Source organism: Scleropages formosus, chromosome 1, assembly GCF_900964775.1.
Source record: "Scleropages formosus chromosome 1, fSclFor1.1, whole genome shotgun sequence".
NCBI classification, from domain to species: Eukaryota; Metazoa; Chordata; class Actinopteri; order Osteoglossiformes; family Osteoglossidae; genus Scleropages; species Scleropages formosus.
The window spans coordinates 18,695,189-18,983,546 of NC_041806.1; the positions used below are offsets into that span (position 1 = coordinate 18,695,189).

A 288,358-nucleotide genomic window follows, 5' to 3' on the forward strand; every position below is an offset into this window, starting at 1 on the left:
TAATATGTACAATATAAATGAGAGCATTCAGTTACATGATAGTCATTGATAGACAAAAGACTGACAGATGAGACGTGTAAACCTGAGGTCCATCTGTTCTTACACAACACAACTTTTCAGGCAAAACCTTTTCTGAATGTACAGTAAATGTGTGCAATATTCAGTACACGCATACACAGAATACTTGTTAAAATGTCGATCTGAAATTCAGCCAACAAAGGGATATTTTTATACAGATTCTTGCTCCATCCAATGCTGTTACACTAAAATGTAGCAAAGATTGTGTTACCTTAGTGACTGAATAACTGCATAGGCAGAAATATGATTAACTGTTACTGCAGCAGTTTGGTCAGGAAAAGATGTTGGAATAAAAAGTTTCCACTGGATGGATTACTTTATTTTACACCCTTCCATGCAAAAATTCCTGTGGGACATCTGTCTTTGAGGTAGCTGCATTTTATTGCTGTGGAGCCAGTTACACATGAACCAAGCGAGGAAGAGGTCCGAAATGATAGATACCAGAGTATGTAACTGTTTGGTAAGATGAAGAACTAAGTGCTCCCATTCTCTGTGCAACATTTTGCTTTGCCCAAAGGGGACTGGCCATCTTCAAGCACGCTGGGAAAATCTGGAGAGGAGAGACATTTGTGTGGCTGTGAAGACGGAGGAGAAACATGTCTTACGTCACATCTTCAGCACTGAAAAAGCAAATTAAATGCCAAATGGTACTTTTCGTAGCCTATTTATTTCACAACAAACATGAACATGAGTAGTTTCTACAGCCCATAGCTGGTAATACTTGTCAGAGCAATTGCAATAAACTGCTGAGAGTGCTGGTCTTAACAAATGATTTTGCACATTCATTTGTATGGTTTGTATTGAAAAATCATGCTCCTCATATTGACTATTCTTTTTTTGACTGACAAATTTCTTACTAAAATCCCTTGAATATTTTGAAATGTCTATGTGATATCAGCTGACCTTTTTTAAAAACAGAAATCATTCTGGAGAATCACAACTTTTTTTGCATAGCCTTCAGTTAATTGATACAGTGATAGGTTTGTACCAGAGAAATCCTTTCTTTCGTGTTGGAAGTAATGAAGCATGAAATTAAATGTATGTTAAAAATCCACATAAGAAAGGTGAGCGTGTTGTTGATTGCAGAATTTGAGCCTTCATCCTGCTAACAGCTGAAATACTGCACATTGCATTTTTGACACTGTCTATACAAACAGTGCCTTAAACAAGAATTCAGGCCCTCTAGGCTCTTTTCAAACATTGCTGCACTAGAAACGATACGGATACATCTACTGCAAGTCCACTTATTTGCTGTTGTGGCCCAGTTTGCAGATTGTGCCAACACTGCAAAGTAACACATTGTACATACTTTGTGTACCATAGCAGCCAGTAGGTGCCTGTAAACAAAGCCCAGCAAAAGTGCACTAGTTCTCTGACCTCACTGACCCTACTGGTCAGACAATGTCACATTTGGGCTGATCAAAGAGTGTGTGCACCAAGTAACAATTTCAATTTCGCACCAAGTGATATGCTTATGAAAAGTTTGGGTCAATGGTGCACATTGCAGAGGTGGCACTCAGTGTACTCACAACCCATGCTGGTGAGTAGGGTGCTGGACAGGAAGCTGCCCTGGTCCCGGATGGAGGACGACAGGGTGGCCAATCGAAGGCTGCGTGATGTAGCGTCCAACTTGTCGTTCTGAAAAAAATGAACATAGAGGGAGCCACGATTAAAGAACTGCAGCTGCATTAAACCCCTGTGTGTGGCCAATCAAATCATTTTATTTACAAAACCTCTGGATCTTCCAGAGTTCATCACTACAAATAGCTGCAGTTGAGACGACTTGGAGGACGCATTTCAGAGGGAATTTTAAAGGGAGGATTTTTTTTTTCTCCCATATATGGGGAAATTCCATGCGTCAGTTTCTGTATATTCCATCCAGGCTTCTGGATGGGAATTCTAGACAGTAGGAATCATTAACACTTCACAGAGCTTCTGCTTATAGGATGTTAGGCTGGTGCAATTACCATCTACTGCTAAGTAAGTCCTCTGGCAATGGATTCCACCAACACAAAGTATGATGGGGGTTGAAAGTTCGGATTGATCACATGAAGGAATTATCTGCCTCGTGGCAGACAAATGATTCGGCAGAAACATAAATATCACTTCATCATCTGCATGGATTGTCTATTTCTTTCAATCCACAGTAATAAAGCCCACCACAGTGGTATAGAGGAATGGCAAACCAGAAAACAATCACACACAACTCCGACGGAGAGGTGCACAGAGCGGTCGGTTCACAAACAAACCCTGTATTCCTGGATCCGTCTTTTGGACTCTTCGAGCTCATGTTGCAGGACCCCAACGATCTCCCTGTACTTGGCGTAGCGTTGCTCCACCATCTCCCTCTGGCGCTGGCACTCCTGCCATGGGGGGTAGGGGGGGGTGCTCAGTCATCATGCTGCACGGATACAGGGCCCTACCAGCCAAAGTGCTGACTGCAGGCTCGGGGAAAACACTGCTGCTCTACATCACCATAGGCACACAGCCGGTGCTCACAACAAGATCTATAGATGTATTCAGTAACTATATTTGCAGTAGTCTAGCTACTGACACTACAGTACCCTCTTTACTGCATCACGACTGCTTGTAGCGAAGGTGGTTCAAAATCAACCAGGATTTTCTTTACTATATTCACCAAAGCTTTGTGAAATGGGAAATGTTTCCCAGTAAATCTATTTCAATACAGCTGTAGGCTGAGTGCATGAATCACCAGAATGGATCACAATGAAATGGCTGAAATTTTTTTGTTTTTCATAGTAATTGTCATGCGAATGAAGGTAAACATTTTACGATTTGAAACAAAACGGCTAGCAAACTAAAAAGTCATGTGGGAGTTCTGGCTGTGTTGAGAGCATTTATCCACTGAAGAATTCAGTGTTTTTGTTGCCTGCTAATCTTGCAGCCCCGAATACAGCACAGCTGTAGAAAATTAAGAAAACTAGACTGCTGCCTGCTTTAAACTACCTATTGCATGTTACCTGAATGGGATCAGAACAAGGCTGAAAGGAAAGCAGTGTTTGAGGTACAAAAAGAAATGGACAGAAGAACAGAGCTCCCTCTGGACTCGCTAGAAAGCCTCTGGTAGACTGTGATAGGACTGTGATCTCACTGAGTGAACCATATCGTAGGTCCCCATACCCAGAAGGCTGTTGGCCCACACTGGTCAGCCTTGTGTGCTGGAGCCTTGCTAGCCACAGATGGTCAAATGCTGTCTCTCAACCAGGCATTCCACAGGATGAAAGGCCCAGAGTGTCTTGGGAACACTGGCAATGATGCCTTCCAAAAGCTATTCTTTTTTTCTCACAACGGTTTGGGTAACTACACGTTAGGCACTTCGGAGTGACTCCACCCAGTTCGCCCCATCCCATTCAGACTACCATGCACCATACCATACAATGCCATACGCTGCCCTCAACGTATCAGCAAACATCTAATTCAAACATTGTGCTCAACAGTGTAACAAGATGCAGAAATGCCTCTTTTTTTCTGGAAGACAACATAAAGGAACCAACAACTATGGAATATGTGACACACTTCTTTGATGGGCAAATGACTCAAAACTTGGTCATATGTCAAAGCATAAGCAAATAGGGCATTGCTTTTCATTTGGCTGCCTACCTCAAGATCCTTGAAGTTCTCAAGTAAGCTCAGCTTCTCCGGAACAGACTCCAGATGCTCTAGTGCAACTTTAGTCCGCTGAATGGGATTAAACAGGATAAGAAAAAAAACAAGTTTTGGGAGAATATTTAAGATGTACACTAACAATTACAAGTTTCATTGAAGGGCCTTTCATTTAAAAAACACATTCGGTGATCCCTGTAATGCGAGGCTGTAGTGAAAAAGACAGTAAATCAGTGAGTAGACAGAAAGCTCGATATTAGCTGCCATTATGTTTTCGCAGTAAGCAAGAATGATTTAAAACAATGGGCGAAAACTGAAGGCCACAATGCTTCTACTGGTAATCTAATTTGAAGCACTGAACTGTAGCGCACAAGTGTGATCAGCTGAAGGAATACCAAGCAGCTCATTCATTTCTGGCACTCCATACATGTATGAATGGCTTTTAAAGAAAACGGTCATTATTTTTAACAGAGAAGCAATCAAATTACTTCCGGATTACTGTTTCATGTTGCTTTTCTTTTGAACACGTTATCTGACATGCAGAAAACTGGGTCTCTACTGACTCTCTGTATTTATCATTCATCAGTCAGTTTAACCAGAAAGCTCGTGTTTACCACTAACATATATACTAAATACCAATGGGTCGAACCTGAGAAAGAAGGTCAGATGGATGTCTATTCTTTCTCACACGGATCCACAAAACACAGAAGAACCCACCCCACCCCATTCTGAATAAAAAAAGTAGTTTTAAAAAGTGATTTCTATGGACTTACCAGTAGCACAGAGGTCATTATATGAATACCATAAATAGTAGGCTTTCATAAAAGCATCTACGTATTTCTCCTCATTTGGTGATAACTATTGATCTGTGCTAGCTTTGAAGATCAATAATGTATTACTGCTGCTGAATCAAAGGCACTGTTATCTTCCACATTCAAATGGAGAGCCTGCAGCAGTTGTCACTTTTGCAATTATGATGTCTTGCACAATAAAAGTGGGGCCTCACTGATAAGACAAGTAGAATAGGGCTGAGCTATACTTACATAATATGACTTTCTGGTGCCCTGCTCCACACCCACTCACCCACTAACTGCTTGTCCTGCTCAGTGCTGCAGTGATGCAGAGCCTATGCTGGAATCACTGGGTGCTTGACAAAGGGGGTACACACACACTGGACATGCTGCCACAAACACATACTTTCCCATGCCCACACACACACACACTACAGGTAATTTAGAGTGTCCAGGTCACCTGAAACACGTTTTCAGACCAAGAGAGGAAACCGGAGTACCCGGAGGGAACCTAAGGTGAAACAGTGACACAGCAGACACAGGAAGAATATGCAAACTCTACGTAACTTTAGCCAGATCCGAACTTACGCCCGAAAAGCCCAGGTACTGTGCGACACCAGTCCTTGCCTCTCTTCCAGCCCAGAAGATCCAGAAGAAAGTCAATTTTATTCTGAAGCCTTAAGTTACTGTGCTTGTGTCCCATGATCATAAGTGTACATTTTAATTGTACAACTGAAAGTGCTGAAACATAACAAGCGTGATGAGAGAAACAACAGGACCAGATTTCCTACTTATTTTCTAACGTGTTACACTACAGCCAGACTTCTCGCTTTGGCCACCGATAAACTATACCCATGGTATTTATTTCAGGAAGTGTTCTCTAACTGTGCAAGCCCTCCTCTAAAACCTTACATTTACTGTTTATATTTGTCAGCCTGAGTTGCATGGAGCACAGAACTTTGCTTTCCTGTGCAGGGAAATTATGATACTGACTCGGGCTAAGTCTCTTCATGGGCCTTCGGAAAGTTACCACACCTTTTTTGTCACTTACACTTACACATTGCTTCTCCCAGGTCACTTACTGTATAGCACTTTCATCAGAACAATGTTAGATAGGGTTAGGGTTAGACAGAAGGTAGAGTGGCGCAGCAGTGAATTTTCATGTCACTGGGGAAGATAAAGGAGTTGACAAGATCTTCTAGGATAACTGATTGACAGCAAGGGGGTCAAGCAGTAAAAATATATGCCAAAGACTAGCAGTTGGTAAAGCTGCAATTAAACATCGGGGAAAAATCCTTAAATGTGCCGACATACCGACAAAAACGAAGACTATAATTGCTGAAGCAATGGTATATCGTGTAACACTTTATTGACATGAAAGATGAACTTTAAATAATGAATAGGAGAGGAAAAAACACAGACACTGTGGTGCTGGAGGAGACTTAAGAATACCACAATAGCCAAATCAGGCCACACTCAAATGGAAGAACAAATGAGGAGACTGTGGTTATCATACCTTGGATGCAACATGCAAAGACGAATTCTTTTTGTGAAGATAGTAATGGTTTGAATAATTGGAGGAAGAAGAAGAAGAACAAGGTAACTAGGAAGTAGTGGATGGCCTTAGTCACAGCAGGTCACCATGACTCAACTCCATTGGACTCAACATCACAAATCTCAGATCCCTCCTAACTGGACATCTTATTCCACGGTTTTCACAAATAAAAGTCCACAATATGGTGGATTGGATACAGTTGTGATGAATTTAAACAAAACATTAGATTTTAGTGTACATTAATCAATTAAAAATTAAGGCAACAAAGGGTGAAGAATGTCATGATAAAAAAATGCAGGTGTAATCTCAGAAGGAGCGCAGCTGTTGAGCTCAAGACATATGAACTTCATGAAAATAAAATAAAAATAACTTTGGACAAAAAATGTCAAATAATTTCATGTACTTTCTTTAGCAATGTCACTACACTGGTGTACAATGCTCTCCCGAAACAGCATTTAGAATGTTTTCCAAGGTCAACATGAATGAATCACACTTCCAGATATCTGTCAGAAGTAAAACCCTAACCTGCTCCTAGAATGGAACAGTTTTTTATTTGAGGGAATATCCAGAGCATGGAAATGAATTACATTATGCGTAGACTTTTGATACATAACTGTATAGAAACACATCATGAGATTTTATAAATGTTGATATTTAAAGGTTATTTACAGTCTACTTACAGTTTCCAGATCCAATATTCGGTCCTAGAAAAAAAAGGACAGATTTCAGGGTGTGACAGTCACGAGAACAAGGTGAGAGAAACATACACTGTTGCAAGCTCAGTTGTAAGCATGTCACATTGGAAAGAGTTACACAGTGAAATACTGTGCTTAGAAATGAAATCAAGACAGTAACATGGTGTAGGAATGTAACAAGTATAGAGTTTATAGCTGCTGTTCTGCATTAGAACAGCTCAAGAACTTCCTGCTCTCACTGCAGTGGAATGTGGGAATGACACCTGGAAGGGCGATCCTGCAGGCTCCAACCTCTCACCTGGAGGCTTTGCATGTCCTCATCTTTTCTGCGCATCCTCTCCAGCAGCTCTGCAACCACAGTCGCAATGATATTAAGATTGACAAGTTATACATACACAATTTAAGCTCACCTTTAAGACATAAATGATGACTAATTCAATCACAGAACGACTACAATGTTTGTTAAACATCCACATATGTGCACAGTTATCTTCACTCATCATCAATTCTCCTCCTCGCTGTCAACCAGATCCTCCATCCCCACTCACATTTTTATAGCTTCTGGGTGTTTATGAAGGTAATTTTGAGTTTTTCCTCTCCCAACCCCTTTAAGCAGTCTTATTCAGAACACCCAAGGGATGTTCATAAGGATAACATGATTTGTGTGACAGGTGCAGGGAACTACAATGGAAACACAGAGAAAGACACTTTGTGAAAGAACTATGGTTTGAATGATTTCAGGTTCAATTACTTGCTATTCCACCCTTGTCTAAGGTACTTTACTTAAATTACCTAACTGAACGGTAATAAAAAGGTACATATTTGCAACCTTTGCGATAAAACACACTGTGAAGCTGTAGAAAAAACCAACCTCTGTAGTTCTGAGGCCTGGATTAGAAAAAGTTACTTTGTACGAATGCAATAATAAAAATATAATTACAAAGTGTATTGTGAAAGAAAGGGCTACTCTAGACAAAGCCCTGTTCATGTCCCCCCAAACCTCTTAAAGTAATGGGTCATGCCTATATGCTGGCCCTATTGTATTTTACTTAAACATATGCCTTTTAAGAAAAACTAAAAATCCACATTATACACAAATTACATAAGCTATTGAGTAAATTCTTGTATGCACAGGAATGAAGAAGATGTGTTCCTCAAACTACTATATTCTAAAAATTAAGTCATTTTGTATCGTGAGCACAGGCAGGAAAATTGAATAAATACTGAATGAGGAAAAATATAATTTGAATTTGACTCAGTGATTTTTCTTCCATCTTTGGAAGTTTTTTTGTTTTCCTTTCCTCCGTGACCAGTTGGTTTACCTTATAGCGTTACTAGCTAATATGGTTCTTGTAGTAGTTTTATGTTTAGCTAACCTTTTATTTATGTTATTTTTATGTCTCTTTATCGTTGTTCAGCACTCGGTGTCACTGTGGAGAGAAGTTGTGATAACTAAAACATACCTAACTGTGCTATAGAACCAGTTTTCCTACTTACATTACATTACATTGCAGCTAAACTTCTCACTTTTGGCCATCAATAAACTATGGCCACGGTATTTATGGGGGGGGGGGAACACACAATGTGAGTTTTTTTTTTTTTTTTTTTTTTAAACACTGTATCTCACTGTGGGAGGTTGTTTTACACAAGAAAGCAAACAGCTACAGTACACCTGCATTGGTTAGCACTCATGAAGTAAAACATCACTTTGCCTTACTGCCTGACAGCTACAAGATGAGGTGATCCCCAGATTGTTTCTGTAGGATACAGCATACCTGGCACTCTGACCTGGCTGGGTGATGCCTTCTGTCTGGGGCTATTAGTGCTGCTACTGTAGCCATAATCGATACTACAGCCATAATCAATACTTACCACAAATGTGCTCTGCTATACATTAGAAAAGTGCATTTGGATACAGTTGTGGTGAATTTAAACAAGACATTAGCATTTAGTGTAGATTAAGATTAGATTTACTTGATGATATAAGGCTTCAAGATGCCTCAAATTGTGACATTATTCTCTGCTACTTGCTTCATGTCGTCCACTCTTCTCTCCGCCTGTGTACCTCTGCTCTGGTGCACCCAGCTCAAGTGACGTCTTTCAACAGACGTTTTTCTCCAAAGTGACTTACACTGGACACTATGTACTATTTAGCTGCCATGTTCTCACCCGAGGTCACTTACAGTGTTAGATGCACCACTCATCTATGCAGTAGAGCAGTGGAACACTCTACATTTTTTATTTAAAGTAGCTGACATTTTTCTCCAAAGCAACTTAGTGTTAAGCTCCCTAAAATTATTAACCCATTGATAAAAATTAGTAATTTTACTGGAGCGATTTAAGGTAAGTATCTTCTTGCTCAAGGGTTTACAGCACAGCAGTAAGTGATATTTGAACCTGTGACTTTCACATCCAAAGGCAACAACTCTAACCACTATAATTCTATAGCTGCCCAAATACACACGCATGGGCACTGAACCCACATCCTGTCGTACCATACAAGTTCTGAGAGACTGAAATAATTTTTTATTTATTTCACACCTGGTCTGGGATCAAAACACACACACACACACACACACACATTGACTGAAGCCACTTGTCCCAAGCAGGGTCATGGTGAACCGGAGCCTAACTCAGCAACATAGGGTGCAAGGCTGGAAGGGGAGGGGACACACCCAGGATGGGACACCAGTCCGCTGCAAGGTACCCCAAGCGCGACTCAAACCGCAGACCCGCCAGAGAGCAGGACCTAGCCAAGCCCACTGCACCACCATCCTCCCCAGGATCAAAACCGCAGCGTTAAAATTTCTGCACTAAAAATGTCTGCGTGCTGTAATCTGTACTGTACACCAGGTACCGCATATGCCCTGCTTTAGAGAACATTTAAATTCAGCTCCGTCAGGCGCAAGTTTATAATGAGCATCATTTAAAAACAGCAGCCCACAAGACTGAACTACAGAAAATCCTTCATTTTCTCTGATTAGTTTCCACTCACACTGCTATATCTAGGCCAGCACACACATACACACACGCACGCACACACGCACACACACAAAAAGTGCTGGTTCCCACTTATCACATTATATGAATAGCAGATTTCATGAGGCAGCACTGCATTCATTTAATACAATGAAGAATCACCACATGACTACTTGTGCCACAGTTATATAAGGCTGAATGTGATGTGCAGAGACAAGCTTATGGTGCCACATAACCGTTTCCAGCCTAGAACCCGCTGACAAGCCATTTCACTAAATAAGCATATTTGACAGCTTTATCCATAAGGCACACCTTAGCACAAGGTTCTGTGTGTGTAAGAACGTGCCAATAAAGAAGCTGTTTAGTCAGTCATGTCTTTCTTTAGTAGTGTTTTAATCCCCTTTTCCTGTAAAGGCCATGAGTGCTCATGACAGGGATGTGAAACAGGCATGGGGGGTGTAGTCTGCAGGTGGGGGGGGAGGAGTGATTATTGTGAAGGCGACAGTGTCACCCGTAAATACAGCGTTCCCAAAGCTCCCTCCCCAAGTGCTTGCTGGAGCGGCCAAAGCAAAGGTGCGCTGATGAGCTGCACAGTGAGAAAGCAGGGTGGTTAAAAGGGTTAGGGAACCCGCGGCAGGGCCATTGATCAGCATGCAGTGTGAGGAGTGCGAGGAATGTGGGGAGTTTGTGGTGTGTAAGAAGTGTAAGGAGTGTAGGGAGTTTTTGGAGTGTGAGGAGTTTGTGGACTGTGGGTGTGTGGGCAGTGTGTGTGGAGTGTGAGGAGTATGGGAAGTTTGTGGTCTGTGGGGAATGTGTGAAGTGTGAGGAATGTGGGGAGTTTGTGGAGTGTGATGAGTATGGGGGTGTGAGGACACACACACACACACACACACACACACACACACACACACACACACACACACACACACTGCTAGCAGGGGCTGTGTTCTAGAGCATGGCCTCTGAACACACGGTTTCTCTGCCATGACTCATGGTACAGATGGGGAACACCTTTGTACCAGTCAACTGTGACCTCATGTGCCCTTCAGATTCCATCCAAATGTCACCTTCAGCTGGCAAAAGAAGGTGAAAATAAGGTTGTTGCATCATCCGCCAAAGTAAGGCAACCTTTACCTGCGTCCACATGCAGCCAATTGTGTCAGGGCTCAATACAAAACCTCCTTATTGTGGTAAAGCTCTTGTACAAAGTTCAAACCCTGTGGTAAGAGATACCCTACATTGATTTTACTCATTAGTTTGTGATTCATGATGTTTCACATTGGCTAGAATATGATAAAAATTGAAAATGCTTTTAAAAGAACAAACAAAAAGAGTCCATGGAAAAACAAACCATTCAGTAAAAACTTTGCCTTTTTGGAACCCTAATACATTTGATCCTAAATCTTTCCAAGGGGCTTCAGTGCAAATGAAAGTGAAGGAATAAAAATTATGATAATTTATTTGTAGAGCCAATGCTTTTCTCCAAAGCAACTTAGTGTAAACCTACTAATTTGTACAAGGGGTTATATTTTTACTAGAGCAGTTCATGGTAAGTACCTTACTCAAGGAACTACAGTAGTAGCTGGGATGTGAACCTGTGTCCTCAGAGAACTAAGGCAGAAGCTCTAACCACTAAACTACATACCACCACATGCACCACTCCACTGTATATAAATATTACATTCTAAGATGTACGCCGCTTTGGAAAAAAGCGTCTACAAAATGAATAAATGTAAATAAATCCTTTGATCATTTACGATTATGAATTATACACTCACCGGCCACTTTATTAGGTACACCTGTTCAACTGCTCGTTAACACAAATATCTAATCAGCTAATCACATGGCAGCATCTCAATGCATTTAGGCATGTAGAGATGGTCAAGACGATATGCTGAAGTTCAAACTGAGCATCAGAATGGGGGAGAAAGGTGATTTAAGTGATGTTGAACGTGGCATGGTTGTTGGCGCCAGATGGGCTGGTCTGAGTATTTCAGAAACTGCTGATCTACGGGGATTTTCACGCAAAACCATCTCTAGGGTTTACAGAGAATGGTCAGAAAAAGAGAAAACATCCAGTGAGCGGCAGTTCTGTGGGCAAAAATGTCTTGTTGATGCCAGCGGTCAGAGGAGAATGGCCAGACTAGTTTGAGCTGATAGAAAGGCAACAGTAACTCGAATAACCACTCGTTACAACTGAGGTACGCAGAAGAGCATCTCTGAACGCACAACACGTTGAACCTTGGAGCACATGGGCTACAGCAGCAGAAGACCACACTGTGTGCCACTCCTGTCAGCTAAGAACAGGAAACTGAGGCTACAATTCGCACGGGCTCACCAAAATTGGAGAATAGAAGATTGGAAAAACGTTGTCTGGTCTGATGTGTCTCGGTTTCTGCTGTGACATTCAGATGGTAGGGTCAGAATTTGGCGTAAACAACATGAAAGCATGGATCCATCCTGCTTTGTATCAACGGTTCAGGCTGGTGGTGGTGGTGTCATGGTGTGGGGGAAATTTTCTTGGGACACTTTGGGCCCATTAGTACCAATTCATCGTTTAAAGCATCGTTTAAACACCACAGCCTGAGTACTGTTGTTGACCATGTCCATCCCTTTATGACCACAGTGTACCCATCTTCTGATGGCTACTTCCAGCAGGATAACGTGCCATGTCACAAAGCTCAAATAATCTCAAACTGGTCTCTTGAACATGACAATGAGTTCACGATACTCAAATGGCCTCCACAGTCACCAGATCGCAATCCAATAGAGCACCTTTGGGATGTGGTGGAACGGGAGATCATCATGGATGTGCAGCCGACAAATCTGCAGCAACAGCGTGATGCTATCATGTCAATATGGACCAAAATCTCTGAGCAATGTTTTACAAAGAATTAAGGCAGTTGTGAAGGCAAAAGTGGGTCCAACCCGGAACTAGCAAGGTGTACCTAATAAAGTGGCCAGTGAGTGTATAACTCCATATTATATAAAATTAACTAATAAAAAGGAAAGAAGTCTGACAGTGGCTTACTTAAGTTCACCATGGAAAGAAACTTTGTCCTTTCTCAAATTCATCATTTTTGTCTAACCTGCCCCTTGCTTTTTGCCCACTGGCTATTAAGTGAGGTGAAAATCAAATCACACACACACACATTTTCAGAACCGCTTGTCCCATACGGGGTTGCGGGGAGCCGGAGCCTAACCCGGCAACACAGGGCGTAAGGCTGGAGGGGACACACTCAGGATGGGATGCCAGTCCGCCGCAAGGCACCCCAAGCGGGACTCGAACCCCAGACCCACCAGAGAGCAGGACCCAGTCCAACCCACTGCGCCACTGCGCCACCGCGCCCCCCACTGACAGTAAACTACAGGGAACAAAACACAATTGTAGTTACCGCAATCACATAAGTCTCAGTTACTCAGTTGAAGGATTCATGGAACACTACAGCACAGCTACTTACTATATTTCATCCAATCAATTTAAAAAAGATGCAATTTGTTTTCAAAACACATTAACAGTCATAAAATATATTATGATGCTGTATGTGTAGCAAGCAATCAGGTCCTGTAGGCATCAGGGGGCAGATAAATTGATAGTCTTATGTGCCATAACCCGAGATTTGAACTTGAAAAAGGCAGCTACAGGTAGTGGGGGGTATTTGGGAAAGCTTGGGCAGGTCAAACACAACTCGTGCTATAACATTCTATAGCAGCGGGAGTTCTTTGATGGCAGAGGGCAGAGAGCAGAAGAGCAGAGCAGAAGCAGACAGGAGAGTGCTGTGGTAGCCCAGCTGGGATATCACCATGACCTGCACCAGAAGCTGTGTACAGGCTATTGTGAGATTAGGGTAGATCCTGCGGAGGCTATCCAGAACAGAGTACATCTGCAGCACCAAGTCAATAAAGAGTTCTCGATGTTGGTAGTGGACAGGCTGAGCTGTACATGGGGATCCAGGGCACAGAGGCACAGCAGAAAAGTTAAGGTCTAGCTGACAGGCAGGACTCAAACTATTTCAGTGCCCTTCCCATGGAGCCAAGCTGTCCGAGAGAAGAGAGCAGAAATCGGCAGCTGACAGTGTCAGAGGCTGGAGACAGGCTGATGAGCATGAGGAGCGAGGAAAGGGAAGAGCATCTGATACTGCAAGGAGGGGATTTTAGAGTAAAGTGAAAAAGTAGACAGCATATCAAATAAATCACCATGCTGTTAGCCAGGGTGCCAAAGAAAGAGGAAAAAAATCATGAATATAGTGGCATTGTACACCGTTAACTGACTGTATGCTTTCCAGGTAGGTGGGAGCTCTTCCCTTTTTTTAGTTTCTTTAGAGAGCCGAAGGCTGTGTCCATTCACTCCTTTTTGTGTATGTTATTTAGGTGAAACAATGAGTTACTGAAATGCGTTGCCAGTAATTGTGCCGGGTAATATTTAAAAACTACAAAAGGATTCAAGATGGACACACAGCTTGCAACACAAGTTCCAAATATCAGAAATAAACAACCCGTGCAAGAAAATGGGGGGAAAAAAAAAGAAGAAAAAAAAAAAAAAAACCCCTAAAGACAGAGCAAGTGGGTATCAAACCCACATGCTCCTGTACAGTTCCAGAGTACAAGAGACATATTCGCTGTGCCACCATGTCACTCATCTTAGAACAGGCCCACATTTGCAGTGAAGAAGTGAGCAAGATGAACTCAGAGAGAGAGAGGAGTTTAATGCTGAGGGTGGACTGATATTGGCAAAAATGTTTATGCAAGCAGTAATGTTTCATACAGAAAATAAGCGTACAAATGAGCATATAGACATATAGTAAACATGAAAGAACTAATAAAATGACCGAGCTCAGCTACACGCACTGAACTCAGCGGAGAAAATCAAATATATTCCACACATTCAGTATACTACAGTAAATCCATGTTCTTGGAGTGTACCCAATGTCTATATGGCCTGGTATAGGGGGCAAGAAAAAAACAAAAAAAAAAAACAAAAACTTTTGACTTCAGGGCAAAGACTCCTTTAAGCTCTCCCAGAGCCCAAATCCTTCTTACATGTTTAATTATTTAACATAAGAGCCACATACTTTGCACTGTGCTTACATGAAATGATTTCAAACAAAAATCTGACAGATTTTACATATTAGAGCTATGAAAATTATCTCTGATGTATGGATGAGCAACTCACTGTAATTAGTGTATCTAGCAGTGTAAGTCATCTTGGTGAATAAGGTGTGTGGGCTGATAACACTACATAGAGTTCACTGGAAGTTGCTTTGGAGAAAAGTGTCTGCTAAATAAATAAATGTAAATGTAAATACTGAAAAACAATAAGATGTAACGTAAGTTATTGACTGCTCTTAATTTGCGTCCCTCTTCTGTGTATAACTATTAGAGAGGGCAAGAAAATCCCATTCAACATTCAATCAAAGGAGGCTGATGTGCTCTGTGCTCATTTGTATTGAAATTGCCATTGATCCAGTTCATACAAAGATCAGGAATACTTAAATAGTCGTTTCACTCATTGCGAGATGAAAAGAGTGAGCCACTCACGGCTAACAATCGGGTCTGTGAGCAGCGGCCTGTGACTTGAAATTCTACCTTTACATAACCAACCGGCTCCTCCGGCTTAATACCAGTTTAATCAAATCTCAGGAGGAAGTTATTGAAGCAAGTCCCTTAATCCAAAGGCCCCTCATCCTAATAGAGGAAAGAAGAAAGTTCGAGGCCTCTGCCTATTGAGTGCCGCTAGTGCCGTGTGCAATGCTCGACTGCAGAAACAGACAGTTTGGAAGAGCAGCAAAAGATGGGAGCTGCATTCACCTGGAGAATTGTCCAAAGAGAGTAATGACAGGATCAAGTAGATTAACCCGTCTCGCCAAAATAAGAAGGTAGGTGGAGGCTGTCATGAAGACCCCTCAAAGAACCCTGAGCAGAGCGCCTTAACTCAATGCGCTTTGTCTTGCTGTAAAGTCTACTCCGAGAGAATGCAAAAGAGCCTGTTAATGCATTCCTTAGCCGAGCAAATAAGGAGGAGCAGCGGGGGGGAGAGGAAAGGAAAGGAAAGGGAAGGAGAGGAAAGGAAAGGAAAGGGTGTAAGGAGTTCACAGACAGGAACTTACTCATCTGTTTATGGATGAAAAATGTAAACCTTGCATTTTCTCAGCCTACTGATCCTGTCTTATAACCCCATTGTATTCTGTTAAGCAAAGAAAGGAAAAAAATGATGATCACTTAATAGCACTGGTGTTCACTTTACCACCCCAAATCAGCCATAGTGTGCACATGTGAAAGTGGTTGTCCTTCACTTGTTTCAACAGCACAGGCACACACTGTTTTGAGCCAGAGCCCTCAAGCACGACGACTGTTTTCGCTGTCACACACGCGTTCTCCTCCAGTCACAAAACAGTGCATTCACATCCTTTGTGACTGCTAGAGCTGCAGTATGTGCACACATGAGCCAAGCTGCAGCTCCAAAGGTACTTATTGGCACGGGCCACGCTGCTCACGGAGAGCCATTGAGCTTTTATGGATTCATAAGCTCTCTCTCTGTTGGTGGCTCAGCTGAACAGAGGAGCAACAGCAGCCACACTCTGCACTTTCCAATTTCAGTGCAACTACTTGGCCACACTGTGGTAGACATACTGCAATAGCAGAAGGCAGCACGTATGGGAGGGCTATGCACTTTAATGAGTAAAGAGCTACCACTGCACTGCTCATGGTGTGCGCCATCAAATTCATTTTAATAACTATGTGATACTGCGCTTGCCTCTGAACATCAAAGCTGAACGCTTTCAAAGACCATTTCTTTGCTGTAGGTAGGTAAATATAAGAGGCTTTTCACATACATATATATGCTATAATTAGAACTGCTGCCTTCAGATTTGAAAGGTTGCGGGTTCAAATCTCACCTCTGGCTGTAGTACCCTTGAGTATGGTACTTACCCTAAATTGCTCCAGTAAAGCTGTCCAGCTGTATAAATGGTTAAATAACCATTTAGAAAGAAAAAAAGGTTAACATTGTCAGTTGCTTTGAAGAAAAGTGTCAGCTAAATGAATGAATGTAAATGTATGCCAGGCTCCACCCTCATGACTGAGGGTTGGAGACCATTTGAGCACTTGATCCAACATCAATGTTGTGATTATGTGGTTCTATGGTGGTTTCACTGGCAGAGAAAAAACCAAAAGGAGCTAAACCCTCATCTGGAGAGAGTTTTGCAACTCTCAGGGGGAGCCTACGGGCAATGTTTGGTGTCACCAGTTCACCTAAACTGCAGTGGAAGAAGAAGCACCTGGAGGAAACCCACGCAAACACAGGGAGAATATGAAAGAAATCCATACTGACTAAGCAGGGACCGAAACTATGTTCTCTTGCACTGCAGAGGCGCTAGGAGGCAGCATCAGTATTCACAGTGCCCCAACCCCCCCCCCACATACACACGTGGGAGGAATTATTGACTGACTTAAAAGAATAAAAAAAAAGTCACTAATAACCCAAAACAGATTGAAAATGGTGGGAAAGTGATTGTTCTGAGGAATAGTTACTTAAGTGAGCATTTGTTTTAATGGAAATCAAGTTTAGGCTTCTTGGTTTCTGGCAATAAGTACCTCTTTAGGCTTATCTAGGGTTTCTGTCAGCTTTTCTTTTAGCAGCATCCTTTATTCTGCATTTCTATGAATTAGTGCACGAAACCAAATAAATAAATACATAAATCCACAGACAAGGCATCAAGTAGACACTCTGGCGGGACTGATGCTGACCCCTATCTGTCAATCATCAAATATTAACCAAAAAAAGGTTTATTGCTATTTTTGCATTTTGACAATATTACTGAAAAAGATTTATGCTCTTGCACAATTAGGCCAGGGGAATGTAATCTGCATTGAAAATATTTAGGCACATCATGCATGCTGAGCACCATACACTATTCAGTAGCATCACGATAACAGATTGTGTACAGTGTTCTTACACTGAAGCTAAGCTACATAACCACAGTCAGGGTAACAATGTACAGAAAAAACAGGAAGGAGTCTATATATAGTGATAGAAAGTGGGTGAGTTTATTAAATCCTCCTAGAGAATATAACCACAATGCAACCACTGACACAGTGAGAACGAACTGAGGACGCATAGCATTTATAAAGGAAAGATGGAGGCCAGGGGTCCCTGGTTGCATATAGATGAATATGCATCACGGAGGCCCTGTCCAAAGACAAGACAGTCCACTGCATCATGCCCACCTCTCTTCTCCCCGTGGATGTCCTCTAGTAGCTGTTCCTGCTGTGCGAGGCGCTCAAGGAGCAGTTTCTGCTCGCCATCCTTGCTCTTTCTCAGAACCTTCAGCTGTTCCCGCCCTTGCTGCAGGTGCTGCCGCAGTTTTTCCTCCCTGTTCCCACGCTCCTTCACCTCCTCGCAGAGCCACTGCAGCTTGGTCTGCAGCATACAATGCAGCAATACATTAGTGCAGATGCACATGGTCATATGCACCAAGAACTCTCCCATGTCTTCATCTCTGGATGGAGAGGCATACACAGGGATGAAAGTGGAGATAAATGAAAGAAGCAGAAAGTCACACCAGTGCTATAGAGTTATGGGGATATATCTCCCCCCAGAAAAATTTTGAAAGCCCTAAAATACAACCCGAGGCTATTTCAGGCACCTAAGTGTTTTTGGGGAAAATTTCTCCAAAACCATCCCCGTGACTGTTCAAATACACTGTTTGCATAGTTGAAATAGGTCATAGAAATGTACAGTATCTGGAACTGAAAACAAGATCATTACAATAATAATGTTACATATAACACATACAGCATATTGGGGACATTTCACTGAATGACATCTCAACAAGTACTCATTGAAAAAATCAAGAACAAACCATGTTAAGAAAAAAAAAAATTACTGGTCTGCTCATGCAGATGTACAAAAGCGAACATTGGGAGCCACTGTGTCGACATAAACTCACTACTGCTTGTGTATGTACAGTACTGTCTGCATTTGCTGCTTTCAAGTTTCCACTGAAATTTCTCGAAAGTTTCCTAAGAAAACTTCTACTTGATTGCTGAAGTGATACTTGTTGATTTTAAGTCAAAACTCTGTACAAAACAGTTTATTTGCCCATACAAAAGTATTTCAGGTCATTGTACATTTCCAGAAAAATAGAAAGGCTGTAGCAGTCTTTAGTTAGTTACATGTCATCGACTCAAGTTTGAGTCATGGTGACTTAATGAATTAAAAATCTAAAAAGAATTTGGTTTTGTGCTAGTTTGGCGAGCTCATCCAGTGTCAACGTACTGAGCCATCTCATTGTGGGTCTTCCTCTTTTCCTTGTTCCTTCAATCTTTCCGGTCATGACCTCTTTCTCTAATGATTGCTGTCTTCTAGTCGTGTGGCCAAAGTATGATAGGCGTAATTTCATTGACTAAGCTTCAGGTGACATGGTCGGCTTTATCTCGAGCACAATTAACTCGTTTGTTCTAGCTGCCCATGGAACACGCAAAATCCTTCTCCAGCACCAAAGTTTGAATGAATCTACTGTATCTTCTTCCTGTCATGTTTCCACATCACCCAACAACCACAGTTTACAACTGTGAATACAAGCACCTGAACAAGCTTAGTCTTGGTCTGGATTGTAGTCTATAGTTTTGAACACTTTATCAAGAGTTTTCATTGATGTTCTGCTTAGAGTAATCCTCCAAATAAATTTTTTGACTGCTTGTTGCTTTGTCATTTACATAAGAGCCCGGCAGGTTAAAGCTTTTTCACAACTTCTATTTCATCATCATCAAGCACAAAGGTGTCAATATTTTCCGTACTGATAATTTTCATCTTTTTGATGTTTAGTTCTAGACCCATATTACAGCTCTCGGTTTTCAACTTCATTAATAAATATTGCATGTCTTTGCCACTAGTGAACATCATACCATCAGCAAATTGCAAATTATGTTTCTGCCTTCAACGCTTACACTAACTCATTCTTCTGATAAGTTAGTTCCACGAAATATTGGTTCAACATACAAGCTGAAAAGGTAAAGTGACGATATGCAGCCCCGCCTCACTCCTTGTTTTATTTTAAACCAGTCCGTGTTACCACATTTGGTGCGTACTGCAGCTTCTTGCCCCTGACCCCAGCCCTACGCCTTGTGTTACCAGGTTAGGCTCCAGTTTGTCGCAACCCCGCTCGGGAAAAGCGGTTTCAGACTGTGTGTGTGTATGCAGCTTCTTCATTTTCATACAGATTTCTAATTAGCTGAATTATGTGCTTTGGTATTCACATCCGTGCCAGAGTTACCCACAGTTTGTCATAACAGTCACAGTCAAATGCCTTGCTGTAGTCAATGAAGCAGAGATAGACAAGCCTTTGATATTCCTTGGTCTTTCCCAATATCCATCTCACATTGGCAATAATGTCTCTTGTTCCTCGACCTCTTCTAAATCCTGCTTGAACTTCTGGCAATTCTCTCTATACGTACGATTGCAGTCGACACTAGATTATTTTCAGCAAAATTTTGCTGGCATGAGAGATGAGTGCAATCGGTCGGTAGTTCTCACAATCTTTAGCGTCTCCTTTTTTTGAGTATCAGGACAAAGACTGATTTTGTCCAATCCGCTGGCCACTTTTTTCCAGATCTTTAGCACTCTTTACTTTTCATTAATTTACACATATACATCTGTATATTTGGCAGTCACCACTCAGCCCTTACTTTTGCAACTTTCATCTTCTTTCTACCATCTCCTCCAAATGTTATTCTGTGAATAAGATGAGTCACAAGTAGTCAAGCTTTCTCCTGCTACAGATACTTTCATCTTATGAAATATCAATGCTGATTTTAATAGCTGTAGGTCATTGTAAAGGGTGAGAAAAAAGTTGAATCATATAAAAACAAGAACAACTAAATTTTTCTGCCCTTATCATGTACTACTGATGTCCAACTTTGTAGCCCTCTTGTCCACCGAAACAATTGGTTTAACTATCTCTGGTCTGGTTTTGACACTCCTGAACATGGGATGGATTCCATACGTAGACTGTTGCACCAGGCAAAGTGTAGTTCATCATTCTGGTCTTGACGATCTTGCAGTGTTTACTGCTGGCCACATGACTGTCCAATGCCTTCATGCCACAAAAAGTGTAACTGACTATCTTCGCAAAAGTTACAAAGAACTTTTCCTGGCACATCGATCTTGCAAATGCACTCACCCAGTCCATGCTTCTATCGTCATGTCCAATCTTGATTGTTACTACTCGATCTAACTAACCCCATCAGAATTTAACAGTCAAATTAATTTCTTTCACTTGCACATCATGTTTGCAATGTAAAATTCTTGTAGCCATTTTTGGCAGGAAGAGAATGACAAGCACCAACTCACTTATGGCTGCCATCGTTAGTCCGGGTTGCTACTGCTCTTATCGAACTAATCAATTACAGATCGTGGAATATTCAAGCACCTGGTTGTCTCGGATCTCACCATATAACAAACCGGTCTCTGTACAAGTAATATGTTTGTTTACCTGTTTGTCACTCGATTGTCATACGCAAGCATCTTAGATCTTTTCACATGCTTTTCCCAGTTTTGACTATCCATGCATATATATATCGATATCTTTGATTTCATCCTGGTTTGGGACATAAGGGCTCAACAAATTGTCGCCAACTCACTCTATCATTTGCAACATGTTGTGCCTCTCCCCATGTGAGATTAATTGCCTTTAGCTTTGATAATACAGTCCTTCTCCAAGTAGTTCTTGACCGTCCCTATTTTCTCTTTCCTGCTGGTGTCCATCTGAGGGCAACCTTTGGGGTAAGTTGCTGGTCCATTCTTAGTACGTGCCCAAGTCATCTTGCCTGCAGGTACTAGATCTCCTGAACCACGCTATTGCATTTGGTCTTCTCATGTAGTTCTTCATTAGATATCTTTACTGGCCAGAATATACCACAATTTCCTCCGAAGCAGTTATTTTGGAACGCCTCCAGTTTTTTCATGTCACTGTGGACCACTCTCCAACATTCAGAGCCATATAACAAAACAGACTTCACGTTGCTGTTATAAATTCTAACTTTAGTTTGTAAGCTGTATTGTTTGGACCTCCAGATGGGCCGAAGTATTGCAAAGGCATTTTGAGCTTTTCCAAGGCTTGCACTGATATCTTTGCTGCCATCCAACTTTTCAAGTGAGGCAGCATTTATTGTCACTGGTGTACTTATAATATTGTTAAGCATATTTTTCCCCCCCTCCCCAAATTTTTCCACGGATTTACACTGATCTGAAAAATGAGCCATGTGGTGGAGAAAAAACCGGAAATGTGCTAAAAAGCAGAAATTTTTATCCCTGCATACAAAGGATACATCATCTTACGAGGTAAGAGTATTTAACACAGAAATACACAGGTTCTTATAAAGGACTTCAATATAAACATGCGGGGGTTAACAAAATAACAGAAATACCTAGGAATATACTCATATTAATGAACTAATAAGCAGTAGAGCTATGCTTTGCCTTCAGAACAACTTCACTCTATCTTGGAATGTTGTCATTCAAGTCCTGAACTATGTAGCAGGATATTGCACCATTCTTCAAAAACAAGCCTCTAGATTTTAGGAGGGACAAGGGAGGGGGGGGAATCTACATTGCACTCAGAATTCCTGAATTTTTGATACATGGTCAAAAACCTGATGATTGAAGAGGCCACAGAAGGCCTTTGACTTCATCTTAGTGTTTATGGAGCATTAGTATCCTTGAAAATGGGACCTTTATAAGAAAACAATGTTTGCAGCATTGGGTGCACCCAGTCCTATAAGATTTAAGTCTCATATTCCTTAGCCATTGTGTACCACAATGAAAAGCCCTTTTACTTTTTTCCATTCTTCCGGGAGTCTAGATTTTGTGCTGCTTATACCAGGTTATGTATCTTGCCTTGGCCTTGGATGCAAGTGATTTTTGAATGGAAGCCCTACCATGAATTTTCAGCTTTGTGAGGCTTGTGGCGTACAGTTTGGGTCATCAACCTAATATAAATCACCTTTCCAGCTGCATATCTAATTGTGATTGTTATTTAAAACGTATGTTTTCATGAGCTGTTTCTATTATTTTATCCACCCACTGTACATATGTAAACATTTTCAATTTATTTTTAATTGCATTCTCTTCAAGTACCTAATTTAGAAATATCAATGTCAGTCAGAAAAATATGTCAGTAAAAGAAAAACATAGGAATGTTGAACTGACAATTGTACTAGTGTCTGTATTTACAGCCTGTGTGCGCTGTAGATGTTGCACATGTTGATGGGATGAACCTGTCAACAACCTAGACTGAACAGGAGTCTGAAGTTGTTAAAACAACTAAACAACTTACAACCACTGCAAAGCAGGGTCTAAAATGCTGTCTTAAATATATGTTTACTAACTAATAAAGTCAATTTGGTAAATAATTCAAGTTATAAGTCCAACCTCCACTTTCTGGATCAGTAACTCCAATATAATTCCGGTAATAGAAGCTAGTCCAGACAAATATTTCCAGAAATCTTATCATTCTGAGCTTCAGAGCTTATGTCTAAACTTAACATAATTATATTGCATATCTGCCATCCAACTGGATTGTATTCCTCTTTCCATGCTGACTTTAGTAACTTTCTAGCCAATCTAGTGTCATGCAAGACAAAGTAATCTTGATGGGTCATTTTAATTGTCATACAGATGTGGAATGTGATGTTCTCAAAAGTTTTGTCTCCTTCAAAATATTTGTCTGGTTTTCACCTTGGTCATGGTACTGAAACAGCTCTAACCAGTGCTGTTAATATTCTTGACTTGTGTGATTCTAATCATACCTCAGTTGTTATGTTGCTTGACTTGGGTGTTGCATTCGATCCAGTTGACTACAGAATCTTAGTCAGTACACTTGAATCCCTAGTTGAAGTAACAGACACTGTTCTTAAGTGCCTCTGTTCCTACTTATCTACACCGATTGTGCTGAAATCTGATGACTGAGTCCTTTTAATCTCATGCAACGCTGAATATGGTGTTGAGTATGGGTTTGTTATAGTTTTCACTCTATTTACTACCATTGTGTGAAATCGTTCAAAACCACAATGCGAGTTTTCACATATGCTGATGAAGCTCAGTTATATGTTTCTTTTTTCACCTAATGATCCATTTCAGGTTGTGACTTTACCAACATAAATCTGTTGAAAAGCAATATTTTTCTCTTTCAATGCTACTAAAACTGAAGTATTTGTGATGGGTGATGGCACTGCAACTCATACCCTAATCACATCTGTGTTTACCACTCACAAATTGAATTTAAAGTATACAGAATGTGTTAAAGATCTGGGCATTTCAGTGGACATAAACCTGCAATTTGTATCTCACATCGCTGCAATGACTAGGTGGCGCTTCTTTTACTTGATAAATACAGGCTTCGCTCCAATTAAGAACTGTCTTCATCCAAAAGTTTGTTGTAACAGCTCTTGCTTTTAGAGTCCCACTTTTTGAACTACAGAATGAGAAGTTTGTACAAAATTTATCCAAAGACTTTCCAAAGAAACATGTAAAAGTTGTGCGACGAGCTACTAAAGTGGAAGTGTGCAGTACTGTTGTTGGCGCTATGTTCATTGCTGTCTATTGGATGTAATGAAAATAACTTGTTTCTGAAACTTACTGACTAGAAACATACCCACTACTAACTTCATTAAATGTTTGACAATCATGAAATGATTCATATGACTGAATCCAGATCTATCCATCTGTTGGTGTGTTAGCAATGTGAGTGCATTATGGGATATGTAGTGAATACCGGAGGAGTGACTATTGACCATACCGGGTGTGTTATTTACCTTTAATCATTTAGATGATGATTTTATCCAAATATGCATATAATGTTAAGGCACCTACAACTATTTAGTCATTTATACAGCTGGATAATTTTACTGGAGCAATTAAGGGAAAGTACCTTGCTCAAGGGTACTACAACCATAGGTGACATTCAGACTGGTGACCATGAGATCCAAAGGTAGTAGCTCTATTCACTATGCTAATACTATCCTTTAATTGTGGAGGTGATGTCAGCAGCAGCTGAATTTTTTTTTTGGTTCACAGAAACAACCAACAGCTCTTTAACCCTCTCCAGGCAGCTGTTGCAAATTAACATCAGCTAGTACATATTTTTTGCTACTGATAGTATTAATTGGGCCCTGAGAGGGTTAACAGAATCAGAGATATTTATCAGCAGGAAAAGCTTAACTGATGGCTTTTCAGATATACAGTTTATTTTTGACAACAGTGCACAGTTGTTCACAATAAACCCAATGTGTTCAGCAGTCTCTGCTTGGTTTATTGCTTACCATGCAGTGAACTGATCAGTACCTTATGAAGAGAAAGCACAGTCGGTTAGACATAAAACTGCCCTGGGTGTTCTCATCACGGTCTAGAAGCGGAACATTATATGGATGCCATAATTTCTTAGATGTTGAACAGTGTTTTAGTAAAAACTGGGGAGATGGGTTTGGCGTTTGGGATAGGCTGAGAAAGCATTATTCGTTGTCCCATTTAAAATAATGAGAAATGGGCTCCTGGCATCCTAAAATTAGAGATGTGTAACATTTTCTGGAACTAATTAGTTTGGGATTTCAAGGGATGCCTGTCTAGCTAAACTAAGATGAGTTTCATGTAGGCAAGATACTGAGAAGCTGCTTCATGCCTTTGTTTTGAGTAGGTTGGACTATTACAATGCTCCATTACCAGGCTGTCCAGAGAAGAGTGTATATCTAGGTGACAGCTGATAGAAAATGCTACTGCTAGAACTGGCACAAAAACTAGGAAGTAAAAGCATATAACACCAGTTCTTCAGTTTGAGCATTGGCTTCTGGTGAGAACATTAGAGTACATCATAAAATCTTACTATAATCTTACTCTTGACATATGCAGCAGTAAATGGCAGTGCTCTAGTTTACCTTAAGAGAGATTATTAATTTTTATGTTCCAGAACGTTGTTCACAGTCATCGGATGCAAGTCACCTTAAAGTACCTGCGATTACTGCGTTTTCAGTACAAGGACATGCTTCTTGTTACAGAGCACTGAACCTTTGGAATAGTCTGCCGGATGTTGTCAGGGACACTCATTCAGTCTCATCCAGGTTAAAGACCTCATCTTTTGCCTTAGCATATTTAACACAAGTGATGCTTGTCCCTTTCTGCTGCTACTCCGCATCTCGTATTTTATAGTAAAATTCTTTCGGCTATTTATGTCGTCAGTTCCAAAGCCCCTCCTGTTTTGTTTCCTCAGTCCCGTTGAAAGGTATTGATTCCCCAATCTGATGGGACCTGACAAGACTGGCTGTGACACCAGCACTCCATGATGACAGGGGCTGATGACTGTATGCCATGAGGGACTAGATCAGCATACCTGCTCCTGGACATCCATTTATTAGCTCTAGTGACTACAGGAATGCCATAACAGCAGTATAGTCTTGCACTGTTTGCTATCTGCACTCTTCTTCTAGCTAGAATGCCCAGGATGCTTTGGCAGCCACTAATACTTGGACTCCCAGACATCTATTTTACTTCCTTGCCTATTGATTGGGAGTGTTTTGTTTCAGTTTACAATAAAGCTCAAAGTCAATAAAAATATTTACGTAAAAAATACTTTTTTCTTTACTGTTCTAGCAGTATGTGAGATGGATAATGAACCGAACCATAAGTAGGTACAGCTGACTTTGAGACATTTTTTGAAAAATCTTCGACAGACAGACTTCCAGTCTAAATTGTGTTCATGAGCTGAGAAGCCAGTGTATGTAATTCTGCATATAGTTTCCACAAATGCAAGAGTTACTGTTAAGAGTTTGAGAGTCAAGGACTAGACCCTATTATTTTTTCATAAAGCAATTAACATTTGCAAAATCAAATATTGTAACAGCTGTATCTTATTTCACCCTTTTCCATTAGATAAAGGTTAACGCAGTGTTTTTTCTTTTAATTCTTTAATTATAAATTGGTAAATACTAAGCAACACGTACTCAGCTACAATGCAGTCAAACGCACGCACCTGAACCTGAACTACATGTCTTTGGACTGTGGGAGGAAACCAGAGCACCCAAAGGAAACACACGCAAACACAGGGAGAACATGCAGACTCCACACAGACTGAGCAGGAATCAATTTCACGTTTAATTCTAAGTTTAAGTCCTTGATTAAATGGTCTGGCAGAGATCTCCTTCAGCAGAAGCTAACGAGTGTTTTTAGAGCAACACAGGTCCCTTACCTTAATCTCAGCGAGCCAGCGGTTGGGGTCCTTGTGAATCCCAGGAGTTAGGGCAACCACCTAAGGACAACATTACCCAACCATCACTCATGTATCATCTTCCTGTGATTTCCGTATTACATCAGCATTTATTTGGTTTCACATAGTAATTACAAGCTGTGAAATTGCAAAGCAAGATGTACCTGGCAATACAATTCTTGTTGTAAGCATTTCATGCACATTTTTCTATGAAGCCTTCCTATAAAAATTTGTATAAATCTGAGTACTGATGGAAATGTTAATTGAAAAATAATTCATAACAATGAAGCCTGCTTCTATGAAATATTCATGTGGTCCCAATGGTGATGTGGTCTGAATTCACTATGAAAAAGAAAGTGGGTGCAGCACAAATAGGACAACTGCATCCATCCGTCGTTCTGAAGTTGCTCTCAACAGATCACTGAAATTACACATGAAAGACTTAACAACATAGCAGTACACTTCCAATAGGTGGAAGACACAATCTCCAAATTGGTTTATTTGACACACCCATTGTTCAAAGTGACCGGAAACGGGCTTGTGCAAACAAACTAAGAAGCTTGGTAACAAGCAGAGAGGGTAAAATAAAAGGCACAGCTTTCACTGTAAAAGTACATGGGTAAAGCTCAGCTTGCTGCTCTGTACCCTCCCCCCACATACACACACAGTAAACATTCCTGAAGCAGACAATTGAGTGTGTAGTGCTACAACTCCCACATGTGCAGTGTGCCTGTCTACACCAAAAATGTTGCACAAGGTGGTACAAATTGCCTATCAGAGCTGAGCATTTCCACATGCGGCAGGTGGCTGGCGACACATGAAACGTCCTGCCCACGTTAGCTGTCGCAGAAATGTGCTGACGCTCCCCCGACATTCCTGCTGTCAGCATAAGTAACAGCAATGTAGAGGTGTCACACCATAGTAGCACACTGTCTGTGCTTCTAAGTACCTTAAGAAGAAAGTGTCGGCACCAAGGGGGAGGACCAAGCACGCCTCTTTGGTGACACACTGCATCTGTTACCGATCGAAGTACGCTGGTACCGGTCTAAATGAGACTGCTTTCCTCTCGACTCTTTTCAACTCAAAAAAGTGGACGGGGCAGGACTTTACAAGAGACAATCAGTGCCAAATACTCCCCAGCCACCGAGTACACAAGCACTGCACTTTTTGTGCATGAAGTGACTATGAGGCGGCGAGAGGAGAGCACAGAGGGCCTACTTTGAACTTGTCGTTCGAGTCACCAGAGAGCAAGCGACACAGAGTGTTGATTTCTGCTCCCGCGCTGCCCAGGACGGACTGTCGCTCTGCCTCCAGGCGGCCGACCTGCTCCCGTAGCTCCGTGACAACGTCGTCCATAGCGCGAAGGTAGCCGTCACCACGGGCAACTACTTTTGCCTGGAAAAGAAGGGAACATGCTGACAGTTTGGGAGAAGGACAGAAGGCATTTGCTGCTGCCACCTAAGAAGAGGCGCGAGGTTCTCCGTTGCGATGTTTTCTACCTGTGGGGACAGATGAAAGTGCTCAGTTCCGACACTGTAATGCAACTACTCAAATGGGCAGGAGGCCCCAACAAGATCGATAGCCGAGCCACAGAATGGTGACCAGAGCAGCTTCTGGGAATGAAGCCAATCACATTGTGATGAGCAGTTCCTGCTCTGCTGATCATGTGCTGAAGACATGGGGGCAAGAAGCAGGCAAAGGAAATAAAATATTGATAGATGTTTACATCAGCACCCACACAACTACCTAGAAAAACAATGCAGACTTGTGATTTCTAACAAGTATTGTTCTTAACTTTATATTGTGGTCACATTTTTTTTATATATATATATATATATATATATATATATATATTCTTTTTTTTTTTTTTTTCTCAACACGTGACAGTTAATCCAAAACCAACTTTTTTTTTTTTTTTTAAATTTACTCTGCATGTTAATGGTATGGAGAGTAAGACATGCCATTTGAATGTTGCAAACCTGCAAATATTTATTATAAATATTTATAATATATATTTATAACAAATATTTATCATCAGTAACAATTACATAAATATACAAACATTACAATACTTATAAAAGAACTGCATTAAAAGACTCATCTGTGCTGGACAGTTTGAGCATGTTCTTTTAACATTTACTAGAGTAGAAACAAACTAGTTTCATATTTTGCTTAGGTGACAGATCTTTGTAGCGGCAGCAGATAGACAGACAGTGGTTAGAAGTGCTGCCTTTGGACTCAAAGAAGCCAAGGCCGAATCCCAAGCCTTGTTGCAGTACCGAGGAGCCAGGAATTTAACCTGAACTGTAACAGTAAAAATTATCTAGCAGAAAAATTTGGTAAATCAGTTTTAGCAGTTTAACACTGTAAGTCACTTTGGCAAAAAGCGAGAAAGAATTAAATTTAAATGATCAACAGAACACATATAAACACTGGCAAAGAAGAGTCACTGAGGAGACATTTGCAGAACAGCTGGAATGAGGACTGAAGTTCACAGGTCCATGTAGACTAATAACCCTTAAGATTTGTACAAGTCCAACTTATAAGACCCTATACTGTATAAGCCTGACTCTTGGGTTTCGTATGAAGGAGTTTGTTCCAGCTACACCAGCTGTCAGCATTGAATTTCCACGATGGAGTATAGAACAGTTTGACACATTGCAATAATGAGGGTATATTTTTATCCTTTGTCTGCAAAGAAAAGCTACTATTTATGGGAACTGATCACAGCAAATGAAAAGGTCTGATGGGCTCTACTTACAGCCATCTGGTGTTTCCATACGCACGCTCATCCTAATTTTGCTGTGGATTTACATTCTTTTGTATTTTTTTTATAGTCCACATAAACTTTATTTTCAATGGAAGAAGAGCTGCCAAAGAAGAGTGAATGACTTGCTTCATGAAAAAACTATTTAATCTCCTGAAACTATGACACGACAATCCCCACTGACTAAAAGAAAAAAACATCATACATTGTAAAGAAACGAGATTACACATGGGAGGAGGATTTTTTTTTTTTGGTTCTGTAAAGATGTAGAAATGTCAGAGAAATAAAGAAAAAGAATACTGCTACTTCCCTTTCTTGGGTAAACTGATCACCACTTGCAGCCTTCAAACATACCGTATGTTCATCAGAGAGAAAATGCTACATTTGCCAGTAAATAAATAATGCAACCAATTGATTTCCCATGGCAGCACAAGAGGTAATTTCCCAAATCCCTTATCAAAGTCCCCATGTAATACAGATCAAATTCACTGGCACACACCTATAGCACTATAGCTGGCTGCCATTCATTCAGCTGACGCTTTTCTCCAAAGCGACTTACAGTGTCAGTCTTCCTACAGTTATTTCTCCATGTATACAGCTGGTATATTTTACTGGAGAAATTAAGTACCTTGCTCAAGGGTACTCCCAAGATGTGCTGTTCAGGTGGATTGGTGACTCTAAGTCACCCCTAGTGTGTGAGTGGCAGAGAGAGTGTGTTCCACTAATGTATGGATGAGTGACCCATTGTAAGTAGTGTATCTAGCAGTGTAAGTCACCTTGCTGAATAAGGTATGTGGGCTGATAACGTTACATAGAGTTCACTGGAAGCCGCTTTGGAGAAAAGTGTCAAATTAAATAATGTGACATACTACAGCTGGAGGGGAGATTTGAACCTGCAACCTTCAGGTCTAACGACAGCAGCTGTAACCACTATGCTACAAGCTAACGCACACTGGCTGAAACCACTTGTCCCAACCGGGGTTGCGGCAAATCGGAGCCCAACCCAGCAACACCGGGCATAAGGCTGGAGGCGGACGGGACACACCCAAGACAGGACGCCAGTCTGTCACAAGGCACCCCAAGCAGGACTTGAATCCCAGACCCCCCCAGAGGGCAGGACCTGGCCAAGCCTGCTGCGCCACTGCACCCCCCATACAGCTATAATAATTTTAACATATACTGTATGCCTCATTAATTTTAGCCATTTCAAGATACATTAAAATAAAAAGTCAAAGTGACAATTAAAAATCTCTCCACAAATTTATATTGAATGCTGAGCGCTGACTGCCATCACACCTAAGCACATTTTAACACGACTCATCTTGTTACTAATAAGACACTCAGAAACATCAGACATGAAAAAACTGAATTAACTCAGTCCCACATTACTATTCTTTTTGTGCATTTTATTGCCAACTTACATTAACAGGTACATTTATTCATTTAGCAGACACTTTTCTCCAAAGCAACGTACATCTCCTCCTCCGTGAACCGCCACCTTACCGTGGTGGAGGGGTTTGAGTGCCTGAATGAGTCCAGGAGCTATGTTGTCTGGGGCTATATGCCCCTGGTAGGGTCTCCCATGGCAGACAGGTCCTGGATGACAGACGAGACAAAGCGCGGTTCAAAAACCCCTTATGAAGGAAAAATCAAGGCTTTCGTTTACCCCGCCCGGTATGGGGTCACCGGGGCACCACCCTGGAGCCAGGCCTGGGGGGGGAGGCTCGCATGCGAGCGCCTGGTGGCCAGGTCTATGCCCACAGGGCCTGGCCGGGCTCAGCCCGAAGCCATGACGTGGAGCCGCTCTTCGGTGGGCTCACCACCTGCCGGAGAAACCGTAAGGGGCCGGTGCATTGTGATTTGGGCGGTGGTCGGGGCCGAGTGCCCGGCCGACCCAAACCTCGGGCGCCAACTCTGGTTTTTGGGACTTGGAATGTCACCTCACTGGCGGGGAAGGAGCCTGAGCTGGTGCGGGAAGTTGAGAGATACCGTCTAGATATAGTCGGGCTCACTTCCACTCACAGCTTGGGTTCTGGAACCACTCTCCTCGATCGAGGGTGGACTCTCCACTATTCTGGCGTTGCCCAAGGTGAGAGGCGGCGGGCTGGTGTGGGCTTATTAATAGCCCCCCAGTTCAGCTGCCATGTGTTGGAGTCTACCCCGGTGAATGAGAGGGTCGTCTCCCTACGCCTTCGGGTCAGGGAACGGTCTCTCACTGTCGTTTGTGCTTATGCGCCTAGCGGCAGTGTAGAGTACCTGGCTTTTTTAAAGTCCCTGGGGGGCGTGCTGGAAAGCGCTCCCACTGGGGACTCTGTCGTTCTACTGGGGGACTTCAACGCCCACGTGGGCAGCGACAGTGATACCTGGAGGAGCGTGATTGGGAGGAACGGCCTCCCTGATCTGAACCCGAGCGGTGAGTTGTTATTGGATTTCTGTGCTAGTCGCGGTTTATCCATAACGAACACCATGTTCATGCATAAGGGTGTCCATCAGTGCACTTGGCACCAGGACACCCTAGGTCGGAGGTCGATGATCGACTTTGCAGTCGTTTCTTCTGACCTTCGGCCATATGTCTTGGACACTCGGGTGAAGAGAGGGGCTGAGCTGTCAACTGATCACCACCTGGTGGTGAGTTGGATTCGATGGCGGGGGAAAAAGCTGGACAGACCTGGCAGGCCCAAACGCATAGTGAGGGTCTGTTGGGAACGTTTGGCGGAGGCCCCTGTCAGAGAGGTCTTCAACTCCCACCTCCGACAGAGCTTCAACCAGGTCCCGAGGGAGGTGGGGGACATTGAGTCTGAATGGACTATGTTCCGCGCCTCCATTGTCGGGGCGGCGGTTCGGAGCTGCGGCCATAAGGTCTCCGGCGCCTGTCGCGGCGGCAATCCCCGAACACGGTGGTGGACACTGGAAGTAAGGGATGCCGTCAAGCTGAAAAAGGAGTTCTATTGGGCCTGGCTGGCTCATGGGACTCCTGAAGCAGCTGACAGGTACCGACGGGCCAAACGGAGCGCGGCTCTGGCAGTCGCCGCGGCAAAAACTCGGGCTTGGGAGGAGTTCGGTGAGGCCATGGAGGAAGACTTTCGGTCGGCCTCAAAGAGATTCTGGCAAACCGTCCGGCGACTCAGAGGGGGGAAGCGGTGTTCCACGAACACTGTTTACAGTGGAAGTGGTGCGCTGCTGACCTCAGCTGAGGATGTTCTCGGGCGGTGGAAGGAGTACTTTGAGGATCTCCTCAATCCCTCCGACACGCCTTCCGTAGAGGAAGCTGAGGCTGGGGACTTGGAGGGGGACTCGTCCATTACCCTGGCTGAAGTTGCTGAGGTAGTCAAAAAACTCCTCGGTGGCAAGGCTCCGGGGGTGGATGAGATCCGCCCCGAGTTTCTCAAGTCTCTGGATGTTGTGGGGCTGTCTTGGCTGACACGCCTCTGCAGCATCGCGTGGAGTTCGGGAACGGCGCCTCTGGACTGGCAGACCGGGGTGGTGGTCCCTCTTTTTAAGAAGGGGGACCGGAGATTGTGTTCCAACTACAGGGGGATCACACTCCTTAGCCTCCCTGGGAAAGTCTATGCCAGGGTACTGGAAAGGAGAATCCGACCGATAGTCGAACCTCGGATTCAGGAGGAGCAATGCGGTTTTCGCCCTGGCCGTGGAACACTGGACCAGCTCTATACCCTCACTAGGGTGCTGGAGGGTTCGTGGGAGTTTGCCCAACCAGTCCATATGTGTTTTGTGGACCTGGAGAAGGCGTTCGACCGTGTCCCTCGTGGCATCCTGTGGGGGGTACTTCGGGATTATGGGGTTCGGGGCTCGTTGCTACGGGCTGTTCGTTCCCTGTATAACCGGAGCAGGAGCTTGGTTCGCATTGCCGGCAGTAAGTCAGACCTGTTCCCGGTGCATGTTGGACTCCGCCAGGGCTGCCCTTTGTCACCGATTCTGTTCATTATCTTTATGGACAGAATTTCTAGGCGCAGTCAGGGAACGGAGGGTGTCTGTTTTGGTGGCCGCGAGATCTCGTCTCTGCTTTTTGCGGACGATGTGGTCCTGTTGGCTTCATCAAGTCAAGACTTGCAGCGTGCACTGGGGAGGTTTGCAGCCGAGTGCGAAGCGGCGGGGATGAGAATCAGCACCTCCAAATCCAAGGCCATGGTTCTCAGTCGGAAAAAGGTGGATTGCCCCCTCCGGGTTAGGGGGGAGTTGCTCCCTCAAGTGGAGGAGTTTAAGTATCTCGGGGTCTTGTTCACGAGTGAGGGAAAAATGGAGCGGCAGGTTGACAGACGGATCGGTGCGGCGTCCGCAGTAATGCGGTCATTGTACCGGTCTGTTGTGGTGAAGAGGGAGCTGAGTCGTAAGGCGAAGCTCTCAATTTACCGGTCGATCTACGTTCCTACCCTCACCTATGGTCATGAACTCTGGATCATGACCGAAAGAATGAGATCGCGGATATAAGCGGCAGAAATGAGTTTCCTCCGCAGAGTGGCTGGGCGCACCCTTAGGGATAGGGTGAGGAGCTCGGTCACCCGGGAGGAGCTCGGAGTAGAGCTGCTGCTCCTCCGCATCGAGAGGAGCCAGTTGAGGTGGCTCGGGCATCTGTTCCGGATGCCTCCTGGACGCCTCCCTGGGGAGGTGTTCCGGGCTTGTCCCACTGGGAGGAGGCCCCGGGGCAGACCCAGGACATGTTGGAGAGACAATGTCTCCCGGCTGGCCTGGGAACGCCTTGGGGTTCCCCCAGAGGAACTGGAGGAGGTGTGCGGGGAGAGGGAAGTCTGGAGGACTCTGCTCGGACTGCTGCCCCCGCGACCCGGCCCCGGATAAAAGCGGAGGAAGATGGATGGATGGAACGTACATCTCATAGAAAATAAAATGTGTGCATTATATTAGCAGAAAAAGAAACACAGATACAGACACGTGATTGTTAAGTACAATTAGTTTGTTTCTTTCCACCATATGAACCAAAGTACATCACACGAGTAGCTGCATAAAACTTTATCTGAATATCGATGATTCCTTTCTGGTTATATACAGAAATCTGTATACATATGAATGAAATTACGCCTATCATACTTTGGCCATATGTTGAGAAGAGAACGATCATTAGAGAAGGACGTCATGACCGGAAAGGCTGAAGGAACAAAGATAAGAAGACGCGCATTGAGATGGCTCGATACGTTGACAACAACAATGAGGATGACAGTGGAAGAGCTCGCCAAACTAGCACAAAACCGATTTCTTTTTAGATCTTTAACTCATCAAGTCACCATGACTGGAACCCAAGTCGATGGCACTTAACACGGTCCCTAATTTATAATGGCTTGACTTTACGATGGTGAGCTGGAGACAGACATTCAGTAGAAACCGTACTTCAAATTTTTGTTTTTTTTTTTTCCTTGGCAAGCGATTATGCGATGCAATACTCTCTCGGGATGCTGGGCAGTAGCAGCAATCCACATCTCCCAGTCTGCCACGTGGCTGTGTATTGTGTATCCATAATGTCACAGATAACTTCCCAGCATGAAGGCAGCAAAACCTGTTATAGCCATCGCACGTATGCTAGGCTATGATATTCGGTAGGTTAGGTGTATTAAATGCATTTTCGACTTACGATATTTTCGACTTACGATGGGTTTCACGAAACGTAACCCCATCGTAAATCGGGTCCACCTGTGTGTGTGTGTGTGTGTGTATATATATGTAAAACATATATATAACATTTACGTTACATTACAGAAGTAGTTGCATGAAGGTTTATTCATTGGTTAACAGGGCATGATCTCAAAGGTACAGTGCATGAACATTTACACATTAAATGAATAATAGATGGTCGAAGTGAGTACGGCAGGACATTACGCAGGACACTGAAACGCAGGTATTTCACTATTCTGTTTTTTTTTTTTTTTTTTTTTAAATAGATGCCCAGATAAGCCTTTTCACAGCCGCTGCTCATGTATTGTATGTAAATGTTTGTGTACCTTTTCAAAAAAAAATAAAAAATTGTAGGAACGCGATCAGGATTTGTCTATCCTGAGTTTTGTGCACCTACTTGTGCAATGAACATCGGTGTATAAAGTGGAAAGAAACAAACTAGGTTTACTTAAGAATCACATCTGCAACTATGTTTCTCTTTCTCCTAATGTAATGAACTAATTGTATTTTCTCTGAGATGTACGTTGCTTTGGAGAAAAGCATCTGCTAAATGAATAAATTTAAATGTAAATGCAAATGTAATAAGTAAGCGAATACCATCCAATGGACTGGCAATACATCCGGGGTGTACCCAGCCTAGTCTAGTGCACTGTGTTTCCTGGATAGGCTCTGGACTGCAAGGACCCTACCTTAGGATAAGTGGTTATCGACCGTGAGTTAATGTGTAGGTACACTAGTGGAGAGAATAAAATTAAAAATGATAAAATACCCTTAAAATTTTTGTTCAGTTATCCCAAGAGGCACCCATTCGAGTTATGAGAATTTGCCCTCACAAGGAATTTTATTTATTACCCTGATTTCCATATAGGAAACAATTCTTCACATTTATACCACTTCTGTTTCCAGAGTCCATTTGTTTAACTTAAATCCACAGATGACAGCTGACAGCGAGGAGATATTAGTGTTGGATATTCCTCAAATTCATGAGGGGACTGAATTAACATTATTTCAGCTCAAAAATGTCACCAAGAATTGATTAAAAACTGAAAATATTTTTATGCATGACAACACATGCAACATATTTTATGTTTGTAACCAAAATTATTTCTTGATTGTTTTTTTAATGTTCAATTTTCATTCATTGATCCATTATCAAAAACCTCTTATCTAATGCACTGCCACTGACATTTACATTGACATTACACTTTTCTCCAAAGCAACGTCCACTGAACGATGTTTTACTAGGCGGACACCTTTTCACCCAAGGTAACTTATAATGACCGATAGCCTACAGAACACTAGTAAATCACTCTTTTATATATTCTTCACGTGTGCACATATAAAATGGGCAATTTAGAGTCAGGGGCTCATTTGAAAAACACCTTTAGACTGTGTGGAGAAACCCATGCGAACAGGAAAAAACACACAAAGTGCACAAAGGCTCAGCGGGCACTGAACTCATGTCCTGTCACACTGCCCAGGCACTGTAAGAGAACAGTGCTACTTGCTGCATCACTGTGCTAACCCTGTTGCAGAGGTACGGAGTGCACCATGCAAGCCCAAGCTGTGGGGAATTGCTGCACTGGACAGAGACATTTTGATAAGATGGCTCATAAAAGTTTTTCATAGAAAGTTCCTAAGAAGAGTATCTATGTGTATCTTCAAACCACATCGACACTGTGCTGCTACAGGCACTGCGTGTTAACGTTAGAAACAAATGTTTGATGCTGGATGACTTTCATCTGATCATGACATTAAGGCTATATTTACAATAGTGTGTGGATGCTGATGTTATTAAAACTGTTTATATGTCTGTGGTACTGTTAAATTGAACAAATGTAGATGTATCATCCTCAAGAAAGGAGTCTGGGTTGTGATTTAAGAAGAGAAGAGTTCAGCAGAAATCAAATTTTTGAGTAAGGTTTCTTGATAGTTGCGTGAAGCCCAGTGCAGTAAGCTTGAATCTCATCAGATTTCCCACAATAGATGCGCCCAAGTGCCTTTAGAGGCTGTCACATTTAAAGCACAGCTGAGATGTCCCAGGGAATAGCCTATGAAGGCACATTGTAGTCACCATCGAGAAAGACTACTAGAACAGATTGTTGCTTTCCGCTTGACTTTCCCCAGTGAAAAGGAGGAGGACAGTCTCAAGCATATGTGCCAAAGTTTTGGTTACACTTTTGAGATCCACATTCAGTAAACCGATGGGATGAAATGGCAACCATCCTGGTGGTTTTTTTGTCTTGCCTTGAAATTAGACTAATGGGGTCTGAATTCCAAGGATGAGAGGTACAACCCTTTTTGAGCATGCTATTAATTACTGGCATGACTCAAGTGCATCGTTTGGGCCACAACTTCTTATAAGATTCAAGAGGAAAGACACTGGGGCCTGGCGCATTACCAGAAGGCATTGACCGAATAGAGTCCCAGACCTCTTCTTTACTAAATGGTGAGTTTAAGAAAGAACAGTTCTTGTGTGAGATGCGAGGCAGTGATAAACTTTCTAAATATGACTGCATCTCATCTGTTGAACCTTGCCTCTGAGGGTAGTAAAGACCTGTAATATTCACTGTTAAAAGTGCTATTAATCACAATTGGGGTCATAAATAGCTAGACCTGACAGCGTACACTTGGCCTTAATTGACTTTTCATTCTAATTTTAGATCACAGGCCAGAACACAATTAGGTTTACTCCCAACTTCATAGTAATGCTGCTTCATAAAGAGCAAAAGTTTTTCATATGATCTGTATGAACCAGCTGGTGTTTCGCCTTTGCTTCAGTTAGTCAGTTCCAATTCTCCTAGGGTGGCTATTGCTTGTATTCTTGCTCTAGGTGCTTTACGACTAATTGTAATTTTTTTTTTTTTTACATTCCTGCTCTTGCAGTTCTTCTTTCTGGCAGGAGGCTTCGGAAATAAATAGAGTCCATACCGTGCACTCAGTTGTGCCCCATGCAGTAGCGGCTGAGATTGCAGGCTGCTCTTTATATTGACGACACTGAATGCAGTTCAGCCTCCATGGATTAGTTTTGGTTTTAGTTATCCTTTGAATATCAGCTTCTAAAACCCCTGGCCAATGGTCTGAGAGCATAATGGGGCCAATCTGGTAGGACCTAACTGCATAAAGTTATTGGTCATGAAGATATAATCTAGTCTGGAATAACATTTACGGGAGTTGGAATAAAACGTGTAACCCTTAATGTTAGGGTGCATTTCTCACCAGATATCGACCAAACCTATACTGGAGCTCATATTCTTTAGAGTAACAGAGGACTTTAAATTTGACATAGAAGATGTGGATGATTTATCTAAGTCACTGCCTAATGTGATATTAAAATCACTGGCCAAAACACAAAATCCTTTACAGTACTGTTTAAATAACACCATGCAGGACATGAATTGTAGGGAGTCCATATTTGGGGCATAGACATATCCAAGTGATGTCCACAAAGTGAGCCAGAAATTAAGACGACGTTGCTCTCTGGGTCCTGTTGTTGATAATCGAGTGATGCTTTGATTTGAATTGATAAGCTAGACACACACACACACACACACACACACACACACACATACACACACACACACACACACACACACACACACACATTCTTATACATACATATACACCCATACACTACCTGCTTCTGTTACACAGAAGTTCATAGATCGGGGAGAAACTGATTTAATGCTGTTCAATTTGCCATGGTAGAAGAGAGTAAAAACAACACCGTGGCTGGCACTGCAAGTTGTTTGAAAGACTCCTAAATCCTGTTCATGCTAATACACAAGTGTAAGAAAAAGTGTACGTGCATATCTTTGCAGGACTTCCTTCTCAAGCTACTCTGTGACTTTACCCGGTGTGAGGGACTTTGCCCACATGTACCGCGCAGTGGAAAACATCCTTAAATTTTATCGCCAATTTGTACACCAATAAGAAAAAAAAAATTAAAAAGAAAAATAAATAAATAAAAACCGCAGTCGCCCATTTTCTGTTTTCTTTTTACCTGCCGAATGTCAGTATCTCCCCACCCACGTTTTCAGTCTGTCTTTCAAACGGAAGATTTAAAGGTGGAAAAATGAAGACACCCAACTTATGTGTTTCAAAAATTAAAGAGAGAACTTTAACAAGCAACACACTCTGAAACCTGGTTATCATCATGTCTTTGGACACCCTTGATCAGGCTGTATGTGCTCAGAAACCAGCTCTGTCAGCAGGATCTACAGCGCTTCACTGATCCAGCGTTGGACACTTTGAGGAGTAACTCTGTTCTCTCAAAGTTGGAATGCTGTCTTACTTCTCTCTGTGGTGTGCTACAGCACTTTCACAACCAACTGCTCGCAGGGAGCCATGCTCCCTTAATAGTGTACCTCACTCGATGTTTTTAAAATACATCGCAGATTGTAAATACATTGTAGATCTGCTATTGCACACGGCAAAATTCAGGTTATACTGTTGATATAGCATTATATGAAATCCTGGTAAATGTGAAAGTGTTGGTGCACCAATGAAGCCTCCAAAGCTGCAGGTAAAGCTGAATGAGAATGAAAGGTTTCGGAAGTTGAAAGAGTTTCGTAGAAAAGTTTGGAGAACTTCCTTTTTTTTATGGTTGTGCACCAGGAAGAGTTAACTTAATAGGCGAGCACATCGACTACTGCGGCTATGCCGTCCTCCTGATGGCGATCGAGCAGAACATCCTTGCAGCCGTGTCCGTGAATGACACTCACAGCATACAGCTGGCCAACGTGAACTCACAATACAAAGACTTCGCCGTGTCGAGCGAGGAGCTGCAGGTCGACAGATGAACCCGCAGTGGTACCTGTGTGGCGCGAGGGGGGTCAAGGAGCTTTTGGGCCTGGCACCTCTGGCAGGCATGAACTGTGTGGTGGATGACACGGTCCCTTGGTTGGTGCCATGGCACACCAAAGATGACACTCACAGATGTAAACGACTGTGTTAACGGAGCAGCCCTCGTCTTTTACAAAAGCAGGAAAACCACCTTGCTAACAGCTTGATTCATGGGCTGTGAAAACAGCAAGGAAGATCATTAAAAGCCATCATGTTAGTGGCTGCCACAATGCAGCAACTGATGGCATGTCATAGATATCTGATGGATTACTTGGATTACGCAGCAACACCAAAGGGTTCCTTTCTCCACAGCAGACAGTATTTCAGCATGTATTACGCCAAGGTGCACCAGAGGGCACTGTTTTCACAAAAGCAGGACTAGGGTAAAAACATGCTACAACACAATGCACTCATAAAGTAATGCTACCTTAAAGCAAGATAGACCCGCTTACTTTCTCCTCCACTTCCTGTTTCAGTAATTGGTACTTCCGACGGAGGTGCGCGTGGCTCTCCTCAGAGCGCGCCTGCTCCTCTGCCAGCCTTTCACATTCTGCCTTCATCCTTTCCAACTGCCGCTGGTGGGCACATGCCAGTTCCCTGTCCGCTGCTGCTTCTGTCTGGGAGTGAGTGAGGGAACAGAAGCATGGAGAGTGGGAAGCAAAATAATAATAATAAAAAAAACGCACACACGCGCACACACACACACGCGCACACACACACACACACACAGTGAAACAGAGAAACAATGCTCTTCTAGTGAAGTGTAGCCTGATGTCTGCAGGATATTCAAATATATGTGTGAGCCAAGACCTCTAGGAGCATCACTATTAAAGCCACAGTAAGTGAAAACTAAATGTATCTCACTAAAGCACTGTGTGTGCTCGAGTGTTTCCAAAAGAGAAAACATCTCAGTGGTAGTCTGAACAAGGAATACATCTTTCCTGGAGAAACCTGGCACCATTTGGCACCTGGACCTAATCAGGCTGTTCCCTAGGAATTCCGTTAGCTGTTCAAAGCCTGGGAAGTGCACAGTTGTTAACCATCTTTGCATAAGAATTTATTATTTAAAAAAAAAAAAAAACAGCACAGTTTTTGGTTGGGGGGGGGGGTTACTCATAGTAACTTGTTTCAGCTACCTGAAAGCTGCATGCTGAGGCTGACATCAATATCAGCGCCACGATATTGCCTTAGACAGCTGCCAGGGTGACCAAGGCTCAAGAAAGACACCCCAGAACCTGCCTAAGTCACTAAGAGTAGCTTTCCAACTGGTTTCTGCCAAAACGTCATGAAATCACAATCTCGTCTTTTTGGGCCATGAGGCAATTAGCACAACTTCAAGCCCAGGGCTGCAGAATCTGCCACACTCTTCCAGAAAGGACTAAGGTCTTACCTGTTTAAAGCTGAATCTTAGCCAGAGGAAAGCTTCACTGACACAGAGTTGCTTGCACAAGGAGTGCTTTGTATAGGATACTAAAGCCCATAATACTTCAGATATGACCGTATCTATCGTTTTTGTGTTTTTGTTGCAGACACTACTGTTCTGTGTGGGCTCACAAGCATCCATAACTCAAGGGAGGTCGCTGAAACAACTAAGTTAATACAGATGATAGGTGACCCAGGAAGATGAAATGTCAGGGCCTCACCTTCAGGTCTTCAAGCTGAGCTTCCAGCTCCTCCTTCTCCTGCTGATAAAGCTGCGTATTTTCCTCATGCCTGGCCTTGCTTTCCTGCAGTCCTGCTCGCATGCTGCTCAGCTCCTTCTCATGTAGCTCCCTCGCCAACTGCAGCTGCTGGCCCAGGGATATACACTCACGCTGTGCCTCCTCTAACCGCTGACGCCCTGCTCGCTCCTCCTCTGCTAGACGTGTGGCCAGGCCTGCCCGTGCTGTACTCAGCTCTTTCACAGTGCCTTGGAGTTCCAGCAACGCGACCTGATCTTCTTCATGGCAATGGACCAAGGCATCTGCCCGAGCCTCCAAGTTCCGGTTCTCCTCCCGTAGCTGGGTCTCTAGAAGGCGCCGGCGCTCCGATTCCACCTGCAGGGCACGGGACACTTCCCGTACCTCCTGCTCCAGGGTCTTGCGGCGGGCCTGGCTCTCACCAAGCTCCTCGTCACGTCGCCGAAGCTCCTCCTCACGCTGGGCCAGCCTGCCTAGGGCCTCCTCAAGCTCTCTCCGTAGCCCCTCTGCCTGTTGGCCAAGGACTCGCAACTGTGCCTGTAGGCTCTCCTTGTCCTTGCTCGCCTGTTACAAAACATTTTGCTTTATTAGTTTCGAAAGTTCCTGCTGTTCTTCCACTGTTAATTTTGGCATCACAAACAGGATCACAATACCCGGACGAGGACTGGAGGGAATGCACCAGGAGAGTCTGGTGAAAGGCTATTTTTCCCAATCGAGGGTCAAATATCCCAACGGGACTTTAGCAAGGCCTGAGGAGACATCATCAGATTTTTACTTCCTAACGACTCTGTAGAATTTTTTATTTTTTTATTTTTTTTTAAATGTGAGAAACTGCTGCCTCATTCTTTGCACCTGATTCAAGTAAATTTGCTAACACCCTTGGTACTGTATATAAGGAATTCCTACACCCACGCCACGTTCATCTCATTTGCCTACACAAATGGGTCTAGCGAGTGACAAACATGCATTCTTACTTAGTGAGGGTACATCTGTTCATTTCTTTCACAGAGACTTGTTCTGCAAATGAAATTGTACCATAATGTGTACCCTGACGGTGTATTCTTATAGATGCACTGGCCAAGAATATGCTTTCTTCCCTTTTGGATGGCAAACCGAGTCATCTCCGTTGTTCCGGCCCTACGTGAGTGGAGCCTGCACAGCTTTCTGACCTTCACTGCGCTGCTTATTTTGTTCAGCATGAGGATCCTGCCTGTGTCGGCCTGGTCGGAAGTTGGCTGAGTTTTAAGGGCACTGTCTGCCTCAGCTCCCTTCTTTTTGGCCCACAGGGGATGTGCGCTGAAGATGCCCTGCTGCAGAAGGTTGCTTATTTGTATAACGTCTCTTGCAGTGCTCCTCATATATCATTATCAGTAAAATATACCTCAAGACTGAGGCATCTTAACATCTAAGGTTGCTCTGATATTTCCTGACTACACTAAACCATTTGTTCTTTTATGCCATGAGGTTCATGGATGCTCAGAAGCATGGCCCTTCACATAACCCTGTGGTCTGCTACAGCTCCAGCGTTGACCTAGTGGTCATATGCTGCCTTACCTCCTTGTCTAATAGGAGTTACTGCAGCAGGGTATGCTGTTCATGAGTCCGCCCCTCCGGTGCTGGGTTCCCCACTCATTCTTAAGGTTCCCTAAGCAGCTAAAACCCTCTTGCTGTGATGTGTTACAAAACATCTGTCTGCTTCTTGCACATCTACTTACGAGCTGACTCTCCTATCAGTCCCACTGTGTCCATTAAACAATGTTCCCCTTTGAATTCTGCTACTCTTCTGCTGTGTCCTGATGACGGGGATCCAAATGATTGTGAACTTGCAGTTTCTTATAGTCTTAAACCTCGCATTGATCTTGTTGCTGTTTCTCTGGCTAATCCTGATCTTATTCTGTATGCTTATAGTTCTTCCGTCCAGTCCCCCCAGTCTCTGCATGCAAGATATGCCATCTGCACTGAGCATGCTGTTCTGGACAGTGAGTGTTTACCTACATCTACACCACATCTGCTCAGCAGGCCAAGCTATTTGCCCTTATTAGAGCTTGCTGTCTTGCGGAGAACTGTTCTGCTACAATTTACACTGACTCCAGGTACACTTTTGGTGGTGTTAATGATTTTAGAACCTTGTAGAAACAAAATGAGTTCCTGATCTCATCAGGCACCCCTACTAAGTATCATGTGCTTACTCAAAATCTTCTTTCTGCTGTTCTCCTACTCTCCAAAAATATGAAGCTTAGCTTATACTAATATGACTGATGTCTCCTACAGAAATTCTGGGCCAGCCTGGGCTGCTAAGGGTGCAGCCAGTCCTACGTCTTCGATCTGGATTCCACAATAGCACCGTGGCGATGACTCACAGGTGCCTTCTTTAAATGACGGGCAAACCTTAAAAGTAGCTGCTGACACTGCAGAGAGAGATAACTATGTTGCTGCAGGTTTCTTTATCTACCGCCTGCACAACGGCCACGTTGTTGCACCCACCTCCTTAGTCCCTTGCTGTGCCTGTATGGCACATGAAGTGTCCCACATGGCCAAAGGGGATTTAAGGAAGTATTCTGAAAGAACAGTGTGCCCCGGGCATATCTAAAACTGCTGAAGAACCATGTAAGATGCACTACATTTTCCTGTAACAGAGTGTAGGTCACGCTGAGAAGACTGCACCAGCAGAACAGCCTGTACTTGCATGTCCATTTACACACCTGCAGACAGACTTTATTGAAATGCTGGCTGTAAGTAAATTTGCTTGTGTGTTAGTTATTGTAGACATGTTTACAAAGTGGGTGGAAGCCTACCCATGTAGAAAAGTTTTGTTGAGAGATTTTGTTTGTAGTTTCGGGATGTGAAGGTGTCTGTACATATCTTCTGTGATATCTTATGTGAAGGGCCATACTTCTGAGCATCCATGAACCTCAGGGCATAAAAGAACAAATGGTTTAGTGTAGTCAGGAAATACCAGATCAGAGCAATCTTAGATGTTAAGATGCCCAAGTTTTGAGGTATATCTCACTGATAATGAGATATGAGGAGCACTTTCACAGTGTTCCTCGTATGGACGTTATACAGATGCCCTGCTGCAGGAGGTTGGTTATCTTCAGCGCACATCCCCTGTGGGCCAAAAAGAAGGGAATGTAAAGCCCTACAGATTAAGCCTATTGCCCCTGCCACCCACAGTCAGCCAAGGTTGTAGAGAGTCACAATGGGGCGCTGGGGGAAAAAAAGCTGCAGAAGATATGTGCAGAGACAGGAATGAAACGACCAGAGGCTTTGCCCCTTGCTGTCATGTCTATGCGACTGTCTCCACATGAGATTGTAATGGGAAGACCAATGAATGTACCTAAGCACTCATAAGTGCTTAGGAAATGGACACAAACAAGCTGGATTTGAGTTCACCTGCTGCACTGGACTCATTAGAGCCCTGAGGGCAAATCATTTGCAGGTCCAAGAAGCACAGGCTAAGGAACAGCTGAATCCTGCCACTCCTTTGCACAAGGTGACTTTGTCTACTTGAAGGTGCTTAGGAGGAAGAATGCTCAGCAAGCACAACGGGAAGACCCTTAGCAGGTGGCTGTCGCCACAAAAACTGCCATGAAGTGTCGGGATCACCCAACGTGGATGTACTGAAGCCATTGCAAAAGAGCACATGGCCCTGACCAATGGTGTACCTGGGAATATGTCATCATAGCGCTTCTGCCTCTGGTCCTAATGACCATCATCTTAAGGGTCACAGCCCCTGATCCAGGGTGTGCAGGCCCACTTACTAATGGCGCACACACTCCCTCCAGTCATTCGAATATAACACCTACTTATGCTTATCCTCTAAAAAAATTCTTATTTAGAGATGAGAAGTTTTATATTAACTTGTATTTAGCTTTATCCTTAGAAAATGTTTATTATACTAACATTACTAAGCGTTGGATTTGTGCTTATAAGCCTGTATGTCCACATCCTCTCTTCCCTGTACCTTTTACACTAGAAGACATTCTTAGAACCTTGCTTCAGGAAAATGAGACTGACAGTGGAAAGGCAGGTGTGACAAGCCCAGGTTCCATTGTCACCATAATATCGAGGGCATGAAATTGCACTGATGACTTTTATGTTCCTATGCCTACAAACTTATCTCGCAGTTATTTCCCCCGGGACAAACTTTCTGCTATCTCTCCATCTTTAGCCCTAGGGTCCTCTGGTGGAGGGGGGTTCCTGTGCTTCGCCTCCACTTCCTCATCGGGTCCTGTACTAAGGTTCAGCAACTGTTCTCACTCTGTTGCCAATGGAGACATCCTCACCTTGCCTCTCCATAACTACTGTGGAGGAGAGGTCCAGCATATCCCTGTGGAAAGCCAGTCAGACCAGCGTGATGGCTCCCACTGCACAGATAATAGGGCTGTTATCGTATTTTCTAGTTCTTATCCTTTATTGATGTGTTGTTTTCTTTTGTTTATAACCTGATTAAAATGGTTATGAATTTATATAACATTAAAATGTTACATAAATAAAAAATGACTGATTTCATTTACTATTCCTTTACTGTAATCAGTACTTTACAAACAGCTCAGCAGAGAGGGTATTATGGGCATTTAGAGTGATTACACTTACACTTGTCTCCTTAGATAGTACTTTAATAATTACATTATTTATATAAACCCCATTTCCAGAAAAGCTGGGATATTTTCTAAAATGCAATTAAAAAAAGAATGTGATTCGTTAATTCTTTTGAACCTTAATTTAACTGACAAAAGTACAAAGAAAAGATTTTCAATGTTTTCACTGACCAACTTAATTGTATTTTATATAGATAAACAAATTCAGAATCTGATGCCTTCAACACATTCAAAAATATTTGGAACAAAGACATGTTTATCACTTTGTTACATCACCTTTCTTTTTAAATACACTTTTTAATCATATGGGAACTGTGGATACTAATTGTTGTAATTTTGCAAGTGGAATTTTTGCCCATTCTTGCCCGATACAAGACTTCAGCTGCTCAACAGTCCATAGTTGTCATTGTCTGATTCTCTTCTTTGCGATGCGCCATATATTTTCAATAGGAGACAGATCTGGACTACTGGCAGGCCAGTCAAGCACATGCACTCTGTGTCCACGAAGCCACCCTGTTGTATCACATCCGCAATGAGGCCTGGTATGTCTTGCTGAAATAACCATTGACTTCCCGGAAAAGATGTTGCCTTGATGGCAGCATGTGTCTCTCTAAAATCCCAATATACGCCTCCGTGTAAACGATACCTTCACACATATGCAAGTCACCCATGCCGTGGGCACTGATGGACCCCCATACCATCACAGATGCTGGCTTTTGCACCTTTTACTGCTAACAGTCTGGATGGTTCTTTTCGTCTTTGGCACAGAGAACTCAACATCCATTTTTCCCGTGAACAAGCTGAAACGTGGACTCATCTGACCACAGCACATGACGACCATGACCTTTCAGTCCATCTGAGATGAGCTCAGGCCCAGAGATATCGGCAGCGTTTCTGCATAGAACTGATGTATGCCTTCCTCCTTCCATAATAGAGTTTCAGGTTGCATTTCTGAATGCAGCAGCAGACTGTGTCAAGTGACAATGGTTTGCTGAAGTACTCCTGAGCCCATGTGGCTATATTTATCACAGTAGCATGACGGTTTCTTATGCAATGCCATCTAAGGGCTCGAAGGTCACGCACATTCATTAGTGGTTTCCGCCTTTGCCCTTTACACACTGAGATTTCTCTGGATTCCATGAATATTATGTACTGTAGATGGTGAAGGACCTAAATTTTTTGCAATCGTGCATTGAGAAATGTTCTTTTTGAACTGACTGACAATTCTCTCACGAAGTTTAGCACAAAGTGGTGAGCCATGACCCATCCTTGTATGCAAAGAATGTGTCTTTGGTGGATGCTCCTTTTAGACCCAATCGCGATACCCTCACCAGTTACCAATTCACCTGCTTATTGTGGAGTCTTCCAAAATGGTGTAACGTGAATATTCTATAAACTTTCACTCTTATTTTGCCTCTGTCCCAACTTTTTTGGAGTGTGTTGAAGGCATCAAATTCAAAATTTGCTTATATTTACAAAATACAGTCAAGTTGGTCAGCCAAAACATTAAAAGTCATTTCTTTGTACTTTTGTCAGTTAAATAAAGGTTCAAGAGAATTTACAAACTGCAGATTTATGTTTTTATTGCATTTTAGAAAATATCCCAAGTTTCTTGGAAATGGGGTTTGTATTATTATATAATTACTTATTTCACTTTTCTCCAGAACAACTTACAATGTTAAGGTACTTACAATTATTTAACTACTTATACAGCTGGATAATTTTCAGAGCAATTTAGGATAACTATATTACTCAAGGGTACTACAGCTGGAGGGGGGAATTGAACTTGCAACCTTTGCATCCAAAGGCAGTAGCTTTAACCACTATGCTACTAGCTGTCTTCTCACAGCTAAATGCTTAAAAATATATGGGCTATAACTACAGCAGTTTAGAAGAAATATTAAGATTTAAAAAAAATCATAAGAACAAAATAAAAATAAAACTATTATTTATAATTGCTAGTGCAACACAGGGTTGAAGGGGTCTTGAAAACATAGGGAGCCAGGCAGGGGTGCCAGTGCATGACAAGTAAAGATGAAAGACAGCTCTTTGTCCCAAAGATGTTTTGGCAGTGGGTGAAAAGCAGCAGAACCTGGAAACATCACAGACTGAGCTAGAAGCTGTGAGGCACCAGCACTACCTGCTATGCCACTGTGCTGCCAGAAAACAAAAGAGAAAACAATGGTAAGATAAATAATGAGAGGGGAAGTACGAAAGGGTAGAAAACAAGAGCTCCCAAATGTGTTAAATGTAATGGAAATGTTTAAGCAATTTTGGTCCTAAGCCAGAATTTAAAGGTCTTAAACCAGGATTTAAATCAGTGCAGTCCTGATTTTCTGGATTGGAATTTGAATCACACTTCCTCTGAGTTTAAAATGTAAGGCGGGAATTGTACATGTTTGGCGAAAACTTTTGCAGCTGAGGAAGACATTATTTCTCATCTAAATTAATGGTAATTACAAGTTTGTTCAAGTACTTGCTTTAGAAGCAGATCTTCAGGAATGAATTATGCTCATTATGCACAGGAAGTCTATTTTTGATTCACTTCAGACATAATACATTTAATCACACCACCTAATCCACCCTTCAACATTAGAGCGTAAAATATTTAAATAAATAAAATGATTCATATCATATTCATATCAGTAATATAACTAAATTTTTTGCTTTCTGGATGCCTCCTTTGTTACAAGAAGCTGTTAAACTTGTGTTAAACTTCTTGTATGTGTAGGTCTCTCTAACATGTTTCTGGGGGGAAAAAAAGAGCATTTTTTCATGATTTTAGATCTCAAGCATGAAAGAATGTCGCTTCAAGCTCATAAAAAGATAATACATTGACATTTATTTAGCAATGTTTTTCTACAAAGCGAATTCCAGTGAACTCTCTGTAGTGTTATCAGCCCATGCACCCTTTTCACCAAGGTGACTTACACCGCTAGAGACACTATTTACAATGGGTCACTCATCCATACATTAGTGGAACACACACACTCTGTCACTCACACACTATGGGTGAGCCTGAAAAGCATGTCTTCGGACTGTGGGAGGAAACCAGAGCACCCAGAAGAAACCCACGTAGATACGAGGATAACATGTTAACTCCACACAGACTGAGCAGGTATCAAATGCACGTCCTCTTGCACCACCCAGGCGCTGTGAGACAGTAGCGTTACTCGCTATTCCACCCATAATATAAACAGGAACTACAGGTACAGTCAAAAGTAGAACTAAATGCCGAATAGTGTTTGCTGAAGCTTTGTAATATTGCCTTCTAATTCTTTGCACACAATGATTTATACACATCATCTTAAAACATTTACTTCCAAAACTGTTCACCAACCTGCAGGTGTTTTCTTAATTAAGATCTTGCTTTTGAGTAAATGGTAGCATTTGGAGATATTCAGTTTTAAACCAGACTAGCGTAAAGAAAGACATTTAAACTTAAAAGCTCTACTTCACTGAGTAAGAAGCCAACAAAAATCCATTTTTAATCAGTAAATTATTGGAAACAAATCTGCTGAATTATTGCAGACAATTTTAAAAGACCAGTGAAACAGGAAGAAAAGAAACTAAAATAAGAGAATAAAATATAGCCTTATCTTTGCCCTCTAAATGTGCTCCTGCTCATCTGGACTCAGTGGACCACAGACATACCAGGTGTTTTTTTTTTTTTTTGGGGGGGGAAATCGGGCTCCTCCTCGGCAGCCACCCCCCCGGAGAATATGAGAGGGCCACAAGCAGCTGTGGTGTTCTGTATGAACAGAAGACCCAGTGCAAGCAGGAAACAGCACTGTCTCGCTTAAGGAGCGCCACCAAAGCAGCCTCAGTGTCTTCAGCTAGACCAGTAAAAGATGCAGTCCTCTGAGGAAAGAGGGTTTCGTGGTGTGCAGCGACCCCCTGTACTATACTACAAATGTGCTTCATGCAATAATTGCCAGGTACAGCTGAGAGGAGGAAAACACGCTCCAGTTGGGTTATTGCAGCTGCACCTGCAGGGACAGTCCTCAGTACCACTGAACTGTTTCTACCAAAAACCATTTTGCTTCAACAGGAAGGCACACAGACACTTTATGGATAACTGGAATAAGTTTTCCTTCACCTATGAAACATGATCTCTGCAACTGCAAAGCGTTAGGCCACAAGTGTATGGGAAGGCTGTGCCAGAGTCGAGAGGAACGCCCACCCCATCGTGACTGACCTGCTGCGCATCATCAGCACTCCGCTGGAGCTCCCTGTCCTTCTCCTCCAGGTCCCGCTCCAAAGCTTTGCACCGGCTCTTCCACTGACGCAAGGCCTCCTGGGCACGGGCCCGGAGCTTCTCCCTCCTCTGATCGCCCTCTTCTCGACTCCGTTCCGCCTGCGCCAGGTTTTGGCCTGCTTGCGTTCTCTCCTCCTCGAACCGCGTCTGCAGCTCCTTCAGCTGAGCCAGCATTTGCAGCTGCTGCTGCTCATGTCGTTCCAGCTCAGATGACAGCACCTGTGGGGAAGGGAGGGGTGAGTGCATCCAGACCAGCATGACGTAGCAGGATGATACCTTCACCTGAGTTATTCAAGACTCTCAAGACATGTGGGAAACCATTCAAATGAACACTTATTACTCTAGCGGAGGACAGACTTTCAGAAGCTCCTCAGCTTTACCCATCACACAGAGGTTAGGTGTGAAAAGATGTGAAATAACAGAAATAACATATTATAAGAGGAGATTTGCAAGTAAGCAAACAAATGCATAACGAACCAACAATTCTGGCTGACAGTGGAGATGACTGTGGACTTTAGGAGAAACACCTCAGCATTATCCCCACTCACCATCATGAACAGCACTGTGGCAACAGTGGAGTCATTCAGGTTCCTGGGCACCACCATCTCACAGGACCTGAAGTGGGAGCTCCACATAGACTCCATTATGAAGAAGGACCAGCAGAGGTTGTACTTCCTTCGCCAGCTGAGGAAGTTCAACCTGCCACAGGAGCTACTGATGCAATTCTACTCTGCAGTCATCGAGTCTGTCTTCTGCACTTCTATAACTGTCTGGTTCGGCTCAGCTACGAAATCAGACATCAGAAGATTACAGCAGATAGTTCGGACTGCTGGAAAAATCATCGGCACATCCCCCCCAGCTCTCCAAGAACTGTACTCGTCCAGTCAGTAAAAGGGCTGGCAAAATCATTCTAGACCCCTCACATCCAGGCCACTTCCTCTTCGATCTTTTGCCATCTGGCCGGTGCTACAGAGCACCAGGACAGCCAGGCAACAAGAAAAGTTTCTTTCCTCAGGCCATCTACCTCATGATCAGCTAAATCCCCCCTAGAGAGTAAACCAGTGCAATACACAATGCTATTTATATTTATAATTATAAATATTTATCACATCATATGTCTTACATTCCTTGCATTTGTATAGAACATACCTGTACATACATATAATGTCTAGTGACTATTTTTTGTACATTGTGTACTTTATATTATTTTTTTTATCCTTTATTCACATATTCTATCTTCTCATCTGTGTCTTGTCACTGTCATTCTGTCTGTGCTGTGGAAGTTTCTGTCACCAAGACAAATCCCCCGTATGCGTGAACATACTTGGCAATAAAGCTCGTTCTGATTCTGATTCTAAATGGTTTCACATTGAAGGCACACACTACATATAGATATGTACAGAATAACCAGGTAGCGAAAGACTAGCTCCACCCAACTGCCCATAGAATCACCAGCTACATTGGCAATAACAGCCAATACTTTCAATGTCCAGCTACTCCGTACACTTCTGTGGCAAACAAAAGAGGGCCCTCGCGCCTATAGAAATTACCAGCACTGTCTCAGAGCCTGATCAACACCATCAGTGCAGGTTCATTCACTGTTTACCAGCACCATAACTAGGTTTTCTTAGTGGTGGGTATGTACTGATGATCTCTACACAGGTTGTCAGACAAAAAAAGCAACAATTCTTCAGCTATGTTGCATGTATTTGAAAGAGAAAAAACACTACTACTCTCGCATCATCCTCGATTATTCTGAATGATCAATGGAGCCAACACAGACTGAACTTCTGCTGTACTCCTGGTTTGGCAAGGACCGTGACCCATATGTTTACATTAATCTGCTTTCTTTTTGACATTGTGTGCCCAAACCTATCCCAATGGCTGTACACTACTACTTCTAATGTTGACTCAGTATGTTATTATGTAAAAATAGACAAAAAACAAAACAAAAACTAAACATTTATACAGTTTCCAGCTTACAGGTGGATTCAGAAAGCATCCAGACCCCTTCACTTTTTTTTTTTCATTTCATATGCAGCCTTATGCTAAAATCATTTAAATTCATTTCCCCCCTTATCAATCCACACTCAATACTTCATACTGACAAGGAGAAAACAAGATTTTAGAATTTTTTTTTTGCAAAAGTATTAAATTAAAAAAAAAAAAAAAAAAACTGAAATATCACATTGACATAAGCATTCAGACCCTTTGCTATGACACTTTAAATTTACCTGAGGTGCATCCCCATTCTTTGAGATGTTTCTGCACCTTGTTTGGAATCCAGCTGTGGAAAATTCAACTGACTGGAGATGATCTGGAAAGGCACACACCTGTCTACATAAGGTCCCGTAGTTGACACATGTATCAGACCAAAAGCCAAGCTGGCAAAGGAATTGCCTGCAGACCTTAGAGACAAGATTGTGTCGAGGTACAGATCTGGCGAAGGCTACAAAAATTTCTGCTGCACTGCAGGTTCCTAAGAGCACAGCAGCCTCCACACTTCTTAAATAGAAGAAGTTTGGAATAACCACAACTCTTCCTGAAGCTGGCTGCCTGATTAAACTGACCAATCAGGGGAGAATGGCATTGGTAAGAGAGATGACCAAGAATCTGATGGTGATTTGCTGAGCTCTAGAGATCCTGTGTGGAGAAACTTCCAAAAAGAGAACCATCACTGCCAACACCTCACCAATCTGGGCTTTATGGCAGAGTGACCAGATGGAAGCCTCCTCAGTAAAAGCCACATGAAAACCCATTTGAAGTTTGCAAAAAGGCACCTAAAGGACTCAGACTGCAAGAAACCAAGGTTGAACTGTCCGGCTTCAATTCTAACCGTCATGTCCTGAGGAAATCATGTATCACTCATCACCTGCACAAAAGGAGGTTTTGTACATTATATTTTGTGTTGTTAGTCTGTTGCTGCAGTTCATCATGTTTTGGGTAAGTTTTTTTTGTTGCTACCACTTTATCCCAACCTGCATTCTTCTCCTGTAGTTGTGTGGATAGATAGAACCAATCAATTGTGTGTTTGTGTAGTTGTCGTTTGTATTTACAGTTTGTTAGGGCACATGCAAAGGTAAAAATTCTGTGCCCCATAGTGTAAAGTGGGCTTGACTCAGCTGATCAATTTAATAGCGTCTGTTTATTTTGGTTACCATTCTCTGAGTAATTTCAATTAGGACTCTCAGCTGATGTGAATTAGCCTGGTTTAAATAGCAGCTGCTGACCTGCAGTAGTAGCCACAGCCTCTTAATGCGAAGACTCAGGGTGCAAAGACAAAGACGACTACGTACGGGAGTCCACCGAGGAAGGCCTCCACCACTACGTGAATTCTGCCATCACCATCGTGTTCCACAAGGGATCATTGTCAAACGTGTCGAACATCAAAGTTGTCCACAGCAACCGAATTGTGCGACACCACTGCCAGAGACTTAGATGCTCCCACTGCTACAGTAACCTGGTTTATCCTTGTCTGTCAAACCCTCCATCCTGCTTCAATTTCTCCATGGGACTTTGGAACTGCCAATCTGCTGTAAGGAAGGCTGACTTCATACCAGCCTATGCCTCATCTCTCACTGGACCTCCTGGCCCTAACTGAAACCTGGATCACCCCAGACAACACAGCCATACCCACAGCCCTCTCCACTAACTACTTTCTCCCACACCCCCATCCCTCTGGCAGAGGTGGAGGCGCACAGACCTGGATGTCTACATTAGCTACTTTTCACTCTGCCATCTCCTCAGCTAAAACAAGGGTTCTTTCCACAATAAAATACAGTCTGCAACTAAAAAAAAAAAAAAAAACCCCACACAGACTCTTTGTCTGCTCCTCCTCTCACTGCTGATGACTTTGCTTTGTTTTTCAGAGACAAAGTCAATGCAATCACAGACAAGTTCTCAGCATCACCCTGCCCTGTTCACGTTAGACCTCCTTGCAAAGTCATGCTCTCCAAATTCAAGCCGCTGTCAGAATCTGATGTCTCCGACCTCCTGACATCACACACAACCACCACCTGCTTGCTTGATTCAATCCCATCGTCACTCCTACAGACCATCTCCCTGCAACTCTCCATCTCCAAGATAATAAACTCCTTGCTGTCCTCGGGCTGCTTCCCATCTGCCTTCAAAACTGCTCTTATTTCATCTTTGGTAAAGAAACCCTCTTTGAATCCTAACTCAGTCCAAAACTACAGGCCAGTCTCCCTCCTCTCCTTCCTGTCTAAAAGTCTAGAACAGGAGGCCAGTGATCAACCATCTGAATTCCTCACCTAGAACTACCATCTCAATGGATATCAGTCTGGATTCAAAGTTGGTCACTCCATGGAAACGGCACTCCCGGCAGCATTTGAAGCTCTGCAGTCGGCTAGAGCTGCATCCCTCTTCTCGGTCCTCATCCTCCTCGACCTCTTTGTAGCATTCGACACCGTCATCCATCAAATTCTACTCTCCTCTTTTAGTCAGCTTGACATCAAAGGAACTGCACTAAGATGGTTCAAGTCCCATCTATCTGACAGATCCTGTCGAGTGGTCTGGTGGTGCCCCCGTTCTTCTTCTCTGCCTCTCTCAACATGTGTCCCGCAGGGAACGGTACTGGGCCCTCTGCTCTTCTCAATCTATAGCTCCTCCCTCAGCCTCATCATTGCATCCCATAGATTCAAATACCACTGCTACGCTGATGACATCCAACTCTTCCTTTCCTTTCCACCTAGAGCATCAGACATTTCCATGCGCATTGCTGCCGGCCTGTTGGACATCCCTGCATAGATGTCTGATCACAACCTCCAACTCAACCTTTCCAAAACAGAGATCCTACATCCCCCAGCTGGCCTGTCTTCTTGTCACGATTTCTTGATCACTCATTTTGCCTACATCCTCGGCTAAGAGTCTGGGAGTGATGTTCGACTCAAGCCTATCTTTCTCACAGCACATGGAAGCCACAACCTGGACCTGTAGATACGTCCACAGGATCTGTCCTAACCTCACACCAGACTCCGCCCAACTACTTGTCCAGGCCATGGTGACATCCCATCTGGACTATCGCAACTCTCTCCTGTGTGGCCTTCCCACTACTGCCATCAAACCTGTACAGCTGATACAGAATGCTGATGCCAGAGTTGTGTTTGACTTGCCAAAGTGTTCGCATGCATCTCCTCTACTTGTTTCTTTGCATTGTCTTCCTATAGCTGCTCAGATCAAATTTAAGACTCTGGTTATAGCCTACAAATGCATCAAAAAGAACTGCTTCCAGCTATCTATAACTGATCAACCGCTACACCCCAATCAGACCACTACCCTCTTCCACATCTGCCTGCTTGGTGGTCTCACACATAAAAGGTAAAGCACGGAGGTTCTCCGTCCTGGCTCCGTTATGGTGGAACGACCTCTGAGTTTTATGTAGCTACTTGTGTGATGAACATTGGTGCATATGGGGGAAATAAACTGTACTCAGTCACATCTGCAGTTATGTCTTTCTCCTAATGTAATGCACAAAATGTATTTTCTACAAGATGTACGTCACTTTGGAAAAAAGCATCTACTAAATGAATAAATGTAATACCATGTCAATGGTGAAGCATGGTGGTGGTAGATTAATGCTGTAGGGTTGTTTTTCAGTGGCAGGGACTGGGAGACTAGTCAGGGTAAAAGGAAAGTGGAATGGAGCAAAGTACAAGGTTTTTCTTAATTGGAATTAATGAAAACCTGGTCCAGAGCACTCTCACACTGTCACAAAGCAAAGACAACATAAGAAAGACGTCTCTAAAGGAGAACTCGGCAAACACCCATGAGTGGGCAGGACAGAGCCCAGACTTTAACCCAATCACACATCTCTGGAGAGAGCTAAAAATAACTGTCCACCGACGGTCCCCATTAAACCAGACAGACCTTGACAGGTTCTGCAGAGAATAATGGCAGAAAGCCTCTAAATCCAAGGCTGCAAAGCCTGTTGCATCACACCCAAAAAAACTGAGGCTGCAGTCACTGCTAAAGGCGCTTCATCTAAGGGTCTAAGTAGTTATGCCAATATGATATTTCAGTTTTTTAATAAATTTGTAAAAAATCCTAAAGTCGTCTTTTTGCTTCGTCAACATGAGATATATACGGGAACAATGAATTTGAATAATTGTAATATAAGGCTGCAACATAAATGTGGAAAAAAGCAAGGGGGGTCTGAATATGTCCTGAATGCAATGTACAGTAACGGTCTGCTCCAGAAATCCTCAAACTCAAACGTGTTAAATAAAAATGGGCATTAAATAAAAAGGTTTATTCATTTACATGTATTTATTTAGCAAACCCTTACCTCCAAAATGACTTACAACTCAGAAAACAAATGTGCTTTTCATTCTGAAATGGAGAGATAGAGATGCAGACATGCGGTTCTGGAAATGCAGTCCGTTTGTCTGCATTAGAGGGGCAGCGGCATATATAACTAGTATACATATACAACTGTGTGTATAAATAAATCCTGATGATAATGATGATACTTTTGTAAACCCCGTGGGGAAATTCACGCCAGCTGCCACTGTGGTGGTGTCAAATGTGTCGGACTGTGGGAGGAGAGTATCGTAAACAGAGGGAGAACATGCAGAGTCCAGACAGAGTGAATGGACATCGCTCTCCAGTTCTCTTGAACTGCAGGCACTGTGAGACAGCAACTATAGTATGTGTGCCGCCTTGCCTCCTGTGTAAACAAATACGTATTTATGTAATCGTTCAATATCTCAGCCACCCCAACACATAAAGAGAAACGAACATTTCTGTAGCCTGGAGCTTCCGCCATTGATTTTTCAGTATTTTTTATGCAAATATGATTGTTATACAGCCCTTCAAGCATGGACTGCATCCGTACAAAGACACAGGATTACTTGTATCACAAAACACAGGGAAGCAGTGTGATTGAAGTCAATCTCACCGAACTGTGAAAAGACTATGAAAAACAGAGGGGAAAAAAAAGACAAGCTCCTTTGGCATGAAGAGTTTATGAAGGCACGGAAGCAATATCTTGGCAGAGCTATGAGCAAGGTGTCTCAGCCCAAGTATCTGGCAGACTGCAGCAAGTAGACATTTTCCGTATCTCTCAGAAGTACAGACAAGCTCAGTAGTGAGAGTGAAGACTCATTTAGTCAATCAGTGTAATGATTAGTTTAAGCACATGAGCAGTTGGGTAAGCTGGGAGAACCACATAAATTGCAGAGCAGGCTAGAAAAGCAATCTAGAGGAACCAAGCCCCTACTTGTTGCCATGATGACCAGATCCCCGAACCATACGGACAGCTGTCAGATTCACAGAGGGCCTCTGAGAGTCTATCCTGCCATAGGCAGAACTGGCAATATTAAGTTTCCTGCAACACGTCTATTAAAAACAGGACTACTGTACTCGTTGGAAGACTTCAAACATCCTATTTTGTATAATTTCGCAAGGCTGTAGAAAGTATATTCTCAGGAGCAACAGAAACACAAGGCACCTATGAGTTATTTTCTTGCTTTCATACTAGTGACAAAGGAACATCACTCATATTACAGCCTTTACTATGGTATTTTGTGTACGTGTGCGAGTCTCTTCATCCACAGGGGGAGCTAAGGAGAGTGAGAGCCGACTGTTTTTGGCCAGATGAAATGGAAGGAGGCCGATAAGCCCTGACAGAGTCACGTGACAAAAGGAGGCTCACTGTACCAGAGAGGCTTGTGGGGTTCTTGCTGGTTCTTGCTGTCAATGTGCTGTGCAGTGAAGTGTATATTTTTGCCTGAAATCTTCCGCTCCCTCAGATCCTGTTTTGTAAATAGTCTGTAAAAATCCTTAAACATGTATTATGCTTAATATATAGGTAGGTTTCTCTTGTTTTTCTTTAGTCGGGAGACAGGTTACATTGGTGTATTTTATTGGTTTGTCTGTCTGTTTGTTCGATAGGGTAGATAGGCATCACTAAGACTTGGTTTCACTGTTGTGCTGGCGTGGCTCCGCCCTGGAGAGATGGCTTATGGGTTTTTCCATCTTCAGTAAAGCACAGCACCACCTGGAACTCTGAAAGAAGTAGTGTGCTTCTTGCCGGTGGTAGCTAGTGTCAACCAGCGTGTGTTACAGCACAACAGTAGACTGGCGCATAACACTCAAATGTTACTAGACGCAATAAGAGCCGACAACACAGAGGTAGCTCTTTCCGTGAAACCTGTGCACAGCTTTACAAGCATCTGGACACATTATGTACTGTACAAAATACTCTTCAAAGGCAAACCCACCTCCACACGGGCACTCAGCTGAGCCCTCTCCCTCTCCTTGCACTCCACAGCCCTTCGTAGCTCCTCCACTTCGCCTGGGGGTCCCCGCTGCACCTGCAAGGTCTGCGCCCCCCGCTCCACTGGCAGATGAACACCACACTCAGTCAGACAAGTCAATCCCTCCTCTCTGAATGCACATCAAGGATGGCTCATGTTTGCCCATTAATATCTCTGCATTCTGTAATCAATGTGCTATGTGGTTGCTAAAGATGTGACTGAGTGTGTGTGTGTGTCCGTGCGATGAGGTAACGAGAGGTGTACGCACCAGAGCCCAGGCCTCTTGGCCAGTTGAGCTGATCAGAGTGGCTCCTCTGCTGTGACAGGAGATGGGAGATCTGCTGCTGCATGTCTGCCCGCTCCTTCTCTGTCCTCACCAACTGGAGACGCAGGTTTTCCACCTATTAACACAAGCGTACACACACACACACACACAGGTAATGCACCTGGGTTAAATTCCTGTGTATCTTTAACACCAAAGGCCTGAGATTGAGAAAATTAAAGGTACTGCAGATGCATAACGCACAGCAGCATTAGGGTTCCCGGTGTGACGCCATGTCTCCAGGCCCTTCACACACACGACAGATTTTACTGTGCATTCCCTGAATCACATCCTTTTCTCACTTCAGACAGCTTTGTTAACCTGGTTACATTCTGTTGGGGATTTTCTCTGCCTATAAAACTAAGGCCACAGCACCTGGTGCAATTTTACAAATATATTATCACATAGGAGGAAGTATGCCCTAAAGAGGCCACTCTTTTTTTCTACTAAATCTTTATGTCCTTAAGTAGAACAGTTAAGAACAAAATTCACCTTACAGTTACTTACAGTAGTAACAGATCTGCTGAGAATTGTTTGTTGTTCTGGTACCATTACAGTATATATTTTATATACACACAAAAACTGTGCACATGATGCAGTTTTATAAATTTTGCAGCAGAAAACAACACAGCACATTCAAAGAGAAAAAGCCAGAACTTTCATAAACCTTCTAAAACAGGAGTGTCATAATGATTGATGATGACTGGGTAGGTTTTTTGGTCTCAACTAAAAACTGTCATTATGTGCTATGTTAATTTGCGCTAATAACATCCTAGTGACTAAAATAAACAGATGCAAAAATTAATGTACCTACATGAAGTCAGGAAGTACATCCATCTAGGACACAGCCGTGTCATCAAATGCCCGACAATACCTTTCCCAAAGGATCCGTATTTTACCTGTCAGTTCAGGCAAACAATTGTTGGCATCAAAACCATTTCTGACGGATAAATAATTAAGAAAGCGTATGGTAACGAGTACACAACTGATGTGTCCACATAAACAGTAAGGATCTGCTAGCCTTTCCACAGAGAGCTGGAGATTTATCGCATCATCTTAATCAGCTTTCTAACAAAGTCAAGTTTTTTACTGCCTTCTCACTGAAATGAAAGTGCAAATGTAAGCAATATACCAGTTTTTGTTCATGTTGTTGAGAAAGATATGCATGTAACGTGTTACTGTAATACTGGTTCAAAACAACCCTGACTGAAAGGTTTTGCAGCAAGATTTATGTCCATGGTTAACCCACCTCGTGTCTGAACAACCGTTTTCTGATATGATTATGACTAAGTCAAGATATCGTTATAAACTCAATAACACTGATTTCAACATGATTTTGCACACTGCCACTGTTCAGCAGCTAGCTCTAAACTGGCAAGTATTGACAAGGCAAGTAGCATCAGGCAGCAGGAAGCAACATAAATAAACTGCAAACATGTCATTGCATAAAATTGTAAATGTCTTAGTAAGTGTTGCTCAGGAGTGTCAAACAAATAGCCTAACAAAAGAAGAATATTTTTTCAATACGCAGCATTACAGGAGTACAGTGGGTATAGCCTTAATAACAGGGTGACTATAAACAGCATTGAATCAGTATACAATACTACAGTACAGTGGGTATAGCCTGAACTTACAATAACTATGAGAAGTATTGAATCGGTATAAGTCCTATAAGCACAGTGGGTATAGCCTTAACTTACAGTGACGATGACGTGCTTATCCACTCTGCTACTTATTGTCTGTGTTGTTATACAAGTATAATGACCAAAACAAGTCAAACCGAGGTGCCATGAATCAAATTCGGCCCACTGTGTGGAACAAGTCTGAAACTGCTCTTCTAGAAGTAGCTGTTGCAGTCCCGACAAGCCACGAAAGGACTGTCCTCAAGAAGGAATTCACAGGCTGAAATAAAAGGGGCTATATATCGGTGTCCCTCCTATCAGGCAGGTGCAAACAGAATGCGGTGAATGCAACTGCAGTGTGCCCCTGTTTCCTTGGCGACAGCAGCCTGGTCCCCAGTTGGATTCTGTCAGGGCCAATTTAACAGGCTGAGCAGCACAGAAACCTTGCCAGCGCTGCTCAATGCCTATCTGGAGGCACTCCAACATTAGAGATTGTCCGTCACAGGTAATCTTTTTTTTTTCCCCCGGTCACAGCAAAGCCTCAAGCCGCTAGCTCAGATGTAGGCTCCCCCTTTGTACCCTGCTCCTTTTGTTACTATCTCCTCTGGCGGCCAGTGATACCTGCGATCAGTTTGTGTTCAATTTCAAATTCCAAACCAAGCCACCAATTGTCACAGCCGAGTTCCTGCAGAACAACGTACAAAATAACTCTGCACTCAGCATGTAATGTGTTCATTGAGAATTTCTGCACATTTCTTCACTTTCAGTTTTTGCATTTTGGCTACCTGTTGGTTTTTCTACGACTATGGTATATAACACAGAACATTACATAGTACATCAGTAGGATAAAATAATGCTGTTCACTCAGATAGATCCAAGAACTTGACTACACACTCGTACATCCGGGTCCTGGTCCAGACAGGGGCCACATAAAGAGTGCAGTGGGTGGGTGGTCTTACCTGTTGAAGCAGAGCATCCCTGCCACCTTCAGACTGGTCAAGCTGTCTTCTTGCTTTCTCCAGCTCCAACTCCATCTGTCCAGCACAGAGGCAGAAAGGAAAGGACAGAGCATGAGAGAGCGAGAGACAGAGATGAGGCAACTTTAATCGGTTGGCAATACATATCCTCCAGTTCATTTGTTTTCATTACTGTTTTCTGTGAATAACAACAACAACAATATGGAGCTCTGTATGAAGAATTTTCCACTGATTACAATCAGTCATTTTTTAGTCTAATGTCACACAGGTAATAAGCTGAAACAATCAAACATAAAAGTAAAGAAAATCCACTGCAATGTACTGTTAATATTAAAAAAAAAAAAAAACAAGACTTATGTCACAAGGTAACCTTGCGGTGCAACAAAGTTGGATTCTCCTGAAGGATAACAAAGAGAAGGACACGGAAGTCAAGCAGAGTAGGGAAACACTTATGTCCAGTCTGGTGCAGTGGCCTTAGTAGGGGAGGACACAGCAACAAAAGGGTTCCAGTGAAAGAGGGGCACTTCAATCCTTCACAGTAAGGATGGGGGCAAAACTCAAAGACAAACTCCAAACACAGCACTCAAGTACTCAATTAGTCAGTGATTACAGTGATTCAGTCAGAGTGCATCAAGGGCTTCGCTTCATACCTCATCACCTACGTCTCTCATTGGGATAGACACTCTGAACTGGGGAAAAGAATGTGGAAAAGTAGAGCGCACACACACACACACACACACACACACACACACACACACACACACACACACAGTCTGAAACTCCTTGTCCCAAGCGCAGTCGTGGCAAACAGGAGCCTAACCCAGCAATACATACAGGGTGCAAGGCTGGAGGGGGAGAGGATACACCCTGGACAGGACACCAGTCCACTGCAGTGATTACAGTGATTCAGTCAGAGTGCATTAAAGGCTTCACTTCATACCTCATCGCCTACGTCTCTCATCAAGCAAATGTATGTCAACATTCTCATCCCGGGCCTCTTTTTCCACATGCACTTATTCAAAATGAAAAATGTCCAATCACCTATTCAATTACTGCTCTGTTTTCCTGTTCAGTGGTATTACCACCTTCTGAAGCTGACAACACAAATGTAAGTCGCTAATGTATTCTGGCAAAATGGCTAACTTTGTCTTCTCTCAGCTAATAATTAGTGTTCATTAGAGTAAATGACCCGCTGCACGCAAAGACGTAGTGCAACTTCACAGATCATTTGCGCATCACTACCTAACCGGCTTTGAGAAAATGGCAGCAGTTGGAAAATGTGTGGGCCTAACTGCACAAGTTTTTGCATATGGCTCTGGTGAGAGAGAAGGCCAAGCATATGGAGATACAGTAGCAGCTTCCACATAGATGGCGTCAACTACAATGTAGCAGGCAATCACTTTCCAAACGTCAATGTGCCAAGACGAGGCTACTAGCTAAGGAAACTGGACCCTTACACATTTAAGTGACAAAGAAATGTCTGTTGGCGTACTGTTGTATATAATGCTGGAGGTTGCTGGAAGGGAATCGACCACAACCAAGCATCCACAAAAGGTGTAGGAATGTATGAATATAGGTATGAAGCATTCATTCAAAAAGCAATCTACTTAACTTGGTGTCATACCGGAAAATGTGGCTGGATTTGGAGGATTTGAGCAGGTGACACATGGCCAGTCACTGCCTGCACTTCAGTACATCTCCAACATTTGACACAATAAAACCCCCTTCTCTCAGCAAACGCAGCAATTGCCTTTGCCATGGAGTGAGACAACAGTAGCTCGCCTCTATAGGCTGCTCAGTGCCTCATTTATACCACATCTGCATTTGACCTCACCACTGCCCTATATCTTAAAGCCTGGAGAGGGTAAAAGTGCATGGGCGTGGCACCCACCAACTATTTGCTGCTCCCTAGGCAATGGAACAGCTGACAAAATTAAGGAATAACACCATCAATTGTGAGAAGACATCTGTCAGTGTAGCCCCACAAATTAAACTGCTGCATATCACGGGCATGAAATGTTTGAAAAAACATATTTAGGTGCGACTCACCATCGCTTAAGCCTTTGTCACTGCAGAACTCCTTTCGTTGTAACGGAGCTCTTTGGACGTGTTTAACCATTAGATATTTTCAGTTTCAGCTTTGTATTCATGCAGCCATAAAGGTTCAAGAAATTTCTATTTTAAATTGCCTGACTCACTAGACCTTTAAGTTAGGGTTGCAAGCCTTTAATACTGGAAATAAGGCTTTTTTTGTAAGTGTTAATTCCTTGTTTTAAACAAAATTATAGTGTTGTGAGTCAGTGAGAGTGTGTGTCTGGTGGGGGTGTAGCCTGCAATGGCACCCTGTCTGGGTGTATATTGTGTGAGTGACAGAGAGAGTGTGTTCCGCTGATGTATAGATGAGTGAACCATTGTAAGTTGTGTATCAAGCAGTGTAAGTCACCTTGGCGAATAAGGTGTGGGCTGATAACACTAGAGTTCATGTAGTTCATTGTTTCGAGGAAAGTGTCTGCTAAATAAATAGATGTAATGTAAATATGTACCCTACGTAGCCTTGTACCCAGCGATTTGAGGATAGGCTCAGCACAAGCACACAAAGAAAATGAGTCAAGTGAGAGTCTTGTCATTTTCTTTTAGTCACTCAATTATACGTTTTCTGAAGAGGTTGTGTGTTCTATTTATGTTTGTGTGGATTCCCTCCACATGATCTGGATTCAAAAAAAAAAAAAAAAAAAAAAAGCACATGCTTCAGGTGAAATGGTGACTGTAAACTGTCCATAATGTGTGAATATGTGTGTGAGTGAGTAAGTGAATGGCTATATATAACTTCCACAGTCTTTGCTCATTTATTCCAGTGCCACTCCTTTTATTGCATACTTAAGTACCACACACAAACACACACACACACACACACACACACACACACACACGCACATAGACACACGTACCTTGTTTTTGTCACGCTCAGATTGCAGCAGTCTGTTCTTCATGGCCTCCTCTGCTTCACTCACACGGGGTTCCCTCGTTCTCAGGACCTGTCATGAAGCCCACAGTCAACTGTGTTACCAAGCCAAGTAGGAACACAATGGCAGCACCCCCCCAATAACCTTGTATTGGTCTCCTGCACACAACTCGAGCGTTCTCAGGTGCACACATTAAAGCTACTCTGCACACTACCCTCCAGTTGATCTGTTACTCTCATAGTTTAAATACTGTACTCTTTTCAAAAGTGACACTAGAAGCCTACACCATCCTCATCCAGAGATGTACTATGTCGAGCTGTACAGTTAACTTTACATTGAACATGTACTGTTCAGCTGGCACAGGCAGTCTTAACAAAACGAAAGCTAACATTTATCAAATTACTATAACTGCTTTTTAACATTTCACCAGCATTTCACATTTTGCTTGTTACAGGAAAAAAAAAGAAAAAAAAAAACTCAATGCAACCTGAGAAAACATGCTGTCATTCTGATGAGCCCATGACGGCAGATGAACACTTAGCACATATTGGAAACTGTCCTCCCATTACACACGTGCATTCCATTCCTCGCTCAATGAGCTGTCCTTGAGTCAAGGCAGGATGTTGGACTTCAGCTGTACGGGATCAATTGAAAGACTTCAAACCACTTTAGCTCCTTCTACTGAGTGAAACAAGAGGTTGCTAAAGTCCTTCCTTGCCTTGCGTGCCTTCACATTGTCTTGTGTAAAACAGCAGGACTGAGGAACAAAAAAGCATGGGCCTAAAAACAGTACTTCACTGAGCGGCTGAAAGTAAGCAATGAAATGCAAAACAACTTCTCTGTCGTGTTCGGCAGCAAAACACAGTGGTGCCAGGAGCACCTTGTCTCCTCATTAGCGCAGTTCAAACTTGACAAATGCAAATGTGTCCCATGTATGGTTGGCGAACAACTCTGAGTGCAATTCAATGTGAGCATACTGCCCCCTTGTGCACTACTTACAGGCAATACAGTATGTAGGGTACACAAAGCAACAGCAATAAAAAACATCAAAATAAACCTTTTTTTTTTTTAAACAAGGCAAACACACAAATCGTTTGAAATGTGTTAAACGGTCTTTCATCGCAACAAAAGGATCAAGTTGAAAGGCGCACAGATTAATGTGATGTGCCAGAGCAGAGCAGTCAAGGGTTGTATGGGTCGGACGCATCGAAGCTTCACCTCCTGCAGCTCGGCTGACACATTGGCCCTTGGATCGGGGCATCTCTCCAGTGCTTGTCGGTATGAGCGCATCTGCTTCTCCACCTCCTGAAGGCGCCTCTCCACTTGTGAAGACACCTGAGATGATTCCTTTTCAGCTTAAAATCATTTACAGACTGATATGACAACATGATACACAAAATAGCATGAGCACAATCAAGCACTCAACACTAAGCAGAGGGAAGAACTTTATTTTGTTCCTGGGAACTCACGCCTCTGCCCTTCTGTGCTTGCTGTGAAAGGCGTGAGCAGCGAGGAGCTCTTTGTGAAGTGCGGCGCAAATAGCACAGCTGTTTCGCAGTGGCTGTATGGCGTGAGAGGACGTGGGTTTGACCCTGCTTGGTCTGTGTAGGGTTTGCATATTCTCTCCATCTTCGTGCGGGTTTCCTCCTATACTCCAAAGAAATGCATTTCAGGTGCATCGGTCACTCTACATTGTCGGTAGTGAGTGTGAATGTGTCGAAGTGTGTCACATTCATCTCCTGTGCACATTAATGGTTCACTGCAGGTAGTGTACTGCAGTGTATCTAGCAGTGTAGGTCATCTTGGAAGAAAAGGTGGCAGTTAAATACGTCATCAGATTCATTCTAAGTCACTCTGGAGAAAAGCAACCGTTGAATAAATGAAAAGGTCAAGACCTTGTGGAAAGTTTAAATATAGAATTAGAAATACAAGAACCAATTACAATTACAATTTACATTTATTTATTCAGCAGATGCTTTTTTCCAAAATGATTTCCAAAGGACTCTATGTAGTGTTATCGGTGTTATCATCCATACATCAGCGGAACACACTCTGTCACTCACACACTATGGGTGAACCTGAACAGCATGTCTTTGGACTGTGGGAGGAAAGGGGAGCACCCAGAGGAAACCCACACAGACACAGGGAGAACATGTGAAGTCCACACACACCGAGCAGGGAACAAACCCACATCCTCTGACACCACCCAGATGCTTTGAGACAGCAGCACTACTTGCTGTGCCACCGTGCCGCCACAACTGCCAGTAGTGTGCCACAATTATGCTGATATGTCACCGGTGAGAAACTTGCAAGGAAGGATTTCGCTTTAATCGCAAAGAATCTAAGAGACAGATGCAGTGCTCACTGTAAAAGGTCTCGCCTTGATACCACAGCAGCGCCCAGTGAGGTTCAACACCCTGAGCTGCTCTACATGAACATGGGTAACCACACACACATTTTCCAAACCGCTTGTCCCATACAGGGTCGTGGGGAACCGGAGCCTACCCGGCAACACAGGGCGTAAGGCCGGAGGGGGAGGGGACACACCCAGGAGGACGGGACGCCAGTCCGTCGCAAGGCACCCCAAGCGGGACTCGAACCCCAGACCCACTGGAGAGCAGGACCCGGTCCAACCCACTGCGCCCCCCCCATGGGTAACCATTTTGAGAGAAACACTCACATGTATGTGAGCGCAAATCAACGGGGTACATTTCAGACTCACCGACTCCCTCTGTGAGGCTCGCATGTGCTCGGAAAAATTTTCCAAAGTCCTTCTTGTTTCCAGCTCAGCCCTTTAAAAGAAATACAGAGATGAAATATCTAGGGATAACAAAGAAAGTGTTTTTGAGAGTCACTCTCATTACTTTCAAGGTCTTCATTCTTAACACAAAGCAGTGCTTCTCACAAAAAACCTGGGCTTTTAGGAGAAAGCCTGTTTACTTGAGCAAACAGTAAACAGCAGCAGAAGAACACGAAGTGAAATGACATGTAGTAAATGAGATTTACTACAAGAATACAATAGGTAAAAGGCTAATAATACAGACATTCCTTTACATTAGATTATAGTTGAATTAACTGTGACACATTTTAAGCTGTGATGCTACTCATCAATGGCAGTTTTAAAACACAGCCCCAGTTCATATGTGAGACCCCCCCAATGTAAGAGAGCACCCGGTAAACACCCACAAAGTGCATGCTGCCATTACATTTTTAATCCCAGATGACAACTGTTTGCCATAACTGTATTTGTTGTAATTCCAGGACAACAGGCCACTCGTATAAATGCCCACATTGCGATAAAGTAATGACAGCAAAGGGAAGGATCACCTGTTTTTCCACACATAGGTAACCTCCTGTGCTGCCCCTGTAACTTCTAATATGTGAGAAAAATGAGAAGGTATTTAAAAAGAAGAAGTGAACGTGAACATTCCAGTAGACATAAGGATAACAAATCCCCCATTGCCAGACATTTTAATACTGTGGGTTATGAGGTGACTGCTCTCTGCTTCACGGGAATTGAAGTCAAGCTGTCAACAAGGGGTACTGACAAAGACAAGCTTTTGTTACAGGGGAGGCTGGTGCATCCACCTTGTAAACACCATACATATCCTCTATTGGTGTCAGAAGGACATGCTGAATCTTTTTTTTAAATTCCTTTCACTAAATTAATATCACACACATCACATACACACGTTGTCTGAAATGAGCGGGGTCGCAGCAAACTGGAGCCTAACCCGGCAACACAGGGCGCAAGGCTGGAGGGGGAGGGGCCACACCCAGGATGGGACGCCAGTCCATCGCAAGGCACCCCAAGCGGGACTCAAACCCCAGACTTGCCAGAGAGCGGGACCCAGCCAAACTCGCTGCGCCACTGCGCTCCCCACTAAATTAATATGTGCATATTAACTATTTACTGATCTCCTTTCAGTTAACTGTGTGTCCAAGAATGACATCACCTGTCAAATGTGTTATAAACTATACACAGTATGCATCTCTTGGTGTAGTATGCACATACACTGATGAAGCAACCCAGGCAAAACACGTCTGTGTATTGCACACATTACAATTATTTAATACGTCTGAACACTGTCCCCTTTTTCATTGCAAAAATGACTACACTAAGCTGAAATGTTTTTTTGTTGCACTTTTAGTTGAGTAGAGTAATGTTTTGATGCTACTACTGAAAAAAGACATTTCCACAACACTCAAAGCAATCTATATAGTCTATAGGTAGGGCCCTGTCCAGAACCCCACCCACTCTCTCCAAGAAGGTTGAATACTCTGAACTGTTGTTTGGTGTCTACGCACACATACAACAGTCAAAGTTTTCCTCTCTGCGACCTTAAGTCGCATTGAGGCAACCCTTTCATCCACAGGGACAAACTTCAACTATACGGCAGCCAGCCGGGAGCTTGTGAGTATCCCCACACACGCCCGGCGTCTCTCACCCTGTGCAACTCCTGAAAAGGAGCAAGACCGCCCCTTATCGAGGACTTTGGTTCCAGAGCCAACACTGTGAGTGGAGGTGAGCCCAACTATATCTATTTGGTATTTCTCAACCTCCTGCACCAGTTCCGGCTCCTTGCCCCTCAGTGAGGTTACATTCCACGTGCCAAGAGCCAGTTTCTGCCGCAAGGGCCCATGACGCCATGCGTCACACATTAAATTAGTTTTAATAATTTAGCTCGAAGTTAGTACATTTTAAAAGTCTTACAGCACTTTTTTTTCCCCCCCCTTTTTTTAAAAAAATAGCTACATACGATACCTTTACACAACCTAGTAAATAAATGGCAGTAGCACTATGGTCCTGGAGGAACGCCTGTTCATTTCACTGTGTACTGTACCAGCTGTATATAATTGAAATGACAGTAAAGTCTCTCGACTCTTGAGGTACCTACCTGTTGTTATGCTTTTTTCCACTGCTCAGATAATGGCATAAACTGAAAGCGATGATATGCTGATGAACATGTGACAATTCGGTCCCATACTCGTGACCAGTTTTGTTGTGTCCTCAGTTACAAATGAGACAAGTAGTAGGTATTTCGGTAAAACACTTTGCCCAATACTACCCTTCATCATATAACTTACTCTCCTTTCTCTACTCACTTTTTCCATTGTCCTGTGCCACCTGATGTGCAGCACGAACCCCACAGTGTAAAGTGTACATACTGTATAAAGCACAATGTAGCACACTAAAAAGGAGGTTGTTGGTATAATGTATTTGTATTTTCAACAGTATTTTGTATTTTCATTTTAAAGTAGACTTTACTTTGACGTTGCTTCAAGTCCTGCAATGAACTATAGTCCTGTCTACATTCATACAATCTGTTTCCCAGGATAAACTCCAGAACACTGAAACCTTGGATTAAACGAGCTGTTAATGAAAATAAAATAAGAGAATTGTTCAGGAAATTTAGTATACCTTTATCGTCTTTTTACACAACCTAACCCACAAATAAATCAAGGGTGTTCTGTGTAATTGAATAATATTCTATTGAGGCTGACGTAGTAGCTGGACTTGTGGACCATTAGAGTTATGAGTTCCAGCCCCAATTATATTCAGGGTGTGTGAGTGTGAATGTATATGTGTGTGTGTGTGTATATATATATATATATATATATATATATACACACACACAGTATATGTGTATGTATGTATACATTTTTTTTTTTTTAAAATGATGCACTTGAGCTGCCAAAATAACTGTACTGACTAGACGGATAAGAACAGCAGAACTTCAGCTGCAATTTGGAAAGGTGCGTGGCATTCTAAGTTAGTTCACCTGTTCCGTCTGGAGATTTCCCTGTCCACTTCGTTCCCTAATCGCAGCTGATCACTACGGAGGTCCCGCAGAGACTGGTGCAGGTTGTGAAGCTGAAAGAGAAATCTCAGTTCAGCACGCAGCAATGTGGAACCATATTTAAAAAAGAAAGTTCTAAGCTGGATCCAAGAAAGATTTCATCATGCAACATAAGTAAGCAAACAGTTGTGATGTAAAAACACACTCATTTTGTAACTTGAGACCTCAATATTGACATTAAATGCTAAGCATGCATTACATTTGGTCAAAACCTCTCAAATCAAAGAGCTCTGTGTTACTGTTTTATCATTTGGAGAAATGATTGATGTTATCATTATTCACTAAAAGTGACTTAGATCCCTCCCTCAACTTCACACTTTACTCATGACACAGGTAGATATCTACACTTTACTAAAGTATAAAATGAAACCAAGTTATACACAACTTGGCCCCTATGCCTTACAAGCTGATGTGCCTTACGGTCATCTGGTTGAGCTCACACAATTGTCTACACTGCAGCAGTGCAGCACAGGCAACAAAATGGTAGCGCCATGGCTGTTCCTCACACACACACCCCCTTCTCGCCAGGGTCTCTGAATCTCACGGAGGCAGACTGAGACCGTCTTTGAATTTTCGTCTCTGAGCCATTGTAGTCATGGAGAGGGGAGGTGGGAAGGTAGCGAAGGCCATCTGTGTGAATGCAAGCAAAACACTCAACCGGTACAGAGTTCTTGACAATAACTGCATCAGACACAACCTTCTGAGAACAGTTATGACAAAGGCAAAATATGATAAATAAAAAGTATCTCCACGTATATCCAAAGAATAGGAGTTGCAAACCATTGCAAAACTGCTCAACACAGTGTGAAAACGTGTAAAAAGCAGACATATAACTAAAGCTTCCTTACACAGCTGTGTTAAAGGTCAATACTCTAGACAGCATATTATTCTCATAAGCGCTGTCAAACATTTACATTTCGATTTTCCTATGTATAAGACTCAAAGACTGCCTTGCATGCCCAGATCAAGACAGATCACAACAAATATGGTGCGGAAGTGACGTCCCCTCTAATGTTCCCTGCCTCCTGCCTCATGTTTCAAGGATAGACTGTGGAACACAGCAACGTCGCACAGCACAAGCACAGGATGAAAATGGCATAAATAAAGTCTTACAGTGAATGCTTAATTCATTACAGCATCATCTCACAGGTCTTTATCACTAAACTTTTATTGATGGTGAAGCAGTGGCTGGATTTATGAACAGTTACAATCAGACTTCCAGTCCCAGTTGAGTTCATAATGCCAAAGCGTCACCTGATACACTCACAGACAGTGATCATGAATAGTAGGTCAGGCCTTAAGGTTTCCAAGGAATGGAGAAGATGGAAAAAGGAAACAGAAGGCAAGCTGTAGGTGATGGCATTTTCATTACATCTACCCCTTTTGTGCCACTGGAGTGCTGCCACCTTGTCATCCTGCACCTCCACGTAATACCTCTGGCTCTGAGCTCATGCACAATTGTCTGTACTTTAAGGTAAATAATAGAGGACTTATAAGACCTTTTAATTTTTTTTTTAAAAAGCTGATGCTTTTATTGCTTCTTGTTGTGCTTGTATTAGGTATTCTGAAATTTTGTATGATATGGGCTAAAAGAAGGGATCACAGAGTCACAGGTGAGCATCAACACCATAGTCTAGCTCTGAGCCACAGTTCTTTATTGGGTTTCCTTATTTAGTCCATGTTGTAAACACTCCCGCCAGGTGACTGAAAACACCCAGCCAAAAGTACGTGCCACCCCAGCTCACCATAGGTTCAGACCGTCTGACCCCACATTGTCCACGAATGGTCAGTTAAATGGGATAGGAAGATCCATTGTGGTACTTTGTCCCTATCTAAAGCAACTCCACTGTTGCCTCCCAAATTAAGTAATTTAGCAAACACTTTTTGCCAAAGTAATTTACAACTTGAAGCTTGACAGATTCTGAGGGTGTGAGTCAAGCGGGTGAAGCACCATCTCCAGCTTATTACCTCCCAGTTCGTTTGTGTGAGGTGTGGACGTGAAAGGGCTGTGTGCTGCTGAGCCCCTCCTAAGGCGCTGACTTTGTAGCTGCTCAATAGATTTCTCCAGGTCATCCCTCAGCTGAAAGATGAGCAACAGGTTCACATGAGATAGGACAGAACATGGCACAGCGCTCCTTTCACAGAGAGGATCCTGGGAGAGGCCAGCATGACAAGTAGCTGAGAGCTATACTTACTGCTGCCATGTCTTCGGCCTGGCCCTCTGTGTGTTCTCTGTACTGAGCCAACATCCTGTCCACACTGTGGAGATTCCGGCTTGTATCCTTCAAGGAGGGGAAGAAAAAAAAAGAAACTTGTCATCAACCCACTATACAGTATATACTTGCAATACAGGGGTTCCTACATATGTTCATATAAAATGAGATGTGAAACAAAGGAGAAGAGACACACTGCAGTTCAAATGTTTGAAATCACCCAAAAATGTTCATGTTTTTGAAAAAACTGATACTTATTTAATCAAGGTACCATTACAGTGATTTAACAATATAAAACATCAGTACTAATGTTGCAAATGGCTACAACTGTTTGAAATGAGTGATTTATAATGTATTATTCACATGTGACTGAGAAGCCCCATTTTCAACAGCCTTTGCTCTAGTGCCTTCATGGTAAACTAATCGTAGTGCTCCTCATGGTAGAAAGACCTTTGCAATCACATTAGCACAGCTGAAAGCCGCCATTCTGGTCAAGAAAGCAGGTAAATTGTCTTTCCTTAGAAAATTAGTACTGATGTTTTACATTTACATTTATTTAGCAGATGCTTTTCTCCAAAGCGACTTCCAATGAACTCTGTGTAGTGTTATCAGCCCACACACCTTATTCACCAAGGTGATTTACACTGCTAGATACACTACTTACAATGGATCACTCATCCAGACATCAGTGGAATACACTCCCTCTGTCACTTCTATATTGTTAAATCACTGTAATGGTACCTTGATTAAAAAAAGTATCAGTTCTTCAGAAAACATGAACATTTCTAGTTGACTGTAAACGTTTGAATGCAAGTGTATGAAAATGACAAGAGCGGGCACCATGTGTCCAACTGCACTTACCGCACCGCCCTTCCCTAATGCAGCTACAGCTATGTACCAGGGAGCTGAGTGCATGATGATGTTCAACTTGGTGTCCTCAATGAACCCATTTCACCCCCTTTCTTAACTCTTAGCTGCATGAGGACAGCTAGGAAAGTATTTCATTTGAGCATATTACAAATATTATGATATTGTTCAATGAGGTAAATAGAAATAACCCTGTTGTTTCAACAGGTATCAGGGTCCAGCTCCCTTGCCAACACAGCAGTCTCAGGGAACCAGATTTTCCAATAAGACACCAGAGGTTACATATTATTTGTGAGGTGTAATGAATTATGAAGTAGTGGGGGGGATTATAAAAAAAATAAGATGCAGCAGAAAGCATAGCGTTAAAGGTGCCACACCGCACTCAGAGGACACAGGCTCAAACCCCACTGCCACTGTCACCGTTACTCCCTTCCAGACACCTACATGCCAACAGAGAGAGCCGATCGTTTTGGGATCGAGCAGAACGAGCAGCAGACAAAGGGAGCGACTTTCCATTACATTCTCTGCGCCCCATCCGAGTGCAAACGAGTGCACTTGAAAACACGCCAAGTGGAATGTGAGCGATGTTGGCAGAAGAGCTTTAGAGAGCATTTCCAAAAGGGATCATTACCAAGGAGAAAGTGCGGTGCACACTCTTCCCTAGCTGGCTGTGCTTTCACATTCCCTATTCCAGGGCACACTGCTCACATACCATCACATTGCGTCTCGTCTAATGCACTGCACACAGCGCTACGGGGTGTCCTATGCCGAAGCGCACGCACTTTCTTTCTTTTCTACTTTTCTCAGGGGATCAGTCTCCCAAATGAGTCACAGTTCCAACAGCTAACTGGAGCACAGCTGGTAGCATCACCATGACAGCTACTGCTCTGCACTCAAAGGAGCCAGGCAGGTTCAAATCCATGTGCTCCTGTAGAACCATTGATCAAGGTGAGCTACATTAAAGTTACTACATTAAAAGGTGGGCAGCCACTGCTGCCATTGGACCCAAAGGTTGCAGGTTCGAATCCCATCTGGCTGTAGTACCCCTGAGCAAGGTACTTGCCCTAAAAATGACCGAGCTGAGGTTATAAATAACAATGGAACCATGCAGGACCCCCCATGATTTTTTCATGAATTGTGTCCCAGTTCTGTCGCCCCACTCTGTGCACCAACTGGGTTTGCTCGCAGGGCAGGCGACCTGTAAGGTGCTCGTCAGCGTTTCCATTCTTTCGCCGATGTTCCCGCCCAGGTCTCCGTCCAGGTCCAGGTGCTCAGAGGCTCGCGGCAGTCGCCGCTGCTGCCTGACACGAGGAGGAGGTGGTCGCGCGCTCGAGCAGCGCCGCGAACGCGAAGTGTCCGGGAAAGTGTCCGCTTCGCTCGAGGACTCCGCCATGCTCTCCGCGCTCCTCGCATCGGGGCCACAAATGCCGCGTCCACTGACTGGCGACAGACACACCGTGACACACTTTCACTTCAAGACAAGTTCATAAGCACAGTGATTGAACAAGTAGCTAACCTAATGTATAATTCTCCCGGCCGAGCAGGTGACTGGTCATTTCGTTAACTATTTCATATTATTCCCTAGCTAGCGGTGAATCACACTGTACTATTTCTATTCTTAATATACAGAAACCAGTCGACAGCACGCTACTACTCGTGTTATCAATCATTTTAAAACTGTTGTCACTAACTTCCACAACTCAGTGACGTTCATTTTTAATAGCTTAATGTCGCACAATCTGTCTATACTACCGCTCAATACAGTCTCAAATATTTTCCAGAAATAAAAAGCCCTTGTTTCTGTCTCTCACCTTGTAGGGACAAAAACAGAGTAATCCGTTATTACTGTAACTATGATGGGACTTCCTTTTCCCTGTTGTGGCAACTTAAACTGGCCGCCCTACCTCAGGAAGACGTTAAGAAGCCATATTACCGTAGAGGATTCTGGGAGATGTAGTTGTGAACGATCACATGCTGTTTAACTGTAAAAAATCGACTGATAGAATTTTGAACTACAATATCCATACACCCAACGAAGACAAGTTTTTTTTTGTTTGCGCAAAATGACTGAGATTTATTCACCGATTTGTCAGAGCAACAGCGCGCCACGCTACCCGCCCTTTCAAATAATGTACAAGTTAAAGTAACTGTTGTTAAGAAGGCATCAAATGTTTTAAACAGTGCAGCTTCTGAGCAAATGTTGTCATGGCCTGCACGCAGTTTATTACCGAAAGGGATATTGTCTAGATTGTTAAAAATATGTCAGAAAATCAAGTGTCTGCTACATTTCTAAAGTGAAAACGAGTGTGATCTAAATAAACAAACCATCTTCAATTTTTTTTATGGAAAATGAAAATAACGTATTATTATTATTTACGTAAGAATAAACGAAAGTACTGCGAACGTAAGTGCGCGTTATAGTCACAGTAGTACTGTACATTAAAATTGAAAAAAAGTGACCGCAATGTGGTGCCGCTGCGAGCCATCAGCGACAGAACAGCGACGTCACGCGGCAGTCAGGCTTAGAACTTATTGACTGGCATGTATGTACTGTAGAACAACAGAGTAGGTTAGGATACAGGATATGTAGTGTTAATAAATGAATATATAAAGTACAAGGTACATTAAGAGGTGGCACAGTGGCCTCGCAGCGCCCGAGCTGTTTAGCTGTAGGTTCAAATCCAGCTCAGTATATGGAGCCGTCCATGTGAGCCGCCTCCTGGTGCTCCTGTTTCTTCCCACAGTGCAGAAAGGTACCCAGCAGATGTGGAGAGTGGCGGGGCGGGTCCAAGTGCTGGTTACTGCCACCGCTCTCTCTCTCTCTCTCTCACACACACACACAAGAAAGAATAAAAAAAATAAAAGGAGGTTTAATGCGAACTGAGCGCACAAAGCCTAAAGAGAAGAGCGTGAATGTGCTTCGTCGCTTCTCTCATTCTTGTTCTTCACCTCACACGGCCATCCTCCGTCTTCCCGATGCAACGAACGCGTGGAAACTACACGCTTAGTGACACGCTCCGTGTTCCGCTCTTCTCCTCCACGAACAGCCGCCGTTATTCCGGAACGTGACACAAGGAGGCGCTATGTCTCCGCCTCGCTGTTCCGGTAACCCTCCGACAGCCCGCTGTAGTACATGCAGTATGAAGTACTGTAGGGTATAAAGCGTAAACGTACAGGACAGTGGTGAGGTGCTCGCGCCTGCACGCGCTCTGAGACGCGCAGCTCGGGCACGGCGGAATAAATCGGTTTGCTTGCACAGTTTGCAGCACTTACGAAAAAAAGAGATCCTTGTTGTTTATCACACTTGTGCCTGCTGGAGTGGTGGAGAAATTCCTCACCGACACCTGGGACGGATGAAGCTCATTTATTTCGTTGAAGCGACTCAACTTGAGAGGGAAAATACAACGAGGATGCGGCGCGTTGCCCTGCCGCCGCTGATGCTCCTTATGGCTTTAGCGCAAAGTACCTGGGGACACTTGGCACTGTGTCCCTTTCAGTGCGACTGCTCCGAGTGGAACACATGGGCCGTTTCGTGCTTCGATGTAGACCTTATTCCTGCACTTCCCGAGAGCACCGAGACTCTGTGAGTATTCTACATGCTTATGTTATGTTTCACGAATTTTTCAGTAGGCGAAGAGGAAAAAAAGAATAATTATTTCCTCAGTCTTCAGGATATATAACATACTTCTTCAGACAGATGTACTATGTTACACAGGTACTCGTGGTATTTTGATGGTACACTTCTGTCCCATCACTGCCACCGTCCATGATTTAAGCAGAAGGGCTCCATAAGGGAACACGCAAGTTTCATGACATGAGCACTGGCAGCGATGGAAGATGGAACACGAGTAGGCCTACGCATTGGCCCTTCAAAAGTCATGTAGGACACTTTTGAGCCCTGAACGCAGTCGTTTGGCCTCAATGGAAGTGTGACGTGAGCGTCTCTTCCTGCACATTCTGTGCACTCAGGTACCAACGCAGCATCCAGCACCTTGCCGTCCTGCTCTCGTGCGCTTCTGCCTTCCCACCGCTCGCTGGACTCGCTGTGCCTTTCCCTTTTCAAATGTGCCGTTAAACTGCAGCGCTTCCACTAGTAGACGAGAAGTAATGCGTTGGCAAAGCTCGCGTTTGTTCGCTCGATTGCTCGCTGGCTTCATGTAGGGGCCTTCCTTACTTTCAGCAATGTGTAGGGATGCAGCTTGAGGATTGAGGGCTTTGGGAGTCGTGACTCGCTCTCGTGAACGCAAACTCCAGAGAGATGAGCAGGGCCCTCTTGGAAGAGCTCACACTGCTCTTGTGTCTCCTGGAAGCTCCCTCAAGCACTTGAGGCTGCAGCAAACCATGGTTTTGTGTAAGCGCTACAGCTCCTTCGTGGAATGCCAAGTTGTGAATGAGCAGAATGGCACAGAAGCGTACTTGACGTGGCCACTTCGCTTTGCACGTATGGCTGACAAGGGCCATCTTCCTTAGAGGCATCCAGAGGTAAGATCGAACTGCTCAAAGTGAGATATGATGGAAGTCTCGCAAGTGGCTTAGACAGTTCCGAGATAATGAGTGAAGAGTTGAGACGACAAAAGCCGAAACTCCTCAGACTTCATGAAGAGTGAATGGAGACTCATTCTATAGCTTGGAAGCAGGAGAGAATGAGGGCTCCTTCCATGTGTGTTTATGAAGAGCATGGAGGCAGAGTGCAGGTTGTGCTTGAGGACATTAGAGATGAGGGATGAGACTCTGGAGGTAGAGAGGAACCATTACGGTAGCTACAGGCTAGAGTGCAGCTCTCAATTGTTCTGGCTGTAATGGGGACTCAGTGGAGAGAATGGAATGAGGGACTGGTGTGTGTGTGTGTGTATAATGAGAAATGTTATACTCTGGAGAAGCATTCCACTCTATTCGGAATGAGCAGGAGAGGACTTGTGCAGTGAAATCGGTCTCAAGGGAATTGGAGTAATGCAGTCTGGAGAGAACAAGAGCTTCCTCAAGGACTCGGATGGCATAATGAGTGCAGAAGAAGCGGATCTGCGGATACTGTAGAGGACACACATCGTTGTGCAGGAGAACCATGCAAAGCACTCCTGCAATGCCATGTCTTTCCTGCATTCTGCCTGTCATGATAGAGGCCCATTAAAACTGTTCCTCCGGTGTAATGTACACTTGTTTAATAGCTCAGATTAATCCATCCAAAGGCTCAGCTCTTCTCTTACACTGTGTGTTGCTCCCATTTGTTATCTCCTTAACTAGACTTACAAAGGCTTTATAAATAAATCCGTTTTGTTGGTACTCTACCACCAAGACCGTCATTATGCTGTCAGTAACACTGCAATAAAAATTATGAAAAAGTTGTGTTTGTTTTTAATAAACAATACTGCCAATCACTGCAATTCACTTCATACAATAAGTACTTGTGTGACCAGTAGGGAGCTGAGTGCTTCCACTGCATTAGGAGTTGTGTGGTGTGTTGTGTTGTGGGGACAGCTAATAGCACAATGGTTAGAACTGCTGGACCTTGGACCCAAAGGTTATAGGTTTAATCCCCTCCTCTGGCTATAGTACCCTTCAGCAAGCTACTTATCCTAAAAACTGCTCCACTAACATTACCCAGTTGTATAAATGGGTAAATAACTGTAAGCTTACAGTAATTGTTGCCTTAACTTTATAAGTTGCTCTGATGAAAAATGTCAGCTAAATGAGCCGATGTGAATGTTTCAAGAATATATACACCAAAATGCTATACAGGACATGAACCTAGCAGCACTATTAAGACAACATAAATTGGGGATGCTAAGTTGCTGTTAATACTAATCTGAGCTGATTTGTAGCAGTGTTGTGTTGACAAAATGTCTGCTTAATGAATAGCAGCTTCAAAAGGTCAGCTGATGCTGAGCAAAATAAGAGGGATCTTTAAGTTTAAACACCTTTTGAATACTTGATTTTTTTGTGCCACTCATCATTGCTTTCTTTCTTTCTTTCTTTCTCAACTTGTGTTCATGATTTTTCCTTTTTTTCCCACTACACTGCCCACTATACAAGTGATCCCCGACTTACGATGGGGTTACGTTCCGCGCAACCCATCATAAGTCGAAAATGCATTTAATGCACCTAATACACACCTGTGTGTGAGAGACTGGGAGATACAGATTGCTGCCGTTACCCAGCATCATGAGAAAGTATCGCACAGCATATCACTTGCCCAGGAAAAAATCAAAATTCAACATTCGAAGTACGGTTTCTACTAAATGTATCGCCAGCTCACCATCGTAAAGTTGACAAAATCGTAAGTCGAACATCGTAAGTCAGGGACCACCTGTACATATTTCCTTTTTCATCTACCCATACAACTTGTTGTTCTGCAGATCCTCAGCTCTTTGAGTCCATTTTTTCTCCTTCTGTGTCCTTCAGGATGTGAAATAACAGACTGAAATGACTGTAGGAGCAACTGAATTTCACAGAGTCATCCTGACAGTGTTCCTGTTGAAACAATGTGCCACATAGTGTGTGACAGAGATAGTGTGTTCCACTGATATACGGATGAGTGACCCAGTGTAAGTAGTGTATCTAGCAGTGTAAGTCACCTTGGTGAATATGGTGTGTGGGCTAGTAACACTACATAGAGTTCATTGGAAGTCGCTTTGGAGAAAAGCATCTGCTAAATAAATAAATGTAAAGTGATGTGATCCACATATATGAATATAAAGCGTCTGCTAAATAAATAAATGTAAATGTAAAGTGATGTGATTCACATATATGAATATAAAAACACACTTTTTGCAGCTGCTGGCTTTTGAACCTTTCCTGGATTTATTGTCATGTCTCCCGCTTTGCATAATTGTGCAACAGTCTTGAGAAGGGGTGGCAGAGAGGGCACACTGAACCGAGCTCAGTCCTTGCTGCTCAAAGGAACTTCACGAAAAGGTCAACAAACATTTCCTTCACTGCTTTAAGGACACTGTGTTTTGAGTGTCTCGAGAGCAGGTTAGATGTTAGCAGCTTTGAGGTTCCTTCTGAGTATGGAACAAACAACGTTCAGAAAGGAGAGCAAACACTGTTATAGGATGTTAGTGACTTGTCAGTCAGACAACTTTGATCTGCTTTCAGGTACACAGGTTAAAATAGTGCTTTTTCTTGTTTTTGCTACACTTATGCGCTGCAAACCTCCAAAGGTAAGAAGAAAAAGAATGTTAATCTTATGGAAAATGAAATACTGATTTTTTTTTCATGTTTTTTATGTGCAGTGATTCCACACCTCAAGCACATCCTCTTTCTCCAGCAGGGCTATGTAGCCTTTCAGGTTGGCTCCATGTTTCTCAAGCATTCTCTGGTCAACATTCTCCTCAGCTCCATTGTAAAGTAGAGCACATTCCTCCCCTCAACTGTTTTCAATGTGGATGCCTCCCCAGCCATCTCATGCCTCATATCCCGCACCACCGCACACCACATAAAATTATGCCCGATCAATGAGTCGTTTGAATCTTCTCAACGGCCTGGACTGCAGCTGATGGCACTTCTCATTCTTCCTTTGAAAAATTCATAACCGCTCAGAATTCAGACAAAAACATCTAATAAATACTGCAACCGAAAACAGAAAGTCAGCAGTGCTTACTCATCTGGTATGGACCTGTGATCTTGGCCCAGCCCTGACTACTTAAGCCGAGACTGAGCTGTCATAATAGTGGCTTAAATCCACAGTCCGAACCTGTTTGTCTATTGTCCCTGCAGTGGCTCTTCACATGTGAACCATCCACCATACTATGGTTTAGCCAAGAATATAAACAGCTGGATGTTTCAAGTGATTTTTTTCTTTCTTTTTTTCATTGCAGTCCTAAAAGTTATACTGTTTGAGATTTGAATTCAAACTGAGCAAGTAGCAGATGATTTTCAGTTACCGTGGGCAACATAACACATTTTGTATGGATGCAATTAACATTTGAAAGCAACATCTCAAAGAATGAAACCTGTCCAGACAGGTGTGTATGCATGTGTTTGTAGTTTTTACAAGTGTGGAAGGGAGTGTGTGAGTGCAAGAATTTCTCCAATAGTGTGCCTTTGTAAATGTGTACATGTGAGAGTGTGCCTGCAATGGGTCTGTAAGTGTCCAAGTGAAAGAGTGTGATTGTGACTACATGCGTAAGTGCAAACGTGTGTATAAGTGTGGGCCAAGAGCAGTGTTTTCAGAGGCAGCCTGTGGAAGCCTTTAAAGAAGCTTTAAGAGAAAAGAAAGCGGAATCATTCTTTAGTCCCTGCAAGGTGTCATTGAAGTTGCACCCAAATCGAAGGCTGGACCATAGCAGAAGCAGCACATTCAAGAGTTTATTGTCATGTGTACAGTGAACAGTTTGTTACACCATGCAATGAGATTCTTACTTTGTGAATCCTCTCAGCAGCCTATGATATAAATTATAAGTACATAAGGAAAGAAAAACACAAGGAGAACAGAGGGCGTAAATCACAAATTTACAAAAGTTACTAACAGTGCAAGGTCACAAATTACAAAAATTACTAAAACTACTATTAGTGCAAAAATCCAAGAAACGAGGTTATATATGTATATAAAGTGTGCTGTGTGCAATGTAAGCATGGTATCATATTTACATTCCAGCACTGATGCTCCGGGGAAACTAAGGTTTGCCTTGTGCTGGAAAAGCTTGTTTGCAGGCACCACTTGTAGCTCTTCCCAAAGTTCATGGTGAGGACTAAAAAGAGCCACAGTCACTGATGAAGATCCAAATAGGAAGTAACTGCAAAATAATGGTTCTTGTCCAATTATGTAGCCTATTATCAACCATGGTTCTTATTGAAGCAGTCTGTGACCAAAACTATACTTTTAAATCAAATTTCCTGGTGTGTAAGGAAGCACACAAGGGCTCCTTCATGGCTTTCATGATTTGTGACTCTTTAGTATTGCCAGTCTATAGCAGGACTGCTGGATATAAGAGGATATAGAGTAAGCAGCTTGCCTTGACATTAGGTGAGTCTTTGTTCACTTTGGTCATGTCTCGGGTACAAATAGCTGGAAACACAATGCGTTTGGTTAAAAAAAATGGGGCATGTAATTGAGTTTATTCATACGAGTCCTTTCTATTGCACAGTCCATGCAGCACTTTTTTGTATTTTTGTGTGTTTACAGTGTTTGCTTTGAGTTTCTGTAACAGTGTATTTGCCAAAAGAAGTATCTTATTGAAAATTCAATGAAATGTTGTTGAATGGGTTGCTCTGATCATTAATTCCCTTAAACATGAGAAAAAGGTCAACAATACAGACATTTCAAGAGTTTTGAGAGTTGATTTGTGCCTGTAGATTAGAAAGAACAAAGCTGACTAATTTTTGCACATTGGTCCTAATTCAGAGACGTCCTGCTGACTCAAACTGACTTTCTGACATGTTTGTTTCACTTCTTTATAAACTGTGTGATTTTTAGCAGCGCGGCCACAATGGGTTCCATGTGAGGGGCAAAGCACATGGTGGTTTTTTGACTTTGGAGATGAAGTGAAATACTTCCATTATGTGAACGCACGATCACGAGGCCTGTGCACAACTGGTATATTTGTTTCTGTCAGAGTGCACCTTGTTTCAGCCCACCCACCTTGCCATTGCCATTTCTCTGCTCTCTGCTGTTCCAGTTGTTTTATCAAACTCTTTCGACATGCATTGCCTCAAATCTGTTCAAAAAATTCAACGTTTCATTGAAAATAGCTCCAGCATATTGTATTTATTCATGGATAGATCATATAAAAAAGTGTTTAAAAGAGAGCCTGGCCACCAATATAATGAACTTAGGCCACACAGGTATGTGTGATTCTCAGCCAGAGACAAGAACACCATTTACTCATACAAGTTGGGTGTATCTAATAATTTGTGGCCCCCTTGATCTGCTTTTGTCTTTGACTGAGAACCACACAATATAATCCTAATTTTTGGCAGATAATTTGAATAGTTAAGTGTACCCATTATGAACCATTTCTCATTGTCAACTGAAGGAAAAAATAAACTTGGATTGTGAGAAGCAGAAGAACATTTAGAGGAAAATAAAAATTGAGCAGTGAAATCAACTTGTTAGCTAATAATAATAATCCTTGAAAAATAAAAGTGGGCTTTGAGGCTCATTTTATAGTCTTGTGAACTGTCTTGCAGAAGCTGGACTGTTCATCTCTTCACACAAAAACAGACCCAGATCATATTTGAGTTGGCTGGTCCTCAGGGTCCAGTCATACACATTTCTTTTTTTTTTTTGGAAAGTACTATGGCAGTGTTTATGTTGTTCAGTATCAAAGAACCTTACACCCCGGAGAAAAACAATGAAAGCAGGCTTTTCCAAAAAATGTGGTTACGGGCAATATATCACAGTATGATATTATGGAATTGAATTTGGGCAGGTGCATGGGAAGCGTATACTTGCCTGAAAAAATAATTGTTATAATAGTTTTGGTTCTGTTTTTTACATTCAAATCATGTACTCATTTTTCCTTTCTTCTCCCTCCATTTCCCAGAATGCAATGCTTGGCAGTAGTCCCCCTTTTCTCTTTTTTTGTAGAAACATCTTCTCCATGTGCTTTTAAAGAGTCAGTCTTTCTTTAGGCTTTATGCACACTGGTTGGTGTTTGAAGGTCAACCTTTGATATTTCAGCTTTTTCACAGTGTAATAAACCAAAAATGAATCAAGCAGGTGATTTCAAAGCACCTTATAGTGCATTTCCAGAGGGATGTTAAAAACAGAAAACATCAGTAATGGGAAAATTAACCCCTTTCAATAAGGTTATTCTTTAGGTCTCCCAGACTTAAGCAATGTCTATTAAGCAATTAGTCTGTAGAACAGAGAAATCTGAATTATCAAAAGTGCCTTGAGCTGATCATGAGTGCACAATGGATGTGTTTCCTGATGTTTCACTGACAAAAAGGTTTCTGAGTTTATTTGCGGAGATCTGATCAAGAAGAATTGATTGAACCTATATAATTGATTAAGTTGACACTTTGGTAATGTTGATCCAATTTATCACTTGGTATGTGTGAAACTAAGAAGGAAGAGCAAGTACTTCTTTGGTACTCACTTTGCAGTTTATTGCTAGATGTGATGTTAACTATGTACATTTATTCATGTAGCTGACACTTTTCTCCAAAGCAACTTACACTGTTAGTCTACCTGTAATTATTTAGCCATTTATGCAGCTAGGCCTTTTTACAAGAGCAATTTTTAGGGTAAGTACCTTGCTCAACAGTACTACAGTCAGTGGTGGGGAATTGAACCTGTGCTCTTTAAGTTTGAAGACAACAGCTCTAACCACTACACTACCCCTGAACATTTAACATCTGAAACACATGTCCTGTTTTTACAGCTAGGTTTTGAGGCCCTCAAGAGCCTTCTGTCTCTCTGCCAGGGTCCTCTGCTACTTTATTCTCCATGTTGAAGGTTCCTGATTGTTGCGAAGAAGGGGACACATCTGTTTTGTGGATTTAAGCAGGTTTCCTTTGGGTGTTATGTCTCATGCCTCCTAATCTATGGGGTGGAATACTGTACAATGTAAGATTTGGACTTCCTCATTCTTAGCTCTAGCTCGCTGGCAAGCAAAGTCCACGAACATGGAGAAAGGAAACTGTACGTTACTGTATTTGCATTTTTTCCCAGCAGTGATCCATTTGTACTGCACATTGTACGGTTGCTTTTGTTCTATGAGATTAACAGCTCTCACTTTGCTCAAAAAAGTAAGACCTGGTAAGTCCCCTTCTGCCTTTGCAGACCAGAGCTCTATAAGTCAGTCACCCAGCATCCTAAGTTTCTGCTAGTGTCTGTCAGAAATCTTTGGGAAATTATCAGCTTTTTTTTTAATAGAGCATCTTCAGTTACCTCAGGGGAGCCATAGTGCTCATCTAGTCCATCCATTCGGAGACCTTTACTGGGCCGATTTATTGAATAGCTGTGATCTGTTTTGTGTGTTCTGCAGACTCCTTTCCTTACCATTTGACAAGGAGGTTCTTTTCTTTGCATGCAGATAAGTCAAGTAAGCAAACTTGATAATATGATTTGGGCTGTACTTTGCAGCACAGTCATGAGTCAAGAGGGTAAACAGCAGTGGACTGACCACACAGCCCTGGGGAGCACCGGTGTTTAGTGTGGTGGTGCTGGAGGTGGAGTTGCTGATCCTGACGACTGAGGTCTCCCAGTCAAAAAGTCCAGGATCCAGTTGCAGAGGGGGGTAGTCAGACCCAGCAAGCTCAGCTTTGTAATCAATTTCTGAGGGATGATTGTATTGAATGGGGGTGCGGTGGCGCAGTGGGTTGGACCTCGGTCCTGCTGTCCGGTGGGTCTGGGGTTCGAGTCCCGCTTGGGGTGCCTTGCGACGGACTGGCGTCCCGTCCTGGGTGTGTCCCCTTCCCCTCCGGCCTTACGCCCTGTGTTGCCGGGTAGGCTCCGGTTCCCCGTGACCCTGTATGGGACATGCGGTTCTGAAAATGTGTGTGTGTGTGTGTGATTGTATTGAATGCTGAACTGAAGTCAATGAACAGCATCCTTACATAGTTGTCCTTTTTGTCCAGATGGCTCAGAGAAAGGTGGATGGTAGCAGACATGCCATCTTCTGATGAACAGCTAGGACGGTAGGCATACTGGAATGGGTCCAGTGTGGTGGAAAGACTGCTCTTTATGTGTTTCGTGACTACCTGCTCGAAGCACTTCATGATAATAGGTGTGAGTGCAACTGGTTGGTAGTCATGCAGGCAGGACACCGATGATTTCTTCGGCACAGGGATGATTGTGGTCGTCTTGAAGCACACAGGGACTACTGCCTGGCTCAGGGAAATGTTGAAGATGTCCATGAAGACATCTGCAAGCTGAACAGCACATTCCCTGAGTACCCGGCCAGGTATGTTTCAAGACCCGCTGCTTTCTGTGGGTTAATTCTGGAAAGACTCTTCCTCACATCTGCTGCAGACAGACAAAGTACCCAGTTGGTGGGAGTTGGTGTGGTCTTACCTGCTGGCATATTGGGCTGTGCTTCGAACCATGTGTAGAAATCATTCAACACATCTGGGAGTGAGGTGTCGCCATCACAGACAAGTGATGTAGCTTTGTAGGCTGTGATAGCTTGAATGCCTTGCCACATGCGCTTTGTGTCCTTGGAGTTTAGAAAATGACGGTGGATTCTTCCTGCATAGTTCCACTTTGCCAGTTTGATAGCCCGGAACAGATTGGCCCTTGCTGTGCGGTAGGCTGCCTTGTCACCAGACCTGAAGGCAGTGTCTTGGGTTTTCAGCAGTGAGCGCCCCTCAGCAGTTATCCACAGTTTCTGGTTTGCACATGTGGTAATGGTCTCGAAGGAAGTCACATCATCTATGACTTGCTGATGTAGCTAGTCACTGATTCTTTGTATTTCTTCAAGTCTGTGATGTTATGGTATGTAGCAGCCTCTCTGAACTTCTTCCAGTCTGTATGTTCAAAGCAGTCCTGAAGTCCTAATATAGCTCCCTCTGATCAGGTTCTACCCTGTTTCAGGACTGATTTGGCATGTTTCAGGGGTGGTCTGTATGCTGGGATTAGCATAACAGTGATGTGGTCCGAGTGACCGAGGTGGGGGAGAAGTGCATCCTTGTAGGCACCAGGAATGTTTGTGTAAACAAGGTCTAAAATGTTTGCACCACAGGTAGCGATATCAACATGCTGGTGGAATTTTGGCAAAACTGATTTCAGATTCACGTGGTTAAAGTCCCCGCCAACAATGAAAAATCCTATGGGATGTGCTATCTGTAAATTGCAGATAGCCCCGTAGAGTTCGCTTAGCGCTTCCCTTGCGTTAGCGCCGGGTGAAATGTACATCCAGACAGTGAGCACGGCAATAAACTCTCTGGGTAGGTAGTACGGCCAGCACTTCACAGTCATAAACTCCACAAGCGATGAACAGTAGCTAGAGACTACAACAGCATTTCCGCACCATTCATTGTTTGTATAAACACACAGACCACTGCCGCAACTCTTACCAGACAGTGATGCTATCCTGTCGGCGCGATGTGCAGTTAGACCGGCTATCTGAATGGCTGCGTCTGGAGTGCTGTCATTGAGCCACGTTTCCATAAAAACAAGAACACAGCAGCCTCTGACTTCATGCTGTGTAGTTAGCTGTAGTCTGAGGAAGTCCAGTTTATTGTCGAGAGAGTGAACACTGGAGAGGAGAATGGATAGTAGAGATGGGCGGCTAGGGTTAGCCTTTAGCCTAGCACGAATGCCAGCTTGCTTACTGCGCTTCCACTGCCTCGCACACCGTTTCCGGTGCCCTTTATCCTGGCCCGGGACATCAGGCGATCCAGCAGTCCTAGGGTCTGATGCGTGTAGCAGCCTGAGGTCGCGTAGCTCTTCCCAAAACCCATCGGTTATTCCTCCTGAGTTTTGTCTTCCAATATTCAGAAGAAGTTGGCGATGATAGGCATGTGCACCAATGCTTCCGATGCACATCTCTGGTAAGAGTTTCCCAAATGGTGTAGATAACACATAACATGCACCATGTTTAAGGACCCGTAAGTGGCCGCTGCGTGCTACCGCACTGCCACCTTGGATACTTTACTATTTTCATTTGCAATTCCTTTTCCTCAAAGGAAACTTGTGCTCTTGCTATCTTAGCTTCGGTGCAGGCTCTAGGAGCCGATGAGGTAAAAAATGAGCTGTGTGTCCATGGCAATTAAAGATTTCATCTCAAATGTTTCTGTTCCCCTTTTAGCCATTATGAAGAGGTGGGTTGTAGTTACCATTTTTCTTCATTAGGTCTTCTATCTTGCCAGCCTGAGAGCTGTCAGTTCACTTTCCTGTCCTCTGCATATATTCCATGTATATTTTGAAAGGCAGCTGAACTCCTCCCAGAATGAACATGCATATAAAAATCCAAAACATGTGCCAAATAGTTTATGTTGCTGTACACTTGGGTCATGGGCAGCAAGGATGGTCAGCTTGTGCCAGTATAACTGACGATCTCCTGTGAAGATAATGCCAGTTCAGGTCTTCTATTCAATTCGACTTATTTTTATAGACCGCTTTTCTCACACCGTGAGAGCACTGAAGAAAGGATCAGAGGCAAAATACACATAAAAGGTTGGTTATACATTAAACTACTACAATAGATATGCAAATATTAAAGCTATAAGCAAGCCTACTGGCCATGCTTTTGCTATAATTAATGCTTCTTAAAAGTTAATATCCTTCTTTGCTATCCACCCCAATCCCTTCCGCTATGTATATATTTTTTGTGAAAGCATCTCTAAAAAAATATAAATTAGCCTCTAAGAACATATTTTGTGATTTTTTTTTTTTTTTTTACTCAGACTTACAAAATGTTGCAAAACATTTCTTAGCAGCTTAAATAAACACCTGTTTGTGTTCTAGGGCAACTGGTAGTACAGTGGTTTAGATGAGCTTCCTGGGGACCCTCAGATTACCAGTTCAAGTTCCAGCTGCTATACCCTTGAGTAAAGCAGATGCTCTCAACTGCTCTACTCAAAAAATGTAAAAAATAAATAAATTCTCAAATCCCCCATGTGAATAAATGGGTAACTAACTGTAAGCAACTTAACACAACTTGCTTTGGGGGATAAGAAAAGTGTGAATAAATGTAAATTTCAGGATGCTTCCTTTAAGTAAAGTCCATCTGAAATGCTTTCAAAGTTACCCTTGTACAACACATTTTATTACATTTTCTTACTCTGGACATTTTTTGAAGACAGAAAATTTATGAAAACTTCTTTCTGGGTAACTTTAATAAATAATATAGACTATTGTTCTAACATTTCTGCTATCTTCCTATAATGCCATTTACGTGGATTCGCATGTTGATCTTTGCTCGTAAGTTAATATGTCTAGAGAGGGAAGCAACATCGCAGGTCATGCAGTTGCATATATAATGCCTTGATCTGTAATGCGATAATACTTTTTCACAATGATGTGCATCTCCATCTTCATGCATATACACATGACTCTTCCTTAAAGCTTTGTCTATTCATTATCATTCTCCTTAAAGCTTCATCTATTCAATTCTTCCACCAGTAAGTATTGCACAAACACACACACACACACTTTCTGAACCGCTTGTCCCTTATGGGGTCGTGGGGAACCGGAGCCTACCCGGCAACACAGGGCGTAAGGCCGGAGGGGGAGGGGACACACCCAGGACAGGATGCCAGTCTGCCGCAAGGCACCCCAAGCGGGACTCAAACCCCAGACCCACTGGAGAGCAGGACCTGGGCCAACCCACTGCGCCACCGCACCCCCATGCGGGCAGAATACATTTGAAGAAAAAGACGCAATCCACATTGAGGCTCAATAACTCAGAACAATAGCTTCTTGACCCTTTTGTGTCACGACAGTGGAGAAAGATATATAAGATGAAAATTCTTGTATATTATGAAATACATAAACTTTTTTTGCAGATTAATAATGAATCATTTTACTGGGATTTTAGTTTTTTTTTTCAACAAATTTCCAAAAAATAACAGAAATCTGTTTTTACTTTGTGGGTATTGTGTATTGACTGATGCCAAAAAAGGGTTAGTTCCATCAGAGCAAATATACACTCACTGGAGAACATCATATTGATAGCTAACTTTATATATGTACTGTGTCACGTATTAGGGATTATAATTAAGATGAGGATGTTGGAACTGGGTGCATCCATGAATATTACATATTTTTACGTGTTTTCATGTACGTTTTTAGCTGACACTTTTCTCCAAAGCAACTTACAATGTTAATGTACTTACAATTATTTACCCATTTATACAGCTTGTTAATTTCACAGGAGTAATTCAGCATAATTATAAAGGAACTGAACCTACACCATTTGGGTCCAAAGGCAACAGTGCTAACAACTATGCTACCAGCTGCCCCAGTTACTTACTCTTTAAATGGTATTCATAGCTCTGTAGAAAAAAAAAAAAGGAGTACTCAATTGGTTTAGCAATAACAGTAACACTGAGATTCGAGTTAGAGTTAGCAGTATTGAAGCAGCTGTACCTCTTTGGAAATTGTTGGTTGAGAAAGGAAGATAAAAATAAGACAAACTCATAACAACTCTCCTTTGACCTTGAATTTGTTATATTTTTCTTTGACAGCCGGCTCCTGGAAACCAGACTGCATTCTGTGAATCAAGATGCCTTCGCAAACATGGTCAACATTTCACACATGTGAGTTGCAAGTTTCTCCCATGTGGAATAACATTTGTAATTTGGAAACTACATTATCTTTGCAGTGCAATATAGTTGTTGCTGTTATGAGCTATCAGTAAAAAAATTATATACAGTTTAATTTCTGCAGGTATGTATTTAACATTACACACAACATGATAAACTGTGTAGCATTAATTAGAATTCCAGGTGCGCTCTAAACTGATTAATATAGGCTGAGTTTCCTCAATGAATACATCAAACTGAATCAAATAAAAATCGAATGAAAGCTGAAAGGGTGAAAAAAATCCAGTTCCTAGTCCTACTCAAGCAACCATTAGTGGAAAGGGCAGTAAAAAGGCAGAGCATTCAGACTTAATGTTTGAATCCCAAGAAAGGAACTGTTTTTGCACTCTTAAGCACAGTATTAACCCTAGGTTGCTGTTGTCAGGTGTAGAGCTAGACATGATTCTAAAATGTTATGATTGTGGTGTGAAACTAAGCATATACATTTACATTAGATTTACATTTATTCATTTAGCAGATGCTTTTCTCCAAAGCAACGTACATCTCATAGAAAGTACAATTTGTGCATTACATTAGGAGAAAGAGACATAGTTGCAGACGGGTGATTCTTAAGTACAATTAGTTTGTTTCATTCCACCATAAACACCAATGTTCTTTATCAGAATATCAACAATTCCTGATCACCTTCCTAGTATTTTTTTGTAAAGATACATATAAACATTTACATTACATTACAGGAGTAGCTGTGTAAAGGTTTATCCGGGGATGATCTTAATGTTATAGTGCATGAACATTTACATCCATCAGTATTCATCCAGAAATCTCCTTGAGTACTTAATAGAAGTAAGGAAGCAGCCTGTAAAAACATATATATACATATAACGGGCAGCATGGTGGTGCAATGAGTAGCACTGCTGTCTCATAGCACCTGGGTGGTGCAAGAGCATATGGGTTCAATCCCTGCTCAGTCTGTGTAGAGTTTGCATGTTCTCCCAGTGTTTGCATGGGTTTCCTCCTATACTCCAAAGACATGCTGTTCAGATTCCCCATAGTGTGTGAGTGACACAGAGAGAGTGTGTTTCACTGATGCATGGATGAGCAACCTATTGTAAGTGTGTAACTCACCTTGGTGAATAAAGTGTGTGGGCTGATAATGCTACATAGAGTTCACTGGGAGTTGCTTTAGAGAAAAGCATCTGCTAAATGAATGCATGTGAATACATGTGTTTTATACAACATGGTTAAGTACAATATTTGTGCAGTCTTCATTAAGATAAAACAGAGACCACAATCACATGATTGCAGTAAATCACATAAGTGATTGCAAAACAACACAGTTATATGAACATTAAACATCACTAGTTATTGGTTCTGAAGTATCATGGAATGCAACAACAGCAAAGTAAATGTAGAAAACACATTCATGGGAACATTGAAGAAAATCCCTCATCCCTCGACTGAAGGAAATGTTATCTTCGTGACATACATAGCATGTTCCATATGACTGAGGAAAGACTAGAATGTTATGTAAATTAACCAATACATGCTGATTTAGGAGATCTCCGAGTACCTCATTTATGGATGCCTGGAATACAGAGGGCGCATTTCCCAGACCAAAAGGCATAATGAGATACTTATAATGGCCAATGGTAGTGCTAAAAGCTGTCTTCCATTCATCCCCCTCCCTGATTCAAATCAAATTACGTGCAGTCCTAAGGTCCAATTTTGTAAATATTTTTTTTTTTATTTTGTAAATATAGATCTATATCTTTTCTTTTTTTTTTTTTTACTGTCAACTCTGGCACTGTTGATGGCAGTTATAAGCAAATTAAAATATTTCAGCTAATCACTTAAAATACATAATTTTTAAACCTATAAGGTCTTACAGTAAATATTTAATTCATGTTACATTCAGTACAGCTTTAGCTGATGTTTTCAATAGAGTCTCTGAGAAAATTGAGGGGTTACTGGACTAAGTTTTTATAGATTGTGATGTAGTGGTTGGACTTAAAACAGTTGTGATTGTGAGTTCAGGTACAAGTGTATATATAGTTTCAGTTGCCCAGTCTGTGAATGAACTACATTATCAATCAAAGTGGGACAAAACACTGTCGTCTGGTTGCTCTCATTGCACGGGGAAATGTTGGTCCTTTATAATATTTATAAAGATACACACACATTGTCTAAAACCACTCATCCCAAGGGGGGGGGTCGTGGCAAACCAGAGTCTAACCTGGGAACACAGGGCATAGGGGGGGAACACAGGACAGAACACCAGTCCATCACAAGGCATCCCAAGCAGGACTCGAACCCCAGACCTGCTAGAAAGCGGAACCCAGCCAAATCCGCTGCGCTACCACACTCCCCCTTTATAAAGGCATAATATTTATAATATTTATAAAGGTATATAATTTTTAGATCACTATATTTTTATTTTTACTATTATACTTTTATCTTACTTTATTTATTTTACCCTATTTTGCATCATTATATGTTCTTCATATTTCTGTAGTATGTTTGTAATTTCTACTTTATTTGTATTGCCTTATTATTATCTCTACTATAGGTATGTATTACGGACAGTCTGAAAATCATTTCACTGCATGTAGTACTAAGTATGGTTGTGTATGGGACAAATAAAGTTTGAATTTAATATAAACACATTGCTCATACACTATGTTTTCGGTGTTTTGTGTGTCGTGATCTCGTCAAGCTGTGAGGAAGATGGCAGAAAAGTGGTTACAGTTAATAAATGATTATCTAAGGGTTTTTGGTTCAAATTCTGCTACTGCTGTGTTGCCTTTGAGCAATGCACTGACCTCAATCTCTTCCAGAAGAAATACTGTACTGTGTAAATGAGTAAACCATTGTAGGTCACCTCGAATATAAGTGTCATCTAAACAGCAAAATCTATAAACAGTTCATCTGTAAATCTTACAGTCACCACATTTTTCACATTTTGTAGTCTCTCGCACAAGTGTGTTTTCATTTATGTAGCACACACACACATGTTTTCAGAACCGCTTGTCCCATACAGGGTCACGGGGAACCGGAGCCTACCCGGTAACACAGGGCGTAAGGCCAGAGGGGGAGGGGACACATCCAGGACGGGACACCAGTCTGTCGCAAGGCACCCCAAGCGGGACTCGAACCCCAGACCCACCAGAGAGCAGGACTGTGGTCCAACCCACTGCACCACTGCACCACCACACCCCCAATTTTATGTAGCATTCATGAGCAATTCAATTGGAACTGAAATTCCAGTCTGTCAAAATTCCTTCAGTTCCTTGTAAATTTCACAAAGGGCATAGATGGACTGCATTTGTGGTCCCTCTGTCAGATAGAGGCCCTCTTCATCAGTTAATACAACTTGTTTGTTCATTAGGCTATTAAAGCTGCATGGATGGGCACTTGCCTAAGGGTGTTTTTAGATTGTGACAAGAATAAATAATTCTATACCCTCTTAAGAATAATTAGCAACTGTAACTTTGCAGTACAGTACTACCATTAATAATCAGCATATGTGCATCTCACTGGTAAGATCAATGACAATTTTTGTTTTTTAGAATACTTATTAAATTCACTACAATAATATTCTGCTCATCACTGTTGATGATGTTGAAAAGCCAAACCTACAAACACAGATAATTATTAAATTATTATTTAAATGAACTAGCCAACCAATACATGTGTTTAGGAACTAATCCATACAGTGTTTTCCTCCAGTGTGTTGTCATATAGCTAATTTACATAAATGAAAAAGTTTATCATTATTTGCCAAAAACCTAGGAGCTTAATTAGCCATTGAACTAATAAGGAATGAAGGGATGACAGTTTTACGGGGGGCTCAGTAATCAAAAAATAATTATTGGTTTATTCATTAATAGTTTATTGTTTCTCTTAGATGAGGGGGGTGCGGTGGCGCAGTGGGTTGGACCGCAGTCCTGCTGTCCGGTGGGTCTGGGGTTCGAGTCCCGCTTGGGGTACCTTGCGACGGACTGGCGTCCCGTCCTGGGTGTGTCCCCTTCCCCCTCAGGCCTTACGCCCTGTGTTGCCGGGTAGGCTCCGGTTCCCCGTGACCCCGTATGGGACAAGCGGTTCTGAAAATGTGTGTGTGTGTGTGTGTGTGTGTTTCTCTTAGATATATTTCGGTCGACGTGACTTTGAAGAGCCTGGAGAAGCACTCCTTTTACAACCTAAAGAAAATCACCCACATGTGAGTATAAGGAAGAACTTCTTGTAAACCTGAAGAGCTTGTATCCATTTAGTTAAGAATTTTAAGATTTTAGTTAAGAAAATTCTTATCAGCTGTCTTTGGTATTCAAATAAATCAAACAGGGGTGGCAAAAATTTTGTTCCTGCTTTGTGGTAGAATAGTTTAACTATTAATCTGTGAGTTTCAATGTAAAGCTTAATTTTTATACCTTAAGGCTGAATTGTTTCTTCAGCAAAGTGATAGTGTTTCATTAAGGAAACCTTCTGTGTGGGCTAGTAGCGTGTGAAGTATGTGTGTGGGCTAATAACACTACATGGTATGCATTGTAAGCCGCTTTGGAGAAAAGCGTCTGCTAAGTGAATAAATGTAAGTGAAATGAATAAATATTGAGTATTATCAGTGTGATATTAAGGAGTACTGATACATTTCCAGTTTACAGTTGTGAGCTCTTATCCAGTACAAGGTTGTGTGGCTGGCATGATGACATTCAGAGTGGAGAGTTAAGCTCTAGAATCCAACACCTCCATGAGCATTGTTACAGAAAGGGATTTAAACCTAACTGATACAAAATAATGGGAATCCTTTCAGAAATATTCAAAGAGAAGGCACAGTAGTCATCATCACTCTGGATGAAAGTCAGATAGCAGGTACCCTAGTGGAAAAGTGGAAGTTACCAAAGGGTTGTGCAAAAAGCCAGGAGAGGTCCTGTTCTTGTACCCTGCATCAATAAGGAAGGTAATCACAATCTTTTTTGCTGAACTATCTATATGTATAAATGAGCAAAGGAGAAATGTATACAACTCCAAACTCATGACTGACATTTCAAGCTTCTCAGGTCTTTCAAAGGAAGTTCTAATAAAGTCAAATGTCATAAACCAGATGTTTCAGCAAATTTTCACATCTGCTGTTTCACTTTTGACTGGGCAGATCCTTTCTGTGACTGGGTGATCCATGCTTCGATGTGTTCTCCGCAGTTGGTCCTTGCTCCATTCTGAGTTCTGCTTTTAGGACCATGGTTGGTTTTGCAAGTCTTCACCTCAGCTTTATGATTCAGTCCAGCGATGTTCTGGGTTTTTACTTTAAGATTGAGGAATTAAAAAAATCTGTCTCTGTTGCTGGCTTTGATGTTTGGATTGGATTCCCTCAACTCCATCAGCACAAGTGGGCCTAGCATGTGCCGTACCACAAGTAATATTTTCCTCAATTCACTCTCAAGGATCACACTGAATATTTGTATCAGTGTTATGCTTGCTGTCAGTTGTCTGCAGTTTGTAGTCTCCGTTATGACGACTCAGTTGCTGAAAGAGTGGGTGTCTGAGTGTACAACTGTGTATGTCTCAGAGAAGCACACTCAAGGTCGTCCTACATAGAATCAGAATCTGTGGTCAGAGGAGATAACCAGCTTTGCAGTTTTCAAGGTATGTGTTCAGCTGAAAAAGTCTCAATAGTACAAACTCAGTGAAAGTTGCAGCTTTCTGTGTGTACCTGTGAGTTTCTTCAAGTCTGTTAGTGTTACTGTTCATAAATATTTTTCAATTACAGTCATTTCTAATATATGAACATTTGACTTACAATGATTTGCTTTTAATGCTACTTTTCTATTTATGTATGAAAAATTTACAATTATGAAAAGCAATGAGTGACAGTAGCAACATCATGTCAAAAAATAGCCTGTTTCATCCTTCAAAGGGTCTTTTATGAGCACGGGTGAGAGATGTGCATCAGAGTGCGAAGCCATTATTTTGGCAGTTACAGCAGGGGCATGTGTTTCGTCAGTTGGTCGGAATTTCTCCGCTTACACTGTTTTGTGCTGTTATTTTCTTGTATTTGTTATTAGGTTGTTATTAAATCATAGCAACACCAAGTGAAAATTTTTGAAAAAATGTGTGAAGAAAGTGGAAATGTCCACAAACACACTCACACAGAGATATGTGTGGATGCACCAGTGCAAGCATGCATGCACACGTGCACGCACGCAAACAACTGACAATTTAGTGTCACCAGTTCACCTGAAACGTTGATGGGAGGAAACCCGGGGCAGTACGGGCTGAGAGACACACACACACATACACACACACACACACACATATATATGTGTACATATATATAAATTCAAAATATTACAACTATTTGCAATGAACAGCTGTTCCCACTCAAAAATGACATTCCTTAGTAATGCAGCTCGTTACAGTATTTACTAATGACAAAATAAATCATGAAGTATTACAGTAATTAACAAAGGGAGACAGTCTTATGTTTTGTTATGATAACTAATGTTAACTACTGAAGTAACTGTGCTCATTTTAACAGGATTTGTTGATAGTTTAGCAAAATTAGGTGCTGTTTTTAGGGTTCAGAAATGTATAAATCTTTTACCGTTGAAACTAATCATAATTACATCTTTGAGTCATCATGTTTATGTTTATTTATTTAGCAGATGCTTTTCTCCAAAGCAATTTCCAGTGAAATGAGTCACTCATCCATAAACCTTTTATGAAGAGTTTTATGGAGTACATTGCCTTTGTAAAGCAAGGGAGGACTACTCTAAGTTATTCTCATTCTGTATCCATGCCAATAAGCATGAGATGGTCAAGGCACAGTGACACCAGGGTGGTGTGAGAGGACATGGGTTTGATGCCTGCTCAGCCTGTGTGGAGTCTGCATGGGTTTCTTCTGGATGCTCCAGTTTTCTCCCACAGTCCAAAGACATGTTGTTCAGGTGGATTGGTGACTCTAAGCATCACCCACAGTGTGTTTCACTGACATGTGAATGAGTGACTCATTGTAAGTCTGATTCAATATGTGATTCTTACTGAAGATTTCATACTTACATTTATCTGACGCTTTTCTCTGTAGCAGTTATTTACCCATTTATATAGTCAGGTAATTTTACCGGGGCAATTTTGGGATACCTTGCTCAAAGGTTCTACAGCCAGAGGTGAGATTTGAACCTGTGGGTCCAAAGGCAGCAGATCTAACCACTACACTAGCAGCTGCCCACAGACCAAGTAGTGTATCTAGCATTTTAAGTCACCTTTGTTGAATAAGGTGTGGGCTGATATTACTATATAGTGTTTATTGGAAATTGCTTTGGAGAAAAGCGTCTGCTAAATGAATGAATGTAGGTTGGATGTTTTCTAAAGTCAGTGATGAGTTGAGGTGAATATCAGAGCCAAACAACAAAGGGACCTAAAGGAGCCTGAAAAGTTTAAGCTGAGCTAAATTTTCATTATTATCAGTTGCCATTGATGTAAACTACAGCAAAGCACTGCATTAGCTTCTTTATAAGCTTCTTAGTAACCTCCTTTGCATACCAGTTACAACAATGAACTTGATGTTATTTCACAGCTCTGCCCGAATTACTTTGGAAATAGTCTTGATTGCTCGCCACACGTGCGAGTTTGTTTATTACAGTCCTTCTTGAATTTCTGGCTGGGTCAGGCCTGAAAATTGAAAATCCTTGCATTCAGGTTACATTTAGTTAAATTATTTCAGGTTCAGCTGAAGTTCAAATTTCCTGCCTGATCCACTCCAGTGTTGAAAAAGAGACAAAAAACAAAAATTATTTTACACAGTCCATTTTATATCATTATGTTACACAATCCCTCAGCAGTGGAAAAAATAATATTCCTTGATGAGTCTTTGGCTGTTTGTTCTAAATCTGAATGGGTTTATGTTTGTTGAAACCTATGGACATCAGCTGATATTTGCTGATAATTCTGTAATAGTGTTGGCACCCATCTTAAAGAACTCGTTGGATTCCAAGACTACTTTGTCATATAACTGCAAGCAAATATGAAGCTATTTTGATGCCCAGGTTGCACGCTTTGGTGCAACTACTGTTTTCATACAATGTGCCCATGTTCAATAATGGCAATGTGTCAGTTTACACCACCAAATAGATTCTCTGTTCACCATTTCTAAACATCAGTCAAACTTTTTGGGAAGTCTGGTATGCAGAGTGTGGATTACATGTCCACCTTCTTTATCTCTCATAAAACTAGATGCTTTATTTCTGGAAGAAATGTTTGATATCCAACTGAACATAATTCAAGTCTTAAAAAAATAACAAATTCAACCATTCCAAGAAGGACTTAAGTGGTTATGAAAGCCAAGGGTGATCCTGCTCCCTATAAGCTCATTGATACTCATATTGTGAGTTGTTTTTGTCCACTATATATAACATATTTTTTTTAACTTTGTTCATGTTCAAAATATCAGCAGATTATTTTTTCCTTAATTGAATTGAAGAGTTAATAAGTCAGTAAATAAATGAGCCTTGTGAGACAGAAAGACTTAAAATGCAAAGAATTTTTTTCTTTTTTCTACAGTGAATTGTTTCTTTCTCTTTCCAGAGAAATCCGGAATGCTAAGCGTTTGTCATACATTGACCCAGAGGCCTTTAAGGATCTTCCAAATTTGAAATACTTGTGAGCTCCTTTAATTTATTTACCTTATTCAGCTGTCAGAAATTCAGTCTGTAACTGTATATATATAGATCAGATATATAGATATTTTTAAACAAGAGCACAACAGAGGAAGTCCTCGACTTACACATATGTGACTTATGACATCTCATATTTATTTACATTGCCTGTCCCATTATGACTTTATTATATTATTTGAGTCCCAATATCTGGTCATCCATATGGGACGAGCGGTTCTGAAAATGTGTGTGTATATCTGGTCATAACATCCATTGGTAACCAATGCTCCATTTACTGTGCACTTAAATTGCATTTTATTCCTAAAAACATTTTTTTTTAATTTACAGGATGTTGAATTTATGATTCCATTCAAGTTATTTTTTTACAATGGCTCCCAAATGAAAATATATTTGGTATGTGGTGATGCAGAAAACAAAGCAAAAGTAAACTGAATTACAGACCTTCACATCCAACAATGATAATTAAAAATAATAGCACAGCTTGAAAATATAATTATAATAATGTACTGTATTTATATTATTATTACAGGTGTACCCTGCTATTCACCCTTAATCCATTTCTTAAAGTGGGGTGGATAACGAAAAATCAGATTACAAAAGCCCATTTTCCATATTCCTGAAAATCCAACAAACTTTGATGAATTTTTGTGAAAATGAATTGAAGCACTTCAAATAATAATACATTAGAATCATCATAATAATAAAGTAGCCTACACTGTATGATAGTTGTTGAAGTTGATGAGAAATATTGTAACATCCCCACCCCCAGACAGTGCTGTTGGTGGCATTACAGAAAGACAACTCGGAAGAGAGAAATGTTGGAACACAAGCTTTGTTTCATCTTTGCATCGAAACACGGCAGCACTCACAGAGCACACACATGCTCTGCTAGAAGCTCCCTCACGACAGAACAACATAGGAGTCAACAATCTCCCATAACTCCCTACTATGGTTGACAAAAATTACTTGCATTCATAGCGGCAAGAACTGGATTATAGGAGAGCAACCATTCCAGTTGCTGCTGCTAGAATTTTTTGTGGGTTTCAGCAAGACAATAAGGAAAACATGTTCTTAGCAGCTAAGTTTTTCATTTTATCAGCGATAGCAGGGTACGTCTGTTTTCTATTTTAGGATTATGATATGAATAATATGTGAAGTTGGTGATAAAATATAACAATGTAGCATTCATGCTTGTTAATTGTTTATAAATATTTATGGTTTATATAATGCAGTACAGGGGGATTTGTGCCTTAAGACAATGTGGACTTATAATGAAGTAACTGGAATGGAACTGTGGCGTAAGTCGAGGACTACCGGTACCTTTGTAGTGGAGAACAGTCGTGTCTGCAGTAATAATCAGACAGACCATATTCAGGGACCACACACATATACAAAGATACACAATAATACATATGCAAAGAAATTTTTTTTCTCACTCACAAGTAAATTAATGACATGGGTTTGAAACTTGAAAATGACTTCATTATCTTGCATTCGCCTTGGCTGTAATGACCCTGAGAAAGGACCTTAACTTAATACTTCAGTACAATATCTCTCTGCATAGCATGGAAAGTCCTCTAAGGACTAAGTCTCAACATATTTGTAATGACATAGCAATAGTACATGTACAATAAATAACAATAGGACTTGCCATATTTTGATTGCAGTAGCCTTAAGTTCTGTTATCAAAGCTGCCCAGTGAGAAGTTCTTATTAGCTGTTGCACCACTTGTCAGCATTTGTTTTGTGTATGCATTTTGTCTTCATTACATTACAGGGGGATTTTTAACACTGGTCTCACTGTGTTCCCTGACCTCACCAAGCTCCACTCAAATGATGTAAACTTCATACTGTAAGTAAGCCGTAACGGCTTCATTTCAGCCATCTGCCATCCTCACTGCCACACACTCAGTCACTTGAGTGCACTGATGAGGTACAAAATTCAAATTAACATGTAGCCTATAGATCTTTGACAAGGCGCTCTCGTGAAAGAGAAGCCTGAGGATCAAGTGGAATTTTCCTCTCTTTTCTGTGGCTGAAGATCATTGTTGTTTGCTGTTTGAATAAATGTACTAGTCATATTTGTAAAGACTCTCAAAACTGCATGTAGATTTGAGCTTCGAAAAAGCAGTTTGGATTTTACCAATATTAATGTTTATAACCTCACCTGGTTTTTGTTTTATGCCGTCACAGTGAAATTGCTGACCATCCCTACATCACGCAGATAAAGGCCAATTCATTTCATGGCATCACCAATGATGTGCTCACAGTGTAAGTGCTTTCACTAGTTGCCTGTGGTACATGTAAACACATCACTAGACCTGGAGCAAATGTTTATAAAACGAACACCAATATGGGAGGAGATTACTGCAACTTGGGTAATCAGCATTAATTTCAGTGTAATATAAACTGAGATATCTCTAGAAAATCCCGAGGTTAACGACTTAAATTACAAAACGAGACAGAACCTCTGTTATCCTATATTCATGTTTTAAAATTCAGCAGCTGATGCAGTTTCTCATCTATAATTTGATGGTTTTTTTTATTATTATAATGGAGTTCCCTCAGAATAATATCTGGGAAAAATTCTTTGTATACACAATAATTTCACATTGTCGATAGAAGAGCTTGGAAGTTCCTGTTAAAGATGAGGTTGAGAGTTTCTGAATCTAGGTGTCTATGCCATTGAACTCTTTGGATAAATGTTCTTGTTTTGAAATATGGAGCTCAGATAAAGCTTTGGTTTGGCACATGTACCCACTACATCACTCGAATAATCAAGATGTACTTTGGCACAAGATCAGATTTCCTTCAGTTTTAATCTATGTAACCTTAGCTTTTGTTTATAATTACAGGATGCTGTACAACAATGGTTTCACAGAAATCCAACAACATGCCTTTAATGGAACAAGACTGGATTCTGTGTAAGTCTGCACCTCCTTCTGGTTCTAGTACTGTGCTGTGTGAACGAGATGCTAAGGGTGTTCCCAAAGAACTGTGGGCTTTAGGTTAAAATGGAGACCTTCACATCCAACAAATGATCTCAGAGACTTAAAATTACAAAATCAAAGGGCATTTTTATTCAGTAGTAGCTGAGCACTTCAGCAGGTCAGGGGATAGCCTCGGAGTTTGTATGAATAAACTGAAAATTATTTTTCTTAAATGTATTTCCATAGATGTCATTTTTTGTACATTCTATTTCATTGTGACTTACATTGACTTTATATGCCTGACGATGATTTAACCGCTGTCCTTCTGCTGAAGTATTACCCACAAGACAGACATTAGAATCACATTATTTTTTTATTCCAGAAGTTTAGTTTGGTCATATATTGCCTTAATTTGGCCTAAGTATTTTATTCAGCATATATTTGTTTTGGCAAGGCCATATTAGTATTATAAAGGAAATACTATTAAAAAATAGTATGTTACCTGGTATTCTACACTTCCAATATGTTCCAGTACGTATCAGGCAGCACTCAAATTACAGAATCATACATACTATTTTGGGGGTGCGGTGGCGCAGTGGGTTGAACCACAGTCCTGCTCTCCGGTGGGTCTGGGGTTCGAGTCCCGCTTGGGGTGCCTTGCGACGGACTGGCGTCCCGTCCTGGGTGTGTCCCCTCCCCCTCCGGCCTTACGCCCTGTGTTGCCGGGTTAGGCTCCGGTTACCCGTGACCCCGTATGGGACAAGCGGTTCAGAAAATGTGTGTGTGTGTGTGTACATACTATTTTTTAAGAATTTTGTGAAATTCACATCCAAAGTACAGTAAAACAGTCAAAAACAGGACTTCAGTACTGCTACTTTTAAAATATAATTACTCATGTAAAAGCACTTGTCTGAAAATCTGCTTGAATACAAATAAAAATGTATCAGGTAAAACTGTTGAAGTAGTCAAGTTACTTTGGTTCAAATTATGTGTTTTAACTAGCAATGTTAACACTTGTAATATACACTTTTGAAATTACAGTATATGTCATATATTATTTATATATCTATATATATACATATACATATCTATATATATGTAAAGAATTTTTTTTTTCAATAAATTAAATCTGGTGTGCCAGTATAATTACATATTATCAAGCAGACTAATGAAATAATAGAAAACAAGCGCAACAGTACACCATTATTTAGATTACATGTATTCATTTAGCAGACCTTTTTTTCAAAGAGACTTCTGGTGAGATCTACGTTGTGTTTTTTAGCTGATACCATTTCAAGCAAGGTGACTTAAAATTCTACACTACCTACAGTGGGTCATTCATCTATACAGCAGTGAAACACACTCTGTCTCATATGCACACACACACACACACACACACACACACACACACACATATACACACAATGGACAGTTTTAGAGCCTCCAATTCATGTAAAACACCTGTCTTTGGACTGTAGGAGGACACCTTCATGAACACAGGGAGAAAACATAGACTCCACCCAGACATCACCCAGGCACTGTGAAAAATCAGTGCTACTTGCTGTATTATCCACTTTCTGCAAGGCATCTTGCAATGTTTGTATGTAGCAGGAACAGGGATTCAAACTTGTGTCCTTTTTGGAGTGGATGTAGACTTCATGTACACCTACACTGACATCCTTTGGGAGACAAAGGTGACAATGCCTGTAAAGTCTATGTGGAGGTATTGTCAGTCTGTATTTTCAGGTCACAATAGATGTGTAGCCAATATAGCTTTCAGACTGGAAAATCCATACGTAGCTCCAGGAATCCAACAGGAATATATTTTCCAGGAAATTTATTGAAGTCCAAGTAAATGTACATTTATTTGATGCATTCCTCCAAAGCAACTAGAAGTATGGTTATTTACCTGTTCATACAGCTGCGTAATTCTTTACTGGAGCAATTTAGGGTAAGTAGCTTTCTTGAGAGTACTACAGAAGATATGAGAGGAGGTGAGAGTTAAACCTGTAACCTTTGAGCCCAAAGGCAGCTGCTGTAACCACTATACAACTAGCTGCCGCTTGTGCTATGATCTAACATGTTACTTTCTATTTTGTCGAGATTGAATGTCCTATCTAGTTGAACTAGTTACTGGTGTGAAGAGAGCGCTAGGGACAAGGGAAAGACTTTGAAACAGTTTGGAAAGACAGCTGACAGGATGGAATTGCTCTGGGCTGGCAACTCATGGCAGCTGCATTTATGGCTCTTGAAGCCAGATAGATGCACAGACTATGGCTACAGAGGAACCAAAAGATGTAATACCCCATGAGTCAGCAGGGGTGGGAGATGACTCATAACTGTACTATATGACAATATGGCTTTTGATCTTGGGACAGCTATGAGATCTATAAGAAATCATTAAACATAGAAAGAGAAAGATTATTGCAAGTAACATTTTAGCTGGATATACTATAGATTTTTTATTTTTTTTTAATAAGGTGAAGTGTAGAAACTTTGATCACAAATTATCAACGGTTGCTATTGGTGGAGGACATCTGGCATGTGTGTGGAGGGGGGGTAATTCTGGGATTGTAAATGCACACAATCTTACGTCTAATCCCATGTATGTTGAATGAAATATATGTTTGTGGAAAACATTTTTTTATGGCACAAAGACATTTTAAATCAATTAAAGTACTTCTAGTAAGTCTAATCCAAAGTTTATATATTCAAACCAAAAAGGTTTAAATGATTATTTATTGTTTATTCATTTGGCTGACACCCTAGTCCGAGGTTACTTGCAATACGCCGATCCCTGACATAATGGTATTACATGCAATGAAAAACCCCTGCAACGGCTTGTAAAAATATATATCATTTTTCAGTTAAAACATACTTATTATTCAGTGCAACATAATTTTTTGCCCATTTACTATATATGGTCATTTAACATAAACAAAGTATTGTGTTAACTTCCTGCTATGTAATTAACCTGGCAGAACACAGAAAAAAATATTAAAAGATCTATTAGGAATCAAAGAGTGTGCAGTGGTGCAGCAGGCTTGGCTGGGTCCTGCTCTCTGGTGGGTCTGGGGTTCAAGTCCTGCTTGGGGTGCCTTGTGATGGACCGGTATCCTATCCTGGGTGTCTCCCCTCCTCTGCCCTGTGTTGCCCGGTTAGGCTCTGGTTTGCCAGAACCCCACTTGGGATAAGTGGCTTCAGCCAGTGTGTGTGTGTTAGGAATCATTAAGCTCATTAAACATAGAAAGATTCTTGTAAGTACCATTTTAGCTGGATATACTATTTATAGATGTTTTTTCTAAAATAAAAAAAGTGAAGTGTAAATACTAAATTGCCAAAGGTGTCTTGTTCTCAACATAGGTAGAAAGACAAATGAAAAAAAAGGAAAAAAAGCATGAGCAAGAGAGCACCATAAGAAAAGGTGAACTTGAATCAAAATCAATGCAGACACGTGGTTCTAAAGCACAGCTAATTTGTCACATGCCACCATATAAACCAACACAGGTAACATGAATAGTTGCATAAAACACACACACACACACTTTCTGAACCGCTTGTCCCATACGGGGTCGCAGGGAACCGGTGTCTACCCTGGCAACTCAGGGCGTAAAGCCGGAGGGGGAGGGGACACACCCAGGACAGGACGCCAGTGCATTGCAAGGCACCCCAAGTGGGACTCGAACCCCAGACCCACTGGAGAGCAGGACCCGGTCCAACCCACTGCACCACCGCGCCCCCCAAGTTGCATAAAACTTTAAGCATAATTTGAGAATTTCTAAGCACAAAATTATAACATTCACATAACACAAGTAGCTGCATAGCAGTTAATTCATTGTTCAACAGTTATAATCACAAAAATATTGAACAAACATTTACACATTTATGCACCTGTCAGTCAGAACCTTGAACCCACCCCCCTCAAGCATTTGTCTGGATTCACTTTGTGGGGAAAAAATAAGTTTAAGACTCACCTTCTTTTCACCAGTCCTCCCTCAAGATTAGGTGAAGATTCATCAGTCATTCACCTTCTTTTAAAGTTGTCCTTCTCTCTTTGCATCTTTTCTAAAAATGTGTAATTATTCCAAGTGGATGTAACACATCATTTTCCTTTTGCTATTTGCAGAAACACCTCCACACCTTATAATATCAGCTTTTTTTGTGGTATTCTTGAATGCTTATGCTTTTGTTAAACTTTTGTTAAATTTTGTTAAGCTTTTATGGACGAGTTGTTCACATGGAGCGATTAATAAACTTACTATCAAATCAGTAAACGGAAAATAAATTAAAGAAAAACAAATAAATTAAAAAAATTACACTTTTCAGTTTCATTTAAATTTAAAAAATATACATAAATGAAATAATAAATTAACAAAATCACACACACATTTCCTGAACCGCTTGTCCCATTCGGGGTCGCGGGGAGCCAGAGCCTAACCTGGCAACACAGGGCGTAAGGCTGGAGGGGGAGGGGACACACCCAGAACAGGACGCCAGTCTGTCGCAAGGCACCCCTAGCGGGACTCAAACCCCAGATCCACCGGAGAGCAGGACCCGGTCCAACCCACTGCGCCACCGCACCCCCTCCTAACAAAACCATTAAACATTTAATTAATAAATTAATAGACCTACTTAAATTAAAAATCCAAAATAAATAAAGAAAAATTTAAAAATAACAAAAAGTAATCAGTTAATTAATTTTATATCCAACCAACATCTGTAGCCTCTCATCCTCAGCAGGGTCACGGTGGCACAGGGTGTAGGGCCGCAGGGGGAAGGGACATACCCAGGACGCCAGGCTGTCACACGGCACCCCAAGCAGGACTTGAACCCCAGACCCACCAAAGAGCAGACAAAGGCCAAACCGGCTGTGCCACTGTGTCCCCTTAAAATAAATAGTAAAAGTTTAATTTTGATACTTAAAAATAATTAAATGTTTCATCAAATGAAGAAGCAAAATTTAAAGTTTAGTTGATAATTTAAAAGGAAATAGCTAAATTACTAAAAAAAAAAGACTATTAATTTTATACATTAGAATAACACACACACACATACACACACACACGTCTACAACCACTTGTCCCAAATGGGGTCGCGGCGAGCTGGAGCCTAACCTGGCAACAGAGGGCGCAAGGCTGACGGGGGGGGACACCATGGATGGGATGCCAGTCCGCCGCAGGGCACCCGAAGCGGGACTGGGACCCCAGACCCACCCTAAAGCAGGCCCCAAACAAATCCACTGCCCCACTGCACCCCTTAGTATTATCGCATAAAGTTCAATCTTAATAATTTTAAATAAATTAAACAAATTTAAACAAACCTTAATTTTGATAATTAAAAATAATTAAATAATTAATCAAATAAAGAAGGAAATATAAAGTTTACTTAATATTTTAAAAGAAAAGAACTACATTACTAAAAAATATAAATTTTATAATTTAAAATAAATTCAATAAAAATTAATATCTTAATTAACAGAATTAAAAACTAGGATAAAATAGCAATAACATTAAACTGATTTATTTATAAATGTTCTTATATTTTCCTTTAATTTCTTAATTATTATTTTTTTAAATTTAAAAAAAAAATAAAAATTTAATTTAAAAAAATATAAAGAAAAAATAAGTAAAAAATTAAATAAAAATATAATAACATTTATAAACCTTTGTGGTTTTAATTTTGGACCTTTCATGCGTGAGACCACCAAGCGGGCAGAGGTGGAGGAATGTAGTAGTCTGGTTGGGGTGTAGCGAATGATCAGGTCTAGTAGATATTGGGGAGCAGTTCCATTGATGATTTTGTCGGCCATAACCAGGGTCTTGATCCCACAAGATGTTATGCAGAATTCAGGTCCGAGTTGTGGTTTTGATGTGCTGAGAGAAAGACAGACTTGAGTTAATCATCATTCTCAGGGTCTTAGTCGAGGAGGTAGGCAAAATTAGTGAGTTGCCCAATTTGATAGAGTGCTCACGACAAGAAGATGGGCCACCTGGGAGGTGAAGGATTTCTGTTTTGGAGTTGTTAGTGATGATCAGACATCCAGGCAGAGATGTCTGATAGGCAGGTGGTGATGCGTGAGGGAATGTCCGTAGCGCTTGGTGGATAGGAGAGAAAGAGCTGGATATCATTGGAGTACCAATGGTAGGTGAATTCATGGGATGCGATGACAGGGCTAAGTGTAGAGGTCTAGATCGAAAGAGGAGGTCCAGTACCGAGCCCTGTTTGACGCCATTTGAGAGAGGCTGATGGGATAATTGATAGCTCCACCAGACTAGGGTCTGTCTGATAGGTAGGACTCAAACTATTTCAGTGCATTTTTTTTATGTCAATCTATCCAAGGGAGGAGAGTAGAATCCAGTGGTTGACAGTGTTGAATGCTGCAGACAGATCAAAGAGGATGAGGACCAAGGAGAGGAAGGCCTCTCTAGCCAACTGGAGAGCATCTGATGCTGCCAGGAGAGCTGTCTCGGTGGAATGTCCAACTTTGAATCCAGATCGATACACGTCAAAGAGATCATTCTGGGAACGGAATGTAGATAGTTGATCATAGGTTGCCTGTTCCAGATTTTTGACAAAAAAGGGAGGAGGGAGACTGGCCTGTAGTTCTGTACTGAGTCACGATCCAGAGAGGGTTTCTTTATCAGAGGTGAAATGAGGACAATTTTGAAGGCAGATGGGAAACTGTAAGATGAGAGTGAGGAGTTGATCTTGAAGATGAATAAGGTGAGTTGCGAGGTATGAGGTGACATGTCCTGTAACAGTGGTGAAGTGATCGGTTTGAGGGGAGAGGCAGTGGCTCTGTGTGACAGCAGGAGGTTGGAGATATCAGTTTCTGGCAGGGACTTAAATTCAGAGAATGTGACTTCGCAGGGAGGTCCAGCATGACTGGGGCAGGCAGATGCCAAGAACTTGTCTGTGACTGAGTTGACTTTTTCTCTCAAAAACAAAGCAAAGCCATCAGCAGTGAGAGAGGAGGGAGGAGGAGGAAGAGGGCAGAGTAGGGATGAGAAGGTGGTGAAGAGTATGTGGGGTTTGTTGATTGCAGGCTACAGTTTGTTGTTAAGGAAGGGTGGTTTTAGCTGAGGAGACAGCAGAGTGGAAGGTCTCTAGTAGGTCCTTGTAAACATCTAGGTCTGTGTGATTTTTGCCATGAAGTACATGTCAGGAGAGAGAGTCTAAAGAGGAAGATAGGGCAGAAAGGAAAACATTAGTAGTAGTGTCTATGGACAGCTCTAATAATTCTGCTGCACATTGGAGAGAGGATATTGTAGCAGAAGAGAGGGAGGAGGGCAAGTGAGACTTTAGGTTGTGGCAGAAGGTAACAGTGGGTGTAGAAGCCAGAGAGGGGTTAGTATTAGTAATCAATAATGCAGAGCAGGAAGGAGATGAAGAAATAATCAGACATGCAGCAGACTAATAGAGAAGACAAGGACAAGGTGATTGCCGACTTTGTGAGTAGCAGGGGATTTGGACATAGAGAAGTCAAAGGTCGAAGGACTGCAGAAGTGACATAAGACTGCTTTCATGAATGTCTGCGACATGCAGGTTGAAGTCACCCAGGAGAATCAACGATGAATTGTCCCCAGGTAGAGAACTCAACATGATGTCAAGGTCATCGAAGAAATGGTCAGGAGGGTGATAAAGAACAACCTCAATGAGTGTGATCACGGCAGTGATAGAGACAACATGCAATTCAAAGGAGGGCACGTCATGCAGGTGGAGAGGGGGAACAGAATATTCCCACTGGGAAGAGATGAACAGGCCTGTGTTTCCACCTCTGCCGGAGGGACGAGGGGTGTGGGAGAATGAGCAGTTTATGGAACTGGCTGCAGGTTTTATTGTGTTATCTGGAGTAATCCAGGTTTCAATTAGGGCCAGCAGGTCCAGTGAGAGATGGGAGGTGTAGGCTGGTATGAAGTCAGCCTTCTTCACAGCAAATTGGCAGTTCCAATCCCATGGAGAGGCTGAAACAAGATGCGGGGCTTCATATTTGAGGATAAACTACATTGCTGTAGAAGTGGGATTGTCCGGGTCTCTGATGATGGCGATGTCGCACAGTTCAGTTGCCACAGACAATTTTTGATGTACATCATGGTCCACACATGATCCCCTCGCAGAACATGATGTTGATGGCAGAACTCACATAGTGGCGGATTTCCCCAGGTAGACTCACTTGTCTTTGTACCCCAAGTCTTCGCACCTTGAGGCTGCCACTGTGTGTCACCTGCTGTAATTTGAACCTGGCTAATTCACATTAACTGAGAGCAAAAACCAAAGCTACTCTGTGTTTAGAATCAAAACAATGAAAACGAAGGGGCAGCGCAATTAATCCAAATGCCTAAGAGACATCCAGTCAACAGTGCGCGACACAATTTGAATGACCACGCATTCTGACAGACTGCAATTAAATAAGTAAGCAAGTAAGTAATCAACAACTGCACCAGTGCAAAACAGCAGATTACTTTTATCTATGAGCGGAACTACATGATAAGAAAGCAAGCTGGGATATTAGCAGTAGCAAACAAATAAACTTACAGAAATCACGAAGAACTGCAGCGGCGATCCTCCAACACGAACATAATGCACAATGATGTATAATACACACACACTGGCTGAAGCCGCTTGTCCTGAGCGGGGTCGCAGCAAACTGGAGCCTAACCCGGCAACACAGGGCACAGGGCTGCAGGGGAAGGGGACACACCTAGGATGGGATGCCAGTCCGTCACAAGACACCCCAAGCGGGACTCAAACCCCAGACCCACCAGAGAGCAGGACCCAGCCAAGCCCACTGTGCCACCACATCCCCTATGTATAATATTATTATTCAATATTATTTTGGTATTATTTCCTTTTGGTTAAATATTTTAAATATTAATAAATCAATAAATATGTTTTGTCCAGGAACCTATCCCCCGTAATAATAAACAAATAATAATTTGACCCCCTCACAACAGAGCTTCTCCTTGCAGGCTGATTTCACTGCATTAATTAACCACATTAGATGAGAGATGGGTATATTGGTTTCTTATCAAAGCCATTTTGAATGTAAGGCACCAGTTCTAACAGATACACTATTAACAACAGCTAACAGACGTGCGGCTACAGAGATCATTGCGACATTGGGTCTCACTATCTTACCCTTGTCGTACAGTCATGACTTGGCACCGTGCAACTTCCGTCCTTTCCCAAAATTGAAGGAATACCTTTGTGGGCTTCAGTTTGACTCAAATAAAGAGGTGGGAAGGACTGTGAGAATCTGGTTGAAGAGGCAAACTGTGTAATTCTGTCATAACAGTTTTCAAAAACTTGTCTTTTCTTGACCAGAACAGAGTTTATATACAGTATTTTTTATGTAACCCATTAAACACTCCTGTCAGGATATGAAATATTAATGTGTATCCCATCATCTGACCCTGAAGCCTAAGAGTGATATTAAGCAATACTGCACTCTTTGTTGTAATCTTAACTGTCCCAGTGTATGCTTTGGCACAGAATGTGCACTGCATAAAAACTGATCCCCAAGCACATAAACCAAAACAAACATTTCTCACTCAAGCTTGTTCATATAACTAGATGTAGGGATTTAGTTTTCTTTTTTACTCATTTTTGCTAACCACTTGACCAGATCCGGGTTAAGGCATAACTTAATCACTGGCTGCAAGACTAGGGTAAAGACTGATGGAACCTCAGGGCATTACAGAATAGTCACACCTTCACATACTCACCCACCAACTGACAAACTGGCGGTGTTGCCAGTTCACCTGAACTCCATGTGTTTGGACTGTGGGAGGAAACTGGAGCACCCAGAGGAAATTATTTCTTTGAGTTTAAGTGGACAGAGTTTTCTCAACAGTTGAGAAATGCATGACATTTGCATTTATTTAGCAGAAGCTTTTATCTAAAGTAAATCGATTAGTGTATCCAAGGTGTCAGATAAATACTAGTTAATAATTATCATAATTTTCTACAGTGTAAAATACATTGCAATGAACTCCCAACAGCAATTCATCCATCTATACAGAAATGTAACACAGATGCACAAAGACACTTGCGCGCACACACACCCATAAACGCGCATGGACACCCGCCCATCAAACACACTACTAGCAATTTAGCATCACCGCTTCACCTGAAACATGTCTCTGGGAGTCATACAGTAATTACTGAAGGGAAGCTGCCTTGTTATATTGTTTCATAATAACAAATTCTAACTATTGAAATAATTGTGTCCGGTTTAATGGGATTTGGTGATATTTTTGCATGAATGGGTGTCACTTTTAGGGGCTCAGGATTCAAAACCTCCCTAGTGTGTTCGTGTTGAACTGGAACTCGGAACCCATTCACTGACCGCTTCTCATGTGAAAACTTTGCCATTGAAACTTAATGGTAAAAATGTTTTTGACTTACAGTTCACATTACAAAGGGTTTCTCAGGAATGCAATGCATTCATACAGTGGGGAAAGACTGTTTCAGAGGCTAGCTCGAGAAATATTCATAAACCATCCTGCCTGCTGTCTTGTGTTTTTCTTTTCAACAGGTATCTCCACAGGAACAAGTACTTGACCCGGATAGATGAGAATGTGTTTGCTGGTGCCATTAGCGGTCCAGTGCTTCTGTGAGTAGTCTCCTTGTTTGGCAAGCATTGGTCCATTTGATTTGGAAATTTTCTGAGATATAAGAATAATCCTCATAACTTTTCCAGACAAAGGACTTAAAATGAGATTCCAAAGACATTAATGTTTAGAGTATATTTCTTACTCATATTTAAACTAAAATATCGGAATGAGAAGAAAATGTATAAATACAAAACAAATATATAAATTAAGTGATATTAAGTGAACAAAAATAGAATTCAGCACTGTAATTTTGAGTTGTGTGTGGTGCAGTACTGGGTAATTGTAGTAATCAAGAAGGAAAGCTTCCAGTATGGAATTTCCTTTATCCATCCTTTACACTTTTACATTTCTTAGATATTTTTCCCTATGGCTACAAATTCTAATCGTCTACTTCAGTATTCTTTTTTTATAATTTTATGTTAAGAAACAGGGGGTGCGGTGGCGCAGTGGGTTGGACCGGGTCCTCCTCTCTGGTGGGTCTGGGGTTCGAGTCCCGCTTGGGGTGCCTTGCGACAGACTGGCGTCCCGTCCTGGGTGTGTCCCCTCCCCCTCCGGCCTTACGCCCTGTGTTACCGGGTTGGCTCCGGTTCCCCGCGACCCCGTATGGGACAAGCGGTTCTGAAAATGTGTGTGTGTGTGTGTGTGTGTGTGTGTTAAGAAACAGGCACAAAGTGATACTGTAATATTTTTAGATGAGAAAAGAGCTATACACTAAGAAGTGAAGGAGGAAATAATTTTTGTGTGACATGTTTCCAGATGGACATGTAATACCTTAGGTGATGTCCCTTCTAACTTAAGTGAAAATTCTGGCAGTAAATAGGGTGGAAATACTCTTCCTGCATGGGATCATGGTTGAACTTTACTTTGCCTATCAATTCTAAAATATGTGTTTTGGTAAATTCTGTCTTACTTGTAGCTTCATTATCAGATAGTCCCTTGCCCATTTATGAACATTCTGGAGTGAAATCAATACAATTAGGTCATTATCTAAGCATCTCCAAATGACAAAATCAGACCTTTTACAGCTAAACTGTTTTTCTTTGCTGTTACACAATGTCCCAAGAGTAGCAGAGATAAGAAAAATATCTAATTCAATTAATCTGTCAAACTGTGAATAACTTGTTGCTTGAACAGCATTGAATAGAATTCTGTAGATGGGATCAAATGCAAACTCTGAGACCAGCATGTTTCAGTATGTCTTCTAATGACTAACTAAATTGCCTCTGAAACACTTGACAAAATCACTTGCTGCCTACATGGTTACCTCCATAAGGCTATTGAATTCTGCACCTGATTGAAAATCAGCTCATGTTGCCTGCAAAAGCTGTTATGCAGTCACTTTCTATTAAAGAACCTTTAACTTATTCCGACATTTCATAAAATAGCACCTATACTGCTAAACTATCTATATGCATGAGAGAAAGTTTGAAAATGTAGTGAAGATTAAATAAGTGATTATTAGTTGAATATGATGTACACAAAAATATTTTTCTGGTGAAAATTCACATTTTTTTCTTATCAATCATCCTCAGCTATGTTTACTGTAGCTGCCAATTGGAGGCTATGACTTTCAACTTATGTTTAAGTACTTGGTTAGTAGGAAAAGGTTGTGCATTAGATCCTCATGTTACAAATGTTTGAGTTACTAATTGTTGACATCAACATTTTTCTGTTGGTATATTTTCACTTGTATTTTCTTCACTTGTCTATTTTCAAAAAACATTGCTGAGTGAATGTCATCTGCATTTCCTTCTATAGACATTAGTTAGCAATAAAATGCACCTGAACAGTAGCAATGTTGTACCAGAGTTGATTGATGCTTCCACAGTATTTACAGCCAATGCTTGGTGTTTGTCAATGTTGATCAGTAACAAGGTGTGGATCGTTGCACATGTTTATGGAGTTTATGAACAAAAACTTGCAAACAAAAACAAAACTCAGCAGCAGTTTTTGAAGACCTGTTTTATTTTTATTCATTTTAAATCAATAGATTTCATAACAAATCAAGTTAGGAATAGACTTCTGGTTCTGATTGTGTTTAGAAGTTGAAGACGCAGTATATATTTGTTTAAAAATGTTTTGGTGTGGGAATCCTTTGAACATTAATGAAATGCGGAAAATGCTTTGTAGTAGTGAAATTTTGACAATGCAATGAAGATTAGAAGAATCATTTGTTTCGTAGATTTTTATTGCAATAAGATACATGTGCCTGCATTCATTGTGAAAGAAACGGTACCTAACAAAGCAATATTAAGTACTCTCTAAACCCTTTTTAAGATAACTGCAAATTAGAGATGGTGCTAATAGGGAAAACAGTCACTAGGTGCATTTTTAACTCCTGGAATCTTGCCCATAGCCTTCCTGGGTTTGCGCAATGAAGAGGCCCCACTTGAGTTCCCGTTTACCTCACAGAAAGTTCAGTTCAATTCAACAAAAATACTTTGCTTTTATCTGAAAATTTATCTAGTCAATATTGCCAAAACAAAGGACTAGAAATAAAAAGATATTTTTAGCATTTAAGCAATGAGATTACCCAATGTCTAAGTATAAATATGAAGAAACATAAATGTTCAGTTTTTCATTCCTTTCATTATTTGATTGTTTCCACCATTGTCCTGGCAGTGATGTGTCCCTAACAAGCGTGACCTCTCTGCCAGCAAAGGGACTGGAGTCCCTGCGTGAACTTATAGCTCAGAACACTTGGACCCTTAAGAAACTCCCTCCAATAAAGACCTTTCAACATCTAATGAGTGCTGACCTCACCTACCCCAGCCACTGCTGTGGGTTCAAGAACCTAAAGAAGAGGAAGGGGTGAGTGTGGGAGCAGCGGGATGTTTCTGCTTTTTTGTTGCCAACCCCCAACCTTTTTTCTTTTTTACCCAAGAGAGAGAATGTCTATTAATATACTCCATTCTAATAGCATTTAATGGTTAAGGGGCCATGAAAAACTTATTTCATCATTTTCACTGTGGACAGAATCAAAAAATGAAAAGTTTGCTTTTTCCCCAACTAAGACTAATTCAATACACAATGCCATGACTAGACTTTGCTTAGAGGTATATTACTTTCACAGTATATTTATACTATGACTCACTGCATTTAACATATTTTGTTATTTTGACAACTAAATTTAGAATTTGCAATAAAATTGTAAATGAGGATTGCATCTGATTTCTGAAGGGGTGATTGTATTGTATTTATGTATTTTGTATGTTACAGGTATTTGGAGTATATCATATGCAACCTTACTGCATTTTATGGTCAACATGAAAAGCGGTCTTTGAGTGGGTTCCGAATTCCTGTTCAACACGAAAACACTGGGGAGGATTTGAATCCTGATGAGGCCTTTGTCCAGGAAAACCACAAACATCGTGAGTTCCGTAGCAGCCTGCACTATTATGCCTATTTTGGTGGGCAGCTTGACAGTGATGTGGGTTTTGGGGACACACTGAAAAACCCCCAAGAAAATACCAACCAGGACTTTGACAGTCGCTATGACTACATTGTTTGCGAGGACGGTGAAGAGATCACCTGTACACCTACGCCAGATGAGTTCAACCCCTGTGAGGACATCATGGGCTTAGGCTTCCTGCGTGTAACCGTTTGGTTTGTCAGCCTGCTCGCCATCCTGGGAAACCTGTTGGTGCTGCTGGTCCTACTTACCAGTCACTACAAGCTGTCAGTGTCCCGCTTTCTCATGTGCAATTTGGCATTCGCAGATCTCTGCATGGGCATCTACCTTTTGCTCATTGCCTCAGTGGACCTTCACACTAGGACTGAATATTATAACCATGCCATTGACTGGCAGACTGGTGCTGGCTGTGGACTGGCTGGCTTCTTCACTGTCTTCTCCAGTGAATTGTCAGTGTACACACTGACCATCATTACAATAGAGCGCTGGCATGCCATTACCTTCGCCATGCGGCTGGACTGCAGACTCCGGCTCCTACATGCTGCTGCAGCCATGTTGATCGGCTGGTTATTTTGCTTGTTGCTGGCAATCCTGCCCCTGGTGGGCGTCAGTAGCTACCGTAAGGTCAGCATCTGCCTTCCCATGGACACCCAGACAACTATGGCTAAGGTCTACATTTTCTCTGTGCTGGTCCTCAACATCCTAGCCTTCCTGGTCATCTGTGTCTGCTACATCAAGATTTATTGTACCGTGCGCAACCCAGAGCACTGCCCCGGTCGTAAAGATGCCAACATTGCCAAGCGCATGGCCATCCTCATCTTCACTGACTTCCTCTGCATGGCACCAATTTCCTTTTACGCCATGTCAGCAGTGCTGAACCGGCCGCTCATCACTGTCTCCAATTCCAAGATCCTGCTCGTTCTCTTCTACCCACTAAACTCCTGTGCTAACCCTTTCCTATACGCCATTTTTACTAAAGCCTTTCGTGGTGACATCTTCATCCTGCTCAGCAAAGTGGGCCTCTGTAAGCGCCGTGCACAGCATTTCCGGGGCCAGACCATGACTTCCAAAAATGTTGGAGTGTGTCAGAGAAGGCTCAATGTCGGCACCCATGAGGCACAAATATGTCTGAAGGAGAACTTTGGTCAGACAGCACCCAAACCCCTCCTGGAGCCTCTGAAGTTTCAGCCCATGCTGGAAGACAGTCATAGAAGGAGCTTGTGAACCATCCCCTGAGTGCCCAAAAATCTGGCATGGTGCCATAATCTGAACTGCAGTAACACCAACCAAAATGAACAAGCTTTGATGATTCAATGAAATTATACTACAAAGCCAATACGGTCATGCACACTTGTTTTTATTTACTCTATGCCCACAAAAGGCTGTTGCAGAACATACAATGTATGAGCTGTCCGTGTACATTTTATATGCAGTATGAGTTTTATTTTGAATACTCAATATGTTAAAAAAATCAGTTTAAAAACTTCCTCATTCCCTCGTAAAATGTATCCACAATAAATCTGCATCATTATAGTTTGGGTAAAATGTTTTAGCACACACTGCATTCTGTTACAAAGAAAAAGGTGGAAAATTTATCTGCATAAATTATGAAACTTTAGTCTTAACACTAACACCATTTCATGTCATTACTTTGATTTATTCATCTCTAATTAGATTTAGTTGTTTTCCTCCCGCAGTCCAAAGATGAAACTCTAAAATGCCCTAAGTGTGTGAATGTGTGACTGAGAGTGTTCCTCTTTGGCCATTTTATTATGGATTGGGGTTCTGTCCAGGTTACAGCCTGACTAGCTTAATGCCCAGACTTTTTTGGGTCTTGAATACCACAACAGTGACCTGGCCAGACAGTCACCGATAGTTAATGAAAATCATATTAAAGCCCAAACTGCATCTGAAGACTTATCAGCTCATGTATATAACTATTCCTCACATAAAATGGCAAATATGTTCCATGAAACAACCCCGTTAGACTAATTATGGTTATGTGGGGGGTTAAGGGGAGTTATGGGGGGTTATGGAGGGTTGGGGGGGTCAGTTCCTGAACGAAAACAATTTACCCTGAAATTAGTTTAAATACAAAAATAAAAGGTATGCATGACAATGTTAGTACCTAAGTATTTTATAGTATCTGTAAAAAAAAATAAGTTATAACATGTTTTTTTAATGTAGGGCAAGTAACATTGCTGCCTCACTACACCTGGGTGGTGCAAGAGAACATTACATTACATTAGATTTATTTATTTAGCAGACGCTTTTCTCCAAAGTGACTTACAATGGATACTATGTTGTGTTACCAGCCCACACACCTTATCCACAAAGGTGACTTACACTGCTAGATACACTACGTACAATGGGTCACCCAACCATACATCATGGACACGAACACAGGGGCTGATCCCTGATCAGTCTGTGTGGAATTTGAATGTTCCCCCATGTCCCATTGAGGTGCTCTGGTTTCCTTTCTCTGTCCAAAGACATGTAGTTCAGGTGGACTGGTGATGCCAAATTGCCCTTAATGTGTGAATTTGTGAGGGACTGCCTTGTGATAGAATGGCATACCGTCTAGGGTGTACTCCCCAGCCTTGTGTCCAGTGCTTCTGGGATAGGCTTTTGATCACCCCAACCCTGATCAAGAGAAAATGGTAATTGAAATGATATAGATGGCTTAAATTTTCTATTAATTTAAATATTTGTATTCATTTGGGGAGGTCACATGGCCTTAAAGGAAGATGCCTCCACTCCAGATACCCACAGTTTTTCATCTTTTTATCCAACATTCTGATTTTAATAGACTGCTTTTGAAGAACCACAAGTATGTTCCTCTTCAAGGGTCACAAAAGTTATTTAACCTACTTGATGAAAGAGCCAAAAGAGGAATTAAAGAAACAGTGCCAAATCCTGGCTCATGGTCCAAGGATGTTGCTATGGATGCTGCTTTGGATGTGGTGGGAGAGCATGCTGCAGGTACATCAAGCTGGATTGGCCATTCATTCATGAAAACTTTGTTTTAGGGATTAAAGATTGAGTGATTAATACAGAAACCCAGCTTTTAAAACAAAATACTGTTTAGACTGAGTTTCAGAAAATTAATCCTGAGTTAAAGAAGCTCTCACAAACTGTCACTATCATAGAAATTTTTTGGCAAATAGACTCTTGCAAGCTTCATGGAACAGAATTTTGAGGAGGCTGAGACCAAGATCTCTGCTATGGAAGACAAAGTTAAATTCAGTGAAGCAATACAAAGAGAAAGTTAATGAGCTCAAAAATAAGATCTGTTGCAAAGATAAGATCTGTTGTTGTTTGAATATAGTGGACTTGCTGGAGAACACTGAAGGAAATATTTCAGATGTTTTCTGCAGATCCAACTACCACTTTTAACTGGTCTGCTCGCCGATTGTCCCCCAACTGAGATACTTTGCCTACAGAAACCCTGCTGGTATGCTGGCTCTGAACTGTTGCCTGAGTAATTTAATGGTTTGATTTGTGCACCTCTTTGATAAAGAGGATACCTTTAGGGCTGCGTTGTAGAAACGTGATCAACTTTGGAAAGTCCCATCTGAGATTCTGCACTGGCCCGTCTGTGGAAATTTTTTGAAAGTGACACAATGTCAGTGTTGTCACAAAGGCATTCACCACATCATGTGCCAGCTGTTCACTTTCTCCTCTGCTCAGATACACATGGATAAGATCAATCTGCTTGATGATTCAAACTCTTGGTAGAATTAATATTGTCCAGATTGTTTTACCCCATACCTGCTACTAGTCTGATAATTTAAAAAAAGACACATTGATTACTACTTTAATCCTGAACAGCAGCGGACCCAGAATTAAACTTTTCAAACCTTGTCAACCAAAAGACATGGGTGGGGCTTCTGTACCAAATATTAGACTTTACTATTGAGTGGTACAATTTAAACAAATAAGCTAGACCAGATTCTTTGTGGGTAAGTATAGAGTCTGCATCATGATACCTAAGACTGTTAATATCTCATTCAGAAGTTTAATAAGGTCCTTTCTTTATCAAAAAATGTTGTTGTATTCAGCACTGTTATAGTATCAAAAGGTGTTAAGAGCCACCCGGCTATGTTGAACTGACTTTCTTTAGTTTCTTTAGGGTCTCCTGTTTTCCTCAACCCAGATCTCCCTACAACTATTTGGCAAATTGGCCTCCAGAAATATTTGTCTAAAGGTGCTGGATATGTCATTTCTATTTGCATATCAAAATGATGTTTCAACCTATTAAATGGTTTTGACCTCCCTAGTACTGACTTCTATAATACCTGTAGCTATGATACTTTATTGAAGCCCTAGAAAAGAGACTACAATATGGGCTGATTTGACTTAAGTCAAGAAAGAGCTGTTAAACAACTCCAAGGCCATGATCTCTGCAGTAAACACGGTTTAACATAGCATTGGTTCTGCCTCTTATGATGCATTGAGGGAGATATGAGAACAGGACCTTGACATGTATTTTAGTGATTATGAATGGTCATCTATTTTTGTTAAAGTCTTCCCTGTTTGCACCCCCTAATGCATCCAAGAACAACTTTTCAAGCTCATTCACAGAATCTACCTGACTCCATTAAACTTTCTTAGGTTGTTCCAGGGGACATCTCAGCTGTGTTTTAAATACAAAACCTTTCCCTGCACTTTTTTCTTCATTTTTCCTGAGAATGTGATAAGATACAAGTATGCTGGAATGGAGTGCATGCAACCATTCAAAAAACCTTTGAGAGAAAGTTTGATTTGTCTCCATCTATTTTCTTGTTTAATCATAACACAAATTCTTCTTTTGATGATATGGTACATAGGCTGGCTTCTCTTACATACTTGGTAAGGAAATGTATTTTAATATTGTGATCCACCCCAGAAGTTCCCTCTGTAAATATGTAAATATGACTGAAGTGTTTAAATTTCTTCCATTGGAAAAATTTACATTTTATTAACTAATCAATTCTCTGCACCATTCTCAAAGTTATTAGAACATACTACATGATCACACCTGTGATATATTATAACCTCTTGACCCTGAACCCAAGCTCTATATATGTGGATATATTTGCAACCCCTCGGTGTACTGTGTCTACCTGCATGTTGTGACACTGTACTGTAAAATAAAAAAGAATATATATGTTTGATGCAGGGTGGTACAGGTGGTACAGGTCTGCAGTCCATCCTGGACAGCTATGACATGAGGCAGGGCACACTCCGGACAGAAACACTGTGATAATTTGGCTTACAAATGTTTAAGGAAATAAATATATATGAAACAATATCATATATAAAGTAAAAAAGTTAGCAAGATCATTTTCTGTGTGTATCATACAGACATTATGGCATTACAGGTACTGTGTAGTGTAACTATTGAAATTTATTATTCTAGGTCTTAATTTGTATACAACAAACTACGACTTTATTTACACTACTGTAAGAGTATTCATTATTGAAGATGTTTATGATTTAAGTAACCAAGTTCTCAGTTACGTGTTGTTGATTTGTTTCTATAAAGACTCCAGAACTGAATCCTGTCGAATCCTGCTATGGTATGCTTGATCAAGGTTTTTACTCTAAATTGCTCCAGTAAAAATTATTATGCTGTTTAAATGGGTAAATAATTATAAGCAGATTAACACCATAAATTGCTCTGGAGAGAAGAGTTAAGAGAAATAACATAATAATAATATAGAATCTGCTGCAGTTGGGATTTGATGAGATTTTCAATGTGACAGAAAGTAGGAAACATAGTGTCAGCCTTCTTAGGCAGATACTTAACTAGATGCTTCAGACATACAGTCTTAAAAGTTACCACAGACATTCAAGATACACAGGACAAGATGTTACACCCCATGCATATATTACAACGGCTGTACACAAGCACCCAGTCCAACCAACCTCAAAATGAAGCTACAGAGAACAACATCCGACAATGCCAACATACATCTCCATGACTCGAGACCAAGAACCTTAACTTCCTTCCCTAACCAACACAACCACAGGGTACCAACATAGGTATTTCATTGAGGTTGTCAAGTGGGCACCTCTCTTTGTTGGTGTTTCGTTGAATTAGGCCCACGACACCTCAACAAGGCTGAACAGTGCAGTCTGGCATACCAGACCCACCTCCCTCCAGACACGTTAGATGCCCTTCACCCTCAATGAACACTGCGACTCCACACACTGAACTACACCAATTAAACCACAGTTCCTTACATACCTGCAAACTCACCACTTTCCCAAACTCAAACTGTCCCAGATTACTTCCATACCTGCCAACAAAACCTGCACCACTCAACAAGGTTAAACTAACCTAATTAACAAGGCATTGAACCCAGTCTCAAGAAAAATTATGTTTCCTAAAGCTAGAATCTATGGCAGGGCTGACATCAACTTGTATCCAAGGCCAGCGCACAAAGATGAATAATCTATTGTACAGAGCACAAAACCTGGACCCCTGAGCAATGGAAAAAAGCAATATGGTCTGATGAGTCATCTTTCACTCTATTTCCTATATCTGGATGGTTTATATTTGGACAAAGCCAAAGGGTACCTTAAACCCACAATAGCTGATGCCAGATGTTAAATGCTGTATGGGATCTGTAATGGAATGGGAAGCCATTCCTTTAGGTTCAATGATTGCTCTGCATTGCAATATAATTCCTAAGGAATTTGAGGCCATCTTAAAGAAACAGATGCTCCCTTTGGTGTGAACACAGTTCCCTCATGTTGTACTGATATTCCAGGGTGGTAATGCCTCCATTAATGCCATGATGAAGTCAAACACCTGCCATAACCTCTCCAATCACCAGATCTAAACATCATCAAACCATTATGCAAAGTTCTGGAGTCTAATAGGGTGTAAAATAGACAGTCTAATGTATGGCCTGGTGTCCAGTTCCTCCATTTCAAAATTGTTGCCAGTGTGACCTGTTGTGGGGTAGAGGAGGGCGCAGGGTGGGACAAAGGCTGGAAATAGCAGGGCTTTGATTTGGTTTTAATAAATCCCATTTTCTGTTGTCAAACAATGCAGGCCCTTCTGGGCATAAGGCAATAACTACAACCAAACCTAGTGCAGACCAAATAAAACAAAACTTTTCCCTGAGGCCATGCTCTCAGCCTCTTCTTTCCCAAAACAGCACTCTTGGAGTTCTTAAGGTCATCTTTCAATTAGGGCAAGGGCAGATCCCTAGAAGTGTTCTACCGCAATGTTCCCACAACCCGCACATGGTTGGACCGCCCACTGCACTGGCTCACATCAGGTTAACTATGAATCTGCTGCAGTAGTTAATTGAGTCTAAGAATCTGTTCTGACACTGGACGTTGCTGGGGCCAGTATGCCATCAAGATAATGCGGGTCTGTGCAATATTTGATTCATTGCTCTGTGTAACTGTCACCACTGTCACTAGCATGCCTGACGACCGCATGCCAGATGATCGCACGCATCAGTGCGAACAGCTGCATGCGGGATGACCACCATGAACCCCCCCCTCCCCCCCCGTGACGTCCCTGGAAACGCAGTATAAAAACACCCACTCCAACCTACCTAGCCACGGAACCTCAAACTGAAAGACATTCTCCTCACCTACTCTCCAAGGCCCTCTGTTCTGTTCTGAAGGTGCAATTCTCCTGTGATACAAATAAAGCATCTGCATTTGAGTCCGTCTGCCTGGTCTCCTGCATTCAGCATGACAGAAAGTTCTGCCTCTTACACGGACTCAGTGATGCTTGACCAGCTGCAACATGCTATCTCCACACAAGGCACCCTACTGGGGTCACAAGAGCAATTCCTGCACTGGATTGAAGAGATTCTCCAGGGTCTGGTACAAGTGCTCTATGTCAGCAGGATTGTGCAATCGTCAGAGAACCCCATGGTCTCCTCGGTGCCTGAGCCATGCAATATGCTGGCTTCAGTGACGATGAGCTCTCCAACTGGAGATCTGCGCTTCACTAACCTGGAGAGGTACGACAGATCACCAGACAACTGCCAAGGTTTCCAAATGCAATGTGAGCTTGTGTTTGCAAGCTCCCCACAAACCTATCAAGCAGACGAAACCAAGATCACTTACCTAGTCCCGCTCCTCATGGGTCCCGCGCGGCACTGGGCCACTCCCTATGAGGCATTCAAGAAATGGTTTGAGGTGGTTTTTGATCATCCGCTCTCCGCTCGAGCCCCAAGCAATCACCTGATGAAGATCTGGCAAGGTAATCGCTCGGTGGCAGTGTTACTCCTTGAGTTCTGAACTGAAGCTGAGCAGAGCGGCTGGAACTCTGGGTCCCTCCTAGCCAGCTTCCAGAATGGGCTCCACCCGCAGATCCTGGTGTAGCTCACCTACTGGGGAGAAGACTGGACCTTTGACTGCTTTGTGGAGACGGCGATAACCATCGACAGTCTCGCCTGAGAAACAACCCCATGGCCAATATTGCCTCCGCTAGAACACTGACTTGCAGAGGAGGCTAGAAAACAGATACAAATCTGCTAATCCAATCAGAGACAGCACCACCTCCGCGACCGCCTATGCCTCTACTGTGGAGTTTCGGGCCATTTCCGCATGACCTGCCCAGTTTGCCCACCACCACCGAAGGCTAACCTGGAATCCAAGGTTAGCAAACTGCAATTAACCGTGCCTGTGACTCTGGAGTGGGCAGCGAATTGGGTACAGATGCATGTGCTGGTGGATTCCAGGGCTGCAAGTTGTTTTATGGATGCCGGTTTTGCTAGTTTACACGATATACCCAGGTGGGCTTGTGACATGACGTCGCGCATTGTTGGTCTCGACGCCCAGCCAGTAGGGACCGGACTGGTGGAGTCACATACAGAACTAATACAAGTGTCAGTCGGGGCTTACCGTCAGGAACAGCTCGTGTTTTACCTGGTCCCATCTCTGGACATACCAGTCATTTTGGGTTTGACTTGGTTAGCCCTGCACAACCCAGTGTTCTGATGGAGCAGTGGGGACCTGGTCTCCTGGGGATCACAGTGTGAACACTCTTGTCTGCCCCTTCCCTGTCGGGCTACCTCTATCGAGAGTGCCACGGATACGCCACCGGTGGTGATTCCCCCCGAATATTGGGATCTGAGTGAGGTGTTCAGAAAGGCCCAGGCAGCGGCCCTTCCTCTGCACAGACCATGGGTCTGCACCGTTGATCTCCTGCCCAGAACCACACTACCCCATGGGAGGGTGTATCCCCTATTCCTTCCCAAACAAAAGGTCATGCAAGAGTACATTACTGAAGCACTGAAAGCAGGCTTTATTAGACCCTCTACATTGCCAGCCTCCACAGGTTTCTTTTTCGTGAGAAAGAAGGACGGGAGCCTGCACCCCTGTATTGGCTATCGAGGTTTGAATATTATCACACTGTGACATCCTCATCCTCTGCCCTTGATCACTCCGGCATTGGAATGACTACGCGGCGGAAGGATTTTCATGAAATTGGACCTCCAGAGTGTATGCAATCTGTGAACTGTGGCTACTATCCAGGCTTGAGTGACATTAATATTTCAGCCTTTTTCATTTACAAGGATGAATTAATTTATATTAATTGAGGACTATTCTACTAATACAATGTAAATAATTACCAGAAACAATGTTAACTTTTAGCTTTTAAGTTTTCTGTATGTATTTGGGACATTTAGAAGATTTATTAAAACCTGGTCCATTTCACCAGATGAGTAGATCAGCATTTATATTTCAGTTTTGTAAAAGGAAAAAAAAGTTTATGATTTTAATTGCTCATTTTGTCACCCATAGAAAATGACTTCAGTTTAATGTGCTCTGTATCCCAGGAGTTCCTCAATGAACATCTCAGTGAAGACTATTTTTTTCCTACAATCACAGTTTCATACAATTAGAGCCTCAAGGTTGAATATAACAAGTAGAATGTCAACAGTGCATTCAATGAGTTTTGATGCAGTTGGTTGGATCTGAGCAGATAAAATGCTTCTGTATGCTTCAGAATCCATCCTGCCACTGTCATCAGCAGACATTTTATCAATCAAGACAAGTTATCCCAGTTAGAATAGCAGCCATACAAGCCAAGCCGTGACACTACCTCCACCATGTTTGACAGATGAGCTGATATGTTGTGGATCGTGAGAAGTTTCTTTTTTTTTTTAACACTTTCATTTTTTCATCACTGTAGTATAGGTGTTAGCTATGTTAGAGAAATCTGAGTTATGGATTTTCTGATACAAACATTTCCAAGTTAATTTATATTGAATTTCATTTTTTGCAGCATTCTGTTTTGTTGGCAGAAAAATGGACTGAAATAGAATAGAATCCTAACATTGGTCCAGGAGAACCTTAATTCCATTGGTTTCTAATAATGTTTATGGTGCATACAGTTGGCGCGTATGATGTTCCCAAATTTGGCGATCAATAACAAGATGAGAAATTCTGCATATGCTTCTGGACAAAAATCGGAATTAAGTAAAAATTTTGAAGTGTTTTTCAGTTATTTAAAATTATTTTTTATTTAATGCAGCTTCATTTGGATACAAAATGCTATAAATTTTACAAAATATTTTCAATTTACTGTAACTATACCTGAGAACTTTACAGAAACAGGTATATTACCTTCTCAGGGTGTTGTCCTACATTACACAAGTAACTCTTTCTCTACTTCACTGTTTCATTCTCAGGAGGAACATGGCACTGTCTTGCATGTATAAAGCAAAACAGAACACATTGAAAAGAACATTGTGGACAGGACATTTCAATTTTCAATCATCTTAAAATATTTATATTTAACACTGCTTCAAATTAATAAAAGATTATAAAGTACACAGACAACATCTTCAATCACTTGTCCCGAGTGGGGTTGTGGTGAGCCGGAGCCTAACCCGGCAACACAGGGTGCAAGGCTGGAGGAGGAGGGGATACGCCACCAGGCACCCCAAGCAGGACTCGAGCCCTGGACCCACCAGACAGCAGGCCTCGGCCAAACCCGCTGTGCCCCCCTTGATTATAAAGTAAAAGACCCATAATTGACTAGCATCCTTTCCACTCTGTGCATTCTCTCATGGCCTATATTTCCAGTATAGACCAGAGAACAACAAAATCCTGATGAGCATTAAGAAAAACAGAATAAAGTCATACTCTGAATTCATAAATTCATCATATACAGTAAATGAAGAATATTTAGAATAAATCATGCCTTCTCTCACCTGTCAATCTCAGACAAGGTATAGAAACTCCCACTAACCTCCACGTTCTGCATGCTCTATTCTCAATACTCCACAACTACCCCATCTGCACCTTTCTCGTATTGAGCATATAACATACCTCACTGAACATATCCCTCACTCAACAGTAAGTCTAACCCCATCGGCAGACCAAAATGGAAAGCATGCCTTGCATTTACTAAAACATACAATGCACCAACTACTGAATGTAATTTTGCCATACCTGCATTTTAGAAAAAAGGAAACCTCTGTCTTGGGGGGTGTGGTGGCGCAGCAGGTTTGGCCAGGTCCTGCTCTCTGGTGTGTCTGAGGTTTGAGTCCTGCTTGGGGTGCCTTGTGGCGGACTGGCATCCTGTCCTGGGTATGTCCCCTCCCTCTCTGGTCTTCCACCCTGTGTCGCCGGGCTAGGCTCCAGCTTGTCGCAACTCTGCATGGGACAAGCGGCTTCAGACAGTGTGTGTGTGTGTGTGTGTGGGGAACTTCTGTCTGCTGTTGACTTTGCAGGGTTCTTTGGGTGAAAAGAATATTAGCTTATGGCAATAAAATAAAGTGAAAGTTCAGTGGTGACTGGGGAAAAATTGTTTACTTTTACTGTTCTTTCTTTATGTCACACTTCTTGCAATGCATCTGGACACACCATCTGTGATGTACCCTGGGGTCATGGGCTGTTTTTGGTCTTCAGACATCCCTGCCCAGAACAGCCGACCAGGATTGATCAGGTGCTGGCCTGTGTCCAGGTTGCACTAACTTGAACCTAGATGACCCCTCTGCAACAACTTTCATGGCCTTCCTCTGACTGCCAATGATATCCAACTATAGCCCCAACACAAAGACTTCTCTGCAAAGCTGCCCACATTAATGGGCTCAGACCTTGCCCTCCAGTCTCTTCAACTGTCCTGCTCCACCAGTTCCTAATACCTTGACTTGTTTCTTTCTTTAGCCTAATCCATCCATTCTTCCCAAGGAACAGTAAGCTCCAACAGGATGACTTGCTCAGAATATTCTGCAAGCAACACACTATCTGGCCTCAAAGATCTCTCCGTGGAGACTAGTTGCCTACTGGTGTTCATGTACCTGCTCTGGCCTGTTGTGAGGCAGAGGCAGCCACATGGGCAGGACTTGAAAGGATGGCAGGTTTTACAACAAAAATTGACTTTATTTTTAACAAAAAGAACCAAAACTCCCCTCTTGGGCAAACTTAACAGCAACCAAAAAGCCACTCTCTCTAAGCCACCACCCCCTCAGGTTTAATTGGTAGTAGCTAGTCTTCATTAAGCCTCTGAGGAACGGCAGGTGCAGGCAATGGGGCACTGTCCATCAATTCAGCCCTGCCTCTGTCAGGACAGTTCCATCCACCAGCTCACACCACGTAGACAGTTTTCTGCCAATCTGTCCCACATAGTGACACTTACAATTGCTCCATTGTATCCTGTGGATAACATTCCTCTTGTCCAGGTCAGCAATGGTTTACTTTGGTTTGAGAATGCAGTCCACAGAGCATTACAAAAACCTCTGATGGTTCAAGTACCAGTGGCTCACCACCCTCCTTGACATTCTACTGTGGTGACAGGATTAACAATTTCATTTAATAGCTTGCTGAGCTGATATACTGTTAACAAAGGAAACTGCACCAGGCAAGAGCAGCATACATATAACAAAACAATTATAAAGAAAATGTAATAAATTAATACGCTGAGACAAAAGTGCCACAATAACGGATCATTACCACATGGACAGCAAGATGACTCAGAGCCTAATGGCCATTATGTGCATTAAATATTTAAAAACTATAGGATGATACCCATTTAACATAGTAGTTAAATGCAATGCCCAGAAGTCACATATGGAGTTCCTTCAACTCTCTTCTATTATTCTCTCCTGTGAACTACTTCCCAGCTTTTAGTATCATTATTTAGTATTTAATTAAACTAGAGAACCAATCAGTCTAATAAATATCCATGCTATTGAACACAAGACAGTTCTTACCTCAGGTGAAGATGGTATCAAGTCTAGTCAATTTCCTTACTGTGGAACATAAAACACCATTTTGACCTCAGCTAATGTTGGTAAGAGGATCAAAGGATACACTTCCTGAAATTAACAGCTAAAGGTATTTCCATCATATATCTAACACATTTTCTTGGAATATACAGAATATTATATGAACTATATAGACCTCTGAATTAAAGCTTTATAAAGGAATGCTTTATTTACATTTACATGTATTCATTTAGCAGATGCTTTTCTCCAAAGCGATGTACATCACATAGAAAATACAATGTGTGCATTACATAAGCAGAAAGAGAGACTTAGACCCAAATTTGGCAAATAAACCAGAAAAAAATGCAGATAAATTAAAATCATACTGCATAGGACAACTGAAAGACTTGTGTAAGTTCACATGCCATAAGCACAAGTAACAGCTTGGTACAACAATGGTGGGGAGAAACACATCGCAGAATGCACGTCTTGTCAAAACTTGAAGTGGATGGAGTACAATAGCATAAGACCATGAAGGGTTTTCAGCTCAGAGCAAAAAGATGAGGTTCCAGTGGATATGCGGTCACAAAAATTGGGTGACTAAAGAATGGAAAAACATTGCCTGGTCTCTGAAACCAAAACAACAAACTCTGGAACTGGTAGAAAAAGAATAAATCTATGGAGCCATCTGGCCCTTTGCCAATGGTACAAGCTAACAGTAATGGTATAAGGAGTGTTTTCTTGCTGCACATTAGATGTTTTAATACCAGCTGATAATTGTTTGAAACTTCCAAAACATTGTTGTTAGCCAGATGCATCCCTTCAAGGCCAGTTAAACTTTTCTTAAATGTATGCTCTGTGAAGAGTCAATCACCTCAGGATGAGTCTACAAACATGAAATTGACGTTTACTTTCTCTCTCCCTCTCTCTCTGGCTTGACTTCACAAACAAAGATTAGGAAGGGTGGAATCCACGTCTACTCCAGGCACGCTGATGGCTAATAAGGCCGACGCGAGACAGGCAAACTCTGCCACAAAGGCTGCATGATTTATAGTTGGTACCAGGGGAATAGGGTTCTTTTGCCGCCTTCTCTTCTCCTCCATGCTGGCCCTGCAGTTCATCTCGAACTGTGCAGTGGCCTGCTGAACTGTCTGCTGCCACAAGTCCCAGTCGGCAGCCAAGGATGCCCACTGATGGTGATCTATGCCACAGTACATGAGGGACTTTTTCAAAATGTCCTCGTACCCCTTCTGTTGTGCCCCATTTCTCGATAGTCTGTTAACAGTTCACCACAGAGCAGGATCTTGGGCAGGCAGTTGTCATCCATCTTGGAAACATGCCCTGATCGGCACAACTGTATTCTGAGGAGTATGGCCTCTATGCTAGTGCACTCTGCTCTTTGAAGGACTTTGATGTTGGTGACATAGTCCATCCAGTGGATGTCTCCATGCCATTCTTGACAGCACTGATGAAAGTGCTGAAGGAGTCTCAGACAGCAGCAGTGGTCAGAATGATGGCTTTGTACACCCTGACTTTCATGTCTGTTTTCAAATTTTTGTTGTTCCAGATGCGTCTGGAAAGTCTGCCAAAAGCACTGCTGGCTTTGGCCAGTCTGTTGTCCTCCTCTTTGTCAATCTTGGCATCAGAGAATATCACACACCGCAGATAGCAAAACTGTTGGACTGCTTTTAGCACTGTCTGCCTGATGAAGATGCTGGGGAGCTTGTACTTTTCTTTAGGTGTAGGTTGATGGAAGACTTCTGTCTTTTTGATGCTGACCTCCAGTCCAAAGAGCTGAGTAGCCTCTGCAAAGCAGGATGTTATGTGCTGCAAGGCTGATTCAGTGTGAGCAACAAGGGCAGCATCATCAGTAAAGAGAAGCTCACAGATCAGCAGTTCCTTGGTCTTGGTGTGAGCCTGCAGTCGCCTCAGGTTGAGTAGGCTGCCATCAGTACGGAAGCGAATGTAAACTCCATCGTTGTCATTGAAGTCTCAGACAGCCTGCTGGAGCATTATACTGAAGAACAGGATGGGAGCAAGGACACAACCTTGTTTTACACCATTTAAAGTTGGAAAAGGCTCTGAGATGTCGTTTCCATGTCTGACCTGGCCGAGCTGACCCTCATGGAGCTGCATGATCATGCCCAGGAACTTAGGTGGGCAGCCTAGCTTTTCCAGGATTGACCACAGCCTGCTCCTGCTCACGGTATCAAATGCTTTGGTCAGGTTGGCAAAGGTTATGTACAGTCCTTTGTTTTGCTCCTGGCACTTCTCTTGGATCTGTCTCAGAACAAACACCATGTTGTTCATGCTATGACTGGATCTGAATCCACATTGGCTCTCAGAGAGGTGTTTCTCAGCGACAACTGGTATCAGCCTGTTCACAGTGATATTCTTGCAAGGATTTTGCTAGCAATGGGAAGAAGTGTTATTCCATGATAATTTGAACAGTCTGACTTATCCTCCCTTGTTCTTATACAGGGTGATGATGACTGCGTCTCGTAGATCTTGGGAGAGTTTTCCCTGTCCCCAGCAGCAGATGAAAAGTTTGTGAAGTTTGAAATGCAGCGCTGGGTCACCATCCTTCCAGACCTCAGGTGGAATACTGTCGACTCCTGCGGCCTTGCCACATTTCAGCTGCTTTATGGCCTTCACAGTCTCTTCAATTGTTGGTGGTTTATCCAGCTCATGCTTCACTGGTTACTGGGGGATGGAGTCCAGTACTGAATCTTGCACTGTGTTTGGTGCTAAAGAGGGTGTGAAAGCGTTTGCTCTAGCAATTGAATATGGATTTTTTGTCTGTCAGCAGCTCTTTCCCTTCAGCCCTCCACAGCGGATTCTGTATCTGGTGGGACGGCCTGTAGACCGCTTTCAAGGCTTTGTAAAAACCCCTGTAGTCACCTGTGTCAACGCAAAGCTGAGTTTTGGCTGCAAGGTTTGTCCACCATACATTCTGGATATCTCTAAGCTTTCGCTAGGGGGTGCTGCATGCAAGATGTAAGGCCATCTTTTTCTCTGGGCAGGACGGATTCGAAAGATTGCCCTGATGTGTTGACCTCTTCTTTGTAACAGTGCCTGAACTTCTTGGTCATTTTCATCAAACAAGTCTCTGTTTTTCTTTGTGCAGAAATCAAGTAACTTCCTTGGAAGTCTGCAAAACGGCAGTCTTAATATTGTTCCAAAAAGTTTCTGGAGGTGAGTCGTCGGCGCAACTAAAGTCTTCGGGTTTTCATTGTAGACTTTCCTGAAACTGTGCCTTAACTTCAGCAGTCTGAAAGCAGTTTACTCAGTTTTTTCCTTGGAGTGCCTCCTTTCCTTAGCTTAGGCCGAAAATGAAAGCTAAGCTTGCAGCAGGCAAGACGGTGGTCTGTATGACACTCTGTGCTGGGAATCGCACTGGTATGTCGGACATCTTTCAGATAGCGTTGGCACATTAGGATGTATCCTATCAAGTGCCAATGTTTTGACCGAGGATGCATCCAGCTGGCCTTCATTTACATTTACTCATTTGAAAATACTATTCAAGCAAAGCATTAGGAGAAAGAGAGACATAGCTGCAGACATGTGATTCTTAAGTAAGCCTAGTTTATTTCTATCCACTTTTTGCACCATTGTTCATTGCATGAGTAGGTGTACAATCTCAGGATAGACTAATCCTGATCACCTTCCTACAATTTCTTCTTTTTTTTTTTTTTTAAAAGGTACACAAACATTTACATCCAATACAGGAGTTGCAACTATGTAAATGCTTATCGGGGGATGATCATAAAGTCAAGGTGCATGAACATTTACACCATACACGAGCTTGAGAAATCATGGTTGAAGTGAGTCTGGAAAAGGTGAATTTTCAGACCCTTCTTGCATGTAGACAGAGTTTCTGCAGTTCTGAGTGAGAGGGGGAGGTCATTCCACCACAATGGAGCCAGAACTGAGAACCCCCATGCTTTACTTTTCGTGCGCAGGACCACCAAGCGAGCGAAGCGGTCTGGCTCGGGTGTAGTGGTTGCTCAAGTCTTGTAAATAGCTAGGAGCAGTTCTATTGATGCATTTGTAGGCAGTAACCAGGGTCTTGAATTTGACTAGGGCAGCTATAGGAAGCCAGTGCAGAGAAATGAGTAGGGGAGATACATGGGAACGCTTTGGCAAGTCAAACACAACTTGTGCAGCAGCATTCTGTATCAGCTGCCGAGGTTTGATTGCAGTAGCGGGAAGGCCACACAAGAGAAAGTTGCAGTAGTCCAGATGGGATGTCACCATGGTCTTCAGACTGTTCTTCTGCTGGAAAACAGTGTTACTTGAAAAGAAAAAATTGTGTCCAGATCTTGGATTCCTCAAAAATTACCACACATTAGCTGCACATTACATATTTAAGTTTATTCATTTAGGTGACACCTTTCGCCAGACCAGCCTACAAACATACAATCAACCAACCAACAAACGCTCGTCCCAAATGGGGTTGGGGCAAGAGGGGCCTACCCGGCAACACAGAGTGCAAGGCCAAAGGGGGATGGGACACACCCAGGACGAAACGCCAGTCCGTCGCAAGGTACCCCAAGCAGGGTTCGAACCCCAGACAGTGGGCACCGGCCAAACCCGCTGAGCCACCATGCCCCCTACAAACATAGTTATTCACAACGCTCATTTATACAGCTGGAGAATTTTACTTAAGCAGTTTAAAGTAAATACCTTCTTTAATCCCGCAATAGGAGGTGGAACTCAAACCTGCTTCCTCTGAGTCCAGAGGCATCTGCTGTCCCTGCATTATAATATATATACTGTGATAGCCCACCCCCTGCTGTGCAACCAGTGCTACTAAAATGGAATTCTCAGGTTAGGAATGTGGAAGTTGAACAGCAGTGCATCATAAAAGACCCTCACTTCCCATCTCTGCTATAATATGTAGTACACAAACACACCACTACCTTTTTAAGGGTGTACTTTCCTGTAGCAGTGAGAAACCAGGTAAACAAAATGGAACAGTTTTTCACACTGAATCATTTTTAGATGACATGTGAGAAACCTCACAGGCACCTGATGCATTCAGTCAGCCTATTGTCCCCTAAGTTAAATGAAAAACCAGGCAGCATTCCTTTTTTTCAACAATCGAAACATCTATCCTCTTGACCCTTCTATAAGAAGTTGTGAAGTTATTCTTATCTGGTAGGTAAATCATACTTTTTAAATAGCTTCATTATGTTATGCTTAATTACCAATCCATGAACATGCTAGGGTGAAGTCATCATAATGAAGTCACAGGCTAGGTATTTCCAAATGAAGAAATCAGACCTTTTGTAGACAGAGTGTTTTTCTCCAGTGTTACACAACATCCCAAGAGAAGATTAAATAAAATAAAAAAGAGAAAAATGTCTCTTACAGAGTACTGTGACTCCACCTGGCCAGCAAAGAGGGTGTCAGACTAGACCCCGTGACCTGAAACTCAGCTAATTTTGTTATATGTTTTAACAGCTGAAACACCAAGTGAAACGGCTCAAGGAGATTTCACACTAGCAATGAACAGGTGTGCCTTGTCTCATTGGTATTTTAAGCTGTGACAAGATTTCGAAGTTGAGGTTCCTGTCTGTAGAACCTAAAAAAAATGTATTTACCTTCATGCCATGGTTACAAATAATGCATTTTTAAATTATTACATAAAACAGCTTTCTTTCATTTATTTATCAGTGACTGCTGCCTATTGGGAACATATCTCAGAAACACTGAGCATGAGGCAGGTTCACCCTAGAGTGGATGCCACACCCACACACAACAGAGTTTAGAGTCAGCAATTCAACACGTCTTTTAACTTGGAGGAAACCAGAGCACCCAGAAGAAACCTATGTGAACATGGAGACAACATGCAAACTTGGCATAGACCGAGTTGGATTCAGTCAATATTTCAAACAGTTGTGGATCTCAGATTTTTAGTTCTCTTTTTAAAATAACCTTCAATTAATCATAGTCATGTGTAATATCTCACTGCATACTTCTAACTATTGGAAGTTGACCATAGCCTTTCTGTCTTTCTTCTCTCCAATGGCCTATCATGACCCAAGCCCTGCCTCACACTGAGACCTCTTTGTTCAGTTTAGTTAAAAAAGCTTTACTGGCAGTCTCTCTTTCTCTCTCACACACACAGGCTGAAACCGTTTGTCCCATACAAGGTTGCAGCAAACCAGAGCCTAACCCAGCAACACAAAGTACAAGGCTGGAGGGGGCAGGACTTGAACCCCAGACCCACCAGAGAGCAGGACCTGGCCAAACCTGCTGCACCACCACACCTCCTGGTCATAAAATAAATTTTGCTAAATATTCTTAAAGGAAACAGCCACAAACTGGAATTGTTCCTTTTTTTTTTTTTACATTTTGTTTTGTTCCCGGGTTTACATTTCTAAACATTGAAAAATTTTTGTCATTCTATTGGATAGCAGAATAAAGCTAAAAATTAAAAATCAAGTTAAAAAGTTAGCTCCCTAGCAAAACTTGTTTCCCCTTTTCTTAAATTCTTTTACATTTAATTTAGTACATAATTTCCTTAAAACATAAGTGCAGGTTTGATCATCAGCCTTCTTACTTTAATACTGGTACCCATACCTCTACATGTCATCGTTCTGTGCATATACTGTACACCCACATGGTCTGTGAGTACATTGACCTTGTGTATTTATGTACAGTATTCAATTAATTTTTTTACAGAGTGCTCTTCTCACACAGTGACACAGAGTGCTGAACAAAGGAATAAGTCAAAGAAACAAAGAAGACAGTTGACTACAAACTAGCGGAATACATTATCAATGCTTTTATAAAGCTATAAGTATGCCTACTGGCCACAAAGAAAAGGAAAAAAAAAAAAAAAACTCCCAACTGAAATTCGAGGGAGGGAAAAAAAAGAAAAACACACTTTGGTCCAAGTGCCAGTGGCGTTCCATCACTTGGGCTGCAGGTGCGGCCACTTAGCTGCTCCATAAGCAAAACAAACTGTTCTGCTGTAGTCCACTGGAAAATTTGTCAGTCGTGAAACAACCCGAGAACATATGAAAACATCTATTTTTGACTTCTGGTTGTTAGCACAAAAGTCCCATTTGACCTGTATGTGTGGATTTAAGTCTTTTACATTGTATTGAAGAATTCTGGCCCATTTGTTTATGCACTGCTCCCTTCAGGTTCCCAACACAACATTAAAGTTCACATGTGGATATTGACATCAACTATTCAGAAACACACTCTTTTTCAAGTAGAACATAAATTTGCTGGTTTGCTTAAAATCATTGTTCTATTCCATTACACACTTCAGCCAAACTATCAGACAAATGGTCTCAGTTTCCATGAGATTATGCTGGTATAGAGGAATTCAGAGTGGACTTTATATTTGTGAGATGTCTGTGTTCTGCAGCTGCAAAACTGCCAAAAATCATCACCCCTCCATTACCATACATAATTTACCTGTGCTGCAGGTAGATTTTGGGGAACTTCTGCTGAAGGACAGGTCAAAACAGGCCATAGGAATAAACCATGATGGAACTTATTAGCCTATGCCTCACATTTCAATTGTCTTTGTGTGGAAATGTCTACCAGAAGTGCAGGAGAACCACCAATTGATGGTTCTTTGCGCTAATGACTGAAGTTGTGATGCGGAAACTGGAATGCATTTTCTTGCCTGACCTTCACCTGAACAATGGAAACATTTGTAATTGTTAAATATGCAGACTTGGAGACAGCCTTTGCTACACTGAAAGTGACCCTGGATAGCATTGCATGAAGGGAAGAAGAAAAAGAAAAAGCAATAACCTACCCTTCCTGGTTCTGGAGAAATATGGCTGTAGACAGGTAGGGAGATTGTGGAAGTCTGAATCCATTCTGAATAACTAATCAACCACAATAAATAATATCATTAATGTGTCCTAATCTGTCAATCCACACAATTGAAAGAGGGTGTACCTCCTTAAGGACACTATTGAGAGGATGCCATCCAGCTGTATGACTGCATGATATGGGAACTGCAATGTCTCTGACTGCAAAACCATACAGTGCATAGTGACTGCAGCTGGGAAGATCATTGGTACCCCACTCCACTCCCCACAGGACATCTACCATGCCCGCTGTGCCCGCAAAGCCTCCAACATTGCAGGCGACCCCACGCACCCCTCCTGCAGTCTCTTCAGCCTCCTGCCACCTGGGAAGAGATACAGGAGCATATGAGTCAGCTCTACCAGACTGTGCAACAGCTTTTTCCCTCAAGCTGTCAGGATCCTGAACTCTCTCCACCGCTCTTAACCACCCTAAACACACCCGAATTCTTCTGAACTCTGACCTCTACACTGACAACCCCCCCCATATGGAATGACACTCAGCCACTTTAATAAGGTCTCCAGAAATTGTCTTGTCACTTCATTTCTGCTGAAACCTCACTAAATCAGTGTCCATCCCAAGTAAAGCTGCTGTATTTTTTCAGTGCATTCAATACCAACCTACACTGGGTCACACTACCAATCATTTCCACAATTACACAGAAAAACCTTATTCCTTGCACTACCACTTTATAATTGTTTACATTTCTATTTACTGAACTGACCACACCACTACACTTCATCCCATAGTGTTTTTAGTTTGGTAGCTGGTTATTGTAAATTGTTTAATTAAAAAAATGTTTACAAAATGCAGTAATAGCATATACTATAGCAGTAACAGTATACTGTATGTTGTCCTGCATCACACCATTTCAATTCAATGTATGTTCTAAACATATTGTGGGAATGACAAAGTTGACTGACTTCTCCAAATCACTGTATAGACAATTTGCTGACCTGGTCAATTATGACACTTAACTTTCATAGAAAACAGTAGCATAAAATTCCTGACTCAAATGTCTATAAACTTATGAAGTCAGCTAAGGATGCTGTGGCGTAGCCATCACAATTTGCCACATGTGAAGAAGTTCCTTGAAATGTTTTAACATAAATGCTGATTGTATTATAAAATACTGTGATCCATACAGTTATAGCATTTAAACAGTGTTCCATATAGTCATGCACCACTTAATGGCATTTCGCTTAACGACTGACTGCATATATGACAGTGGTCCCATAAGATAATGAAACTGAGAAATTGGACTAACAACGTCGTAGCCGTCGTAACGCGTTACGTGTTTGCGGTGCTGCTGCAAACAAACCTACTCCGCTGTCATATAAAAAAAAGTATAGCACATACTATTATGTACTGTACATAATACTTGACAAACACTTATGTGACCTGCTCTATGCATTTACTATACTGTATTTTAGTGTACTCTTTCTACTTAATTTTATTGTAAAACAGCATGCAGTGTTACACCAGCAGCAGCGTGATAATCTCGACTGCATCAAGGCTATACCATCTAGGTTTGTGTAAGCACACTATATGATGTTCATACAATGATGAAATCGCCTAATAACCCATTTCTCAAAAAGTATCCCCGTCGTTAAGTGACTGATGTCTGTACTTGAATTTCTGCTGAAAAACTAGGTATGGAAAAGCACAGTAGAAAACAGTTTGATAAGTTTTAAGCTGCTATACAATGAGTCAACAAATGTCTTCCTCTAAATTCTTTACCCAGCTTCTACTTATTTTCATTTTAATACTTGGATGCAGAAATAAAAAGGTAAACTACAAGTATGATGCCAGGACCGTAAAAAAAAGTGACAGCAAAAACCCAAACAGAAAGAATTTAAATCTTAAAAAAGACACACCTTTTATTTTTAAATTACACAATACTGCACTGTTAAAACAAACTGTAGAGAAAGCATTTCTCCAAGTGAAACGGTCCTTATGAGATAAAAATTGATTAAAGTTCAAGTACAATACAACACAGGAAATTTTGATTAGAAGGTTGAATGAATGATGTAAATCAAGCCAACAAAACATACCCACTAAAAAAGGAACACTTGTTGTAAAATAAGAGCACAGTTTGGCGTGGTCTCATCTTCCTAATATTTTGCCTCAACCTTTTAGGCATAAATATCAAAACCTACAATAACTGGAATTTCACGGAGTTAAACTACAGGAAAAAGGGTACAGAAGGCTGATATCGATTAGTATTAAACTAAGATATCACACTGACTTCACAGGATGGTGCATGGAGGGGGGTCCTGCAAGCAACCTAAGAGGATAGAGGATGCTGCAATATTACCACACACTGCCCACAGACCATTTGACAACAGAAAAGTGGTGCAAAAAATAAAAAATAAAAAATAAAAAATAAAAAAAAAAAATTAAAAAAAAAAACATGCTAACAAGCTGACCCTCACAGACAGAAAATGGTTTGGGGGGGAAGACAAAATGAAGCTTAAGCACGGAGCAATATCTAACAGCCTTTATGTTTTGCTGAAAAAAGCAAAGATACAAGTTGGAAAATAAGCAGATCATGACAGGACACTGCCAAACACTTCAAGTCCTACATCACTCTGTGGTAAACAACTGAAATGTTATACATGCTGTGTTTTCCAAATAGTTATTAATTGTAGCATTATTACAATTTTACCTACATGTGCAGCAAATAATCAGAACTAAAACATCCAATTAGAACTGCTGCTACCAAACAACTCCAAGGGTAAAAATATTTCACAGAATGCATTACTCATTGAATTTTTGCTATACCACAGAGGAAATGCTGGGCTTAAAAGGTTGTTACTGGGTGGTAGGTCAACCATTTTAGTTTACCTGGTCCATTATTTCTACAAGATGTACCACACACAAATCAAACTGAATTTGTTTTTTTAAAATAAAACAGTAATAAAAATCTACAGTTTCAGGATCCAGAATCACCAGCAACATTATTACTGTAGAAACTGGCAGCACATTATCAGGAGTATAAGTGGGGGATTGAGTGGGGTTTACGTTATTAGTGTGTTACCACTCATACTTCCAGGACAGTTGGCTCTGTGTTGCTCTTTTCTACACATGCCACACTGAAATGCACGTAGTCCCAGTCTGTGTGTCTTTGTGTCACCACCCAGCACAATCTGGGAATCCCTTTCACTTTACCACTCTGCATCCCCAATGGCTTTGGAGAACACGTAGTCTCTTCCATTCAGGTTCATTATGCCATCTTTGAGGTGGAACTTCCATTTGTTCTTACTCCTGTGTATCTGAAAATCACAACAGCACAAAAGGGCATTTAGAAACTCCACATCATCTTACCAAAGCAATTACAAATGTTTCTACTTAATGTAATTAACAAGACAAGGCAGATCAATTACAAGAATAAAAACACCGGGCTCTCACAAAAAGGTAAGGAAAAGCAAGGAGACTGACAACAGGGTTCAGTTACCTTGTCATACTGGCACACAACCACATTCTCTGTGTCAAATAGCTCTTGTCCTTCTTCATCACTCACATCATCACCGCTGTTCAAGGGCTCCTGTAGGACCAATGTACATCCACACAATTACATGTATTCATTTAGCAGATGCTTTTCTCCAAAGCAACATACAATTCATAGAAAATAACGCACAATTTGTGCAATCCTTGACAAATGTTTACAGTGCTCAGTGTATTACGCTTTAATGTCATTCAACATTACGCAGTGCTATTCAGTGGAAATTCTACAGCTGACAACTTACACAACTGGATAATTTACAGAAACTATTCAGATTAAGCACCTTTCTTGAGGTCCCTTCACTAGGCTTAACAGAAATTATTCTGTTGAAGCCTGAGGAATTACCTACCATCCTAGCTTCAGCTCCTACATTTCCTGTATGATCAACTGCCTGAAAGTCTGAAAGTCGGACATCGACCGAAAGCGAACCTCTTCAACTTGTCCATCTTCACCACCATCTTTGTCCTTGTCATCATCCTCATCTTCATCGTACTCATCTTCCTCCTCATCATCTTCTTCAGAGGATGTGTCCCCTGCCCCATCCACCTGGAGCATCACAGGAGGAGGCTGCTGCTGCGGTTGCTGCGGCGATTGCTGCTGTTGAGCCTGAGCTTGCTGTTGCATCTGCGCAGTTCCCTGTCCTGCCTGTGCAGTCACTGCAGGTGTTTGCATGACCTTTTACAGATTAAAGCAGATGGGTTAATCTTCCCTTTTTTTGACAGAAACTAAGATGTGAACCATTGTATTAGTCAAAATGTGTGAAACAAAGTGTTCAGAAAAGATAGGGACTTTTTTGCATTAGAATAGCTGTCATCACTGTTGAAATCCAGCCCGCCCAGTATACACTTCCTGAGAGTTTTAAAACTTTCAATGCAGATGATTAAGTGAAACACAAAGAAAAAGTTTCCAAGGGTTTTGAAATAAAAGGCTACACTGAGTTGGTACTGCACTGGGTTCATGACCTACAGCAAGACAAAATATTAAAGATTGTGCTTCACTCAGCAGTAATATCGCTTGAGAGCCATCTTTTCCCCATCTTGAAATCATACAACTGAGGACATCAATGGAGTATAATGTTCCCGATGCAGGCAAAGCTATCTTAAAGCATTCGTCAGGGATGTGACTGAGCCAAACAAAATAAACATAACAAACCTGTATGCATGTGAATGCATGTTTTAATGAAATTTAAAATGGAAAATTTCCTTTTCACCACTCTGCACGCACATATCAATGAAAAAAAAAAAAAACTGGGGTTTTTTTTGGTTTTTTGAATGGTTTTCAGCCATTCAAAAAACATTGGTTATGCTAAAATTAAATTAGTAAGAATATAAGCATTCATTTATACAAGTATTTTCACTTAACTCAAAACAAGCTGCATATATGTGAACCTATACAAATCCTGCGCTACGCAAAAGACCACAACAACATACCTGTACATGGTATGCAAGTGTTACAAAGTATTCCTAATGGATTTCACTGTGTAATTGACATGCAAACATACAAATCATTAGGTAGTGATTCACATATAAAGGTGCACAGCAGAGCTTATGAGAGAGCTTAATGAGCTGTGCTGCTTTGACTACTTCTTCCCCACAAACTCATATCCACTGAAAAAGCATTGATGCAATTCTACAAATTTTGGATCTGGAAAAAACACTTGAAGTTTGACAACGTTCAAATTCAGACAGTGACATCCCTAGACAAAGTTTGAAAAATGTAATTACCATTGGATTCAGTGGTAAAGGATTTAAAGTGTTCCTGAGGCTGTAGAAGTGATATCTATTTGTGCTAAAATACCACCAAATCCCTATAAATTAACAAAATTCCTTTGCTTCTTAACGTTACCTATAACAGCCTAACAAGGCAATTTCCATCATTAATTACTCCATAAGTTACTAGTTCTAACATAATAGCTTTTTATTAACAACAGTACTACATATCTACCCATGCTTGTTCAGCTCATTCCAGGTTACTACACTGTATGCTTCAACAGCATTAATACTGTAACTATTTATAAATTCAACCTTTCATGCAGAGAAAAAAAAGTATGAAAATACAAATGAATTTGCACTCAATGAACAAACTGGTTTCAGTTTGTGTGGGTTGTGCGATTCAACATGAGTTTGATCCCTGCTCAGTATGTCTGGAGTTTGCAAGTTCTTGTTTCAGTGGGTTTCCTCCAAAAAATGCCTTTCAGGCAAACTGGTGACTAAACTACTCACTGTTACAAATGACTTAAATTACTGCATTGTTTACTGTAGTAAATCTAGCATTGTAAGTAACCATGGACAAAGGTATCAGCTAAATAGCTGGTAACATAGTGCTCAGACATGCCTTTGGATCCAACGGTTACAGGTTTGAATCTTACCTCTGACTGCAGTACCCTTGAGCAAGGTACTTACCCTAAATTGCTCCAATAAAACAAAAATTGCCCTGCTGTACAAGTGGTAAAATAACTGTAGGTATTTTAACACTAAGTCACCTTGGAGTAAAGAACAAGCTAAATTAATAAATGTCTATGTCTTGCATTGCTCAGCTGTCAAGAGGCATGCAAAATTTAGACAGTCTTCGTAAGCTCAAATTGAAGGAGGGCTATTAAGACACTGTAAAGTTGAATTTGTATAAGTATGTTTGGGGGGGGGGGTTGTCAGCTGATGGGTAAGAATGTTTTTGGTGCTTATATGGTTGAGCAATGAGTTAACTTTTATCCTCAGATAATAAAAATCCCTAGCACAGTGAAAACTATTGAAAATACAGAAAAAAAACATTTGGCAAAAAAAGAAAAAAAAAAAAAAAATCGCTTTGCTTGTGGTCTTTTTCCATTTGCTTCCTAGTAATTTCAATCCAAAAATTTGTTAATGTCAATGATCTTGTACCTAACTTATTTATTACAAGATTGAATATTTTAAGAGGGTTATGACATCTTGCAAGATGGAATCTCACCTGTGGATTTGGCTGGACTTTGTTTCCTGCAAGGACAATCTGTTGAGGCTGAATGATGACTCCAGTCTGCTGTGGGATTCCACCTTGTAGGGGAGTCAAGACCTGATGGAACAGCAAAGGATCTGCTGTAGGACTTCACCACGAGGATTTTACACTGCATTTACTTGAAACATTGTCTATAAAATGATAGGCCCTAAGCATAGCACAAGTGGTGGAGATCTACTGGGACACAACACAACCACTTCATTCTATCACCATGTTGGGATTCAGTGAAAACAAATGCCTCAGTTTATGCATGTCCCAGAGTTCAACAGCTATAATCTATCTTAAAAAGGGCATAAAATGCACTGCCAACTGGTGCAAAAGTAGGTCTAAAATACCATGAAGTTGACATATGAAATTAGAGGTATTCAATACTTTTTCTGAACGTCTTGCATGTTTACATCAAATTACATGATATTTTGATATGACGTTATGTTTCTATATATAAAGGCATTATCGGTTTGTTGTGTTCATGTACTTAACACAGACAGCCAAGCGATATTCATATTACTTTTGCAAAAATAACACTGAAAATGACTAAGGAATAACTGCTGTACGACAGTGATGTCTAAGACTGATCCCCGTTTTGTTGCACACACCCATTCAGCAGGTAGGACCATCAACAAAACGGGGATCAAACAACTAAAGCTCTATGAAACAAAAAAAGTTGTACCTGTTGTATAACAGGGGCTTGCACCCCTCCAGGCTGCATCTGAGGCAGGACTTGCGACTGCAGCACCACCTGCTGCTGGGGCTGAATAAGATACTGTGCTCCATTTGGCCCTCTCACCACTTGCAGAATTTGACCTTAAAAACAAAGAAATGCATGCAAGATATATTTACACTAATCTTCCATCTCCAACATTGTAATTGTTCTTGGAGAAATTAATTTTATGTTCAGCTTAATAAAGTACATAAGTCTGTTTTGAAGAGATATCCCATTACCTTGCAGGCCCCTTTTACTACCTTGAAACAGAAAGAGTAAATATAGTAAAATAACAAAAGGTTAAAGTTAAGAAATGTGTACACTTGTACCCTGGGTTATGAATATATGAGGTATGAATTTTCAAAGATAAAAAGATTTTCATTTAAAAACAACTTCACTGTTCTATCTTTAAAACTTCAATAGGAGAACAAACATGACCTGCGTTTCCATTTGCTGCCTTTAGATGGAAGCAAAACGTGCTCAAACTCAAGGGAGTCGCAGGAACAATTTCATGGCACGTGCCTCTAACAGTTTATAGCATGTACAGCTATAAAGTTAACATGAATGCTAAAATAGTCTTACAGCACATGTTTATTACCGCTATGTCTGAAAGTACATATCCATTATCCTTTGACTGCAAACTGAAAATGACCTGATACTGAAATTTACATTTATTCATTTAGGTGACAGCTTTTCACCAAAGCAACTTACAACCAATGTAAAGCTAGTTACAATTATTTACCCATTTATACAGCAGGGTCATTTTACTGGAGCAATTTAGGGAAAGTATCTTGCTCAAGGGTACTACAGCAGGAGGAGGGAATAGAATCTGCAACATTTGGGTCTAAAGGCAGTAGCTCTAACTACTATGCTACCAGTTGTCCATGTTAAGATGGTACAGCAGGTAGTGCTGGCATCTCACAGCTACTGGGCTTTAGGTTCAAATTCATTTGAGTGTGTGGCTTTTACATGTTCTCCCCATGTTTGTGTGGGACTCCTTGTTTTCTGCCACAGTCTAACAACATCCTTCTGAACTGGTGACTAAAGTGCCCTTAGTTATATACGTGTGTGTCAGTTACATTATTATGCTCCATAAATGGGGGAATGACTGGAGGGAGTTCAGCAAAGTACATCTAATATTGCAAGTCACCTTGAGCAAAGCTGCTAACTAAATTCGGATATGACAGACAGCATTACCTAAGCTGCTAATGAGACATCTTACTACAAATTAGACCTTTTTCTGATATGTTTTTACAGAACCTACAGCGTGAACAAACAGATGAAACGGTATAAAGCTTTCACCATTGGGGATGTAGTTGCTGGACTTCTGAACAATGGGGCGTTGGACATCTGGTCTTAATTGTGCTTGTAAGTTCTCATTCAAGTGTTATTCTTTCTATAGGTGCTCTCAAAGTCTCCTCATAGACTATAGACCTACTGAATTAACATCATGGTTTCACTTAATGGAGCGGTCCCCTTAGATCAGACATTGCTCAATAGCAGTAATCTGTTTCTTGGAAGCAGAATTAGAATAACAATAAACTTGTTTTGATATTAACTGTGCATTACGTCACCCAATGTGTCCTAAAACGCAATAAAAGAATGAAACAAAAGCTTTTGTTCAGTGTTACCTTGACTGGTTAACAGCTGCTGGTATGGTGTTACTCCTGTAGGCAGAGCAATGGTTGCTGCAGAAGCCGCAGCACTCTAGGTAGGAAACCAAAAAATAAGTTGATTTGACATAAAAACCTGCAGTCATTAAAAACAGTGTCAAGTCTTTGGTCTTGATGCAAGACAGATAGCTAGTGAGACTGAGAAGAGGTTCCAACTGGACCTGATGTCTAATCCTATCTAAAATTCACTGCTGTCTCCAAAATGCTCTCATACGCACTACAGTTTCACAGATGTCTAGCATCTGTTGAGTCTGCAATTCAGACGCTGGGAAAAGGTGAAGTACGAAGCAGGTCATGAGGCGAACACACAAGGGTGCCTCCAAAGTCACATTTGGGGCGCCAGAATGTGAGTATGACTCACTCACCATGCCTGTGACGGTCATGTGCTGCAGCAGCTTGGGGTCCTGCACAATTACTTGCTGCTGTGGAGCTACAGGGAGAGATGGAAAACAAACACCTATTTTGAGTAACCTTTACCTTTGTTAGCTCCTATTTTCACCAGATGATGCATTTTATAGCTAGTTTCAGACTAAGACCAACTGGGAGCATCTTTTTGGTCAGACATGCACAAGCTGTGACAGGCTATAACACCTTTCTGTGCTGGAAGAAGGGCAGCTGACCTTGTTGAGCAGGGGGCAGAAGGACCTGGGAGGGCTGTGACTGTGTCTGGGCTTGTGGGGCAAGCTGTTGTTGAAGCTGTTGCTGCAAGGCTTGCTCCTCCGTGTGGAAACCCTCCACTGCCTTGGACTGCATCAGCTTGTTCTCCCAGAGCTGTTAGGGTAAGAATGTTTACAGGGGTATTACACAACATCACAGCAGGATGGTATGAAGGCATGGACAGAACATTTTAAACCATCAAAAAAATACATTCATTCCAAAGCACTCCACTTAGGCCAAGTTAAATTGGGGATATGCAAATACAAAAGTGAGCATTTGAAACAGGAAAATATATCAATGGATGACCAGTAACATAAAACTTAAATTGACTGGTAAATAATTGAGAAGATGCTGACATTATCATGCAAAAATTACTACATCTGTCTAGATATAATCTACTTGGAGCTGGATAAGGATTTCAAAACATTCCCCTGCCAAAGGGTTAAAAAAAAATATATTACCAGATGTGAACAATGGATCATTCCTTAAACTGTGGCCCTCTTGTTATGCACATGGACAAAGATGCAAAAAAAAAAAAAGAATACCGTTTTCAGTTCCTGGAGGACTTGCTCGTCAACTCCCTCATCCAGAAACAGCTCTCGCACATCATTAATAACATCTTCAATCACACTTCGGTAGAGTTTAGGCTGCAAAAAAAAAAAAAAAAAAATTGAAATCTTAAAACGCATTACATTAAATTTTTTCAAAAGATATCTAATAATTACTGGCCAATAAGCACCCCCCACCCCACCCACAGAATTAGTCACTTTGTTGTCATAATCTACCACACACACAAACTATACTTCTGAAGAAACCCACAATGTACCACTGAGAAAAAATTTAGAATCAGGAAACCACTTTGCAGCACACATATTTTTTAAAGTACACATATTTCACCTCCATGTGCACTATGCTAAATAAAAAGAATGCTCATAATCCTGCACCAATAACATGCATGCAGAATTCATGAGTGCAACTGAGAGGGAGCCCTCACAATATTTAATGATTGAAGTATAATTTAAATGTTTAGATTTTTTTTTTTTTTTTTTTTTTTTAAAAAAGTCCAAACTTTCACCTTCTCCATATTCCTTACACACACAATAAAGCTAATGATATACTAGAAAAAAAATATATCCCAAAAGACATATCAGCAGATCAGTGCTGGACTATATATACCCATTAGCTTATTTTCAGGATAGTTTCCCCAATACTTAATTGCCAAAAAGGGAAACCTGAGCACTTGGGTGGTTACAGAAGTTATGTACAGGATACACTTTTCTGATATTAAAAGGCCTCACATGCATTAGAGAGAGCTCGCCGCACAGTGAATTTATGACGCTTGCAGAAACAACACTAGGCAATACATGAAGATATGAACAACTTCATCTTCGGGAATATTATTTGATAGGTGTCCTTAAATCCTTCGGTTAAATGCGCAACACAGATATTTAAAATTGACCGCCTGGACATACAAACTTCAAAGCGTTTACAGAAAAGTGGTACATCTCTATAAAATTTCCAAAGTGAGTAAGCACAAGCTATGCAGAAATGCAAATCCAGCTCATTATTATGAAGAGACGAGTGTGAAACACTGAAAAAGATCATGTGAGGTAGCGGTCCATGATCCGGGCTGTGTGCAGCCTGCTTCCGTGTGCATCCTGACTGCTGCACTGCACAGTGGGGCATGAACAAGGAAAAATTACTCTAATGGCAGACATAAAAACACCTACGTTGGAAAGTACCGTAACCCTTTTACACAGAAATCACTGGGAAATGCTTTACTCTCTAAGAACAGTAAACATGATAACTATTCTGGTAACACGCGTACAGAAATAAGTTTGTTTTTCTGCCCCTCAGGTGAGTTACTTTAACTTGACTCACCAAATGCCACACAATTTGGTAACGAATGACCGGGTGACTACCTTGCAGGCAAGACTGAGACCCGAAAAAGAAAGTGCAGGAGATTTTCCAAGAACAAGTGAGGAGAGATGCTATGATGAAAAGCACCGAGTCAATATTAAAAACACGTCTGCGGAGAGAATAAAGGGCTGGAAGGAAGACTCTCCGCATCCTTTTGTGACAACCGTGCACTCTGAGCTACTGCTCACACAACTCCTCACTTTAAAAAAATAAATAAATAAATAAATAAAAAAAAAAAAAATAAAAGATAAAAAGATCAACTCTCTCACTAGTCTCTCAACATCAAATGGGAACATTAATACGAGCGGAACGGGAGCTGCAGGCCTCCCTCTCTCTCCCTTTCTCTCTCTCTCAGCCCAGCGGCTCACTATTTAAAGGACAATCTGGGGTTTATATGGAGAGCCGGTGACGTAACGTTGAATAGCACCTTCCCATCCCAGGCAGTCTATATTAGAGAGCCCTTATGGCTCTATATAAGCCACGAAGCGCTTCGGCGGAAGAGCAGAGCCATCAAGAGAGAGAACGCCGGGAAGCCATGACAGACAAACCGTGCCGACATTTCACTTGATGAGACTCTCCATTTATAACGTGTCGAAAAGCGTACACGTATTTGTTGGGTGTGATGGGGCGAGTCGTGGCATAATATTGTGTTTTAAGGAAGGGGTTTGTGTCTCGTTATAACAGTGTAATTATGGAAGGGGAAAAGGAAAAATAGGTTTCGAAAGCCAGTATAATTCTAATTAATATACAAAAAAAAAAAATTAAAGGCGATTGATTCAGATCAACGTGTTGGACACTTAACATTTGGTATTATTGACGTGAGAAGCCTTCTCAGAAGGTGCTTTTCCAACTGTGGATTCAGAAACAAGAAGAGTGTGGAGTTAGCTACCTAACCTTCACTGCCAGAAAACGCTGACACACTTTGCAAATTTGTTTGGTGTACTTGCTACGACTATGTTATGTATTTATCCGGTAAAATTTGCAGACTGACTTGACTACACACACTTAGTTCAACAGCCACCGAGCTCTTCCCCGACCAATTAATTGAATTACCTTTTAAATCCCGTTTGTACAAAATTAGCAAATACAAGATTGTTTCTTTAAGAATTTGGGCAGTGCGAAGTCAGCTCCAAAATACAGTATTTGTCGAGTAAGTGAAAGCAGAGAAATGGCGCACCTGAAAACGGGAACTGAAACTGGTCTCGGAAAAAAAAAAAAAGTTAAGAAATGGCCGCTTGCGGCTAGCTTAGCACTTTGTCACACGCAGCACTGGCTATGTGGCAGATGCAACACTCCCTCGACCCTCTTTGGTTTTCAGCACAAAATATCTCAGCGGTAACTAATCTAATTAGTAAAACAGGTGGAAAGAATTCATTTGGCGGCATGAATCTGACTGCACTGTGAGATCGGTCCTTACCACTGGATTAGAGTTAGCCGAGCTCGCCATTACAAGCGGAGTGTAAAAAAAAAAAAAAACAAATGAACAAAAACGAAAATCTCCCTAAAACAGTTTTAGATATTAAAATAATCCAGCATCATGTCTTAAAACCAAATAAAACACGTCTCGAAATATTCCTATCCTCAATCCAAGGGCCGCGCTGGCCAGCCGTCCTCCTTGCGCCCAGGTCCTGCTTTATATACTGAGCGTGAAGCAGCAAATGCGGGAGACATAGGGCAGGGTCAAACCGCCATTAGTCGAAACATCGCGAGAATTTAACGTCGGCGTTACTACAAACGATTAACACACAGGAAAGACCTGTTGGCTCATGGGAGATGTAGTTTTACATATTGGCTGACTTAATACTTTGCCCATGTCAGCCAGAAGCTGTTAGGTCGTGTAGTGAACAACAATGCTTAAGTAAAACACGTCCGTCAACCTGCTAAAATTCATCCCAACGATAATCCCTCATATTTCATTACTTACAATGTAAATTGCTGTATTTGTGCTGAAAAAATTAGAATTTCTGATGTTATCATTTACCATCTGTGATGTCACCCAGTCCCTCCAGTATGCTAGGGACCGGAAACCAAGCTTATTTGTTAGTGCTGCTGCTGCCTAGGTTTGTGCTTCATGTCCCTTTTATTAGTCATTACTAATGATTACGTATATGACAGATGAGGGCAGCTTAGAACCGAACTTTTCTTTAATTTTTAAGATATTGTTTTTTATTTCCTGGCCGTTACTCAAGGTACCCTCCAGAACTGTGCCTGGTTCTAGTGCTGGGTTCATTCTTTTTCCAGTGTTTGTGCCCACTTGGCGTGCATCAGTGGCCAAGGTACCACAAATTCCTCCAGTAGGCCTATCTTCCATACTGCATGCCAAAGCATACAGTCATATACCTTTTTCAAGTCCACAAAATACATATACACTAGATTAATGCATTTTTGTCCCCCATCCAACAATTATGCCACTATTTTATTTCTTCAAAGGTTGAATTGCAAAGGTTCAGTCATAAGTGTGGACAGAAAGGGGGAAAGGGGGGAGCCTTGCCAACACCCTCTTCCAGCAGAGAAACTGTCTGACAGAAAACCGTTTGTCATAACTTGCACTGAAGGATTTCAATGTACTGTAAGAGCTTCATTAGGTTGCTAAAGTCATGAGCCATTTTAAGTCTATCCAACACAACAAACAAGAGAAACTCCATTCTATTCTGTTAAATGCCTTTTTAGCATCATGAGAGATGATTAGAGATGGTTCATTTAAGGTATGAAGTATGTTATCAGAGCTGAACCAGGCTTTAAAGAATCCAGTTTGATCAGGTTTATTTATAAAAAATGCTAGTTATGGCAAAGCTTGTTATTCTTAAGTTCATAAAATAGGGACCCACTCACTCACACACACACACACACACACACACACACACACACACACACACACACACTGTCCGAAACCGCTGGTCCCAAGCGGGGTTGCGGCGAGCCGGACCCTAACCTGGTAACACAGGGCACAAGGCTGAAGGGGGAGAGGACACTAGGGACCCACTGTAAAGTTAAAAATGCAGTACATATGCGTTGCCAATGCTGACCATCACAGCACAGCACGCTGAGTATATTAATCAACATATTCTTAATTAATTAAGACACGCAGGAATGTGGCCATATCTAGTTCCTCGATTATTGGTTAGACTTGATTAAGAATGAAGAGTCAGGGATGTGAAGTATTTAAGTGAACTGTCAGAGAGTAAGAGTTAGTTCCGTTGCTGAGCTGTGTTTGGAGCGAATGTGGGTGCTTTTGCAGATGTAAGATCATTTTTGTGCATGTTTACATGTTTGTTTCACTGGTTGTTTTATGTTTTTAAAAAAATGCGAAATCTACAGCATATATGTATATACACACACACACACACACACACATTTTCAGAACTGCTTGTCCCATACAGGGTCGCGGGGAACCGGAGCCTACCCGGTAACACAGGGTGTAAGGCCGGAGGGGGAGGGGACACACCCAGGACGGAACGCCAGTCCATCGCAAGGCACCCCAAGCAGGACTCGAACCCCAGACCCACCGGAGAGCAGGACTGTGGGCCAACCCACTGCACCACCGCACCTCCCTGCGTATAAATGTAATGTAATGTAAATATTGCCTCTTGCCTGGTCATTCATCAAAACCAGTATCCTTGTGTGCTATATTAATATATTCACAAACTTTCTTGAATTTATTTCTACAATTAGATGATCACTTGCAACCCTCCAGCAGCAGTCATAAGCAGTTCTAACCTAACTGAACTACTTTGTACTAAATATGATGAGTAAAAATTTTTAAAACTGATATATTTTTAGTTTTGTTTGAAACATTGAACTTTCTTTTATGTTATAAACACGTTAGCAAAGTCTATGTGTTTAAATTAAAAAGGATCAACTCACTGAATTACAGTTTAGAGACTATTAAACTCTTCATGCTTGTAAAAGTCTCTGTGAAAGTCAACGTGAGAGAAAATGTAATATTACAAAACAATTTAAAGGTAGGTTTTTCTTCAGCGTTCAATTCTGCCTGTTAGTGAAATAAGTTGTCAGTCAAGGCATGACAAAACTCAGCAGTGACCTCTGATTGATCGGCTCTCAATTTTGATTATTTTCTGTCCACACGGAAATAACCCTTTGTGGTATTAGCACACTGTTTATATGTCATGTTGGTTACACATGATATAAGATCTAATGTTACACAATTGATAATTGTTCACAGTAAAACTGATTAATACTTACCAGCTCCCAATGACCAGAAATATCCCCAGAAGACATCAGCTGACAGACAGGGGATGTCGTTAAGTTTGCAGATGTCTTTATTAGGTGAAATTCTTAAAATACGGAATGTGGGACATTCAAAAGTACTAAGAAAATAGCTACCACACAGAGTAAAAGCAGAACAGAGTGTAAGAGAATGAAGGCAGATTTCCTTTTCAAATGTTCTTCAGTAAAACTTTTAACGTAAAAAAATATTCCAGTTTATCCAGTTTTGAAAGAGAAACATGAACTTTTTGTAGATACTCATCAGATGTCCCTTAATGTAAGATCTAAATGAAAACATATTATTTGGCTCAATTAATTTTTGCCTGCTCACCATAAGCAAAAATAATGTTAGTCCAAAATATATGCTCCATATAAATGAAATTAAAGACAAATAAAGGGAATGAACATCAGCAATTATGTACACACAAACACTTTCTTAATTGGCCTTGCCAACATGCCCCATGCCTGCCTCTAATCTCAATGAAGAGTCTGTCAGGTTAGTACTATATGACAAACCACTAAAAAATAGCTTTTTGAGCAAAAGGCTCATACATTCGTTGCAAACAGATCCACACTGCTATCTTATAATACTGTGTATAGTATTGTATACTGTCTATAGGGTGACACAGTAGCAATAGACATAGGTTTGAGTCCGTCTATGTAGAGCTCGCATAAGTTTGCTCTAGGTGCTCTGGTTTCCTCCCACAGTCAGAAGACATGGATTTCAAGTGAACTGGTGACTAAATTGCCTGAATATGTGAACGTGTATATTGCTGCCCTGTAATGGACTGGCGTCCTGTCCAAAGTGTACCCTCTTTAGCCTTGCAGTATCCTAATAATATCTTAATATCTTAAAATTTTGTGTTTCTCTTTTGTTTCTTGTGCACACATTTCAGAACCGCTTGTCCCATACAGGGTCACGGGGAACCGGAGCCTACCCGGCAACACAGGGCGTAAGGCTGGAGGGGGAGGGGACACACCCAGAATGGGACGCCAGTCCGTCGCAAGGCACCCCAAGCGGGACTCGAACCCCAGACCCACTGGAGAGCAGGACCCGGTCCAACCCACCACGCCACTGCGCCACCGCGCCCCCTTGTTTCTTGTATTTCATCTTAAATTTGTAAATAACACTGGGGTATTTCTAAAACAATGTAGGCTACACAAACAAAGCCTGTTTATTATTGTTATTAGCCTTAATTTAGCTGATGCCTTTGTCCGAGGCAACTTACAGTTATACAAGCAGCCTTGACTCATACCAGAAGATATTTGAACTGAAGCATTTCAAACATTTGTCGCTGTGTTACTACAGCGGAAACCTTCAGACTGCAATATAACAACACTTGGTTATCAATTGAATTTCAGCGTAATATGCTTTACTGGCACAACAAGTTTAGATAGACATACAGCCAAAGCAATACTTGAACAACTGTTAACAAAAACGTGTGTGTGTGTGAGTGGGTGGATGCAGTCACTCCTATTGCCTTGTCTTATGGTAGGTGTGTAAAAACGGCCACCAGTTTCACACAGTCTTTTCTTTTTCCCGATAGGGAAGGTAAGCAGGTCATACCAGGGCATTATCTTGTTGCTGCTGGAAATCGGGGTCAGGATTTGCAATGTGAGGAAGTACTTGTGTCTGATTTTTTTGTATTTGTTGCAGCTGTATAAAAGTGTACTTCCATTTCTCCACCTCTCTCTGGTAGCAGTAACAGCATAGCCTTTCGTTCAAGAGTCATGAGGCCAGTCTGTCTCTGTGCCATACTGAGCACATTCTGCTGTATTATGATTATGATTTGTAAATGATACACAACATTTGTATCATATGAGACACATCACATATGATTTGTTGCACTGGATGGTGGGGTGGCATGGTGGCACAGCGAGTAGTGCTGCTGTCTCACAATGCCTGGGTGATGTGGGAGGATGTGAATTTGATCCCTGTGCAGTCTGTATGGAGTTTGCATGTTCTTCCTGTGTCTGCGTAGGTATCCTCCCACAGTCCAAAGGCATGCTGTTTAGGTTCACCCATAGTGTGTAAGTGACAGAGAGAGTGTGTTTCTTTGATGTATGATGGGTGACCCATTGTAAGCAGTGTATCTAGCAGTGTAAATCATCTTGGTGAATAAGGTGTGTGTGCTGATAACACTAAAGTTCATTGGAAGTCACTTTGGAGAAAAGCATCTGCAAAATAAATAAATGTAAACAGGTGTCTTGCACATGTGTACTTTATGTAGCCTAGGTAACTCTGTGCTGTTTTATGTAGCACCATGGTCCTGGAGGAACGTTGTTTTGTTTTACTGTGTACTGTACCAGCTGTATATGGTTGAAATGACAAGAAAGCTTCTCTTGTCTCTTGGCAGGAAAAATTTTTAACCAGAAGGTGGCAGAAGAGTAAATGAAAAGAGAAAGAACTCTATTACTGTACATTAAGTAAATATGTACCCCTTTCCATCACATCATTTCACATGTGGAATGCAAAAGGTCATTTAATTGATTTTTTTTCACTAATTTCACAGCAATAACATTCTTACAAGCCTGTATTTCAAAACTCAAATGCTGTCAAAGTCAACTTTATTGTCATTCCCACAATATGTTTAGGACATACACACACACACATTTTCAGAACCGCTTGTCCCATACGGGGTCACGGAGCCCAACCCGGCAACACAGGGCGTAAGGCTGGAGGGGGAGGGGACACACCCGGGACGGGACGCCAGTCCGTCTCAAGGCACCCCAAGCGGGACTTGAACCCCAGACCCACCGGAGAGAAGGACCGTGGTCCAACCCACTGCCCCCCCCCCCTTAGGACATACATAGAAGTGAAATAGCATTTCTCCTGGACCATGGTTTAACACAGAGGACAACATACCACATGCTATTAGCTACTAGAACAATTTACAATAACACGCTACAAAACTAAAAACGCTCTGGGATAAAGTGCAGTGATATGTTCAGTTCAATAAATAGAAATGTAAAGAGATTTTACAAAGGATAGTGTAAAAAACTAAGGGTATTTTTTTTGTGCAATACTTCTTTGTGGAAACAAGAGATAGTTTAACCTAATGCAAGACAATAAACAGAATGTATTTAAGAAATACAGCAGCTGTATTTGGTATAGACACTGATCTAAGTGAGGTTTCAGCAGAAACTCTTAGTGGCATATAAAAGGACATTCAGTGCAGTCTGTATTAAAGTGGCTGGTGTCATTCGATATGGGGGGTGTCTGTGAGGAGGTCAGAGTTCAGAAGTCAGGTATGTTTAGGGTGGTTAAGAGTGGTGGAGAGAGTTCAGGATCCTGACAACTTGAAGGAAAAAGCTATGCAGTCTGATGGAGCTGGCTTGTAAGCTGCTCTCTCTTCCCAGACGGCAGAAGGCTGAAGAGGCTGTGGGAGGGGTGTGTGGGGTCGCCCGCAATTTTGGGGGTTTTGTGGGCACAGTGGACGTGGTAAATGTAAAATAAATTACAACATTGATGTACAACCTTATGTGTGTTCATCTGAAATGCCGCTGTTCCAGTGGAAGTTCAGATGAACACATGTAACTGCACTCTTCTGTAAACAGATCAAACAGTATTAGTTCATGTTACATTACTTCATTTAGCTGATGCTTAAAGTGTCTGGCCTGGACTGCTGTATAATCACTCCCATGCAACATGAATAAAGGTAAGCCACAGCGGTCTAAGAAATACTGCAAAGGTAGTTCCCAGTGGGGGAAAAAAACAGGCAGTGACTCCTTCCAAAAGACCTGCAGGAATGGTACTCTATACTCAGTTACTGAAGTGGGAAACCATGAAATGAAAAGTGCTGCCCTCTCATAATTTTTCTGACCCTCAGTCCTGGTACCCACAGCCTCTGGCCCGTTGGAATCATCTACAGCTGAAAATCACTGTGGTGGAGCTTGTCCAAGACTTTATTTCTTGACCTGGGGTTGGTTTGTAAGTCACACATTGCTGGGTGTCTCTCTACTGCCACACAATGTTTTTTGTGACTGAGAGGGCCTAGTTTCATCACCCCCCTGATGTCTTTACATTCCTTCAAAATTTTGGCAAGTCTTAGGAGCATTATATCCCATTTCAAAAACAGGAACCCCTTTGCCTGCAATAAACACAGTGTTATGGAGTCTAAAGGTGTTCTTCTGTTAGATCCTCATTCCTTAATGACCTCATTATGATTGCAACTGGGGGTGCGGTGGTGCAGTGGGTTGGACCGCAGTCCTGCTCTCCAGTGGGTCTGGGGTTCGAGTCCCGCTTGGGGTGCCTTGCGACGGACTGGTGTCCCGTCCTGGGTGTGTCCCTTCCCCCTCCGGCCTTACGCCCTGTGTTACCGGGTAGGCTCCGGTTCCCCGTGACCCCATATGGGACAAGCGGTTCTGAAAATGTGTGTGTGTGTGTGATTGCAACTGCAGTTGATACAAAAGTACTAGCTTTGTGGCAGAAAAGATTTAGTCATGACAGATCCAATCAATTTCCCTTCTTCAGCTGCAAGTGACAGAAGTTGGCAAATGAAATGGAAGATCATGTTTTGGTTGCAAATCACTTCTTATCCTTGGCCAGCAAAAAACACCAGAAACAGGCTGTCATACTGAAAGAATTGTATGCTGATGCTGACATTTTCTGTTACTCCCAATGTATTATTATATGTACAGTATATGATTTGAGATCTGGAGACATACAATATTTCAATAGACATGTCGAAATGTTTCTGAACTGAGATACTGACATGAGGGGGGTGCAGTGGTGTGGCGAGTGGAGGGTTTGGGGTTCGAGCTCTGCTTGGGGTGCCTTGCGGCAGACTGACATCCCATCCTGAGGGCTTCCCCTGCCCCTCGGCCTTGCACCCCGTGTTTCCGGGACAGGCTCCAGCTCGCCGTGACGCTGCTCGGAACAAGCGGTTGTTGACATTGGTTGGTTGTTTGGTTGGTATTCATTATCATTTGGTAATATTGTCTATCCATCTTCGACTCTGTTGTCCTCTTCTTCTGCCTTTGTGCAAAATTTCTTCTACATTATTTTAACATTGTAAGTTGCTTTGGAGAAAAGCATCAGCTAAAAGAATAAATATAAATATGTATCCAGGACTCACCTGGGATGCTGGGAAAAATCAAATCAAGTTAATAAAAGACAAGAAAAAGGTTCGGTAGGAGTATTCTTTACTTCAGCTGAAGGGAACTCGCAACAGAGATCAGGGAATCTCCCCGAAAAACAAAAATTCTTACAGTTTATAACAAACTTCATTAATTTTCAACGTGTCACCAGTTCACGGTATACATATCATTGGCTGCAAGGTTCATTACTTGGTTTCTATAGGTTCTTTGCTCACTGATGCAAAACTTTCCGAACGGAACGTTCCTCACCAACTGAACAACAGGCATTTCAAAATCAACTAGACAACAACTTCTTGTTTTCTGGTTTGCATCTAGTTACCATTAGCAACACGTTTAGTAGCAACAGCCTGCATCTTCTGTTTTTTGCACATAGAAAAAAGACATACAATAAGGTGTCATGCACCCGACCGCACACTTCTCCTCTGTACCTGCTAGCGACCATCAGCGGCAGACTATAAGAGGAGCAACCTGATACAGGACAGACCGCGGAACCTCCTCGGACCCCGCTCCCCTTGTCTTGCAATCTGCACTCTACGTTCAGTGTTTCTCTCGTTTCTTCGGCTCTTATTCCTGTGATACACCCCTTCGGACGTTGTTTTTGCCTCGATTGACCCTTTGCCTGTACCTTGGACTATTCTCTTGTTTCTCCCTAATAAACCACACCTGGATCCTTTGTCTACAATAGCCAGTCATTTGTAAAACGGAGAGCATTTGTTGTTTAATTCCTGGTTTCGGCATTTTCTGAATTTCCAGAATTCTTTCAGATCCCAACCACCTTCCCCCAGGGGTTAATACATATCCCAAATAATGCACCTGCTGTTTAACGAGCTGCAGCTTTGTTTTTGTTGCTTAATGGTCATTTTCTGCTAGGAAAATAACTTAGTACATACTTGAACATAGTAACAGGTCATCAACATACTGGATCAGAACCCTATCACACTTTGGGGCAAACCCTTCCAGATTCTTTGTCACTACCTGGCCATCGACACTTGGTGATTCTGTGTACCCCTGTAGCATCATAGTCCATGTCCATCTCCTTCCGTTAAAAGTAAAAGCAAACCAGTACTACAATTCAGGGTGGACAGAGAAAAAAGTGTTAGCCATGTCAATGACAAAGAACTATTGAGCATTGGATAAAATTGAGGACATAATAATGGTGGGGTTTGGAACAATGGGAGCGCCCTGGGATGTATGGCCATGTTTACTCCCCTTAGATCTTGTACAAACTTCCATGACCCATTTCCCTTTTTTTACAGGTAATATAGGGGAATTTATAGGCGACTAGGATATCTCTTTATTCACTCTCCTGCAGACCAACTTAGGATGTATTTCAGAAATGCCATGCTGAGCTTCTTTTGGGAGTGGGTATTACGACTTATGGGGTCACACCACTAAAGGTTCAGCTGCCCTTGTCTTCCAGAACCATTCTTGCCTTGTGCTCACAGCGTTTCTGGTACCTTGTTCAATAATATCTACATTATCCTTATCACTTTCTGTGCAGGTCCAGACTTCTATTTCTGCCAGTTTTGCCTTTCCTTCCCCTCTCCCCTTTACAATGGCACATGTTTGTGTGATGTTTCTGTACAGTTCTGTCCTCCAATATCCATTTACCTCCCTCAACCAACATCCAGTCTGTTCTACTTTCACAGTCCCACACCCACTTACTGAAGTCCTTCCACTGAATCGCTCCCACTCTGCCCAGAGATACGTGAGGAACAGACCCAGCTTTATACCACTGAGTTTGTGCAGGATCCAGATGCATGGCTGCAGCAGATTTATCTTTGCTGATGTACAGGTTGGTGCGGTGTATTTTCTCTGGAACTGTTTGTGTGTGTTTGTGCCTGTTCAGACCCTTGTTGCCATTCACGATCTTCTTCATGAAAATGTGGAAAAAACTTTGCCGTGCAATGGAGCTGGGTTGGTTGCTCTATTTCCTATGGCACACAGTTTCTCAACACTGTTATCCCTCAGGACCCATGTGGCATAACAGGTTGCCTCTTGCATGGAAAAGAGTCCTAATGCTTCAGTCATTATTTCAGTGGGACAGCTGGTAGCGTCGTGATTAGAGCTACCTTTGGACCCAAAGGCTGCGGGTTTGATTCCCTCTTTTGGCTGCAGTAACCTTGAGCGCGGTACTTACCCTAAATTGCTCCAGTAAAAATTACCCAGCTGTATAAATAATTGTGAACATGCATTGTAAGTTGCTTCGGAGAAAAGTGTCAGCTAAATTAATAAATGTAATTTCCTTTGGATGTCATAGAAACTGTTAAACCCAATTTCCCCATCAGTTCCTGTCCAAGTAAATTCATGGGAACAGTGGTGACTAAGTAAAAACAAGTGCTGTAACACCCTGGGCTGTTCAATACTACCCACAGTCTCTTACAGTAATTGGGGCAATCCTGCAAGGACCCCTGGCAAATCATTTGTCACCAAGATGGATTGTGTGGCTTCTGTATCCATAAGGAAAGGGATTTCTTTCCCTTCCTCCACCAGAGTCATCATAGGTTCAGCTTCAGGTCACCAGGTTAGGACAGCAAACTGACCCACATTGCTATTTGTCCCCGACTCATCGTAGGCAATGGGTTGATAGCTGGTTGTTCTGACCACGAACAGTAGGTTTTGCCATGTCTCTGGTCCACCTCTTTCCTTTTGCTGCCTGGGTGGTTCAGGACATTCATTTTTCCAGTGTCCTTGTTTACCACAATTGTGGCACGCACAGTTTTGTCATGTTTCTGCCGGGCTTGGGTGAATTTGGTCCTGTCAGTCTGTCGTTTGTACTTTTTGTCAATGTGATTTTTAAGGTTCTGCCATTCAGTTGCCCAACCTGGATGATCTCGGTTTCTCACATGCCACCCCTGTCTCAGTCCATTCCAAACCCCTCAAGCTTTCTCCTGAGCACTTGGGTCCACTCACCTTCACTGAGATGGTAGATGTCATCCAGGACCTCAATAGCTTCCCAGAGCTTTTGCCCGCCCACCTGTTCAGGATCTGGCAGACTATTGCAGACATCAGTCAAGTTCTTGGATGTTCCAGTTCCTCTGCACCAGGACCACTCTTGGATTACCGGCTATATCAGGGGCTCAGGGGTTGGGAATCTGCAGCAGCAGCAGCTGTCCCTGAAGGCTTCCCGAGGTTGACTCGCCAAGCTTTTTCTCGAGTCTGCTTTGGGTGCATTCAGCCACAGTATGTTCCTCCTCTTTCTTTGCCTCCTCCTCTCACTACTTCCCCCTAATCATTATTGTAGGCAAGACGTAGGCAACACAGGATCTTTTTCTTTATTAGGGTGGCACCTTAGCCACCCTGTGGAAGGTCCAGTGTCTTCGAGACCATGGTCATCACTGCAGCCTGTGCCTCAGCTTTTGCTTGTTCTGTCCTTCAAGCTGTAGACAAGGTTGTTCAAACATTTCTGGGCAGTTTCTTACACTTTCTCTTTTACTTTATTTTCCCATCTCTCAAACTTATTCATGTTATATTTCAAATCCCACAACGTATTCTTTCAGGTTTTCAATTTAAAACTAAATTGGTCTATTCGGTACGCAAAATGGCAGATTAGTGTGAGAGGTCCAAGTTTATATTTACATTTATTCATGTAGCAGATGCTTTTTTTCGAAGCAACATACAGCAACAAAATGCAATGTGTGTATTACACTAGCAGAAAAGTATACTTCGATGTTACAGTTAGTTTGTTACTTTCTAGCAAATGAATCAAAGTACATCACAGAAGTAGCTGCATAAAAGTTTATCCAAATATTGACAATTCTTTATCACATTCCTAATAATTTTGTTTAAACATTTACATTACCCCTCCATGAACTGCCACCTTACCGTGGTGGAGGGGTTTGAGTGCCTGAATGAGTCCAGGAGCTATGTTGCCAGGGGCTATATGCCCCTGGTAGGGGCTCCCATGGCAAACAGGTCCTGGATGACAGACGAGACAAAGTGCGGTTCAAAAACTCCTTATGAAGAAAATAAAATCAAGGCTTTTGTTTACCCTGCCCGGTATGGGGTCACCGGGGCCCCACCCTGGAGCCAGGCCTTGGGGGGGGGGGGGGCTCGCATGCGAGTGCCTGGTGGCCAGGTCTATGCCCCCGGGGCCTGGCCGGGCTCAGTCCGAAGCCATGACGTGGAGCCGCTCTTCGGTGGGCTCACCACCTGCCGGAGAGACCGTAAGGGGCCGGTGCATTGTGATTTGGGCGGTGGTCGGGGCCGAGTGTCTGGCCTACCCAAACCTCGGGCGCCAACTCTGGTTTTTGGGACTTGGAATGTCACCTCACTGGCGGGGAAGGAGCCTGAGCTGGTGCGGGAAGTTGAGAGATACCGTCTAGATATAGTCGGGCTCACTTCCACTCACAGCTTGGGTTCTGGAACCACTCTTCTCGACCAAGGGTGGACTCTCCACTATTCTGGCGTTGCCCAGGGTGAGAGGCGGTGGGTGGGTGTGGGATTATTAATAGCCCCTCAGTTTAGCCGCCATGTGTTGGAGTCTACCCCGGTGAATAAGAGGGTCATCTTCCTGCGCCTTCGGGTCAGGGAACGGTCTCTCACTGTCGTTTGTGCTTATGCGCCTACTGGCAGTGTAGAGTACCCGACCTTCTTGGAGTCCCTGGAGGGCGTGCTGGAAAGCGCTCCCACTGGGGACTCTGTCGTTCTACTGGGGGACTTTAACGCCCACGTGGGTAGCGACAGTGACACCTAGAGGGGCGTGATTGGGAGGAACGGCCTCCCTGATCTGAACCTGAGCGGTGAGTTGTTATTGGATTTCTGGGCTAGTCACGGTTTATCCATAATGAACACCATGTTCATGCATAAGGGTGTCCATCAGTGCACTTGGCACCAGGACATCCGAGGTCGGAGGTCGATGATCGACTTTGTAGTCGTTTCTTCTGACCTTCGGCCATATGTCTCGGACACTCGGGTGAAGAGAGGGGCTGAGCTGTCAACTGATCACCACCTGGTGGTAAGTTGGATTCGATGGCGGGGGAAAATCTGGACAGACCTGGCAGGCCCAAACGCATAGTGAAGGTCTGTTGGGAACGTTTGGCGGAGGCCCCTGTCAGAGAGGTCTTCAACTCCCACCTCCGACAGAGCTTCAACCAGGTCCTGAGGGAGGTGGGGGACATTGAGTCCGAATGGACTATATTCCACGCTTCCATTGTTGGGGCGGCAGTTCGGAGCTGAGGCCGTAAGGTCTCCGGCGCCTGTCAAGGCGGCAATCCCCAAACACGGTGGTGGACACCGGAGGTAAGGGATGCCGTCAAGCTGAAGAAGGAGTTCTGTCGGGCCTGGCTGGCTCATGGGACTCCTGAAGCAGCTGACGGGTACCAACGGGCCAAACGGAGCGCGGCTCTGGCAGTCGCCGCGGCAAAAACTCAGGCTTGGGAGGAATTCGGTGAGGCCATGGAGGAAGACTTTCGGTCGGCCTCAAAGAGATTCTGGCAAACCGTCCGGCGACTCAGAGGGGGGAAGCGGTGTTCCACAAACACAGTTTACAGTGGAAGTGGTGCGCTGCTGACCTCAGCTGAGGATGTCCTCGGGCGGTGGAAGGAGTACTTTGAGGATCTCCTCAATCCCTCCGACACGCCTTCCGTAGAGGAAGCTGAGGCTGGGGACTTGGAGGGGGACTTGTCCATTACCCTGGCTGAAGTTGCTGAGGTAGTCAAAAAACTCCTCGGTGGCATGGCTCCGGGGGTGGATGAGATCCGCCCCGAGTTTCTCAAGTCTCTGGATGTTGTGGGGCTGTCTTGGCTGACACGCCTCTGCAGCATCGCGTGGAGTTCGGGAACGGTGCCTCTAGACTGGCAGACTGGGGTGGTGGTCCCTCTTTTTAAGAAGGGGGACCGGAGATTGCGTTCCAACTACAGGGGGATCACACTCCTTAGCCTCCCTGGGAAAGTCTATGCCAGGGTACTGGAAAGGAGAATCCGACCGATAGTCGAACCTCGGATTCAGGAGGAGCAATGCGGTTTTCGCCCTGGCCGTGGAACACTGGACCAGCTCTATACCCTCACTAGGGTGCTGGAGGGTTCGTGGGAGTTTGCCCAACCAGTCCATATGTGTTTTGTGGACCTGGAGAAGGCATTCGACCGTGTCCCTCGTGGCATCCTGTGAGAGGTACTTCGGGATTATGGGGTTCGGGGCTCGCTGCTACGGGCTGTCCGTTACCTGTATGACTGGAGCAGGAGCTTGGTTCGCATTGCCGGCAGTAAGTCAGACCTGTTCCTGGTGCATGTTGGACTCCGCCAGTGCTGCCCTTTGTCACCGATTCTGTTCATTATCTTCATGGACAGAATTTCTAGGCGCAGCCAGGGAACGGAGGGTGTCTGTTTTGGTGGCCGCGAGATCTCGTCTCTGCTTTTTGCGGACGACGTGGTTCTGTTGGCTTCATCAAGTCAAAACTTGCAGCGTGCACTGGGGAGGTTTGCAGCCGAGTGCGAAGCGGCGGGGATGAGAATTAGCACCTCCAAATCCGAGGCCATGGTTCTCAGTTGGAAAAAGGTGGATTGCCCCCTCTGGGTTAGGGGGGAGTTACTCCCTCAAGTGGAGGAGTTAAAGTATCTCGGGGTCTTGTTCAGGAGTGAGGGAAAAATGGAGCAGCAGGTTGACAGACGGATGGGTGAGGCGTCCGCAGTAATGCGGTCATTGTACCGGTCTGTTGTGGTGAAGAAGGAGCTGAGTCGTAAGGCGAAGCTCTCAATTTACCGGTCGATCTATGTTCCTACCCTCACCTATGGTCATGAACTCTGGATCATGACCGAAAGAATGAGATTGCGGATACAAGCGGCAGAAATGAGTTTCCTCCGCAGAGTGGCTGGGAGCACCCTTAGGGATAGGGTGAGGAGCTCAGTCACCCGGGAGGAGCTCGGAGTAGAGCCGCTGCTCCTTCGCATCGAGAGGAGCCAGTTGAGGTGGCTCGGGCATCTGTTCCGGATGCCTCCTGGACGCCTCCCTGGGGAGGTGTTCCGGGCTTGTCCCACTGGGAGGGGGCCTCGGGGCAGACTCAGGACACGTTGGAGAGACTATGTCTCCCAGCTGGCCTGGGAACGCCTTGGGGTTCCCCCAGAGGAACTAGAGGAGGTGTGCGGGGAGAGGGAAGTCTGGAGGACTCTGCTCAGACTGCTGCCCCCGCGACCCGGCCCCGGATAGTGGAGGAAGATGGTATGATATCTGGAAGTGGACTCATAGTCTCTGACCGTTGACACCGTCCTGTAGTTGTGTAGTTAGCTAATTAAGTGCCATCGATTCCGGTTCGACTGGTGGTTAGTGGAAGGTGTAAATCATGTCTGTCTGAACTGCTTGTCCCACACGGGGTCATGGGGAGCCGGAGCCTAACCCAGCAACACAGGGCGTAAGGCTGGAGGGGGATGGGACGCCAGTCCGTCGCAAGGCACCCCAAGTGGGACCCGAACCCCAGACCCACCGGAGAGCAGGACCCAGTCCAACCCACCGCACCACCGCGCCCCCCCCTTGTAAATCATGTACCCCACAGAAATGTACATCATCTTTCAACTCTCTACACAGAAGCAAATGCCTTTTCCACATTACAGTATTTGCATTCAACTGTGGACAGAGAATGAGAGAAAAATGCCACATTGCGCTCAGTATCATATGAATGAAGTTGTAACAACATTGCAACTGGTCTACAACAACATCTCTAGGTACTAATATAGACAGTGCAGGGTTAAAAATGGTTAATGCAGGGCTGTTTACAGGTAGCTTCTTGCCTATGCCAAAGCTTTTTTGGGCTGCATTGATCTATGAGAAGTGATGGTTAGAGCTGCTGCCTTTGGATCTGAAGGTTTTCAGTTGGAATCTCACCTCCAGCTGTACTACCCTTGAGCAAGGTACTTACCCTAAATTGCTCCAGTAAAATTACCCAGCTGTATAACTGAGTAAATAGTTGTAGGTATCTTAACATAAGTAACTCAGGAGAAAAGCATCAGTTAAATGAATAAATGTAAATGCATCTGTTCCTACCTTGTGATAGACTGGTAACTTGTCCAGGGTACGGTAACTAGACACTGTCCAGGCTCTTAATCTGGACAACTAGTGAACAATGTCAAGCCGTTCAATGTGGGTGTTGGATTCCGCCAAGGTTGTGCCTTGTTCCCACTCCTGTTTGTGGTGTTCATGGACAGGATATCAAGGCACAGCTGAAGTGAGAGGGGCGTTCTACGTGAGGGCCGAAAGGTGATGTCTCTGCTTTTTGTGGATTATGTTGTCCTTTTGGTACCATCACATGGATACCTCCAGCATGCACTGGAATGGCTTGAGTGTGAAGCAATTGGTATGAGGATCAGCACCTCCAAGTCTGAGTCCATGGTTCTCTCACAGAAAAGGATGGCATGCCCCCTTCAGGTAAGGGGAGAGGATTTACTGCAGGTGGAGTAGTTTCGGTATCTTGGGGTCTTATTCATGAGTGAGGGGAGAAGGGAGTGTGAGATTGGCTGCAGACTGGGAGCAGTGGCAACAGTAATGTGGTTGCTGTACCGGACTGTAACGGTGAAGAGGGAGCTGAGCCATAAGGCAAAGTGCTCTATTTACCAGTTGGTCTACATCCCCTCCCTCATCTATGGTCGTGAACTCTGGGTAATGACCAAAAGAATAAGATTTTGGATACAAGCAGCTGAAATGAGTTTTCGCTGCAGGGTGGTGGGACTCACTCTCCGTGACCGGATGAGGAGTTCGGCCATCCGGGAGGAACTCAGAGTAGAGCCGCTACTCTTCCACATTGAGAGGAGCCAGTTGAGGTGATTCGGGCATCTGGTAAGGATGCCTCCTGGGCGCATCCCTTTGGAGGTATACCAGGCACGTTTAACTGGGACGAGGCCCCGAGGTCAGCCCAGGATCGGCTGGAGAGATTATATCTCCCAGCTGGCCTGGGAGCAGCTGGGGATCCCCCAGGTTGAGCTGGAGGAAGTTGTGAGGGACAGGATTGTCTGGGCTTCTCTGCTCTCCTTGTTGCCACCATGACCCTAGAAGGACAAGAAAATGGATGGATGGATGGATGGATGGATGGTTAACAATGCTGAGTAGGTGAATGTGGTCACTGTATGACTTCTTAGAAATATGCTTCTAATTTTGTAAAAAAAATTGTATTTGATAATAAATGTAAACTAGTGAGTCTTAAAAAACCTGACAAAATAAACAATATTTTCAGGGAAAATTTAGCATTTGGAGCATTTTGGATAAATGTAATCAGCACAGTCAGAGTGTCATGCCCCCGGGAACAAGCAGAGCGGCAACACCTGAGGCTAATTGATGGAACCCAGTATAAAGGGAGCTCTGGGACTGCATAACAACGTGGATTCTTACAAATGCCCTTGTGTGGTTTTGCAGTATCAGCTTCTTCTCTTCAACCTTCGTGTCCTGCCTTGTTCTCAAGTTCCTGGTTCTTGACCCTTGCCTGTTCTCTCGACATTGAACTTAGTCTGTATTGTGATGTCTGCGCCTGGAAAACCTTCGCCTGTCCCTGACCTACGCTATTTGTCCTGTCCAACGAGCCTTGTGTAAAATAAAGCCAACCTGCAATTGGATCCATCCACTTACCTCCTGTCTCCAGCCCGTCCGTGTGACAAAAAACTTATTTGTTTGAATTGAGGAAAAGTAATTAAAAATCAATTACAGCATTTTTTTTTTTAACTTTTGAAACTCTTTTATTACAACTGGAAGACAATACATCACAGAATCTTTAAGATAGGTGTCTGAAAAAAATAAGTTTTTTTTTCTAAAAACTAAAAAAGATATTTACATTCTTGAGGGCGTTGTTTGTCTTTGGCAATACAATTACACATGGATACAATACAAAATGCCTTGGCAAATTAAATGAATATGGATTTGCCAGTTGCATCTGTCAAACACCCTGTAAAACCAAAACAGTTTGTTTAGACTTAGCTCCATCTTTCATGTTATATTTCATGAAGTCTGTTCTTAAACGCTTAAATATAAATCACAGCAATACTTTCAAAACTACAAAGAAAAATGGAATGCTAGAATCAACTGGACTTTTTTTGATTTTTCACTTGCTTGGCTAATCGTAACATTGTAAATTAAATTTCTTTATGACTGTCTTATTATGCAAACTGTTATCAAAACATAAATCAAAAGTTATGCAGTGGAAGGTCATATTTGTCATATAGCTACAGCAGTCAGTCAGTGAAACTTGACTCCCCCACTCAGTGAAACAGCAGATCAGTCCAGCACAGAAAATGTGTTGTCTTTGAAGTGGTTAATACCATGGTCATTTAGATAATCCTCCCAAAACCACAGAAGGGCTCACAAGGTAAAAGTGAGCCCTTCTGTGGCTTTGGGAGGATTATCTAAATGACCATGGTATTAACCACTTCAAAGACAACACATTTTCTGTAAAGTTGGGGGCTGTCTGAATCAGACAGGGCAGCAGACCAGAGATAATTTGTTAATAGGGACACTCATCTCATTCAACATCTGACAAGTTTCATAGTTATACTGAATATTTTTAGTATACATATTTGAAATATGCACATACTGTCATGCTGGGAGACCGAATTGACGGATTCAACTGCAAGTGCTGTAGTCTGGTCAGGGAAAGAGGAAGACATGGTCAGGACCAAGCGAGGGTCATGCTATCTGCAAATGTTGTGTGGAGAGTAATACAAAACCGTGGTTGATGAACTGAAGCCCTGGGTCGAACAGCCAAGGATTATCTGAGACAAGGACACAGGGATGTGGAAAGGAGAGGAGAAGGGAAGGGAAGGGAAGGGAAGGGAAGGGAAGGGAAGGGAAGAGAGTGAGGAGCGAGGAGTGAGTTATGCCTTCCTAACGGTGAGGTTCCGCAATCAGATGTTTTCAGGCTGCTGCTTTTATACTCTCCTTCCTTACTCTCCTGCAGGTGCAGTTGTTGGGCATGCGGTCGGGGGAGTGACACATATATTTCATGCTAGAGTTAGAATGCATTCATGACAGTCAAAACAATAGTGCTCACAAAACAAACTGAATGACAAAAGGCTATATCTTTCTTGTGCATTCTTATGGGCTAATAAGAATTTGTATAGTTAATTGTGTAGAACCTTCATCATGTATTAATACTGGCAATTTGAACTGAATGAGTTCAAAACATAAAAGTCACCAAAACTATATCACATAGAAAACTGTATGGTGTTCATAAGGTGATGTATAAATGTTGAAGTGACTGGCAAACACATGAGTACAAGGGAGGTATCACTATTATTAATATTATTTGTGCTTAAGTGTGTCACGTTTGGATGCATGGTCACTGACTTCTCATTGATGATCCTAAATATATTAAGACTGTGGATCTGAGTGGAGATTGGCAGTATGACAGACCAATCTGGCCCTACCTGAACCAAGGTATCTTCATATCACAGACTAATTTTCCCAACAGTCCTTTTCAGTCCCTGCAAATGCTCATATAATGCATTTTTGCATTTCAATCTTGCTTCAAACCAAATTTAATTTCTTTTGCTTTAATTAAATTAATACAAAACAAAATGAAAACAAATATAGGCTTAAGGCATAAAAATTACAGAGAAAGCTTGATTTTCCAAGACTTGTTGTCATATGAAATTTTCATAATGAAAATAATTCATGCTTCGCACTAAATACATTGTTTACCTTTCATGAACTTGGAAGAAAAACAGTTATTTTTTCTTTATAGAACCCATGCACCTCTACTACATTTTATGTAAATTTTTCCTGACCACATTAGCTAGCAATGCCATCTATTGACAACCTCTGTGCAGAGTTACCCTGACTGAAATTGCTTACTGAAATACGACTGTGGTAAGAAAAAAAGAAAAAAAAAACTGTAATTTGTGTATATATAATTACCTTATTTCACTGACATTGTAAAAACAGATTTTCCCCATGTTTGTCAGATTTTGAATTTAAATTTCTAACAACACATAGATATTTTATTTTACTTGGTTATAATGACTGCATTAACTGAATTGCTTATAAATAGCACAGGCCATCTTTTTTGCTCACTTCTGCTCTTTTGTTCACTTCTCAGAAATAACTTATGGCTTTAAACGTAGCTGTATTATTTCAGAACACTAAATGATAGCTTCCGGTTTTAAGCATATAAGTCAGTTCTTTCATGGAAGAACTGACATTTTTATGACCCTAGTATCCAGTTCTGTGATCAGCCATCATTAGTAGTCAGAATCCCAATAATCATGGCAACACATCAAAGGAAGCTGTGACATCAAAAATAACCATTGCTGGTTATTGTGTATTGAGCCACTTCACTTTCCAGCATACCTTCAAGGCTCTCTGTCCCTGACTTTGCCAATTCACTTTCTCTACTCACAGCCTACAGCCAGATTTCTGCACATAAAGACCAAGATATTTGGAGTTTGCTTGATGAAGATATGATTTCCTGTTCTCCCTGCACCCTGGTAGCCATTTTTTTGACTTCATCTTACAGAACAACCCAGGCTTAATGTTAGCGGAACAATAATATAATAAAGAATAATAAAATGTTTTGTTATGGCTTCAATTTCCTTTAAATAAGAAAAATAAAAGAATGCTCAAGAATAATCTCTGTAAGACAGGATAACAAAATGACTGTTGGTATTGCCACAAATTCTTTAAATTTACCTGATGTCCTAAAAAAACTGTATATTGGAATAAAGTTCCACCCCCCAAGTCTTAGTTTTTTAATGATTCCTTTTGTTCCTTCTGACCTTTTGCCGTCCGGTTGGTGATATTGTTCAAACAGGCCCACACCCCTGCCAAATGCAGGAGGGAACCTGCGGCCTCTTTCATTTCCTCATCATCACTTTCAGGGGGCTTCTCTGTACGCCTTTTTTTGAGGGGGAGGGTGTCTCCCCGTGGCTTGGCTTTTGTCCAATGGAGTTGCTTCTTGTGCTGGGCCAAATGGGTCGCATCTGGCAGCAATTCAGTCACCACTTTTCTTGGCCAGTCCCCACCATCATCCTCAATGTTACTACTGGTGCTGTCACATGGATTAGAACTTTCATCTCCTGGAGAGGGACTAGTTGAGGGGCCACTGTGGAGGAGAGAAGACTTAGCATTGCTGTAATTCTGGTCCTGCTTATGTTTATTGTTGACTGAGATGTTGCTGTCACCAGTCATGTGGTAATTGTCCAGGACTGACCTGAGATCATACAGAGGGAGAGCAAGAAAGAAATTTATAAGTGTAAATTCTAAATAGAGTGCCCTCTACTACATTTGAGATGGTGTAAAAATATTTATTGACTGTAAAAATACAAATTGGTGGCATTTAGTATGATGATGGAAGTCATGGCCTTATCTGAGGCCAACAGGTTGCATAAAGTAGTGGTTAAGGACATTGACTAGGTTGACAGTTTAAAGGTCCACTCCTTCCTACTGCTGCAGTACCCTCTGAATTTTTCAGTACTGTATAAATATAGCAGATGTTAAAATTTGTTTTGAATATCAGCTAATAATAAGAGTAGGCTATTGGTTCTAGGAGAGGTAAGCAAAAATCACCAGCTCACCAATTGCAAATCACCAGTTCAACTGAAATATGTTTTTGACAATGGAAGAAAACTTGAATATCTGGTGGAACCTCTTATTAACAAAGAATCTCTGCACGGACTGACATTGATTTAAGCACACAACCAAACCCACAGTGCAGGTATTATTACGCACCAGCAGAGGTACTGCTGTAGCACCTAACTTTTAAATTGTTTATTCATTTATTTAGCTATTTACATTTATTGTAGCTATAGCATAAAATCAACTTTCTTAAAGAATTATACAAGAAAAATCATTCATTCATCAAAAAATAATAATTTTCAAGCCTATGTATTTTGGGGTATCAAGACATTATTGTTTTGAATAAATATCATATATTACTTATTCAAAACAAAGTTAAAATCTGGATAAATGAAATATATTTTGTTCAATTTATTTTAAAATTAGTTTAAATATTTATTGTCTGGGAACCTTTTTTTCCAATTTTAAGAAATAATGGTATCCTATCACCTCAGGTTATGAACCATCCATTCATCCATTTTCTTGCCCGCTTGTCCTTCTAGAGTTGCGGTGGCAATAGAGAAAGCAGAGAAGCTCAGACATCCCTGTCCCTTGCAACTTGCCAGACTTTGGACACACCTATATAATGAGGTGCACACCTCACATATTTCCCCATGCAGCATGGTCTCCCTCACAGGGAGCCTGTGGTCTGAGATTATACACTGAATAGTATATTTCTGCAGACAGGCTGTTTAAAACATTTCTGAACGATTCTTCTCTCACTGTCAGGCAGTCTCCTTGTACAGTGTCAGACTGGATTTCAGTCAGCAACTTCCTGAGGCCCATGTATGTGGTCTGAGAGGAACTGTTTTAGAGTAGAGAGTATTAGAGAGGTTTTCTCACCTGTCTGTGGTTGTTCTGCTTCCTATAGTCTTTATGACAAGGGGTCTAATATCGGGGAACAGCCCTTGACTCACCATCTGGGCTCCATTACAGATGACTCCCTGAGGAACTGGATAGAGAAGAGAAGGTTACTAACAGGAAGTTAGGAACTTATGTCTGACAAACAATCACATACGTTTACCCCCCACAAAGCCTTTAAAAGACATACATAGACTTAAAAGGGGGCACAAATACCAAAAACACAACACACAGATACACAAAAAGAGAGAATTCCTTCACTGCTGGACCAACACAGATATTTGAAATATTTTTTAAAAAATCCTCAAGGGTATACGAGTATGCCAGCAAACAAGCAAACAAGCAAAAACTTACACATATTGTCATGACCCATAGGGATAATGGCCCTAGTGACTAGAGGAGGCACCACTCAGTTCCACTAGTCCAGACCTATACACTTATTCACAATAGCGTATCGGTTACATATAAAAGGAGCAAAGAACTGAGGCTAGATCGTGGATTCTTAATCAGCATTGTACTGTGATTTCCTTGCGAACCTTATTTACTCACTTGTTTCCTCAGATTTTGTTCCATAAATGTTTATTTTACGGTCCCGAGTTCTTGTCCTGTCTACGCCTGCTTTTTGTGCTCCTGTCCAAGTTCCAGTCCAATATTTTGTCACAGCTCTGGATTCAAGTTCTACTCACGGATCCATGTTTCATTTTTCTCCTTTGTGAGAGGACCCTCTCTGTCTCTTTGTCCCATGTTCATCAGTTCACCTCTACACTGTATTTTGGACTTTACGTTCATGCCCGGACATTACAGCAACAGGTGTCTGTGTCAGTTTTACATCCAAATGCAACACGTGTAAAAGAAACAGGAGGTGTTTTCGTTTCACTGAAAAGCTTTAGCATCAAGAGAATTCTGAGTTTCTGCAGTGCCCACGAGAAAATTTTTCAGACATCCTACTCCATAAAGTGAACTTCAGAACTTTTCCCAACGAAAAAATTTGTATGCAGTTGTATCTATGAAGCAACAACAGACATGCTTGTTGAAATGAATCAGGATTGCCATCATCTTAAATAAAACACCATTTTTTATGTAAAGTGGCATTTGAAAAGACAGTAGTCAAAATGAGCTTTAGGTGCAAAAAATATATATGGAATGCATGTAGAATACAAATGAAATACATTACTAGTGGAGCCAAGTTAGTGAAGCACTGGGAGACTGACCTTTGAACCATTATAAATGGATCTGGTCAGTACTGAGTTGTTCTGATTTTTGCTTTTACTTAGAAGAAGTAGTCTCTTTAAATTAAACTGTATGGCTATGAAATTAAAGACGTAAACACCAAATTTTTTTCATTGAAGCCCTTATCTAGAAGATTAAATAGTGAATGTTTTGCCAATGGGTCTGGGGTTCGAGTCCTGCTTGGGGTGCCTTGTGACGGACTGGTGTCCCATCCTGGGTGTGTCTCCTCTCCCTCCAGCCTTACGCCCTGTGTTGCTGGGTTGGGCTCTGGCTCCCTGCGACCCCGAATGGGACAAGCGGTTCAGAAAATGTGTGTGTGTTGTCAACTGTCAACAGCTACTACAGAAATTATCTATAGTAAGTACACATTAATTTAGCAGAAGATGTTCTTCAAAGCGCACACCATTTACTATTTATCTGAGATGACTTACAATACTTAACAATACTAGTGTAGTGCTAGTGTGCTGCTTAAGTTTAAACAAATATGGAAAAGACTTGCATTTGGTACATGGCATCTTTTGGATTTTTATTCGGACAATTTATATTTGTATCTTCAATTGCTTAAATATGCAGGTTACAATGCATCCAATACAGACCAGATATAATTTAATAATTATAATAAGCTCTGATCCTTTGTTCAGCGTTCTGTGTCACTGTGTGAGAAGAACTCTGTAAAAATAAAGAGAAATTGAATTTAATAAAGGTAGCTTCATCTATAGCCAAAATAGGTTACATAAATGCTGAGTATGATTTCTTCCAGTGTTTCGGCAGTTTCTGCTCCAATGTCTGTACTGAGTGTTGCTGAATGTCAGTCTGTGGTGTGAGCTAGATAAATATTGCTGTCATTTTTTTCTATACATGGATAAAGTATTTTATTATTACAAAACTTTGATATGCACAGGATGTGGTTTTCACAAGGGTCTTGAAAGGGTCTCTAATAAAATACAGATCTCCTCAGTCTCAGGATGTTTTGCTCATTTGACAAAGTGTGGCACCTGGATCTGTGTGAGGTGTGATTTGTACACATAGCATGACCAAGCCACTTGATCTGCAAGGGTTTTTCCTTCTGTCGTATTTTCTGTTGTCCTCCCTGTCTCAGAAGTCCAAAGGGTGATTTTGAGGACATGTAGTATATCAGAAGATGGGGGATGTCACTGATACTTTCAGCTTCCAGCATGCATCTAACAGCCTGTTACATTTCGTAAAGAGGAGGCCTTTAAGGGCATTTAAACAGTACAGCTATAAAAACCTGGCTTTATAATGAGGAAGCCTGGCTCAGAACAGACTCGGTCTGTTAGCAGTTCTGTCATTAGTCCACATGTAATGAAAACCATGCAACAGATGACCTGTATTTATACATATAGATAGCACCTTGCATCTATTCATTTACATTTATTCACTTAGCATACACTTTTCTCCAAAGCGACTTACAACAGATACTATGTTATGTTACTAGCCCACACACCTTATTCACCAAGGTGACTTACACTGCTAGATACACTACTTACAATGAGTCACTCATCCATACACACTCTCTTTGTGTCATTCACACACTATGAGGGAACCTGAACAGCGTGTCTTTGGACTGTGGAAGGAAACCCACGCAGACACAGGGAGACCATGGAAACTCCACACACTGAGCAGAGATCAAACCCACATTCTCTCACACCACCCAAGCACTGTGAGACAGCAGTGCTACTCACTGTGCCACCGTGCCACCTTGCATACATTTTTGGACCAATACAAAACTGCAGATCCAAATGAACATCCTTTCATGCATATACAATGGCTTTAAGAAATGTTTATAGCAGTGTAAGTTGGGATCAAAGTTACAGCACTAAGATTGTTTGAATCCTACCTATGTGACAGATTCAATCAAATGGTTTGGCAGGGCTCCTGTTCTTCTCTACTGCCTCTCTCAGCTGGTGTCCTGCAGGGCTCAGTACTGGGTCGTCTGCTCTTCTCAGTCTACACCTCCACCCTCAGCCCTGTCATCGCCTCCCATGGACTCAAATACCACTGCTACGCTGATGATACTCAGCTCTTCCTCTTCTTTCCACCTGGACCATCAGACATTTCCAAGAAACATCACTGCCTGCCTGTTGGACATCTCTGCATGGATGTCCGATCACCACCTACAACTCAACCTCTCCAAAACAGAGATCCTACACCTCTCAGCTGGCCTGTGTTCCCATCATGATCCTTTGATCAAACTGGGAAACTTACTCATTTTGCCTACTTCCTCGGCTAAGAGTCTGGGAGTGATGATAGACTTGAGTTAATCTTTCTCTCAGCACATGGAAGCCACATCCCAGACCTGTAGATATATCCTGCATAACATCTGCAGGATCCGTTCATATCTCACAACTACTTGTCCAGGTCATGGTGACATCCCGTCTGGACTACTGCAACTCTCTCCTGTCTATCCTTCCTGGTACTGCCATCAAACCTCTACAGCTGATACAGAATGCTGTTGCCTGAACTGTGTCTGACTTGCCAAAGCGTTCCCATGAATCTCCTCTACTCGTTTCTCTGCGTTGGCTTACAATAGATGCTTGGATAAATTTTAAGACCCTAGTTATGGCCTATAGACTGATCAATAAAAAGGCTCCCAGCAAACTACAAGACTTGATCATCTGCTACACCCCAACCAGACTGCTATGCTGTTCTACATCTGCCTGCTTGATGTTCCCATGCATGGAAGGTAAAGCACAGCACCTCCCCTCTCACTCAGAATTGCTGAATCTCTGTCCACATTTAAAAAGAGTCTTAAAACTCACCTCTTCCATACTCACTTCGCTCAAAATCTCAAGTTCATGTAAGGTGTAAATGTTCATGCACCATAAGATCCAAGACTCTTGACTCTTATGATGCATATAAGAGTAGCTTTATACTCTTGACTGCTTGATCATCCTTGGATAAATCTTTACACAGCTACTCCTGTAATGTAACTTAAATGTTTATATGTATCTTTAAAAAAAAAAGACTAGAAAGGTGTCATGTCCATGCCCGCACCACAATCGACAGCACCTGACACCGTTTAAGCACTTGACTGACCACTTACCTTTAAAAGACCATCCTCAGCTCCCGTACACTCGCGGAATCTCATTTGAGACAACTGTTCTCCTGTGCTATGTCCTGCTCTTCTTTATCCCTTGTTTCCTGCTTCCATTCTCCGGTTTTCGACCCTTCGCTTCGTCCCCTGACCACGTCCTTTGATCCTCGCTCTCACTCTGACCACCAACTGACCAACCCTTCACCTGTCCCCGACAACGAGAACTCGCCTGACCCCTTGATTCCAGACGAACGTTCCTGCACTTGGGTCCAGCTATCCCAGCATCCTCAGTTCCGTGTGACAGAAGGTGATCAGGAATCGTCAATAATCCGATAAAGTTTTATGCAGCTACTCATGTGATGAACATTGGTGCATAGGGTGGAAAGAAACAAACTGACTGTACTTAAGAATCATGTGCCTGCATCTATGTCTCTTTTTCTCCTAATGTAATGCACATATTGTATTTTGTATGAGATGTATGTCGCTCTGGAGAAAAGCGTCTGCTAAATGAATAAATGTAAATGTAAGTCACCATTGACGAATAAGGTGTGGGCTAATAGCTCTCATAGTGTTCATTGGAAGTTGCTTTGGTGAAAAGTGTCTGCTAAATAAAGTAATGTAAGAAATTATTTGTCCAGATAAGCGCTTGTTTCCAAAAAATGCCATTCTTCTTTAATATTTCTAGAACGTACCAATCATAGTAAATACACTGTAAAAGCACTGAGGGGAGCTGAAATAGCTCCATGTAAATAGTTATAAGAGTTCATGTCTGACCTTGGATTTGGGCAGGTTCATGTCTGTACATAGTTTGGTGTTCTGTTATGATTGGTTGTTTTATTGTTCACATGTATTTTGTCACGGGGTAAATTCTGGGTACTTCTAGGTAGGGGGCTGGGCGTGACCTATGAGAACTCCCCACTGTTCGGCATGATTTGGTACTGTCTGGTACATCTTTGTTAAGACTGCTGCAAAGGCATGTACACTGTTAATAAAGACTTGGTTCCTTTTACTCTGACTCCTGAGCCTGTTTCCATGCGGGGGGGTGATGCTACATTACGGAAAATTGTACCAATAAAATTTATGTTTTTATACAGTACTTAAGTTTGTTTTCCATGCTGAGATGAATACTTCAGAAAAGTGAAGCTGGAAATGTGAGATAACGAATTTAGTGTTTTAATTCTGTTTATTTTTTCCATGATTTCTGTCAAGAAGTTAAGGCTCTGTGTCACTGTGTCTATACAAATAAACTGAATTGACTTTGAATGTTGTATTTTTAAAAACAAACAAACAAAAAAAACTGCTGAATGTTGACTATTTCATCACTGAATCACATTATAAATGTTGAAAATAACATACAACAAGGCTATCTTGGTGTTAGTAAAATACAACTTTTGTAGAACTGAACACTCATCCAATTATTCCCTGTTCAAAAAAAAGTTACTCAGATAAATTTGAAACCTTGAAAAGTAACATCACAACAATAGAGATGAATACTTCATCAGGATACAAACGACAGTTCGTATTTCAGAGGAAGAAAGCTGAGAATGAAGCTGCAACAAAAACTAGTTTCTGAGTGGTCCACCTGCTCACCAAGTGAGGAAAGCCATTTAGCTATGCCAAGGTAATATAATTATGGATGACAGAAGCAGCCAAAGGAACATGCCCAAGAAAAGTAGGTTTATTTTTAGACTATTAGCCTTCTAGAAAGCAAAACTGATGGTAGCAAAGTGATTAGAGCTCCTACCTATACAACCACAAGTTACAGGTTTGCATCCAACTTTTAGCTGTAGTACCCTTGAGCACTTATTCTAAATTGTGCCAGTAAAATTACCCACCTGTATAATGGGTAAATAATTGTAGGTAGATAAACTTTATAAATTGCTTTGGAAAAAAGCATCAGCCAAATGAATAAATGTAAGGTTGCTTATAGTGTTGAGGACATAGGAAACAATTTTCTGTCTCAGTTGAAAGAGAAGACCAAAAAATGTAAGTGCTTTTCATTTACGCTTGACAAGTCAGCAGATATGTCTGACACTTCACAGATGCTGTTATTAATTTACACAATCAATATTAATTTTAAAATAACTGAATTAAAGCTAGGGGGTGCGGCGGCGCAGTGGGTTGGACCGCAGTCCTGCTCTCCGGTGGGTCTGGGGTTCGAGTCCCGCTTGGGGTGCCTTGTGACGGACTGGCGTCCCGTCCTGGGTATGTCCCCTCCCCCTCTGGCCTTACGCCCTGTGTTGCCGGGTAGGCTCCGGTTCCCCGTGACCCCGTATGGGACAAGCGGTTCTGAAAATGTGTGTGTGTGTGAATTAAAGCTGATGAAGTAAAGTTTCTGTCCACGGTATGCATGAAACAAGCACAGGTGAGAAATTTTCAGAAATGTTGAAAAATCAATGACTCAGTAGTATAACCTGGAATGGAAACAACTGAAGTGCATAGCAACAGATAGTGGTGAAAAATGTGTGTGCAGGTTTGAGTCTCACCTCTGGAGGTTATACACTTGAGCAAAATACTTCCCCTAAAATTTATCCAGTAAAATTACCCAGCTGTATAGATGGATAAATAATTCTAAGTACAGTGGTGCTTGAAAGTTTTTGAACCCTTTAGTATTTTCTCTATTTCTGCATAAAGATGATGTAAACGTGATCAGATTTTCATGATCAGACTTATTTGAAAATCTCACCATGTTTTAGGTCATATTTATGCAGAAATAAAGAAAATTCTAAATGGTTCACAAACTTTCAAGCACCACTGTAGCTTATCATTGTAAGTTGCTATGTTGAAAAGCATCAGCTAAATGAAGTAATGTAATGTAAGAGCACATACTGCATGTACTGAACATATTGAAAATGAACAGTTGGCTTTTTTTAACCTTTGTGAGAAACATGAAACTGATGATAGACTTAATTGAGGTTCAAAGTTACTGCTCCATTTGTTGTTTTTGCAGACCACACCTCCGGGGATTTATAGTACCAGTCTCCCGATCCCCATTTATGAGCAGCTCCAGCCATGAACCCCCGATGGGAGCCAGAATAACTTCTGGTGTGTGGGGGAAGGCAGTCTGAATGGCCCCTATAGAAGTCAGAAGTCAGGGTAGGGTGCGTGTGAAACTTTTAAAGACTGCTCATCAGGACCTTATCCTTCTTAAACAACAAGGTAATAAGATTTACTTCCACAGCCCTTGGACTCCATGGAGGACCTGACTAAGTGCATGGAGAAGCTATTAGTCTCAATGTGAAGTCTCAAATGTATAACAGAAGTGCCCTTACGTTTGAGTAGGGGTACATGCAGCATAGGACAAATCCAACAATGAGGCAGCAATAGCAGATAGCAGAATATGCTTTCTTCGATTTTGAAGGGGCCTACATATTTGTGTGAGTGTACAGATTAGTACTGAGAATATTCCATTCATTGGAAAAAGTGACTCTAGCTAGTTTAGTTTTGACTATAGCAGTCTTTAAAGTACCACCTAATCTCACATTACCAACAAGTCTTCCACACCTGTAATGAAAGTAGTGGTAGAAAACAATGTCTACTGGGATAAATTCAGAAGACAGAGCAGAATTTTTTTTTTCTGTAGTTTACACTGCAACAGGAAGTCCTTTAAGAGAAATAACATGGAATACCCTAGAAAACAGACCAATGGCTACCAGAATTGAGGTGTCTTTCTTGGATTTGGGCAGGTTTATAATGAAATACATGAAATATGTGACCAGAATCTACTAGTATTAGAAGAGGTTCTAACAGTACAGCTGGTAATTGTCTTGGCACCCTACAGCACAAGTACTCTAGGCTAAGGCAGAGTCCTAATGTCCTGCCTTATTGTGGGCTGCCAGAACTTTACGCGTCTATGTATGTACAGTACATACAGTATATGTTGTATCTGTACATGTATGTATGTGTGGCACGCCCACTTTGCATGAGGGAGGGGATTTGAGGAGGAGGGCCTACGCACACCTGTTCCTTATCACATAGTTTAACCCATCTCCCTGACAGTGAGGGGGGAGACTGTCAGCCCAGAACCTGAGAGGAAGAGAGAGAGTGAAAGAACAAGATCACCTGCATCCCAGCCCGTGGATGATTGTGGATAATCATCCCCTGCCCTGAGAACAACATTGAACATCTCATCATTGACACTTTCTCAGAACACTGAGCACTTGTAAAACAAACCAGTACGTGTTTGCACTCACCCCCAAGTCTCCAGGGTGATTCGTACCACAGTGGAGCCGAAACCTGGGATCTCTCACACCAATCACCATGGATGGCAATGTAGGGCCTGGAACCTGCAGGAAATGCACAACCAGCAGCAGAAATATAAACATGCTGTTGGTGGCCCAGCACACGAAGTGGAGAGCCTTAGTGGAAGCCCTGGTTGTCGTGTAGCCTAACCTTCCCCAGTCTACCTCCTGAAGATGGCTCCCGAGGACGACAAGGAAACCTTCCTGCAGGTTTCTCAACAAACCGCACAACCTTGTAGGTGGGCTTTGAAGGAGAAGACCCTTTGGCTTGTACTGCTACTGATGGGGGAAACCTTGATGATGGTGTGCCAGGTCCCCAAAATGGCCACAGTGGACTATGGCACCCTCAGTGAGGTCATTATGGAGAGGTTTGGGCACTTTCTTGAGGCACACATACATCCTCAACTCCACCCAGCGGTGGTTACAACCCGATTGGCAGGAACTGGCTAAGATCGTGGAGGAGGTGGTGCTGAAGCAGCTCATGGCAATGGTGCTACCTGCTACTGTTGAGTGGTTGCATTGTTACTGCCTGGAATCCATTGTGGAGGCAATCCGGCTGGCCAAATACTACCTGGCGGCCACCAAGGGTACTGTGTTCTCTCCACCTGTGCTCTTGGTCCCTCTGCAACAGCTCCCACAGGTGACCAGGAGGCAGCGACCAGAATGCTGTCAGTGCAGGGAACGTGACCATCTGTGTCATGAGTCTCCTGTAATGGATGTTGGGTCCATTGGACATAGTCTCTGGTTGTCAGCAGATGGTCATTTGACAAAGGCTTGTTCTGCCGGGTCATTGTATTTGTATGACTTGGCGAAGGTACAATGTGTCCATAGAGAGGTTCATCAGTATCCGACTGGTCAGAATACCTTCTGTATAAGGGGCTAAAGCATACTGTGGGGGTAGTGGTTATTCCCTGTCCCCCATTCCCCATGATTCTGAGCACTGATTGCGGGGTTTACAATTGTATCTCTGAAGATAGAGTGGTAAGGCCCTGCTTATGTAGCAGGTTTGTTTGCTGTCTCCCCATTGCCATGACCAATGATGAGGATCTGGAGGAGGGTCCATCAAGCATTTTAGGTGGGACGCCTTGCTATGAGGCGGTCCGGGAGTTTCCCATCCAACAGGTTGGAGACAATACACTTGCACATGCTCGTGAGCAGGTTGCTGAAATGCATGTTTATTAATTCTGCACAGCAGCTATCCTACCCATATTTTTGCGTACTTAATGGTAAGTGGAGGAGGTACTGCAATTATTAGCTCCACAGGGCCGCTTTGAAATGTTGCTTCACATAGCCCATTCTAATTCAATGGCCAGTCACCTTAGGTTGGATAAAACTCTGACGTTTCCTGGCTCGTTTTTTTTTTGCCTGGTATCTAGGGAGATGTCCACTGATGATGACCACCTGTCATGAGTTTCAACAGGTAATCCCACTGGTAGTCCCATATGCCATTATGTCAGCTGCTGCTAATTGAGGTGCTCTTCGATAAGGTAGGCATGGACCTCATTCAACCACTAGAGCATAGTACACAGGGTCATTGGTTTGTGTTGGTGATTCTTAATTATGGAATCTAGTATCCCAAGGCACGGGGGTGCGGTGGCGCAGTGGGTTGGACCACAGTCCTGCTGTCCGGTAGGTCTGGGGTTCGAGTCCTGCTTGGGGTACCTTGCGACGGACTGGCGTCCCGTCCTGGGTGTGTCCCCTTCCCCCTCCGGCCTTGCGCCCTGTGTTACCGGGTAGGCTCCGGTTCCCCGTGACCCCATATGGGACAAGCGGTTCTGAAAATGTGTGTGTGTGTGTATCCCAAGGCAGTTCTAGCGCACAATACTTCAATGTGCACTGTGGCTGATGCATTTTCAGGTGTTCACCAGGGTGGAGGTCCCTAAGGAAATCCTTACAGAGCAGAGGACAACATTCATGTCCCATACACTGACCGAACTGTATGGTGTTCACCGCGTTAAATCTGTTTGTAGCAGTGTTTCCATCTGCAAATGGGTGGCCTGGTAGAATGCTTTAGTAAGACCCTGAAAAACATGGTTTGTAAGTTCATGGCAAAGGGCCCTCATCACTGGGATTTAATGTTGGACCCTTTGTTTTTTCCTGTGCGGGAGATGCCCCAGACCTCCATAAGATTTTCCCTTTCTGGATTATTAGACGGCTGACATCTTGGAGCGTGTTAGACACTATTCAGGAAAGCTGGGAGGTGGGCCCAAGCCCCAGTAACAATGAAGTCCAATATATCCTAGACCTTTGAGTGGGGTTACATACACTGGGGCATCTGTCACAGGAACACTTGCTCCAGACCCAGGAACCACAAGCCTGCTTTTGCAACAGGGATGTCCAGCTGCAACATTTTAAAGTTAGTGAAAAGGTCCTGGTGCTCCCCCTCACATCACAGTCTAACCTGTGGCAAGGGCCGCTTATGGTCACACGGTGAGTGGGGGATGTTTATTACAAGGTAGTTTGCTCCAATACGGGCAGCGTCCGGCAAAGTGATCACCTCAAACTACTTAAACAGTGGTGCAATGTGGAGGACATCTTGCTGGGTACACCAGATCCCGTAAGAGACAAGTTGAGGCCAGAGGTCCCTACCTCTCGAACAGCCTCTATGTCACTAGCTTCCCGAATTTCTGAGGATCTGCGTTGGGACTTGCATCATATCCAGAAGGAGTTCAATAGTGTATTTTCCCCTATTCCGAGCTATACTCACCTTATACAGCACTGAATACAACCAGTGACAGGTGAAGTGGCTTGTAGTTGGCACATTGCCTTTTTGTTCTCTTCTGGGAAAAGACTGACAAAATGCTGCAACTGGGGATCATCGAGGAATCTCACAGGGAACAGAGTAGCCAGGTGTTTTTGGTACCAAAGGCAGACGGCTCTGTTGGCTTTTGTATGCATTACTGGAAGGTGAACGCGTTCACCAAGATCAATGCAAGGCCCATGAAGTGTTGAAGTTGACATGATCATTATTCCTAGCCTGGACTGTCCACAGCACCTGGTCCACCTTCAGATAGTCCTACAGTCTCTGTGGTGAGTGAGCCTCATGAGTGGGCCTGTGATTAAGGAAACACTGTCTGGGGGGCCTGTGCTGGCACGTTGGACCACGACCCGGGGACTGCTGTCTCCCAGGAGGTGGCAGGGGTGTGATGGCCACTTCTCTATATCAGCAGGAAATTATCTCCTAGAGAATGGTGATATGGTATAATTGAAAAGGAATGTCTGGCTATTAAGGGGGTGCGGTGGCGCAGTGGGTTGGACCACAGTCCTGCTGTCCGGTGGGTCTGGGGTTTGAGTCCCACTTGGGGTACCTTGCGACGGACTGGCGTCCCGTCCTGGGTGTGTCCCCTCCCTCTCCGGCCTTACGCCCTGTGTTGCCGGGTAGGCTCCGGTTCCCCGTGACCCCATATGGGACAAGCGGCTCTGAAGATGTGTGTCTGGCTATTACATTAGTGGTTCACACCTGTTCATAATCACTTAACCTATTCAACTCATCTCTTTGATAGTGAGGAGGGAGACCAACAACCCACAAGCTGAGAGCAAGAGTGAGAGAGTGAAAGACAGGCAGAAAGAAAGAGACGACCTGTACCACAACCTGTCCACAGTCATTCCCCACCCAGAGCACAAGAGTGATACCAATCCTTTTCCTGAGCACCACGCACTTATAAAATAAACCAGCATGTGTTTGCACTCACCCCAAAGAGTGATTTATGTCAGAGTATGTTGTACATTGTATGCTGCTTCAAACAAAGTTCTCCAGACTGGATCCCATCATCTGGCCCATGGACTTGGATGATATTTATGAGCAAATGATGGGTTAGGAGCTTGTACAGTAGGGTCTTAGTCAGGACAGAGGAGATGAAAACATCCAGAAAATAAAATGGTTCAATGGCAAAGCGTCAATCACATGTCCACATGGGTTATCTTTGATTAATACAGTCTTCCCACTTTTCCCCTTTTTCACACTGATGTTACCTCAATTGATAATGAAATGTTTTCAGATACCAAGCTCGGAATTGTTATTGATCAGTGATCCACAGCTGTTTTTGCGGTGCTTCCAGAATCAACCGTGGCTGCTAACAAACCGAACACCTAAATGAACCTAATGCAAAAAAGTTACTATATTTTATAAAAAACTGCATTTCTGTCAGTCTGTGGTTACGGTCAGGACACTAAAGTATCTACTTTACTTGGATCCATCTCAGCTTCCTGTGGAAGGAGTATAAATCCAAAAATGATACCACAGCCTGATACAATTCATATTGTACACCCTTTGCGAATAACCTTTTATATACACCTAATGACCTAGTATATAGACTGAAGAATTTTTCTGGCATGTTGCACATGGTTGTCATAAGACGGGGCATACTCCAGTTCAACGAGGATAATCATATTCCATCAAATTCTAGGAATACAGACAAGGCAGTTGTTGACCTAAAATTCAAAGCAAGGTTCTCATGATACCCCAGGGATTACTGAAAGCTATTGTTCACTATTCCCTTCACAGATCGTTATCAATTTGTATGCACTGCTGAGGTCTTGTTTAGTGAAAATGACAGCTCCAGTGATCTGCTCTTAAGCTACTCTAAAGGCAGTGAATGCAGCTATTTTGCTGTTATTGCACTCAGACCCTTGGTAATCACTACCGAGGCAGAGGCCTCTGTCCTTCTCCTCTAACTATGAGATTTCAAAGATGTTGATCATGTTACCCCAACAGCCCTCCCTGGGTGGTAGTGGTGGTTCTTAAAGATTCCAAATCCCACTGCACCAATTGGCCATAAGAAAGGGATTCCTCCTGGTGTTCATAACACTTGAAGAACACAAGAAATAAGACTTTTAAAGAATATTTTATTTCCCTTTACTCCCCGGAGTGGCAAGGTACAATGGAAGAAATACAATCATATTTACAAAGATTATCACTGCCTCGTGTCTCAGAAGAAGACCATTCTTTCCTAAATACAAAATTTAGTAAAGCGGAGATCTGGGTGGGAAAAAAAAAAAAAAACAATTAAAATGCTCTCCCTTTCTACCTATCAGTTTTGGGCTCTTCTCCAAAAACTCACACACACACACACACACACACACACATTTTCAGAACCGCTTGCCCCATACGGGGTCACGGGGGAACCAGAGCCTACCCGGCAACACAGGGCGTAAGGCCAGAGGGGGAGGGGACACACCCAGAACAGGACGCCAGTCCGTCGCAAGGCACCCCAAGCAGGACTTGAACCCCAGACCCACCGGAGAGCAGGACTGTGGTCCAACCCACCGCACCACCGCACCACCCCCAAAAACTCATTAAACTTAACAAAACTGAGTTTTTTAAGATGGCCACATAAAATTTGTCTCCACTCCAGAAACCCACAATTTATAAACCTTTAACCCTCTATGGTGATTTCAAGTTGCCACAATTGATAGATTTTGGCCTTCTGACAAGAAAGATTATCTGATTCTCCCCTCACTGTGCTCTTAGAAAGGGATAAGAATTAAAGCAGAGACCAGTTGAAACAAAACACGTTAAGAAGGTTACTATGGACACATTGACAGTTTTTGCCAAAGAAGCAGAGATTGTGGCTTTTCCACCACCAGTCGTACGAGTTCACCTTCAAGGCTAGATTTGGTAGAATGGAAGAGTGGTATCATTTGGTCAACTCAACCATCTGAGAATTATGAACAAGATGCACAACTGACTGAACAGCATGGAAATTAAGCTACATGATGCTGGAACTCAGCTGGATGCTGTCAGTGGCAAATTATAGAAACTCTCCACTTCTATGGTGGTTTTGAAAACAAAGCTCACCCATCTAACTGGTCTCATGAACAATGTTAAAACTAACTTTCTCCAGGCTTAACACAAGATCTCTGAACTGGAGGAGACAGTGGAATCAAAAGCTAATTTGGTAGCTGCACTGGAGCAGAAAGCTTAGTTGTTCCAAGTTAAACTGGACAAATGGCAATAGAAAAACTGTTGTAACATTCTGAAAATTGTAGGACTGTCTGAGAATGCTAAAGGAAACATTCTTCTTACATAGCTTCTACAGAAAGATGCTACAGCCATTTCACTGTATTATTCTGGTTTATGCAAAATAGTGCTGTCACCCTCCTATTCATAAGGTGGCACAAGAAAATGAAACAGTGGAGTGAAAAAAGAATGAATCGCAGTGTAATGGAGGATGGCGTGAGGAAAATGTGCTTTAAAAGACCTTAAAGACCAACTATGTTTCACTTTGTTTCACCATGTTGTTTCATTTCACTGTGTACTGTTGTAAATTGTTGAAATGACAATGATGAACCACTGTGTTTGTTACATGAACGTGTTTGTTAACATCTGCTTACTTTGTAATAAAAAGCTAAATAACATACATGTACTGTACGTCTATTTATCTGCTTTGTAGTAGTTTCTCCAAAATTCTCAGATATAGCAATACTAGATACAAAAAAAGGCTGACTGAGATTTGTCCGTGAAGCTGAAGTTCTAAGTTGTTGCTTGGCCTCATCCAAATGCCCATTGACAGGGGTAACTCAGGGGGACAAGAATTAAAAGTTCAAAAAGGTTACAGTAAGACACACACACACAGTCTAAAACCGCTTGTCCCAAGCGGGGGTCACAGCAAGCTGGAGCCTAACCTAGCAACACAGGGCGCAAGGCTGGAGGGGGGAGGGTATACACCCAGGACGGGACACCAGTCTGTCACAAGGCACCCCACGCAGGACTCAAACCCCAGACCCACCGGAGAGCAAGACCCGGTCAAACTGCACCACTTCACCCCTTCGTTACAGTAAGAGATGGTTGAAAAAAGAAAGTAAGTTGCCATCTTCTAAAAATGTGCTGGAACCATAAGAAGAAAAGTAAGAGCGTAAAATTCAATCACACATCCCACAGAAACTAAACCAAATCAAAACACAGCCTGTTCTTTGGATTCATTAGAGAATTTATCGAATGTCAGAGAAAGTACCTTTGAATATGAGGGGCTTAGGTAAGTGAAGAGTTCATGCACACCTCAGACACTGAGAAACACATTACCTTGCAGAAGGAGTCCTCCGTTTTTCTGGAAGAAGGTATTTCCTGACCAGAGAGGGCTACTTATGCTGTAAAAAAAAAAAAGAGAGAGCGAGAGAGAGAGAGAGAGAGAGAGAGAGAGATGATCAATCATCTCAGAAATCAATTACAGGTGCTTACATAACATAAAAAATATACTTATTTATTTATTTACCATTCAAGTGCTATAAAGTTAAGTCAAGTACTTTAACCTATGGTACAACAGCAGGAATTTGCATGGGACTGCAAGAAGCCAACCTGTAGGTTAACAATCCCACCCATAATCTCTGTACTTCTACTAAATTATTTATGTTTGTTACTGACACTTTAATCCCAAAATAAACATTTATATATCTTAATATTCACTGATCCTTATTTTGCTAAATACATTTCTCACATATGTAACAGCAGAGACTCCCCTAGGACCAGAACAAAATTACCTTTAGGCTATAAATCATTATTCTCAACTGCTATAATACCTACTGTCTTATGTGAGCCTCAGAAAGAGAGTATTGAAGTTAGTTTGGTTCAAATTAAGCTAAAATGCACAGTTTAACTCAACTGTTTAATAAATTAAATCTGTTGTGCAAATAAAATGATATTGTCAATTAATCAAATCAATACAAATTAAATTGTCACGTCCACACCCGTACTGCAACCAACAGCACCTGACGCCGATAAAGCACCTGACAACAATCAGAGCATTCGGCTTTAAAAGACTCTCCTCAGCCCTTTCACACTTGCAGAATCTCTTTGATACAACTATTCCCTTTGCATGCATGGCCTAGGCATCCCTGGTCTTCATTCCCTGGCTTCAGACTATTTGCTTCTTCAGTCAGTCTTTGGTCCCACTCTGACTGCTGATCAACCAACTCTTCACCCGTCTCTGACAACGAGAACTTGCCTTACCCATCTCCTCAGTCAACTTACTATCATCCAGCAGCAGCAACAAGTGTTTCAGGATGAGAGCTGTTGTATCATTCAAGAAACATTGGCCTTAGAGGATGAGACTTGTCATACTCACCAAGTGTCAGGTAAGGACTGCCACAGGCCCCTTGATGCTGTTCTCCAAGATGTCCCTGTACAACAGCTGTAAGACCTTCCTGGATGTCTTTGAGTGCACTGCTCTGACCTACCACTGGCTTCCTGGCTGACCTCTGCCATAACTGGTGAGACCTGTCACCACCAACCACTACATGACCCTTAAGGTCACTGTCATGGAATGGGTGGGTCTTGGCCCTGAAGGCCACAGGAGGAAACTGAAGTTTCTGTGCAGCAATGGCTTCCAGAAGACCTTCAACTTTGCCTGGAAACAGCACAACTCCTGTACCCTGTTTGCTGCTGCTGGAGATAGTTGGCAGACACAGGATCCTCAAACTAGTGACTTTGGACTAGGCCCCTAGCCGAAGGGGCTTAGTTGGCAAAGAATCACATGACTGTCCTAATGGACCTCTCCATATGTTCCCCAGAACCCAATACTTCTCTCTGAGTAACTGCCCTCCCAGAGGAAATGTTATCCTAGGAACTTCAGTCCCCCTGAAAGACCTCACTGAAAGGGGTCTGCTGGTCGCAACCAGCCCCTCTTGGTGGCGCAGCGGGTTTGGCTGGGTCCTGCTCCCTTGCGGGCCTAGGGTTTGAGTACCACTTGGAGTGTCTTGTGGCGGACTGGCATCCTGTCCTGGGCATGTCCCCTCCAGCCTTGTGCCCTGTGTTGCCAGGTTGGGCTCTGGTTCACCCCTACCCCACTTGAGAGGTGTGTGTGTGTGTGTGTGTGTGTGTGTGTGTGTGTGTGTGTGTGTGTGTGTGTGTGTGTGTGTGTGTGTGTGTGTGTGTGTGTGTGTGTGTGTGTGTGTGTGTGTGTGTGTGTGTGTGTGTGTGTGTGTGTGTGTGTGTGTGTGTGTGTGTGTGTGTGTGTGATCCCAGTTTAAAATTATTCTTCAAAAATGACAATAGCTGTTGTCATTTGTACTTATCTGCTAATTTTTCTGAAGGTGTACAAACCCTTTCTAAATCAGGCTCCAAGCCATCCACTGTTGCCATGGAGAACTATACTTTTCCAGGGATAGCACTAACGGTCTGTTCTTTTGCCAGGCAACAAATGGTGCTGTGATGCATCTGCACCTGTCTTAGCTCATGTGTTGCCATGGAGGCATTCTAGTTGCTATGGCAACACTCATGCTAATCAGCTTATGAGGTCAAATGTGCAGCAAGGAAAATCTGGCCTCTAATACAGCCCATCTGCACTATTGTTCTGCCTTGTATGTCAAAATGGCACCAGTAGGTTTAATTTTGGCAATAAAAGAATTTTTCCCCCCCCCCAAAAGATTACGGGCATCATACGCTGTAGGAGTTTCATGGGAAACCCATGCTTCAGCAGATATCGCTTACCAAATTCTCTCTGAGGCTGACTTATTTAGTGCCATAGTAATCTTACTACAGTTGTACAGTCTATAGAAGTAGTCATTTGCAATACTTCCAAATAAGTATTTGAAATGTTCCATATTTTATTGTGGTATAATGTGAAGCTATGATCTTTTTTGCTGAAAAGATGCAGTGGAGAAATTTAGACATTTTGCTCAATTAATAAAGAATAAAACAAATTAACTGAATGAATACCATAATATGTCCTCTCTCTTTCAAGGCAAAAGGTATTTATTATTGTTTTCATAAATATTTTAGCAATGCCAAACAGATGTCATTACAAGATCCTTTTGTTGGTTTTCTAGTGAAGCCACTCTAAAGACATGCAGTTCAGGTGAATTGGTTACTCTAAGTTGTCTGTAGTGTGTGAATGGGTGCATGTGTGGTTGCCCTGTGACTGAATAGCATCCACTTCAGAGCATATATCCTCATCCTTGCAGCCTATGCTTCTGGCATAAGTTCACTGCCCCCCTGCTCAGGATAAGTAGTAGATATACAGTGGACCATTTTCCTGAAATATTCAATTATTTTAAGTTTTATTGCCTGATGTTTTTTGTGCTTCGTCTGTTCTTTGTGCAGTCATGACAGTGGGCTTTTAACACAAACCTAGTGAGCCAAGCCATGGACAAAAAGGGGTTTCACCTTGCTCACCTTTGAAATGCCTCAGGAGAAGTGGAAGGCATGGTGAGCACTTGAGAATAGGCATGAAAGGGGGTCTTCTTCAGCGCCTGGATGAGATTTTGCCTGTACTCTGGGTCGATGCACCACAGGGAGCCCTTTCCTATGTTCTGCTGCCAGGGAATGAGGAAGGTATTAGGGACCAGCCTATGAAACACCACCATATGCAGCTTGTGGTTTCCCCAGATCATAAATCCTTTTTTAGTAAGTGACATGGCAAGGTGGGTAAAAAACACATAATTGTCGTAAGTGTTCAGGGAAAGATTATGTTCTTGTTCTACTGGCCTGTAACATTTTGTAACCTTATAAGGCAACATGCACTATTTAAATCACTGTTTTCCTGTTTCCAGTGACTTTCATCAACTGCTTTATGATCATAGAGTGTGCCTTCTTTGTGTGAGATCCAGTCTCTGCTACTGCACAAGCCATTTTTTTGCTTATCTCATATCAGATGTTACAAAATAGCAGAGTTCTTCAGTATTTCCATATGATATTTGTAATTTTCACTAGCTGCAAGTTAAATTTTAAATTCTAGTCAAATGAAGATTGTTCATAAAAAGTATCTCTTGCAAGAAGTACATCTATTATGCTCTCTCTTGACAATAGCAAAACAGTAATTTCTGGTTTTCAAAAAATAAAATTGTACTCAGTGTCTTAAAGAAATAATGCACCACATCAGCAAAAACTGCTTTTAATTTTTTCAAACAATGCAAAATATATCGCTGTTAAGTTATAGGTTCTTAATGTGTTAGTGTCACATTACTGTACAGTGCATACAGACACCTGCACCTTGCAGGTTGTGCTCTACACTGCATACATCAGAATTCCTGAGAAAGAGTTGGAGCTAATGAATTGGAGATTTCAGCATAAATCCACAGATAAGAAAACAAACACATTGAATGACAAGTCTTGGTTCAGAGTGAACATGACCAATGATAGTGGGACACCATGATTATTAATTTTCCTCATATTGTTTCTATCATTCATGAAGGAATCTATATAGGTATTACAAGTGTGAACTCCTTGTAGAATAGTGTTTGTAATAATTGAACTGTGGACTGTAGAAGCCTCTGCATTTATATAGTATTTGCTCATGGGATAAAACATCTTTTCCTGTGTTTGTTGAATGTTTTAATGTTCTGAATTAGAAACAGTTATAACAACTTAAGAATATGCTATTTGAATTCATTGAAAAAACATCATTAACAATCAAATCCAAAATAATAATAATAAAAAAAAAACCAATATTCTCCTAGGTATTACTCACCCTATCACTCATCGATAACAGCTTGTGCAATGCAATTTTAGAAGCATGGTACGTAAAGCTGGGTATACCCTGGGCAGGGCTCCCAGTCTCAGACAGGGTGATGAATTATACTCTTTCACTTACACACTGACACATTAAGAGTCAACAATCCATCTGAAAAATGTCTAAGGAATGGGGAAGGAAAATGTAGCACCCAAGGGAATCCCACAGTGAAAACATTCAACTACAAACAGAATGAGATGTGTCACGCCCACATCCTCACTGCCCGTGCTGTCCTGCGATCTCTCCTGTGTTCCCAGTCCCAGTTCCTGTGCCCTTCTCTGTACAGTTTCCTGGTGTTCCGACCATTGGCTTTGTTCTGTGTATTACGGCTGTGAATTATTCCTCCTTTTCTGACGATTGCTCGTCGGTGAGCCCTGCTTGTTCTCTGACTTCCCTGTTTCACCTGCCACTTATCAAATATCTTTGCATAATAAACATTGCGCCTGCACTTGGGTCCGTCGCCTCCTTGGAAGCATGACAAGATGGATTTGAATGTATTGTACATCTGGACATAGAACTCATGTATGCTATAAATGTTCATGCACCGTAACTTTATGATCATGCCCAGAAAAGTCTTTACACAGCTGTTACTTCTTTATTGTATGTTGATGTTTGTGTACCTTTAAAAAAAATGTAGGAAGGTGATCAGGATTCATCTATCCTGAGTTTTATGCACCTACTCATGCAATGAACATTGGTGCATAAAGTGGAAACAAACTAGGTTTACTTAAGAATCACATGTCTGCAGCTATATCTCTCTTTCTCCTAATGTAATGAAATAATTGTATTTTTTTCTGAGATGTACATCACTTTGGAGAAAAGCGTTTGCTTAATGAGTAAATGTAAATGTAAAACCCAAATGTAGCTTTGTCGATATGGAGTTTGTGTGTTCGCATGGTTTTCGTCCAGGTTGTCTGGTTTTCTTCCGCTGCACAAAGAGATGAGCTGAAATTGAACTGGTAACTTTAAATTGGAATAGAATGCGCATGCAGCATGTATGAGCAAATGATATTGTGTGTGACTGCTTTGAGATGAACTGGAGACCTTTCCAGTGTATTTCCTACATATCAATGGGTTTATCCATGGAGAAAACCAAAATATTCCATCAGCCCACTATTTCTGTTTTCAATTGTTAGACATGGAAGGGGATCCATAATAGTATGGGCAGCCATCTTGTGGGAGTCATTAATACTAATGATTGCTCTGCCTGGTCAAGAAATATGCAGTCATTTTACAGGACCAAGTGCACCCTATGGCGCCAACACTTCCCTAATAATGTCCCCATATTCCACAATGATAATGTCCCAAGAATACCACAATGAAGTCAAACGCCTTCCATGGCCTCTCCAGTCATATCACTGAACCTTTACGAGAACTTCTGAAGTGCAGAGGGCAAAATTGATTTCCACCTCTTCCATCCCTCAGATAATTGGAAGAATGCTGAAATATCCCACTACACACAGTTCAAGACTTACATGACAGCATTCAAAGAAGAAGTGAAGGTGTTCTTAAGGCCAAGGATGTGCCTGCTCTGAATTATGTGAAATTAGGTATTTATTTTGTCCAAGAACATTTCAAATTACAATATTACAATATAACTTTGTAACTTCTCTGCTCTCCCTGCTGCCACCGCGACCCTACTAGAACAAGCGGGATGGAAGCTGGTTAGATGGATGAACTTAATTCCAACAATAACTGCAATATAGTTACAATTATATTTTAAGTTCTCTCATCCAGGACAATCAATATCAGAACACTGAACATGAGAGCCATGTATGAGACTGGAAAAACAGCACAAGTAGCAGAAGAGATGAGGAACTACAAATTTGCTGTGCTGGGAATCAGCGAGTCTAGGTGGACTGGTTCTGGTCAGAAGAAACTTCTTTCCGGAAAGTTACTACTGTTCACAGGTCATGAACAGGATGATGCTCCGCACACCTAAGGAGTGGCCTTGATGCTGTTGAAAGCCGCACAGAAAACACTGATAGGATGGGAAGCCCATAGCTCAAGGTTTGTCAGAGCATCCTTTAAAACCAAGAAGAGGAGGATCAACCTGAACATCATTCAGTGTTACACTTTTATGAAAGACACTGATGAGGAAAGCAAAGAACAGTTGTACAGCAGACCACAGTCCACCCTAGACTACTACGAAGGAAGAGACATTGCCATCCTTATGGGGGACCTCAATGCAAAGATTTGCAGTGACAACAGTGGGTATGAAGAGGGCATGGGCCATGAAGGACTAGGAGAGATGAACAAAAATGGAGACAGATTTGCAGACCTTTGTGCCTCAAACAACCTGGTCATCAGTGGAATCTTTTTTCCCATAAATGCATCCACGAGGCTACATGGGTGTTACCTGAGTCAGCCACAAAGAACCAGGTAGACGATCTGCAAAACCCCAGAGAGAGTGGGTGGGGTTTTGGACAGGGCCCCAGCTACAGACTCCATAGTCCTGCTGGGGGACTTCAGTGCTCATGTTGGCAGTGACTGGGAAATTTGGAGTGGGGTGAATGGGAAGATCAGCTTGCCTGATCTAAACCTGAATGGTGAAATGTTATTGGATTTCAGTGCTAGCCATGGTTTGTCCATAAGAAACACCATGTTTGGGAACAAGGATGCTCATAAGTGTACTTGGTACCAAAGCTCCTTAGGCTAAAGGTCAAGGATTGACTTTGTAGTCGTTTCATCTGACTTGAGGCCACATGTTCTGGACACCTGGGTGAAGAAAGGTGCTGAGCTGTCAACTGATCAATATCTGGTGGTGAGCTGGATCAAATGGCAGGAAAAATTAACAGGCAGACCCGGTAACCCAAGCATATAGTGTGGCTATGCTGAAAATGACTGTCGGAGGACCCTGTCTGAAATGATTTTAACTCCCACCTCTGTGAGGTTTTCTCCCATTTCCCAGAAGAGGAAGGGAACACGGAGTGTGAATGGACCATCTTTAAAATCTCCATTTTGGAAGCAGTCAGGTGCAGCTATGGCTAAAAGCTTGTTGGTGCCAGCTAGGGCAGCAACTCGAGAGCCTGCTGGTGGACACCAGTGGTGAGGGAAACCGTCAAGCTGAAGGAGGAGGCCTTTAGGGCCTGGTTGGCTCTGGGGACTCCTGACTCAGCAGACAGGTACTGGCAGGCGAAAAAGGCAGCAGCGGCTACGGTTGCAGAAGCAAAATCCCGGGCATGGGAGGAGTTTGGAGAGGCCATGGAAAACGACTATCAGTCGGCTTCAAAAGGGTTCTGGAGAACCATCCGGCAGCTCAGAAGGGGTCAGAGGAGTTTCGCTCAGGCTGTGTTTAGCAGGAGTGGCGAAACTCTGACCTCTGATAAGGACATTGTCGGGAGGTGGAAGGAGCACTTTGAAGAACTCTTAAACCCGAGTGATATGCCTCCCTTACAGGAGTCAGGGCCAGAGGCTTTTGGGCTGTCAGAGTCCATTTCCCTGGTGGAAGTCACTGAGGTAGTTGGTAAGCTCCAGAATGGCAAAGCACCGGGGGTGGATGAGATCCGTCCGGAAATGCTTAGCGCCTTGGATGTTGCAGGGCTGTCATGGTTGACACGCCTCTGCAATGTTGCATGGACCTCGGGGACAGTGCCCTTGGATTGGCAGACTGGGGTGGTGGTCCCTATCTTTCAGAAAGGGGACCGGAGAGTGTGTGCTAACTATCGGGGTATCACACTTCTCAGCCTTCCACTGACTGAAAGCTGAACCTTGGATTGAAGAGGAATAATGCAGATTCTGTCTGTCGTGTCTTCAGTGAACAAGGGAAGCTGGAGAATTATTATTCAAAGATTTTAATAATGAAAATGGAAAGCATGAAACACACTAAGGTAACATCACCACGTGCACATCCTCTCTTTCTTATTCTCTACTAACTCTCTAATTGCATTGCAAAAACTCTAGCGCCAACTAGTGGTGCACCAATGCAAAACACCACACTGTCCTAGCCGTGGAACAGTGGACCAGCTTTTTACCCTCTCACAGATAATTGAGGGGGCATGGGTGTTTGCTAATCCCATCTACATGTGTTTTGTGGACTAGGAGAAAGCCTAAGATCGTGTTCCCTGAGAAATTCTGTGGGAGGTGCTTCAGGAGTATGGGGTGCTGGGCCCACTACTGCTGGCCATTCGGTCTCTGTACACACAGAGCGAGAGCTGTTTCCGCAAACTCGGCATTAAGTCAAGCCCATTCAATGTGGGTATTGGACTCCTCCAAGGTTGTGCTTTGTCCCCACTCCTGTTAGTGGTTTTCATTCATGGTTGTGAATGAGCCGGAAGGTGATCTCTCTGCTTTTTGCAGATGATATTGTCTTTTTGGCACCGTCACATAGATGCCTCCAGTATGCACTGGAACGGTTTGCAGCCAAGTGTAAAGCTGTTGATATGACAATCAGCACCTCCAAGTCTGAACCCATGGTTCTCTCACGGAAAAGGATGCCATGCCCCCTTCAGGTAAGGGGAAAGAATTTGCCCGAGATGGAGGAGTTTAAGTATCTTGGGGTCTTATTCACGAGTGAGGGGGGAAGGGAGTGTGAAATTGGCTGCAGACAGAGAGCAGTGGCGGCAGTAATGCGGTCGCTATACTGGACTGTAGTGGTGAAGGTGGCACTGAGCCATAAGGCAAAGCTCTCTATTTACTGGTTGGTCAACGTCCTGACTGATCAACGAATAAGATCGCAGATACAAGTGGCTGAAATGAATTTTCCCCACAGGGTGGTGGGACTTACTCTCTGTGACAGGGTGAGGAGTTCAGCCATCCGGGAGGAACTCAGAGTACAGCTGCTGCTCCTCCATATTAAGAGGAGCCAGCTGAGGTGGTTCGGGCATCTGATAAGGATGCCCCCTGGGCGGCTCTCTTTTAAGGTATACTGGGCATGGCCAACTGGACTGAGACCCCGAGGTCAGCCCAGAACCAGCTGGAGAGATTACATCTCCCAGTTGGCCTGGGAGCAGCTGAGGATCCCCCGGGTTGAGCTGGAGGAAGTTGCAAGGGACAGGGACGTCTGGGCTTCTCTGCTCTCTCTATTGCCACTGCATCCCTCGAAGGACTAAGCGGCCAAGAAAATGAATGGATGGATGGATGGATGGATGGATGGATGGATGGACAGACTTGACCTCGGCCTTCAAATTCCCCATATCTCAATCCGATCAAGTATCTATGGGATGTGCTGAAAAAACAAGCCCAATCCATGGAGGCCCTACCTTGCAACTTACAGGACTTAAAGGATCTGCTGCTAATGTCTTGGTGCCAGATACCACAGGACACAGCTGTTCTCTTTGTGTTGAACAGCTTACAGAGATGAGGCTAGCAGATGCTCCATGTATCTGCCTGTGTGATCTGAGTCTCCTGGTTGGGTATTTATGACCAGTTATAATTAAGAAGCCACGATACAGAATCCTTGGCCAGACCTTGAGCAGGGTGTTGACAAATTTGAGGCACCAATTACTATTTGTGATTGCCATCTGTGGCCACATCGGGTTTTGAATTAGTATGACACCTCTATTTTGATGTCAGAAGGCTTTCCTGCTGAAAAGTGTCCATCCCAAAAAATAAAATGTCTTTCCATAAGCTTGAAGTGTGCTGTCCCATCATTTCCCAAAATCTTTAATCATATCATTTATGTTCGGTACCTTGCCCAGGTATTTTCAACTATCCTGTATTTCAAAGAAATGGGATAAGTTATTGAGCAGAACCAAAAATTTCAAGGTAACCTGCAGGACAGTTCAGTCAATCCCTTCAGCCCAACTGCCATGTCAAAGTGTGGTTATGTGCTGGCATTGACAGTGATTTCCCAGGCTATAGGAATGAGGCAGAGTAATGTTTTTGTCAGGGGTGTGCGAGAAAGGCTTGGAAACTGAGACGTTAGTCTGCTACGGATGTGTATTGCTGTAATGTCCAGACATGGACGTAAAGTATAATAACCCAATGTGCAGAGTGTATTTCTAAGTGCACAGTGCAAACTGGAAAATACAGTGCAGATCTGCTATAATGAACATAGAACAAAGACCTTAACATGATATTTGTGCGAGTTGATAAATGAAACAGAAATATGTGATTAGAATGCAGAGGAGTCATGAAATACAGGACTGGAACACGGGAACTGGACAGGCATACAGAAGTCTCAGACAAGACAGAACTTGAACACAAACATCCACAGGACAGGGCTTGGGAAACCAGTGAAAAAATAAGGATTGCAAGACTATCGCAAGAAAGGCAGTACAGTGCTGATTAAGAATCCGCAATCTTGCGTCCTTTGTTACTTTTATGGTTGTTGATTGTTGCGTATGAGATTATGCACAGGTGTATGGGTTTGGGCTGATGAGATAGAGTTATGCCTCTTGTTGTTGTCACATCCATGCCCACAACTCAACTGACAACACCTGACTCTGCTGCAGCACCTGATTAATCGCTCACCCTTTAAAAGATCCTCCTCAGCTCCCATACCTTTTTGGAATCTAATCAGGGACAACAGCCCTTCCTTGTGGCTCCTTGCTCATATGCATCTTCAGTTCTCAGTTCTCAGGTTTTGACCCCTAGCTTTGTTTCTCGACCACGTCCACAGATCTTCGTTTCAACTCCGACTGTCGGTCAAACGACTCTTCGCTTTGACCTCGCCCATGGATTCCTGCTCTGACCCTGATCGACCGACCCTCCACCTGTCCCCGATACCGAGAACTTGCCTGATCCTCTGACTGCAGACAAACGACTAGTTCTCTCGGCCGGCTGTGACAGTTGTCATAGGGGTTATTATTGGCCAGATGGGACACCAAGTTTAAAAAAATCTTGAATTATTGACAAAAGAGGAACTCAATGAAAAATGGGACAAACTGCAAATGTGACATTCTAATGCAGCTGAACAGAACAGCATTCATCGGAAGTTCTGCTCATCTGGTAAATTTCATTCAATTCCATGTCACAGCTAATTTGATAAATACTGTGAAATGGGTCATGAAATCACCCTTTTTACATCAGTTCAAGCTTTATGAGTAAAGGTTTGTTAGTGTTTTCCACATACTAGTAACATAAAATGACAGTTTATTGAGCTCACACATGATTAGTTTCTATGTATGTCATTCCAACTTAGAATAATGAAAACACTGATGACAAATGTAAATTTGTGAAAAAGAATCTGAAGCAGTGAGAGAAAAAAAACTTGCTTTTCACCCAAAAAATAATTTCCAGCTATCCTTATAGCACCACCCTGATACCAGTTCTCATTCACAAGTTTGCAATAAATCCAGAAACAGGATGGGAAAACATTTTTCTATACTTCTAAACATTCCGGGCACCTCATGGATTAAATGCTTTTTCAAATGGTTACTAAATCCACGTCCTCTCGCACCACCCAGGTGCTGTGAGATAGCAGCGCTACTCACTGTGCCACCTGATATTTTCCCCAGAACAAACAACTTAACCTCATCAGATCTAACCTGAACACACACACACTGACTGAAACCACTTGTCCTAAGTGGGTTTGTGGCGTACCAGAGCCTAAGCTGGCAACATACGGCGTAAGGCTGGAGGGGGAGGGGACACACCCAGAATGGGATGTCAGTCTATCACAAGGCACCCCAAGCTGGACTTGAACCCCAGACCCACCAGAGAGCAGGACCAGGTCAAACCCATTGCACCCCTTATGACCTAAACACTGACATCTAATTATGCTCAGAACCCATGGGGTGGCATGGTGGAATAGCAGACCGCACTGGTCCATCACAGTTCCTTGGCTGTTTGTTCAGATATAGGTCTAAATCTGGCTTTCTCTCTTCTGATTTTATGTGAAATTCCCATAGTTCAAAGATGTGTGTTGGGTGAACTGGGGAATCTCAGTTACTCTTAGTATGTTCCTTTGGGGTAATGCAGGTGAGGAGTAAGGAGCAGCTGGGTGTAGTGAAGTCACGGCAGCAGGTAGAGCTAGACAGCTTGTTCAGGACAGAAGGAAGTTGAGAAGATTGTGGAGGCGGGCTAAGGAAGGGAAAGGAAGGGTAATTGCATTTGGCAGGTGCGTGTCAAGAGTAGATTAACTATATTAAGGATGGCGGAGGTTCTTAGAAGGAAGAAGGAGCAGACCAGGGTAGGGTTTTTCAGAGATTGTTTTAACAGAGCCTTTGTTTGGTAAAGAGAAGTCTGAGACTTTAAATGTGGAAAAGCAAGAGCTGAATGGTTATATGCGTAAGGTGTATTCTGGTGGAGAGCATGATGGTGGGCTTTAGTTTTTGGTGGATATTCCCCCTGTAGGGGAGATAGAATGACAAATGGATGTGTACCGTCCAACATGGGAAGATTTTGCGTGCAAGATGTGCAAGATTTTGTGCGGATGGACAAGGGTTGCCTCGGCAACTGGCCCAAACAGAGTATCATACTGGGTGTTCAAATGTGTACCGAATATGCAGAAATTTTTGTGGAGGTTAACAGTTGCTGTGTGGAAGAAGGGGGTCATTCCGAAATCATGACGGAGAGCTGCAGGGATTTTTATTCCTAAGGACAAGGATGCTGTTAGGATAGGCCAGTTTAGGCCAATTAACCTTGTCAAAGCTCAACAAAGCTCTGGTTGTAAGTGCCACACTGTTTAAGTAGTGTAGCATTGTATGGTAAGTGGGCTTAGAGATGACATTGGCAGAGTCAAAAGATGTGTTGGTGAGGAATGCGGTGCCATTGCTAAGGAGAGGTAGGGGGTGGAACCCCAGAGATGTGGTCCAAAGCGTGAAAAGGGTGCTGCAACTGTCGGACATGGTTGGTCATGTGCAGAGAGGGAAGGCAGGGTTGGGCTATGGCCATATGCGGCAGTTGTGAAGTGCTGCCTTGGAAGCAGATAAACGGCTGCTGGTTGTTGAGCATGTCTGAGAGCAGGAAGAGAAGGCCAGGCATGGAAAGGGGGTCGAGTGGTAAAGCAGGGTCAATGGGTGAACTGGGAAGGTGTGAAGAAGCAGAATCTATATGCTATAAGAAGAAATTGTTCAAGTATGCAGATCTTGTGGCAAAGGCAAGAAACCATGGGTAGCGAGCTCATGCGGTAGAGGTAGGTGTTAAGGGGGTATGTGGCTAAATCAGCTACGTCATTGTTGGGATTAATTTGGTGTTAGAGGCCATTTGTTAAGGGCAGCAGTGAAGGACCTGTCTGAGACTGCTGAGAAGGCAAGTCAGTGGTTATGATTGAGAAGAGAGCAGAGTACTTGGAGTTACAGGTCAGAGGGAGATGTGTAGCGGTTGGTAAAATTTGTGGCAGGTGACTAGGAATGGGATGCAGCTGTTGGTATTGTCTGGCCTTCTGGGTCCTTCCATCAAACCTCTACAGCTGATACAGAACGCTGCTGCACAAATTGTTTGATCTCCCCAAGCGTTTCCATTTATCTCTCCTCCTTGTGTTTCTGTGTTGGCTTCCTATAGCTGCCTGGATCAAATTCAGGACTCTGGTTACGGCCTAAAAAATCATCAGTGGAACTGCTCCCCGATATCTACCAGACCTAATAATTTGCTACACCCCATCCAGACTACTACATTCTTCCACCTCAGCCAACTTGGTGGTCCCACACATGAAAGGTCCAAAATTAAAACCACTAAGGTATTCAGTTCTGGCTCCGATGTGGTGGAATGACCTCCCCCTCTCACTCAGAACTGCAGAATCCCTCTCTACATTTAAGAAGCGTTTTAAAACTCATCTCTTCCAGTCTCAGTCCTCTCATGATCTCTTAGGTGCATCTTTACATGTAAATGTTTATGTTCAATAATTTTGTGATTATAACTGTCTAATGGATAAACCTTTATGCAGCTACTCGTGTAATATACATTGCTTCATACGGTGGAATTTGAAAAATTAACTGCATTCATGTCTGCATCCAAGTCTCTTTCTGTTGATGTAACGCACTTTTTGTATGTGAGATGTGCACTGTATGTTGCACTGGAAAAAGCATCTTCCAAATGAGTAAATATAATGTAAATGTAAACCTTTTCACACAATTTCTCCTTGAAAAAAGAACTGCAATCACTCAAAGAATGTTCTCCTCAACTGCAGGTTCTGCAGAGCATACTACTTGTAGTGCAGAGAGTTGCCACTTGTGTTACAACCAAAACTCAAGAGAATTAGCTTAGAAGAGCCTGAAAAACTTTTTTTGCTATGCAGATGAAGCACAAGAGACCTGTGACCTGCTAACTTTTTGGGATACTCTTACATCCATGAACAGCACTGACTATGGTGCCTGTGCTAGCTATTGACAAACAAAGGTTCTGAAACCATTCAGATTCACAAGAAGACTAATTACTGACGGTGAACTTTATTTTGAACTGCAGAACCCAGATTGAACCCATATTACATCACATCACTTATAATGAGGCCTACATGGCAAGATCAGTTTTCTTTATGACATATGATGCACTGGATCAACAGAAAGCATATTCATCTCAATGATTAAAAAAATGCTTTTGCTTATGATCCCATCAATTTCACTATCTGGACACTCATCAACGTTCAAAGTACTTCATTAATATTCCATACTGGGATAATGTCAAAGGTTTTCTGTGCATTGAAATGATTTTACACAATAGTGTCATCAAAGAAAATAAAATAAAATATACCTTTACCACTGAATTACATCCATCTGTCCATCCCTCCAGTGTAACATGGTAGTGGTCTGGACCTTATCCCAGAAACACCAGATGTAAAGTAGGAAACACCCAGAATGGGATGCCAACCCATTTGGATGAATGTGTGCCAGTACATTTTGTTTTTCTGAAAAGCTGAACCCTGGTTTCTTGGAAACGTGTAATCATTCACTTGAGATGTCTTCAACCACAACATTGCTTCAGCTTAACCCACAAAATGAGTGAGAAATCAAAAAAAGCAATCCATTAATGTAACACTTTTTGCCATAGCAATTTAGTATAATGTTAAGGTATTTACAATTATTTGTCCATTTATACAACTGGTCAATTTTACTTGAGTAAGTGCCTTGCTTAAAAATAATAATGCCAGAGGTGGGAATCAAATCTGCAACCTTTGGGTGCGAAGGCAGTAGCTCTAACCATTATAATACCGGCTGTCCCAATAAGTCAGTCAGGGAGTAAGTCAGTAACAAGGACTAGCAATAATTATTGTGAGGTTTTGCTACTTACATTTCTTTCTAAAGCTTCCCATTCAGTTCTTCACAGTCTATGACCAATACAGTCTAGCTGCTGTAGTGCTTCTCCTTAATTCTAACAAAGATCAGACTAATACCATCTTCTGTGTGTAAACATACTGTGCTGCCTGAACATACAGTATGTGAACCCTCTGTGTCCATTAGTCTTATCACGGAATCGTTGTTTCATCAGAACCAGTCTTTGTCATCTAACATAATATGTGCAATTATAAATTCCATATGTTGGTTTAGAAGAAATCATGCATGCAGTAGAAAAACAGAAGTTGTGCAGGTGCGAAAATAGTGAACTCCAAGTTATATTGGTTATACCAAGAAGGTAAGTAGAATCAGGTGTGTAAATCATTTTTTATATTCATAAGAATTTAAGATTTAGATGTTATAAGTTCATTTTAATATTTTAAACAACAATAATGACCATCTTTGTGGGGTTCACATACTGTCAAGCAACACTGTCCATTTCCCATATCTAAAGCTGGATATGTTTGAGTTGGAACAGACTAGGCTTGAAGCTGTAAAAATGTAAAAGCAAAACCCCTGATTTTAGCCAATATAACCACAAATACAACTGCTATCTCTTGTAATAATTCACTATTCACAAAAAAGATTTTGTCATATGCCATGTTTACACAATATGTCTGGAGTATGACCTTGTAATCATGGTATTATCTGTCACTGATATATTAATCCCAAAAGAACACCCAGCAGAATGGAATCTGTTTGTTGTCTTGTATATACTTCATACTCCTGAACTCAAAAGCCTCTGCAAAAACGGCAAGTTTTTTACATAGCTATATACTGTAACTCTGCAAGAGTCTTGTATCACATCCAATAAAAAGGCAAAACACAATTTTGAAAGTTTTGTTGTCTACACCAATCAATTTGGTCCAAGGAGTGTGTTAGAGGGGATTTTGGCAGAGCTGACTGTTCTGCAAGCTATCATGCAGTCTCACTTGAGGAGGCTGGTGGGTTGTATCAGTTCACCTGGTGCATTGCAATGGATGAAGGGGAAAACCTGACACATTTCCATGCACCACAAAGTCCCAGATGGACGTTCTGCCCACCACCCCCACCTCCACAGCTTTTCCCTGCACGGAGCTCGCAACACACTGCCTCATCAGTTTTCCTTCTTGCTGCAGCAACCTCTTGCTTTCCCAGTCAGTTGCATCTTGGTTGGCATGAGGATATGTATACAGAGGAAATTTTTAAGAGCAGGCAAGAACTATGTGGCACCGAATCATGTGACTCAAAGTGAAAGGCCCTGGGCATGCAGGCACAAACACATGCACAGCCACAAACAAAATATACACGCAAACAACAGAAGTGTAAAAATCTTTTATAGTTCCACTGCTGCAAAATGGTGCATAGTTTAACCATTTAGACAGGTGAAAGTACACAACAAATAATGGATGCAAACACACAAAGTGTAGCTGTAAAAAATACATTTAAATGTATATTTTAGCACAACACACAGGCAAAAATTCTATTCTCAATGTTAATTCCCAACTCCAAAAACTCAAGCTTCATTTGATAAGTGCCCATAAATTTCATTATGTTTTGTAATGCCGCTGGATACCTTCTAAAAAAAAAGATGAAGGTAAATATTACATTAACGTTTATTCATTTAGCAGATGCTCTTCTTCAAAGTGATATACATCACACAGAAAATACAATGTGTGCATTACGTTAGCAGAAAGAGAGACAAAGATGAAGACGCATGATTCTTAAGTGCAGTAAGTTTCTTTCCGCCATATGAACCAATGTTTGTCACACGAGTAGCTGCATAAAACTTTATCCGAATATTCACGATTCCTGATCACCTTAATAGTATTTTTTTTTTGGAGATACATACAAACATTTATGTTACATTACAGGAGTATTACAGGAGTAGTTGTGTAACAGTTTATCCAGGCATGATCTTAAAGTTATAGTGCAGGAATATTTACACCTTACATGAACTTAAGGTTTCATGGGTGAAGTGAGTCTGGAAGAGATGAGTTTTAAGATGCTTTTTAAATGTGGACAGAGATTCAGCAGTTCTGAGTGAGAGGGAGGAGGTTGTTCCACCACAATGGAGCCAGAACCGAGAACCTTCACGCTTTACCTTTTGTGCATGGGACCATGAAACAGGCAGATGTGGAAGAGCTATTACAAAGTGATTCCATAGCAATGAACAAATATAATGCTACCTGAAAATTTGTTTGCTTTGATTATGCAATAAAGTATACACATAAGGAATAATTATTACAAAATAAAAGAGGCTATTACGTTAAATTACATTGTTTTCTATACTATTTGGCAGAGGGTTTGAATGAAAAAAAGGTTTTAATGTATTGCAGATTTTAATTGCTTATATAAGTGGAGTGTTGCGCCTAAATATTGGTAGATGTCAAACAGATAATAGGACAAAATAGTATATATAGATGCCATTTTATGTTTAATGAAGAAAGGTCAAACAAATAATGAAAAACAAAATGACTCTTTACATAAAGCTCAGACCAGATGATTATGAGATCTAAAAAGTTAACTTAAATGGAAATAAACAACAATAATTTATTAAAGTAATAATGATATTTTCTCTTACACAAAACAAGGTTCTGTATTTCCTCACCTGAGTTCTGTCTTTGTCCACCTTCTTGAAGCACTTATTGAGGGACAAGTTGTGCCTGACAGAGTTCTTCCAGCCTGTGGGTGCATTAGCAAAGTAGGGGAAGTGCTCAAGGATCCAGCCATAGATGTCTTTTACAGCGAGCCTCTTGGAGGGAGCATCCTCAATGGCCATGAAGATGAGGCAGCTGAAGGAGTATGGTGGCTTTGCATTAGGGCCACAATATACCCCATGCCCCAGGGGCACCGGCGAAGGTGGTGTGTGCCAGCCAGGCTCCTGTGTAATGGGGCTAACACTGCGGAGCACCGCATCACCACCAAAGCTGTTGAGCAGGTCGGCTGTTTCGTGGAGCCAGCTGAGGCTGGTCAGCTCCTCATCCTCAGGCCTGACAGCAGGCAAGGGCAGAGGCAAAGGTAGGGGCAGTGAAAGGGGTAGCCGGGGCTCCAGCACAACTGCCTCCTGAAGAGCTTCCCCCAATGAGCCAGCCAGGTATAACGGGCTTTGCCTGCTGGCTACAGTGACTCCAGAGCCTTCTGCCTTCTTACTGGGGAGCATGACAGGGCCCATCATGGCCAGGACTCCTGGGGGGAGACAGGCGGGACACATTTAGACAATGATAGGGGGTACAGAGTCAAAACTACTACTCTAGTGTTGTAAATCATAGACAATTTAATTTGGTATTCTGCTGAAGCATAAAGCATCAACACAGCACTTCAGGCATATCAGATGTTGTCTTATATTTACATTTAACCATTTAGCAGATGCTTTTCTCCAAAGCGACATACATCTCAGGGAAAATAGGCAGAACATTACATCTTATTCTAAAACAGTGAACTATCTGAATATTCTAAGTAAGTTAAAGGTTTGAAAAGAGTTGTAAAAATTAAGATGGATCAAAACAGTGATCTTATAAAATAACACACTCAGTGTATTTTAAAAAACCAAGTATTATTGGTCTGAAATATTTTGGTTTGCTTATAACTGCCATTGAAAAAACTGAGACTGAACATCACACACACAGAGTCTACAACCACTTGTTCCAAGTGGGTTCATGGCAATTTATAGCCTAACCTGGCAACACAGGGTGCAAAGGACACACCCCGGATAGGACGCCAGTCCGTCACAAGGCACCGCAACCAAGACTCGAACCTCAGACCACCAGAGAGCAGGTCCAGGCCAAACCCGCTTTGCCACCGTGCCCCAAGATTAAAGAGCCAGTTTCAAAAATCAATTGAAAAGTTTTAATTTTAGAATTGAATCCTGAATTTTTGCAACTGTATACAAGTAAATCTTTATTGACGGCAATGTAAATTAATTAATTTACATTTCATTTATTCATTTAGCAGATGTTTTTCTCCAAAATTATATACATTTCAAAGAAAATACAACGTGTGCATTACATTAACAGGAAGAGAGACTTAGATGCAGACACATGATACTTAAGTGCAGTAAGTTTGTTTCTTTTCACCATATGAAGCAATGTTCATCACGAGTCCTGAATTGCAGCGGATAGTGAGGACAGCTGAGAAGATCATCGGGGTCACTCTTCCCTCCATCATGGACATTTACACCACATGCTGCATCCAGAAAGCCACCACCACTGCGGATGAGCCCTCACACCCCTCACACAAACTCTACACCCTCCTGCCGTCTGGTACAAGGTACCAAATCATTCGGGCCTTCACAGTCAGACTGTGCAATAGTTTCTTCCCCCAAGCCATCAGACTCCTCAATATTCAGGGACTGGACTGACACTGGAACTATTGTCCTTTTTTAGCAATTATGGTCCTATTTTAGTGATTGTTGTAATATTTAGCACTGTTGCACAAGTCTTGCACACATGCACTTTATGTAGTCTGTGTTGGTAACTCTGTGTTATTTTATGTTGCACCATGGTCCTGAAGGAAAATTGTTTTGTTTTAGTGTGTACTGTACCAGCTGTATATGGTAGAAATGACAATAAAGCCTCTTTTGACTTGACTCCTGATGAGTAGCTGCATAGAACTTCATTAGAATATCCATGATTCCTGATAACCTTCCTAGTATTTTTTTTTTTTTGGAGATACATATAAACATTTACATTACATTAGAGGAGTAGCTGTGTAAAGGTTTATCCAGGCATGATTTTAAAGACTGTAGGAGTCTTAAGGTGTGGAAGAGTGTAGCAGTCTGTATGGGGTGGTGTGGATGATCAAATCTTGTAGATAGCTGGGAACAATTCCACTGATACATTTGTAGGCGATAACCAGGGTCTTAAATTTGATCCAGGTAGCTACAGGAAGCCAATGCAGAGAAACGAGTAGATGCGATAGCAAATCAAACACAACTCGGGCAGCAGTGTTCTGTATCAACTGTAGAGGTTTGATGGCAGTAGCAGGAAGGCCAGACAGGAGAAAGTTTCAGTTATCCAGGCCTGATGTCACCATGGCATGGACAAGTAGCTGTGTAGAGACTGTTGTGAGAAAAGGACAGATCCTCTGCATGCTATGCAGGATGTACCTGCAGGTCTGGGTTGTGGCTTTGATGTGCGGAGAGAAAAAAAGACTTTAGTCAATCATCGCTCCCAGACTCTTAACTGAGGAGGCAGGCAAAATCAGTGAGTTGTCCAGTTTGACTGAGAAATCATGGCAGGAAGACAGACCAGATGGGAGGTGTAGGATCTCTGTTTTGGAGTGGTTGGCTCACACACTATGGGTGAACGTCAACAGCATGTCTTTAGGTCATGGGAGGAAACTCACACAGACACAGGGAGAACATGCAAAGTCCACACAGACTGAGTGGGGATCAAGATGTGCTTTAACTGTAGATTTTCAGCTTTAATTTAAGGGTTTAGTCAACACTATTTTATGAACTGTGTAGGAATTACAAACATTTTTATACATAGGCCCTCAATTTCTGGGGCTGGAAAGTAATTGGACAAACCAACATAGTCATAAATGAAATTGCCATTTTTAAAACCTGGTTGCAAATCCTTTGCCGTCAATGACTGCCTGAAGTCTGGAACCCATAGGCATTACGAAAGACTGGGCTTCTTCCCCAATGATTTCATGGCATGCCTTCACTGTAGCAGTCTTCAATTCCTGCTTGTTCTTGGGGCGATTTGCCTTCAGCAAGTGAAATGTATGTTCAGTTGTATTCAGGTCAGGTGTTTTACTTGGCAGTTGCAGAATTGCATTCTAAGTCTTTGGTTGCTTTTGCAATATGCTATGGATCATTGTCCATCTGCACTCTGAAGCAGCATCTGATGAGTTTTGGAGCATTTGTCTGAACCTGAGCAGATAATCTATCCCTAAACATCTTTGTCTCATCTGTCCATAGGATGTTGTTCCAGAACTGTACAGGCTTTTCAGATCTATTTTTGGCAAATTCTAATCTGGTCTTCCTGTTTTTGAGGCTCACCAATGCTTTACATCTTGTAGTAAAACCTCAATATTTATTCTTGTGAAGTCTTCTCTTGACTGCTGACTTTGACACAGATAAGCCTGCCTCCTGGAGGGTGTTCTTGATCTGCCCAGCTGTTGTGAAGGGGTTTTTTTTTAACCAGGGAAAGAATTCTTCTGTCATCCACTGCAGTTGTTATCTGTGGTCTCCCAGGCCATCTGGTGTTCCTGACCTCATTGGTATATTCTTTCTTTTTAAGAAAGTACCAAATAGTTGATTTGGCCCAACTCATATTTTTTCACCCCTCTCATGAATTTCTTTTTGATTTTTAAGGCTAATGATGGCTTACTTTACTGGCAGTGACAGCTCTTTGTACTTCTTAGCTGTTTTGAACTTCTCAGAAAATTATATTACAGGTGACACTCAGTGAACAACAACAGATTCCAAATGCAAATGCCACACAAAATCAGCTCTAGACCTTTTATGTGCTTACTTGTACATTAAATAATGAAGGAATAGTACACATCCGTTTTGGTGGCAGAGTCAAAATTATGAAAATTGTGTCACTGTACAAATACTTATGGTTCTGACTGTGTACATTCAAGATGTTACACCACATGCATATATTACAACGGCTATACACAAGGAGGTGCTTCACTACACCCAGCTGCTCCTTATAGATTATAATGATTGGCATCATGTTTCTGTAATTTAGAAAACTACTGAGCCATTTCACCGACCAAAACAATAACCAAATCCAAAGTATGTTTCAATAGCCTGGAAAACCCCAATAAGATTTTTTAATTTCAGTAATAGTATGCACCCACAAATCTTGCAAAACTTTTGACAAATGAATCAGCAGCACTAAGATACAACAAGGTAAAATCCAAAATGTTTACTTCTGTTGACAAAATTCTAAGATCTGTTTTGACAGATTCTGTGCAGAACAGATTGACAGTTTGATATTTCCTCAGTATATTCATGGTAACCTAATTAACATTTAGAACTGAATCCAAAAAGCCATGCCTCCTACGAGTCTGCACAAACAAATTCACAATTTTAAATGAATGGTGGCAATTACAGACAGATTAATCAAAAGTGGCATCAGGTGATAATTAAATTTTGCATTCATGGTGTTTACTTAATACAGCTCCAGATGACAGCTGCAAGCAGATACAGAAGCTCTATAAATAATTTTTTTGTACAAATAGGAGCTCCTTTGTTTACTGAGATGGCAGCCTTGAAGGCATTATGAAGCCTAAGAGAATGTTATCATTCTGTTAGTGAAAAAATTATAAATTAAAACAGATAAATAAAATTTTTACTCAGTATTGAAAAATATAAACAGATTTCTTACAAAGTAAATCAGGTGATAGAAAAAGCATTGTATCCATGGTAGTGAATTAAGTTCTGAGTAGACATAGACTTACTAATTATTAACTAACCCTCAGCTAACCCTTCAGTCTCTGAGCAAGAAAATTTTATTACAGATGACACTAAAGTCATTCAATTTTGCCATTGCTATGAAAAAAACTGTTCTATTTCAGCCTATCTGAATTGTAAGGCACCTCCCCAAAACATTCAGTATGCTGTTCTCGAAAATTTGAGGCAAGACAACAAGCTTAAACTGCCCCACTGTGGAAATCTCTCCAAAGAACTGAATTAAAACTTGCAGTGTGCTCTGTTAAACTCAACTTTTCTGCAAGTATGGGCCTACGTATCATTTATGGAGAAAATTCTTGCCTTGACACAGGATTTAGTCCCATGCCTGGGTACCACATCTATGTAAAAATGGGTCAGAGATATAATCTAGCATTTATGCCGTTATTGACAAATGGATTAAAAGTTTAATTGTTGCTTAAGGACTACAAGAACCAAATATTTAAAAAGTCATCAAAAGTATCTGTATGAAATACATATAAAAAAAGGTTGTGTTCAATGCATCCTGAATAATTTAAGTGAATGGTCGCATGAGCTGGATGTGCAGGGTTTTTTGATGAAGGAGCACACTGGTAAAAAACCCAATGAATGATTGAATGAATTAATGAATGAACGAACAAAGGAATTAATAAACTACAACTTTATACCGCTAGCTACATCAGACAGTATCTATCGCAAAGGAAAGCACAGTTTAAATCAAACTCCGACAAGAAGGTCTTTAATAGCTTCCTCTGCAACTTTCAGACAAAGAAACAGGGGAAGGGGTTCATGTTCAGCCATATAGCCAGTGACTGATATCAGAGAACACCCACAGATAGAGCCAAACTGAAATAAATTTCACTTGGCATCAGTGAATATTACAATTGTTGAAATTAATATAAAAAGCTTTGAAGTTGAAGGGGTGTGGTGACGCAGCAAATTTGGCCGGGTCCTGCTCTCCGGGGGATCTGGGGTTTGAGTCCTGCTTGGGGTGCCTTGCAACGGACTGGTGTCCTGTCCTGTCCTGTCCTGGGTGTGTCCCCTCCCCCTCCCCCTCGAGCCCTGTGATGCCAGGTTAGGCTCCGGTTTGCCATGACCCCACTTGGGAGAAGCGGTTTCAGATGGTGTGTGTGTGTGTGTCTGAGCTTTGAAGTTATTTATTTCACTGAAAGACCTGGGTTCCTTTTAAGACCTGAATTTATATTAAGAAGGTATTTTGAAGTAGAGTATAAAGAAATATTCAAGTGCTCCGGGTTAACAAACTATCTGAGGTATAGAGGTTTTTGGTTATAAAATATTTTGCCATACTTGCATTTTTAGTCTTAGTCTTTTAATATTACCATCACATTTTCCACATTAATTGATGTCAGCATTAAAACAATAGTTACTAGCTTAGCTTGTGTCACTGTATGTTGTGGTAAGGTAGAATAAACATGTTTTTCTCCACAGTTCTCTGTCTGGTTCCTTTCCAAGTAACATCATCTGTTTAATGAACAATGACACCTAATATTGGTATTTTTTGTTTCAAGTAATATGTTTTTTTATTTTGTAAGTGTATTGCTGATTTCACAGCATACTGGGAGGAAAGTCCTTGGCTGAAGGACAGCCCACTCTGATTGCGAACAAGATGTTGATCACTGGTGATAACACTACAAACAATGTTGTGATTCATTCCTGCAGTAGTTGACAGAAATCAAACACTATAAAAGGCATGTAGGCTGGAAAAAAATGCTAAATGAAAGGACTGACTTTACTGCAGCAATATACCATGCAGGTTTTGTGGACTGACCAGGCAGCGAATGGTGGTGGATATTTTAATAATTCCTCCCATAATTACCGATGATGCAAACAATAAAGCTAAGCAGAAGAAAACGGGATGAAAGAAGTTTTCACATATTAAAAGAAGAAACAAACTGTGAAGAAGCAGCTGAGATGAATGTTAAGATTCTGTTAAACTCTTCCCTAATCCTTCAACTCGAGTATGTTTCTAGAGTTTACATTGAATTATAATTCAAAATACACTTTCAATCTTCTCTCCAGTCACAGAGTTGTAAAGTTTCTCTATTGAATCATTCCCTCACTCCCTCCCTCCAAATTGGCTGCTCCTAATGATCATTTCTTTGTGACACTTATGAGCATACATCCAAATAAGGAGTGGACATGGCCAGGCTTCTGCCTGCCAGAAACATTTGTAATTTATGTGTATATTTGTGTTAGCAGTTCGCCAGTGCCAACTCCCCAGGGTAAAATATGAGCAAAAATAGTTGCTTAATTAAAAAATTTGCTACGGTTTAAATGAATCTATCCTATTAAATCCATATTATGAGGTATTCCACATTATGTGTTCAAAACTGAAATGTATTTTAGATTTACTATGTTGCTGAAGAAATTTGGGACTAGACACACCAATTCAATTGGCAGAGATCTCAATGACTGGTATAGTGGATATGGTATGTGAACTACAAAAAGATTTTATGCACAAAAATAAACTCTGCAGTGTATAAATGAAATTTATGCATCAGCAAATGCAAAACAAGTTTTGCTTCTAAATTATTTACATCTATAATAATAAGGTGACTCGTGCTGCTATAAATTATCCATTAAACCATTGGTTCTGCAGGGCAGGGATAACTTTATATGCTAGAAGTGCTGTAAATAATGTAGCAATAAATCTACTAAACTAACCTGAAGAATCAGTCTAATTTACCGAATATAACTTTCCATGGATGCTGTCATCAGTTTAATAACTTCAAGACTAAATTCTGGCTAGTCTGTAGTCAGCCGTCTTTCTTTTTTTTGCCATATGCCTTTGTTCAGTGCTCTGTGTCACTGAGAGAGATGTCGTCTCCATAAAATTGAATTGTAGATTCTTGAAAACCCAACTGATGTGGGAGTGCGGTGGCGCAGTAGGTTGGACCGCAGTCCTGCTCTCCGGTGGGTCTGGGGTTCGAGTCCTGCTTGGGGTGCCTTGTGACAGACTAGCGTCCTGTCCTGGGTATCCCCCTCCAGCCTTACGCTGTGTTACCGGGTAGGCTCTGGTTCCCTGCGACCCTGTATGGGACAAGCGGTTCTGAAAGTGTGTGTGTAAAAACCCAACTGTTAGTCAATGCCCACAGTCCACACCTGTAGCTAGTGTGTTACTGTTGCATGCAAAGGGATTTTACTATGTCCAGCTTGTGTTTCCCTGATAAGCAGCATTTGAGGTATTAAAGCCATTTGGTACAACAACAACTTGTGACAGAGCTAGTGGTATAACATGAAAGTGTGAATTGAAATGTTTATTTTATTTATTTTTGCTTTCATTGCTCTGGGATGATTAGAATTGTTCCAGCTTGGACCTCTCTGTGACTCTTTGCACAGACTTGTTAAGTAGCTGATGTCACGGAGTTTCCCCAGGGCGGGAGCGTCAGACCCAAGCACGGAGCACAGGAAGGGCTTTCGGGGGCAATCCAGGAAACATGGTCAAAAAACAGGCAAAGGGTCACCGATGTGCAAATGAAGTTCAAAGGGAGTATCCGAGAGATGTAATCCGAAGACAGGCAAGGAGTCGTAGTAAACCAGGAAGTCGTCGAGATACAGGAGAGGGTTCAGAGAAACGAGGAGGATGATAAGGATGAGGACGTGGGCAAGGGCAAGGATCAAGACTCAGGGAAATCAGGAAAGTAAAGGCAAGGTGTGCAGGTGAGTAACAACGCTGAACAAGGTTCCGCGTCTGTGTGTGTTCAGCGTCTCCCTTTTATGCGCACATCCCTTGATCAGGCACAGGTGCTCCTCGTTGTGCCGAGGGGGGCGTGACAGTACCCCCCCCTCCACGACCGCCCTTTGACGACCAAGTGGATGGCCCCGGGCTCTAGGCGTGGGATAGTCGGGCTGTGCCGAGGGGGGCGTGACAGCTGAGCTTGCATTGGAGCAGTAAACAGTTTAAGGATCACTAGGGAGGGCAATGGTGCATGTCCTTCTGTACATTCACACAGGGTGCAACGATGGATGGGGAGGGGACACACCCAGGATAGGACACCAGTCTGTCGCAAGGCACCCCAAGCAGGATTCGAACCCCAGACCGACCAGAGTGCGGGACCTGGCCAAGCCCGCTACGCCACTGTGCCCCTCACATTAAGAGTAATTAATGATAATTTGGATGTAAATTTTTGATCTCTAAAGGAATATGGCATAAGGGAGCTGGGCATACCAGAATGAATTTCTTGAAAACTTTGCTAATCAGGCATTTCCACAAGTAAAAACAACAAATTGGTGGCAGAGCCTCCCTTAGCGGTGAACACCGTGAATAACAGAGAAGAGGACAAGGACAGCTGAATCATTTCAAGATCAAGATTAAGACAGTCATACCTTTTACACACAAAGTGGATTGGGAATCTAGCATGGTTCCTTTGGGTTAAAATGTCAACACCACAAACAAGAGTAGAAAGTACGCAGATTATAGACACGTACATCCTGCAACAACAGAGATGCATTCACTCAACTCTATATACATAGACTTTACTCAGCTGTGTACAACAGTGCACATTAAACTGTACACAATGTAAACACTATACAGAGACTGTGAAAACTACTGCACAAGGAATTGTACTTAAAGATAAACTGCACACAACTGATGGGAGAAAAAAAATTCACATAGCAAGAAACAGTTAATGAACATGGTATTTTAAGATTTAAGACCACATATAGCAAAAAGAAAACAATTATTGCACATTGGTGGTGGTGGTTAAGAGGTGGTGTGCATAGATTTGAAAATGTATTTAGGGATGAGGTGGATATATTAAATTTTTTGTTGTGTTGATCTATGTCTTTGATGCTCTCAGGTCAGTAATACCAAAGACTATCTTCGGTGACTCAGCAGATGAACAAACTGATCAGGGTGATGTGTGTTTTTGAGGATAACACAGGCCTTACCCCAGTATCACAGCCAGATGCAGGACTTATTTTTTTCCATTTTTTGTCCCTTAGATTGACATTGCCAAACTACAGCACAACTCCCCTAGTCAGAATGCTCTCAATGATATGGTACTGACTAGAAACTAACCAGAAAATTTTTCTGCATCTTTACATTAATTTTGCAGAGAATTCCAGTGAACAGTTACAGGACATGCTAAACAGTGACCTGAGATCTGCTTCAGTACTTTGCAGGAGGGGGGGAGAAAAAAAAAAAAAAAACACACACTCTTGCTTGAAAACTTGAGGAGGAAGTGTACCACCAACGTATAACTACTGACAGGTGCTTTTTTTTCCAGCAAATCAAGCCACTTCTGATGGTGCAGCAAGTAGTGCTGCTCCCACACAGCACCTTGGCCATTTGTTCACAGGTTGAAATTAGGCTCTCTGTTTGTCTGGAGTACACCCTGTGTCTGTATAGGTTTCCTTCAGGTGCTTTGCTTTGGTTTCCTCCCACACCCAAAGCACAGGCAGTATAGATGGACCAGTGATGCTAAATTGTCCACAGTGTGTGAATGGGTGTGTGAGTGTGTGCATGTGTGGCTATTCTGTCTTGGAGTGGTGTCCAGTCCAGGGTGTACCCCCAGCCTTGTGCCCAGTGAGTCTGGGAGAGACTCCAGACCAGCATGACCGTGACCAGGACAAGAGGTTAGTGAAAGTGACTGAGCCACCACTTTGTGAAGAAAAAATGAAAATATGTCTGCATTGGCAATGGGTTGACAATGCCCAAAAAAGACAAAACTCAAAGCACTGAAGATGGTGCTGCTCCAGGTGGTTAGCATAGCATACCTGCTCCCTATGTACAAGTTTGTTTTAGTGGTTTTTCAGTAGCTTTTCTTGTGTTTTTTTTTTTTTTTCCCCCCTTAGTTTTTCTACGTGTCTTACTACAAATTTCTCAGTGTGTGGGTTTTTTGCAGTTTGTTTGCAATGTTTTCACTGTTTTAAAAATCTTTTCTGTATCCCAAAACACCATGCACCACCACATCTTCACTCATCATTTCTCTTCAACCCACTTCACCTCTGTTGTATTTTGTTTGCCTATCCAGTCATTCGTTGACATCACTTTTTGATCTTACTGTACTTGTTAACTTATTTATTTTTCTGCTTATTTATTGACTGCTTTATGTATGTACGAAAGTACATGTCTGTTGTATGTATGTTGTATATTTTATTCTGCTACAACCATAGTTAATCTCCCTCTGGGATTAAACAAGTTTAATTAATATGTTTGTTGGCTGATGTATTCATTATTTGTTCATTTAACTATATACAAAAATCTGCATAGCCTGAAACCAACAAAACATGTTTGTATTATAGATCCAATTTATATTGTACACACATACACACTGTCTGAAGCCACTTGTCCCAAGCAGGGTCATAGCAAACTGGAGCCTAACCCAGCAACACAGGGTGCAGGGCTGGAAGGGAGGGGACACACCCAGGACAGGATGCCAGTCCATCACAAGGCACCCCAAGCAGGACTCAAACCCCAGACCCACCAGAGAGCAGGCCCCAGCCAAACCTTCTACACCATTGCTCCCTCCAATTTATATTGTAAACCTCACAAATATAACAGAAAAAGAGATGACATAATTCTGACAAGTATCCCAATGTGAAGAAGAAAAATATTGTAATTCCATGTTGAGGATATACAGTATTTACAGTTTTTTTTAAATGCTACCCATGCAGCATTAAAACAGTATGTATCTGTTTCATATTTTATCATTAAAACACACTCTCTCTGGAGCTGTGGCTATCTTCAGTCATGAGAGGATGGACAAACAGAGCAGTGAGACTTATTAAAAGAGTATTATCCTGAGAAACCATAACAGCTGTGCTTAAACCTTTTCTAGCTGCCATTTCAGTCGCATAGCAACCCTGAAACTATGAGACTCCAAGCTGTGAACAACTTTGCCACCTGAGGGCTCCTACTTGATCATTCATCTGGATGGTGATGAGACAGATGCAATCTCTGCTGCTTTCACTTGTCACTAGATAAGGAATGGGAGAAAAGACCGGTTGACCGGTTAAAAGCATGTGCAATTTCACAGTGATTACACTCATATCTGCATAACATATAAAGGAAACAAAGCAGTTTAAGCTCTTCTGCTTAAAGTACTGCACTCAAGGACATTCAGCTTTAAGACCACTGTGTAATGTTAATTGAGAGTTTTCTGTAATGTTGTGTGACCCTATTTACAAATAAAGATGGACTAGTGCTGTTAAGTGCTATTTTACTTGATGAGGTTTTATTTCATGCAAGTACTAAGTATTACATAATTGAATTTCACAGAATACACTTTTCAAAGTGAAACAAAAGATTTTTTTTCCGCCTCTGGCAGTCACAGGGACAGTGCCACACTTGCAGACTAAACCAACATATGAGAGCTCTACCAACAAAATGTAGATACTTTCAATGGATGAATTCAGTTAAACTATCATGGAATGCTAAAGAACTCTATTGTTCAACCAGCAAACATTTTTGTGCTGGGAATTTCACTTATGTTAATTCTGCAATTGACACTGTCAGCAACAGTGTATTTTTTCTGGGAATTTCATCTGATGTTAATTATACATCACAAGTCCCATTCACTGAAGAATATGTACTATTGTGAAAAGCATGAACAAACTGCTAATAATACCTGTACAATGAAGTCTATATCAAGATAATGGTAGAAAGAATGATACAAGCAGGGACAACTTTTCCCATTTTGGCAACGGATTTTTTGTACAATGAACATACTGCGTAGAACAAACAAACACACAATCGTCTGAACTGCTTGTCCCATATGGGGTTGCAGGGAGCCAGCGCTTAACCTGGCAACAGAGGGCATAAGGCTGGAGGGGGAGTGGACACAGCCAGGATGGGACGCCAGTCCGCCACAAGGCACCCCAAGCGGGACTCGAACCCCAGACCCACTGGAGAGCAGGACCTAGTTCAACCCACTAGGTCACCACACCCCCACATAAAACACTTATCAGATTTATGCATGAAGTAAACAAAACCATCCACTGCATCAGTACTCAGCACAGAGTAATTAAAATTTACTTGTTTGCTGCACTCTGCTAGATTCAGAAGATAGGAAGGGTAAACAGGATCCCACCCTGAAGAACAGGGAGTGGGTGCAGGGAGAGGTGTGATCTGGCTGTAAGTATATACAAACGGTCCCTGACTTGCAATGGGGTTACGTTCTGACAAACCCATCGTAAGTTGAAAATGCATTTACGTCACCTAACCTACCGAACATCATCGCTTCCTATCCTTTAAAATGGTTGAGACTGTCGATTGCGAAAGTCCAAGTTCACATGCGATGGTCATTACGGGCTTGCTGCTTTCATCAAACTCAAAGTCAAAGTGGCTTTGTCATTTTAACCTTTTTATTATGCAGCTGGTACAGTATACAGTAAACCAAAATGTTCCTCCAGGATGGTGCTACATGATAAAAAACACAAGCTACTTACACAGTACTAATGAACAGTGCATGTATGCAAGATATTAACAGATTAGACTAGTACAATAATGATATAAACATACTAAGAGTAACTGCCTTCCTGTTTTTCTTCTCACCAGGAGCAGGAGACGGGCATTTCATAGACATGATGGATGTACAAAACACAACGTAGATCCAAAAAACGCTGGCAACACAGGACACCGTACAGTATCGGTTGTATACACTAGTGTGACCACGTGGCAGACTGGAAGATGCGGACTGCCGATGCAGATTTTGAATTTTTTCCCCGGCAAGCTATATGCGGTGCGATACGCTGTTGCAATGCTGGGCAGTGGCAGCGATCCGCATCTCCAGAGTCATGAGTAAACAGAGTATGTTATTTAACTGAATGTCTCCAGAGTCATTCAATTAAACAACATATCCATATGGCTGACAAACACTTCTGTGGTATTTCATAAGCTTCCCATAATGCCCCACTCTTATAAAATCAACATTGACATTCTTAAAACACCATGCTGAGACCTAGATGAAGACTCACCAGCTGCAACATATTATTGCACTTCACTTGTGCAGCGTTCAACTTTCAAGTGTTCTGGACATATGTAACATAAGTTATGCTCTTTTTGATTTGTAAACCAAAACTGGGTATCAAAAGCCAAGTGCCACTATACCAAAAATTTAGATTAAGAAATTTTTTAAAACGAGATGCTTGCATATATTTTTTTTTAATTTCATGAGCGCATGATTGCTGTTACTTGTTCTATCAGAAACAAGTTTCAACCTACAGCTTTCAACTTTACATCTGATTTTACTATTTTTGTACGGTTACGGATTTCCACAAGTACGTGTCACGTCCACGCCTGCATCACACTCAACAGCACCTGACACCAATCAGTACACGCACCCTTTAAAGACCCTCCTCAGCTCCCATACAATCGCAGAATCCCGCTGAGACAACCGTCCCCCCTACTTTATGTCTAGTTCTTCCTCATCCCTTGCTTCCTGTCTGTTTCCTGGCTTTCTACCCTTCGTTCCGTCCCCTGACTACATCATTGGATACTTGCTCTCACTCTGATCACCGATTGATCAACTCTTTGCCCGTCCTCGACAACAAAAATTTGCCTGACCCCTCGGTTCCTGATGACCAATCCTGCATTTGGGTCCAGCCGCCCCCACGTCCTTGGTTCCTTGTGGCAGTATGCTTCGGTGCAAAATATTCTGATTTTCTTACTATACCCAATATATTTTAATGTTTTTAACCTGCCATATTTTTCTCGAATGGCGTCCCGTCCTGGGTGTGTCCCCTCCCCCTCCGGCCTTACGCCCTGTGTTACCGGGTAGGCTCCGCTTCCCCGTGACCCCGTATGGGACAAGCGGTTCTGCAAATGTGTGTGTGAGTCTAGTTGTGAGTCTACTTGTCTTAAACTCCCATTTTCCTCACTTGTATTTCAGTGTATGTTCAAAAGTTATTACATACATGCCTGCCAGTGTGTTATGGTTTCCCCACATGGAAGAGGCGTTGGGCCCAATCGTAGTGCTCAGGGTGGTTTATTCAAAGGGCAGTTCAATCTCAGTCAAAACTGAGAAAAGGGTCACCGAGGTGCAAAGGTAGTTACAAGGAGAATCCAAAAGACAAAATCCAAGAAACAAGCCATGAGTCGGGGAAGCCAGGGAGACAAAGACGAGGAGGCAAAAAGACTAGGAAACTGGGAACACGGAGGGGGTCGAGGAAAACAGGTTCTAACACAGTTGTCAGGTAAGGCTGAACTAAGTCCAGAGCCGCCCTTTATACTTCCATCCCTTGATCAGCCGCAGGTGTCACTTAGGGGGCATGACGCTGTTTTTCCTATATGACACATTAAAAATTAAACCAAATGGAGAAGGTTAATCTGCACAATGGATGAAGACCTTTAAATATCTTTGCTTGTCTGGATGACAGGAGCATCTGCATTAGTAAAGGAGGTAATATCACAGCTACTGATGTAATGCTCAAAGTGGATCCCCTTACTTTCCATATTGTAGATCTTGCCTATTCTCTCCTTGCCATGCCTGTGCCATCGTGTCAACAAGGAACAGCTGACACCCAACCCGAAGAGAGGCATAAAAGGCACAGATGGATGACACCGGGTGCAGAACCTAGTTCAGCAAACCCTTGCTCTTCGGCTTGTGCATGTTACCTTACCTATCCTTGTTCTCCCATCCTCGTTCCCTTTTCCCTTCGTTGCTCCTTTGATCCCCGCTGCCTTGTCTTCGGTTCTGACCTCTGCTAGTGTAACGACCATGATCTCGGATTGTCCTTCAAACCCTGTTTGTGCATCGATCAACCCGGCTTGAATCACGACTACAGCTTTGGATTACCCCTGAAAATAAACAGTGCTCTGCATCTTGTGTCCGCCATCTTGCTTCAGGCAAAAAGCCATGGCAAAAGGTTCCGCCTCCACTTCGGACACAGCGGAGCAGGATTGGTTCCAGTGTGCACTCGCTGCACAGGCAGCGAGCCTGGGAAACTTGGAGCAAACATTCAATCGGCTGGCTGATGCGTTTACTGACCTGGTGACAATGTTACAAGACCAAGGCTTGGTTTAACCCAGGGGGACAGGCAGATCCCGACACCCCACCACCGTTGAGATCACTGCGAGCAATCACCCCGCCCCCACCTAAGCACGACCTGAGACTCGCAGCACCAACCAGGTTTGATGGCACTCCTTCCCCCTGTGCTGGCTTCCTCATGCAGCGCGAGCTGGTTTTTTTCTCCCTCCCTCATGTGTATCTGCAAGATCAAAACCGCATTGCTTACCTCATTTCCCTGCTGACTGGGAGGGCACTTGACTGGGTCACGGCGGCGAGGGACAGCAACCCCCAGAAACATACGAAGAGTTTATGGCCCAATTCCAGGCTGTCTTTGGGCTCCTGCTCCAGGATTTAAATGCAGGTGAGCGTATTCTAGACCTGCACCAAGGCGACCGCCCAGTGGCCAACTACGTTATCAAATTCCGGACCCTGGCTGCGCGAAGTGGTGGGGAGACAAAGCACTCTTAGCTTGTTTCCGAAGAGGTTTGAACCCCTGCCTTAGAAGAGAGATGATGTTCGTGGCTCCCTGTCCAGGTCTCCCCACGGAACCAGAATCCCCCTGGAGCACCTTGGGGCCCCACGCGAGGAGGTTGAACCCATGCAGCTGGGACCTGGCCGACTGATTGCTGTCAAACGCCAACGCCGGATCCATGACCACCTATGCCTCCATCTGCGGCTGCAATGCCCGGTTTGCCCCCAGGTTTAGATGAGTGGAGCCCTTCGCTGTAATAAACTTACTGTACCTGTTACTTTCTTTGTAACCCAAGCCAAAGTATTGGCTCAGGGCCTAGTGGATTCGGGAGCTGCGGGGAGTTTCATAGACGCTAAATTTGCCTTAACACACCAGATACCCCATAGACAGTGCGAGACCCAGCTAAGGATAAGCACCCTAGATGGCCAGCCCCTAGGAAAGGGCTATGTGGAGTCCCAGACTGACCGGTTACAAGTGCAAGTAGAAGCTTGTCATCAAGAACACTTGTTCTATGTGATCGTGTCCCCAGAACTCCCAATAATACTCGGCTTTCCATGGTTATCTTCTCATGACCCTACCTTTTGTGTGAGCACAGGGGAGTTGGTGTCCTGGGGCCCGCAGTGCGATAAGACCTGTTTGCAGCTTCCCTGTAGAGCTACCTCTGTTGAAAGTGCAGGCACTGACTCACTAGTTTCTATTCCTCTTGAGTATCAAGACCTTGCAGAAGTATTTAGCAAAACCCAGGCAGCGGAACTACCCCCACACCGACCCTGGGACTGCATGATCGACCTCCTTCCAGGTATCATGCCACCTCAGAGCAAGCTGTACCCATTGTCCCGACCAGAACAGGCTCTGCAGCAGTACATCTCCGAGGCTCTTGCCACAGGTATCATCCACCTGTCTACATCTCCTGCCGGGTTCTTCTTCATAGAAAAGGATGGTGGCCTGCAGCCTTGTACAGATTACAGAGGCCTAAACCGCATCACCATTAAGTATCCACATCCTTTGCCATTGATCACCGCCACTCGAACAGATACAAGGGGCACAGTGGTTCACTAAATTAGACTTCTGTAGTGCATACAATTTCATCCGAATCCGGAAAGAGGATGAATGGAAGCCCGTCTTCAGTACGTCCCTAGGTCACTATGAATACCGTGTTATGCCGTTTGGCCTAGCAAACGCGCCTAGCATATTTCAAGCCTTTGTAAATCACGTTCTGAGTAATCTCAGAAACTATGGGGTATTAGTTTACCTCAACGATATATTGATCTATTCCCCTTCCATGGAGCACTATGTCCGTCTGGTGAGGCGTGCGTTAGGTCGTTTGTGACAACATTCGCTTTTTGTCAAACTGGAAAAATGTCAGTTTCACCAAAAACAGGTCACCTTCCTGGGGTTAGTGCTTCGCCTCGATGGCATCACAATGGACCTGGGTAAGGTGCAAATCGTACAGTGGACATCCCCGACCACAGTCAAGGCCCTGCAACTTTTTTAGGCTTCGCCAACTTTTACCGTCGCTTTATACAGAACTTCAGCACCTTAGCCGCACCCCTCACTGCCATGACCGCAAGTCCCACACCCCGACTCCACTGGACGGCTAGCGCACAATATGCCTTTGGCACATTGAAACAAAAATTCACATATGCACAGATACTTCACCAGCCTGATCCAGAACTGCCTTTTGTAGTAGAGGTAGATGCCTCGGAGACCAGAGTAGGAGCTGTGCTCTCAGAGAGGCAGGGTAACCCCGCAAAGATGTACCCATGTGCTTTCTTTTCCAGGAAGTTAACTCCAGCCGAACGCAATTATGATATAGGCAACAGAGGACTTCTAGCAATTAAACTGGCCCTGGAGGAATGGCGTCACTGGTTAGAAGGAGCCAAATATCCCTTCATGGTCTTCACGGACCATAAGAACCTAGAATATTTGCAGAATGCTTGACGCCTAAATCCACGACAAGCCAGGTGAGTGCTTTTCTTTTCTCGTTTTAATTTTACTGTTACTTACAGACCAGGTTGAAAAAACACCAAGGCTGAAGCGCTCTCCCGGATACATGAAGACCAAGTACCCAAACCTGACCCAGATTTCATTCTTCCAAGACACTGCTTTGTGGCTCCCACAAAGTGGAACTTCTGTCAAGACTTAACACAGTCACAAACCACTGAGCCAGAACCTCCCAGCAAGCCTGATGGGAAGCAATATGTACCACTAGGGATGCGGACGACCCTCCTCCAGTGGGCACATGACCAGTCCGCCGCTGGACACCCTGGCTATGGTAAGATGTTGACCCTGTTACAGAAACAATTCTGGTGGCATTCCCTCCAGGACGACATCCGAGATTATGTTTTGGTGTGCCATACTTGCGCGTAATCCAAGCCCTACTACCAAAAGCCTGCCAGACTCCTTGTACCCCTGCCAGTTCCAAACCATCCCTGGTCACACATTGCCATAGACTTTCTAGTCGATCTCCCGTCCTCAGAAGGTAAGACCACCATCATGACCGTCTGACAGATTTTCTAAGGGTTGTCGCTTAATACCGCTCCCAACCACTCTGGAGACAGCAGAACTCTTGTTTTAGCAAGTGTTTCGCTTCTTTGGGATACCGGAGGACATTGTGTCCGATCACAGACCCCAATTCACACCCCACTTATGGAAGGCTTTCTGGGGAAGTCAGGAGTAACGGTAAGCCAGACATTTGGCTATCACCCCCAGGCTAATGGGCAAGTAGAAAGACTACAACAAGAGATTAGATGCTTCTTACATCGTTACTGCATGAACAGCCCTCAGCAATGGATAAGATATCTCCCATGGGCAGAATATGCACGCAACACCCTGACTCACTCCTCCACAGGATGCTTCCCATTCCAGTGGGTTTTAGGATATCAACCTCCCCTGTTCCCCTGGAGGCAAGTGACATCCCTGCAGTGAATGCTTGGTACTGGAGCATCAAAAAAGTATGCCGAAAGATAACACCTTCTTCGAAGCCCAACAAGAGGATCGCCAACGAAGACCCCTCTCCTTAGTTCCTGGTCAGCGAGTTTGGCTGTCCACATGGGGGCTCCGGGGGTTCCTATATGCAAAGAAACGAAGCCCCAGATACTTGGGTCCTTTCATGGTCCTGTGGAGGGTGACTCCGGTGTCCTATTGTCTACAGTTCCCATCACATTTACGTGTCCACCCGACCTTTCACGTCTCTTTCCTGAAATGTTGTGCCATCTCCTTAGGCCAACCCTCGCCAGTCACACCCGGCCCTCTCCCGTTGCAGGATGGCGAAGCACTGGCCTACACAGTGTGTACCCTGTTGGATTCCAGATGCCGGGGTGGCACGCTCCAGTATCTTGTTGACTGGGAGGGTTATGGTCCGGAAGAACAGAGTTGGGTGGCAGCAAAGGACATTCTAGATCCTGATTTGATTTCTGATCTCCATAGGGATCATTCCGATCGACCAGCGCCGTGACCCCTGGGACGCCTGCCGGGCCCTCACAAAGCGGCTAGAGCAGCTCCTGGGGGGCGGAGTACTGCCACGCCTGTGCCATCGTGTCAACAAGGAATACCTGACACCCAACCCGAAAAGAGGGATGAAAGGCAGACGGACGACACCGCGCGTGGAACCTAGTTCAGCAAACCCTTGCTCTTCGGCTTGTGCATGTTACCTTACCTACCCTTGTTCTCCCGTCCTCGTTCCTTTTTCCCTTTGTTGCTCCTTTGATCCCTGCTGCCTTGTCTTCGGTTCTGACCTCTGCTAGTGTAAAGACCACAATCTTGGATTGTCCTTCAAACCCTGTTTGCGCATCGATCTACCCGGCTTGAATCACGACTACAGCTTTGGATTACCCCTGAAAATAAACAATGCTCTGCATCTTGTGTCCGCCGTCTTGCTTCAGGTGAAAGCCATGGCATTCCTGGGGAGCACAACAGAACCATTTCCTCAGTCAGGCAGCCTTGCATCTTTAACCACCATACAATATACTGCAATCAAATTGTAGTAAACACTAATCTGCAGAACCCATTGGGTCCTTGTCTCTATTAAGTTTGGCTCCGTCTTACATGTATATTACAATTATTCATTTAGCAGACACTTTACTGCAAAGTGACATACATCTCACAAAAGAATATAGCAGTACATTACACCAACAGATGAAAATATCTAGATGCAGACAATTTTTGAATGCAATCAGTTTCTCATAACACTGGGTATCGTCAACATAGCATTCACAGGAAAAAAAAAAAAAAAAAAAAAAAGTGGGAAGCAACAGAGCTGAGAGAAAATGTATAGATGGAAAAGAGTAAGGGACCCAGCACCAAGATCTGTGTAAAAATTTAAGAAATCATAAATAAAGAAATCATTCTTGCCGAGTTATACAGATGACCATTATAGGTTGCTCATTCCAGAGTTTGAGAAGAGTTTCCGAGCGGGAGCAGCAGCAGGGGGTGGCAGCAGCAGCTGGACGCCCCCCCCCCCCCCGTCTCTCTCTGCCTCCCTCCCTCGAACCCAGTTCCGAATGCGACCTCAGATCAGACGAGGCGATCCGCTGAATTTAAGCATATTACTAAGCGGAGGAAAAAACTAACGAGGATTCCCCCAGTAGCAGCGAGCAAAGAGGGAAGAGCCTGCCGCCGAATCCCCATCTGCGCGGCGGGCAAGGGAAATGTAGTGTATGGAAGACTGCTCGACCGGGGCTTCAGCCAGGGGGCCCGAGTCCTTCTGATCGAGGCTCAGCCCGTGGACGGTGTGAGGCCGGTAGCGGCCCCCGTCGCGCAGCGGCGCGGTCTTCCCGGAGTCGGGTTGCTTGGGAATGCAGCCCAAAGCGGGTGGTAAACTCCATCTAAGGCTAAATACCGGCACGAGACCGATAGTCGACAAGTACCGTAAGGGAAAGTTGAAAAGAACTTTGAAGAGAGAGTTCAAGAGGGCGTGAAACCGTTAAGAGGTAAACGGGTGGGGTCCGCGCAGTCCGCCCGGAGGATTCAACTCGGCGGGTTAACGACGGTCGGCCGTCCCGGGTTTCTCCCGTCGGATCCCCTCTCTCCCCGCCCGTCCCTCCTCCCGCCCCCCCCGGGGGGCCGGGGGGAGTGCGGCGGCGGGGCGGAAGAAAAGGGGACCGCGGCCCGGCCGGGCTCGGCCCCCGCCGAGCGCATTTCCTCCGCGGTCGGTGCGCCGCGACCGGCTCCGGGTCGGCCTGGAAGGGCTCCGGGTTTTTCGGGAAGGTTGCCCGGCGGCCCCTAAACAAGGCGCCGGGCGTTACAGCCCCCCGCCGCCCCGACCTCGCCGCTTCCCGGGGCCGAGGAAAAGGACTTCCGCCGCGCCGCCCCTCCCTCCCGCACGCCGGGCCCCGCCGCGCGAGCGGCGGGCGCCGCCGGGCGGCGGGGACGACCGGAGGGCCGGGGCCCCTCCGCCCCCGACGCGACCGCAGAACCGGGTCGGACTGTCCTCAGTGCGCTCCCGACCGCGTCGCGCCGCCCAGGGCGGGGATCGGCCCACGACACGAAAGGCGCCAGGGGTCAGCGGCGACGTCGGCGACCCACCCGACCCGTCTTGAAACACGGACCAAGGAGTCTGACGCGCGCGCGAGTCCGAGGGTTCGAGCGAAACCCGAGGGGCGCAATGAAAGTGAAGGCCCGGCGCGCGCCGGCCGAGGCGGGATCCCGGCCCCCGGCCCCCTCATCCACCCCGCTTCTCCCCCCCTCCCCCCGAGGCCGTCGCCTTCTTCCCTCCCCCCCCATAGTTCTCACAACTAGCTGTGTTCTTCATCAACGCACGAGTTGAGTGATCCACTGCTAAGAGTCGGTGAACCTCGGTGTAGCAAGTGGTAGGTAGCTAACTAGGTTTGCTTGAGACAGTCAATTCCGTCATGGACAAGTTCTTGGTACCAAACTGCCACAATCATGTTAAGTCTTCTTGTTAAACATCAGTCTTAACATTTCAACCCCTTTAAGAAGGTGGAATCTTCAACCTCCTGATGCTACACATATCTCAGGCCAGTTCCCCAGAGCTTATTTCTTATAGCTCTACCATTACCACGATTAGCAACTTCCCTCTCTCTTCTGGTTAATTCCCATCTACCTTCAAAAATTCTTAACTCACAGCTGTAAAAGAAAATTCTTTGGATCCAGAATCAGTCCACAACTTTATGCCAGTTTATCTTTTTCTCTCATTTACATTTATTCATTTAGCAGACGCTTTTGTCCAAAGTGACGTACATCTCAGCAAAACAACAATTTATGCATTACATTAAGAGAAAGACATACCTGCAGACATGTGACTCAAGTAAACCTAGTTTACCTGCCATTTGCTGTACCGAAATTCATCATTCAAGTAGAATAAAACACAGGATAGACAAATCCTGATGCCCTAATACCATTTTTTTAAGTACTTAAGCAAATACAATGCCGGAGTAGTAGCTGATAAAAGGCTTTATCTGGTGATGCTCATGAAGTTACGGTGCATGAACATTTACAGCGTAAACGAGCTGGAGGGATCTTGGGCGAAACTGGTCCGGAAAAGGTGTTTTCAGACCCTTCTTGAATATAGATGGAGTTTTTGCAGTTCTGAGTGAGAGGGGAAGATCGTTCCACCACAACAGCGCCAGAACCGAGTGCTTTACCTTTCGTGTGCAGGACCACCAAGCGAGCAGAAGTAGATGAGCGAAGGAGTCTGGCTTGGGTGTAGCAGTTGATCAAGACCTGTAAATAGCTGGGAGCAGTTCTACTGATGCATTTGTAGACAATAACCAGGGTCTCGAATTTGATTCGGGCAGCTATAGGAAGCCAGTGCAGAGAAATGAGTAGAGCACGTACATGGGAATGCTTTGGCAAATCAAACAACTCGTACAGCAGCATTCTATAGAAGCTGCAGAGGTTTGATGGCAGTAGCAGGAAGGCCACACAGAAGAGAGTTGCAGTAGTCCAGACGGGAAGTCACCATGGCCTGGTGAAATAGTTGGGCAGACTCAGTTGTGAGGTAGGGACGGATCCTATGAATATTATGCAGGATGCATCTGCAGGACTGGGTTGTGGCTTCAATGTGCTGAGAGAAAGACAGACTCGCATGAATCATTACTCCCAGATTCTTAGCCAAGGAGGTAGGTGAAATGAGTGAGTTGTCCAGTTTGATTAAGAGGTTGTGACAGGAAGACAGGCCAGCTGGGAGGTAAAAAATCTGTTTTGGAGAGGTTGAGTTGGAGGTGGTGATCAGACATTCATGAAGAGATGTCTGACAGGCAGGCAGCAATGCATGCGGAGGTGTCTGACATACCAGGTGGAAAGGAGAGGAAGAGCTGGGTATCAGCATAGCAGTGGTATTTGAATTCATGGGAGGCTATGACCGGACTGAGGGAGGAGGTGTAGATCGAGAAAAGAGGACCCAATACTGAGCCCTGCGGGACACCGGTTAAGAGAGGCAGAGGAGAAGAACGAAAGCTCCACCAGACCACTTAATATGATCTGTGAGATAAGTAGGACTCAAACCATCTTAGTGCCACACCCTTGATCCCAAGCTGGTTAAGAGAAGAGTGTAGAATCCGGTGATTTACAGTGTCAAATGCTACAGACAGATTGAGGAGGATGAGGACCGAGGAGAGGGAGGCAGCTCGAGCAGCTTTGAGAGCATCAGATACCGCCAGAAGTGTCATTTCAGCAACGCTGACCGCTGCTCAACTGACCCTTCGCTTCGTTCCCTGACCACGCCGCTCTGACTCCGACCACCGATCGACCAACCCTTCGCCTGTCCTCGACACCGAGAACTTGCCTGATCCCTTGACTCTAGATGAACAACTCTGCACTCCAGCCATCCCGGTTCCCTTGGTTCCGCGTGACAGTGCCCCTAAACGTCTGTTTACGAAACTCTGCACTTGAATCTGTCCTCGTGCAGCGCAACCATGACAAATACACTAGAAGAAAAATGCTTTGCCTTATCTGTAGCTGAATATTTCCAATAGCTTACTTTTAATTTCATTTTCTTCACTCAAGGTAGTGAAACATTCTATTAAACACATCTTCTGATGTCCAGTTTTTCCCATGCATCAGAATGTCACTGTCCTAACTGGGTGTCTACTGTTGGTATTCTGCTTCTCAGACTCTATGTTAAAAGGCATGAAATGCTTAAGTCCTGCACTGTGAAGCTCAGTAACGTTGCAGTAAACATGTATGCTGTTTTATCTAAATGACACCAAAAAGCCTAAATACTGAAATACCAAAATGCATAAATAATTTCTTGACTTAATAGGAATGGAAACTATTTTTTTATGAAGTTTGCTTAGAAACCTTTGTACACAATGAAGTAAACGAATTCATTATAAGTGCCACGCCTACACCTCCGAGCCGACACGGAACACCTGGGACGCAACACAGACTGGGGCATAAAAGGCTGCGTCAGACCAGCAGCTGATGCAGAACCTTGTTCAGCATTCTCATTTGCGACCTCCTAGCTAATTCCTGTTCCCGAACGCCTTCCCCGATCCTGTCCCTTGTTTCCACGATCCTGTACCTCTTTATGATCATCGACCTCTTGCCTGTGTACCGACCTCACCTTTTGGATTCTCCGTTACGACGTTCGCACCTCGAAGACCCATCACCTGTTCTCTGACCTCTTCTCTTGGATTTCCCCGAATACTCCACGTATACCGCTCTGCACTTGGGTCCGCCGCTTCCTTCCAGACCCAGCCATGACAGAAGGTTCCGCCTCATATACGGACCCAGCGGAGCTGAACCGTCTACAGGCGGAGTTGGGCTGTCGCGAAGCATGCTTGGCCGGTATGGAACAGACGCTCCACAACCTCATCACCTCCTACAACCAGGTGGTAAGCGTGCTGAATACGTCGCGGGTGCTTACACAGCCCATTGAGAAACGCGCAGCCGGTCCTGCAGCGCCTGACTCGAATGCAACTCCGTCTCTATCATGCGGTTTCCACTTGTCTCCCCTGACCCACTTTGACGGGACCCCAGCGCAATGTGAAGGTTTCTTGTTTCAATGTGAACTCGTTTTTCCAGTATGCCCCTTGTTTACAGCACCGAACAGAGCCGGATCACCTACACCCTCTCTGCTCACGGGCAGAGCGCTTGATTGGGCGACAGCACTCTGGACAAATGGCTCACCCAGCACATATGCGCAGTTCAAGAGCCGGTTCCTCGCCATTTTTGGACTGGTTCACCCAGAAGAACAGCTGAGTGAAAAACTCATGAATCTACAACATGGTAACCGACCCGTGGCAGATTACGCCATAGAATTCCGTACCCTTGCAGAGTGCAGCGATTGGGGAGAGAGCTTTGTTGGCTGGTTTTCGCCGTGGTCTAAACCCACACATCCACAGAGAAATGGCATTCCAAGGAGAAAGATGGACCCTAGATCGGTTCATAGAAACTGCTGTTGCCTTAGATCACCAGATCAGAACTCAGGAACCAGCCACAGAACCTGCCCCAGAAAGATGCTGTCCCGCTCAGAAGGAAGCAAAGCCAATACGGCTGGGGCTTGGGCGCCTGTCCCTCACAGAACGGCAGCGAAGACTGCAAAAACACCTATGTCTTTACTGCGGTGACCCTGGTCACTTCCGTCTCCAGTGCCCTGTCTGCCCTGAGGCCAAGGTGAGTGGCACCCTATGTTGTAACCGCCTCGTTGTACCCGTTGTTATCCTGGGGCGCAGGACAGGTAAAGACGCAAGCAATGGTGGATTCGGGAGCAGCAGGGTGCTTCATGGACATTGGTTTTGCTCGGACTCATAGTATCCTTTCCAAACCCATTGGGAGGTGTCTCAAAGTGAAAGCTCTAGAAGGCCAGCCCCTCGGGAAAGATTTTGTGGGCCACCAGACAGCCCCTGTAACTGAGTGTGGGTATATGTCACCAAGAGATGTTGAGTTTGATTACTTCTCCGGAGTTTCCCCTGATTCTAGGGTTCCCTTGGCTCTCCCAGCATTACCCGGTTTTTCCAGTGGAGTACTGGGCAGTTGGTTGCTTGGGGACCTCAATGTGAGAGGACATGCCTAAAGCTACCCTGCCGAGCTACATCCATAGAAGGCTCAGAATCTGCCCTACAGGTGCCAGTTCCTCCCGAGTATCAGGACCTTGCTGAGGTTTTTAGCAAAAGACACGCATCTGAGCTACCACCGCATCGCCCGTGGGACTGTGCAATTGATCTCCTGCCAGGTACCACGCCTCCTCGTAGTCGCATTTATCCCTTGTCCAGACCCGAGCAATTAGCCCTCCAGACCTATATCACTGAAGCCTTAGAAACAGGAATCATATGGCCATCCACGTCCCCCGCGTCTGCTGGGTTCTTCATCAAAAGAAAGATGGGGGGGCTACACCCCTGTATTGACTATCGGGGGCTGAATAGCATTTGCGTGAAATACCTCCACCCTCTGCCTTTGATCACAGCTGCCCTTGAGAACATCCAGCAGGCGCAAAGGTTCACGAAGCTAGACCTGAGAAGTGCATACAATTTAGTCCGTATCCAGGAGGGTGACGAATGGAAGACTGCTTTCAGTACCACCCTGGGTCATTACGAATACCTGGTTATGCCTTTTGGTCTTGCAAATGCACCCAGTGTCTTTCAGGCATTTGTAAATCATGTGCTCGGGGACATGATCAACAATGGCGTCCTGGTGTATCTTGACGATATCCTGATTTATTCTGATACGTTGGCCAGGCATGTACTGACAGTCCGCCAGGTGCTCCAGAGACTGTTGCAAAACAGATTATGTGTGAAGTTGGAGAAGTGTGAATTCCACAAGCAGCAAGTCTCCTTCTTGGGGTTCATACTCACCCGAGACGGCATTGCTATGGATCCTGGTAAGGTCCAGACCATCCATCAATGGACTCGCCCGACCACCACTAAGGCTCTCCAGTGATTTTTGGGGTTCTCCAATTTTTACCGCCGGTTCATCAGGAACTTCAGCATGATCGTCGCACCACTGACAGTGCTTACAGCGAGTAAAACCCCTCATCTCCTGTGGAACCAAGAAGCCCAACGAGCCTTCGAGACCCTCAAACACAAGTTTTCTACAGCCTCCATCCTGAATCAACCCAACCCAGAGTTGCCATTCGTGGTTGAGGTGGATGCCTCAGAGTCAGGGGTAGGCGCTGTTCTTTCACAGAGGCAAGGTAAGCCCGTGAAATTATATCCTTGTGCATTTTTTTTCAGGAAGCTGTCTGATGCCGAACGAAACTACGACATAGGGAATAGAGAGCTGCTAGCAATCAAGTTAGCCCTAGAAGAGTGGAGACATTGGCTGGAAGGGGCACAACACCTTTTGGTACTAACTGATCATAAGAATTTACAATATCTGCAGACAGCACGGCCTCAATACACGTCAGGCCAGGTGGGCGCTGTTCTTTTCTCGATTCAACTTTACTGTCACTTACAGACCAGGTCCAAAAAACAAAGCGGACGCCCTTTCCCGGCTTCATGACGAAACGTAGGAGAAACCAGAACCAGACTACATTCTGCCCAGATTCTGCTTTGTGGAACCTGTTCAGTGGGACTTCACCCAGGACCTGGCCCAAGCACAACAAGCAGACCCCTAACCACCAGGTTAACCTTCCGGAAAACAATACGCTCCCCCAGGTCTGAGAACCACACTCCTACAATGGGCCCATGACCATCCAGCTGCGGGGCACCCAGGGTTTGGGAAGACCCAGGCAGGAATACAGCAGCTCTACTACTGGTGGCTGTCCCTCCGGGAGGACGTACAGGACTACATCAGGGCGTGTCAAGTCTGTGCTCAGTCCAAGGCTTCAAATCAGAGTCCGGCGGGACTACTGGAACCCCTGCCAGTACCCAACTGTCCCTGGACGCACCTAGCATTAGACTTCTTGGTGGACCTCCCTCTGTCCGAAGGAGAGACCTCCATATTGACGCTAATCGATCGATTTTCCAAGGGCTGTCGCTTGATTCCTCTGCCCAAGCTTCCCTCCGCCTTGGAGACCGCAGAGTTGCTGTTTCATCATGTATTCCGGCTCTACAGTTTACCCGAAGACAGTGTCCGACTGGGGTCCTCAGTTCACATCGCGGGTCTGGAGGGCTTTTTGGAAAAAACTCGGGGTCACAGTGAGTATGACATCGGGGTACCACCCTCAAGCCAATGGGCAGGTTGAACGGCTACAGCAAGACATCGGTCGGTACCTCAGAAGCTATTGTCTTGAACACCCAACTCACTGGGTTCGATACCTTCCGTGGGAAGAGTACGCCCACAATACGCTCACCCATACCTCTACAGGTGTCTCCCCGTTCCAGTGCATCCTAGGGTACCAGCCGCCGCTGTTCCCATGGCAACCGGGATCCAGCGACGTGCCAGCTGTGGACACTTGGTACCGGACCAGCAACGAGGTATGGGCAGCTGTCAGACGACACCTCCTTGAATCGCAAAACCGTATCAAGCATCAAGCAGATCGACATCGGAGACACCTCTCCCTCACACCAGGACAGAGGGTATGGCTATCAACCCGGGGTCTCCAAGGACCCTACATGTCGAAGAAACTCAGCCCAAGGTACATAGGACCCTTTAAGATTACCCGCAAAGTAACCCCGGTCTTGTATCGCCTGCAACTGCCCCAACACCTACGAACACATCCAACGTTCCACGTGTCCTTCCTCAAGCCCTTGGCCACCTCACTACACCAGCCAGGTACCGCGCCTCCAGCTCCAATACTCCTGCCCGACGGTGGCGCACCCGCTTATGCTGTACGGGCACTTCTGGATTCCCAACGCCGTGGAGGGGTCCTTCAGTATCTGGTAGATTGGGAAGGATACGGGCCTGAGGAACGTTTCTGGGTGGCGGCACGAGACATCCTAGATCCAAGCCTCATTGCCGACTTCCACAGAAGTCATCCGGATCGGCCCGCACCCCGGCCTCGAGGCCGTCCCCCTGGTCGCCCTCGGGTGTTTGGGGCCGCTCCTCGGGGGTACTGCCACACCCACACCTCCAAGCCGACACGGAACACCTGGGACGCAACACAGACTGGGGCATAAAAGGCTGCGTCAGACCAGCAGCTGATGCAGAACCTTGTTCAGCATTCTCATTTGCGACCTCCTAGCTAATTCCTGTTCCCGAACGCCTTCCCCGATCCCATCCCTTGTTTCCACGATCCTGTACCTCTTTATGATCATCGACCTCTTGCCTGTGTACCGACCTCACCTTTTGGATTCTCCGTTACGACGTTCGCACCTCGAAGACCCATCGCCTGTTCTGACCTCCTCTCTTGGATTTCCCCGAATACTCCACGTATACCGCTCTGCACTTGGGTCCGCCGCTTCCTTCCAGACCCAGCCATGACAATAAGGACATAATGATCTTGATATGTTGCAACACACAAATTTGACACAAGTATTCTAAAAAAAAAATTTACTATTTTCAGTGGTTGAAAATCCAAACAAGCCTATACATCTGGACAGGTCTGTTTTACATCATAACTAATTGCACCAAACTGACAGGAACTGTCATGTGCAAGACACAGCTATATTGGGTAGAATCTACAAAGTGTGCTTTCACTTTGCAAAAGAACAGGGCTAACACTTCTCAAATAATTGAACACCCTCATCAACAGGGAATTCATTTGCTGAATCCCCCCCACCCCCTGCTGAACTTACTGCTGTGCACTTTTCCACACAAACACACGTCCAGAAGCCTTTCAAAGTCAGCAACATTCACACTGTCAAAAATCAGTTTCATTCCCCTATTAATGATGAACACACCCATAAACTTGTAAAACACAACTGCTCCTTTCGATCTTGATGCCAATATCCACAATCCTCCTGAATCCAAGTATGTTTGCATATGAACAGTGGACCAACCAGAAACTTATGAAAGACAACTACACCCTGCAGTCTGAACAGAAACATTCACAAACCTTAGAACACAAGTATGCTCCTCTGTTTAGATGCAAACAACCATGCACTTATAACAGAGAACTAAACCTTTCAATATGAGCTGAAACAACCGTAACCCAGTTAAAGATGACTTCTCCCTGGCCGTCCACACCTAAATACCAGCAGTTCAGAAAGACACTATTCAGCTTCAATTTCAAACACCCACATATATTGGAAATATATCCACAAATTTGCCTCAAATCCCCTCAGCCAATTTGAAATGGAGTGAAAACCTATGTGCAAAAGTTTCTCTATTTTTTGGAAGTACTAAGGGTAAAAAGGCAGTGTCTCACAAAGAGCTGGACTGAAGACCTTCAAAGACCAGCCATGTGGACTACATGTAAACTGCCACGCCCATGCCATCGCGAGGATAGGATGCACCTGGACCAAGCAAGATAAAAGGGAGAAGTCTAACCGAGACAAATGCGGAACCTTGATTCACCGACCCGACCAGCGTCCGTGCTTGCACAAACCTGCTCCTTACTCTCCTCCTCATCCCCTGTCCATAACCCAACATCCTCTCCCGTGACCCCTTCCTTCCTGTGGTTTCTCGATCACACTGGCATAAACGAGCCAGTGTGAGACTCCACAGCACTACCTTTGAGTCTCCAATTAGCCTTCAGCTGCTCCACTTCTGACATCATGCACAAAATGAGCAAGCACTGTCCCAAAATTGCTGCATGGACAAAGATGGGCATGGTTACCACTGACAAGCAGTTGTATGATGCTACGTAACAATATAACAGTGGAGGTCAAGTTCAGCATCCCACACCTCACTTGTAAGGGCTCTAAAACAGTGCCCCCAAAAAGAGAAGGTCATTGGTTTCCTCAGAAAGCTTGTAGCCTCCACCATCCCCTAATCCCTATGACAACTGATATTGGTTCCAGTAGCACAGGTGTTAGAAAATGCAGTAGTCTACAGAAAAACATGATCCTCAAAAAGGAGCCATTGTGAAAAGGATAAAAACCATCCCTGACACCAACAACTTCAACGAGAGTGCAGCTAACTGAAAATCTACAGGAGATACTGACCAACAGATATGGTCCTAAAACACCAATTTGACCATACCTCAGTCAGCACCCCACCTTTCTTCATTTTCAAAGCTAAACTTCATCCAATGCCAGCATTTTCAGGAGCAGTAAACAACTAGATTACGGCAGTGTCTTAATTTCATGTCCTTCAAAAACCAATCACTGATCATTTTAGGATTAGAGAACAGTAGAAGGTGAGTCAGGTATCCTCAGTAAACTACAGGCAAAAAGATAACAGTATAGTGTTCTGTTATTCTGAAGGTAGATAAGAGGGCTGATGGTTTAGAAAACACACACACACTTTCTGAACCGCTTGTTCCATATGGGGTCGCAGGAAGCCGGAGCCTACCCGGCAACACAGGGCGTAAGGCCGGAGGGGGAGGGGACACACCCAGGACGGGACGCCAGTCCGTCGCAAGGCACCCCAAGCAGGATTCGAACCCCAGACCCACCGGAGAGCAGGACCCGGTCCACCCCACTGCGCCCCCAGTTTAGAAAATACTGAATTTCTAATTTGAATTTAAAATCTTGCTTAGTATTAACATCAGCATTTCATAATGAACCTAATAAAATCATGTTGGTCATTCAAGAAATTCAGTTTTCAGGTAATGAAATTTATGTTTATTTCACTTACAGATTTAAGTTTATTTGTGCTTTAACTCAAATTTTGATTTTTTTTCTTACTGTGCTAAGTTATCATCTAACTCTCAGTAAAGCTCAGTTGATATGTTGGTTTCAGACCTTCCTATTTGAACATTACCATTACTGCATCTGTGTATAACATCAACAATTCAGCCTATGTGGACAAATACTGTATAATAAATATTGAGGCTCTGACTGATCATTGATTAAGTCATGCCATTTATGCAAGTCATTGCTATAAAAAACAAAATTAAACAAAGGTTGAAACCCACAATACCTGGTCTGTTTTAGAGCTTTGTAGACTGAAAAGGGACATTTTATTTTTAAATCCTGAAGTTTGACTATCTGAAGCAAATTAACTGAGCACCTTAAAAGAAATTAAACAGCATGAAACAATTCCATAAAGACACTGAATATTCTACAACAAAGCCTCTTCATTAGGAAAAACAAAAGTCTGAGGGAACAAGGAGTGCATGTTTGTCAGTAACCACACCAAAAATTACAGCTCTATTTCACCTATCTGAAAACAGTGTAGGAGGCAGGGAGAACCCCCACTACTGAATGTTTAAGAATGTGCTCTGCTTTGCTGCTGTGCTGAAAACATAATGAATGGCACGAAGTCTTCAAAAGGACAAAGAGAAGGAGGATCTAATATGTACCAAAAAAGGTTCCTAAAAGTATGGTGTGAAAATGTATTTGGTTTTAGGGTAAGTGTGAGGAGGTTTTGTGAATGGAAGTGCCCCCACCAGTGCTGTGCAGGTTTGGAAAAGAGTGCCACTTGCCGCTGGTGCCCTGAGATTAAATGTGAATTCCTGAACGAACAGCGCTTTTGTCTCACTACAATGGGAGCACTTTAGGAATGACAGCTTCCCTGGAGGGATATCTCTGGTCAACTCCCTGTGGAATAAATGTGCATGCAGTGATCATGATCAGCAGAAAAGAGTAATATAGAAAAAAAACCTGACATCTCTGCCTCCTGAAACACCCTAATTCTTTCCAAGGCTAGGAAAATAAACCCAGCTCAGACCGAACAGAAGTGTAGGAGTGTGAAATGTACCAAAATACACAAAGCACAGAAAACTACAGGAACCAAGAGGAAAAAAAAAAAAAAAAAAAAAGACAAATATTCACAAAAACTTGCTTGAGAAAATTAACACAATGTGTTCCTGGATTTCCACCCAGTTATGCAACTGAAAGGACCTTTCATCAAGGTAGTTTGTTTTCCAGGAAGACAAACTGACTTTTAACATGTCAGTGTTCCTTGTGGCTTTCAGTGAAATGCTTTATTGTGCGTCTACAACAAACCACCTCCATTGGCTGTTCAGTTTCCCTTCAACTAAGGGAGTCTGGGTTACATTGGTATCGCTGCATTTAAGCCATTTTGGTCACAGCACTCCAGAGGATGAGCTCTCTGTTCTCAGACCCCAGCATGAAACTCAGATGAAGCTTTGTCACTCAAACACATAAGAAAACAAACATGACAAAATATTCATTCATGGGTTAACCCCCCCCCCCCCCCCATAAAGTTGGTTATTTCAAAGCTTCCATGTGAAGACTCTTCAAATACTCCCTGGACCTGGATGCCCTAGACTGCTACTCCTGTCCATATTGTTCTGCTTTTGGCATAATGATTTCTTCCCCTTCGGAAGCCTTCAAAATTTTTACAGTGTGTGTTTTGGCAGCATGTCTGCATTGCGATGTGCTTATGATAAGGGTCAGCCAACCCTGCTCGAGTGCATGGGCCCTAAGAGAACAACTGTAAAGTCACCTTTTAATCCCGGCGCTCTCCACTGGAGGCCCCCCTCGATGGGAGCTTCAGCTCCTAGGTGTACTCTATTAAATCCCACAGGCTGCTCCCTCCATTTCAGCTGCAGTATTGTGTTTTCTTTTTCCTGGCAGTGGCTGGGGGCAGCGTTAATGTCTCTGTCCCTCTCTACTCTCTCACACTCTTTCCTCATCTCCAGAGCACTGGAGCAGAGCTCAGGAGCTGAGGCAGCCCAGCAGAATGAAGACTCCCCCTAGGTCCTAGCGTCTCCCCCTCACCCTTCTTGCTTGCCTGAAAACAAGGCATTGTTCCTCCATATGCCACTCAGGGGAAGCAGCCTTCTGGAATTTGCAAATTTCCATGACAAAACATGCACTAAGAATGCATATCAAATCAGCCAATCCAAAGAGTCTACTAGAGGGCTTTTGATTAGTCAATTAAATCTTACATGAAAAGATAAATATTCCAGATCTAGTTAACTACTTAAATATTAACATGTAATGGATGTTTTATACACAAAACATGTACTGTACAATTTAAACTGCTCATAATAATACATTTGCAAAGATTGTCCTCTAGGGTCCCTGACAGTCTCTGTTGAAACCTCACTTAAATCTGGAAAAGTCATCTCCATCTTCACTTTAGCTCACATATATTCTTCCACCAAACCGGTCACAGGGAGCTCCAATATGCCCTTATATAGCGCTATGCCACTTTCAGTAAATAGTGCAGCACTCCCAACCACCTCCTTATTGCCTTATTAAACCTGCTCCAGATTCTCAACCTTCAAGACAGAAAACTCATACATCGTAAGTGACCATTTAATACATAGCAATAGCCTGAACTGCAAACACCACAATTTCAATCTCCTGTGCAGGAGGGATGCATCAATGTGCTTAAAACAGTATTCTGCTGCATGAGTTATGTTGGACATACCAAAGCACTGCCATATAGCTCCCCCTCCTTGTCTATATCCAGTGGCTTCCTACAGTTGCCTGCATTAAATTTCAGACTAATTACAGCCTACGAAACCATAAATGGATCTGATTCCCGATATCTACAAGAACCGATCTTTTGCTATGCCCTATCCAGACTACTATGCAACTCCATCTCTGCTTATTTGGTGGTGCTACACACAAGAGGTCCAAAAATCAATAGCACAAAAGTTTTCAGTTCTGGCTCCAATGCTATGGAATGACCTCCCTCTTTCAACATTCAAGAAATGTCACAAAACTAATATTTTTCTAGTTTTCCATTGATGTGCTTGATGAGTCAGTTTAATAATTTAAAAAAAAAACCACAGACAGCTGCTCATATAATGTATACTGGTTCATATAGAGGCAAGTGACAAATTGACAATACTAAATTACATGTTTGCATACAAAACTCCATACATCATCCAAATAAACCAGAACACACTTATTCACCAAATCCCCCAGCATGTGATTCACAAACGCCTGGAAAATGGAGGGAGCATTGGCTAGCCTAAACAGCATCACCAAGTACTCATAGTGACCCAGGGTGGTGCTAAAGGCCGGCTTCCACTCATCCCCCTCTCTGATACAGATCAGGTTATATGTGCTGCAAAAATCCAATCTGGTGAAAACCCACACCCCATGGATCTATTCCAGTGCTTCTGTGATCAATGGCAAGGGATGGGGGTATTTCATTAAGGCCACAATAATCACAGGGACGCAGCACACTGTCTTACCTACAAAGAAAAAGCCAGCAGAGGCTGGTGAGGTAGAAGGTTGGATGATGCCGAATGCCAAGACCTCGATCATATAGTCCTCCATGGCCCAATGCTCAGAAAGGGAAAATGGGTACACACAACCTCTTGGATGAGAAGGGAGAAGTTCCAGGGTGGAGGCAGGCCAGATGCTCACAGCTTACTAAAGACCTCCACAAGGTCTCTGTACTTGTGCACAGCTAGAGGCTCTACAGAACCAAGGTTCTCGATAGAAGTGGCCCTACAGGGTAGGGACAAACAGGAGGAGGTGCATTGTTCTTCCCAGGAAAGCACTCTTATGCTCCAGGAGAACACGGGGTCGTGTAGGACCAGCCAGTTATATCTCAGGATGATCGTGATGTCAGGAGACTTTAGAAAAAAGGAGACAGCCTCCTTGTGGCAAGTCCCCACCTGAAGCCCTAGTATGTTGGTACAGGAATCCACTATGCCCTTCCCCAGCGGTTGCCCATTGAGTGCATTGATTTGTAATGCCATGTCACCGTCCCACGTGGTAATGTCATGTGCATTTGCTAAAGTGACATGTATAAAGCAGCTGGCTGCTCCAGAGTCTACAAATGCCCATGTGACTAACCAGTGGGCTCCCTCTCCCCAAGAGGAGACAATTTGAACATTATTCTGTGAGGCAGGATCGGGGGGGTCACTCACTGGAGGCCACATTCAGGAAGCTCCCATGGATGGCCATCGAGGCAGGTTGCTATTAAGTGACCAGAGCTACTGTGTAGAGGCAAAGTCCCTCTCAGTCAGCAGGTGACAGTTTGCTATCTTACCTACAGAGGGGTGATCAAAGACAGCCTCAAACTGCTTCCTGAAGTGTTCAGGTGAGTCAGGCTTGCTCTGCCTCCAAACTGCAGTAGCCCTGGCTAGGGCGGGGCCCATCAGTAGGGACACCACATAGGTTATCTGGCTGGTGTCGGTGCAGTAGCCCTGCTGCCAGCTAGAGACCACCAGTTCACACTGATGCTAAAACCCTTGACACTTTTCAGGGTTGCCATCATAAGGTTTGGGCACGGCAAGCCTGGGGTCTGTTGATGGAACAGGAACGGCGCCCGGTGACGTGGAATCTGGCACTGGAGTCGACATTGTTTCAGGTCCTTTTTTGTTGAAACAGATGCAAGAGCTCCTGCAGGGTGCTGAACAGTTGTTTCGGCATCTGCTCATGGGATCCGAGGGCTGCTCTGTGGGCAGAGATGACCTGCTGCAGTGGTTTCATCTCTGCTAGGTCCATGTCGTAGGTGGAATCTTCTGTGATACAGAAGAGAGGAGGCTGGACCCAAGGGCAAGATCCTGTATTCAATATTTAGGGACAGGACTTGTTCTCATGATCATTGACATGCAAATAGTTGGTTGATCGGCAAGCAGAACAGGACCAAGGAGCTGAAGTCATGGTCAGGAACAAGGTGAATAGTCAGTCACTTACCAGAGGGAGGTGGAGCAGGACTTCGGAATGATGGGGAACAGGACGTATGTCATGCGGAACTGAGGGAACCAGGGCGGCTGGATCCAAGTGCAGAGTCGTTCGTCTGGATTCAGGCAAGTTCTCGGTGTCAGGGACAGGCGAATGGTCGGTTGATTGGCAGTCAGCATTAAAACGAAGATCCATGAACATGATCAGAAAACAACGCAAAGGGGCGAAAACCAGAGGATGAGAACTGAGAACAAGGGTTGCGTGTGAACTGGGCATCACAAAAGAGGGCAGTTGTCTCTGACAAGATTCCACAAAGGTATGGACACTGAGGAGGGTCTTTTAAAGGGTGAGCAGTTAGTCAGGAACTGGAGTCAGGTGCTGTCAATTGGGCTGTGGGTGTGAACATGACAACATGAGATGCATAAGGCAAGGTAAGTTGGAGAGCACAGAGTGGACAGTTATCTCAAGAGAGGTTCTGCAACTGGGAAGTGGTTGAGTGGTTAAGTGGTGGTTTTTATAGTTAAGTGTTCAAATTGAAATAAGGTGCTTAACTGGAGCCAGGTGCTGCTGGTTGAGGTGCAAGTGTGGTCGCGACAGGTGTTCCTTCCAGGGTGTACCCTGCCCACTGATTAGCAGATGGGCTTGGGACTAGTGTGACCTTAACCAGGACAAGCAGTTACTGAAAATAAATGAATGAGTCTATTATACAAGGAATTGTCTGTTGTAGTAAAACGAGTGCAGAAAGGAAAGCAGTGTGCATGAACAGAGTCAGCAAGCTAAGGGGATAAGCTAACCCTGGTCAAAACACTGTTTTCAATATCAAGGTAAAGGGAAGCTTTATGTTTGTAATCTATTCCCCCCATAGTCTGTCAGAAATGGCTCGAACTGGAATGAACTGTCACCATGGCTCTGGTTCTTAGACTAAGTTAAAAGTAGCATCACTGCAGCCATGATGTCGGTACAAATGAATAAGAACTATGCAATGGTAGAGCAGCCTGGAGATGCATTGTGATGGAGCTGTTCAGTTTGCGTTCAGCTGAAACACCAAGTTGCCAAATATGCACAGAGAAAACAACAGTGTGAACAACCCCAATGGTAGCTAAAACATAAATCTGGTGCACATATGTATGGATATATGGCTAGATCTTTTTTTTTTTTTTTTAAAGCAGTTTTGGTTTTGAGACGGTGGAAAAACTGATATTCCTTATTGGTGAATTTCAGCATTACATGAATATTATGACCGTTTCTCAGATCTGCAGCCTTTTTCAAGGACATAGTGTGCAAAACGCACATACAGAGTGCTTCCAAAATATATATTGCATAGTGTATGTGCTTCCAGATACCATTTCTTTACATTTTACTTCTGACACAAGAATATATTACCTGTTTTCTCTGGAACATAATAACTTGTAAAAATTACCAGTTGATGTTGCACTAGCAATTCAATTTTCAATACATTTTTGCATCAATACTTCTACTCAATAGGGGGGTGCGGTGGCGCAGTGGGTTGGACCACAGTCCTGCTGTCCGGTGGGTCTGGGGTTCAAGTCCCGCTTGGGGTGCCTTGTGACGGACTGGCGTCCCGTCCTGGGTGTGTTCCCTCCCCCTCTGGCCTTACGCCCCTGTGTTCCCGGGTAGGCTCCGGTTCCCCGTGACCCCGTATGGGACAAGCGGTTCTGAAAATGTGTGTGTGTGTGTGTGTGTGTGTGTGTGTGTGTGTACTTCTACTCATTGATAGTTTCATTGAGAGATCTACTCTCTTCTTCCCAACATTTTTAAAATTTCACTATTGTATTTACAGCAGAGTCTTTAAAGTTACTCTAGACACAAGTGAACAAAAATACAGCAATGGCTTTATTTTATGTCAGTCTTAGCATCCAAGCAACAGCAATGCAGTGCCATTATTCCCTGTTCTTGGGGCAAGGCATATGTTGCTTGCATCTCCTTCAAATGAAATTTCCTCTTTGAGAAAGAGCAATGTCTGTTTGTCTGTCCTCTGTCTGTCTTCTTTGTTTCCTTATAAGATGTATTTGTTTCTGTGCTCTATGCCTAGGTTCAAGTGCTCTGTGTCACTGCGTGAGAACACTCTGTAAAAATAAATTGAATTGAATTGAACTGAATTGAATTGAATTGAATTGAACTGAATTGAATTGAATCACAATAGTTCAAGTAATCTGTTGTCATGGCAAGGTTTGCAGATCAAAATAGCTTGTCTCCGTTCATTGGGTGCGGTGTCTATCCTTTGGAATACGGATTCAGAAAGTAGATTAAAGTATGTGGGCTTCATTAGAGGAGCATTTTATTATGTTCGTTGAGCCCTTTCTGTTTTATCTCTCATTCTGAGCTCCAAGACAGATTTGCACGTAGAGCACTCTTTTCCCGCTGTGAAGAGGGAGTCTACAGGCTGATTAGAAAAAGAAAATGAAAAACTCTATATTCAGATGGGGTCACTGTAAACCTCTAAAAACACAAAGAAATATTTACAGCTTCTTAATCGTTATAAACTAGGGGAACCTTGGAAATCCCTTGGAAAAACGAAGTAACTCATTGACAGTTTGAGAGAGAGCAGGGTGTTGTGAAATTCTGATTAAAAACAGATCATCTTATGAGAGTCAATTCAGAATTGTGAAAAAGCCTTATTTGATTTTTAAGTGCCATATAATTAAAAGGTACTGTATGATGGAAAGGAAATTGCTTTCATAGGCTTGGGGTGCTGACAATTTCAAACCATAGGCAGCAAGTCACAGGCAGAAGAACGCACTGAATTACTTCAAAGACAGAGAGAACTCATCCACTTCAGTTGTTAATTTAGTTTTGTCAGGCTGGGATTACACAGTGCAACGTGTCTGGCTTGTGCTTCTCCTCAAACTCACTTAGGTGTGACAAAAAGAAAATCACCCACATTTTCTAGGGTTCAGAGGGACTGTAAAAATTGCTAATTTTTCATGTAATGTGAAAATTACACTCATGGTACACTCTATTTGACTCCTGGTAACTGGTCCTTGTAGGACCAAATTTGTTTGAAATCACTGTCCCCTAAGAGAAAGAGCTTTGACTGGTTACATTTATTTATTTATCTTCTTCTTCTTCTTCTTCTTCTTCTTCTTCTTCTTCTTCTTCTCATTATTATTATTATTATTATTATTATTATTATTATTTATGGGTGGCACGGTGAGTAACGCTGCTGTCTCACTGCGCTTGGGTGGTGCAAGAGGACATGAGTTCTATCCCAGCTCAGTCTGTGTGGAGTTTGCATGTTCTCCCTACGTCTGCGCGGGTTTACTCTGGGTGCTCCGGTTTCATCCCACAGTCCAAAGACATGCTGTTCATGTTCACCCACAATGTGTTCCACTGATGTATGGATGAGTTACTCATTGTAAGTAGTGTATCTAGCAAAGTAAGTCACCGTGGTGAATAAGGTGTGTGGGCTGGTAACACTACATAGAGTTCATTGGAAGTTGCTTTGGAGAAAAGCGTCTGCTAAATAAATAAATGTAAATGTACCCAGTGCTGGGTAATGTTTCTGTAGCAATTTTAGGGTAAGTGCCTTGCTCAAGGGTACTACAGCCAGAGGTGGGAATCAAACCTGCAACCTTTGCATCCAAAGGCAGCAACTCTAACTACTAAGTACAAACCCTACCAGCTGTCCCCACTGGTTCAGTGAAAAGGATGAAATGGGAACCATAAGCAGCAGGGTGAACCTGAGGAACTTGCAAAGGGCTTCCTCCCTATTCTGGGAATTTGTGGGTCCCTAAGGTACAATTATCATACTGCTAATTTCACCATTAAAATACAGATTTTAATACATGGCATGGCATTACATGGAAGCTTGTTATTTTTTCCTGTACAATGCTGATTGTAAACATGGAGCCCTTACAATGGAAGTGGTTCGCTACCTCCCTGATGAAAAGCATAACAGGTTTACTAAACAGACCTATCTTCCTTCAGTGTACAAGCATCATCTATTCTTGCTTTGAGCAGACTGTGTTGTTCATCATTGGTTGCTTTGAATTTCTACTTTCTGAGTTGCCACAATATCTCACTTTTAAGATAAACAAATTGGATTCTAGTCCTAGAGGACCACTGCTTAACAGGCTTTCTAGCTCTCATTACCCATTTTAGAGGGAATTCAATGAGTTTGGTACCCAGATCGATCAAAAAACTTGCTGGACAGCATGCTTCCAGGAACACAACTGATTACTTGAAATTCAAAATACATGAATTTACCCATGTCCTTCTTCAGATGGCATTTTCAGTTTCTTCAGGTTGTTGAGTCAATCCCTCCATGCCTTGTGGAGTGTGTGATTGAGGGAGCAGACTGATAACTTCTTGTTTCAGCTGGACTGGTAAGCACCACTGACCTGCTTTGTCTTGTCTGCCTGTGCTTCTCAGAGAAGGGGAAAATTAAATGAATGATTGACCTTTTCTATCTAAAAGGAACAGATGTAATCTTGCTCCTACTTTGTGCTTTCTTTCTTTCCAGTGAGCAGGGCTTCAAAATAAAGACATAACTAGATGGGTGGTATGGTGGCACAGTGAATAGGGCTGCTGTCTCACAGTGCCTGTGTGGGGCGAGAGAATGTGGGTTTGATTCCTAGCTCAGTCTGTGTGGAGTTTGCATGTTCTCTCTGTGTCTGTGTGAGTTTCCTCCAGGTGCTCTGGTTTCCTCCCACAGTCCAAAGATGTGCTCTTCAGGCTCCCCCATAGTGTGTGAGTAGTTCACTCAGTGTCATGGAGTGAATGTGTTTCACTGATGCATGGATGAGTAACCCCTTGTAAGTAGTGTATCTAGCGATGTAGTCACCTGAGTGAATAAGGTGTGTGGGCTAGTAACACTACATAGTACCTGTTGTAAGTTGCTTTGGATGAAAGTGTTTGCTAAGTGAATAAATGTAAATCTAAGTAATGTATCTTGCAGTGTAAGTCACCTTGATGAATAAGGTGTGGGCTGAAAATACTCCATAGAGTTCATTGGAAGTTGCTTTGGAGAAAAATGTCTAATAAATATGTAGAAGGAGTAAGGACCTTCATCAGCAAGGTAGCCATCATTTTGCTTCTTGGTCAAGCTAAAACATGCACAACTTCCTTTTCACAACACTAAATGGGCTGGATTCCATAGACCATGCCTTCACAATAGACCTTGAGGGTCACAGGGGATGATGGTTTTCATATAGCCACTCCACAGAGACTTAAGTGGATTCAAACCTAAACCCGAACAACTCAGGTGCTGTAAGATGACAGCGCTAGCCTAAGTACTCACTTACTTTTTTTTCTACAGAAAGAAGGGTTGAATAAGAGTGAAAAGTCAGTCATAGCTGACCTCAGTGCCAAATGAATGCAGTGTATGAGCTAATTGCATCATGGCGATGGTGCACTCCATTGGATAGTGTAAAGTACATTGTCATTCAGCTGAACAAGAGCATCACTGTTTCCCTCCTTAGACTCAGCATCAGTGTGACCCCTCCCCACAAATCTGCAGTGTGCTGTTTTATGATGACCTAAGTGGTGTAGTTTTGTATCAAATTATAAGATTAACAGTGTTGAGATCTTCATTTGAAATTTAATTTTAACTTAAGGAAAACATACCAAAAACAAAGAGAAAGAGAAAAGGAGAGTATAGCTTTGACTTGAAACAGGAAACATGCTGTCTTTGGCGTGTTTCCATTTCTTGAAATGAGTTCTCATTTGCTCCTTTTGCCATATTGTAATCTCTCCAACTTTTGTCCCTATCTTGTTGCTTTCTGCCTTTCTTGTTTCTTATCTCAATGTTATATCACTCCTATTTGTTCTTCTGTCTTAATACTGTATCTTTCCAATTTCTCCGACTGTCTCTCTGTTTCACTGATCTAATCTAGCATATTTAATGTTATATCGCTCCACATGGCAGGTTCTTAATGTTGTTTTATAGCTTTGGCTTGCTGTCTCATTTAAGATCATGTCTATTTGTCTGTCTAAATGTTATATATGTCCAGCCTGAATTCCTTCAAAACTCGTCTCCTGCCATAAGTATACAGCAGCAGATGTGATGGGAATCAGCTCATGATTGGGAGCTTGATTAACACAACATTAAGCATTTAACAACTGCAAAAGCAGGCCCACCAGATCTGTGCAGCTGCTCCCTCTTCAAACAGTTCTGGTACAGGGAGGAAATCAAATACTAGTAAATCCAATCACATGCCTGCATTCCAATCTCTCCTTCTGGTAATGAAGTGCACTTTTTGTATTGCTCTCTGAGATGTACGTCACTTTAGAGAAATGTGTCAGCTGAATAAATAAATAAATGTAATGTTTGAACCCACAACTGTACTTTTTTGGTCTGCTTAAATGAACCTCCCATCTTCCCCCATGTGCTCAGTGATATTGTATGGATTTGTGATGACACTACATAAAGTTCATTGTAAGTGGCTTTAGAGAAAAGCATCTGCTAAATAAATGTAAATGTATAGAACTAGACCAGTCTTGCTGAATGTGCTCCTCTATTTGGACAAGGTGGCATGCAGACGGTGAAAGCTACTGTCCATGATGGCTAGGTATGTGTTTAATGGATCTTTCTGTGCTACTCCCTCCAGAGAATTCCTCCAGCCACACTGCCAAGACTGAGTCAGCCTTCCTGATTCATTTATTCAATTGGCACCCCCATAGGAATGACATCACCTCAGCATACAGCTGCAAAAAGTGCAGCCTCCAATAAAACTGACTGTAAACTGATAAAAGATCTTCAGCTCTTAAAAGGGCTTATTAATTCAGTTTAACAGCATCTTTGCCTGTTATGTAGTCCATCTGTTTCCATACATGTGCTTCACATGACCTTGACAGAGATGGTACATACAGTGCAATCACAGGCATATGCATCAAATTCCTTATCAGTAATTTTGGGCAGCACAACACAACTTCCACTCTGGGATCAGATTAATCATTCAGTAACAGCAAACATGGAATAAACAGTCACGGGAAAATTTAAGAAAATTACTATTTAATTGTAGGGGATGCGGTGGTGCAGTGGGTTTGGCCAGACCCTGCTCTCCGGTGGGTCTGGGGTTCAAGCCCCACTTGGGGTGCCTTGCGATGGACTGGCGTCCCGTCCTGGGTGTGTCCCCTATCCCTCTGGCCTTGCACCCTGTGTTGCTGGGTAAGGCTCCGGCTCACAACGATCCTCCTTGGGACAAGCGACTTTGGACTATTTAATTGTGCATAGAAACTATGCTTAGTGCAAGACAGTATTGAAGAAGAATGTCTTGTCATAGCAATAATCTCAGTCAGTCAGAATAACTGATTAATGTTTGTCTTATAGGGGGTGCGGTGGCGCAGTGGGTTGGACCGCAGTCCTGCTCTCCGGTGGGTCTGGGGTTCGAGTCCTGCTTGGGGTGCCTTGCGACGGACTGGCGTCCCGTCCTGGGTGTGTCCCCTCCCCCTCCGGCCTTACGCCCTGTGTTACCGGGTAGGCTCCGGTTCCCTGAGACCCTGTATGGGACAAGCGGTTCTGAAAGTGTGTGTGTGTTTGTCTTATCAAAACTGAAACAGCAAGCTTATTATTTATTGTCATAAAAATTATTATTATTATTTGGGATGTGAACCCAGATTCTTGAGTTGTTAATTATGAATCTATAACTATTAACTTGGTTACTTAAATCCTTTTGTTCTTCCCAGGAGCACAACCGAAGATGGAGCCAAGGTACGCGTCAAACTTTCTACAGAAATGTTGCCTGGTGAAGAATAATAGTGCAGAACTGGACACAAGGAAGATCTGTTATGTGAGTTCTCCCTGACGGAGATGCGCTGCTGCCAGGAAAGGTTTAAATAAATGGTGATGTCTTTCCTCCTTTTGTGCTGCCTTCTTCTCTTACTCCTACAAATGAAGACGCATGCCACCATCATATAAACAGCATTAATAACATGAATACCCTTACACTAATATAAACAGAGCTTTTCTTTAGCAGTCATGTCTATATAATCCAGTTTCAAACTTTTGTTAGTAGAACTATGCAATGTAACAGCATAGTGTCCACGTGCTTTGCAAAGTGACAGACAGTGATCTTCGAATATAATTTTTTTATGTCAAAAACATCCATGAACCAAAATATCAAAATATCCTCATCCACTTAAATGTCTCACACTCTGTAACTACACGGTGGACTTCAGACCCCCATGACTACGACAAGCAGTTATTGATAATAAATGAGTGAAGGAAACTATAATATTTAAGGGAGAACTAGAAACTATTTTCTAACAAATATTGTAAACCGTGTTAGTGTTGTCATTATCATACATACAAATACCTTTTGCTTTTTAAATGTATGTTTATGTTACTTCAGTTACTACCTAAAAATTAATTTTAGGTGGCAAGTTTTGTGCGGGAACCATTTTGTTCTTCCCATAATAAATAATTTCGATTCAATCTATTCACTGTGGCAATTGACCTTATGCAGTGATTTAACATATCAAGTGAAGTTAGGGATGACAGTACCTGTATTTCCCCATTACCACCATCTCTACTACATCAGCAGTTATCTCCTCAGTGTTGGTTGCTCAGGGTTAGGATGGATTCTCTAGAGTCAGACTGGCAAAGAGAAGGACTCCTTCTGTTCAAAACACAAGTAAACCACAACAATAGTTGGAGAACTATAACAGCTGACTCCCTCACAGTCTTCTCACAGCCAGCCTCAAACTTCTCTACTCCAACCTTCCAATGTGTGAGGCCAATTCCACAAACCTCTCCAGGGACCCTACAAAGCCTAGGAATCTCAACACACCAGGAGGCATCAGCAGAGCTGCTGTGGGCAACCAGGACCATTGGCACTGTGGGGAAGGTGTTGTGCCAGCAGCTCCTTCCTTATTAAGTGTAAATCAGATCTATTAAAAGCACCAGCACCATGCTACCATGGCAACAGAGAAAGCCTTGATGGAAGTCATGAAACAGTACATTGCCCCCCTTCCCATTCTTCTCTTCCTCCTGTTTTCTCTGTCCATGATCCTATACATTCATTGTGAACCTCTATAGGAGCCCATCCTAGCTGTGCCCTTGTGCTAATACTGTCAAGTGCACTAAGAGGACTCACAAAATTGCATATGTTTTATCTTACTGCAACCTGTCCCATATCACTTACACTATAATTCCATGACATTAGCTTTTTCTGCAGCCTATTAAACCCCATTGTCAGAATGAAGGTAATTTACAAATCCCATTATCATAAGGTATTTGTTTTAAAAATTAAATTTTTTAGAGTGCATAAGGGTAGTGGTCTCATACATAGATAAACACACCAACATGTTCACACACACACACCACATGCATACCTAGCCACTTACATGAGTGTATGTAAAATTTAAGCATGTAAGCACACCTACACATATGCACTACACATATTCGTAAAGACACACTTTCTTGCATATATGTACAAGTTGACCAAATTTAAGTATACAAAGATACACATTCCTGCAAACAGAGATGGACACACACACAGAAGTACACCAAAACGACACACACAGGTGTGTGGACAGCAGGACTGCTGAGGATGCAATTTCCTCAGGGAAACTGTAAAACAAGAAAACTGGGGGTTGTCCATTTTTCCATGAGCCATGGCATGAAACCAAAAACTTAGGCCATATGAAGGGAGAAAAAATATGAAACAATAAAACAACATCAAATCAGACAATTTCCACTCTGTCATCTCATCCTTTAGTTAGTGCAGAAAAGCTATCATTGTAAACAAAGAAAAAAAATTGCTAATTACATTCATATCACCTGCTGCTTCTGCATGCATATACACACTTACAGTATTGACTCAGTAAGTCTGTCAATGTTTTATCTGTGTGTAAAGGCCAGTTGTTTTTTTTTTTTTTTTTTTTTTTAATTGGAGGTGGTACCTTTTGAAAATCACTGTGTGTTTTCCAGCTTGATGATTGATGGTTTTGCCGGGTGCTTTGTTTGAAATCCTGAATTTAGCTAATACTGGATCCTAGAAAGGCTGACATGCTGAACTTCTCATAAACTACTGGGACAAATATTTTTAAAGAGAATTAAAAGAGAAATCTAAAATTAAGTATGTGCTGAGATTTAATTCTAATATCAAAGCTATGCCTGCATGTGTGTAATTAGATATGGGCTGTCTATTCTATCATAGACAAATTATAAAACTTGAGTTCAATTTTTTTTGGGGGAACTAAATGATGTTTTTCCAAAAATGGATAAGGTCTAAAAGGTCTAAGGTAAGAATTCAAATGCTACCATGAGCCTGAAATAATAAGCCTAAAATTATTTGATAAATATTTAGCAAAATAAGTGATTTCCATGGATATGATTTTCTGAAAAAATAACTTGCGTCTCCACAGCTTTCCTTGATCTTAGTATCATCGTTTCCAGGCACGTTGACCCTGTGATCAAAAACACTTTAGTTATCCATCACCATTTGATTTTTCAGAAAGCCATGCCTGATTTAAATTACTTGCCAAGTCATACAGGTTTTAATGAGCTCCTCTGGTAATGATGATCACAGTTTATAACTTGCTGTCATCCTCAATTCATCCTAACGTTTGCTTGGGGTTTATCAACCTTGTGTCACGTCCCCCCGCAGCCGGCACATCAGCGACACCTGCCGCTTCCTGATAGGAGCGGCAATAAAGAGGGAAGCCGAGGAAGGCCAGACGCAGAAACTTGTTTTGCCTCCTTGTTTCCCTGCGAGCCGTGTTTCCGAGAACCTATTCTGACATCGACCCTTTGCCTGTTTATTCCTGACCACGTTCTTTGCCTAGCCCTTTGTACTACGTTTGCTGATCGCCTGACCCACGCCTGCCCCTCGACTTTGCTTTGGATTCTGATTCGGCTTCATTGAACATCTCTACGGGAACTCTGCACTTGAGTCCGTCCTCGCTACGCGCAACCATGACACCTTGCTACAGCAGGTGTTTCGAAAGGTCATGCAAAAACCTATAGACACTTGCCTCTTTTATCTCTTCCTACCTTTATGTCTACATAAGGCAGCTTGTAGTGGTGTGGTTGAAGATGCTGCCTTTAGATGCAAAGGTTATAAGTTTGAATCTCATTTCCAGCTGTAGAACACTCGTGTGAGGTGTTTACTCAAAACTGGTCCAGTAAAGTTAGTGAGCTGAATAAATTGGTAAATAACTATGTTTCTTTGAAAAAAGAGTCAGATAAATTTGTTACATTATTTACAATTTCAACTTTTTGCATCTCAAGCCTTGATGCTAAAACATGAAATTTTTATAATTGTTGCAAAATTGATAGGTTGGCCTGATATTCTATGTACTTACATATACACAGACCCTTGCAAACATATTCAAGCCCCATGGAAGTTAGCACCATTTAATGGATTTGAAAATATACATACGATTATGCTTACTTTTTACTACTATTATGTTTACTATTTCAAAAAAATTGTCATGTTTCCCCTGACTGATTTTTCAGACTGCAAGCACAGAGATCTTTAGAGAAGCTGTGTCTATTGGCACTGGGGAACTGAAGCTGTAAGAGAATAGAGAAGAATCTGAGGGAGGACTTGGGAGAAAGACATTGAGGAGGTAGGCATGGCTCCAGGGTCCATGGAACTTTGTTGAGTTCAAGGTGTGATCCAGAAGGCCATGGTTGGAAAGCCAGGGTTGGGGTCCAAAAAAGCATGGTTACGGTTAGAAGAGTGAGGATCAAGATCTGAGGAGTTGTGGATTTAATATGAAGATCATAGTCCAAAGAGTTGTAGTTATGGTTCAAAGTGCAAGGGTTGAAAATCACAAGGAGCGAGGAGTAAAGCAAGGTACAAGGGAAGGCAAGGTTTCTCAATGAAATTCTGCAATAACTGTGGGTAGGTCTGCTACTTTTAAATAGTGCCTTTAAAGAGTGCGGTGGTTTGGCATTTCTTTGGAATTAACTATAATGACCTAGAGGGGGGTGCAGTAGTGTAGCGGGTTTGACCGGGTCCTGCTCTCTGGCAGGTCTGGGATTCAAGTTCCGCTTGTGATGGCCTCTGGCATCCTGGATGTGTCCCCTCCCCCTCCAGCCCCACACACTGTGTTGCTGGGTTCGATTCCAGTTCGCTGCAACCCGAATGGGACAAGCGGTCAATGTGTGTGCGTGTGTGTGCGTGTGTGTGCGTGTGTGTGCGTGTGTGTGTGGTCCTCTGGGGTATTTTCCCCAGAGGTTGTGACAGGACCCCCCCCCCCGATTAGGGGCAGCTCCAGTTGCCGTTTGACACTGGGAGGGACGACACCTCTGTGGACAGCTCACAGGTCGCTTAGGATGCATCCTATGAAAGTCCTCAATAAGGGCGGTGTCCAGGATGTCATGAGAAAGAACCCAGGATTATTCCTCTGGGCCATGTGAGGGTTTCGATGTTGGCCATTCAAAACTCTCAGAGACTAAATTCAGAATCCGGCTTACCCCAGAATGCCCTATACTAGAGGAGTCATGAATCCAGTAGAGGAGTTTTGTGCGAAGCTTGGAAGGTACATATTCTTTATTCCCAGGTTGCTCACATGGTCCAGGTTCCTTCTCCTGTGTGTTGCCCATATTTCATCGGGGAGGCCCACCTGATCAGAGCAACAAAGCACATGGATGGAAGTATGGTGTCCTTAGTCTGTAGTCTTGCAGAGACCTCATAAAATCTGGAAACTGCATCTGCCTTATTGTGTTTGGAGCCTGGACAATAGGTGACAGTGGAGTTGAACCAAGTCAAAAACAAAGCTCATCTTGCTTGTCTGTAATTTAGCCTTTTTGCTTTCTGCAGGTATTATAAATTACGATGATCTGTCAACACTAGGAACGGGATAGTGGTGCCCTCCATTCCTCCAATGCCAACTTAATCGCTAGCAACTCCCAATTCTCCACATCATAATTTCTTTCTGCAGGCGACATTTTGTGAGAGTTGCCTTGTCTCTGGGAAATAACCGCACCCACACACACACCTCTGAAACATCTATTTTCACAACAAATGGTGAGGTGGGCTCAGGATGTCTTAGAATGGGGGCAGCAGTAAAGTACCTTTTTACATTCTGAAAAGCTTGTATAGCTTTCCTGTTCCAATTAAAGTGCCAAGGTGTTCCCTTAAGCAGAGCTGTCAAGGATGCAGCAATAGTACTAATAAAATCTGCAATGAACTGTTTATAGAAGTTAGCAAAGCCCAGAAATATCTGCAGCTGTTTCACTGATTTAGGTTGGGGTCAGGAAGTCAATGCTTCAACTTTCTTTGGGCCCATTGCAACACCTTGTGGACCCATACCCTAGGTGTCACAATGGACCCAAAGAAAGTTGGTCCACTGTGTCCCTGTGGAATTTACACTTCTCACCCTTGACAAAGAGCTGGTGAACCAAAAGCCATTTTACAACTTCCCTGACATGTGAACCATGCTCCTCATAGATGTGTGAAAATATAAGTAAATCATTAAAATACACTAATTGATCATATCTTGAAGGACAACATTAAAAAATGCTTGAAAAACTGAGGAAGCGTTAACCAGAGCAGCTTGACATTAACAACATAAGCTGACTCCTCCTCCTCACTCTACCCTCATGACTGGTGACTCTCCGCATCAGTCTGCTTGTCAAAGAGAAGCATTTACCATATATCATATTAAGTAATGGTCAAGCTCTTTGGGCATAGTCCTAGATCCATGGACAGCAAGATCCAATCATACCCAGGACGGAGACCATCTGTGATTTAGTTATGGGTTTTTGGAATATCCAATATTGATTATATTCATTTGGTTCCCAAAGAATAACTTGATAGGGTTGGGGTGTTGCGGTGGCGCAGTGGGTTGGACCACAGTCCTGCTCTCCGGTGGGTCTGGGGTTTGAGTCCCGCTTGGGGTGCCTTGTGACGGACTGGCGTCCTGTCCTCGGTATGTCCCCTCCCCCTCTAGCCTTACGCCCTGAGTTGCCGGGTTAGGCTCTGTGACCCTGTATGGGACAAGCGGTTCTGACAATGTGTGTGTGTGGGTTGGGGTGTGTTCCAAGTAATCCACTTGCAACTTCCTTCCGCATGCTTTATGGTCTTTATTAGCTAGATGGAGTAGGAGCGCTCAAATATCTGTTTCACAAGCTAGCTTAGTTTCTGAACACAAAAGCAGGTTATCAACATACTGCACCAGTACACTTCCATGGGGTGCAATTAAACCCTTCCAGTAAATGGAGTAAAGGTAAGGCAAACCAGTACTGTGAGTCAGGGTGAATAATAATGTCTTTTGTCATTCTCACCGGCAGTGGCTCAGTATCTTTGAGGCTTTGCATTATTCCTGATGCTCCCATGATGCGGATCTGGTTTCTATTTGTGGGGACCCCTGCCATCTCCTGTTTTCTAAAAGTGGATCTCATCATCCCTGTGTTTATCAAGAAGGAAATGGGTTTGATGCAAGACCATCAGCTGCATCATCAGGTCTCTTCCTCATCCTATACATTGTGATCATCAGCCATCACCCCCGCAGGGGGAGGAGTAGGCCACGGGCTTATAACTGGGCCCTGCTGACGCTGATGAGGACAACCTTACTGCCAGTGACCTAAATGGCCACAGTTAAAGCAGGTGTCTCAATCCCCCTGTCGTTCGTGACCTCTTGGTTGATCCCTACCATAATTTGGGGGTCCTCCACCATGAACTCGGCCTCTGTATGACCTTCTTCCGTAGAAGGTGAGTTGAGCCGCCATCAGCTCAGCTGCTGTTGTCTCTGTCTGGTTTCTTTCAGTGTGAACAGCATGCCGTCTCAGCTCATCCATCTTAGCCTCATGACATCCCACGCAGGATGTTTTCACCTCCTTCTGCAATTCAGATCTCAAATCGTTAACAAACAGTGAGGTCATTGCTATTTCTCGCTGTTCGGTCTGGATACCTGAATGGTCTGCCATTCACTGAGTCGGTGTTCCCATTCACTAATACTCTCACCATATTTCTGTCTGAGAGGGGTGAGAGGGGTCGTCCGCAATACTGCTGGCTTTGCGGATGCAGCGGTTGTTGTATGAGGTATCAATGCTGGGTAGAGAGACTCTGTTGATCTTTTCAGCTGTTCTCACAATTCACTGTAGGGTCTTGTGGTCAGAGGCTGTGCAGTTCCTGTACCACACAGTGAGACAGCTGGTCAGGTCACTCTCTGTTGTCGCTCTGTAGAAGGTGGTGAGGATGGGGGGAAGGGGGTTGGCTCTCTTAGTAGGTAAGTAAACAGTGAATTCTTGACTTTGATGTGTTAGAAGCAGGAAAAATGGGCAAGCTTAAGGCTCTGAGCGACTTTGACAAGGGCCAAAATTGTGATGCCTAGATGACTGGGTCAGAGCATTTCCAAAATGACAGGTCTTATGGGGTGTTCCCGGTATGCAGTGGTTAGTACCTACTGAAAACGGTCCAAGGAAGGACAACCGCTGAACCAGCAACAGAGTCATGGGCGCCCAAGGCTCCTTGACTTCTGTGGGGTGTGAAGGCTAGACCATCTGGTCCGATCCTACAGAAGACAGAACACACAGTCAGAACAGATCCCACTGTCAGAACACACAGTGCATCTCAGCTTGCTGTGTATGGTTCTGCATAGCTGCAGACCAGTCAGAGTGCCCACGCTGACCACTGTTCACTGCTGAAAACGCCTACAATGGCCACATCAGTGTCAGAACTGGACCATGGAGCACTAGAAGAAGGTGGTCTGGTCTGATGAATCACGCCTTCTTTTAGATCATGTGGATGGCTGTGTGCGTGTGCATTGTTTACCTAGGGAAGAGATGACAGCAGGATACACTATGGGTGAAGGCCAGTGTGATGCACTGGGTAATGTTCTGTTGGGAAACCTTGAGTCCTGGCATTCATGTGGATGTTTGACATGTACCACCTACCTAAAGATTGTTGCAGACCACGTACGGCCCTTCATGGCTACAAAATTCCCTGATGGCAGTGGCCCTGCCACACTGCAAAAATTGTTCATGAATAGTTTGAGGAACATGACAGAGTTTGAAGTGTGTACTTGGCTTCCAAATTCGTCAGATCTCAATCCAATCGAGCATCTGTGGGATGTACCGGAAAAAGAAGTTCAATCCATGGAGACCCCACCTTGCCACTTACAGGACTTAAAGGAACTGCTGCTAATGTCTTGGTGCCAGATACCACAGAACACCTTCATAGGTCTTGTGGAGTCCATGCCTCGACATGTCAGAGCTGTTTCGGCGGCATGAGAGGGATCTACACAATATCAGGCAGGTGGTTTTAATGTTTTGGCTGATCGGTGTATGTGTGTAATGTAAGGAAAACAACATCCATTTAAATGCTACTTACACTTCAAACCACTAGTAATTGTATTGTTCATATAAGAAATTTTCAGTTATTGAAACATCATAAATTCTAAACAATATTTACGCAATACTTTTAATTACATTTGTAAAACACTGCAAGCAGAATACACTCTGCAATGGCTCTGGGGTGCTACTCCCCCTATAAACAGCACAGATGAAAAAATGTCATGATTTGTTACTGTAGCATTTGTGCTGTTTTAGTGTGGTGAAAACTGTAATTTCTACCATTTTCGCTTTTGAGAAATAAGGAGTTGTTTTTTTTTTTTCAGGCTGTGACATCATTTAGCCCCCCTATGATGGTTAGGTTTGTGCCATTCAAAGCATGGTTCTAACTCTTTTTACTTTGCGATACTAATGATTGTTGACATGGCATGTGATGTCACTCATCCACCATTACAGCAGTACAACACTTGAATTCTGCATTTGTGCAGTTGTTTTTTTTTTTTTTTTTTTTTTGCCATTTCAAGAGCTTGTCTATTATTATTATTTCCAAACTCTTCTCTTTCACTACCTGTCTTTTATTCGGTGAGCTGAATGTGGATTCTCTCTTTTTTCATTACTGGTTGTGTTCAACTGAACATCACAACTAAAAGGTGAGGAAATTCAGGATGCATCACACACACATACACACACACTTTCAGAACCGCTTGTCCCATACGGGGTCACGGGGAACCGGAGCCTACCCGGCAACACAGGGCGTAAGGCCGGAGGGGGAAGGGGACACACCCAGGACGGGACGCCAGTCCGCCGCAAGGCACCCCAAGCGGGATTCGAACCCCAGACCCACTGGAGAGCAGGACTGTGGTCCAACCCACTGCGCCACCGCACCCCCCAGGATGCATCATTTTGTGCCAAATATTCTAATATGTCCTTCTGCAAATTTTGAGTGGAAGGAACTTGTCTACTCTCATAGGTAACGCCTCATGCTTGAGGACCACTTAAAGGAACATAAAACAGTCCTATCTGGTGACAAGCTGATCATGTTAGGTAATGTTACTGAGAGGCATATTGGTTAAGAGCATATTTCACAAATGTCCATGAGAACAGGAGGATGAGGCTACATTTTGATCAGTATTAGAAAAATAACTGATGAGGATACAGAATGGTAAGTGCTACAGAGGCAGGAATAATTGAAGATGGTTCAGTTATTTCAGTTTTACTAAAGGAATAGACAGTGAGGGATGTACCATGCATAACTGATAGCAAAGCACACGATGAGGGTTTAATTGTTATAGTGTTACTGAGGGTAGTAGGCCAAGGGAACCATCTTATTTCAGCATTGCTGATAGTAGAGGATGAGGAAAATGAACAAGTTCCTCTCTCCACACAATTCTTGACTTTTGTCTTTCTATCAGAAGCTAACAAGCTTAGACTGAGTCTAACTCCTCCTGGCAGACATCCAGTCAGTTTTGTCTTTAGGCAGAATTACTGCTAGTTCATTGAAAAACCTCCTGCTTATTTTCCTCTTCTGTCTCATGCCTGTTGAAAGCAACTGTTTTTGTTAGGTCTTAGGGGGTGGAAAATCAGCTCATAGACTCTGTATTTAAATATTTTTACATGATACTCATGCACATGTTGTTGAAAAAAAACTAATTATATCCCTGAAATTTGTGCGTTGAACATTTTGTTATATCGTGTCATTGCAACGGGGCTCAGGAGATTGACGGACTCAAGTGGAGATTGCATTCTCTTATTTGGAAAACAGGGAGCAGGCAAGAAAATGGTCGATGGACAGGCAAGGGTCAGACAATCAGCGAACTTTGTTGAGAGAACAAGACAGGAATTGGAGTCTAGACGAGGACAGGCAGAAGTTCGGTAATCCAGAGTGAGTTTCAGTGAACGCGGGTCGATAGGGAGGCAGCGGTCCTTCAAACTGAGGTTCCCCATTGAGGACCCATCGGTGTTGCCTTTTATCTACTTTCCCATCAGGGAGCAGCAGGTGTCACTGATGTGCTGGCAGATGAGGTCGTGACAATACCCCGCTGAAGGGCGGCTCTGGACACCCTAGGCCTGGAAGGACGACATCCCCGGGGGCAAGGGACTGGCCGCTCTGAATGGTCCCTGTGGAAAGCAGTGATTAGGTACAGGTCTAAGATGTCAGGAGCACCTACCCAGGACCATTCCTCTGGACCATAACCCTCCCAATCGACAAGGTATTGTAGCCATCCCTGTCATCAGCAGGAGTTGAGCAAGGACCGGACGATGTAGGTACAATCTCTATCGATCGGCTCCGGAGAGGGCTATGACATGGTGACGGCCAGCTGGTGTATATAAGAGATCTGACTCTGATGAAACAGGCATTTCTCCCCTTGACATACAACCGATGCTGAAGTAGCCGACGCAAGATTGCCCATACCTGGTTGACGTGGTCCTCTCGGGTCCGGGAGAAGATCAGGATGTTGTCCAGGTAGACAATCACAAAGTGGTTGATGAAGTCCCCCAGAACGTGGTTCATAAAAGCCTGGAAGACCAAGGGAGCATTCGACAGACCAAAAGGCATGACCCAGTATTCATAATGACCAAGGGAAGTGGAAACCACCGTCTTCCACTCGTCCCCCTTGCGGACATGAACCAGATTATACGCACTTCTGAGATCGAGCTTTGTGAATATGGTAGAACCATGGATGCTCTCCAGGGTGGCTGTGATCAGGGGCAAGGGATATGGGTAATGGATGGTGATGGTGTTCAGCCCACAGTAATCGATGTAGGGACGGAGGCCCCTGTCTATCTTACCCACAAAGAAGATGACAGTTGAGGCTGGAGAGGTGGAGGGCTGGATAAGGCCCGAGGCCAACACCTCTGTGATGTACTCCTGCATGGCCCTCTGCTCAGGTAAGGACAGGGGGTACACCTGGCCCTGGGGAGGTATCATTCCCGGCAACAGGTCCATGGCGCAATCCCAGGGTCGGTGAGGGGGAAGTTCGGCCGCAAGGGTCTTGCTGAAGACTTCCTGTAGGTCCCTATATTCCTGAGGCACCTCTACCGGGGGAAGCCCTGCAACCCCCTCTATGGACGTAGCCTGGCACGGAAGCGTCATGCAGCAGGACCAGCACCTGTCGCCCCCGGCCACCAGCTCCCGGGTAGAGCATTGGAACATCGGGTCATGATGGAATAACTACGGGAAGCCTAGGATGACGGGGTGTCTGGATCATGGATCAAAAAGAAGGTTAAGTCCTCCTGGTGACACACCCCTATCCCGATATGAAGCAGGATGGTGTGGGTGTCCACCACACTAGACCCTAGGGGTTGGCCGTCAAGGGCGCTTACATGCAGCTTGACCTCACAGGTCTGGTGGGGAATGTGGTGCCTGTTAGCGAACCCCAAGTCCATAAAACAACCGGCCACCCCGGAATCCACTAAGGTGCGGACATGCAACAGGTAACGTCAGTTGACCCCTGTATTCCACAAGACTCACCTTTGTTTCCCCTACGGTCCCTCGAGGTGGTTGCATTAGCCACCAGACGGCGCCTTCTCTCCTCGGGGTCTAGTTTGCTCTGGCCCACCTACATTGGCTCCACATCCTCACCCGGCAGTGGCAAAGGAGAAAAGGTCAAGCCACTTCGCGGGGTTCGGTCCCGGCCGAGATTGTCCACTTCAGTGGAGGTCTCCACAAAGCCCTCGAAACTCCAATTTTCCCCCGATAGGCCAGCTCCGCTTGGATCCGGGATTGGAGCCCATTGTGAAAACAGGTGAGGAGGGCGTGGAGTTCCAACCGCTCTTCTCTGCCAGGGTCTGGAACTCAAGGGCATATTCAGCCACGGTCTGGGTTCCCTGGCGCAGGTGCAAATGCCAGCTCACACTGCATCAAGAAACCTTGACACTCTTCTGGTGTTCCATCATACCTCTCTGGGGTGACAATGTGTGTTCCTGGGTAAGAGGCACCCGGGGGTGCAGGCATAGCGCTCTCTTCGGAGGCTGAGGTCTCAGCTTCTTCAATGGGTTGGAGAACCCCTCCAGCTTGGAGTGCATTTATCAGCCCGTTTAGTGTCTCGTCAAGCCATTTGAGGGTCTGTTCATGCCCACCCAGAAGTGCGCCCTGGGATGCTAAAGCATTCCACATATGCGCAAATTCTGCTGAGTCCGGAGTGTGGGTGGAACCTTCTGTCATTGCGACGGGGCTCAGGAAGGTGACGGATTCAAGTGCAGATTGCGTTTTCCTTTTATTTGGAAAACAGGGAACAGGCAAGAGAATGGTCGATGGACAGGCAAGGGTCAGATGATCGGCGAACCTTGTTGAGAGGACAAGAGAGGAATCGGAATCGAGATGAGGACAGGCAGAGAGTCGGTAATCCGGAGTGAGTTTCAGTGAACACGGGTCGATAGGGAGGCAGCGGTCGCTCAAACTGAGGTTCCACATTGAGGACCCATTGGCATTGCCTTTTATCTGCTATCACATCAGGGAACAGCAGGTGCGCCGATGTGCTGGCAGATGGGGTCGTGACATATCGGATGTCTTGGCTGTTTTTGCTAAACTGTGGAAAGCTATATGTAGCACACCGGGGCAGTCTGAAGGGGGGGGGGGGGGCGGAGCCGGGAAAGCTGAAAATAATTGACACCTCTTTTTCTTTCCCGGCCTCCAACAGTGAAGGGGGAGAGTCTGACGACTTCCTGGGTGCGATGACCTCGGGCAGTGACAGATGCCGAGAGCAACAGCAATACCGTTCTCTGCATCACTGACCAACCGCTCCTGATCTGCACCTGTTCCCTGCAACCCCGTTCCCTCCCCTCACTAGTCCCTGTGTGAGAAACTCAAAGAAATATATCCCCTCACCTGCCACTCACCAGACCGTGTCAGCCCCTTCTCTTGCTACACTATATTTCACAGTCAAAAAAATAATATCTAAGCAGTCATTCTCCATTTTATTTTGTTCAGGTTTAGAGACATTATTGCCTATGAACGCTTCCCCATCATCCACTGAAGAAAAAAAAAAAACATCATTTATTGTTCTGTACTGTAGAAAAAAGGTTTGGTGATTTGTTTTATTTCCTTTTTCTGTTCATGACATTGTAGAATGGGGTTTATTGAAGTGATCTAATTAATGGCAGCCCTCTCATAAAGCCTTCGCAGAGAATTTTGCCTTTTTAAAACATAAAAGCTTGACTGCTGAAAATGCTGTCAGTGGATTTAATTATTCTGCACAAAACTGAGATCTGTTACAGTTTTGACCTCTTTTTTTCTGATCAAATCCATAGTGATAAATGACCTTGAAAAACAGATGGACAACTAGTAAACGGTTTGTTTACTCTTCTCGCTGATGTAGCCAGAACTGCTATGTTCGCTGCACGTAAATTACCAGTTTCTTAACAGTTTTATTGAAAGAGACTTGCATAATTAATTTTGTTCAAAATTTTTCACATACACAGCTGGATATTTACCAAAACAATTCTGGTTGAATGAGAAATGAATTTAGAAATTTTTTGCTGCAAGGTACCTTCCTAAGCCATCTAATTCTAAAGCTTTCAGAGTTTCAGTTTTTACACTGTAAGAGAATCTTAGACCACTCAAGGTTCCATTCACCAAATGACCATACTTCAATAACAACTGAACAACCATAAAGAGTTAAAAAAAACAGTGGAGAGTTTGTACTTAAAGTTTTAAAGCAAACCATATAACAAAACCTGTGTTAGAATGATGCCAGCATGCAGACAATAAAGGAAACTGTAACCACACACACATTTTCAGAACCGCTTGTCCCATACGGGGTCACCGGGAACCGGAGCCTACCTGGTAACACAGGGCGTAAGGCCGGAGGGGGAGGGGACACACCCAGGACAGGACACTAGTCCGTCGCAAGGCACCCCAAGCGGGACTCGAACTGCAGACCCACTGAAGAGCAGGACCCGGTCCAACCCACTGCGCCACCACGCCCCCAAACTGTAACCATAGATAATGAAAGAGGATGTTTAATACAGGGTGACAACAAGGTTCTTAGTTAAATCAAAAATTACTGAGGAAAGTGGGCCCTGAGGATGCTTGCTTCCAGTGACCTTTCAATGTGTTGCTAAATTGCTCCTGACAGCAACTGATGCCAGCTTCTGTGTCTTAGAATCATATTCTGATTCAGTGTTGACTTTATTTTAGCTACCTCTCTCTTGATCTTCCAAGTGCTTACTCTCACAAAATATCTATTTACAAGAACAAACATATTGTAGCACATGGCAGTCTGGGTTTAGATGTGGCAAAGAAGGACGCATGATCATTACGAACATTTATTGGAACACCGGCACACAGTGAGAGGTATTGGCATGCACCAATGAAAATAATGCTCTTGGGCTGAGGACCCCTTTTCCTCAAGTACCTGCACCTCAAGCCAGCTTTTCTAGCCGTTTTTAGCCTTCCCTTCTCCCCAACAAGTACTTACCCCCTTCTAATCCCATCAGCCCCCACAGCGGTTGAACAACTATTTTACATTTTTTCCACAATTCCCATTATTACAAATATTTACAATAAAAATATTTTCACACTCAAACATGATGCTCTTCAGTAAAGTGTGGTGCTACAATATTACTTGATCAACTGATATTGCACATAAATACAATGTTAATGATGATAGTACTAGTTTACTTTCCACTTCTTTTTAACTTGTATCATGAGTTCATATTCCTAAGCACTCTGCTACGTATTTTTAAATTTCAAATATTAACAGTTTTAGAAAAAATTAGCCTTCAGTCAAACTGCAGTCTTTATGATTGACAGGTTTTGTGAACCAAACTAAACCCAGGGGCAATGAACATGTTAAAATGCACCACAAAGGCAAAGTAAGAAACAGCCTCTGAGGTTTCTTTCATTAACATGCTACTGTGGCCAATCCACAGGCAGAAATTCTCCTAAACTTGACAGGAAGGTGTCTGAAATTCACTGAAAAGCTTTCATTTTTGTAAAATGGAGTACTGCTAAAAACGAAATAAGCAAACCCCTTTCCAAGATAATTTCCTTGCTAATGGGTTCCAGTTCTGTAGTAGAATTGGATGTTTTTATTCTGAAGTGCTACAGAAAGAGACTAAATACATAGTGTCCAAAAGTAATGTTTAAAAATTTAGCAACAGTGCTTAAGAAATTAATGTGGGCACATTTTACTGAGGCCACGAGGTTGCCATCCAGAAACTAAATCCCACCTTACATTATTTTCATAAAGTTTGTTTACTTTGTAATGTCCTAATATGCAGAAATCAACTGACTCACTGTTTCACCATCCAGTTCTGCAATAATTGACACATTAAAGGCATTAAAATACATTTTTATTTTTTCATTTAACAGAAGCTTTTCTCCAAAGTAACATACATCTCTCAGAAAAATGCAATGAGTGCATTACATAAACAGAAAGGGAGAAAGTGCAACATGATTGAAAATCACAGTTAATTTGTTACATTTCACCATATGAACCAATGTACATCACATAAGTAGTTGCTTGAAGTTTTGTCCGTTACTGATCAGTTACAATCACAAAGTTCTTGAGTATTAACATTTGTACATTAACATGCACTTAAGAGATCATGGGAGAAGTGAGTCCAGAAGAGATAACTTTTAAGACCCTGCTTAAATGTAGAGTGAGATTCAACAGTTCTGAGTGAGAGAGGGAGGTCATTCCACCACATCAGAGTCAGAACTGAAAACCTTTATGCTTTTGATCTTGATGCCAGTTAAAAGAGGCTTAGGGCATGATCAGAAGCCCCGCTAAACCACTTGGTAGGATCTGCCTGGTAGGTAGAACTCATATCATTTCATTGCAGTTCCTTTGATGCCAAGCTGTCCAAGAGAGGGTAGTAGAATCTGATGGTTTAAGGTGTCAAGACAGATTGAGAAGGATGAAGACTGAGGAGAGGGAGGCCACATTAGTCAACCGGAGAACAAGTCAAGTCAAATCAAATGGCTTTATTGTCATTTCAACCAAGTTAAATGAAACAACATTCCTCCAGGACTATGGTGTTATATAAAACAACACAGAATTACCTACGCCGGACTACATAAAGTGCACGTGTGCAACACTTGTGCAAAGAGCACTAGAGATTACAATAAGAACCTTTTGGGTTTGGGGTGGCCACAGCGTGCTACTGCTGCGTCGCCATCTTACAGTGTCCCTGATGAATCATCTGACAAACATCTGACATTGCCAGGAGAGCTGTCTCGGTGGAATGTCCACCTTTGAATCCAGACTGATATCCATCAAGGAGATCATTCTGAGAGAAGAATGCTTATAGTTGATCATATGTTGCCTGTTCCAGAGTTTTTTGACAAAAAATGGAGGAGGGAGACTGGACTGTAGTTCTGGACTGAGTCAGGATACAGAGAGATTAACAGATGTGAAATGAGGGCAGTCTTGAAGGCAGATGGGAAGCAGTCAGAGGAGAATGAGGAGTTTAATGATGAAGGTGGAGAGTTGCAGGGAGATGTTCTGTCAGAGTATCAATGGGATCGTATCAAGGGAGCAAGTGGTGGCTCTGTGTGGCAATATGATGTTGGAGATTTCAATTTCTGATAGGCTCTTGAATTCAGAGAGCATGACTTTGCAGAGAGCTCCAGCATGAGCAGGACGGGTAGATGCCAAGAATTAGTCTGTGACCGTGTTGACTTTCTCTCTGAAAAATAAAGCAAAATCATCAGCAGTGAGAGAAGAGAGGATCAAGGGAGGGAGGAGGAGGGAAGGAGAAGAGGGCAGAGAAGGAGGGCATTTAACTGAATCAGTGCTGGAACACAAGGTTACAATGATTTACCCTTTATACAGCAGAGAAATGTAACACATTTACTCTCAGATGCAAACAGTACAGGCAAATCAAATTAAAAAATTCACCTCAAATGTGTCTGAACCGCTTGTCCCATATGGGGTCGCGGGGAACCGGAGCCTAACCTGGCAACACAGGGCGTAAGGCCGGAGGGGGAGGGGACACACCCAGGACAGGACACCAGTCCGTCCCAAGGCACCCCAAGCGGGACTCGAACCCCAGACCCACTGGAGAGCAGGAGCCGGTCCAACCTCAAATGTGTGTCTTTTGGATTTAGGGAGGAAATTTGAGCACTCATAAAAACCTGTTTGAACATGAGGAGAACAAGCAGACTGACTTAGATTTGAACCCTTATCCAGCTGCAAATCCCAAATTTTTCATACAGAAATCTGTTAAAGACTGATAATCACTTAAATATGGGTGCCTCATACTATACATACATACATACATACATTTTCAGAACCGCTTGTCCCATACGGGGTCACGGGGAACCGGAGCCTACCCGGTAACACAGGGCGTAAGGCCGGAGGGGGAGGGGACACACCCAGGACGGGACGCCAGTCCGTCGGAAGGCACCCCAAGCGGGACTCGAACCCCAGGCCTACCGGAGAGCAGGACTGTGGTTCAACCCACTGCGCCACCGCACCCCCTCTGCCTCATACTATTTGAAACTTAATTAAAAGAATAAGAGTGCACAGAGAAGGGGGCGCGGTGGCGCAGTGGGTTGGACCGGGTCCTGCTCTTCAGTGGGTCTGCGGTTCGAGTCTCGCTTGGGGTGCCTTATGACGGACTGGCATCCTGTCCTGGGTGTGTCCCCGCCCCCTCCGGCCTTATACCCTGTGTTACCGGGTAGGCTTCGGTTCCCCGTGACCCTGTATGGGATGGGCGGTTCTGAAAATGTGTGTGTGTGTGCACAGAGAAAGTAAACTCATAAACCACATAGTGTTTGATTTAGGTGAAACTTTCCTGACTGTGATTGTCCATCACTCTTGGCATGGAATGTCTACATCCTACTTTTTCTTATGTTTTGTTAAACCTCAGCTGTAGACCATTAAAATGTCCTATTTTCAGTTTAGTTATAGAACTGTTCCATTCTGGATTACCATGGAAGGGAAGTCAGAATGAACACCGTGTCTGGCACAGCAAGTTTTCTCCGACATGTCAATATTTCCATCTTGAGAAGTTGTAGGAGGTGTCTCATATCCCAACTTGTCTAAAGCAAAGCACCCTTGTAAATTAGGGGAAAAAGTGGCCAATTAAAGAAAGTTTAAATAACAGAAGGACTGACAGCTATTCTTGTGCTGTGGCTGTACCGAATAAATTAGCCTCCATTTTCTGACATGACATTGATCTGCTTGTGTGTTTTTCTTGATGCTCTGTGATCCGTTCCTATTCCACACTGTTCCGAGGCAGATGGTTTCTCTGTGGGATCATTCCCCGGCCCTCATCAGGGTCATGGCAAAATGATCACACAGCCAGGTTGTAAGGGGACCTGTCGTTCTCACTCCCTTTCCGTCCCCAAATAATTCACTGACTCTACAACTTTTTGTGTAATGTCAATATCTTCAGAGTAACTTGGTGAGCTGCCATAATTTTTTTGGTTTCTCAATCTGGTGCCCTTCAAAAAACCAAGAGGATGTGTAAAAACACTAAAACAATCTTTGAAATTGAGATTCAGTAACTCTCTTAGGTCAAGTAATTCTTTCTATGTTATTTCAAGTCATAGTTTCTATAAAGGAAGGCTGGAAATTTTTACCTTGGATGAGATAACCTGTGTCTGGCATATTGCAACCTCCAGCTTCTCCTTCCATGTCACCTGCTTGCGAAGTATGACTGTCATATATACTGTAGGACAGATACATCACTACCTTCTCAATTATGCCAGTTTGCCTGTTCCTATTCCAAATTCTTACTATCATCGAATGAGGAAACCTAAATCTGCTGTGGCTTTCAAAAAGAAGGAAACAGAAAGCAATTTCAGACAGATTCTGTACTACTGTTATTATTGGACCAACTTTAGGACTCGTGAGCACATTCAGACACATTTGCTGTAGAATTCTTTGTCCAAAACAGTTTGTTGATGTCACAGCCCACAGGGATAATACCCCTAGTGACCAAAGGAGGTGCCACTCAGTTCCACTGATCCAGACCCATACACCTGTTCACAACTTGATAATCAATTACGTATAAAAACAACAAACACAGGCAAGAATTCTGATTCTTGATCATCATTCTATTGTGATTTCCCTTGCAAACCTTAGTTGCTTACTTATTTCCAAAGTCTTGTCCCATAGGTGTTTATGTTCCAGTCCTGAGTGTCTGTCCTATCTACGTCTGTCTTTTACGTTCTTGTTTCAGGTCCAGTGTTCCAGTCCGAAATTTCATCACGCCTACGTATTCAAGTCTCACTCACAGATCCATGGTTAATGTTGTGTATATGTATAAACATGCTGCAGCGTCGATGCTCCGGCGCATGTGCATGTGCTTGCGTGTGGGCTGAGTGTGTAAAAATAAAGTTGACACGATCTGTACCACTGAACTGCGGGCCTTGTTGCTTCACAAATTGTGGATATAACAACTGGCGACAAGGATGGGATGCTTACAATAGGACGGGACCCTGAATGCGGAGGTAGTCCAACTGTGTCGATACAGAATTCCAACAAGCCGCGTTCAGACAAATATAAGCACCCCGCGTACTGATGGTGATCCGACGAAGAACATCAAGATGGCGGGTTTTATCAGACAGGTCAAGGCTTATAACAAGAACGCTTCGTGGGACAATTTTGTTTGGCAAATAACATTGACGAAAATAAAAATGTTGCAACCTTATTAGTAGTAATAGCCACTGAAGCCTATGCACTTCTGTGGATGCTGCTAGTTCCCGAAAAGCCAGCGGGCAAAAGCTACGCTACCATTATTAAGACGCTGAAGGAGCATTTATCGCCAGCTCCATTAACCATTACAGAATGCCTTAGATCCTACACAGCAACTCAGGAACCACAGGAGGGTGTAGCAGAATTTAAAGCCAAGGTACAATGTCTGGCAGAAAAATGTGAGTTTAAAACTTTTCTAGATGAAGCACTAAGGGACAGGTTTGTTTGTGGGCTCCGATCTGAAGCTATCCAAAGAAAGTTACTAACTGAAAAGGAACTGACATTAAGAAGGGCTGTAGAGATTGCAGTGGTGATGGAAGAGGCCCAAAAAGATGCCCAGATTTTAACACTGTCAAGGACTGCTGGTGCTAGCCACACACCAGGCACACCCAACACCGAGGTGCATCATATGGATCCCAGTAGAACCCTGAAACAGATTAATAGGGGTAAATGGAAGTCGGACCAACCCAGGGTATGCCACCATTGCGGAGGCTCAAATCATGCTCCCCAAACTTGTTTTTATAGGGACAAGTCTTGTAATGCCTGCCACCAGAGAGGCCACAAGGCAAGCATGCGCCATGAGAAGAAACCCCAATCAGGCCAGAGGGGACAAGTGCACGCCATGCATAACTGAGATGACGGCAATGCTAGTGATTTAGAGGATCCAGTACCGCAATCCATTCAAAAGCTAATGTGTAATTACATAGTATTTGAGGTACTCATGCGTATGGTTAAGGTCAAGGACAAACTCTTGGAGACAGAGAATGACACCGCTTCAGGGGTGAGCGTTATAAACCAAGCCCGGTTTCACCAGACATTTCCTGGGCTCCCCGCCTGCAAGGCCAAGATGTCCTTGACAGTCTATTCTGGTGAAAAGTTGAATGTGGTCCAAAAGGCTAAGGTGCAGGTCGAAGAACTCGGGAAGTTGCTTGCTCTAGACCTGTATATAGTTAAAGGAACTGGACCCTCACTGGTTGGAAAGGAATGGTTATGTAAGATGGCAGACTGGGAAGCTGTCCAGAGAGTTTTTGGCATTGATAATAGAGTCGAACGGTCAGAAAGAAGCAATTTCTTGTATCATGACTGTAGCACGCCAAGGCCTCCCGGGGAGGGGGCAGAGACGGGGACAAAGCAGCCACAGCTAGGGCTGATTTCACTCCCTATTTCTTCCCCAGTGCCCAGCAGTAGAGGGAAGAGACCGAGGAGGAGAACGAGGCGAACCCGATCCCTGAGATGAAGCCCGTGTCCCGACCGACCCGACTCTCCCAGCCCCCCTGACCAGCACGAAGCCTCTCCCTACCTGTTCCCTGATCCCCCTTTCCCATCTCCTTCCTTCTCCCCTGTCTAAGGGCAAATAAAAGTCCACTGCAACGGGCGACTGCATCTCCTGTCTCCTGCTTCGTCTCTTACAATGACATACAGAGTAAGAGTCCGTTGCAAGAGATGGTACAGAAATACCCAGTGGTCTTTGGCAAGAAACTGGGACAATTAAAGGGCATTAAAATAAAATTGCAGTTAAAAGAAGGAGTACTTCCGTAGTTTCATAAAGTTTGGCCGGTCTCATTAACCCGGTGACCTATGGTTAAACAGGCATTGTTAGAGCTGGAGACAGATGGCATAATTGAAAGTGTCCAGTCCTCTGAATGGGCTGCTTCTATTGTGACTCCTTTGAAACGAGATGGTAAGGTGAGGGTGCGTGGAGACTTCTGCAGGGCCAATCCACTGTAGCATGTATTTGGTAGTGGTGGATGCGTTTTCTAAGTGGCCTGAGGTGATCAAGATGCCTTCCACTACCGCAATCTGTCTTGTGGAAGAAACCAAAACTTTATTTGCTCACTATGGTTTTCCTAAACAGTTAGTCTCCAATAATGGACCACAGTTTCTATCTACCGACTTCGGGGGTTTCCTGAAACGTAATGGTGTGCAGCATGTCACGTCAGCCTCTTACCATCCGTCGTTGAATGGTCTAGTGGAAAGGTTCATACAAGCCTTTAAGTATGGGGTAAAAGGCAGTTGGTCTCGCAAGTGCCTGGACCAGTTTTTGCTGAGTTACAGAGTCGCTGCTTGTGCAGCCACCGGGTTGTCGCTTTCAGTCTTGATGTTCGAGAGACCCATTCGCTGCTTGCTGGATATCTGTGTTCTAGATGTTTGTCGGAAAGTACATCTCAAATCAGTCCCGGTGCCGACCAGCGGTGTTCGCTCCCTTTATGTCGGTGATACGGTGCCGGCTCAAAATTACGGAAAGGGAAGGAAATGGGTCCCTGGAACTGTAGTGAAGGTTACCGGGCCGGTTTCGTATGTGGTCCAATTTGGAACTAATCGACTACCGCATTAGCACAGAATTGCTAACTCAATCATCGTGCCTCCCCGTGTCTGTTCAATTAAGCAACACTGATGGAGTAAATGAGACACCGCTGTCCCCATGCTTCATCTCACCAGTAAACAAGAGTGTGAGCCACAGATTATGCAGTGTGTGAGGATCAGTGCTTTTAGGTGCATGCAGTGGGTGCCTCTGCCTGTCACACAAGTTGGACAGGTGGCTCAGTATGCTGCAAGCCCATGTTATGTTTTTACAGTGTGTTCTTACAATAAGTATCACTCAATAAAATGTCATTATTTTTTATTGCTTTATTGCATTTGTCTCTGTATTTATTTTATTTGTGTCTAATAAAATATAATCTCATAATGACCCCTCACTATTACTGAGTTTTACTCTATTCAATTCATTTTTATAGAGCGCTCTTCTTACACATTGACATAGAGTGCTTTAACACAGGCATAAGTCAAGAAAAACAAATACATCAGAACAAAGAAACAAATAAGACAGGTGACTAGAGACTCCCATAATACAATGCTTTTAAAGAGCAATAAGTATGTCTATTGGCCATGGAGGAAAGGAACAAAAATTCCCAATTGAAAATTTTGAGGGAAAAAGAGGAGGGGTTGGCATTTAAGGAAATCCAAAATTTTGTTACAGAAGGAGATGTTCAGGCCAGCCTCTCTAGTTTGCCAACGAGCTGCTGAGGAATGACATAATTTAATTGTGAACTGAAGTCAATGAAGAACATTCTCATGTAGGTGTTCTTGTTGTCCAGGTGTGCCAGGGCCAGGTGGAAGACGGAGGATACAGCATCGCTCGTAAACCGGTTGGCCTGATATGCATATTGGAGTGGGTCAAGAGTGGGGAGCAGGATGGATTTTATGTGTTGCATGACCTTTGAAGCACTTCATGATGATGGGGGTGAGTGTGATGGGGCGATAGTCATTCAGGCAGGATGCAGATGACATCCTTGGTATCAGTGTTATGATGGTCTTTTTGAAATTTGTGAGAATAGCTGCCTGACCCAGTGAAATGTTGAAGATGCTTGTGAAAACATCTTTAAGCTCTTCAGCACAGTCAAATATGGGACCTGGTCATCTTTAGCTAACTTTTACCAATGCAAAACTATGGATGAGCAAAAATTTATCTCTAAATGGCAAAAAATGGGTGGGTGGTGATGCCAAAACTCTTGACACAATCATGGCAATCCTCAAAGCACATGGTATAAGCTTCAAGAGTACATATTCTGTGAAGGATTTGGGTGTCTTGTTGGATGGAAAGCTGTCATTTGTATCTCACGTAAATGCTTTGAGTTGAGAAACATAGCTAAATTAGAGTGATTCCTATGTAGGAACTTGGTCATACTTTTGTTTTGAGCAGGCTGGACTATTGTAATGCTTTACTATTGGGTTGTCTATACCAGACTGTATCCAGGCTACAGTTGGTACAAAATGCTGCTGTGAGAATTAATACTAGAACTAGGAAGTATAACTATATAACACAGGTATTGAAATCGCTGCATTGGTTGCCAGGTATTTATTTATTTTTTGGCTAAGCTAAGGCTGGGGAAATTGAGAAAGGCAGTATCTGGTTCAGTTAATTGTGAACAAGTTGTTCCTCCACTGGAATCCTGAGGCAGGGTGTTGGCTTGACGATCTTCACTGGCCATTGCACCACCGCAGTGGTGGTCTTCTCTGTGGTTTCTAACATTTCTTTATAATGGTTCTTTTGCCTCACTTTAATAGATTCAACGATTTGCTGAGGCTGCTCTTTAGGAATCAAAACATTTATATTATGAATTGATTTCTTCATGTTGCTTTCTTATTTAATGTTCAATATGAACAATCTTTGACAATTTGTCATCTTCCTTGTGAAAGCACTTTATTCCTACTTCACGCTCTTTGGACTTGGCTGAGTGGTAAGACTGGGAATGTTGACAACAGATTTGTAGGGAATTTCCTGCTTTTGTGAAAAACGTTCTACTGCAGTGCTGGCATTTCCATGGAGACAGTTCAGACACTTCTCCTGCATTTGAAGCTTGTCAGTGGACAAGCCTTCTTGAATCTTTGGTTTCATAATTGTGAAGGAAACCTCCTGTGGGTAATTAAGATTTTGCAGAGTCTCTCTAAGCCCATGAAACATGTTTACCTGATTCTCTACCACAAAGAGGTGGGGGTTGCCCAAGAAATTCCAATATTTAGAGCTAATCATAAAATCCAACTTTTGACCTCTAAGGAAGTACATGGCATTGCTCCAGCTTACCTTTGCGAGTTTGATTCTTATATCCCAGGACGATCTCTTTGTTCATTGGATGCAGGTTACATTAGAGTACCTGTGATCAATAAGACCTCAGTAGGAGGGCACGCCTTTAGCTACAGAGCACCTAAATTGTGGAATACTCCACCAGTTACTGTCAGACATGCCCCATCTGTATCAGTTTTCAAATCCAGAGTAAAGATTTTCATGTTCAAGTGGGAACATCACCACAAAATTTAATTCCATGTGGCTGTGTTTGTTCCCCCCCGTATCAAAACATATTAAACTTATTTCTTTGTTAGAAATTACTAACACTTTCTTCTTGCTGAGCATTATCTCCGTACAATAAGACCTGAGGAGGCCAGCCAGGGGTCACAGAGGGTCGGCCGGGGGTCACACCCTTGCTGACTGAACATGATCAACCGCCACGATGGAGAAGACGTACCTTGCTTAACTGGGAAATCAAGCTACCATACATGCCATTATTGTGAACTTAGAATTCTTATTTTATCTAGAATACCCAGGAGGGGTGGGTAGCCACTGGCACTTGGGCACCTAGATGTTTTTCCTCCCTCGACTTTCAGCTGGAAGTTTTTGCTCCTTTCCTCTATGGCCAGTAGGCATACTTATAGTTTAATAAAGGCATTGCTAATGTATTACACTAGTTCTGTAGTTTGTTTCCTTATCTGATGCATTTCTTTCTTCCCTCTGCCTGTGTTCAAGCGTGCTGCGTCACTGCATGACAAGAGTGCTCTATAAAAATAAATTGAATGTCTCAAACAGAGTGCAGCCTTGTTTGACACTGCTACAGGTGTTCTGATAAGTCTGTCATACTAGACTCTTGCTTTTATGTCTATGTGGAAAGACTTGATAATGCTGTATAGCTGGCTCAAATTAATAAAGGTGAAGGAAGGGATGCTGGCATCCACAATCACGCCACAAGCACCAGCACCTGGCTCTAATCAGCAAGTAAGAGTATAAAGGGTGCCACACCACCACACCCAAACTGCAGAATCTCCTAGAGACAACTGTCCCCACCTGCATACTTGCTGGTGTCCTTGACCTCACCTAGTCCTCACCCTGTGTTTCCCCTCCCTGTGCCCAATCTCCCACGGCATTAACCTCTGCCTCACTCCCTCAACCATGACCTTGGATCATCCCAGAACTATATTTGTGCCTCGCTTCTGACCCATGCCCATGCCTGACTTAGTATTGCCTTGCATGTTGCTGCCCCACCTCAGTCCTGCCTCGAGCTTAACACAAAGTTTTCCAATGATGCTGAATAGGAAGATGCCCCTACAATTGTTACAATCCCTCCTGTTGCTCTTGTTTTGTATAGGGTGACTATCTTGGATTCATGTATATCTTGTGGTAAGGCATCTTACTTCCAGCACAGACAATGGCCCTCATGTAGTGGTTGCAGCAGTGAACTCTTATAGTGCTTGAACAAGTCTGGAGGGATCCTATCATTGCCTGGCACTTTGCCAGAATACAGGCTGTTGATGGCCTTACTCGATTCAGCTACAGTGGGCTGTGTGTCCAGCTCATCCATGGTGGGTAGGCACTCAATGTCAGCTCAGCTTTAGACGCCAAGTGTTTTCTCTTGAGTAGTGATCAGAATAGTGTTCCACCCACCTCTTCATCTGCTCGTCTCTCAGTGATATCTTCTCCCCTGGGGGATTTGAGGGGTGCTCATTTGCTCTGTGTAGGACCAAGGGCCTTCATGATGTCATTGTACATTCTTCTGATGTTTCCTGTTGTAGCTGCAGTCCGGATGTCTTCACTGACCTGTAGCCAGTACCCATTTGTTCACTGCTTCATTTTACTTCTGGTGGCTCAAAGCACCTGAAGAATTTTCATATGGAGAGTGTTTATATTCTGTGAGTGCAGCATGCTTTGCTTCAATGACAAGAGTCATATCACTGGACTTGGCCTCATACCATTTATTTCTCTTTGTGGTCTTTCTCCACAGAGTAAAAAGTGCTCATCTGGGAATGGTATCATGCAGGTGATCCATTTCTCAGTCATAGGGGTTCCTTTGTGGTTCCACTGGCATTCCATCCAGGGTGTAAAATGTAACCTGTAATAGTTCCATGAAAATTTTTAATAATTCAGGTCTTTGGTTAGGATTGGTGATATGTACCATTCTGCTTCTGATATTAGTTTGTCTCTGTATTAACCAGTTTAACATCTGGTCAATGAGTGATTAGTACCTGAAAAGCACAGTTGCTGCATTTGAACAACAGGATCCTGATATACCTACCTGTTTTCCCTAATATGCAGCCTTGGTGTGAACTTACACCTTTCCTTTTATCTTAAAGAATGAAAATCACTTACCTTTTCCTACCTAACAAAAACAGCAGGCGCATAAATGTGAAAGATACACACTTCAGCAGACGTGAAAAGAATCAGTACTGCAAGGAAGGAAAGAAAAATAGTATTGTAATACAAAGGAAACACACCTATATAGGCACATTGAGTAACAATTTAAGTAATTGTCTCATTATGTCAAAATCCTTGAGTGAAACTCCATTCCTGCTGTAGTACCTGTGAGCAATTACACTAAATTGCTTCATAATACTCAGCTCTTGCTCATTGTACAAATATATGACTATACAGTGTAGGACTAAATAAATTAACCTGTGGCATACAGGAGTTTAACAACACCCACTCAGCTGCTACTGGTTTGGGCTTGTTAAGAGAAAAATAAGCTCCAGGTGCATCTAATTTACAAGAACCAAAAGATACCTAAAATCCAAAGATTCCTACATGGGATTTTTTTTTTTTGGGGGGGGTGGTGATGAGGGATGAACAATGTAGATGTCCAGATATTTTGGATTTATAGTTGCAGAGATCATAAATTAATGGCATTTGTGTGCTTAACATTAACATTGATGGGCATTTAATGATTTAATTTTCCTAACCTTCCTAAAAAAAATCAAATGTTGATTTCCCTTCCCATTGTGTGTTCTTGTTTGGTTTTGAGGATTTTAGGTTGCATGTTTTCTAATTATGAGGGGAATAGAACTTTCCACATCAACCAATGATCCCTGCCTTTTCACTCCCAAAACCCTTGCAGAGCTGTTCAAGCAGAAGTTAAAAGGTAGTACTTTAGTTCAGTTTCCCCATGCTGCAGTTCTGATTAAAATACATACACCAGGACAATTTTTACTAAAACAAAGGAGTAGAACTTTATCCAAGGTTACAGCAGCAGGTGGTGGGACCTATACCTTGATCGAAGATATAACCACAATTATTTCTTGGATACTGAACATATTAAAAAATATTGTAGCATCCACCCGTGGAACTGCGAGAGACAGGGTTGCAGGAAAATGCTCTTTATTGCCTGCTGATATAGCTTTTCAATTACAGTCTTGACAAAGACATCACAGAGAGTATAATGCAGTCCCTGAGCACTAGAGAGTTCTCCCAGATCACTCTAAGACCCCTACTCCACACAATGGTTAGGGGGTCACCCCTTGAACCCCCCAGAATTCCCCTGTAGCAGACTAAGCATAAGAAACATAACAGCCAGTCAGCAAGGAACACAGGACTATGCACAGGAATAGACACTAACACCAACTATTTACATTAATCCACATCAGTCCCCCTTAGCGCTGTTATAAAATTCACTTTACAGTGCCCTCTGCTGACCATCTTAAGGCAATGCATTCCTTGATCCCATGAAATAAACGTAAACCAGTGCTTGCATTAAATTAAACCCGTGAATCTATATAATTTTAACTGTTTGATTTATTAGGGAGCATAGACGCGAAAGGAATAATAAAACAAAACATGTAGCCAGTACAACATGGCTGTTGGGTGGCACAATATGGGTGGCACAGTGAGTAGCGCTGCTGTCTCACAGGACCTGGGATACTGAACATATTAAAAAATATGCGAAAGGCTGTGGGTTCTGTTCATTTACATTACATTTCCATTTACATTCATTTAGCAGATGATTTTCTCCAAAGTGACGTACATCTCAGAGAAACACAATTTGTGGATTACATTAGGAGAGAGAGATATATTTGCAAACGTGATTCGTAAGTAAACTTAGTTTGTTTCTTTCCACTTTATGCACCAATGTTCATCACACGAGTAGGTGCATAAAACTCAAAATACACTATTCCTAATCACCTTCCCACAAAATTTGTTTGTTTTTTTTTAAGGTGCACAAACATTTAGGTACAATACAGAAGTAGCGGCTGTGTAAAGCCTTATCTGGGCATGATCATAAAGTTATGGTGCATGAACATTTACACCATACATGAGCTTGAGAGATCATGGGTGAAGTGATTCCGGAAGAGGTGAGTTTTCAGACAGGTTTGATGGCAGTAGCTGGAAGACCAGACAGGAGAGAGTTGAAGTAGTCCGGACGGGATGTCACTATGGCCTGGACAAGTTGTTGTGCAAAGTCCATCGTCAGATAAGGATGGATCCTGTAGCTGTTGTGTGGGGTGTATCTGCAGGTCCGTGTTGTGACTTCAATGTGCTGAGAGAAAGATAGACTTGGGTCAATCATCACTCCCAGACTCTTAGCTGAGGAGGTAGGCAAAATGACTGAGTTGTCCAGTTTGATTGAGAGATCGTGACAGGAAAACAAGCCAGCTTGGAGGTAAAGGATCTCTGTTTTGGAGAGGCTGAGTTGTAGGTGGTGATCAGACATCCATGCAGAAATGTCCAACAGCAAGCAGTGATGCACACGGAAATGTCTGATGCTCCAGGTGGAAATGAGAGGAAGAGATGGGTATCATCAGCATAGCAGTGGTATTTGAATCCATGTGAGGCAATGACAGGGCCAAGGGAGGAGGTATAGATCAAGAAGAGCAGAAGACCCAGTACTGAGCCCTGAAGGAAACACCAGTTGAGAGAGACCGAAGCCTAACCCGGCAGCACAGGGCACAAGGCTGGAGGAGGAGGGGACGCACCCAGGACAGGACACCAGTTCATTGCAAGGCACCCCAAGCAGAACTCAAACCCCAGACTTGCCAGAGAGCAGGTACAGGTTAAACCCACCATCCCACTGCACCGTATGTAAAGGAATCAATCATATAAATAAGAAAAATAAGTCAACAAGTGAATAACCAGGAAAACATATTTAAGGTATGGGAAGAGTGGATTGAAGAGCGATAATGAGTGAAGTGGGGTGTCGGATAAAAAGAAACTTCATTGTCATTCAGTCATTCAGAGGTCAACCTCTTTTGGACCAGCTTGATACAGAAATTGTGCCATTTTTTTCAATCTTTGCACACTACTGTCCTGACATCTGACTGCAGAAAGACTGTACCTGCAAAAACTGACTGGTAGAAGACCAGCAGCAATGAGCTGCAGAATCTAACAGACCTGAGTCTTTTCCAAAAGTAAAGATGACTGTCTTCTCTTGGACAGGGCCTCTGTGATGCATGTCTTCTCTCACCTGTCGTACAGGTGCTCCCCCAGGTACCTGTATGTCCTTCCTACCTCCACCTCAACTCCATCAATCCCTAAATGGCACATTGAATCCTTGGACTTCCTGAAGTTCACCACCATGTCCTTAGTGTTCCTAATGTTGAGCAGAAGCTGGTTCAGGTTGCACCAAAGTGCTACAGCAGGTTCCTGTTCTCATCTTCTTACCTAAGAAATACAGCAGCTATACTTGATATGGAGACCAATTTAAATGAGATTTCAGCATAAACAGTCTGTGAGAAAAAAAGACGTTTTGTGCAGTCTTTATTAAAGTGGCATGTGTCATTCTGGTTGGAAGGGGTGTGGGTGCAGGGGTTGCAGTTCAAAATACAGTTATGTTAAAGGTGGCAGAGGGAGTTCAGGATACTGACAGCTTGAGGGAAAAAGCTGTTGCGCAGTCTGGTGGAGCCGGCTCATATGCTCCTGTATCTCTTCCCAGATGGTAGGAGTCTGAAGAGGCTGTGGAAGGGGTGTGTGGGGTCACCCACAATTTTGGAGGCTTTAGAAGTGCAGTGAGTATGGTAGATGTCCTTGTAGGGTGGGGAGTGGGGTACCAATGATCTTCCCAGCCATAGTCACTATGTGTTGCATGGTTTTGGGGTTGGAGGCATTGCAGTTCCCATTCATTTCCTGATTTAGGCAATCACTGTCTCTGCATACTCTTGAATGTCTGCATGATTATAATATGTTACTGCTTCTATGAACACAGTCCAGTAAGTGGTGCTGAAGCAGTCTTGTAGTGTCACTGTGGCTTCCTTAGGCCATACTCTGATCTGCTTTGAAACCAGTCTGGCAGCTTTCTCCCAAGGTCTGTAGGCAGGCAAGAGCAGAACAGCAATGTGGTCTGAGGAGGGGAGGTGACCTTGTATGTTCCCTTAACGTTTGTGTAAACAGACCCCAGTGCATTATTCCCTCTTGCCAGAAAGTCAATGTGTTGGCAAAGTGTAGGCAGCACTGTCTTTAAATTTGCACGATTGAAGTCCCCAGCAAAAATAAAAAAATCCATCAGGGTGAGCTGTTTGTTGCTCATTGGTGGCATTACAAAGTTCACTAAGTGTCTCTCTGGTGTTGGCATTCTGAGGTATATATGCAGCCGCCAGCATGATGGCCGTGAATTCCCTTGGCAGCTAGTAAGGTCAGCATTTAATAATCATAAACTCCAGCAATGATGAACAGTGTTTATGTACCACTGCAGTATCTTGACATCAAGCTTTCTTGATATAAACACACAGGCCACCCCTGCGAGTCTTACTAGACAGCACTGTGTCTCTGTCTGCTCTGCGGGAGGTTACCCAGTCCAGCTGAATAGGAGAGTCCGGACAGTCTCGTTTAGCCATGTTTCAGTGAAAGCAAAACCACAGTCATTCCTCATGCTACGCTGAGTGGTTTTTCATAGCCAAATTTTGCTCAGTTTATAATCGAGAGAGCGTATGTTGGCGAGCAGGATGGTCGGGATAGCATGTCTGTTCGGGTTAGCCTATGGTCTAGCCTGGATACTGCCATGCTTGCCTTGCTTACATCCACTCTCACAGCATTTATGGCGTATCCTCCCGTGTGTTGTGGCAGTAGACGAGATTGCTGTTTTGTGGCTTGGTCTGCTTGGTGGGTGTAGCAATCAAAAGGCTCCATAGCTCTTTAGTTTGGTAGCTAATGAGAGTTACGACGCTCATTCTACTGATGTCTAGCAGGAGCTGATGACTGCACGTATTTTAGACATCGTTCCCAAGGTTAATAAAGACACATTTGCCAAAAGAAACAGAGAAAACACCACTGTTGCAGGACCGGGAGAGGCCACTGCAACTGTGTGCACCGCTATCTTGCGCAGATTCTGTGTAATTATATGCAATTCTGATGCCATACACATTGCATAATTTTGGAGGATTTAAATATAGAAGAACTATCCATCCCCTATCCTTACCACATTCTACAAAGGGACTATCGAGAGCATCCTGAGCAGCTGCATCACTGCCTGGTTTGAAAAATGCACTGTTTCGGATCACAAAACCCTGCAGTGGATAGTAAGGACAGCAGAGAAGATCATCGGGGTCTCTCTCTCCCCATCATATGATATTTACACCGCACACTGCATCCACAAAGCCACCAGCATTGTGGGTGACCCCACGTGCACCTCACACAAACTCTTCACTCTCCTGCCATCTGCCAAAAGGTACCAAAGCATTCGGGCCTTCACGGCCAGACTTTGTAACAGTTTCTTCCCCCAAGCCATCAGACTCCTCAGTACCCAGGAACTGGACTGACACAAGCCCACACACACACTCATACTCCACTGAACACTATTCCACTCCTTTTGCAATTTTTTGCACTGTTCTTCCACTCTACTGGCCAGCTGTAATTTTTGCTGAAAATTAGTATGTTTACGGATATAGTTTTTGTTATTATATTATAATATCTTCTGTTTTTTAGTGTTTATTGTCTTTGTTTAGTAATTACTGTACTGTCTTGTGCTCTTTGCACAAGTCTTGCACACATGCATTTTATGTAGTCCTGTGTTTGTAGCTTTGTGTTGCTTTGTGTAGGACCATGGTCCATTGTTTCGTCTCGCTGTATACTGTACCAGCTGTGTATGGTTGAAATGACAATAAAGCCACTTTGACTTGACTTTGACAGTAAGACTGGAAAACCGAGCTTCAGAGTCAGATCACATCACCACTGTCAAAATCTGTATCAGTACTTTTCACACTTTTTGCTTCTACAGGGGAGGGGTGTAGTGGCACAGTGGGTTGGACCGCAGTCCTGCTCTCCGGTGGGTCTGGGGTTCAAGTCCCGCTTGGGGTGCCTTGTGGCGGACTGGCGTCCCGTCCTGGGTGTGTCCCCTTCCCCCTCTGGCCTTACGCCCTGTGTTGCCGGGTAGGCTCCGGTTCCCCGTGACCCCGTAAGGGACAAGCGGTTCTGAAAATGTGTGTGTGTGCTTCTACAGGCATCTTTTGCAACATTCTGCCATTATTATCAACTGCATCATTTCTGGTGCCAATGTTGCTCTTTCGCTAAGTCAGTCTGATTCTTGTAGTTGTTGATCAAAACATGGAAACAGTGTAGGAGTTGCCTTTTTTGAGATATTACATGTTTGTGAATCCTGTCTGACCCAATCAAGGGGCAGCTTGAAGGTGGATTAAAGTACCCTTCTTCCTGCAAGGAGTTTTGATGCAATACCTGATGAAGCAGCAGCTAATGCAATATATTCCTTTGAGCATAAGTTTGCCAAAAGCAATTTGGAGACAAATGTTTTTTCAGTACCACTGGGAGCATCCATGAAAAGTACTACCCTGTGATCAATTGCTTCAAAATCTTATCTGTAGACATTTGCTTGATCATTGTGAATTGTGGCTCAATAAAATTGTTCTTAAATATCATACAAACAGAAAAACCATAGTGACCTTTAAATTACAAGTCTATAAGTCTTATATATGTAAAGATTTTCATTAAAAGCAATCAAACACAGGGGGGGCGCGGTGGTGCAGTGGGTTGGACCGGGTCCTGCTCTCCCGTAGGTCTGGGGTTAGAGTCGCGCTTGGGGTGCCTTGCGGCAGACTGGCGTCCCGTCCTGGGTGTGTCCCCTCCCCCCCTGGCCTTACGCCCTGTGTTGCCGGGTAGGCTCTGGTTCCCCGCGACCCCGTATAGGACAAGCGGTTCTGAAAATGTGTGTGTGTGTGTGTGTGTGTGTGTGTGTGTGTGTGTGTGTGTGTGTATATATATATATTCCTTCTCATCTAGCCCTTCTATGGGACTGTGGAAATCATGAAAATTGGTTTTTCCTAATAGATTTTTTTTTCTAAAATGTCATGTCATTCAGCTAAGTGTTTTTCTTCTAAAATGTCATGAGAAACCTGTTCCCACCATTAGTAATGTAAAGTAAACATATACTGTGATAATGAAATCTCCTGATTTTAAAATGCTAGAGAACAATAGTGATTTTGCTTCCTTACAGAGGAGGAGTCAAACTATACTGTGCTAGGTTGGACTGTGTTTACATTTACATTTATTTATTTAGCAGACGCTTTTATCCAAAGTGACTTCCAGTGAACTGAAAGTAGTGTTATCAGCCTACACGCTACTATTCGCCAAGCTAACTTACACTACTAGTACTGTATAGTACCTACAATGGGTCACTCGTTTAATCTTAAACAGACCCGAATGTTTAAGAATGTCATGTTCTGAGTGTTTTGAGACAGAGTGACTAAACATTTGGACCAGTGGTATTTGGGAAAGGAAAAGCCACAAATTGGTCAAACTGAATATGACTTTGGGAGTGTAATCATACAGCATAAGAAAGTATTCATTGTGGTATTAAAAAGAGAATACTCAAAGCATAAAGGCATTGTAATTGTGTTTGAAAGAGAGAACAGAAATTAGGATTTCAAAGGTTTGTGAAAGGAATGCTGATCTTTAAGTACAGTTGATACCACTTACTGTGCATTTAGTAAATGGTAACGCATACACTGAAGGGAAAGAAAATGTATATTTTAATTTTTTAGTGGTTTATAATTGGTCCAAGGCTGCATTTTCTGTTCAAAAAAGCATACAGGGTAAATTGTGAAAAATTTTAAAAAGATGTTGCATTCTTCATTTAGTACACTTTCTGCAACAGGCACCACTTCCTGGTTGAATACGAGTTTCCCTGTGGTGCGCTAATATGTCAATAAAGGCCACAGAGTCCAGTGTCTGCCACCCCTCCAGTTTCATAACAGTATTAAACACTGTCACCCTGGTGGCAAAGTGACTGGAGCCATCAACCACTGCAGCCATGATGCATATCATCTTGAATGAGGACACTGACAGAGGGAACATTTACTAAAATTGGTCCTCAGCATAGCAAGTCATGATTGAGAATGCCATTATTTTCTCATGGAGGTACATAGGTAGAGGAGGAATGGCGTGCGGAAGAGATGTGCTTGAGAATGGGATCAATCTTCTTGTTCAGTCTCACGAGAAATGGTGTGACATTCCGCCTCTCACATTTTGTGGCTGTACAGAATGGCAAGTCCTTGAGCTGTGCCGTTGCCTAGGAACACCATATTGAAGTGGTGAAGTTGAGGTTGGGATGTTAGGGGATGAGGCTGTAGATAATTTGCGAAACCATCTCATTATTTTACATCCAAGGCTTTCAAAAATGAGCAACCACTATAAAGTGGTGGAGTAATTTCATAGATATTTTAGTGTTTGTCAATAGTGGAATAGTAAATGGACTGAGGTGTTCTATCTTATTTTTGCAGTATTGCCAAGTAAAATCTTCATTTCTTTTTTTTTTCTTTCTCTTTTGTTTTGATTCCAGTCCTATTACACTTGGAAAAAAGATAATGGCAATAACATTCGTAATAATACCATTTTGAAAGCATTTAATACCTTGTAAATTTTGTTAAAGCATTAACCAGTATCTAAGTCTGTTATTGTAGTCCCAGGAAGCATATTCTACTCTAGCTTCCATAATAAAAGAAATTATTTGTTTTTTTTTATTTGTTCTGTAAGGAATACTGGATTGATCTAATGTGTGATCCTTAGTGCTTTGCTTACTGTTGGCAACTTTTTATTGGGGATTGTTTAAAGATATACATAACATACATAACATTAAATATATAACATTTGGTTTTCTGAGAAATTGTGTGAAGGACGTCCAGCAAACTACACAGTTATTTCATACAAAAATGTCTTTTTGCTGTGCGACTGGCAATGTGTCTGTCTGTCTGTTGTCCTTTTTGTGTATGTATAACACCATAGGTGGAGAGAAGCAAGTTACATTTACTGTTACTTAAGTAAATTTATGCATTGAAAAATTATATTTTCCCTAGTCATTTTAGGCACCAATACTTTTACGTAAGTACATTTGTAAAATAATAAAAATGTACTTCGTCACATTTATGTTACTCTTTTCATGTTACATTTAAAACAATAAATATGGGGGAAAAATCTGACTTTTCTCCTTAATATCAATTATCTCCTGTACTGTGAATCCAACAGTAACATCTCCTACCATGAAGTGCCTTCTATTATTTTCATAGGTCATTGTTGATCTTTGACCAATCATTTTATTGCTGAATGTAGTCCTGCCTCACCATAGTTTATTTAGTGTCAGAAACAATGGTAGGACAGAAAAAAAATGTATTTGTTTTATTAGTTCATAATATTTCCTCCCATACTATGAGCTGAATAGTTTTAGAAGTTTTACTTTACAAGTTTTTTTTTTCCCCCCACAGGTTTGTATAAATTGTTAGATTGTCTTAAACAGACTTATTCGGTAAAAATGTTCCTAATTTGTTAAACATATGAACTGTGGTAATAGAAATGGCAGTTTATGCTCTGTTGACATGTTAATAAAAACTAACCCTTATGCAATATTTAAATAATATTAGATTTATTCATCAGAACATTGATATGCATGAGGGAAGCAGGCAATTTAGTTCCCTCACGGCACACAGCTGTTGATTTATCCATCTAGTATACATTTTAATTTACATCTTTTTTCAAAGCAAATTATAACAAGTTACCCCTTTACATAGCTGGGTAATTTAAGTGGAACAATTTAGGGTTAGTACCTTGCTCAAGAGGTACTGCTGGAGGTGTAATTCAAACCTGTAACTTTTGGATCTAAAGGCAAGAGCTTTAACCACTATGCTACCAGCTAGGTCAGTAGACATTTGGGATAAATATATTAACTAAATGGCTAATGCAATACAATAATACACAGAGTAAGATGTTAAAATCCTTGTGCTAAAATTATGGGGGCTCCACACAAACCACTAACGCAGCCAACAGAGCCTACTTCCCTCTCAGTACCTAGTACTTAACTTCAATCTACCAGCCATCTTATCAAATATTTTCTAGCTATCCTTACTACCCAAACCTTTTCACAGTACCTCTGCACACCTGCACAGAGTAGCCATGGATGCTACCCAGCTCACTGAGGTTCACTGTGAGCACTTTACTGGGGTTGTCAAGTGATCATCTTCCTTTGTCGGTGTTTCATTGAACTAAGCCCACGACACCTCCAGAAGGCTCAACAGTGAGGTATGGCATCCCAGACGCACTCCCTCCATACTCACAGCACTGTCCCAGTTTCTCAGTCTGTCAGAAGCCTCACTGGTCCCGCCACAGGGGACTCAATGTGTCCGGTTCCACAAGAGATCTAACCACCCATTAACCAGTATGCATCCAATTTACAATAGTCATAATAATCCCGGTAAGAACAATACTAACAACTATCCACAAGCTTAGGTCTGCTTTTCCCAAGCATTCTGC

The 288,358-nt window shown here is 42.9% G+C and overlaps 5 protein-coding genes across 6 annotated transcripts; 1 reads left to right on the forward strand and 4 right to left on the reverse strand.

The window, feature by feature from the left end:
* Positions 1–295: 295 nt before the first annotated feature.
* Positions 296–75,758, reverse strand: cep128 (centrosomal protein 128). 2 transcript variants are annotated; one of them, XM_018732284.1, is made up of 24 exons: positions 75,680–75,758; positions 75,067–75,308; positions 72,984–73,070; positions 72,757–72,868; positions 71,303–71,418; positions 70,711–70,802; positions 67,650–67,719; positions 66,146–66,262; positions 64,913–64,999; positions 61,947–62,021; positions 59,312–59,444; positions 59,008–59,126; positions 50,708–50,986; positions 41,873–42,472; positions 40,682–40,846; positions 28,193–28,369; positions 26,957–27,016; positions 17,949–18,141; positions 7,042–7,091; positions 6,729–6,752; positions 3,700–3,777; positions 2,328–2,441; positions 1,608–1,716; positions 296–628 (listed from the first exon to the last, which is right to left on the reverse strand). In XM_018732284.1, the coding sequence occupies exons 2-24, from the start codon at positions 75,259–75,261 to the stop codon at positions 552–554; spliced, it is 3,129 nt and encodes a 1,042-aa protein (XP_018587800.1). In that variant the 5' UTR covers positions 75,262–75,308; positions 75,680–75,758; the 3' UTR covers positions 296–551. The 2 variants fall into 2 exon arrangements, with proteins under 2 accessions (XP_018587800.1, XP_018587801.1); XM_018732285.1 differs by having other exon boundaries at positions 296–653.
* Positions 75,759–77,278: 1,520 nt separating this feature from the next.
* tshr (thyroid stimulating hormone receptor) lies at positions 77,279–117,866 on the forward strand. The gene is made up of 10 exons (XM_018732307.1): positions 77,279–77,451; positions 90,945–91,016; positions 95,164–95,238; positions 99,594–99,668; positions 101,462–101,536; positions 101,878–101,955; positions 102,540–102,608; positions 113,152–113,229; positions 115,853–116,041; positions 116,450–117,866. Exons 1-10 carry the CDS (start codon positions 77,279–77,281, stop codon positions 117,864–117,866), a joined length of 2,301 nt encoding a protein of 766 aa, XP_018587823.1.
* A 21,680-nt stretch (positions 117,867–139,546) lies between these two features.
* Positions 139,547–150,772, reverse strand: gtf2a1 (general transcription factor IIA, 1). The gene is made up of 10 exons (XM_018732294.2): positions 150,526–150,772; positions 147,734–147,835; positions 147,152–147,302; positions 146,897–146,961; positions 146,490–146,565; positions 144,826–144,959; positions 144,111–144,212; positions 141,597–141,842; positions 141,120–141,209; positions 139,547–140,937 (listed from the first exon to the last, which is right to left on the reverse strand). The coding sequence occupies exons 1-10, from the start codon at positions 150,553–150,555 to the stop codon at positions 140,830–140,832; spliced, it is 1,104 nt and encodes a 367-aa protein (XP_018587810.2). The 5' UTR covers positions 150,556–150,772; the 3' UTR covers positions 139,547–140,829.
* A 19,603-nt stretch (positions 150,773–170,375) lies between these two features.
* LOC108922284 (forkhead box protein N3-like) lies at positions 170,376–188,425 on the reverse strand. The gene is made up of 4 exons (XM_018732327.2): positions 188,365–188,425; positions 181,296–181,388; positions 172,800–172,908; positions 170,376–171,552 (listed from the first exon to the last, which is right to left on the reverse strand). The coding sequence occupies exons 3-4, from the start codon at positions 172,874–172,876 to the stop codon at positions 171,084–171,086; spliced, it is 546 nt and encodes a 181-aa protein (XP_018587843.2). The 5' UTR covers positions 172,877–172,908; positions 181,296–181,388; positions 188,365–188,425; the 3' UTR covers positions 170,376–171,083.
* Positions 188,426–189,113: 688 nt separating this feature from the next.
* On the reverse strand, positions 189,114–241,866 carry LOC108922265 (forkhead box protein N3-like). The gene is made up of 6 exons (XM_029251238.1): positions 241,782–241,866; positions 240,074–240,292; positions 206,531–207,108; positions 191,452–191,591; positions 189,404–189,723; positions 189,114–189,265 (listed from the first exon to the last, which is right to left on the reverse strand). Exons 1-6 carry the CDS (start codon positions 241,864–241,866, stop codon positions 189,114–189,116), a joined length of 1,494 nt encoding a protein of 497 aa, XP_029107071.1.
* Between the last annotated feature and the right edge of the window lie 46,492 nt (positions 241,867–288,358).

What these genes read in the sequence shown, in the direction of transcription:
- cep128 (XM_018732284.1), bottom strand. Translation starts at nt 75,261, where the DNA reads ATGGCGGAGTCCTCGAGCGAAGCGGACACTTTCCCGGACACTTCGCGT. An exon ending in GGGATGCTCTGCTTCAACAG is followed by an intron (nt 59,445 to 61,946) that starts GTAAGACCACCC and finishes TTGTGTTAATAG; the next exon opens with GTGGAAAACCTGCGTCTCCA. An exon ending in AGAACTTCAAGGATCTTGAG is followed by an intron (nt 2,442 to 3,699) that starts GTAGGCAGCCAA and finishes CCCCCATGGCAG; the next exon opens with GAGTGCCAGCGCCAGAGGGA.
- tshr (XM_018732307.1), top strand. Translation starts at nt 77,279, where the DNA reads ATGCGGCGCGTTGCCCTGCCGCCGCTGATGCTCCTTATGGCTTTAGCG. An exon ending in CTTCCAAATTTGAAATACTT is followed by an intron (nt 99,669 to 101,461) that starts GTGAGCTCCTTT and finishes ATTACATTACAG; the next exon opens with GGGGATTTTTAACACTGGTC. An exon ending in AACCTAAAGAAGAGGAAGGG is followed by an intron (nt 116,042 to 116,449) that starts GTGAGTGTGGGA and finishes TGTATGTTACAG; the next exon opens with GTATTTGGAGTATATCATAT.
- gtf2a1 (XM_018732294.2), bottom strand. Translation starts at nt 150,555, where the DNA reads ATGGCGAGCTCGGCTAACTCTAATCCAGTG. An exon ending in ACATGACCGTCACAGGCATG is followed by an intron (nt 146,566 to 146,896) that starts GTGAGTGAGTCA and finishes TTTCCTACCTAG; the next exon opens with AGTGCTGCGGCTTCTGCAGC. An exon ending in AAGCCCCTGTTATACAACAG is followed by an intron (nt 144,213 to 144,825) that starts GTACAACTTTTT and finishes CTGTTCCATCAG; the next exon opens with GTCTTGACTCCCCTACAAGG.
- LOC108922284 (XM_018732327.2), bottom strand. Translation starts at nt 172,876, where the DNA reads ATGGTGAGTCAAGGGCTGTTCCCCGATATTAGACCCCTTGTCATAAAG. An exon ending in AGCAGAACAACCACAGACAG is followed by an intron (nt 171,553 to 172,799) that starts GTGAGAAAACCT and finishes GTATGATCTCAG; the next exon opens with GTCAGTCCTGGACAATTACC.
- LOC108922265 (XM_029251238.1), bottom strand. Translation starts at nt 241,866, where the DNA reads ATGGAGGACTATATGATCGAGGTCTTGGCATTCGGCATCATCCAACCT. An exon ending in TCTCCTGAGGCATTTCAAAG is followed by an intron (nt 189,724 to 191,451) that starts GTGAGCAAGGTG and finishes AACTATCTCCAG; the next exon opens with CAGCAGCAAACAGGGTACAG. An exon ending in CAGTCCTTACCTGACACTTG is followed by an intron (nt 189,266 to 189,403) that starts GTGAGTATGACA and finishes TCTCGTTGTCAG; the next exon opens with AGACGGGTGAAGAGTTGGTT.